This window comes from Hyperolius riggenbachi, chromosome 1 (assembly GCF_040937935.1).
Source record: "Hyperolius riggenbachi isolate aHypRig1 chromosome 1, aHypRig1.pri, whole genome shotgun sequence".
Taxonomy (NCBI): Eukaryota; Metazoa; Chordata; class Amphibia; order Anura; family Hyperoliidae; genus Hyperolius; species Hyperolius riggenbachi.
Window position 1 is genome coordinate 629,241,153 of NC_090646.1, and position 288,358 is coordinate 629,529,510.

The following is a 288,358-nucleotide window of genomic DNA, read 5'->3' on the forward strand; positions in this document are numbered from 1 at the left end:
GTGTAGGAGCCAAATAGGGAGACGTTAGAGGATAAAAGCCTCAGTGGGAGTAGAACAGTGAACGATAAGTAGTGAGCTGATGAATGAGTGACGCTGATGCAGCACTGAAAGGTGAGACTATTTTGGGAGACAACTGCAGCTTAATCAGGCACATGCTGCATAATCGTGTTATTTGGTGGACATATAGCATAATTGTGTTAGGGAATATATACTGCATATTTGTTATTGGGGGACATGCTGCTTAATTATGCAAGTGGCTGCTAAAGACAATAGCATATATTGTATTACAATATCTCACAAGAGCACAACTCATTTTTGTAAATATTTTATATCTTTTTACTGGGAAACCATTGACAATTTTACACTTTGATACAAAGTAATGTAGTCATTGTACAACTTATATAACAGTATAAACGTTGCTGCCCCATCAAAATAACACACAGTCATTAAAGTACGCCTGAAGTTAGAGGGATATGATGGCTGCCATATTTATTTTCTTTTAATACGAGTTGCCTGGCAGTTCTGCTGATCTCCTTGGCTGCAGTAGGTAGCTTTGCTTCAAGACATCCTCGGGCCTCATCATCATTTAGCTGACGTGGAGCTGCTGTCCCTCCCTCCCGGAGGTTGAGGTGGTGCATTCTGCACCAGACATACCACAACAGACTAAAGTGGCCTGGATTTAGCAGGAAGAGGTGGAGCTTCATTTCATCTGGAAGCTGGCACATTAATGAAATGTCCAACACTAATTTTATGAAGAGTCCAGCAGCCAGGGGTTTCCACAGGTAAGGATTCCATAAAAATAAATCCTGTAACTTGGCATTACCATTAACTATGGATGGCGGCAGAGTCAGGGTTAGTGAAAGTGGGATGGTAGAAAGCTCACAACTTCCTTCCAGGACCGCACAGGCTGAGGAACATATCCAACAGCCTCCACCTGCATCTTGTGGTCGACGCCTGTGTCTTCTGCTAGCGAACTATTGTGAAATAGTTTGAGAAGAGCTCTTCGCCACACACGATGTCTCTGAGAGCAACAAGAACAACACAGCGTAATGGTCTAAAATTAATAAAAAGAAAAAATGGAGTAAACCATGAGAGTCAATACAGGTCACCAGACTACCAGATGTACTTCTACAATAAAGCAGTTTTTGACAGCCTCACATAGGTGAAATTAGACCAAGTCGTATTTTCCTTGTGTGCTCAGTTGTCCACCCAAACCCCACCAACTTCTTTAGCTTCCTACACACGCTAGATGAAACATGGCCAAGGCGGCCCATAACCACCACCTCTTCCAAGAATCTAGTGTGTTCGGCCACCCACTGATGCCTAGGCAAACAATAAACCTTGCCGATGGCTTTGGCCAAGAGCATTGTTCTCACTTAGTCTGCTAGTCGCGTGACATCACTCCTGCACTGCTCGGTTGGCCCTCCATATAGATCAGTTCTCGATCCCTGCCGGATGACATGCCTCATACCTGTGTACTAGGCTTTACAGATTGAGGAGGTCCAGCAGTGCGATCTCCCATTGTTGTTCCAGTTCTGTTCTTCTCATTGCTGCATGTCTACAATAGCTTCTGCTGCTTTCTCCATAATAAAAGATTAATGAAACCTCAAACAGAGAAAGAAGCCCCTCTCATACATGAGAGCAAAACTTTAACGCTGCAGAATCTAGCAAAACTTAACGCTCAACTACAAATGAATGATGCAAATTCTAATCGCACTCAGGTGAATAAATGAATACAAACAGTGTGGTGAGCAGAACACCTACTTCATGGGATAAATGAGTGCCACCACGCTGCAGCTTGATTTTTCACCATTCCTACACTACAGTGAAAAGCATGTGTCTTCATGGAGAGGTGGGACTCTAGTCCACGGGAAGTTAGTGGTGAGCAACTGTCAAAAACTCATCTGTGCTAGTTTTCTACAAGAGGTAGATTCCTAAAACTGGTGTAGATATCTGCATAGCTTAGAATATGAACTTGAAAAAATGTTATCAGCATGAGTGCTTTCAGAATTTGCCTTGTTAAGTTTTGAGTTAAGTTGGGATTTAAACATTTAAAATTGACCCTAGGGATCCTTAAGTCACCTGAAAAAGGGTTTCAATTACCTGAGGCTTCTACCAGCCCCTTCCAGCCATCCTGTGCCCACCTAGCCACTTACCACTGCTCCAGTCCCCTGGCGGGGGTTAGTTCCATTTTTGCCGGCTAGGAGGCACGCATTCCCGTCTGCAATAGCGTCCTGCGCAGGTGCAGGACACTGATGCGGATGAAAACATGTGCAAAGATACGTGTGGCCTGGGCTGCGCAATCGTTGTGGCCCTCCGAGTCGGCAAAAAACAAACTAACCCCCGGCAGGGGAATGGAGCATCGGTGAGTGGCTACGCGGGCACAGAACACTGCAGGGGGCCTGGTAGAAGCCCCAGGTAAGGGAAACTTTTTTTTTTTAAGGTGACTTAAGGATCCCTTTAAAAGGAAGCCTGAAGGGAAAAAAGTGATTAGAGAGGGAAGCTTCTGAATCCTCCAGAGTCTTCCCCCATCGCCCTCCTTGCCATTCCAGTGCCGAGACCCCCACAAGCCTTCGGCCGCACTGCACAGGTACAGATGGCTCATGCCAGTGCATAAACACAGAGCCTGAACGGGCTCAGCTTTTTCTGTGGAGCCCAAATGGGTTTGGCTTTTTCCACACAGGCGTGAGCCATCCTGAGCCTGCGCAGTGCGGCCACTCTGGTCTTCAAAAAGCAGCACGGCCACTAATTTAGGGGGTCCCATGTTAAATCGGCCGGGGGAAGCCTTGGGAGGATCTCCCGAGTTAAGTATTTACATTATTGACTTAAAGAGAACCAGAGACGAAGCACCCTCATGTATTTTACCATATAGATCAGTGGCAACATGACAGTAAACACCTACTCTGCTCTGTTTCATTTTTCACTGGTTAGTCTGCCTGTTAACAGCTCTGATAAGAATCCCTCACTGAGGATTCAGTCGAGCTTTGCCACGAATGATTATAGCTGAGTCTGTCTTCTCTGGTGTCTTTTCAAGCCCAAGTCTGCCCCCTCCTGGCTCTGCCTTCTGATAACAGGCAGAATGAGCAGAGAAGAATGAAACAAAGAGCAGAGGAGGTGTTTACTGTTATGTTTCCCATTGATATATATGGTGAAATACATGAGGGTGTTTCCTCTGGTTCTCTTTAACTATCCCCACATGTTTACTTTAAAGGAGAACTGTGGACAACCCTTTACACTACTCCCACCCCACATACCCAACTCATGTAATGCTTAAAAAAAAAAAAGCTACTGGAAAACCACTGTCATTCTCAGCTCGGGATCAGAAGAGATTGTACTGGGAGGGGAGGGTTTGCAAAAACATGCAAAAGAAAAAAAAAGTGAGGGAGAGAAGGAATAAAGAGAAGTATAATTACAGAAAAGGGCGGGAAAGAAAACAAGTGATAAAAAAAAGACATTACAAAAAAAAAACCCCGTGAAGAATCGTGAATAAAAGGGGCAGAGCAAGAGGTTGAACAAAAAAATACAGAATAATAAAAAAAAAAAGGGATGAAAAAAACACATAAGGCAAAAAGGAGCCAGAGAGCAGAAAGATGGAGAGGCTTCATACTGCACATAGTAAAATCTGTATACAGACCCGTCGCTCTCGCGGGAATAGTGAATATTCGGGATGTATTGCCTCAGCTCGACTGGGAAAGAATCCGGTACATCGAATTCCTGGTAGCACACATTGGCTGCTTTCTCTAGGAGAGGAATGACAGATGATAGGAGACGGTGATTAGAGTGTAAGATTCCAAGGACAGTTAGTGACATAAGGAAGTGCTACAGAGGCGCTCTAGCAAAGTCTTAGACCTTCAACTGAGTTCTCCTTGTTCAATTGGCTGATGAAGCGGGATGTTTGGCCCGTGAAACACGTTGCATCATATTTGGAGAATTGTTTTAAATAAATATTCTAGTTATATTTATAAACTGCTTACATTGCCTGGTCATTTATGTACTTGGGGGAGGTGAATCCACCCATTTCCTTGCTTTTAAATGTTTTTTAACACATTTTATTCTTTATTGGCGCCTCTGTTATCCCTGTGTTATCATTGATCTTGTCCACCCTTGGTGGAGGGGTGTATCCCCGTTTTTCCTATCTACAGAGAGCGACTTTTTAAACCTAAGTGGGGTGAGGTAATAATTCTCCCCACCTGCCTTTCCAGTGGTCGCCTGTGAGGTGACCCACACTTGTGAGTATAATCTCATTTACGTAAAACACACTCAGACCCACTGAATATACTACACGAGATTGGGCTCTCAGTTTCTTGTTTTGTCTTCCAAGACATAAGGAAGTGATTCGAGTTCAGAATAGTTTTTACTTGGGGTGTGGCCTGTGGTTAGGGGCGGAGTTTGGGACACCAGGACGCCTGTGCCTATCGGCCTCTGACTTGTATATCTGGCCCTGGTGAAATGAAAATAATTCAGAAAATGGAAAATGATGTACATTCTGTATTTACATTCATGCAGTTGAAAGCAGATCAATCTAATCGGTCCATTTTCAAGCTGAATACATTTGCATACAAAATTTGCATAATGCTGCATCAACTCTGAATTACTTACATGTCATTTACAATCCCTATTAGGAACTAGTAAGCATTAGAGGATGCTGGGGCGTACACCTAGCTAAATTTGGTTATGGATAAAACCAATATAAAGATCAACACACAAATCACTAACAAAGCAAGAGTTAAACTGGTTAGGTTGAAAGGAGGCAGCTGTATGTTATTTAGAATGCTGGTAACTGGTTGTAGGTTCCATTGCTTTATCTAGACCCGAAATGTAAGTTTTAATATTTTTCAATGTGTGCTTAGTAAAACCTTTTATTTTATAGAATATAAGGCTTATACTTACAAATGCATATTTTGATATGAGGACTGCTAAGTGGTAACAATAATAATATTATTTTTATAGCGCTTTTCTCCCTGGGGACTCGCTCGCATTATGCAGTCTCAAAGGCTCGGGAAAAGAGGTGAGTTTTTAGCCTTTTTTTAAAGCTGTCCAGAGAAGGAGCCTCTCGTACTGATTGTGGAAGTGAGTTCCATAAAGTAGGGGCTGCGTAGGAAAAGGCCCGGGCACCAAATGTTAAGTGTATCCTGGGAATAACCAGCTTCATCTTGTTGGCAGAGCGGAGGGTGCGTGGAGGGGCATAAAGTGCCAATAGATCTGTTATGTATTTGGGTCCCATGTGGTTTAGGGCCTTGAATGTCAGCAGGCAGATCTTAAAAATTGATTCTCCATTTTACTGGCAACCAGTGAAGAGTTTGCAGTACTGGGGTGATGTGTGAGCTGCGGGGGGCATTGGCTAGGAGTCTGGCTGCAGCATTCTGTACTAGCTGTAAGGGGCGCAGAACCTTATCTCTAGATCAGATGAACAGGGCAGGTAGGTCTTCAGCTGGGATAAGGTGTTTGATTTTCGCTATATTTCTTAGATGGAAGAAGGAAGACTTAACAACAGCTGATACCTGCTGTCTGAGTTTTAGATTTCCATCCAGGATCACCCAAAGGAGTCTTTATACTGTACGGTATCTCCCCCAATTGCTAGTTTGAGGTGGTGAGTGTTTTGAACTTTATCCATCATGTGTGGACCACCTACCACCAACACCTCTGTTTTGTCAGAGTTCAGCCTCAACCAGCTGGTGTTCATCCAATTTTGTAAACCCACTAGACATACATTTATGGATGCTGATGGGTCTTGGGTGCCAGGCTTGAAGGACAGATACAGTTGATTGTCATCTGCATAACAATGGTATCCTAGGCCATAGTTCTGGATTATTTTGCCCAGTGGGAGCATGTAGACTGCAAAGAGTAATGGTGATAGTACAGAACCCTGTGGAACTCCATAGGGAAGTGGCACTGGATTAGAGTAGTGTGTGCCCAGACATACTTGCTGTGTCCTGCCAGATAAGAAGGTCTGAAACCAGCTAAGAACAGTACCCCTTAGGCCACAGTAATTCTTCAGTCGCTGGATTATTATTTCATGATCCACAGTATAAAATGCTGCAGACAAGTCGAGAAGAATCAGAACTGAGCAATCACCCTTGTCCCTTGCAGTAAGTAGATCCTTCATTACTCGGACTAATGCCGTTTCAGTGCTGTGCCTTTTCCTGAATCCTGCCTGAAAAGTGTCAAAGATGTTATCTGTAAGCCTGGCTTCTTGCTGGTTGGCGACAGCTTTCTCGATAACTTTTGATAGGAATGGTAAGTTTGCAACAGGTCTGTAGTTGGTCACAGAATCAGGATCTAGTGATGGTTTCTTCAAGAAGGGTTTTATGATTGCTTTCTTTAGTTCTTCTGGGAAAAGTCCACTTTGCAAGGAGCACTGAGTTATTTTGTGAAGTGCTGGCCTGATCAGCTCTGGGCACTGCATTAACCCTCCTGGCGGTTAATTTTTTTTGCCACTTAGGCAAAAATCCTTTTTTTTTTAAATTTTTTTTTTTTGTTTCATGTAAAGCTACCAGAGTGGTAGCTACATGAAACACCACTAGAGGGCGCATGTGTCCCTCTAGTGCGATCGTCGCCGGCATCAAAAGCAAACAGGGGAACGCGTATATAACGCGCTCCCCTGTTTGGCTTCTCCTGTCGCCATGGCGACGATCGGAATGACTTCATGGACGTCAGCCGACGTCCTGACGTCAGACGTCTCCGATCCAGCCCATAGCGCTGCCCGGAACTCATTGGTCCGGGCAGCGCAGGGCTCTGGTGGGGGGGGGGGCCCTCTTGTGCCGCTGCGTGCGGGCGATCGCCGCAGAGCGGCGGCGATCGAGCTGTACGCGCGGCTAGCAAAGTGCTAGCTGCGCGTACAGCAGTTTAAAGTGTGCAAATCGCCCCACCAGGGGCTGAGATATCTTCCTGCGCGGCATAGCCCGAGCTCAGCTCGGGCTTACCGCCAGGAAGGTTAAGGATCTAGTTGGGCCAGGATCCAGGTCACAGGTAGTGGGGCGGAGACTTTGAATGAGAATTCCTTCTTCACTCAGAGTGTCAAAGACTTGCCATGGTGGTACAGTAGTAGGCATATGCAAAGTCCAGCGGTCAATTGAGGTTGTTGGTGTAATGCTGGCACAGATGGTAGACACCTTGTTTGTGAAGAAGGCAGAGAATTCTTCACACCTTTCCCTGGAGAATGTGGTTGGGGCTTTTAGGCAGTAAGGATTGCAGAGTGATTCCACTGTGTGGAAGAGTTGAGCAGCTCTGTTGTTGGCTGTAGATATTTTGTGCGAGATAAAGTCTGATTTTTTCTTGGTTATTGCTTGTTGGTATTGTCTGAGGTGTTGAACTAGGCTAGATTTGTGCTCACAAACACTGGTCAGCACGACAGCCGGGGGCCCCAGGTCTCTCTCAATAGCTGGGGCCCCCAAACCACCATGCGATAGCTAGAGGGAAGTGTGGGCAAGCCCTGGACCTCTCACCTCCAGGAAACTCACCCCCACCACCTCTAAACTAAATGCTAACTGCAACAAACACAATTGCTAACTCCCAGCTAGCTGGGAGTTAGCAATTGTGTTTGTTGTAGATTTGTGCTCCTCAGACCCTAATTTACGCCACTGTTTCTAGTCTGCGCCCTTTCTTTTTTAGATCCATGATGGTTTTGTCAAACTAATTAGCTTTCTGCTTTTTGGTTGCTGATTTGGTGCGCCATGGGGCAATACTGTCAAGTGTTTCATATATCATGTTGTTGTACTGGGTTACTAGAGTGTTTGGGTCCATTTGACTATGGATCAGATTTGTAAAATCCAGGTTGGCAGTTATCCTCTCCGGTGTTAATTTATTCAGGGGACGTATTTTGATTGTTTCCTTAGGGTGCTGCTTGATAGGATGATGTTCAATAGAAAACTGTATTATGTGATGGTCTGACCACACCAGTGGGGTTACTGTTATGTTACTAATGTCCATTCCTAGGTGGAACAGTAACTCTAGAGAATGCCCTCCTCTGTGGGTAGCAGATTTTACAACTTGTGTGAAGCCTAGTCCACCCATGAGATTTATTAGTTCATTTGCATCTTGAGATTGAGTGTCATCAGCCCAGACGAAGTCACCAAGGATGATCCATCTCAGATAAGACAGTGGTGTAGGAGCAACTGAACAGTTGGAGCAACAAGTGCTCTTTAAGACCTTATGATCTACGTCTCTTCATTGCAGGTAAGCGCAGATTTGGAAAAGGTGGTGGGCAGGGATATAATAGGACAATTGGGTATGTTACTAACATCACAATGCAGGGATTTGCACTGAAAGTATTATTTAAATTTGCCTCCTTTACTGAGGAAAAACTCCACTTCATTTACTCAGACACACAACATACATGCCAACCACAAGCACGAAAAAATGAGTGCAGGAGCCACCTTGGAAAAAGAGAGTTGCCATGGGGCCCATTATAAAAGCTGTGATTTGTGGCAATGAAGAGTAATTTGGGTTCAATTTGCATAGCAGGAAGCCTTGGCGCCTGTGATTTTATCACGTGCCCTCGCGCGACCAAATTTCCCTTCATTGCCAATCGTGGCCTTGTGGCTGGGTGGGTTAGGTGACACCTTGGCATCGGTAGAGGGAGGGTTCTGTGTGAGAGTAGGGTTAGGTAAGTTGCCGTAAAATAATGATTAATAATATTTTACTAACAGAATTAAGTAGTAAAATCTCAGTAATTTTACCGTTATTCTACCAGCGGCTATCCCCCTGCGACCTTTTTTTCCAGTCCAAATAACCAGAACACAACTACAATCATCCAAAAGCCACAAATTAGATTCTCCCGTAAACTGAGAATGGAACATCCACTGCAAATTCCCTACCAAATTTTACAGCATAGGGACATTTGCTTTAACAAATGAATGGCAGATGAAACAAAAGGCTGGTGACAGGATGAGCAGACTTACCATTAGAGCAGTTATTGACATACTGCCCCACAGCCAGTGGATTATAGGGGTGGCTGGTCAGCCAAGTCACGTCACACATCTGCAGAGGTCCCAGCCGATCTCTTCCACTGCAAGATCTGAAGATACAAAGCACAGGCCAATCAGTATACTCCAAGATCACAGTGAGAGCCCGCCTAATTCGCTACAGTGGAAAAGCTTGAAAATAAACATTATTTTGTATCACAAACTGTTTTCCCTGGAATCTATTCACATATATTTATAATGTAAACCTATATGGCTTCCCGGTGGTCTCCCTGTGGATCAGAGATTCTTCTACTGTACAGTACAGGCTGCCTGCTATCCAAATGAGTTGGGACCACAAAAGAAAAATGCCAGAATTTACCCAACCACAGAGAGCCTCATACCCTGAGGTTGTGACTGCAGGGAGCCCATCTCTAACCCCACAATAACACACAAATATATAGCGTACACCCATATTAAAGACGAACTGGAGTGAAAATAACAGAATTATTAAAATAGCTTATTGTTTACAATATTCATTTACAGATTATTTAGTCAGTGTTCGCCCATTGTAAAATCTTTCCCCTCCCTGATTAACATTCTGAAATGTATGGTGGTGACATATTAAGTTCTGTCAGCTGATCTGTACTGAATGTCCATTTACTGAGAGTTCTATGCACAAAGGGAGATACTGCTTGCTTGGCACTTGGAAAAAGCCATTATTTCCCATAATGCAACGAGGTTCACAGACAGCAAACTGTCAGGGCCATGGTCATGACATCACACTTTGGGAGGGGTTTCACCACAATATCAGCCACACAGGACCCCCCCCCCCCCCCCCCGATCTATTCAAGAAAAGGTGTAAAGGTTCCTCATGGGAAAGGGGGTGTTGGCTACTGATTGGGTTAAAGTTCCTCTTTAAAGGATACCCAAAGTGACATGTGACATAGCACACAAATAACTATGCTGTTTTTTTCATTCTATGTCTGAAGAGTTAAATATCAGGTATGTAAGTGACTGACTCAGTCCTGACTCAGACAGGAAGTGACTACAGTGTGACCCTCACTGATTAGAAATTACAACTATAAAAAACACTTTCCTAGCAGAAAATGGCTTTTGAGAGCAAGAGAGAGAAAAGGGGGAATTTCTTATCAGTGAGGGTCACACTGTAGTCACTTCCTGTCTGAGTCAGGACTGAGTCAGCCACTTACATACCTCATATTTAACTCTTTCAGACAGAGAAAGAAAAAAGGGAACACAGCATGGTTATTTGTGTGCTTGGCACTGTACAGGTCTATCACATGTCACGTCACTTCAGGTATCCTTTAAGTGGGCTGTGCCATCCTTTCAGTGTATGCTTTACTTCAACTTTGTTGTTGTTGTTTTTGATAATCCCCTTATATACAGCCCAACCATTCTCCCTGCAGCGTTCCTTTGGCTAAATTAGCCTATAGGGAGTCCTGGCGAGTCAGGTGCCAAGTGGCTGAGGATATTCGGGCACCACTATAGGTTGTAATGTGAATTACAGCTATAGCAGCACTGTGAGTAATCTGGGCAGCGGCATAAGATGGAGGCTAAATTACGATAAAAATAGGGCAATTCGGACACCAGCAATAGCTGGACGCCAAATTGCATCTTACCCCCACAGTACTGCTCCTTGGAGGGGCAACAGAAAGTAACACTGCCAGGCGGAAGGATAGAAAGATAAAGAGATTTGGGGGTGCTGGGACTGCATTATAATACAGTGGCACCGGCGAGCTGGGACACACTTTAGGGAGCGCTAGAGAATTGTAGCAAAGAATGAGGCGCAAAATAAAGATTTTATAGAGCGCTTGTTGTACCACCCACTAGCCACACCTACTTTTTAACCTCCCAGCTAAGGATTAAAGAGAACCTGTACTGAGTAAAATATTTAAAATAAACACGAGGTAACTTCAAATGAACATTACATAGTTACCTTGCCATCAGTTCCTCTCAGAAGCTCACCATTTTCTTCTGACAATTATCCCTTCCAGTTCTGACAATATTTTGTCAGATCTGAAATATATCTGTTGCTGTCAGTAAAATATCAGTTGCTGTCAGTTATAGCTGAGAGGAAAACTGATGTACCAGGTAATGTCCATGTTTCCCTATGGCTCAAGTGGGCGATGTTACAGTTTAACTGTGTGCTGACCAGAAAGCTGTTATGGGTAATGGCCATTTTCAAAATGGAGGACGGAAAATTCCCTTGATCACAGTGAACAAACAGGACGCGGGAGAGGAGAAAGACACTGAGGAGTAGACTACATGGAAGGGAAGTATGACTTGTGTATGCTTATTTTGACTTTTAATTTTCAGTTCAGGTTTTCTTTAAGTAAAAAAAAAAATGAGTTTTACTCACCTGGGGCTTCCCTCAGCCCCCTGCAGCTGTATGGTGCCCTCGCAGCCTCGCTCCGATCCTCCTGTCCCCGCCGGCTGCTACTTTCGATTTCGGCGACAGGCGCCAACAGGCTGGGAACGCGAGTGATTCTTCGCATTCCCGGCCACAATAGCACCCTCTATACTGCTATTGTGGCAAGACTTAAGGTTCACTTTAAGCCAGATGAAATAAACCTCTGATCAAAACGCGGATTAACCACTTCGCCGACCGGGTACAGTATATCTACGCTCCTTTTAACTTCATTTCCCCACCTGGAGCGCATACGCACCCCCGCCACTACCCGCGCTCCCGCTCGCACATCGGCTCCCGCTCGCACATCGCCGCCCGCTCGCCAGGAGATCAATGAACGGGAACACAGTTCCCGTTCTTGATCTAAGTCCCCACAGCAATGATCTGGCTGCTTCCAGGAGAAGCTGTGCGTTCATTGTGTAGTAAAAAAAAAAAAAGTTTCCCATCCACACTACACTTCCTGTAAGCGTACTTACTACGCTTACAGGACCATTCACAAAAAATTACTGTGGCTATCTTGTGGCCAAATAGTAAAACTACAGTCAAAAACATTTTTTATATACAAATACATATATTTTTACATATTCCAAATTACACAGACTGGGGATCCCGAGAGAAAAGTTCATCATACCATTAATAAGTCTGATAAAGAATCTAAACCTACAACATGTCTTAAGTATGCACCATGCCAACAAATATACATGTAAAAATAATAAAGGATGAGGATTGGCTCTTGGGTGCATACAAAAAACTTCTATTTATTTATCAAAAACACACAACATATACACAAATGTCTTAGAAAAACATTAAATAGAGCTCACAACAAACTAATAAAATTATATTCATTTAGCACAATTAATGACCTAACGGAGGCTGCAGTCCTCCAAAAAACCGCAAAGTTACTGGGGTGTGGATTAAATGGTCAAGCAGTAAGCAGCAAAACAGCAGCCAAAAAGCAGCAAAAAAGCAGCAAAAGGACAGCAAAAAATAGTGATGGTTGTAGATGAATTGCACAATCCCACAAGCTGAGTATATGTTAAATGGCAGCAAAGCAAGATACGGAGATCCGCATATGTTAGCAGCAGCTAGCGTGTTTGGCATGGGTCAAAATTTGGATGGTGTCGCCCAGCATGATGTCCCGGATCAAAAGACCAACTCTCAATTTTCCAACTATTTCAAAGAGACAGTGTAGTTATCCAGTCAAACTATCTCTATAATCCTCCATACGTTCCACAATCTCACTCGCAGATTGGAAGAGGAAAGCAAATCGTTCATATCACCCAGTTCATCAGAACTCTTGCAAGGGGATTGAATCAAAGTGGAGCAATGCTTTGCCATAACATCTTTGCTGTACAAATCGTACATGCTCTGCATAAGTTCATAACGCTTGGAGTAATTGTGGTAGGCAAACAATCCATCATAGTTACCAGTCCTTTGCGGTATAGGTCATAAAAGTGATGGATGAATAAACGCCAGAGGTCACGACATGTTTCGCTGACTACATTGTCAGCCTCCTCAGGTGATGGCGCAGAAATGAGTTTTCTCTATATGCCGAGTCACATCCATCTTATGCCGCCAAGGCGACCCGCCTCCCTGTCTCCCCCATGCATGCGGCCAATCAGTGAGCCCGGCGGTGGTGCGCGACGTCATATCCGGGTCTCCTCTGCACCGATCAGGGGAGCGGATAGAAGACGTCACGACATCCGGGCAGTGTCCATACAGGTTCGCCTCCCCGGCAGCCACTGCTGGCGGCCCACAGACCCGTGAATCTCGGAAACCGCCCTGGGGCGGAACTCCGAAACCATCAAGTCAAATGCTCGGCAATCGCAAGACAAATGCCGCTGTCGGCGCGATTGACGCCTACAGAGGGGAGAGAACCAGAGGGGAGGAAAAGGGGAAGGCCCCAGCGACCAAGAGGGGAGACCAAACTAGAGAAAATATACACTTGCCAAAATAATACAAAAGAAAAATAATACAAAAAAACTGTGCAAAACATAAACAAACAAAATATATATTAGTCATTAATATGGACCCCCCATGCCCAAATGAATAAGCGCAACACCACGGACGCAAAAATGCATCAGTGATCAGCGCGCACAGTAGGGCATCAAGGAGGGAGTCTCAGTCCAAAACACCGTCAACTACAATAGTGCAACATAAAGCCGCACACAGGCACACGCACACACACATGTATATATGTGCATGCGCAAAAGCGGCACAAAAAAATCCAATACTCACAAAAGGGGTGAGAACAGATGCATCCTGAAACCTGTACAATATTACATTAAAAAAAGTACTTATGGTCGCGAATATAGTGGTGTGTGAATGCAACGCCACTCATGACATGCTCAATTAGATAAAAGGGAGGACATCATATCATATCATATATTTTTACATTTGAAATTAACTCATTACTCCCCAATTGTTACCAATTTTTTTTTTGTAAAAAAATAAATTAAACATTTAAATTTAAAAAAAAAAAAAAAAAAACATAAATAGTTACCTTAGGGACTGAACTCTTTAAATATTTATGTCATGAGGGTATAACACTGTTATTTTATAAATTATGGGCCTGTAATTAGGGATGGATACAAAAGTGAAAAAAAATGCAACTTTATTTACGAATAAAATATTGGCGCCAAACATCGTGATAGGGGCATAATTTAAATGGTGTAATAACCAGGACAAATGGGCAAATAAATTACATGGATTTTAATTATGGTAGCATGCATTTTTTAACAACTATAATGGCCGAAAACTGTAAAATATCGATTTTGTTCCTCAAATTTTGTCCTATTTTCCCATTAAAACACATTTAAAATAAAATAATTTTTGGCATAATGTCCCACCTAAAGAAAGCCTAATTGGTGGCGGAAAAAGACCACTTTACTTACGGTAAAGTCTTTTCCAGTAGTCATGAGGACAGCACCCCTGGATGAGACTTGTCTCCTTCCCCACTGTGGACAGGAAACTGTTAAAAGAAGAATTTGCATAAGCAATAGGCAGCCACATATAAGATACTACACCTGCCACAGTACCTCAGTTAATAAAAAGATAACACGGACATTTAATGATGCTTACACAAACTTATTTCTCTTTCCTACCCAAATAAGGGCGGGTTGCAGGGGTGCTGTCCTCATGACTACTGGAAAAGACTTTACCGTAAGTAAAGTGGTCTTTCCCAGAACGTCATTTCGGACAGCACCCCTGGATAACACGATATACAAGAGTTAAAACCTTAGGGTGGGACCACAGCTTGCAAAACTTTCCTTCTGAAGGATAAACCTGCAGAGGCAGATACATTAAGGCGATAGTGCTTTACAAACGTATTGTGACTTGACCAGGTCGCAGCTCTGCAAATCTGATCTATAGAGGCCCCTGCCCTCTCTGCCCAGGAAGTCGAAATTCCTCTTGTGGAATGAGCCATGATAGAATTTAATTGCTTCCCCTATGTCTGATATGCTAATGAAATAGCCCAAACAAATGTATAATCTGTGCAGGATTTAATTAAGGAAGATTTCTCCCAATTAATGATCCAACCTAGATCTTGTAGTAAGACTATTGTCGTAACAATCTGATCTCTTACCGAATTGGGAGATGTCCACCAAAACAGAAAATCAAGGTAACCCAAAATGTTAACTTTTCTCTGTCTGAGTGTAGCCAGAACCCCAGACATTACCTTCATAATCAACTCTGGAGCTGAGGATAATCCGAAGGGCAAAGCATTAAACTGATACATTCTTACCTCTTCCTCCATCTGGATGGCAAACCTTAAGTATTATTGAGAAGACAGATGTATCAGTAATTGAAGATACGCATCTTTTCAGTCTAGAAAGGCTAGGAAATCGTCCTTCTGTAAGAGATGAATAATAGATCAAATCCATCCTGAATTTTCTGTATTTTACCTTCTGGTTTAGACTCTTTAAATTTAGTATGAACTGATAATTTCCCTGTAGCTCCTTTACTAGAAAAAACACAGGGCAATAGAATCCCTGTCCTCTGACATTTCGGTACTTCTCGAATTACCCTTTTTTTCCTAAACAGGGAAAGGACTTCCGATTGTAGGGCTGAAAAACTTTATTTGGTCCTGCAAACGGGGAGTAATGCAAAAGCTCTTAAAAGGAGGCTGGCTGAACTCTATTCTGTATCCCTCCAAAAAAAAACACCTTAAAGGCTCTTTCCCACTAAGACGCTGCGTTAGATGCGACGCTAAGGTCACATAACGTGCCCCCAACGCAACGCATGTGAGCTTTGAAGTTAGATGCTATTTAGAGCCACGTTATGCGTCTCTTGATGCGTCTGTGATGCGTACTTTTTGACGCATACTATCGGACGAAAACGGCGCATGCGGCAAAAGACTGGAGAGCACGTGATCTGAAAACTCCGCATCACGTGGTCCTGCCAGCCAATAAGCGGCCGCTCCAGGAAGTTAACACTGCAGTGCATATTAGTCATGTGGCTGGCCACAATAGTGGACTCTCCCCTCCTCTCCTGCAAGAAAAAACAAAAACACACATTATTGAGCATATGCAAACAGTCTAATGCAGCTAAAACCGTGTATAACGCACAGCATGACATCAATCAGTGTAAAGCAAGCACCCAAGGAGGGGAGAAAAGGATAGATGTGCTATGGCTTGTAGCGTCTCTGCACTCCAGACGTTCCAATGCTTCCTCCACAGTCAAGCCAGCACCATCCGTAGTATTTAAAGCTCTTTATTTCTCTTTAAAAAGCATGACAAGCTTATCACAGCGACAGCAGCGCTGTTTCGATCACCAGATCTTTCTCAAGCTGTACAAAGTTATGTCACACCATATCAGCAACTACATGCCCTTAAATAACCCCCTCAATATCCCTTCACCAATCAGAGTCAAGTACCTGTAGCCTATCGGATCACTCAGGCAGCAGTGTGGACCAGAAGGAAGACTACAACTTCTAATATTCAAATCCGGACATCCCATAATGATGTCCACAACGTAACCTAAACCCACCCCCCTTGAACGGACTCAGAGGGAAACCGCTCATATCCTATGCAAATCTTATGCGCATCTGCGCATTCACATATTCAGCTTTTTTGATGTTTATACGTGACGCTGGCTTGGTTGCCAATGTCGCGTTTATGTTGCTTTATGTGTGCGTTATGCACGCCCCTTTGTTATTATATTGTGGCCATGCGCATCTGAGTAATGGGGTGAGCGACTTTTACGCTCCCTGTGATGCGCATGACCATGTTGTGTGGCGACGGCGTCTATCTGGGAAACAGTTGTTGCTATATAACCATGGCCACGCTATGTAGGTTGCTAAGAGGAGAGCGTTGTATACGCCCTCCTGACGGGAGGAACATGTGATTGCGCGTCATAGTGACGCAAGATCTTCGGGAGGTGGCCTCGGCTGGGCTCACACGCTGCCATACGCTGTGGGGTAAGCTGAATATGTAAATGCGCAGATGCGCATAAGATTTGCATAGGATATGAGCGGTTTCCCTCTGAGTCCGTTCAAGGGGGGTGGGTTTAGGTTACGTTGTGGACATCATTATGGGATGTCCGGATTTGAATATTAGAAGTTGTAGTCTTCCTTCTGGTCCACACTGCTGCCTGAGCGATCCGATAGGCTACAGCAGTGGTGCTCAACCTTTTTTGGCCCGAGGGCCGAACTTCAAATCAAGAAAAATCTCGAGGGCCGGAACACATGCATACAAAATTTCGATTTTAAACTTTTAACGTTTTTCTAGTAACAGTTAACATGGTGTTGGAAATGGAAAGAAAACGACAATATAAGAATTGTTGTACTCACCATTTGATGCACATTTTCTTAATTAGAAGTTTGCGGCTGTTTTTCAGAAACCAATTTCTGGATATTTGGCTCCAAATTGTGGGGCTGAGGGGGCTGCCGGCTCTGTGTGGGGCTGAGGGGGCTGCCGGCTCTGTGTGGGGCTGAGGGGGCTGCTGGCTCTGTGTGGGGCTGAGGAGGCTGCCTGCGGTGTCCTGCGGAGGAGGAGAGGATAGGGTGGTATTGCGCAGCACTAACTTATCGGCTGAGGCTGCCCGCTGTGTCCTGCGGAGGAGAGGATTGGGTGGTATTGTTGTGTCGCACTCGGCAGGTATTGCGTAGTCCCGCGCATACACCAGCGTGAGCTCCGTATTCAGCCCCGGGTAGCGCTGGGATAGTTAGAAAGCCTCGCTCATTGGTTACTGCAGGAACCTTCCTCCAATAGGAATTAGGCTGATTCCTATTGGAGGAAGGTTCCTGCAGTAACCAATGAGCGAGGCTTTCTAACTATCCCAGCGCTACCCGGGGCTGAATACGGAGCTCACGCTGGTGTATGCGCGGGACTACTTACCTGCCGAGTGCTGATACTTATAACTGTAACAATACCACCCGATCCTCTCCCTCCGCAGGACACGGCCGAGTGGGCCAGAGAAACTGGCCTCGCGGGCCACAAATGGCCCGCGGGCCGTAGGTTGGGCACAGCTGGGCTACAGGTACTTGACTGATTGGTGAAGGGATATTGAGGGGGTTATTTAAGGGCATGTAGTTGCTGATATGGTGTGACATAACTTTGTACAGCTTGAGAAAGATCTGGTGATCGAAACAGCGCTGCTGTCGCTGTGATAAGCTTGTCATGCTTTTTAAAGAGAAATAAAGAGCTTTAAATACTACGGATGGTGCTGGCTTGACTGTGGAGTAACGCACAGCATGATGCACTTTCTTTAAACGTCCAGCGTTACAGTGTAACACAACGTGGGCACTGTAAACAGCCCATTGATTTTTCATTACTGTGAGCTGGGCTGCGTTACAAGCTGCTCTAACCTGCGCCTGTAACGTCCCACTGTGAAAGAAGCCTAAATAACCAATATTTTGTGCACTGTAGTTGCCATGTTTTGAAATTTGCAATTCTCCATCTCACTGGAATACTAGCGTCATTGCTTATCTGACTTCTTGGTAAAAGTGAAGTTGGACTTAGGGCCGGTTCACATTACAAACGCGGACGGCCACGCATGCGGAGCGCAACGCGTACGAACGCACGCCATCCGCGCTTGTATACGTTGCGTGGCTGATCCCATCACTGAAAAGTGAATGGGACAGCCGCGCGTTTTTGCTAAATCTGCGTGCAGCATGCGTTTCCGGACCGCACAGGTCCGGAACGCATGCAGTGTGAACATCAGACAGTGCACTCTATGCACTGTCTGATGTCGTGCGTGTTGGCCTTCTACACGCGTTTCCAAACGCAGCTGGAAACGTGTGCAGTCTGAACGGGCCCTTAGGCTTCTGTGACTTGTAGAGAACCCATCTCCTGCCCTTAGAGGACTAGGGATCTGACTTATTCTTAGAAGGAGGGACGAAAGGACCGTTTACTTTGAAAAGGTCCTTTCTTAAAGGAATACTATCGATACCCAAGTGTTCTAAAATGACAATGTACAAATAATGTCTAAGTTGCTGTGTAAACATTTTCCTACCTTTCATGTTAAATATCAGAGGCAAAAGCTGTAATTTACTGAGGGTAGGATTAGCTATATTGGGACAAATCAATTGCAGAAAGGGTGTCTACTTCAATGCACAGCCAGAGTTGCATATCGGACTACAGAAAGCAAATATCAAACAAACTCTGAAAGCAAAAAACAGTATGAAAAGCTGTAACAATTAGTAACATTTTCTCTGCTCTCTACAGACACTTCGACCGAAACAGACCGAAACAGGACACAGAAGCTGCAGCTGTTCTCTCTGTCACACACAGTTACACAGAGTTAACTGATCAAGTGTGAGGGGAATTTCCCCTCTCCTCATGGCTCAGAGTCAGTTTTGTCAGTAAAGTTTGAAAGCATTTTGATAACAGTAAACAAAGAGGTTGCTACTAAAATGTATACACCAGTACTTAGCAACACTTCCCAAACAATTCCTGTGTCAATTAAAAATATGTGAATCAATAGAATTCCTTTAACCTGCTGAGCGGTCTGGACGTGCTCAGCTCGTCCAACACCGCCAGAGGCTGCCGCTCAGGCCCTGCTGGGCCGATTTCCACCAAATAAAAAGCAGCACACGCAGCCGGCACTTTGCCAGCCGCGTGTGCTGCCTGATCGCCGCTGCAGCGTGGCGATCCGCCGCGTGCAGCGGCGAAAGAGGGTCCCCCCAGCCGCCCGAGCCCAGCGTAGCCGGAACAAACAGTTCCGGCCAGCGCTAAGGGCTGGATCGGAGGCGGCTGACGTCAGGACGTCGGCTGACGTCCATGACGTCACTCCGCTCGTCGCCATGGCGACGAGGGAAGCGAAACACGGAGGGCCGCTCATTGCGGCCTTCCGTGTTATTTCTTGCCGCCGGAGGCGATCGGAAGATCGCCTCCGGAGCGCCCTCTAGTGGGCTTTCATGCAGCCAACTTTCAGTTGGCTGCATGAAATAGTTTTTTTTTTATTTAAAAAAAACCCTCCCGCAGCCACCCTGGCGATTTAATCAGAACGCCAGGGTGGTTAACAGGAATACTTTTTTTTTTTTATATATATATGTGTGTGTCTGCCGTTCTGTCTAGAGGGTTGTCTAACTGACTCAAACAGCAGACCCCCTTCACAAGGTACACCACAACTTGATTTTGAAGAATTGACATCATTCCAAGTTTTTACCCATACACCTCTTCTGGCTGAATTAACTAATGCCGTAGTTCTGGCCATAAATTTAACCGTATCATCTGAAGCGTCCACTAGATAATTGAAAGCATTCCAAACTTTAGGGAAATCATTCAAAATTTCCCAGAAATCCTCAAAAAAGTAGGTCAGTTTTGTTTGATACCCTTGAAAAATATGGATCTAATTTAGGCGGGGTTCCCCAAAACCCTGATCTTCAGAAGAAAAACATTTAGATAATGATCTGGGCCAAAAAAAACCTTTTCCTAGATTATCCCACTCCTTAATCCTAATCTTAAGAGTAGCATGGACTGGAATAAGCAGAGAATGAGGATCTGCCAAACTCTCATACATTTGATCCAAAGGTGTCAAAGATTTCTGCTCAGACTTAATACCTATTAGTAAGTCTTTCATTAATTCAGGAAAAAACATTGCGGTTAGGGCTCTTTTCCACTATGAAATGCGATCGCAACCGCATTTGCGATCCCAATCGCACTTCAATTTCCACTATGCGATTGCGCTACTATATGGAACCAGGAGGCATAGTTGGAGGTGCAGACAACATAGGAGATGATGGATTAGCTATAACAGGTAGATAAGACATAGCAGTACTAGTCCCAGGCCCATCTGAAGCGGCTGAGGCGGTAGAAGCAATAGCAGAATCTTTAATTTCCTATTGCTGTGGACCTTCTCTGTACAATACTGGCACAATTTCCATTCAGAGTTGCCAATCCATGCTGACTGGACTGAGTAGAACATTTTTCAGACTTTTCAACCTTCTCAGTCTTATGTCTTTTGGGTATAAAACATAATAAACGATAGCCAGCCATTAGACAAATCCCTCTATACATAACATACATCCAGCCAAGCAGAAGAAACATAACCACATCTACTTGCCAGAGAGGGATCCTGGGCAGATTCAGCAGATTGTGCAGGAGCTGACCCAGAGGCGTCCTCCATCATCCCAGCCACAAACCAGAGTGCATCATGGACTCTACAAACTTATACCTGTGCTGCTGATTTGATGCAGCTGATCCAATTATGTATGCGGCCCCTGCCGGCTAAGCATATGCTTAATCAGCTTCTTACCTTAAGGAATCAGCTGTATGCCAATTCCTAATCACCGCCGCGGCCCCTGCCGCCCGGCTCAGACTTCAGATCACGCGGGACGCCAGCGCGTGACTACCTCCGGTTCAACCGGAAGTGAACTCTCTCCAATGCACGCACATGCGCGCATAAAGTTGCTGCCTCCGATGGAGAAGCCTCCTCCACGCTGCAGGGCTCCGACTGTTCACTGAACAGTGCTGCTTGGAGCCCTGGAAAACGCTGCCCCTGCCGCCTGACATGGATGGCACTCCTGGAGACCTCTCCCATGCATCCCGTCCGGGACAGGAAACTAAACTGAGGTACTGTGGCAGGTGTAGTATCTTATATGTGGCTGCCTATTGCTTATGCAAATTCTTCTTTTAACAGTTTCCTGTCCACAGTGGGGAGGGAGACAAGTCTCATCCAGGGGTGCTGTCCGAAATGACGTTCTGGGAAAACAAGATATAGTTCATTTCAATGTGATAAGTAATGATAAAGTTATAGGCGAATGAATGTAAGGAGAGCTGAAAGGTGAAAATTGCTCGGATGCTGAAGGGGTAAAACCCCTCAGTGGTGAAACCTGTTTTCAAAATAGAATCACTCACCTGTAAACAGATTTGGAGATTCCCTTGTCATTCCCATCAACGAGGATACCATCAAGACAGCGGAAAATGAATGGGTTTCCAAGTGACTGGAAAAAGATGGGCTCATACTGCTGGTAAATGGCACCTAGCAATAAGAAGGCGAAAAAAATTGTATGGCATAATCAAACAAGATCTCCGACTAGGGGGAGTTTAGGAGGTGGGAGGAGCCCAAGGATAGTAGGAGCGTATGTATAAGGGGAAGAATATACGGTAAGAAAACCTTACCTTGAGGAAGTCGGTTTCATAGAAGTGATATTTTTCAAAAACCAAAACAACGCGTTTAACCCTCCTGGCGGTTTGCAAAAAAAAAAAAAAAAAAAAAAAAAAAAAAAAAATCGCCAGGGGGCAGCAAATTTTTTTTTTTTTTAATGTAGCGAGACAAAGTCTCGCTACATGATAGCCGCTACTCAGCGGCATCCCCCCAGCCCCTCCGATCGCCTCCGGCGATCGACGTTCAGGAGATCCCGTTCAAAGAACGGGATCTCCTGGAGGGCTTCCCCCGTCGCCATGGCGACGGGGCGGGATGACGTCGTGACGTCAAAGGGGATTCCTATCCACCCCATAGAGCTGCCTGGCACTGATTGGCCAGGCAGCGCACGGGGTCTGGGGGGGGGCGGCGCGACGGATCGGCGGGTAGCGGCGGCGATCGGGCACTGCACGCAGCTAGCAAAGTGCTAGCTGCGTGCAGCAAAAAAAAAAAAAAAATTATGCAAATCGGCCCAGCGGGGCCTGAGCGGTGCCTTCCGGCGGCATAGCCCGAGCTCAGCTCGGGCTTACCGCCAGGAAGGTTAATGGCAACAGCCGCTTCATCGGGTCAAGTAAAAGTGCCTTAAAAGAACAACAACAAAGCTCTAGACCAATCATAAAAAAAGATCATATAAAATTTATACATTTAAAAGTACACTAAAAAATACTAATATCTGTGATAGATGAGAATAATAAATAAAAGCCTAGTGACAGCAAATCATATATTACAATGTGGTACACATAATATCATGCTTTTATTTATTATTCTCATCTATCACAGATATTAGTATATACTAGTGTAGTTTTAAATATATCCATTTTATATGATCTGTTTTATGATTGGTCCTGAGCTTTGCTTAATTCTTTTAAGGCACTTTTACTTGACCTGTTGAAGCGGCTGTTGCTGTCAAACGCGTTGTTTTGGATTTTGAAAAATATCGCTTCTACGAAATTGACTTTCTCAAGGTAAGGCTTACCATACAGTCTACCCCAGGCATGGGCAAACTTGGCCCTCCAGCTGTTAAGGAACTACAAGTCCCACAATACATTGCAGGAGTCTGACAGCCACAGTCATTACTCATAAAGTCAAATGCATTGTGGGACTTGTAGTTCCATAACAGCTGGAGGGCCGGGTTTGCCCATGCCTGGTCTACCCCCTTATACATATGCTCCTACTATCCTCGGGCACCTCCCACCTCCTAAACTCCCCCCAGTGCTTACCAATGACCCTCTGCTGAGGAACTTACTAATTGGTCTCACTTAGTGAGATTTGGCTTTTTTCGTTTAGGAGCAGCAGCCACCACATCTCATTGACAGGGCCGAGTGGGGACGGTTCTTCCCCACATGCCTGTGTGAGTAGTTGCATCATCTGCAACCCACCGTTGTGCGTAAAAACTATTAGGGCCTGAGCCCACTAATGCAGTTGTATCCACTACTGTCCGCTTTTTACCATCTCTAACATTGATGTGTAACTGAAAAGCGGATACAACTGCGTCAGTGGGCTCCGGCCCTTACTGTGTATCTATACCATCTTTCCCTACAATTTTCTTCTCTCCTCTACAAGTCTTCAAGAACTCCGACTAGTTATTACAGGCAATTTTTGGCGATTATTTCAGATGACTACTCCGTTGCAATGCTTCCTGCCCTGTGCAGCTACTCATGCAGAATATAAGAATTACTGGGCTGGGTGGGTGTACTTTACAGGCGGCACCAAAGGTAGCAATTTTATAGTTAGGGGAAAATGCTGTCTGAGCTTACAGGCATTCATAGCTGCCACCAAAACTGACATGGAAAGACTTTTTAACCACTCCATGTGTGTCTGCAAAAACCTTTTGCTTGTCTTTAGCCACCCCGGGCTTCCTCCAGCCTTCCCGAGTATCGTGCCTGTATACCATCTCCTTAAACTTTATGCTTGTCTCCCACTTGTCCCAAGCTTCAGCTAGCCTTCCACCAAGCCATGCCTGTCTGCCACCTGACCCTGGCTTCCTCTAGCCTTCCACTATACCAGGGGTCTCAAACTTAATTTACCTGGGGGCCGCAGGAGGCAAAGTCAGGATGAGACTGGGCCGCATAAGGGATTTCACAAAAAAAGTCAATCAGCAGCTATCCCCCCCCTCCCCCCCGCATTGATTTTTATTTCAAAATCAAATTCACACTGAAGCGAACTATGTTGCATATTTTACCTTATAGTTTGCTTCAGTGCTCCCATTACAAGTAACCCGCCGTGTCCCCACCGCAAAACAAGGGCTGCAGAGCCCCCAAATCGCCCGGGGGGAAATCTGGCCGGCATTTCCTGGAAGGGGCAGAGCTTTCAGCTTCAGCTCTGCCCCTCCTGACGTCAATCGCGGTGCATCACCGCCTCTCCCGACCCCACTCTGTGAAGGAAGAGTGAGAGGGGCGGGCAGAGGCGGCGATGCGCCGCGATTGATGTCAGGAGGGGCAGAGCTGAAAGCTCTGCCCCTTCCAGGAAATGCCGGCGGATTGCCCCCCCGGGTGATTTGGGGGCTCTGCAGCCCTCGTTTAGCGGCAGGGATGCAGCGGATTACTTGGGAGCACTGAAGCAAACTATAAGGAAGCTTTTGCCGGTGCGGACCACAAAATATTGTATCGAGGGCCGCAAATGGCCCGCGGGCCGCGAGTTTGAGATCCCTGCACTATACCATGCCTGCCACAGGCTCCCTCTAGCCTTTCACCATACCATGTCTGCTGTCTGCATCAGACTTCTTCTAGCCTTCCACTATAACATGCCTGCCTGCCACAGGCTCCCTTCTAGCCTTTCACCATACCGTATCTGCTGTCTGCATCAGACTTCCTCTAGCATTCCACCATACCATGCCTGCCACAGGCTTCCTCTAGCCATTCACCATACCATGCCTACCTGTGCCGGGCTTCCACTAGCCTTCCGCCATGCCTTTCTGCTGCCTGCACCGGGCTTCCTCTAGCCGTCCACTAAATCATGCCTGTCTTCACTAGGCTTCCTCTAGCCTTCCACCATACCATGCCTGTCTGCAGCCTGCACTGGACTTCTTCTAGTCTACCACCATACCATACCTGTCTGCACGGGCTTTCTCTAGCCTTCCACCATACCATACCTGTTTTCTGCCTGCACTGGGCTTCCTCTAGCCCTCTATCATACCATAGTAGTAGTAGAAGACAAAAAACACAGGGGTCCGGGAGCCCAATCTGGTGTAGCACGTTAATATATACGAAATAAGTTTCGCAAAAGTAGTAGGTATTATACTCACAAGAGTGGGTTGCTGAAAGAGGCAACCACTCGTTTTCACTGGTGGGGAAATACCGTGCCCACTCGGCCTTTGATCCCCTCTTGGTCACTCTCCAAAAAGGCAGATCCGTCAGAGATTCTCCGACGATGATCTTCCCCTAAGATTTAAGGGGTACTAAACGTTTTGAGGTACTGTAGGAGGCGCCCGGTAGGAAAAATGGAATTTATGTGGTTCTAAATGGTAGGTACAGCATTATAAAGACAAAATGGTGTGATCCTACCTTCTAGATCGCCATCGGCGCCCGGACTCCAGACTACTTTGGAATATAGACACTTCAATTGACCTGAGGAAGCGGTTTTGACCATGAAACGCGTTGTCTGTGCCCCAAATAAAATTTGATTATACAAGTATACGTCTTGATCTATATATTTCCCGCAGGGGACATCTAGAAGGTAGGATCACACCATTTTGTCTTTATAATGCTGTACCTACCATTTAGAACCACATAAATTCCATTTTTCCTACCGGGCGCCTCCTACAGTACCTCAAAAAATCTATCATACCATGCCTGTCAGCTGCCTGCACCGGGCTTCCTCTAGCCTTCCACCATACCAGGCCTGTCTGCTCCGGGCTTTCTATAGCTTTCCATCATACCATGCCTGTCTGCCACCTGACCCGGGCTTCCTTTAGCCTTCCATCATGCCTGCCTGCACCGGGCTTCCTCTAGCTTTCCATCATACCATGCCTGTCTGCCACCTGTACCAACCTTCTGCTTGATGTCCACATGCCCAGAGCTTCAGCTAGCCTTTCACCACACAATGCCTGTCTCTTACCTGCCCTAACCTTCTATTTGTCGTCAACCTGCCCCATGCTTCAGCTAGCCTTATACTTTCCACACCGTGTCTGTCTGCCACCTGCCCTGAGCTTCAGTTAGCCTAACACACAATGTCTGTCTGCCATCTGCCACCCCTTTCTGCTGGTCTTCCATGCTTTGGATGCTACCTACTCCAACCACCTTCTGATCTTCTATCATGCTTGCTTATCACCTGCCCTGACCTTCTGCTTGCTTTCTACCATGCTTTGCCTTTTACCAGCCCCAACCTTCTGTATTCAGCCAAATGCTTCAGAACTCATTGGACGGCCCTTCACAGTGCTGATGGACAATTACCCAAAGCATACTGCAAAAGCAACCAAAGAGTTTTTGAAGGAAGAGAAGTGGAATGTTATGCAATGGCCAAGTCAATCACATGGCCTGAATCCGATTGTGCATGCATTTCACTTGCTGAAGACAAAACTGAAGGGAAAGTGCCCTTCACAAGCAGGAACTGAAGACAGTTGCAGTAAAGGCCTGGCAGAGCATCACCAGGGATGAAACCCAGCATCTGGTGATGTCTATGCATTCCAGACATCAGACTATAATTGACTGCAAAATATTTCCAACAAAGTATTAAAAAGTGAAAGTTTTATTTATGATTATTATTCTGTCCCATTACTTTTGGTCCCTTAACAAGTGGGAGGCACATATGCAAACTGTTATAATTCCTACACCGTTCACCTGATTTGGATGCAAATACCCTCGAATTAAAGCTGACAGTCTGCAGTTAAGGCACATCGTGTTTGTTTCATTTCAAATCCATTGTTGGTCAAAATGTTAGAATTTTGTCAATGTCTCAATATTTATGGACCTGACTATATATATTAAAATCTATCTAGTGATCACTTCTCAGCTCTTTTTGCTTCACAGTTCAGCTCAGTTTGCTAATGTTTACTAAATGTATGTGAATGTAAAAAAAAGATAATGTTATCACCTCTTCGGATGCGGCCAGAAGCAGCCCACTGAAGCAAGGAGATTTTCACTGAAGAACATAGTGCTGTGTTTAACTGTTTGAAAGCTGTTCTGCTACAATTTGGTTTTGTGGTATTAGATTTTATGCTGTAAATAATCTTTTAGAGCAAAGAGGATATGCTGCGTTTCGTATCACTTTAAAGTAAAATTAAAGTGTACAAACAAAACTAAGGTGACCACAGGGATAAATGTATACAATGAAAAGCATATTATAGACTGTACCAGGGTACATGGATACCAGCGCTCCTTTGGGCACATTTCCTCTGGATACAAATACACCGATCCCAGCTGAGTCCAGAGAACTTTGACGTCTTTCTATGGAAAAACCGAGGCACTTGTGCAATATTTCATTGGCTTGCAGAGCAAAGTCCTGCTCAGTGGGGCACTTCACTGTATGCCCAGTGTCTGCACCCCGATACATGGACTTGGTGGAGTCAGGAAGCATACGGAGCAGATCCGTCTGACTGGATAAATCAGCCCTGAATAAACCTCGGAAGAGGCGGACGAGTGTGGCGCACACATCGGCATCGGGAATCACTTTGTCTTGGCAGGTGTCTGACACGTAGCGCAGAGTTCTGTGCGATGAAAACACATAGAATAAAGTGAATCATCCAGGAGCAACACAGTCTACATGTAAAAAGAGACGCCGCGGTAATTTGGGAGCCAGAGATAGCCGGTAGTCGTAACATTACTGATATTCTACTATTCGGCAGTGGTAATTCTGGTAGTAAAACAGTGGTAAATTTTACTATCGCTTAACCTAACCCTATTCTCACACAGAGCCACCCTCTACCAATATCTAACCCTAGGAGAACCGGTATCGCAACATGGCCACCCAATCGATTTTCGACCAAAACAATGTGTAACGAAAAAAAAAACCTGAGGTACTTGTCAAGAGCAGGGAAAGCCTCTGGATCCTAATGAGGATTCCCCCATCCTCTTCACCCTCCAGGATCCCACACTGGCAGCCCCCAAACAGTGTTGATGTAAATATTTACCTTCCCTGCTCCAGCGCAGTAGCGGCATTCCAGTGGGCTCCAGCAGAATCCGATCGGGTCCACTCTACCATGCAGGTGACTCGCGCCTGTACAGTAGAGCGCACCCAATTGAGATTGGCCATTTCTGCTGCAGCCCACCTGAGAGTCGCCACTGCGCTGGAAGGTAAATATTGCAGGCGCTACAGTGCCTGTAACACAGCTGACAGGCTTGTTGGCTGTATATACTGGGGCTGCCAGCGCTGGATCGTGGAGGATGAAACCTCATTAGGATCCAGAGGCTTCCGGCTCCTGAGGTAAGTACACCCAAGGGGTGTTTTTTCATTACAGGTTCTCATTAAAGGAAACATCAGAGAAATGTAAATGAAAAAAAAAAAATCAGATCTGTTTACCTGGGGCGTCTACTAGCTCTTGGAGGCCTATGCGTCCCTCACTGCTCCGTGACAATCCCCTTTTTGTAGGAGCCGCACAGTGGCCGCCGCGCCGCTCACGGTCCCGAAGCTTGGAGCGTTCTGTGCAGTGGCCCCGACCTGGCTGTTGCTACTTAGGGGACCCCGGGAGACTGCTTGAGAGCGAAACTGCGGTGAGGGACGCATCGGCTTCCAGAGGCTGGAGAAAGCCACAGGTAAGTAGATCTGATTATTTCAAATTTCCCTGATGTTTCTCCTTGGTGATATTAGCAATAAAATGTCTTGTAAGCCACAAGCAAGCAAGAAGAAAGAAAATAATTTTGGCAGTATTTTTCCCTTATTTTTCCAGTTGCAGAGGGCTGAAAAGTTATTTTAAACAGAAGTTAAATATCTCCCAGGAGGAGAAAATTCGGTGAAATGCATAAAGACCAGTGATACACGCTGCTAGACCTCTGCTCAGCGCCATGCCCTCTATCAGGGATCTTTCATTTTGGTCAGCTGTTTATAAGTCTGGTGATCTGAGAAATAAAGACATTTTGCAGTGTGGCTTGTTTCACAGCTTCCAGCGCTGACACCGGACACCACGTGACACATATAGTGAGGGGGAGGCGCCTGGGTGCAGCACACGTGACACACCTGCGGTTCCGGGCCACGTTCAGAGCCACCCAGGGGACGAAGCGGTACTTGTACGACCTCCAGCGGGACCGCAACGCCCGCAGCACCCAGCCCGGGGAGCGCATCATCACAAGTCCGAGGAGGAGCCTGGAACCTGTTTCTCGTGACGTCACCAACCCCAGCATATTATGTAGCTTTTCGCTCAGCTGGGCGTTCTAGAACGTCTCTACCACGCCTACTATTTCCTTAACATGTGCCAAGGGCGCCCTCTGGTGTGCAGTATAAGTAATAGCATGCTCTGTGCTTGCTGCTGACATTATCCCAGCTACCCGGTTCTATTAGTAGCACCCAAACCAAACGTCATGTAATCCTAACATGCACTGACTGAGGCTGCAGCACTGCTTCTTCCGTGTGTAATGTCAGCATAGGTCTCTCGAGTCTCAGGGCAGCTTTCCCTGCACCCAGATCCTCAGGAGCAAGTGTTTGTTTTTTGGGGATTTTTTTTCATGAACGGCTCCATACACTTATGCTAGGTACACGTGATGCAATTTTCTGACAGATTTACTGTCAGATCGATTATTTCCAACATGTCTGATCTGATTTACAATTGATCTTTTTTTAATGATTTTTCCTAGACGTGAACAGTCATTTAAAAAAAAAAAATCAATTGCAGATCAGATGTTTGAAATAATCAATCTGTCAGAAAATTGCATCGAGGAGAATCAATGCTTGTCTCTGATTACTGAAAAATCATCACATCTGTGATACTAAAGGCACCCTTGATGGTCTCCTGCTGCTAAAGCCCATCCTTTGCAAAGTCTGTCTTGTTGTGCGTTGGGATATACTTTGTGATGCACCTGCATTGAATTCAGCTGTAATTTGTCGTGTTGTTGCCAGTGCCGTAGCTAAGGAGCTGTGGGCCCCGATGCAGGTTTACATTGGGGGCCCCTCAAGCACTCTATACATAACATTTGATACAGCACACCAGCACAGGACCAATAGGAAGCTAATACTGTAATTGAGAGAGGGCCCTTCGGGGCCCCTCTGGCCCAAGGGCCCCAATGCAGTTGCAACCTCTGCAACCCCTATTGCTACGCCCCTGGTTGTTGCCCTTCTGTTGCTGTGGACTATGCATGCTACTCGCCTTTCACCTCTCTTGTTCGCCATCCTTTTTTCGACCAGGATAGTTCTTTTCACTTGATTTTTTTTTCCTCAACTGCCAGTGGCGTAGCTAGAAATTATTGAGCCCCATAGCCAAGCTTTCATGGGGCCCTCATATGCAGGAATACTTAAAGGGACTCAGAGCTGGATTACATTAAACCTTTTATACATACCTGGGGCTTCCTCCAGCCCCATACACTCCAATCGCTCCCACACTGCCGTCCTCAGTCTTCCCACAGCTCCAGTACCGGGTCCCCGCACTTCCATCAGTCGCAGTCAGTCTACGCATGAAAAGTGCGCTCCTTGCGTATCTCTCCAGCAGCTGCTAGGGAAATACATAGAGGGCACACTTCTCTTACTCCAGACTGGCCCTGCCTGACAGAAGTGACGGGACCCGGTAGTGGCGCTGGGGGAAGGCTGAAACCGGCGGTGTGGGAGCAATCCGTGCGCATGGGGTTGGAGGAAGCCCCAGGTATGTATAAACCGTTTAATGTAATCCAGCTCTGGTACACCTTCAGCAATGCCACCTGCACCTACCCTATGGATATGAGTTAATTGGGCAATTTATATTCTCATGCAATCAATACCAGGGCTGTGGAGTCAGAGTTTGAGTCGACGAGTCGGGGCAATTTTGGAAACCCGGAGTCGTTGATTTCATAAACTGAGGAGTCTGAGTCGGGAGTCGGATGATTTTTGTACAAGATCCACAGCCCAGTTAAGTATTAGACTAAGGAGTCAGAGTGGAGGAGTCTGAGTCAGAGCCATTTTGGGTACCCGGAGTCAGAGTTGGAAGATTTTCATAAACTGAGGAGTCTGAGTCAGAAGATTTTTGTACAGACTCCACAGCCCTGATCAATACTGAACGTAGTTCATGGGCGCTGAGACAAAGTCAGAAGGTGGAGAAACAATGGTGAATTAATTACCACTGGGCCCCCTGCTCTAGGGCCCCATAGCAGCTGCTATGGCTATTGCTACGCCCCTTTACAAATAGTATAGATACAGAACCCTCAAAGGAATGATTCTGATAATAAACAGATTCAGGATATATGCATAAATGTATTCAGCTTTTATTAAACAACAAAACATTTAAAAACCATAAAAAAACCCACGTACCTAACAATATGTAGATCACCTGGTATCCTAACAATATTTGATAAATGCTAGTCAATATAAAGAGTAAACACACTTACAAGCATTACACAATAATGTGCGAAAAAAAGTGCGAAAAATGCAAAAATATGTGCCATTGCAGCTCTCACCTGCAAAAGAGGAAAAAGTGCCAGTGCTGTATAATCATTTGCAAAAATTGCAAAATGTTTGCACATTTTGCATATGATTATACATATGCATATGATTTGTTATCAGAATCATTCCTTTGAGGGTTCTGTATCTATACTTTTTGTAAATGCTCTCTCTAGCCCTGCAGTAGTGATACTTCATTAATTGTATTGCTCGCATGTGTATGAGGTATTGCTACGCCCTTGTCAACTGCCACTCTCTAAACACCAGAGATACTGTTGGGCGAGAAAATCCTCAGTCATTGTTTCGGAAATGCTAGCGCCAGCTCCTCTTCCACCGATGATCATCCCTCTTTCAAAGTCACACAAATCTTTCGTCTTACCAATTTTGATATGGACTTCCGTCGTAACTAAGTCATCTGAAACGGAACATTCCTTATATAAGCAACTCTGCCTTTTTACGACACCGTTGGACTGGTTTACTTTCAAATAAGGGATGTTTCTAATGTTTATTCCACAGTGTACAGTTGTGTTCAAAATCATTCAATCCCCACTGAAATTGAGTGTTTTGGCCAGTTTGACATTGATTTTGACCATTTCAGTCATCTTGTTTACAATTAAATCAAAGAGGTACTTGTAAGTCAGAGACTTGTTCTTCCTCCTCCAAACATAGGGCTGGTGCACACCGAGCGGCTTTTTGGGCGTTTTCAGATCCGCTTGCGGCTGCGGATCTGCTTGGTCAATGTATCTCAATGGGGTGGTGCACACCAGAGCGGCAGGCGTTTTGCAGAAACGAAAAATGCCTGGGTGAGGCATTTTTTGGATTGCGGATGCGTTTCTGCCTCAATGTTAAGTATAGGAAAAACGCAAACCGCTCTGAAAAACGGCACTTCAGAGCGGTTTTGCAGGCGTTTTTGTTACAGAAGCTGTTCAGTAACAGCTTTACTGTAACAATACATGAAATCTACTACACCAAAACCTCTGCACAAAACCGCAAAACACTAGCTGAAACGCTGCAGAAAAAGAAGAAAAAGCGTTTCAAAATCTGCTAGCATTTTGCAGATCTGCTAGCGGGTTTTGGTGTGCACCAGGCCTTAGTGTTGATCCATGGGCCCAAACAGTTCTAATTTTGTTTCATCAGTCCACAGAACACTATCCCAAAACTTTTGTGGTAGTGTTCTGTGGACTGATGAAACAAAATTAGAACTGTTTGGGCCCATAGATCAACGCTATGTTTGGATGAGGAAGAACAAGGCCTATGAAGAAAAGAACACTTTGCCTACTATGAAGCATGGCGGGGGTCAATTATGCTTCGGGGCTGTTTTGCTTCTGCAGGTACAGGGAAGCTTCAGCGTGTGCAAGGTACCATGAATTCTCTTCAGTACCAGGAGATATTGGAAGAAAATGTGATGCAGTCTGTCACAAACCTGAGGCTTGGGAGACGTTGGAGGTATGTTTACGATCATTGTCCTGTTGAAAAGGTCCAAGTCCACCAGAGCATGGTTGCAGATTAAAGGCTGGAACATTTTGGAGTGGCCATCACAGTCACCAGACTTAAATCCAATTGAGAACCTCTGGTGGGATTTAAAGAAAGCAGTTGCAGCACGCAAGCCTAAAGGCTCATACACACATCAGACTATAGTCTTTGGAAAATGAAAGATCACAGACCAATCTTACCACCCTTCATGTAGTATGAGAGCCATACTCTACACAGTCTTTTCTATGGAGCTGAACTCCACATCATAAAAAAATCTTTGCAAGATGCTGCACACACAGATGCTGTACAGACACAAAAGATCAGTATCTGCAAAAGATCTGTTCCTGCCAAAACCCATTCCTGCAAATTGCAATGATAGTCTATGAGATCTGCAGATCATCATACACACATGATTTAACTGACATTCATCTGCAGATCAAGCAATCATCTGCAGATCTGAAAATCCATCCTGGTGGATCTGATCTGCAGATGAATGTCAGTTAAATCATGTGTGTATGATGATTTGCAGATCTCATAGACTATCATTGCAATTTGCAGGAATGGATTTTTGGCAGGAACAGATCTTTTGCAGATACTGATCTTTTGTGTCTGTACAGCATCTGTGTGTGCAGCATCTTGCAAAGATTTTTTTCTGATGTGGAGTTCAGCTCCATAGAAAAGACTGTGTAGAGTATGGCTCTCATACTACATGAAGGGTGGTAAGATTGGTCTGTGATCTTTCATTTTCCAAAGACTATAGTCTGATGTGTGTATGAGGCTTTAGAATGTGACTGAACTGGAGGCTTTTGCCCATGAAGAATGGGCTAAGATACCCATAGATAGCTGCAAGACACTTGTGTCAAGCTGTTTCACATTTAAAAGCGGTTATACCTGGAAAAGGATGTTGTACTAAGAATGAATGGCACTTGGGGGTTGAATAAAACTGATAATGATGTGAGCACAGAAAAGACATTTGTGGTTATTTCATTATAAATGTTATATTTGTCTGACTTACAAGTGCCTCTTTGATTTCATTGTAAACAAGATGGCTAAAATGATCAAACTCAATGTCAAACTGGCCAAAATTCTAAATTTCAGTAATAATAATTTTGAACACAACTGTCTATCTGCATTTAAAAGAGGTTTGGGTGCTTTCCTTGCATTGAAGGTCATCCGTAGCTACACTTACTGATTATTCTTAGCCACGTTGGTCCAGGAATTTTATCTGACTGCCACCTGGATTGGGAAGGAATTTTTTCCCATTAACGTGTACCCGAGATGGCCTTACTAAAATTTGATACTCACCCGGGGCTTCCTCCAGCTCCATGAGCACTGATGCGTCCCTCGCCATCCTCCCGAGTGCCTGTTTTCCTGGTATCGGTCTTGGTGACTGGCTCAGCCGTGCCAGTCGGGCTCTTCCGCGTATGTGCAGACTGGCGCGACTGAACTAGATTACCGGGGCCGATACCAGGAGAACTGAGGAACTCAGGACGGCGAGGGATGCATGGGTGCTCATGGGGCTGGAGCAAACCCCGGGTGAGTATCAAATCTTTTAGTAAGCCCATCTCAGGTACACTTTAAGGGCTAGTTTACACTACAAGAGCTTTTCTAAGAGATTTGTGAATTTAAAAGCTCCTGCTAATGTTATCCTATGTGCGTTTTCACACTGGAACAATGCAATTTTGTAAAAATCCCCCATTGAATTAGCAAAAGCCTTTCAAAATAACAAGCACTTAAATAGCTCTTGTAGTGTTAATCATCCCTAAGGGCTTGTTCACATCTGACGCCAGCGGTTTGCGATTTTGTGCAGAATTATCTTTAGCGCCTCCTGGCGATTACCTGCGTGTTGTGATTTTTTGTAAAGCACTTTTCTAACCATATTTGCAGAGCGATTTGTTTTTTCACTTCCTGACGCAAGTCAGGAAGTAAACTCTTTGACCCGCTAAATAATACAATGTATTTATTCTTAAAAGCTCTGGGTAAATCGCTATGTAAAGCATTTTTTCAAGAAGCGTTTTGCGATTTCCCTATACCTTCCATTGAGGAAAATCGCCCCAAAACTGGTACAGGCAGCACTTTGGTGAACGGATCGGAATTGAACCGCTGATGTGAACAAGCTCATAGGAAATCATTGCACAAGCGCTTTTTTTTTTTTTTTAAACATTTTATTTGGTTTTTCAGAAATTTCCATGACAAACAAATAGCAGGCATTTACATGTTCCCTGCATCAGAAAAACTGAGACACCGGGTTAAACTCAGCATGAATTAAATAACATGTGAAATATCGAAAAAGGTGCCTGGTATTTATCCATATAACACATAAAGCTGCCCCTATAAAGAAACAAAAGAACAAAACTCCCCCCTCCCTAACCCACCCCTTTTGGTCAATCCTTTCTTAATAAAGTTTGTCGTTCGGATACATTTTAGCTGAAATCTCATATTTTGCAGTATTCCTAGCATAGAACATAGTAAATGTTTTTTAATTTGTAATTTCCAGTCTACCCAGAGTGCCTTGTAGTTGAGCAGTACAATACCAGCCAGTATACTTGAAGTGTTCCATGAGTTTATTTTTTTTCGGCTGCTGTAAAGGTAGCCAGAATGAAAGGCTTCCAGGTTTTAAAGAGATGCTTAGTCCGCTTTTCCTTGTAGGCTAGAGCGTCTAGTCTATCTAGATTAAACAAGTGTGTTCATTCTTCCTTAACATCCCAAATGGAGGGATGTGCTGCATGGATCCATTTGTTGAAGATCACTTTTCTGGATGCGATGATGACAATATGTGAAAATGGGCCAACGCCCTTGACTGTGTTTTCCTCCCCGTCTCGTGCCTCAGGGGCTTCATGAAAATTAAATAGTAGTAGAGCTGGGTCTAGTTTCAATTTTTGCTTGCACAATTTATATATGTAATCTAGAACCTTTAGCCAAAATAATCTAATGTGCGGGCATGTCCATACACAATGTAATATGTCCGCATTTGGAAGTTGGCATTTGGGGAATTTTGGGGTATAGTATGGAGGGGGTCTAGTATATTTGATGTTGGCACAAGCGCTTTTAGGGCGATTTTTAAAATCACCGGCGCTTAAAGAAAGCCTGGGGCCACTTCCAGCCCCGAGCAGCAGTTTCATTCCCTTGCCACAGCTCAGGTCCTCCTCGGTGTCCAGCTGGCCGCCCGTAATGATCGACAACCCGCCGACAGGTCGGCAGTTCTGCGCCTGCGTGGGTACTTATATCCACATCATTTGGCGTGTACTGCACCTGCGCAGTAGTTTGGCACAGGCGCAGTAAGTGCCAGATGACGTGGACGAGCAGGTCGCAATCATTATAGGCGGCCAGTGGGCCACCGGGGAGGACTGGGGCTGCGGCGAGGGACTGAAATGGCTGCTAGGGGCTGGAAGAAGTCCCAGGTGAGTAAAAATAGACTAATCCTTGCCTCGGAAATCCTTCAAGCTAATTTATTAGAACATCATAGTCAAATTGTGCAATAGCATTGTACTGGGCACATAAGTGGGTAACGTTTTGAGTGGTAACCCTCTCTTTCTAATCCTACATAGGATCTAATGAATTTAATACACATGAAACTATAGTCTGGTTTACATCTTGAAATGCTGCACATTTATGTGGTAGCCTCTTGCTAGATTACACTAATATTGCAAATTGAACTAGGTTATCTAATAAAAGAGCCTAAATATAACATTACAGCATGATTGGATAATCAAGTTTTTTTCATGGCCATTCCAAAATTCATTTTTTGTTGTTTTTTTTGCAGCCATCCCTGGGTGGGTTTTTAGGATCGTTTTCATGTTGCTTGGTCTTTTGGTAATGCTTGATGATTATTTCAGGTCATTCTCAAGCTCAATTTAGCTTATATGTATGCCATAAGGGTATATTCTTTTTATTTTCCAAATTAGGGATTGCAATTACTAATTGAGTACAATGAGTAAACCAAAAACATAATACACCTTTATTTCCAGCTAAAATATTGTCTACATTGTACTAGGGACAATTTAAAAATTGTTATAACTGGGACAGATGGGCAAATAAAATGTGTGGGTTTTATCAACAGTAACACATTTTATTTAAAAACTATCATGTCCGATAACTGAGAACTAATGATTTTTTTTTTCAATTTTGTCCTATTATTCCTGTTAAAATGCATGTAAAAAATAATTCTAAGAAAAGTAACACCAAAAGAAAGCCTAATTGGTGTTGAAATAAACAAGATATAGATCATTTACTCTAGGTGTGATAAGAAATGATTAAGTTATTGGTGAATGAATGGGCAGAGCTCTGAAATGTGAAAATTACTTTGGTCCATAAGGGGGAAAAAACCTTTAGTGGTGAAGTGGTTAAAGACTTCTGGTACGATTTAAAGAGACACCAAAGCAACAAAAAAAAAATGATATAATGATTTGTATGTGTAGTACAGCTAAGAAATAAAACATTAGGAGCAGACACACAAGTCTAATATGGTTTCCAGTACAGGAAGAGTTAAATTCCAGTTATCTATGAAAAAGAGCCATTGTGCTCCACCACTTTAAAGTCGCAGAGAGCTCTGTCTTCTGAAGCTTGTTCTCTCAACTGTCAGTCACTGTATTTTTTTTTTCTCTGCAAAGGACAGGTCAATAGTTCACTGGCCTGCTCTGTAAAATAATTTAGAATGCCAAGTAGTATGTAAACTGCAAATATTAGAAAATGATGCAATGTTATCAAAAACATTATATAACTGAAAGGCCGAGCTACTTACTGGTAGTAGTGTTTCGGCGAATCCTCCAGGACAGCTCACCTGAGATTATCATTGATCCCCTCCCCTATGGAAACACATGCAAATGTCAATTAATTAAACAAATTAGCTCCCACTACATAGCCAGTTACCTCCTGTGCTTCCCCAGTTCTAAAAAGAGTACTTAGCTCATCCCTTATTCTCATAGCATGTTATTATATTCATTTAAAACATATACAACTCTTAAGTGGAAATAGGGCTGGGAACTAAGGCAGCTGTCCTGGAGGATTCGCCGAAACACTACTACCAGTAAGCTCGGCCTTTCTCTCCTCATCCTCCAGGACAGCTCACCTGAGACCAGCGAGAAACCGTAACCTTAGGGTGGGATAACTTCCTGGAGCACTTTGTGACCAAATGCCTGATCCTGGCTGGAGAGTAATTCGACTCAGTAATGCTTCACAAATGTTGAGTGTCCTGACCATGTTGCCGCTTTACATATCTGGTCTAGTGAAGCTCCCGATCTCTCTGCCCAAGAGGTTGCCAAGGATCTAGTCGAGTGTGCTCTAATATCTGAGGGTGTATTACTGCCTACTGAGTTCTTTTAACGTAATCACCTCCCTAATCCATCTAGCTATTAAGTTCTTGGAAGCATGTAGGCCCTTCCAACTACCTGCAAAATAGCTGAAAAAGATGGCTTGACCTTCTCCAGTGTCGAGTGCTCTCTAGATGTGTGATAACTGCTTGTCTTACATCTAGTCTGGCCAATCTTTTCTCTCCCTCGTTCTTAGGGTTAGTGGAAAAGAATGGTAGAATGATTTCCTGAGACCTATGGAAAGCTGTATCTACCTTGGGTAATATGTGGGATCAGGTTTGAAGACTATTCAATCTGGATGGATGATCATATAGGGGTGCTCCATGGACAGTGCCTGTATATCCCCCACCCTTCTAGCCGTTGTAATGGCTATCAGGAAAGCTACCTTTAAGGTCAAAAATCTTAATCAGCATTTCCTCTGCTGGTTCAAAAAAAATAAATTAAAATTAAATAAAAAAAATGTGACATCAGAACATCTAGGACTAGTGACAAATCCCACGGTGGAGCAACCCTGCTGGAAACCGGCTGGGATCTGGCCATAGAATTTCAATTTTTTTTTTTTTTTTTTTTACCCATGCAGTTCAGTAGATAATTGTCTATTCAAAAAACTGATGATGCTGAACCCTGCATGCGCAGGGTGCGGACTGCTAAACCTAGAACTACGCCATCCTACAAAAAAAAAAAAATAATTCCAAAATAAATTGAATATCATTTGAAACAATATTCTCCCTTTCTTTCCATAAGCAAAAAGTTTTCCCGACCTGGTTATAAATCTTTCTAGTATTCTCCCTTCTACATTTCAGCAAAGTAGCTATGGCTGTCTGAAAATCCTATATTACTTAAGGGTTGCCCCTCAGGATCTAGGCTGTAAGATTGAGAAAGCCTGGGTCTGGATGGACCAGGTCGCCCTGCGTTAGTAGGTTGGCTTCCCATATTTGCATGAGCAATGCCTCGTGATCAGCCAATTAGGTCAAACCCGCAAAGCAAGCCCTGACAGGTTTAACTTGGTGTTTGATGCACACACTGTAGAAAATACTCTGTATATTGCCCAAGCTACAGTTGGGAGACAGGATGAACATCTTCCCAGGAGCCACATATCTTGTCTTACCGTGACAGATTTTACTCCCAGCAGTGTATGTGTACCTTCGATTTGAGAATCCATATTTTTTAATCGGCAACAAGAGATCTGTCGAGTCACAACTAGTGACCTACCCAGAAAACTATTTCAGATATCTGCAGATTCAGAATCTTCCTTAAAGTGCTTCAGCGTTGTAAGACAAACTCAATATGGTCTTAGGAGCTTCCTTCCTTTTTGCTGCTTATCAAAAGATTGTCTAGAAAATAGCTAGAAAAATACAAAAAACAAAAATCTTCGGGAATTGATAGAAAAGGCTGCTATTGTTATCATGATCTTTCATACAGATCATGGGAACACTAGGTAACCCATAAGGGCTCCTTCACAGTGCGACGCTAAGGTTGCACGTTATAAAAAGTAATAACGCAGACTAAGGCCCATTCACACTGCCCACATTTCCAGCTGCGTTTTGGAAACGCATGCAGGAGGCAGACACGCACGACAGACAGTGCATAGAGTGCACTGTCTGATGTTCACACTGCATGCGTTCCGGACCTGTGCGGTCTGGGAACGCATGCTGCACGCGGTCTTGGCAAAAAATGCGCGGCTGTCCCATTCACCTTTCAGTGCTGGGATCAGCCATGCAACGCATACAAACGAAGATGGCGTGCGTTCGCATGTGCTGCGTTCCGTATGCGTGGTCATCCGCGTTTGTAATGTGAACGGCCCCAACGTATGTGTGACATTCACAGTGCTCATGTTGCGTTGTTTGTAACGTGCAGCAACATTTAGAAAGTGCTACATGCTGTGCGTTCTTTTGGTTACTAGCTCCACTGGACTATTTGCACATGCTCAGTAATGTTTCTTAAATTTTTTTTTTTCCTTTCTATTTATATAAATGTGATGCATGCGCCATTTTCGTTCTACCAGTATGCAACGAAAACGGCGCACCGCAAGACAACGCAGTGCAATATAACGCATCAAACGCAAAGTCCTCGTGTGGAAGAGCCCTAAAGGAAATGCTTTAGACTGCAGCTAAAGCTGCTTAAACTCTTTTAATGCGCTTTTGTCCAGCCAGATTCAAGGCATCCAAGCTGCAACCATTAGGGCATGCTCATTAGGCAGTAGCAACCTTAGGGAGTCTTGCCCTAAGAACTACTTATACAATAGGTGCAGGCTCTCTGAACAGGAAGAGCTGAGGTGTAAACCATAGTTACCAACGTCAGAGGCAAAGCCTTTATCACCATACTAGCTACAGCCCCTTTTCCGGAAAAGCAAACTTGCTATTTGAAATGCCTATGCATAAGCTTTGCATATAAGTATCTGAAAAAGCAGTATTGCAATCAATGTGCATAATCACTGCACCTAATCTTATCTGAGATGCACTCGTGTCAGAAAATCTATGCATACAATCATTGCATACGATTAGCATTGCAAACAGATTAATTATGTGTATAAAACTGAAAAGCAAACTAGCTGACAGACCTGCCATCCACAGGAATACAGGATTAATAAATCCCTGTACTGTGACCAGTACTTCAGTAGGAAACTCTGTAGTCAAAGTTGAAATACATTGAGTAATAATTTCCATTGAGGAACCACTTACCTGCTATAAAGGTTCCTGTATCCTGCAAGGGATACCTCATTTTAGAAAAGATTTAAAGACATTATCTTGTAAAGTACTTTATACTCATTTCCAATGAAGTTAATCATGTATTTATGGTCCATGCAACCCAATAAATCGAATCAAACTGCAGCGCACCAAAAAAAAAAACCTGTGCAGCGCAGATGGGGCCCAAACCAGCAATCTCAAAATTGACTGTTCCAAATGCATTACATGCAATCCTTTAGCAAAGCTATAGGGAGTGCCCATCCCCCAGCCTCTGTTTCCCCTCAAGGAGGAATCTGAAACCATTGGATGATGAAACACCTGAGGTCTCTCAGCCCGATTAGACTGGATTACTTCTAATGGAAGCTCTTTAACAAATTAAATACTTCCCAGAAAGTGGTCATTGAAATTTGGACAAACATTGAACTGGTTATCACTTTCATGCTTTACCCCTGACAAGTATAAGCATTACATCAAGGTTTCAGATAGGGTACTGCAAAGCAAATCCCACCAGCCTAGACTCAGATCTATCAGGATAGAAGGCCTGTAGCTCTGGCTTGTACGGCTGGGCTCACACCCTGAGGGGAGGAAAGCTCCATGATGGCAGAGGGAGCAGCAGCTCCTGGAGCAGTGTCAGCCTGGGGCTGCTAGTAGCTGCTGCTGCCTCTCGGTATGTCTATTGGAATAGACGCCGCACAGCCAGCGGAAGTAACAGAGTAGCGACTTCCACCGGGAGCTCCCATGGAACGCACGCCCCCATGAGTTTGCATCAGTGCAACCATTTCAAGGCGGATGAACTTCCGCAACCACCGCGGTGGAGTGGAGCTCTGCCAGGAGACCTGCTGCCTGACAGCTGAGACGGTCGCCTGGGATCCCCTCTGAGAGGGATGCTCCTGATCTTACTGTTTAAAAGGGAACCTCCTTTTAAACGCTACGCTGCATAACACATAGTGCAGCTTAGAAATCCTGTTCATCACAACCATAATACACATCTGAGTGAGAGACAGGAGATAAAGAGGTACCTGTAGCTGAGTGCTTGCTTACTCAGGGTCTGCAGCCTGTACCTCATCACTGTCCACAGTAGAGGAATCAGACTGCTTCATCTCCATCTGCTTCTGACAGCCTCTGGTGCCCCACATGTGCTCAACGGCTTAAAATGCCGTCCTCGTGTGCTCAGCGCCGCCCCTACGGTCAAAGGAACCCTTCCTGCTGGCACCACCAATAGACGCCCTGGACTGGCGGAGCTTCCGTCTGCCGACCCTAGGCAGCCATGCGGAGGAGCTGTCATGTGTTCAGAGGACACCATATCAGGGGCAGCCATGAGGGAGGATAGAACACACTCACTCCAGAGCATGTTAGATCGACCGGGAGTGAATGAAAAACACCTGTCATATCACACTCTCTGTCCGCTCCGCATACCAAGCAGGAACTGCCCCCACATGAGGAAAATATATCCTATCTTTCCACTATAGGTGCAAACAAGCTCCCCTATAGTCAAAACAACAAACAAACTGCAGTGAGCCATGGGTGAGCTGGAAACAATGAAGAACTGGGGAAGCACAGGAGGTAACTGGCTATGTAGTGGGAGCTAATTTGTTTAATTAATTGACATTTGCATGCGTTTCCATAGGGGAGGGGATCAATGATAATCTCAGGTGAGCTGTCCTGGAGGATGAGGAGAGAAAATAAAAATATGAGAATATTTTCTTTGCTACTAATGTTCTAGTAAATATCCATACTACACAACCAATTCATTCTATAATTTTTTTCCGCTTCAGTGTCCCTTTAAAGCATTTCTGTTCCAAACAAAAGAAAATACATTCCTTACAACTATTAAGGCAAAAAAAAAAAACAAAAAAAAAACTCACAAAGATTTGTTCAAAAGGTTTTATTTACTATAAAGACAAAAAAACACCAAAAATAGGTACAAATTATACTATAAAATCGGATCATGGGTTAAAAACCTTTAATAATTAAAATATCTTGATATATTTAAAATAACAAAGGATACATTTAAGCCAAAATTTTTTTCTTAACCCAGAGACACAATTGCTTGCACAGTTAAGGTGCTAAAGAGAGATTTAGCCCTTGAGCCCTGGAAGTCTTAGGAATCAGTCTTACAGCAAGTATAGTCTCATTGTGAAAGTCAACTTTGGTAGAAGGAAAAAATAAAACAAAAAAAACACTATAGGACACCTGAGGTAGTAGAGACTGAAATAAAACAAGCAGTAGGCGTTATGTACAACTGAACAAGTACCAAATAACATTAAGAATGTCACAAAAATAATTATACAATACAATTTTCAGTCCAGCTTTGATCCAAGGAAAAACAAAAATAAGATTATATCACAATCTGCATAAAAATAGGACACCACAATTGCCAGCGAGCTGAAGGAAGACAAACTCATGAGCTAAAACGTGGGAGAATCAAAATAATCTCTAGGGTAATACTGATTAAATGAGGTTCATTTCTGAGCAAGACAAAGCGTCTAGACAGCCGACAATCTTCCAGTATATAAAAATCAGAGAGCGAGGAAACGCATCAGTAGCAAGCGAAACATGGCAGCAATTAAAAATGTAAGACTTTAAGGAAAAAAATAAAAATAACGATGCCATAGCATAGGAGTCAAGTAAAATACAGTTAGCTACTTAATTTCACATTACGGAATACAGTTTTGTTTAACTCTTTGGAATATGCTTGTCTGTCGCACACAAAAAAAATTAAAGGAATGTCCAAATTAATTCAATTCACATTTCATACACTTCAGCATGTATTTTTCTGTACTGTCGGAAACGAATCACCCAGATCCACACCTGGTACATTTGTGGAAATGTACAACAAATAGCTTATTTAGTTGATCCTGAGATTCAGAGTACTTAAAAAAAAATAAAAAAAAAATTTCACTGTGCAACGACCTCGACCAGTTTCCAAGGAGTTAAAAACAGTTTAATAAAAAAAAAAAAATTGATTGAAATTTTAACCATTAAAAAAAAAAACAAAGCAGGGATACCGTCCTCCTTCCACCGTCCATGCATAAATTGATGGAAACGTTAAAGGAGACCACATCAGAGTCCATGTGTAATTTTTTTTAAGGATGTGCTGGCTTCTGTCTGAAGGAAGATCAGTTTGTGAACTAGTCAGTGGGCTTGTAAGACCACCCCCTTCAACAAGGCAACATCCAGATGGGGCAATGAGATGCTTCACATTCAAACTAATAAGTAGCTGCAATTATAGAGAATACCAAGAAGGACTTCTATGTTATACTGAAGGCAGTGTAACAAAAAAAAAAAAAAGTTACATACTCACCTATGGAGAGGGAAGTTTCCAGATCTCATAGAACCTTCCCTGTCCTCTCTTGGTGTCCTCGTTCAAGCACAGTCAACCCCCTTGCAGTTATTTGACCAACTGGAATAAGCCTTCGGGGATATTTGAAAGACTTTGGAAACACTAGTGTCCAAGTTCTTTCTGAAGACAGGCAGCTCCGTACTGCACAGACACGAGCCTGCACTCATGCATGCACAGTACAGAGCAGCCAGTCTTTGGAAACACTCAGGGACACAAGTGCTTCTGAAGCCTTCCAAAGACCTCCCGGAGGTGGCAAATTTAAATGCGGGATGGGGGAACGAGAACACCGATAGAGGACCTAAGAGGCTCTATGAGAGCCAAAAACCCTCTCCATAGATCAAGGTTTGACTTTTTTTGTCTAGCTGGCTTCAGACTTGCTTTCAAATAGAGCTCTGATCAATAATCCTGACATAGACCTTGATACTGTCATACCAATTTGGCAGCGGCCTAATTGTACTGTGACAAGTTAGCTGCAGGCCACTCCAAATCCTGCTGCCGTCCTAATATGGTGCTATAGCACTTTGTGCCCCCAGAGAGATAAGTGCTATAAAAACACTATTATATGTGCCGCCATATCATCTGCTTGCCTAATGTGTACTATTGTGTCCACCTGTATTTCCCATTACATTCCCCATGTAAACCGTACCACAAAACAAAACTTCAAATAAACTCCTATCGCCCTGCTTGCTACAAGCTGTTCACAACTAAAACTGCTGGCTGAGATCATGAACAGTACATTTCCAGCATCACTGTCAGTGGGAGTGATAACAGCAGTTCCATCAGGACCAGAAGCATTGAGAGAGGGCAAAACATCACTTTTTTTTTTAAGTCTAAGTTACCATCTTGGTAGTGATAGCACTAGGCACAGAAAATGGATAATTCACAGCATTTGTAGCCTGCTGTGCAGACATTAGCCTGTTGGCAAAAACAGTTGTTTCTGATACAAGGGAGGCTCAAATCCATCCTAATCCATATTATGTAAACAGGAAGTGGACAAACCCTAATTAGATCTCAATTTGCATATAGAATCTGGAATATTGTAAATCTGGACTTCTGTGTTCAGTTGGCTGCCTTATTTGTAAACTTTCTAGTAAGACGTATTTTAAGGACTTCAGAACACAGGGAAGCAGGGCTGTATATATAATATCAGGACAGTAGACACAGGAGACATTGAACATTTTGTATAGAGCTTTTCTCCTGGCGGACTCAAAGCACCAGAGCTGCAGCCACTAGGGCGCACTCTATAGGTACTAGCAGTGTTAGGGAATCTTGCCCAAGGTCTCTTCACTGAATAGGTGCTGGCTTACTGAATAAGAAGAGCTGAGATTCAAACACAGGTCTCCTGTGTCAGAGGCAGGTCAGTTAACCAGTACACTATCCAGCCACTGCTGATAGGTCAGCATACAACCTTTACTGTACACAAAACGCTCCCGCCATCTCAATATCAGCGCTATTGATCAGGGCCCAATTTATATTAATAAAAATAAGTGCAGCTATGCTTTAAATTGAAGCCTTGTATACGTATGAGGCATGACGCCCAGCAGGGTTTTGGACTTGATCTCTCAGGTGACCGTGCAGGGCTGAGGCAGTTATCAAGAGGCTAGGGACATGTTCTCTTGCTATGCTGGGTGGAGGAGGTGGAGCAACAGAAGAGGAACGTCAGAGATGGGCGGGGTTCGCAGCTAGAACAACGCCCTAGGCAAGCACTCGTCAAAGCTGATTGCTTGACATCTACACATGCTAGATTCTCAGCTGAGGCAGTCTGACTGGCCAAGTTTAACCTAGTGTGTACCTAGCTCTAGCTTCTCAATACTGATACACAGGGCTCAATTCACCAAGCATTACTGCATTAAGTAATGCAGAAAAAAGCTGATCTTACCAAACAATTTGTTAAAGTGGATCAGAGATAAACTATTACACATTTCATAATTGTGCCCCTTACATATATGTTATAGGGCATTCCTCAAGCCAAATTTTTGTTTGTTTTAATGCCCTAATTCCATATAAACTAAACAAGCCATGTGCACAACTCCTACAGCACCTAAGAATTCTGAGTCCCATGTAGCAAGTGCTCATGGGAGCTCAGTCTGGGGAGGAGGCGGCTTCTTGAAGGAGAAGGCGTTTACAGCTGGGAGCTGCTGAGATTTCAGAGGCAAGGGGGCGGAGAGAGGGGAGTGGAGTTTTCACAGGGTGAGGGGCTGGAGATACAGAGCAGCTTGGCTGTGTAATGATGACAAGCAGAATATGGCTGCTCTCATTTGAGCACAGGAAGAAATAATCATACACCGCTGAAGCGGTTTGCAGCTAGATTTACTGTGTAAACAATCTAAAATTTAGAGAAGATATATAGAGAAGTTAATTGCTATAGTTAGTTTTTCATCTCGAATCCGCTTTAAATGTCAATTCACTAAGGCCGTTAACACATGGCAAAATAACATTTCCGACTAGTGCGGTAAATGCCTCAATAAATGTCAATTCACAAAGATTAGAGCATTCGGTTGTGAGATATTCGATATTTTACCTCCAGCCGGTAGCTGTAAATAACCATTAGCCATATGGTAAAAGCAAAGTAGACGGCTAAAAGTAGGAGTCACCCCTCCTACTCCATTAAAGCCGATTTACTACCGGGCGGGACACCAGAAAGTATACAAAACAGGAGATGCAGAAGCATGGTGCATTATCAGATTTCCTCTGTATTCCTTTAGATGTGCACATCTATAGACTGATACAGAGACTACTAGCGTGATGCATGCAGACAGGAAAGTGTCAGGAAACAGAAGGATGAAAACCTGAAATTTTTAGGCACAGGGATCACCCATCACCCATGATCTATCCAACCACATAAGCCAGCACACTGGAGGCAGTTAGAGCTGCAGTACCGCGCACTGGAGGCAGTGAGCGCTGCAGTACCGCACACTGGAGGCAGTGAGCGCTGCAGTACCGCCTACTCGTCAAATCAGGAGCAGCACATTTTCAAGTAACGTTTTGTGCTTGTGCTACGCTAACACTGTATAAGAGCCAGTCCTAATTCATGGTGTACGGTGGATGGAGGGCGGCAGGCAGCAGACAGGAGAGACTGTGAAAGTGGTCAAGTTACAGACGCATTGATTTGGTTTGTAATAAGCTATTCTTCAAAATACTTTTAGTAGAAAAATATTAACCTGAATATTGCAGGGAAAAAAAAAAAAAAAGAGAAGAAAAGTTGTAGTCAGACAGGAAGATAACAGGTTGAGCAATTAATGCACAATACCCTATCCAATTATACTCAAACCGTATGCGGTCAGGTACAAGGCTGCCCTCACACTTATCTCCGCGGGTTTTTTCGTATTTACGATTTTTCTGTTCTGATTCTGCTTTTGATTACGTTTTTATGAGATTTATGCATATCAATGAAGTTAATTTACACAACATCGTATCAAACTTAAAAATTAGATTCACGTAAGAAATGCGATTTTTACTTAAATGTAATTTTTCTGTGTTTCCAACGACTTACATTATATGCCAATAGCATGTCCATTTAGGGAAAAAAATACATGTAGGCCAATTTTTTTCTGTAGAAAAAAAAAACCCAAAAAAAACAATAAAAAAACCTCAACAACTTAAATTGACTCGCGTTAAAAACTGAAATCGCACACAAATATTGCTATGAGTGAACGGCTCCCAATGCTTCAGTGATCTGGAACTGAAATGGGTAAAAAAACAGTTTCAGTATTTATTTGCACAGCAGTAAAATCTGGATTTAAAACCCAAGTACAACCAGGATAACCCCACCCTGGGTAGTTCCTATCAAGTTGTATTACATCTTGCCTATCTTTGTCAGAATTTCTGGCTCTGCCATTACCAGGCAAATGTCCCTCCTCTATCAAGATCAAGTCTTTCTAAAACCAAACCTTCAGGAATGGCTGTGTGATGGACCTTCATCAGGTCACCTTTGACTGTGTGGCTGTTTATGCCACGTTCTCAAATTAAAAAAAAGACAACAGCACCATTAAAAAGTGTATCCGAGGGGGCAAGAAGAAAAAAAAAAAATAAAAATAAAAAGATACTGAAGAAGAAGGATGCCTCTGGATCCTGCAGAGGTTTCCCATATCCTTTTGGCCCCACCATTACCACTTGCAGACCCTCTGAGCATATCTGACAAGAGCTTGTTGGACAAGTGTGCGTGGCCTGCGCGAGTAAGTCCGTGTTTGCGCATAAAGCCAAGCTACTCATGTATGCATACAAGTGGCTTCGGCTTGGTAAACAGGCACGACCATAGTCCCGCAGGAGCAGTACGGCCAGGCATGCGCATGGAAAGCACAGGTGCAACTTTCAAGAGGGTGCCGGGCAGCAGCAGTGGTCTGGAGGAGGACATGGAGGATCCAGAGGCTTGCCTCTTAGGTATATTTTTATTGTCACCTTGGGTTCGCTTTAAAGTAAATTGGATTTATCCACTGACCACCAGACATGCATCCAAACTGAAGAAGCAAGGACTTCCGATACGGACTGATCCTGGAATCCCAGCTTGAAAACATCAGCAGACGGCCCACTGTGCAAGATCAGTAGACCCAGGTGGATATATGCATGGAGCACATGCACACACAGTATAGTGGCCGTAGGTGCAGCAGAGCGCCCTTTGATGTTTACATACTGACCAAACAAGCCAGGGAGCCCAAGACCACAGTCACTGATGTAAGTTATTGCCACTCACCAGATATTTAATGGCATTTATAATTCCGATGCGCATCTAAGGGACAATGGAGAGCCCACCTATATGTTCTCAAGGAGTGAATCAGAAGGCTACCAGTGTGCCCAAGCCCTTATTTAACCCTTTAGAAGCCTAATTATTTAGAGGTTTGCAAGTGCTCCAGGCTAATTTATTTTAGCACTTTTTATTTCTTATTTGTTACATTTCCGTGCTAATAATTAGCACTGCTGTAATGTGTATTTATGGCCACTAGGGGGCAGTGCGAGACAATAACAGGATTTCTACTTTCGGTTTCTATATTTTCTGCTAGCAGAGAGGCATCAAAGCATTCCAAAAATTTACAGCACAAGTTCTGTCGACTGAGGTCAAAAGCAGTGCATTTATCTCAAATTATATAAATTCCTTTTGATTATGGGTTAAAATTACTAATTTTAAAGAGACTCTGAAGTCTCAGAAAACTCTTTTTATTGTAAAAACCTGTTCAACATTATTGCCCTAACTAAAACAAACTCCCCTCGCAAAATCCAAGACTTTCTTGGTCGTGGATTTTGCTGCCCCGGGAGGCAGAGCTTTCAGCTGCAGCTCTGCCTCCATGTGCGTCAATCCGCGCATATCTCCGCCTTTCCCCCGCCCCTCTCAGTGAAGAAAGACAGAGGGGCGGGGGAGAGGCGGAGATACGCGCTGATAGACGTGTGTAGAGGCAGAGCTGCAGCTGAAAGCTCTGCCTCTCATGGAAGCGCTCCCCGCAGTGTGCCCCGGGGAGTTTGGGGGAATTTAGTTAGATTTCAGCTGCAGGTATGCGGCGTTTTAGTTAGGGCACTAATGTTGAACAGGTTTTTACAATAAAAAGCTGAATTTTCAGAGACTTCAGAGTCTCTTTAAATGCAACGCTCATCAAGAGCTACACTGATCAGTTTTCATTCCCATCCGTTCCAGATCACTTATGTTACGAAGAGAGGAGTTTGGCTTTGAGTAATCCTGACCTTTACCTTCACCCTTTCATCATTAAAAATATAAAGAATCATTTACACTTGACAATGGTACGCTAATGTGATGAGGAGATCCAACAGAAACCGCTCTGAGATGCTCGGGGTTCCTGCGAAGTACAACTGTGGTAAAAAAAAAATACAGTGTAGACAATATTTACACATTGCAATCATCTCTATGGCCATGTATACTGAGATTTCAGACAGATGATTCATAGACTCCGCCCACGTCCTGTCATGACTCTCAGTCAAGCTTCAGAAAGCTGGAGATGGGTTTATTCCTGGTGCCAGAAGAACGCCCGGAACGTCAGCGCAAATCTTGCCAGAATTGCCGGGCACATACCAAGATGTGCTTTTTATATATATTTATATAATATTTATAATAAATACAAAAAATAAAAATAAAAGGGATTCGATTAAAAATTCAAAAACAGGGCAGGATTCTTTCTGGTTTGGATTTTTTGGAAAGGAATCTCTCCCCACAAGGCACACTCCTCTCTCTACACTCCTGTGTGTTCTGAAGCTTTCCCGGGTATGAAGCGGTCATGCGCAGGGCAGGAGGGCAGGCGTCACACGCAGGTACAGTATTGGCAGAGACAGGCATGCAGCTGCAGAGGAACAGGGATCCCCGTCTCCAGTTCAGTAGCAATCTGAAAGAAAAATTACAGTCTTTTTCTGAGAAGGGCTTCTACCACTTTGTTCTAAAGACAGGATGCTTTAGTAGCTCTCTCGACGGAGGTCGGTCTTGGGGCTGGAGCTCCAGACACCGAAGGGTGACGTCCCGCAAGCCCGGTGACAGATGAGGCGGGATGGATGGGGCGGTGGTCGCACTTGCAATCTAAATAGGAGAAGAAATACTTTATGAATGGTGGATTGATTTAAAGTGGTATGAAACTTAGCGCTTCTGCTTTGCTCTATATAAAAAAATAAAAAAAATAAAAAGGGACTACCAGAAAAAACACTGGCGGCAGAACAGCATTCAAACAGTTAAACACAGCACTTTCTTCTTCAGTGGGATGCTTAGTGCCATTGCTAAACTTGAGGAAGTGATTACAATAGCAGTTGATAAGAAAACAAGCTAATCTAAAAACCACTAGCAGTGTCTCAGCTGAATACAAGTCATAAGTGTACACAGAAGAAGACACATTCTCCCTGGATACACTGCAATATATAAATAAAGCAGCTATGCAATAAATTATATTGGCAGCTTTCAGTGCAGATAAACTGTACTTTGAGAATTTGGAATTTGTAAACAGAAAATACTAGGGCACAAACGCAAATATGATAGCTGTATCCTACTAATATTATAAATGGGAAAGTTTGGATGTTTGCAAGATTAGAGGTTTGTTAATCACAAAAATAGCTGAACGGATTTGAATGAAATTTGGCACACACATAGTACATTACCTGGAACAACATATAGGATACTTTTTATCCCCATAACCAAAAAGTAGGCAGATACAAATTTCACTGGGAAAATGTAAACTGCAGCCATTCTTACACTGTTAGTGGCAGGGTTCTCAAACTGCACAGTTGGTCACTGGGTGACTGGGATTAATATTCAGAAAAGTGGGTGGAGCCTACAAAAGCCAATCAAAATTCACCTATTGCTTTTCAAGAACAATATTTCATTTCTGCCATTCTTGCACTGTTAATGGCACAAGCCTCAAACTGGTACAGTTGGTCACTGGGTGACTGGGGTTCAAATTCAAAAAAAGGGGGTGGGGCCACAGTCAAGCAACTATTTCAATGCAAATGATTGATGCCAAAGACCACAAAGCTCATAAACTAGGTCATAAAGTAATTTTGTGTTAGGGTTATGAAAAGTGGGCAGTGCCAACAGCAGCCAAATACATACCCGGGCAACACCGGGTCATCAGCATGGGTAATAAAAAGTAGGAAAACAAGTTTTTACTGAATGTTAGGTCAGCGTTTAATCTCACTTAAATTAAGCAACAGAACAAGGTTACTCCGCTCATGCGATCTCTGTGGAATGTTCATTTACTGAGCGTTCTATGCACAGAGGGAATCTTATTTCTCCAAATACAATGAGGTTCACAAACATGAAACTCTGAGGACCATGGTCATGACATCACACTGTGGGAGGGGTTTCACCACAATATCAGCCATACAGACCCTCTGATCTATTTTAGAAAGGGTAAAGCCTTCTCGTTGGAAAGGGGATATCAGCTACTGATTGGGAGGAAATTCAATCAAGGGTTAAAGTTCCTCTAACATGTTTTCAATGGTCCAATGGACTGGTGGCTACACAGATGATAGGTGAAGAGAACCCAGAAATGTCTGGAGAGACTTTATGGGAGAGAGAGAGAGGACACTGACTGTTCTTTTAAGATGTGTTCTGTGAGACAGAGAAGACCGGAATACCTTGAAGATGAGTGCGAGGTGATTGGAGTGTTTCTCGGCGTTCCACGGCGGTTTGGCACAAGCCATCTCAATAATGCTGCAGCCAACGCTCCACACATCGCAGCTCCGCCCATACTGCTGCCCCCGCAGCACCTGAAGTGATGAACCGGAAACAGAGCAAATTAAATTCACTGTAACAAGTGGTACCACACTAAGTTTTCATGGCTTGGAAAGACTGCAAAAACGACATGGCAGCGCATGAAAAACACTGGCCCGGCTGCCTGCCACGAGTTTACCGGCCAGTCCCTGTGCGCCGCCTTAGTCTATTCCTTGCTGCGTATTTCCTTCCTGGCTTTATTAAAGCCTGTGTCTACTGCATTTGCTGCTGTAGGATAGCATTATCCATACGTCTGTCTGTATGCTCACGCTCATGGCAGGCAGCCAGGCCGGTCTTTCATGCACCACCCTGTAGCGACACGCTAACTTCAAATTTCAAACATTTTAAGCAGAAAGAATATAAGCATACCTCTGGTGCCATAAAAGCAATTGTTCCCAGCAGCTGCCCCTGAAATTCGCCAGCACCGGTGCCCTTTGATGCCAGTCTAGCTGCCGCTCCAAAGTCAGCAATTCGTAGTCGCTGTCCAGTGCTATCAATCAGTAGATTAGCTCCTGAAAGAGATGACAAGTAATTGTTAATAGAAACCTTAATACCGCTGATCGCATGAAGATGATTAAGGCCTCAATTCACGGAGCATTATCAAACGTTTATCAAACACTTTATCAAACGTTTGATAAATTTACCTCATGGGTAAAATCTCACTAAGGTGTTATATATTTGTTGAACGTTTTATCGGTAAAACATTCGATAAATATATAACACCTTAGTGAATTTAAAATCAGATTTTACCCATGAGGTAAATTATCAAACGTTTGATAAAGTGTTTGATAAACGTTTGATAATGCTCCGTGAATTGAGGCCTAAGTTGACTTTATATCTACTGCAGGGGTGCCCACACTTTTTCAGCTTGTGAGCTACTTTAAAAAAAAATGAGCAAGTCAAAATGATCTACCTATGTACAATTTTAGGAGCACACTTGTATATACGGAATGGAAAATGTACTGGGGTTGGGATCTATCACAAAGTCCTTCACGATCTACCTAATGGGCACCCTTTGCAGCCTGACTGACGATCCAGTCTGATAATTTTGGCAAAATGGATGAATTTTGGTGTTGCAACAAGCATGCCTGGATCAATTATTTTATCGATTTCGTGCTAAAATTGGTTAAATATATCGATTGAGCATGCTAAAAACCCCCGCCCCCAAAAACTGTGTTCAATATCGCAATGACCAACGAATGCGATGGACCACCGGCCCCGACCAATCCCGACCCCCCCACCGCCCGTGTGCAGTGTCAATTCTCACCTGTCCCACTGCCGTGACTCCCAGCCTCCTCCGCCATCAACCCTGTGCGGCACCGAGAGCGTGTGATGCACATGGTGGTGCTCCCAGTAATGGCGTCATGCTGAAATCTATTGGGAATCTATCTGCAGTGTATGGGCAGGCAACAGATCTCCCTGTGTCATAGAGGCACTCCCTGCTAGCAAAACGCTAGTATTGAGACACTATTGTTATTTGATCTGAGGAAGTGGACTGCTATCCGCGAAACGGGTTATTCAAGTGTCTGGTTTCTATTAAACATTTTATTAATTTGGGCTAACCCCTTCTTTTAGAGGTAAGCCTATTTATTTATGTTTCATCCAGCTGAGATTATCCTTTCCACACATCACATCTTGGGGTGCCTCTTCCCTCCCAGTAATATCCCACACCAACCCCCTCACCTCGGGGTGTAGGCTGTGTATGTTAGTTCCTTGGAACCTTTACACCCCTTTTTCTTTTCCTGGAGAGCGACCTTACATTGACGAAGACTAAAGAACCCGAGTGAGGACGGGCTTTCCTCACCAGCCATTACACTGGGGTTGCCGGCCTTACAACCTATTCTTGTGAGTATTCTGCAATCTGCACACTGTTGTTGAGTGTCCCATACCCTCGATGTGCTACACTATCAGGGGCTCCTGGTGTGTCTCTCTCGTTTTTTGTCTCCATTGGAAGGTCCACGGACTCCATTGGTACCACACCCTCTAGATCTCTCTCTGATCACTTTCGATCAGAGAGATCTGGCTCATGGTCCATCTGCCCATACATCTCTAGGGTACCCTTTGGTGCCATTCATACTATTGTATGCAGGATGTACCACAATAAACTGTCGCTTGCTATAAACCTCCCAAACAGAAACTGAATTGGACAAGCTGTGTGACATTGCATCACACTGCAACGCATTGAACCAATGAGAAGGCAGACGTGACCTCTATGCAAATTCTGATGTCCTGTCCTATTGCACACAAGATATAATCCACACAGCCTGCTCCGAACCATTGCCAGTAAGCAATCCTAAGAAGAATAGAGGTTTATTTCAAAGGATTCTAAATTCCAACTTTTGAGGGACTTTATCAAGTGCACAATAATACAAGACGTACTATCCACCCCGCTATGTGCTCCATCTGCAGAGCTGCAGCTTCTTGCCTGGGCTCACGCTCAATGAACTATTGTGTGACAACAGTGATGAAATATGCTGGGAATACACAGTAAGATTTTTCAGCAGATTTACTGTTCGTTCAATTTTCGAATTGTTTTTCTGATCAATTTCCATTAACGTCTATGAAAAAAAAAAAAAATCAGAAAATCAGATCGGACCTGTTGGAAATTTTTTAGCGAACCATCTATCTGTCACAAAAAAAATCTCATGGAGTATTGCCAGCATTAGTGTAACCAACCCCAACTCTACACAATGACACAGAGGGATATGCAAGGGCTGACATGAACTCAACAGCTCCCAAACCAGGTTTGCTGCAGACTGACTGAAAAGTCAGAAAAGTGAATCAAAGAGAATCTGTAACGAAAAGATCCCCGGGAGTGTACTTACCATGGGAGGAGGAAGCCTCTGGATCCTAAAGAGGCTTTACCCCTTCCTTCTCAGAAGAGGAGATCCAGCACAGGGATCCCCAGTTGATTACTTGTCGACGTGCACACGGTAGCGGCTCTCCACTTTGGCTCTAGCGGAGATAGCTGCCCTCGATCTGATCTGCTATATGCACAGGCGCGAGCCATATGCACCGGCGCAGTGGAGTGGATACCATCGGGCCTGCTATTCCGCTGGAGGTAAATGCTCCCTCCCGAAGTACCCCTCCCCGGGGGAATTTTTTTTTTTTATTTCAGATTCCCTTGGTAAATATGTATGGAAAATATGAAGAACAATTAATCTTCCCAATAACAGGGCTAGAGATAGCCACATATACAGTACAATACTAGCAGGTGGCACCGTACATCTGCAGCAGTATTCGGCCCACGCAGAAGGCATGATTAGGTAGGACAGGTTTTTTAGTCAGTGGGTGGAACCAATGTAAAGAGGTTGCCTCACCTTTCACATCTCTGTGAATGATCTGGTTCTCGTGCAGGTAGGAGAGACCCCGCAGTAGCTGCTCTGTATAGTTGATGATGACCGATTCCTTGAAGGCTCCGTATTTGCTGAGTAGATGAGCCACAGATCCTCCTGTGAGGACACAACTTGTGTTAGAGGAGAAGGAGGCACACTGTGCAGACAATCAATGCAAAGGCTCTTCTCTTACCTGCCATCCATTCCACAAACAGGTTGTAATTGTTCTTCTCACAAGTGGCCCCCAGCATCCTTATAATATTGGGGTGACAGAGGTGGTTCATCATCCTGATCTCCTCCCGCAGAGCCTCCACCACTTCTCCCTGCTCGCTGGATGTGTTCCTCACATAGGTCACCTGGAACAGAGCAGACAGCAATTACTGCACAATACACGGCTGCATACTTACATCCGAACACTAGAGGGAGGTCACAGAACATGGGATGTTGCTGCCTTAACCAGTTCACCCCCAAGGGTTTTTACCCTAACGGACCAGAGTAATTTTCGCCCGTCAGTACTCCTCCATTTTACTCCCTAATAACTTTATTACTACTTATCACAAGAAAAATTAACTATACCTCGTTTTTTCCGCCACCAATTAGGCTTTCTGTGGGTAGTACATTTTGCTAAGAATTATTTTATTCTAAAATGTGTTTTAAGGGAAAAATAAGAAAATAATGGAAAAAAAATCATTTCTCAGTTTTCGGCCTCTATAGTTTTAAAATTAAACGTTCTACTGTGGATAAAACAGACACATTTTATTTGCCCAGTTGTCACGATTATTAAACAGTTTAAATTATGTCCCTATCACAATGTATGGCGACAATATATTATTTTGAAATATAGGTGTTATTTTTCTGTTTTGTTTGTCTTTTGTCTGTCTTTTGTCTGGTCCACAATTACAAGCCCCTATATAAAGTAAAAGTAATTTCCCATCATAAAATATAGATTAAAAAGCTGAGCCCCTAAGGCAGCTATTTATTTTTGAGGGGTTTGTATGGGCTTTGGTAATGAGTTATTTATTTTATTAGTGTTGGTTAAGTATATATGTGCCTGTAGGTGTAAATTTACTTTTTCGCCACAAGTTGGCACTGGTGAGCATTTTCCCGATATAGGAAATGTTCGCTTTTTTTTTTGTACACTTAAATACTTTGTGACGGCTTCCTGTTTTATGAATGGATGCAGCCACTGTTCGCGGTCACGTCCATTCACTCCAGGCATTGCGACTGGGTAGAGGACCGTTTCGGTCCACTTCCCCAATCGCTCAACGCGGAAACCCGGCGAAAACGGCGGCGGTTGCGGCGCGCACACGTGCGGAGCAGCACCGGGACCGCGCGACGTATTAAAACGTCATGTTGCCATTAACAGGGTAATGCATGACGTTTTAATACGTTACAACGCCATTAAATGGTTAAAGGATACGTCCAGGCACAAAAAAATAAAAAAAAATTAAATCCACACACCTGGTGCTTCCTCCAGCCCCAGGCAGCCGACCTGTGCCCTCGCCGCAGCTCCGGAGGCTCTCGTTCTTCTCTGCTGCAGAAGTCGCCAGGTTGGCTTCCGGGTCAGCTTCTTGTGCGCTCCACTGCATGGGTCACGTGGTCTGGCCGATGTCACCAGGACGGAACTGCGCAGGCGCAGAATTACTGCGCCTGTGCAGTACCGTCCTGATGACGTCGACCAGACCACGTGACCAGTGCGGTGGAGCGCACAAGAAGCCAACCTTGCCAGGTCGGCTTCTGCAGCGGAGTAGACCAGGAGCCACCGGAGCTGTGGCGAGGGCACAGGACGGCTTCCAGGGGCCGGAGGAAGCCCCAGGTGAGTTGATTTTAATTTTTTTTGTGTGTGCCTGGGCGTATCCTTTAAAGGGGAACTGAAGAGAGAGGTATATGGAGGCTGTCATGTTTATTTCCTTTTAGACAATACCAGTTGCCTGGCAGCCCTGCTGATCCTCTGCCTCTAATACTATTAGCCATAGCCCCTGAACAAGCATGCAGCAGATCAGGTGTTTCAGTGGTTCAGACTTATAAGTCTGATCTGACAAGACTAGCTGCATGCTTGTTTCTGGTTTTAATCAGATACTACTGCAGAGAAATAGACCAGCAGGGCTGCCAGGCAACTGGTATTGATTAAAAGGAAATAAGCATGACAGCCTCCATATACCTCTCTCTTCAGTTCCCCTTTAAGGTGTCCATACATCTGACAAAGAAGCAGACTGACCATGAGACAGATGAATCAGATCAGAGAGGGATCTGTTGCTGAGCTCATACAGAAAATTAAGGCACCAATTTTAATCCGGTTCAAAAAACTGTATAGAATCGGATGGTCACTCGGGCCACAAAATCGGTAGCTGTATGGCCACTTTTAGGGTATCCTGGTGAAGATATCAACTACATTTTCTATAGTATGGAAAGGACTGATATGACTAAAGTCACAAATAGCCCCCTTTTGCCCCATTTTTCTTTGATTAATGTGCAGCCAAGCATTTTAATAACTGGATGCGGAATACCAACCATGGTGTGACAAAGGAACCAAAATACCTAGATTCTGCTCTGTTGCAGTCACATAACAGTTAAAGGGACTCCGAGCTTAAAATAAAAACGAAATCTGTACTCACCTGGGGCTTTCGGCAGCCCACCGTAGGTCGGGAGGTCCCACGCCATCCATCTGGCTCTTCTCCCTGGGCCTGGCCAGAAATGGCTCCCCGGCGGCTCACGGCAACACTGGGCCAGAGTGTCGGGCTCCTTCTTCCTGAAACGTCAGTCATCACCACGACTGCCGCCTCGCGTCATCATGGCGGCCGGCGTGACAGTACGGCGCATGCACGATTTCTGGCCAGGCCCTGAGAGAAGGTGCCAGATGGACGCCGTGGGACCTCCCGACCTATACTGGGCTGCAGACAGCCCCAGGTGAGTACAAATTTTGTTTTTATTTTGAGCTCGGAGTCCCTTTAAGGGTGGGGACAGAAGGTTTCATAGTAGGAACACCCATAAAGGAGGTACTCGTTTTTGCCATACATTTAAACATACTGGAAACGTGCTACAAAAGCAAAAAATCGTGAAAAATTGATCTGTTTTCTGCAAGTGTGAACCAACCCCAATTGTGTAACAGCTGGACTATTGCAATGCCCTCTATGCAGGTCTTCCAAGTAAAGACCTGCACCACCTGCAACTAGTAAAGAATGCTGCCGCAAGACTGTTAACAAGCCAACCCCACCATTGCCACATAACACCAATCCTTTGCTCATTACACTGGCTACCCATAAAATGGAGAATCCTTTTCAAAACTGTCATGCTAACATTCAAATCCCTACACAACCCAGGCCTCGGATACCTGAAGGATTTGTTGCAACTGCGTCACACCTCCCACAACCTCAGATAAAAAGGATCCAATAACTTGACCACGCCCGGAGTTCAACTAAAAACCTTTGGAACCAGAGCTATCGGTCATGCTGCCCCTACCCTGTGGAATGCCTTGCCATACGTAATCAAGACAGCTCCAACTCTGGACATGTTTAAAGCAAAACTGAAAAGCCACCTGATTAGTCTGGCATTTATGATCACATGACTTTTCCCCTGTACACATCACTATTTACTGATCTGAGACCTGCTTATGCGCTTTGGGTCCTTCGAGAGAAAAGTGCTTTACAAAGGTTTCATCATTTTTTAAATGCAGATTCTCTCACCTGTTTGACTGCCATTAATGTGCCGGTTCCAACATCCTGAGCTTGATAGCAAGAAGAGAAGGCTCCCAAACCAATCTGCTGGCCTTTCAGCCATTCGGCTTCTTCCCGATAGTGATTTTTTGCTTTGGTATGTCCAGGCAGAGTCTCTGGAGTCTGATGAGAGATGGCAGCAGGTTAACCATACGGTCTACAGCAGAGAACATCTTCTGTGATCGTTACTGGACCACATGCCTATTAGATTAACACTAAGAGAGTTCAGCACTCCCAATGATGGTGGGGACTGGAAAGACACTGCTCTCACTGCAGCTGCCTGGGGGAGGTCTGTCTCCATTAGCTTGCCTGTTATCGCTGGCTTATCTCCTTTTCTAAACAGCCGGTATTCTCCGTTCCCATTCCGCCTGCTTCAATCTGTATGAATTGACATGTAGTGACGTGTTGTGATAATCACCACATAAGGTGGTAATTTATCGCTCTGCTTGGGAATGTCAGCTTTTCATGTGGTAACAGCTTTTAGGAATGGACATTTTGCTAAGTGGTCGGTAAAGTCAGCTGTTTTGAGCATTAAAGCATGCGGGAATGCTTTATGAATAGAGGCCAATGATCTAGGATTATATTATTGCTTAAAGGGATACTGTAGGGGGGTTGGGGGAAAATGGGTTGAACTTACCCGGGGCTTCTAATGGTCCCCCCGCAGACATCCTGTGCCCGCGCAGCCATTCACCGATGCTCCGGCCCCGCCTCCGGTTCACTTCTGGAATTTCAGACTGTAAAGTCTGAAAACCACTGTGCCTGCGCTGCCGTGTCCTCGATTCCGTTGAGGTCACCAGGAGCGTACTGCACAGGCCCAGTATGGTCTGCGACTGCACAGTACACTCCTGGTGACATCAGCGGGATCGAGGACACGGCAGCGCAGGCGCAGTGGTTTTCAGACTTTAAAGTCTGAAATTCTAGAAGTGAACCGGAGGCGGGGACGGAGCATCGGTGAGTGGCTGCGCCAACACAGGATGTCTGCGGGGGACCATTAGAAGCCCCGGGTAAGTTCAGCTCATTTTCCCCCCGACCCCCCCTACAGTATCCCTTTAAGGTTTTTGATTGCAAAATTTCACTTTCAAAACGAGACTGACTGGCTCTGTATTTCAGTCGGGTCATTTTTTATTAACAGCTTGCAAGCCACTCATATGGCACCTACAACAACTCGTCATCCTACAGATCTTCAATGAATTGCACATTTTTCCGAGCGGATGCAAATTTGGTTGCACACTGTGGGCAGATAGCCCACCTGATTTTGGCTGGTACAATTTCAAACTAGCCTGTTGCATTATAACTGCTGTGGGCAGTTTGATCCTTCAGGGCCGTTCTGTTTCAAAATAAAACCCATTTTAATCTAATATTGGAAGAAAAAAAAGAAAAAACACACACACACACACACACACACACACACACACTGCTGCCAAATTCAGTATTGCTTTGCATTATTCACCCACCCCACTGCCATTTTAAATAGGTAATTGGGAGTACGGCCTACTCTCCTGACCGGCAGCCCATCAAAACCTTTCAAACAGGACTACCTGGCAATCAGGCCTAGTTCTGGCAGTCCTAGCTTCCACAGAGTTCAACTAGGTGCTGTGTGTACCAATGAGGACTTACAGAATTAGGCAATAGCAATGCGGTCCCAGCCCAAAGCATTGATTGTCTTTGAATTAAAGGGCACCTGACCTGAGTGGGATATCGAGTCTGCCATATTTGTTTCCTTTTAAACAATACCAGTTGCCTGGCTATCCAGCTGATATTTGTGACATCGGTGGTGTCTGACTCATGCACTTGAAATAAAGCATGCAGAAAATCCAGTCAGACTTCAGTCAAACATCTGATCTGCATGCTTGTTCAGGGTCTATGGCTAAACGTATTTAGAGGCAGAGGATCAGCAGGACTGCCAGGCAATTTGCATGGTTTAAAAGGAAATGAATATGGCAGCCTCCATATCCCTCTCACGTCAGGTGTTCTTTAAAAGGGAACTAAACACCCTTTCTTTCACTGGAATTTCTCCTGGCTTTTAACAGCTGTAGGAGCTGCCATGTTCCCCCTCCCCTTCCTTATTTACAGAAGTCACAGATGCCATCAGCAAGCCATCTTCACATTTTCCCTCTATTTAAGCTATAGAAGAAATTGTCCTAATTAACCACTCCCTCCGTTGATGAATGGTATGGTTTATTTCTTGCTAATGAGTACAATAAAACAATTAGCTGCATGAAATCTCTGTGGACGGGGTCAGGCGGGCAGGCCTGCTGAAGTAGGCTAATAAAACTTTAGTGCTAAACTTTGAATGTAATATAAAAAGGTAAAATTGAAGTTTATTTTAATAATGAGACCTATTGTTGGCATGCATTTTTCATGTGCTATTGAGATGCCCTGGGTACCAAAAATAGTGTTTGGTTCACTTTAAGCTTGCATTAGCTTTTACGTTTTTACTTATACTTGTGAACACAGCTACTTGTAGCCCGGTAGTCTCCGCCCCTCCACAGTTGCAATCAAATGTGATGCCATTTCCTGGCTACTAAAAGGTAAACCAGAAGGCAAAGCTTTACTGTAGCAGAAGTTTACTATATCAGGATCAGTCACATTGTATATTTATATAGGCGCATGGTCGGGACCTGGAGTTTACTATAACCAGAGGTTTACTATATCAGAGTTTACTAAGACTCTACTGCACATGCATAAACTCACAGTAAACATGCAGATTGCTTGACTTACATCCTGCTGGATGATAATGATGTCCTCTCCATTCTCCACCTGCAGCTGGGGTATGACAGGCAGAGCATCCTGAGAGGCGGACATGGCGAGAACGACAGCCAGCGCTTCCTCCTCCTCAGCCTCCATCTTCTCCTTGCACTTCTGATTGTGGCTGACATCCTCTTTGTAGGTGTTGTCCACCTCTGCCCGCTCAGGAGACAGCACAGCTACCTCGGACTTGAAGGTCACCGTGCTTTCACAAACTGGTATGGAGGCCTCCAAGAGGTCCTCCATGCTAGAATTGAGCTCTGTGTTGGCATCCAGCCGACCCTTCTCTTCCACAGGAGTAAACACAGTGTCATCACTGGGTATGACGGCATTAGTACCACTGCCACCATTTTCACTGTGGGAAACATTAAGTTCAAGAGTCATATTACCTTTTGGGGAGTCCCCTGGTTTCCCCAGGTCACTCACTATAGGCCGAGACGGCTTTGGCCTGTGTATCTGATGAGATGGCAATGGCCTAGCTTGAGTGAAAACAGGAGACAGTTTTTCAGGCTCTTTACTTCCTGAACAGTGCTTCTGGATCTGCAGGGAGAACTTCCTCTGAGTCTGAGGGGAAGCGGATGACAATTTGCAGGGAGTAAACCCCTGAGGATTGGGTTTGGCGACATCTGCGACAGGGCCAGCTGGCACAGACGGGGCGGAGGAAGGGGAAGGCAACGTCTGGAAAAAGGAATGAGGTTGAGAAGATGAGGGAGAGTTCAAGCATTGGCTTAGTGGTCTGCGTTTAGTCTGGATGGCAGGCTTTGGTTGTTCTGTGGTTACAGTGGATAGTGGGAGTCCTAAGGAGATCGCCTCCAGTGCCTTATTCAAGTCCTCGGGGCTGGAAGCAGGTTTCGAGACACAAGGGTCAATCCCCACTTTCCCTGATAGCTGCATAGTGTGATCTGGGGAATTACTCTGTGAAGTCACGGGAGAATTGGCTGGTGCTGAGGGCTGTACAAACGCTTCCCTGCGGTGTTCAAAGGCGTGACTGTCCTCAAGGCCTTGCTGAATCACCTCCATGATGTCCATTTCCTCAGCGATGGCCATCAGACGTCTTCTCATGCGGCTGTAATGTGTCGAGCTGGTAGCGCTCAACATGTCCAACAGCTTGACGTACACATGAGGGACTCGGGCTACCATCCTGGCCGCGCTTAGGAACACTCTGCGGGATAGTTTGCCCACCATCGAATGGGAGTTGTCAATGGATTGCAAAGCGAAGTTCAGCAAGGAGAGCAAATTCCTATACCTGAGGGAGAGAGGAACAGAGTCACGTTTACAGGGCACTCGAGATGGGAGCAAATAAACTAGACATCAAAAACGTACAGACATCTGACAGTAAAGTCAATCGTTTTGGGGCCAATCCCATCCCCTTTGTCAAGGCTAGGGCAGACAGAAATTTGTGGTTTTGTAAGTTTGTCTGCCCTAGCCTTGACAAAGGGCACTGGATTGGTCCTGACACGAGTCGGGGGACAGTCAGATGTCTATACATGTGCGATGGTACAATAAATTGGCACTGTTCCTGACGAACGTCTGTGTGCAGACCCCTCCTTTTGATAATTAAAAGGTATATGCCTGCCAATAACCGCACCCAAATGACCTGATCCACACGGTATAGCGCCACCGCCGAGAGATGCCAATTGTGAGAATATCGGTAACCTGTTCTTATTGATATTTTCCTATCGACTTACCCGGCACCCATTCTCACACTAACTCTCCCTCCTTATGCCCAACACTAGCACACCCCTCCTAGAATTCAACACTGATCATATTCACTTGAGTGTTTCATGGAAGTACACAGTAGCTCCTCAATACCTTTCTACTGCTGCATCCGCCTGTAAGACCTCTCCACTGATGATGTGAGGATAAAACTCAGCAGGAAACTCCAACAAGAGCCGGTCAATGAGACACAAGCGGCCCAGCAGCGCTTGCCAGTTGTTGGCCTCTGTCTGGTTGGCCAAGATACAGTTCAAGACATATTCAACCCCACCAATGCCGATGGATCCTGAATGAGAGCAGACAGGCACAGGTTAGAATAACGGGAGCTGCAAAGACTATTCATAAATCACAAAGCATTAAAAACACCAACCTAAAAAAAAAAAAAAAAAAAAAAAAACAGCAAGGCCTGCAAGGAGCTTCAAAATCCTACAGATGTTGCCGATCGTGTGGAGAAGATGGCGAATCCCGTACAGGTCAAAGGCCAGAGGAACTAAGTAGTGATGCTCCCCCACACTTATGAGGAGATTCAGTGATCAGGTCACTTTAAAACTAAAGTTGTGCCACCGATATGGGTGGCATCCCAGACAGCAATGTTGCCTGCCAGCACTGAAGTTCCAGGCTAAAAACAGAGCCAGAACACTACCAGCACAGAGTCTGTATGTTCTCATGTATTTGCAGGGGTGACTCAGTTGCTCCCTTTCCATAAAACAGAAATCTAATAAATTGCCTTAAACGGTACCTTAGATGAGGGGGGGGGGGGGGGGGGGGAAGGGGAATATACATACCTGGGGCTTCCTCCAGCCCCCTCCAGGCCAATCGCTCTCTTGCCATCCTTCTGCGCGGTCTGCATAGTCTGCAATTGGCACCGTAAAATCCCCCAGTCGGGGCAAGAAGGTGCAGAACGCTCTGGGCCGCGCACGCCCAGACAAGTAGCGGTCTAACCCCACAGTGCGGAAGGCCAGGGAGGGAGGGAGCTGGAGGTAGCCCCTGGTAAGTATGCCCCCCCCCCCCCCTGGAGTCTCAGGTTTACTTTAAAATACGTGGGGACATTAGAGTGTTACTGAGAGGTAGGATTAGATTGTAAGCTCCTCTGGAGTCAGCATGACATCTACCTCTGTGGTGCCGTCAGGCCTATCACAATATGACACATGCATTAGTCCGAGCACAACAGCCGACCTGATCACTGACAGAATAACTTCTCAATGAGAACTAAGAATAACCACTTTGATCTACAATATATCATATTTACGGAAACCTCCCCTAGTGGAAGGTTAATTTGGTTTATTATTCAAATACAGTGCTCAGGTCTACTAACCAGATTTGAAGATCTCTCTGCCCACAGCTAATTCTCCTGTTTGCCCTTTGCATAGTTCCAGCAATGTGGACACGGAAAGCTGGCTTGTCCGACTGCAGGAGACAAACAAAGGTTAATAACAGGCATGGTTTCCATTAACAACACAATTGACAACTCTCCTATAGGGTTACCTGTTGGCATCGGCACATTTAACCAAGATGGTCTCCACAACTGGGTTCAGAAGTGTTTGCAGCTTCTTCCGTTCAGCTGTCGTATGGCATGGAGTGTAGACCAGCATGGCTCGTAAGGTTTTCTGAGAACATAAAAAAAAAAAAAAAACACCTCTTTTAATTCAATTCACCATATAGCCAAGGGAAAAACAGAGAATTAACTGGATGCAATGTGTTCTAAAACAGGTGTTTATCTGAATTACATCATGTACCCCTTTATGAAAGAGGATGTTTGCTTGCGTTTTTATTTCCAGTTGTGAATAACCCTACCTCAAGGCATACCTATAATTAAGCCACCGGGAAATTTGGGAGCAGGGTAAAGCTGATAAAGTCCTGTCGGCATCAATTATTATGTCCCTCCTAGTTGCTATGGTTAGTGAGGGAAATATGCAATCTGGCTGGCAGCTGTTCCCGAAATATGCTGTTTTCACAGTCATTTGCACTCAGTCTTGACCGTGTCCAAATTACTGTCCGAGCATCACATAAGCCATAATTCTCATTCAGTCTGGCTTTGCTATAATGACTCAGCTATGATTCCTGAGCAGAGCCAGCAGGGGGCAGGCTTGGACTGGAAAAGACACGAGAGAACACAGACAGCTATAAATATTTCTTAGCAAAGCCAGACTGATCCCGGGATTTTATCAGGGCTGATTAGAAGCAAGCTGTGCAGAATGAAACAGAGAGCAAGGTAGGCGTTTTCTCTAATGTTCCCACTGATATATATGGTAAAATACATGAGGGTGCTTCGTCTCTGGTTCACTTTAAAGGGCAACTGAAGTGAAATGTATATGGAGGCTGCCATATTTATTTCCTTTTAAACAATACCAGTTGCCTGGCTATCCTGCTGATCCTCTAATCCGTTTAGCCATAGACCCTGAACAAGCATATGCAGATCAGGAGTTTCTGACATTGTCAGATCTGACAGATTACCTGCATGCTTGTTTCTGGCATTATTCAAACACTACTGCAGCCAAATAGATCAGCAGGGCTGACAGGCAACTGGTATTATTTAAAAGGAAATTAATATGGCAGCCTCCATATACCTCTTACTTCAGTTGTCCTTTAACCATTTCAGCCCGCGGGGATTTTTCACCTTCTGCATCAGAGCAATTTTCACCTCCCATTCATTCGCTAATAACTTTATCACTACTTATTACAATTGATCTATATCTTGTTTTTTCCGCCACTAATTAGGCTTTCTTTGGGTGGTACATTTTGCTAAGAATTATTTATTTATAAATGCATTTTAACAGGATTAATAAGGAAAAAAATTCGTCATTTCTGTTTTCAGCCATTATAGCTTTAAAATAATCCAAGCTGCCATAATTAAAACCTATGAATTTTATTTGCCCGTATGTCTCGGTTATTATACCATTTAAATTTTGTCCCTATCACAATGTATGGCGCCAATATTTTATTTAGAAATAAAGGTGCATTGTTTCCTTGTTGCGTCCATCACTATTTACAAGCTTCAAATGCATATTTAAAAAGTTCAGACCCTTAGTTAACTATTTATGTTCTTTTTTTAAATTATATTTTTTTCTTTTTTTTTCATAAAAAAATGTATTTGGGTAATATTTTGGTGTGGGACATAAACAGGGCATTTTTAATATTGTAAAATGTGTGTAGTCTAATGTAAAAATGTGTAGATGTAGTTTTATTATTTGGCCACAAGATGGCCACCTTCGTTTTCCCTCCTTGTACTTCTTGATAAGCGGAAGTACAAGGGGGATGCGGAAATTGTTCCGGGCAGAAGAAGTGAAGCCTCACGGGTGAGCACTTCGTTTTTTCTGCGGGGGACAGGGATCGGTGATCGGGAACCATGTTCCCTTTCACTGATCCCAGGGCTAGTGGCGGACACCACGGGGGCGCACCCGCAGGAGCGCGCCGAACAGCGGGAGCGCAGCACAGCAGCCGCCCGGACGTGAGCTTCACGTCTGGGCGGCTGAAATGGTTAAAGGAAACCTGAAGTATTGTGAAATTTTAGAATTAAAATCATGGTAGGCCAGGGAATGTACTTCAGAAAGTTTTCCAGCTGCTCTGCTCATTGTCTTTAGGATCCCTCCAATCAACCCCCCCCCCCACCCACTTTTTTCATAGCATTAAGGAATAACCAGTCTATGAACAAGTCCATTTGAACTGGTCATGCCTAAACTTCAGTTCCAAACTTTGCATGCCCAGTGAAAGAAGTTGCTTCCTTTTACTGGGCATGGGTGATTCAGAACAGAACTCACATATGCCAAGTTCCCAGATAAAAACCCGGGAAACTATTCTTCAGGGCTGTGCTCCTGTTAATCTATGAGCCGCGATTGTACAAGGATGGGAGCATGGTCACGAGAACATATTTGACAAAGGAATATAATCAGAGGGTCGCAGTGTTGGAATGATGGGGTTGAGGAGGATTGGGGGAGCCTTTGGAGTTATCCAGAAGCTCTCCCTCCAGAATGGTCTTCCGAGTAGTGATGTACTCGAATTCGGAATTCTAATGAAGATGAATTACTACACCTGTGACCGTGGGATGGAAGGGGTTAACTTACCCAGGAGTCCGTGGATCCTGTGTGTGTCATTGTGGTCATACTATGGATGCGTTCCTCCACTCACTACGGCACGTCCTCCTTCCGGCAGAAGTGTGACGTGCGGTAATGAGTGGTGTAACGCGTCCCATAGGCGACGTATGACACGCAATGACACGCATAGGATCCACGGACTTCTGGGTAAGATAACACCACCCACATCCCGCGGTCACAGGTGGAGTAATCTTCATCTGAATTTGAGAAGATCACTACTCGGAAGCCCATCCCTGCTCTCCTCTACTGTAGTATCTACCTTTATGTTTTTGCTCACAGGTACTCATTAAACTAGCAGACTTACTAAAGCAGCGACGTAGACTTTGTAGACCGGGTCGGCACACACCATAGAGAGCACGCTACAGCAGGCCTCCACAACAACGTCCCCTGAGATATTGGACTGAGATGAGCCACTGGCAGAATGAGGGGTGGAGGCGTTGGGGGTACCGCCAGTGCCAGAGATTCCAGTGCTTTCACCATTCGCCAACAGCAGGGCCCCGCTGACATCATGTGACAGACGTCTGAGAGCCATTTCTCTGATATTCCAGTTCCGAGAGAATAAGCAGCCTACCAGCTCCATTCCAAACACCTGAAATGAGGGGAAAAAGAGAGAGGCTGTGAGAATTCACACTACTTGCTCCTGGACTGGAATCTCAGGTCTGATTCAAGGCCATATAATAAAGCAGCTGAGCAAGTTTCAGGATAGCCTTCCACACAAAGCAACCGTGAAATCTTTCTCAGATTGGCCCTGAACGATGACCTGTCTGTTCTGTATACCTGCACGCTACATTTCTAAAGGCTTGTACACAGATTTGACTAAAGTTGGCTGAGGAGGCCAGTAACAACAACCTCAGCCAATAATCAAGCGTGTGACAGTGGCTCACGACCCCCAAAACCCAATTGGATCTGCCCGATGGACTCTCCCCCTGCGACGGCAGATCTCATCGTCTACGCCGCCCCCTGCTTGACATCATGCTTGCGCTCACTCTGTTGTCCCTCCACCTCCCTGCATAGCAACACCGCGTGTCACAGCTGACTCGCGTCTGTGCAGCCTGGCCCAGTGTTGTCGCCCAAGGAGAACGGGCAATTCCCCATTGGGAACTGTCGCCCAATTCCCGACGGGCAAAATCCATCAAAGGTGTGTAGGCACCTTAAAGAGAGACTGTACGGGAAAAAAAAATGCCCCTGGGGATACTCACCTATGTACGGGGGGGGGAGCCTCAGGATCCTATCGAGGCTTCCCCCGTCGTCCTCCATCCCACGACGGTCTCGCAGGGCCCCTCTGAATGCACAGCCGACAATTTGTCAGGCTGTGCAATATTTACCTTTCTCAGCGGACGCGCGGTTGCGGCTCTCCGCTCAAGTAGGCGGAAATAGCCGATCTCAGTCAGGTCCACTCTACTGCGCAGGCAACCTCCAGGGGCATTTTTGTTCTTTACAGATCCTCTAAGAATGCATGTCTATGAGTGCTACAAGGATAAAACACTAATTCCCAGTGTTGTATGTGTGCTACAAGCAACCCTGACAACTCAACTCTAGGTATACAATGGTGTAGCTTACCAATGGCATCACTGGGACTGAAATCTCCCCCTCTTCTGGTGCATCCAAACCTCATACCTGGTAACTGTTTTTACATTCTTTAATAAAACAATTTTATGGTTGTCCCATTAATGAGCCTGAGCCATACTTCTGGTTCTCTGTGATCCTGCCATGTGGACAGGAATAAACTGAAATCTATTCCCAAATAGAATCTGAAAGCTATTAAAATTCAGAGGTTCCACTTTGTGTGGAGTTCTACTTTAAGTTACCATCACAAGGCTGCCAGAGGTGGACTCACTGGCCTCTGTCTCTCCCAGTCTTCACTTATGGATCACAATGGACAACCCCCTCCTGGCTCTGAAGGAGCAAATGACAGGCTACATCACAAGCCGGCAACACAGCTCCCTATAGAACTTCCTTTGTTTGTGAGGAAGGATCCTCGGCAAATAATAAAAGCAAAACATAGGTCACCCTCATCTTCCGCGTGGCGCAAACCACTAGTTACAAAACATAATATTGAAGTATGTTTTTCTTTCAGACTTGCTCACTAACAAGGATGAGCTTTCGGCATGCAAAACGTTACACAGAGTTCTTCCACCGAGAACGGAAACAGATGTGGCCGGCGGCAGAGAGGATTAACTCACCTCCGACTGCTGAATTCCACTCCATCAGTCCGATACTTCCATATTCAGGCAGAAACGAACAAGGAAGTATCAAAGTGATGGAATGCAGCAGCTAGGGCAAGCTAAACCCCCTTTCCTGCAGACTGCATCTGTGTTTCAGAATAGAGTTTTACATGCCAAAATCTTCTCCCTACTCACTCATGTGTGACTCAAGAGTCTAGATGGTCTTACCTGAATCCATGGCTCAGCCATGCTTTTGTAAGCAGCAGGGATCTGCTGAACCCCATAATTGGTAAGGTTCAAATTGGAATCCTGTGAGCGTCTTTGGGCGGCAGTAGTAGGCGATTGCGGCTGCAGAGACTGTGGTTGGGCGGCACGAAGAACCGGAGGAGAATCCACAGGAGTTGGAATATCTTGGCTGCGCAAAGGCAAAAATTGTGCTTAGTATATATCGGTACATCAGCTACAGTCAAGATATTAACATTTTGCAGAGCACATTACAATTTACAGCAATGTACAGAAGAAAAATAGCACCGCACTATAAACTACACCCTGAAAGGCTTTTAAAGCAGGATTGTCAGCCACAAAATCAAATTCTATTTACCTACTGCTCTCTTTGTTATGCAGCCTGCAGCCTTACCCTGCATTGCAAGTACTCTACTACAAAATGTTTCTGCTGTAATAAATCTCATCTGTCAGCCAGGCTCTATTCAGTACATTGCCAAAGAGAAGGAAGCTTATCACCCCTCCCACATTCCAGCTCCTCACTGATTGGCTGAGGGCAGTTCAGTGTGACTGGAGGCTGAAATCTGATCTTGCTGTGGTCACATGTTTACAAAAGCAAGCCAGCTAGGATTCTAGGAGGAAATTACACAAGTTAGATAAGTATTGGCTTCAGTCAGAGGGAACCAAAATGGCAAATGCCAGGAACATACTTCTCTTTATTTACTTACATAAAATTCACTGAATGCAAAACGGGGGCAGTTCAATACATCTGTTATGTAAGTAAAACAAGTTATCTGCTTAAAATTACTTGAAATGAGTTTTCTGCACTAGTAAAAAGGTCAGAGAAAAAAAAAAATCACTGCTACTAAACGCTTAGTCACAACAATTTTCTGCTATAAATACTTTTTATAGGAAGAGCCAGCCACCAGGTGATTCAGCTTGAAACTGCAATTAAAGTGAACCTCCGGACTAAAAATCGACTCAGCAGCACTGAAAAGGCTTTGTGTTTCTTTAACAGTTTCACAGCATCAGAACTTTGCTTCTCTTATACAAGCTTCATTTTTAGCTGCACAGAAAGCATGATGGGATTTCTGATGATGTTCTCGTTCTGCTGTTTTGGTGGAAATTTTTTTTTTTTACATTTTGAATTTGACATTTGAAGCCTAGCGTGTGCAGCTGGGAGGGGTGATCAGGACACAGGATAGTTGGAACTGTGTCTCCTGCTCCCTGTCACCTCCTTCCAACCAAAAAGATGGCTGCCCCCATGACAAAGATGGCAGCCTCCATGAATCACAAAAATTTGCCTGTTCTTTTAAAACAGGGTGGGTAAGAGATTCTATTACCTATCTATTCTAATTAACATAACTAATGTAACAGGATGACAGTATGTTTGTTTAGGCTGAAGTTCCCCTTTAAGTTAGATTTATAGCTGGCTGTTTCTCCACATACACAGCAGTTGCAGCAGAAAACGCCTAGAAATAAGCGATTTTTCTCAGGCGTGCTGTGACTCGTGTGGCAGGGGCCTACAGTACAAAGTGTTAAAAGGACCACAAGAGTGAAAAACTGAAAACATTTAAAATGAGTTATGGCGCTGTCAGTTACGGTACATAGTGAAAATCCAACAGAACCGTCACGTTTTGAACTAGTCCATCTCCGGAGTTATTTATTTACAAAAGCAGTTACTGAACGGCAAATGCTCAGTCCAAATGCCAAAATAGTGTGCAAGTGAGTAGGGAAGGTGGCCGGCATCTGTATAGATAATTTGCAATGAATAAAGGCATTTGCTCAGAATCTACCATGAGGAGATGGACTAATCCAAAAATGTTCAGATCTATCTGCCTTTTACTTCTTACTGTAAGAGACAGCAACATGGGAAAATATAATTTACAGTGTAATGGGATAAATGTAATTTATCTTTAGATTGTAAGGTCGCAAGGGCAGGGCTCTCTCTCCCTTTTGTGTCTTAGAATGTTATTCATTTAATAACTTGCACTATGTTATACATTTACACACATTAGTCATGTTATATTCGCTATTATAATCACCAGTTCTGTATTTTGTACCAGTGTCCATATTTGATGTATATCGTTGTCTGTGGCTAAGTTCACAGTGGGACGTTAAAGTTGCGCGTTAAAACAGCATTTAACGCAGAATAACTCACTGCAATGAAAAATCAATGCCCTGTTCACAGTGCACACGTTGCGTTGGTGTCCAACGCTGCACATTAAGTAAAAGTACTGCATGCAGTGCGTTATACACGTTATTAGCTGCGTTGGACTGTTTGCACATGCTCAGTAATGACTTGGAAGCATACTTTTCATTGCCTGTATTTTTCACTGTATCTGCTGTATGCGACGGTAACGCTACGTTGCCACTTTTTGGGGGCGTTGCGTTGTAAGCTTGCGGTGCGACTTTAACGTGGCATCAAAACGCAACGTCCCACTGTGAATCTAGCCTGTATCATTATGTATCCCTTGTTTGTTTTCTTACATTGTACAGCGCCATGGAATATGTAGGCGCTTTATAAATAAATAATAATCAGGGCTGTGGAGTTGTAGTCTGAGTCGCGGAGTCGGGGCAATTTTGGGCACCCGGAGCCTGAGTTGGAGTCGTGGTTTCAGAAACTGAGGAGTCTGAGTCAGAGTTGGAGTCGGAAGATTTTTGTACCGACTCCACAGCCCTGATAATAATGCATTTTACTGTGCGAGAAATGTACTTGTATGAATTTTACAATTTTCCCCAACAGCGGTCCTTCAGTCAGTAAATCTACATTTACAATATACAAATGCATCTATAGCCCAGAGACTGTACAGCACGGTGGCGTAGTGGTTAGCTCTCTCGCCTTGCAGCGCTGGGTCCCTGGTTCGAATCCCCGCCGGGGCACTATCTGCAAAGAGTTTGTATGTTCTCTCCGTGTCTGCGTGGGTTTCCTCCGGGCACTCCGGTTTCCTCCCACATTCCAAAAACATACGGATAGGTTGATTGGCTCCCCCTAAAATTGGCCCTAGACTACTACAGTACTTACACTACATAATATAGACATATGGTAATGGTAGGGATTAGATTGTGAGCTCCTTGAGGGACAGTTAGTGACAAGATAGATAGATATATATATATATATATATATATATATATATATATATATATATATATATATATATATATATATATATATATATATATATATATATATATACACACACTGTACAGCGCTGCGTAATATGTCGGCGCTATATAAATACTAAATAATAATAATAATACACCTACCTGTACAAGTCCTGCGATCTCCACTTGGAGCGGCAGAGAGGACAGATAAGAGGCTCTCGGTTCCTCCGACACTCCTCAGCCCCTGAAATAAAGGAAAAACGACAGAAAATGTGACTTTTATGGAAAATATGTTATAGCTGCCCCAAATAGCAAGCTACGAGATTTCATTTACAAAAAGCTACCAATTAGGGCTGGAACCGCTAAAATGTCTGCAACCACCAGATGGCAGTGTTGCCTCAATAACGCATCGGCTTTCTCAAAACAAGCAGCAGCAAAAGCTAGAGTGCAAGCCATGTGTATTCTTCCCAATCACTAAACTGTCATTTATTTTCAAATGAGTAATAACAATAATTGAAGCCTTGTATACACTTGATATTTGTGTCACTCAATGTGATACATTTTCTGTGGTAGGGAAAAAAAGGGAAGAAAAGCAATGCAAACTATATAAGGTGTTGAAACTTTTAAAGCCCAAATTCAGGGGAAAAATAGAAACCAACTTGAATTTTTTTTTTTAATTTAAGCCCTGTGTCCTAAGCCTGGGAGAATTTCAAAGCTTCCTGTGCAGGCAGGAAGTGGGGAAATCTCTCCAAGAGTAGCAGATATGGCAGCAATGAGTGTATGGCCCACCTTAACACCATTAAAAGACCAATCGCATCAGACATATTCACTGCAGGAATCAAAGTTACAGCATGTATGTAAGCATACAGCAGCATTGATGACCTCTAATGCTGCCTCCTGGCACTAGAGGTCGCCATTGGATCACGACATGTAGATGAATGCTGCTGTGACAAGCCTCTAACATTTAGCTATTAACCAGTAGAAAAAGCTGAGCTCGATCGGGTATGCTCTACTGCACAGGTGTGAGCTGCCTGCATAGTAGAGCAGAGCCGATCGGGCTCGGCTATTTCCACTGGAGCCCAGGCGGAAAGCTGCGCCTACGCGCACCGGCGACTAGTATTGATGTTGTTTTGGAACATGAACTGCCAGCGCTGGATCGGCTTAATGTAATAGGATGGGGAAGCCTCATTAGGATCCAGAGGAAAAGTATTTGATTTTTCTCTTCTGCAAAATTACAGGTTAGCTTTAAAGTGAACCTGAGAGGCAAGCCATCGCAGGTTCTAAACTTACCTTGGGCTTCCTTAACCTCCCTGGCGTTATGAATCGCGCGGGAGGGTTTTTTTTTCCTTACTTTAGCATGTAGCTAGCCTAGCGCTAGCTACATGCTTCCCCCCTCCCCGCGGCGTCCGCCTGTCCCCTCAGATCGCCGCCGGCGCCGCTTGCCCATAAGGAAATCCCGTTCTGAACGGGATTTCCTTGAGGGCTTCCCCGTCGCCATGGCGACGAACGGAGTGATGTCATCGACGTCACAGGGAATCCCGATCCACCCCATAGCGCAGCCTGGCGCCGATTGGCCAGGCTGCGCAAGGGGTATGCAGGGGGGGGGCCATGTATTGCGGCGGGTAGCGGCGCATCGGCGGCGGCGATCGCAACAAACACGCAGCTAGCAAAGTGCTAGCTGCGTGTTTGGAAAAAAAAAAAAAAGATGCAAATCGGCCCAGCAGGGCCTGAGCGGCACCCTCCGGCGGCTTACCCAGTGTCCAGCACAGGGTTACCGCTAAGGAGGTTAAGCCCCATTCAGGCTGCTTAGTCCCTCTGTGTCTCCCCACAGTACGGCCTGGGAGCCTGGCCACGTTGCACTTTGCCGCGCATGCGTGGCCCAGCACACGTTTGTCCCTGGGAGTGTTCTGCACCTGCACAGTAGTACAGCGGAAGCGCAGAACGCTTCTAGCCACAGGAGCATGATGGATGAGCGCGCCTGATCGAGCGGTGAAGCGTAACTCTGCCAGGCTTTCAGGTCGTATTGCAGGTGACAGGAGCCACCCGAGGAGACAGCGAGGGGCCTCAAGTGGATCCGAGATAAACTGTTACTCATTGCATAATTGTGTTCCTTTCATATAGTTTATAGGGCATTCCTCAAGCCAAATACTTTGTTTTAACACTGTAATTCCCTATAAAGCCTCGCCCACAGCTTTTCAGAGAGCCTTGGCACTCAGTCCCAGGTAGCAGGGGCTTATGGGAGCTCAGTCTAGGCAGGAAGAGGAGGAGGTTACTAGCCATTGCTGTCAGAGGCAGAGGGGAGGAGTGGGGACTGAATTTACACACAGGCAAGCTGATAGCATCTCCAGCCCTCAGCCTGTGACAATGTGACAAACAGAACATGGCTGCCCTTCATTGTATCACAGCAATAAATAATCAGACTTTTAAAGCTAGATTTGCTGTGTAAACTATCTAAACTTTAGATTAGATATATAGACAAGTTAATTGTAATAGTTACTTTTTCATCTCGGATCCACTTTAAGAAAGCTCCAGGTAAGTATGGCACCTGAGCTGTCTTTCACCTCAGATGAGCACTTGAAATTCTGATGCTCTATTTTGATGCCTATAATGGTGTACTTGACTGCTACTTTAAGGCATGACTATATGACTTATCAGGTGATGTAGGCAGTGGCTGCCGCATGAATACAGAACCATGCAGTGGTGGAGTTGTGCGGAAGGAAAGGTGACGTACAGATTGACATGCAGTGGTGGTGTAACTTGTTTCTGCAGCCTTCTTCACATACAGTCAGGCTCTCCTCGTCCAGCATGCCCAGCAAGCAGATGGGACACATCTGCTCATCTTCATCTTTCAAGCTGAAGCATTAAAAACAGAGAAATATTTCAGCAAGTTGGAAGATATTCGCTGCAAGGCTCATCAATATATTAAGAAATCAAAGCGATTCGGTTATTTCTCATTTTTCACATCTATAGAACTAGGATCATTCGGTGCTAAGGAATCTGTTTTGGCCAATCCTACTGTCCTGTACTTTTGATAGAATGGAAGGCGGACAAAAACAGATGGAGTGCAGCTTGCAATGGTTGTCTGTGAGCCAGTTCACACCAATTCGTTTTTGATAGGTTCACTTTGCCCGTTGTGTTTCTGCAATACAACTGGTGTCATTTGTTGGGGGACAGCAGACTACAAGAGACCACAGCACATCCTTAGGATACATCATTGTTCCCGGCAGGTCCATTGTATTGTGAATGGAGCAAACTGTACACACAGACCTGCAAAAATATCGGTTCAAAAGCTTAGAGGACAACTGAAGTGAGAGGAATATGGAGGTTGCCATATATATTTTCTTTTAAACAATGCCAGTTGCCTGTCAGCCCTGGTGATCTATTTGTGTGCAGTATTGTCTGAATCACAGCAGAAACAAGCGTGCAGCTAATCTTGTCAGATTTGGCAATAATGTCAGAAACATCTGATCTGCTGCATGCTTGTTCAGGGTCTATGGCTAAAAATATTAGAGGGAGAGGATCAGCAGAACAGCCAGGAAACTGGTATTGCTAAAAAGAAAATATGGCAGCTTCCATATCCCTCTCGCTGAAGTGAGGGGGGTATGGAGGCTGCCATATTTATGTCCTGCTGATCCTCTGCCTCTATAAAGCAAGGAGTGGCCAGGGATCGAATAACGCATAGCTCTGCGCTGTACAATTCTAGATCGATGACTGACAGGTTTCTGCTAAACCTGAGATACAGTGCCGAAGGAATCGATTTTAAAGGTACCCATACACAGATTTCCACTTTTGATTCAACCAGATGGGAATGAATTCCTTTAAATGTTTGATCGATACTTTGATTTGTCAAAATTGATCAGACAGTATAGAAAATCTAGGTTGATTGGGTGTGGGGCAGGAGCAAAGGATAAATGATGGGCCATAGCGTTGCATTTCATGGTACACTACTGTTCAATTGATTCCTTGCTGAAATATAAAAAAAAAAAAAAAAGTGTGTGATGTGTGTGGTAGGAATCAATTTTTTTAAGTGTATGGTCAGCTTTAGACTGGGGAGAAATAAGACCGGCTAACCAAAATCAGGCAATTATCACCCCGTGTATGCTGAGCTCATCCCCAGTTTTGCATTGCTTCCCCTAACAGAGGGATGATTGGGTTCTAGCAGCTGTGACAGTGAGTGAGCCTGGAGAAGAGATCTAGGGCCATATGCAATTCACTTTTTCACCTAACTTTACTCCTAGGTGATATTTTTAAACTGGTCAATAAAATGCATTTTAAGCCCCCAGATGGCAAGAATATGCTCAAAATAATTTTAATAGTACCTTTTCACCAACTTTTTGGTACTTTTTTAGTTGAAAAAGTACTGGAAAGTTATTTAAAAATCAAAGATGAAAAATTATCTCCTGGGAAAAAACTCAGGTGAAAAAGAGAATTGCACATGGCCCCAGGTGAGGAAATCCACATTCAGCTGTATGCAAGTGGGAGATGATAATGACCATATGTACAAACCTGGTATCTGAGCTAGATGTGGAGGTGGTGGATGAAGACAATGTATGAGAATTGGACATGCGTGACACAAACTTCTGGATGGTGTTACGAGATGGAGCTTTGATCCTTGAGCTACGTCTACTGTGATATTTCTGGAACAAACTTTCAACCTAACAGAAAAAAAAACAACAACAACAAAAAGAGTGAAGCCTTGGAGGGTCCAACAATGGCATCTATACAGAGGCAAGAGATACGAGGCATGGTACTAAAGTACTGACATGGAGAGCACATGATGGAACACACCAAATGCCAGCTACAGATCTCACTGCTCAAAGCAAAGCATGTGTTAGTAAACTACCCGTATACAAATTGCAGCTAGTGGAAGCATAGAACTTTTGGGGTGGGAGGTTTTAGCACAGTGAAACTTCTTCCAACTTTTTTTGATGCTGAAAACTTATTTGAAATGATTGCTGCTAAAAGTTCTACCTACCCAGTGTTTTTCTTGCCAACTTGTCAGTAGGGTTGGTCAGTAAGCTGTAAATTTATGCAGCCTGTAAAGGACCAATCAAATCCCGCCAAGGTGCCATTCCACTGGTCCATTTTCAAACTGCATAATTTGCCTATTCCTCTCATTGACCATCCCGCCTCGTCAGTAATAAGATTACCTAAATACTAAAACTTAATTTGTGGAGGTACGCCTAGCTCAGATCCACCTCCGTTGAGGATTCTGCATCTTCAACTATGATTTTATTTAATTAATTAAAAAAAAAACACACAGAGCACTTCCTGCAGAACTACAGTAATGCATTTTTGATGCGGTCTCCCAGAAGAAACTTCTGCTGTGTCACCCTTACTGTAAAACTGGCGTCTATCTGCAGGCGTACATCTAACAAAAAGGCATGAGGATTTGGGCGTAAACGATTGTGGAGAACTGGCAAGAGTTTGGTTCGCTCCCAAATCCAGTTCAGAGTTTGAGTAAAGTCGTGAATTAAATTACAGTAACAAAACCAACAAAAAAGTGCTTACTGTATGCAACTTTCAGGCAGTGTGGGAAATGAGTGGATAGCACTGTTGCCTTGTTGCGATGGAGCAACAGGTTTAACCCCCCAGCGGTATGATTATTTCCAGATTTTAGGGTCCTTTTAAAATGTTTCAGATCCTAAAAGCAGCAGCCCCTGCTCTCAGTCACCTCCCTGGGCTCCAGCTCTGCAATTTTACCTCGGTCCTCCAGGTGGCGCTGTAACTCTGTAGGGAGATTGATGACGGCGATCTCACCAGAGTGATTCAGAGCCTCGGAGGACAGGAAGGAGAACGGCTACAGACGTCTGGATCCCCCGGGAGATGAGTAAAGGCTCACGCTGCGTGCTAAACTCTGCATAGAGCTCCCATCGGCTAGCCCAAGTGTATTACTCGGGATTACCGCCAGGGAGGTTGAGTCCCGGAGAGCATGCAATTTTCATGGATTTTATATATTCCCCCACCGATCGTGGGGGGGTTTCTCTAGGAACACCTCACAAATCCCAACATACATACCGGCAGGTAAACTTACTTCCCAAAGAACTGGCCCTATACTGTAGTAGAAGTTTAGACTATGACTACGAAAAAAAAAAAGCCTTAAAGGAAACCTGAAGTGAGAAGGATAAGGAGGCTGCTATATTTATTACCTTTTAAAGAACCACTATGGTGAAAAAAGTAAGCATTTAAAATCTGACAGAACCGACAGGTTTTGGACAAGTCCATCTCCTCATGGGGGATTCTCTTTGTTTTTAAAAGCATTTCCTGAACAGCAGTTGCTAAGTCTAACTGAAAACAGTGTGCAAGTGAGTAGGGAAGCTGGCTGGCATCTTACTATTTTGGCAGTTAAACTACCATTCAGGAAATGCTTTAAAAAAAGAAAACCCTGAGAATACCCCATAAGGAGATGGACTAGTCCAAAACCTGTCTGTTCTGTCAGATTTTAACAACTTACTTTTTTTGGCTGGAGTGGTCCTTTATACAATGCAAATTGCCCGTCTGTCCTGCTGATCCTCTGCCTCTAATCCTTTTATTCATAGACCTTGTAAAAGCATGCAGATCAGATGTTTCTGACTGAAGTCTGACTAGATCAGCCACATGCTTGTTTCAGGTGTGTGATTCAGTAACTACAGCAGCCAAATAGATCAGCAGGACTGCCAGGCAACTGGTATTGTTTAAAAGGAAATAAATATGGCAGCCTCCGCATACCTCTTGCTTTATGTTCCCTTTCAATAAACCATTCTGAATGTATGAGATGCAATTCCAGAATTAACCTGATGATGGCAGGAGAGCTATATATGAGAGAGTCATCAAACTCAGAAGTAAAAAAAATAAAACCATGGAGAACCCTCTTTAAAAAAAATGGAGGCATTTGCATTATACATCTGTATTCCAGACAATTCTATGAGCCCTTTGTTTATATTTCTCCTCATAAACCCCCATATAGTATTCTAGCCCAACAAAAAGGCTCATTTTTCAGCCTCTCTGGTCTGCAAGCAATCAGAGGCTGCTGTGCACACTTGCAGACCACTTTCCTGTTGGGCTGTGAGGGGGGAGGCGCTGGAATGGGAGCACTGCAAATTGCTGCTACAATACAATCATTTTCTTTCAGACAATGTGCGCAGAATTAGCATACTTCAAAATTCTTCAAGGTCTTCCTCCACAGCATTGTGTCTGACGGCTCCAGCTGAAAAACCCGTAGCATGACGAAGAGGAGATGGATGCAGAACGCCCCCCTGCCGCAGCTGCAGGTCTGCAAGAGAGAGTGAGGCAACAATTATACGCTATCAGAGACACGCAGGACAAGATAATACCATGCTAGCGCTGAACTGAACGTGGCAAGCCCTTAGCAGCTTCACTTGCTGGTCTTTAGGCTGTATAGAGTTCTTCTGTGCTAAATGTGGGCAGGGGGAGGATGACAGCAACTTACAAAGCTGAAGATAGAAGTCTTGGCTTCCTCAGCGAACTCCTCTCTGAACACCAACACTCACTAAAGGGGAACTCCAGCCCAACACAGCTGCAGATAATATATAGAATCTGATTCATAAGCAAAATTGTAGTTTACAAAACTAAACATTGCAACTGTCACCCCACTAAACATTGTCTTAAAAGACAACTAAAGTGAGAGGGATAGAAAGGTTGCCATATTTATTTTATTTTATTTTAAAGCAATACAAGTTGACTTGCTGTCCAGGTGATCCTCTGCCTCTAATGCTTTTAGTCATAGACCCCGAACAAGCATGTGCAGATCAAGTGCTTATGATATTGTCAGATCTGCCAAAATTAGCTGCACTCTTCTTTCTGGTGTTATTGAGACACTACTGCAGCCAAATACTTCAACAGAGCTGGTATTGCTTAAAAGTAAATATATATGGCAGCCTCGATATCCCTCTCACTTCAGTTGTCCTTTAAGATGCTTATATTTCTTATAAATGGACCAGGAACATGTATGAGGATGCACAGAACTGACCTGCAAATAAGCCAACCCAGCAATTTTTGACCATTTATTTTGCAGGTACAAAAACCGGCTCAAGTACAGCCCACGTCGTCTGCACAGTAAGGGCTGGTGCACACCAAGAGCGCTTCTAAACGCTTTTAAAAGCCCTAGTGCTTCGAAAAGCTGTTGGCTAATGTATGTGAATGGGATGGATCACAACAGAGCGATGTGATTTTCTCCCAAACGTAAAGCAGCATTTCTGCTGATTTCTGAGGTGATTCAGCCTCAATAAGTATAGGAAAGTGGAAAAATCGCTCTGAAAAGCACTAGAACAGGGCGATTTTCCAAGCGTTTTTGTTACAGAAGCTGTTCAGTTACAGCTCTACTGTAACAAGAAATAAACACTACGCCAAAACACTCCAAAAATCACTAGGCACGATTGGAAAACCGCTGGACACATGCCTAGAATCGCTAAGGAAAATCACTTCAAACAGCGCTGAGCGTTTGTGATTATGCTAGCGCTATTTGGTGTGCACTGGCCCTAACAGAGTCGCTTATGCATGGAGGAAAAAGCCATGCGCGAGCAGCTCAGAGCTACCGCACAGGCCGTACTTGCCCAATGCGCAGTGCAGCCACGCTTGTACATGGACTACTCAACAAGCTATTTTGAATGTGTTCCCACACTGGATCTCTGCGGTTGAGGAGGGCTCTGTATAATCCAGAGGCCATCCTCTACTGAGGTCAATATCTGTGATTTTCAATTTTTTCCTCGCAAATACACTTTAAGAACACATATCAAAACGTATTTTGTGCAGATCAATTTCCTTCTTATTAAGCACCCAACTATCTTTTGCTTGAGAGACCATTTAACCCATTAGCGGCATCAAAGAATTATCTCATTTGACATAAGGGCACCACTTTTGACCTCCGTTGGCAGATCTCATTGTGCTGTAAATACTTGGAATGCATTGATGTCTCTTTGCTAGCAGAAAATACAAAAACTGAAAGCAAAAGTACTCTGTTACTGTCTCCCACTGCCCTCTCGTGACAAAAGGCCATAAATACACAGATTACAGCAATACATATTACAGCAGTACTAATTATTAGCAAGGAAATGTAACAAATAAGAAATACAAAATGTGCTAAAATAAATTGGCCTGGAGCACTTGCAAGCCACTAAATAAATTGGCTGTTAAAGGGTTAAGACATCAAGCAAGGCATGTCTAATATTTCTTGTAAAAAAAATGACTTTATTGTAATAGTGAGTTAGAACCGGTTTCATGTTTATACTGCTGCAACACTTCACTCACTTTATGTGGCATCACCAGTAAAAAGCACTGAAGGGAATTTCTTCTGGCCGGAGATCCACATTACCCAACTGCCCTCTAGCAGTACTGCCGTTGTGAAATAATACATAGAGCTGCAACTAATTATTCTGAGTCACAGTCTGTATAAAGATGCCCACAACATCCAGGAGTCCCATGAGAAAACGTAGCTGGAAAACAGCCCTAGCATATACCGGGACATCACTGGCTGAGAAGTTTTTGGCGGCATAAATAGTTGGACTTTGTATCAGGTGAGTGAAGTCTAGTAACACAAGCGCCAGTGAGGTGGGCACAGCGGCCTGCAGGTCAGTGAACTGATGTTTGTGCAGCACTATTTTTGTGGTTTTCCCAAGAGATCATCCAAGTACTTAGCGGTCATAATATTATAGTGCATGAAAGAGGGAGAGTTCTAGGAGGCGAAGCTTGTAAAAAGGGCTGCGGGGGCTCACCGGCAAAAACAGCATGCCATAGGCAGCAAAGTTAATAGCCACTCAGCAAAGCGGGAGCGAAAGACACCCGATCAAATAGTGGGCACCGGGCCCACCCACCATGCTATTGCTACTACATATTTGGGGAGGGGGGTCTATAGGGTTAGGAAATAGGGACGGGGGGGGGCGAGATGATCATAAGCGTTAGGTGTGTGTAAGGGTTAGGCAGTGCCAGTGAAAGATCGATAAGTGTTAGGCATTAACCAATCTGTGACAGTCTAATGCCGATGGGTGACGACAGAGTGGCTCTCCTGGGACCACCTAATGGTGATTGGCGTCAAGAGTGGTGGGCGAGAATTAGCAGGAAGGAGCGTTCTCTCGCACGCCCGTTCCCTGCAAATACACAGAGCGGGGATCCATTCGCAGCCTGTCAGCCATGATCGGAGCTGGCAGACAGCAATGTAAAAGAAAAACAAAGACAGACACTTGTAAAGCGCTGCGATCTAGCGCACCGCTGTACAGGGGACAGCCCTGTCACTTAGCTGTTCCTCTGATTGGCTCACAATCTAATCCCTCTATTAGGCTGATAATAATGCAATAGAGCAAATTGCAGCAATCAATAAGAGACCACCCAAAAATTCCTCCATTAATGGCAAGAAAAGGAGGTAAAATTCATTTTGGTGGCAAGTTGTATAACCGAGCAAAAAATAGTTAAAGCTGTGCAGTGCTGAACTGAAAAAAAAAAAATGGCCTGGTCACTAGGCGGGTATAAACCTGTGGCTTGCCATGCAATCTGATGCTACAGAGGGGAAGGACAACAGAGTGACGCACATACCAGACTGCCAGTCGGATTTATCACCATTGCATCAGGATACTCATGCTAGATTCTCAGCAGTGGCAGTACTGACTGGCCACCCAGCCATGCGGCAATTAAAAAGGAACAACATAAACCCTTCCAAGACTTGGGAGATTTTTATTACACGCCCACTTGATGTTGATTGGTGACAAAAACATTTGATCTAGGTTGACATTCCCCAGCCTTACCTGAGGTCCAATGAAAACTCTGTATTTATTATCTGGGCTGTCTCCACCAATCAGAAATGAATTGGGTCCTATTTGCTGCAGCAGATACAGTCTTGCTCGCATGACTTTGTTGACCCGGCGACTGGTCTCCTCAGGGCTATAGGGAGAGAAGCCATCTGGAGAGGGAGCTCTTCTTGGTGGAGTTGTACGGCCGCTCTGAAACTGCACAATAAAAAAATAAAGAAAAGAAGAAAAAAAAATGGACTATAGGAGAACTATATAGTGCAGAAATTATGCATATAGAGCAAATAAAACCATTTCGCATCTGGCTCTCTCAGAGGGAGCAACACACACACACACACACACACACACACACACACACACACACACACACACACACACACACACACACACACACACACACACGTTTTTGCGGATCCACCTAGATACCAAAATGTACTGACCAGTTATCAAATTCTGGGGGATGTGGCCACTATTTCAGCAACTATTACGCCAACAGTCCAAGATAAACTGTGCGCTGCAAATAATTAGGGCCTCCAGGGCTGTAATCATGCCGGTGACTCATTGAATGGGGCTTATGTGAGTATGCAAAAATAAGGGCACAAATCCATGAGCTTGAAGTAAAATCTCATAACCTACCATGCTGTAGATTGCTGAAAGTATACATGTCTGTAGCTCTGTGAGATGGTTCATGATTTCGTTTAGGGGTGTACATGGCTTACCAGGTACAGGTGACCGTTCCATGTAGGAATGTACAGAATCTACAAGGACCGGTGACACGGTCCTGTGTAGGGGTGTACAGGATCTTAATGGACAGGAGACAGTTCCATGTAGGAGTGTACAAGACCTACAGGTACAGGTGACACTGTTCTTTGTAGGGGTGTACAGGACTTAAAGGGATAGGGGACACAGTTCTGTGCAGGAGTGTACAGGACCTACAGGGACAGGTGTCAGTTCCATGTATGAGTGTACAGTACAGATGACAGTGCTGTGTAGAGGTGTACACGACTTACAGGGACAGGTGACAGTCCTCTCCTCCTCATGCTTGGAGATTCCGGCTTGGATTTGGAAGAGCTGGATGAGCTGCTGGGGGAGGGGCTCCTTCTCCCCTTCACAATAGGAGCTGATCCGTTCACGGAGCCATCCGTGGAGGAGTCTGACTTAGGAGTCTCTGTCCCTTCAGCTTTCACTGGAATTGGCTTTACCACCTGTACAGCAAAATCAGAAATACACAAATGTGAATACTCTGCAGGCCTGTCTTCACTTGTCAGTTTTTCTGGGCATCTGCACAGGAAAACTGCAACCAATGTTAATCAATGGGCTACTTCACACTTCAATGCATTTTTCACTTGCAGAAAAACAATGGACAGCAATGCAGCACTGTCAGACAACTCATTCAAAAAACCGGCCGAGTGGAGACAGGCTTTTTTGCATACTGGAGCACATTAAACACACAAAAAAAGGAGGGGGGGGGGACTAAAAATGAAAACAGTGGAAATCATATCCTTTCACTAGCAATGAATGAATCATTGCCTCGCAGTAGTGTGTGACAAGGCAGTCACATGATCAAAGTACCTGCCTGAGTTCTGTCAGGTTGTACCCAGTAGCTCCTTATTGTCAGTAGGGTGGGAGGTCCTAATCCAGCACAAAGCAGGTCAACTAGCCCAACCCATCTCCTCCCACTGCCATTGTGGTCAGTACTGGAGCTGCATTAAAGCCATGTGTATGTATTACCACCCTGCCCTGCATTGCTATTTATAACTTTTGTCTAACTTGTTTTGTAAACAAAATAATAACTAAAAACAATCAAAACTGTCAGGAAGTGCATTTGATTGACTCAATTTCAAGCTGCAAGTGATTTGTAAGCTAGAATCAGAAGCTTGGCGATCATGTCCACAGAGATGCAGTGTTCTACTTTATGGGAAAGGAGGTGGGGGGGGGAAAGATATCCACTGCAGATAATACAAAGTCAACAGTGGGATACCTATACTGATGCTAGATTCTCACCTCATTCTCATCACTTCAAGAAAGGAAAACCTATCTTGGGCATGTAGCCCATCAAGAGCTGTACAGCTGATCATACAAGTTTATATGCGTAAAAAAAAAGAGAAAACAGCGCAAATAGCGACACTGGTGCTCCAGACTGCAGCTAATTAAGGGGAAAGAACATCTGCCGAGATGCTCCCATTGAAAGTGGCTTGCCTGCATTGCCTACGCTACGGGATCCGACAGACACTAACATCTCTCTAGACTGGAAAACCCCATACACATGCTAGATGAAACTCAACAGAGGCAGCCTCAGCCTCTGCCGAGAATCCAGCATGCATACCGCAGCCCTCCTAATGCCAGCGATCCAGTCAAAAACTGGCCAAGTGCATGGTTTCTCTTGCTCACCCCGCCAGCTATGTGACGTCAGTATGGTGCCGCTCCTTCGGCTCATTTACCACACTCCCGCATAGCAACAGAACATGTCACTAGGCTAGAGGCTAGCAGCCAGGCACGGCCCAGGGCAGAGGAGGCATCAGCCTCTGGGCCCATAGCCCTGAGGGAACGTCACCCATGGTGGTTCATCTGGCTATCAAAACTGGGGAGGGCATCTGAATGATGTGTCCCTTTAAGTTGCTATGACTCAGAGGGGGAATAGTATTTAACGCCGCCAAGAATTTCAGCGGCAGTAAGACGAGCAGTCCATTCAGCTCACTCTCTGGCCAGCTGACTGGGTGGCGTAATACTACACCATCTAGCAACCTATACTGGGGGAATGGGGGACATGCCCAATGGGTCCATATCTGCTCTCTATACTTGGGCAGGCACAACTCTGGAGTGGGGAGAGTCACACTTTTGTATCTCTGGCAGTAGTGCTGAAAGACCTTGTTCCAGCCCTGCTAGTGATGCATCTATTGTTCCTGCCAAGCACTGTCACCCAAGAGATCGAGTAACAATCCCTCGCTGGTGACATTCCTCATACAGGCGTACGAGGCTTAAGTTTGCAAGAGGAAAAGTTCCTCCCCGTAGTGTGGCTTGTACTTATTTCAACAGTAGCGCTATTGATAACATCTCAAAACCACACATCCACTATGTATTTGTACATTTATAGCTGAACTCCCCAATTATACAGTGTTCAGCTACTTCTGTATCTATGCTCCCCAATATCCTCCGTTTTATACTCTGTACAGGGCTGCAGAAGGTGGTGTTCTCAATTTAATACAAAAATAATCCCAAAAAATGAAGGCGACCGCCAAGACACATCTGTGGGTCGGTTTGTGGAAAAGCATTTTACTGCAAGAAGGCACGTTGCAGCTTTAAAGGGCAACTGAAGTGAGAAGAATATGGAGGCTGCCATATTTATTTCTTTTTACACAATATACTAGTTGCCTGGCAGTCCTGCTGGTCTATCTGGCTGCAGAAGTGTCCGAATAAAACCAGAAACAAGCATGCAGCTAATCTTGTCAAACACCTGATTTGCCGCATGCTTGTTCAGGGTCTATGGCTAAAAGTATTAGGGCCTATTCACACTTAAAGCGCAAAACCATAGCGCTTAGCATGGGTGAGTTTACCGCGATTAGCGGTGTAAAAAAAAAAATAAATCACTGTATACTCTCGCGATCAGCACTTTTATAAGTACTGTATCGCGATCACTCCTCAATTGCTACAAAATGCTACAGGGAACACATTGTGCAGTTGCCGCTAATCGCGAAAAACCAGCGATTGGCGGGAATCGTATTAATACTGAGCTAGGGCTTTTAAGAGCGCTATTGCTTTGGCGATTACCAAGAATAACTCGCAAATTGCCAAAGTGAGCATGGGCCCTCTAAGTCGAGGAGTCAGAGCAAATTTAAAGGTACCTGGAGTAAGAGTCAGAGTCATTGCTTGAGGAGTCGGAGTTGGATGATTTTTGTACAGACTCCAAAGTCCTTCAGGCAACTGGTATTGCTTAAAGAGAATCTGTATTGTTAAAATCGCTCAAAAGTAAACATACCAGTGCGTTAGGGGACATCTCCTATTACCCTCTGTCACAATTTCGCCGCTCCTCGCCGCATTAAAAGTGGTTAAAAACAGTTTTAAAAAGTTTGTTTGTAAACAAACAAAATGGCCACCAAAACAGGAAGTAGGTTGATGTACAGTATGTCTACACATAGAAAATACATCCATACATAAGCAGGCTGTATACAGCATTCCTTTTGAATCTCAAGAGATCATTTGTGTGTTTCTTTCCCCCATGCACTGAAGTTTCAGGCTGCTCTTTTCTTCTTGCAAACAGCTTTGCCCTTGTTTGTAATTCCTCAGTATGTGAAAGCCCAGCCAGCTCAGAGGACGATTTATCCAGCTGATTAGAGCAGCTTCTCTCTTCTCTCTTATCTAAATAACACACAGGCAGTGTGCATAGAGGGGCCAGAAAGGGTGAGTTCATAGCAGAACCACAACACTGAAGAACTTGGCAGCCTTCCAGACACAGGCCGACAAGTCTGACAGGGGAAAGATACATTGATTTATTACAGAGACTGTCATAGTAGAAAGTGCTGCAGTTAGCCAGAACACATTAGAATAGCTTTTGGAACATGTAGGATGATAAAAAACAGGATGCAATTTTTGTTACGGAGTCTCTTTAAAGGGGCTCTATGGCGAAAAATTGTAAAATGTAAAATATGTGCAAACATATACATACAAAAAAGAAGTATGTTTTTTCCAGAGTAAAATGACCTATAAATTACTTTTCTCCCATGTTGCTGTCACAGTAGGTACTAGAAGTCTGACAGAAGTTACAAGTTTTGGCCTAGTCTATCTCTTCATGGGGATTGTCAGGGATTTATTTTCAAAAGCACTTAGTGAATGGCAGTTGCTCTGTTCAACTAAAAAACTGTGTAGCGAGCAGGGAAGCTGGCCAGCATCATTGTTTAAATCCTTTTTAGGGAATATCTTTATAAAGAATAAAAGCCTTGCTGAGAATCCCCTATGAAGAGATGGACTAGTCCAAAACCTGTCACTTCTGTCAGATTTCTACTACCTAGTGTAAGTGACAGCAACATAAGAGAAATGTAATTTAGGTCTCATTTTACTCTGGGAAAAAAATGTACTTCTGTTTGCACATATTGCACATTTTACAATCTTTCTTCATGGTGCCCCTTTAAAAGAAAATAAATATGTCAGCCTCCATATCCCTCTCACTTCAGTTGTCCTTTAAAATCATATGGAAACCCTTCCCACATAGAACATAAGGGCATGCAGCAGTTCCCCTCACAGCTGCCTGTCCAGAGGCTGCATGTGCTCTATTCACCGCTGACCTGAGAGGCCAGTGTGTTTAGCTTACCAGAGGGCCTCGCCTGCTCCTCCTCTCCAGCCATTCGTGCTTCCAGGCTGGCATGCAGGTCGCCTTCAGCTTCTCCCTGATCATACGCTCCTCTGGGCGGTCGTCCATTTTCTGCAGCCCCCTGAGGGTTTCTTTATTTTCCATGTCACGGCTGCAGGAAGACAAAGGGGAAAAATATCAGAGTTGAGAAAGCGCGGCCATCCAGGATATGCCATGGCACACAAACCGCAGCCCATCCGCATCGCTTCCCCGCTCTCCTATTACAATTACTGAGAGATTAATTCCAACTGGCTGGAGGGCGGCACGTATGCAGCACTCGGGGAAATATTTGCTCGTTTGCTTTTTAGAGCAGAAGTGCTGAGGGCCGTTGTAGACGCAGGGAAAGCAGAGGACAGGGAGGCTTCAGCACAATCAATAACCTTTCACAGAAAGAGAAATAAATGGACAGGATGGCTGAGGCGGCTGGTTCTGTAAGGAAGGACAAGGCTGGATAAGGTTGCCAGAGAACCTTTTACTGGGCCCAGCAGCATAGAGTCCAAATCAGCCCAGTGCAACCTTCAAGAGGAACTGTCGCGAAAAATCTTAAAAAAATTCAACACAAAAATAAGTAGTACATTTCCTCCAGAGTAAAATGAGCCATAAATGGCTTTTCCTAGGTTGCCGTCACTTACAGTAGGCAGTAGAAATCTGACATTACCGACAGGTTTTGGGTTAGTTCAGATCTCCATGGAGGGGGGGGGGGGGGGGGGGGGGGTTCTCAGCATGGCCTATATTCTTTATAAAGACATTCCTTGGAAAAAATGTATACAATGATGCTGGCCAGCCTCCCTGCTCATTGTACACTTTTTGGCAGTTGGACGGAGCAACTGCCATTCACCAAGTGCTTTCAAACAAAGAAAACCCTCAGAACCCCCTATGAGAAGATGGGCTAGTCCAAAATCTGTCGGTAATGTCAGATTTCTACTACTTACTGTAAGTAACAGCAACATAGGAGTAAAGTAATTTATGGCTCATTTAACTCCGGAAGAAAACAAACATACTTCTTTGTATATGTTAACATGTATTTTAAATTGTATTTTTCGCTTTTCGCAACAGAGGTCCTCTCATCAACCATACAAGCTATGCAGCAGTGCTCATGAGGAAATCACAGTAACCCCTGGCAACAAGTCTTCCCACCACACCAGCCAGAGCTCTGCCTTATCAATTCTAATCAGAAAGAGATCTGTTGGCTACTCATACACCTCAGGCCGATTCCCGATCGTTTTCAGCATGAAAATGATCGTGAATTGGCCTTGTGACACCACTGATTCCTCCCACCTGCCCCCCCCCCCCCCCCCAATGTTAAAGAGGAACTCCAGTGAAAGTAATGAAAGTGCATCATTTTTACAATATTTATAAATTAGTCAGTGTTCGTCCATTGTAAAATCTTTCATCTCCCTGATTCACAGTCTGACATTAAATCGCATGGCGACATCTTTACTGCTGGCAGGTGATGTCAGTGGAAAGAGATGATGCAATTTTGTCAGTTGGAAACAACTGTTATTTCCCACAATGCAACAATGCTTCCTAGTGTGATGTCAGTATCTAGGTGCTGACATCACACTGTGGCAGGGATTTCACCACAATATCAGCCATAGAGAGCCCCGTGATGATCCATATGAGGAAAGGAATCGATTTCTCATGGTAAAGGGGTATCAGCTACTGATTGGGACGAAGTTCAATTCTTGGTTATGGTTTCTCTTTCAGTGCGTGTTCCTCACACCCCTCCCCCACTCCAGTGGCCGTGCATTGTAAACTCATCTGTCCAGACTCCTCCTCCTGTCTCCCCCAAGCACCATCGCATGTATGGCACCGCACACTCAGTGTTCGGATGAAGCCGTGGAGGAGACCAGAAATAGCCGCAGCTAGACAGATTTACATTTGGGAATACCGGCCGGTAGTCCGTGGCGATATGGAGACTGACGCTTCTCTCCTTTTAAACAATATAAATTGCCTGGCTGTCCTGCTGTGCCTCTGCCTCCAATGCCTGGTACACATGATGCAATTGTGCATCAACTCGATGGGTCGAATCAATAACCGGTATGTTGGTTCTGCTCCTAATCAAGAATGGGATTGATTTTCAGATCAGTACTGCACAAAATCGGTCCCGTTCTTGATCGGAAGCAGACTTGACATGCCAGAAATGATCGATTAGACCCGTTGATCTGATTGGAAACTATATAGTGTGTAACAGCCTTAATATGCTTAGCCATAGACCCTGAACAAGCATGGAGATCAAATGTTGGAAGTTTGAATGGATTTCCCACATGCTTGTTTCAGCTGGGTGATTCAGACACCACTGAAGCCAGGAAGATCAGCAGGACAGCCAGGCAACTGGTGTTAAAGAGGAACTGTAGTGAAAATAATAGAATTCATAAAAATGCTCATCGTTTACAAAAATCATTTATAGATTTAGTCAGTGAATCTTTCTCCTCCCCGATTTACATTCTGAAATGTATCACTGGTGGTGACATCTTTAGTTCTGCCAGGTGATCTGTACAGAATGTTAGTTACTGAGATTACTTCCCACTTCAGGTTCCCGATAACAGGAACCAATCTTCCCTTATGGCAAATTGCTAGTCAGAATTTACATTGGGCTTAAAATTCCAGATTTTAGACAAACCCAACCTATCCACAGGCCTTCTGCAACACACACACTGTACATAGATTGTCCATTCTAGATACACTACTCTATGCAAGTTATACACGGACTAGTCTGATTTTCTTAACTGGCCTAGCTGAATCCATATGAACGTAATGTGCAGACTGAGCGCCTGTGCAGAATGCAACCTTGTCCATGGGGAGGCCGGTCCATTGTGATGAGGAAAGACCTGATAATGTCCAGCATATGGCAAGCAGCCCCAACACTATCCTTCCTGTAGAGAGAGGAACCCCTTGGAGAAAATCCTTTTCAGTGAACTAGGACGGGAAACTGGATAAGAGCAAAGCTTAGCAGAAGAGCTCAGTGCTTGATCTCTGCTGAGGAACTGGAGACACTGGTCTGCTCACAGTGGGGGGTGTTAGGGGATACGCCAGCGGAACACACTTCAACAGGAAAGCATACTTGACAAGGATAAACACAGACTCTTAAATGTATATTACAGTAAACCAATAATTGACCAGAACACACACAAGCAACAAACGCATACTCCAAGGGTGCCCATACATTACTCAGTTTTCGGAGTCAATATATTGCCTATTTGACCAGAATGATCAAATCTGACAGAAACTGATGCCCCAACAGGGCCACACGATTGATCATTTCGATAGATTTCCCGTCAAATCGAGTAAAAAAAGATCAATCTGGCATGCTGGAAAAATGCAGGTCAAAAGGGCTCGATAGGGTTTGCTGTTGCAATTGCGTTCCGATTTCCTGACAACTAGGGCCCCGTTCACACTGCACGAGTTTCCAGCCGCGTTTTGAAAACACGTGCAGGTGGCCAACACGCACGACATCAGACAGTGCATAGAGTGCACTGTCTGATGTTCACACTGCATGCGTTCCGGACCTGTGCGGTCCGTGAACGCATGCTGCACGCATTTTTTGTAAAAACGCGCGGCTGTCCCATTCACTTTTCAGTGATGGGATCAGCCACGCAACGCACACAAACGCGGATGGCATGCGTTGCGTTCCGCATGCGTGGCCATCCGCGTTTGTGATGTGAACGGGGCCTAACAAAGTCAGCTTCCCCCACAAGAATATTGCATGCATCTCCCCCCAGCCCCATGGTGAGTGTGTTACTCCTCACCTCCTTCAGGGTCCTATTGAATTGCCACCACAAGCTCCTGTACCCCATGCCACCGCCGGATGTACTGACATCACTACATGAGCTGGTGTAACGCAGTACAGGCACTCGTGGTGGAGGAGACGTCCCAGCATGACAGGTCAGCATGCAACGCTCACTACTGCAGGCTAGGCTGAAATCTATTGGAAATCTGTGCGCAGTGTGTGATCAGATTTAGAGAAGGATCTATCTGATGGTCGATCTGGCAGCAGACTATCATGTAGGAACTCCTTAATATGAATGGCAGAATGGCTATAAATATATAGGTACATTATAATTACCGCACCCTTGCCTGACTGTATTTTAAGTACAGTAACTGGCAAATGGCCTAGATATTCTAAAATGTGAAGGACGTTATATCTGTTAGTATCCATTCTGTATGTATTCATATTTCTACACTTTACCACTAAGTAAACATCTCCAATAAATCCCGCTTTGAATATGGATATCACAATAACGTACAAGAAATCTGAGGCACATTTTGAAACAATCCTCAAATCGATAAAAAAAAAAAAAAAAAAACCCCATCAGGCCTGCTTAGGAACGCCTTTGTTTTGCCACTAGCTGGATAGAGCATTTTTTAGTGCGGAGGTCTGAGGCTATGGTCAGCAATCCTAATGAGAACAGACAGATGTCAGATCTATCTCCCCATCTGATAAAGGATGCTTTAGTCCGGAAGAGGACATGGCTTAAATCAGATCCTGGACTGACACAGGAGATTCCAGCTAGACACTAAATGACAGAAATATCCCAGGAGGAACACTGGGGCCATACAGGACGTGTGGCGCAAGGGGTTAACGGCACAAAAAGTGAAATAGATGCTGTGTGCCGCTTCCTTTTTCTTTTTTAAGGCGACTTTGTTGTCTTTCTTCTTCAGACTTCCTGACCCGAGAAAACACACGCAGCAACAACAGCTGCGCAGTTCCTGTCAGAGGAACACAACAGAAGGAAGCGATCCAAGCTGCACACTACAGCAGGGAAACAGCACAAGACAGGCCTTCTACTGCTGCTGAACCACAGAGGGGGTCACTAGATATAGAAACGGTGCTTAGGCCTCAATTCACGGAGCATTATCAAACGTTTATCAAACACTATCAAACGTTTGATAATTTACCTCATGGGTAAAATCTCATTTTGAAATCACCAAGGTGTTATACATTTATTGAATGTTTTATCGATAAAACGTTCAATGAATGTATAACACCTTAGTGAATTTAAAATGAGATTTTACCCATGAGGTAAATTATCAAACGTTTGATAAAGTGTTTGATAAACGTTTGATAATGCTCCGTGAATTGAGGCCACAGACTTCAGAGGGTGAAACGCCAGCTTTACCAGGATAAACTAGAATCCAAAAATGTTTAAGCGGTTTCATCAACCAAAATAATTTATGAATGTTTTGGGTGACAGTCACATGCAGGGCTTCCCATCCACAACTACCACCATCAGCGCATGATTTGTGGAAATCCACACAGATAGCTTAAGCAATACTGACATGAGCTTAAAAAAAAATAAAAAAAAAAAAATGAGTGAAGTACTCAACTATGGAACCAATCAGCAGGGAGGAAAGGGACGCAGGCGGGGAGCGGCGCTATGGAGGAGGCGGGGGAGCGGCGAGACTGACACTGGTAAAGGTTTAACAGCCAGCTGCGACACGCTGTGTGTTAATAGCACAGCGTTTTATTTATGGGGGCACAGCAGAGCGTGTGGGGGAGAACAGCAGTAAAGAAACAGGGGCTGGGCATTATATGCAGACCCAGCCTCTGTGTGCTGATAGCATTCTTAGAACCCACCTCGGGTTCTCTTTAAAGAGACTGAAGTCTCGCTAAAATCCCATTTTTTCTTAACTAACTTCATTAGCCCTAATGCCCTACCTAAAACGCAGCATCCTCGTGGCTGAAATTGAACTTTCTTGGTCGTGGATTTTACGGCTGGGGGAGGCAGAGCTTTGGGTTGTAGCTCTGCCTCCATTCTCGTCAATCAGCACTAATCGCCGCCTCTCCCCCGCCCCTCTCAGCGCCGATTGATGGGAGTAGAGGCAGAGCTACTGCTCAAAGCTCTGCCTCTACAGGAAGCGCTGCCCAAATATCCCCCCAGGGATTTCGAGGGGTTTTATAGCGATTTCAGCCGCGGGGATGCAGTGTTTTAGGTAGGGTATTAGGGCTAATTAAGTTAAGTAAAAATGGGATTTTAGCGAGACTTCAGAGTCTCTAAGTGGAAATGGTAGGGTGGCCAAATTGGTTACTACTCTCTCCCTGCAGCACTAAAAACTCCAGTTCAATTCCCGTCCAGGACCATTCCGGCACAGAGTTCACAATGACTCCCAATGATTGTGCAGGATTTCTCTGAGCTCTAGAACTAGGTTCCTCCAAACTAGGGCTGTAGAGTCAGAGTAATTGTGGGTACCTGGAGTCAGAAGTTTAGTCAACTGAGGAGTCGGATGATTTTTGTACAGACTCCACAGCTCTGCTCCAAACTGGCCTTATGCTGGGAATACACTGTTTTTTCGGTCGATTTACCGTTTGATAAATTTTCAATTTGTTTTTCCGATCGATTCTTTTATCTTTTATCAATTTCCATTTACTTCTTTGGAAAATCATTTGGTAAAGCGATCGATAGCATGATCGGACATGTCAGAATTTATCTATTGAACCATCTATCTGCTGAAAAAAATGCATGGTGTATTCCCAGCATTAAGGCCCATACACACGTCTGATTTCCGTGGACGGGTCGTTTGAACGTCCCGCCGTTCAGTCGTTCGCCCGCTAAATCGGGCGTGTGTATAGACTGTCGTTCGCTTGATAAGAGTGAGTTTGCTCACTCTTATCAAGCGAACGACACTCTGTACACACGCCCGATTTAGCGGGCGAACGGCGGGACGTTCAAACGACCCGTCGTTCATGGAAATCCGACGTGTGTATGGGCCTTTAGACTATAGTAGGGATAATAGACCAACTATGGAAGGGAAAGAGTGTAAGCTCCTTGAAAGAGACTCGAAGTCTCGTTATTTACCTGCTTTTCTCATATAATGCTCTTCAGCATGTAAGCCCCACTTAAATCGTCGCATCCCCGCGGCAGATGGGCGATTTACTACAGTGTAATAGCCTTGCAAAGCTCCCGGACTTGCAGGGCTTTACTTCCTAGAAGAGGCAGAGCTTTAGGCTGTAGCTCTCCTCCTCCGCTTTCAATCTCTGCTGATCACCGCCTCTCCCCATCCCTCTCACTCTTCTTTCACTGAGAGGGGCGGGGAGGAGGCGGAGATCGATTGCGGAGAGGCAGAGCTACAGCCTAAAGCTCTGCCTCTCCATGGCAGCATAATCTGCGACCTGCAAAGTCGTAGAACTTTGCAGGTCGTTTTCTCACTAATAAATCACCCATCTGCCGCAGGGATGCGATTCAAGTGGGGCATTCATGCTGAAGAGGATTATATGATAAAATCAGTTAAAAAACGAGACTTCAGAGTCTCTTTAAGCCACTTAGCGACAAGGTGGAAAATGACTGAACTATATAAAATAGTGAATACTATTACTGCTAGCAACCCCTCAACTTTCCTGTTGCTTCAACATTCTAGAAACCATGCAACAGCAACAAAACAAAGGCCTAATAGACTATTATAATAAAGGACACGTAAATCTTTACCCTTCTGGCGCTAGGAAAAACAAGTCCTGTATCCCGATTTAAAATATTTCATATGACCTCTGTGTCCACTGACTCGACACTGGCTCGTTGCAGCCACACTCAGGGCTGTGGAGTCGGTCCAAAAATCCACCGACTCCGACTCCTCAGTTTAGGATTCCACCGACTCCGACTCCTCGACTCCGACTCCTCTAATTTGCATATTACAATTTTTTTGATTAAAAGTATGTAACATGAAATTCGTCTCTTAACTGCCAAAGCTTAGGAATTTTACAAGACAACTGAAGTGAGAAGGATATGTAAACTACTATATTTATTCCCTTTAGACTAAAACTAGTCCTTGGTAAGAGTACTTGTAAAAGGTACAAACCAGAACAAAGAACATCTATCAGGACCTAGGCAATGTAAGTGTGGGTACATGTAAGAATGATGTGCAGGTACTCTGCAGGGGAATGAGGAGATTGTAAACAGACAACACCTCTGTGTTCAATGTGTACAGCATTCTCAGTGGATTCCCTGCAGCTCTGTGGGGAGTGCATATGTAGAGTATAGTACTACTGTGTAACAAAGTAAACCTGAGACAGATGAAATTAAAGTTTTATACATACCTGGGGCTTCCTCCAGCCGCCTTCAGGATAATCAGTCCCTCGCTGTCCTCCTCCACCACCTGGATCTTCTGCTATGAGTCCAGGTACTTGAGCCAGTCGGGCGTAGTGCGCATGCACACACTCCGCCGCCAGGAGCATACTACACCTGTGCAGCACTATTGCGCAGGTGCAGAATGTTCCTGGCTGTGGGAGCGGCATGCGGCCGGACAGCGCTGACTGGCTGAATTACCAGGACTCATAGCAGAAGATCCGGGTGGTGGACGACAGCGAGGGACTGATTAGCCTGAAGGGGGCTGGAGGAAGCCCCAGGTATGTATAAAACTTTACTTTTCATCCGTCTCAGGTACCCTTTAATTTGTAGTCACCAAACCAAATTTTAACAACATATCAAATGATTTGATTTCATCAGCAAAGGGAGTGCATACATTTGCATAAACCAGCATCAATGCAGAATTATTTCCATCTCATTGACCATCTCTATTAGGGACACAGCTACACATCAGGCTTTATTCTTACAGCATAGATGTTATTTAGTATATATAAGAGATTCCTGTGTACACATCATATATACTGTCACAATTAGATATGTACCTTAAAAATACGGTGACTGCTTTATTGAAGCAGCACAAGTAACTAATTTTGATTGGTTTATTTCATTTTTGTGGACTAAGCACAGCTATTACTGTATATATACATTATTTTTAATGACTATTATCTGAGAAATAGAACATTTTATCATATTTTCTATTTTAATTACAGTTACAAATTCATTAGGAGTCGGAGTCGGTGCATTTTTTCCCGACTCCAGGCACCCAAAATTGCCCGACTCCACGACTCCGACTCCACAGCCCTGGCCACACTTCCTCCTGAAATCCCATAAATGGCCAATAACTTAGCTAGTCTGTGACACGCCCCCTTCCCCAGAGCTTCCTCTTCAGATGTGAGGCTTGTTGCAACATCGCCCCCTAGCTGATCAGCATTCAGGAGAAAGTCACACTCTACTGCGGAAACCTGCTATTTCAGGTTCAGCAACGACCCATTCAGATTATTTCTTGGTTAACGTTGCCAACACATCCCAGAACATGAAAATGATAAAAATCTGAGTGCTAGTGGAGACTGGCTTTACACCAAGAAACATAACTCAAGTAGCAGCTGCCAAGCAACCAGGGTGGTCACTGACAGAGGTTCAGGAGCCAGTGAGTAAAGCAGCAGTGCAGACAAGGAGAGGTATACATGGAGGGGAAATGCAGGCGCTTTATACATCCTGAGAACATAAAATCCACTATGAGAAAAGCTCAACAATTCACATTTGTTCAGCACAAAAGAAATAAAGCAAGAACTATCTTCCTCTCTCATGTGACAGCGAGCCCAATTTACTTTTACTCAGCACAAAGGCCTTTTGTTCGCCTAATGCAGGTGGGAACGGTGCAGGCTTTTCAGTAATCTCGGAAAATGAACTGGCTTTCGTGAAAGGCAGGTTGTGTCCCCAGAGGGGGGCCGCATGGATAGAGGGCAGGGTGTATCACAACCCACCGAGAACAGATCTATACCCGGGATCCGAAACACTGAACCACACAGTGCACAGCCAAGGCAGACACACATTCTGGGCCAGGGATGCAACAGTATAACCAGCGGGTAGCTAGTATCTGGGTTTTTTTTTTTTGGTTTTTTTAACAGATGTCAGAGGAACTAAATCTTAAAAAAAAAAAAAAAAAGTTTTACATATTGCACTTACATAATTATAAATCGAAAATAAAACAATACTATTTAGCCAAACAAACCCCACAGTTAATTTTTTTTGATAAGTGGGTTGCTGTATCAAAGTAAAGGCCTGTATGCACTCTTGATGTCGCCCAATGGTTGGTGACATCTCTGGGCCGAGGCTGTAGAGAGGTGGAGTCTACTGTACAGCTGACTATGTGTTCTGTTGCTATGCGGGGACTGGAGGGCTGATGGAACGGTGCCAATATGACGTTACGCTGTGAACGGCGATGACTTGTCGAGTGGTGGTCGAGGGCCACTATATACACGCCGGAGTGTTGCATTCATGTAATTAAGGTGCTGGGAAATTTGGGCCCAGGGTGAAGCTGAAAATGGCTCACCCTGCTCGTGCAAAAGTCCAGGCGGCGGTAAATGCCATTTCCCCTCCAGGCCACCATGGACAGTGGGGAAATATAATTCGGCTTCCAGCTATTGCTGGCAGCTGAATTACGCTATTATAGTAATTTGGGCTCCGTATTTTGATGGAACCCAAATTACTGTCAGACCAGTGCTATAACTGTAATCCACATTACCGCCTATGGCAGCACAAGGTGTAGCCAAACTTCTAGAGCCCTTTTTGCTTTTTTCGCAGATTATCTAGCAGGTGTACAAATAGAAAGGCTACCAACATCTTGAAAAATGCAAACTGCATGCCATCTTTCTGTGATTATGGGAAATTGTGTAATAGTTGTCCCAGCATGCAAAACTCTTTAGAGCAGAGAGGAAGTTCTGGGGTTCAGGTCCACTTTAACTTGAATCCACTTCCCAAATACTGCTATCAACAACCCAGCGACGAAATGATTGAGCGGGAAAATCAGACATGTTGGTAATTATCAAGCCATCTAAATGGCTCAAAACCGAGCCGTGTATGCCCAGCATAATACATAGAAAAACTACTCAAACTACTCTCCAGGGACCTCCTGACTTATCATAAAATCAAACATGCTAAAGAATGCCCCATTGTACCACGATTCCTAATTGACCTGTCAATGCAGGGAAGACAGATCACGCAAGCACTAAGCGCAGAGGTTAAAGCAGGATCATTTAAAAAAATTGTTTGAAGTTGCCTCAAATCTTAACAAAGGAATTCTAATTGCAGGTGGTCAGGCCTTTCATGTTGGATCCTTTCTTGTGGTTCTTAACTCATGCTCTGCTTCTTTAATCAGCCAGATCCTTCAAGACTTGCATCCAGGACTCCCTCTCCTTTTCCCACCCCTGACCTGCCTTTCCTCTTTCAAGTTTAAAACACACTACTAATCTCCAGTTTCCTCTTATGCCTGGGCCCTTTCAGAGAATTTCATTTGTGACCTTTGCTGCAGGAGAGTTACAAAAGGGCTTCCCTTGTGTACCCGGCACACAAAAAAAACCCCATTCTTACAAATAATAAAAACAAATTAAACACGGGGCTGGGAAGAAAATACAGATCTTCCACTTTCGAGCACACTCAGCCTTGCTGTACCCCCAGGTGAAGAGAGAGACTGGGAGGGAAACAAAAACGAGTTCATGGAAGGGGCACACTAATAAACTAGGATAGGAAGAGGAGAAAAGGGAAGAGAGCCAATGCCTCACAAAATAGATTATTGTTCTTTTTAGTGGATCCTATGAAAACTATTTTTTATTTATTTATTTTTAAATGACAAATGGCACAGACTGGAGATATTACGGAGAATACAAACACAAGTCAATCCGTGTGGAATGTGAAAACACACACTATACACTCGTGTCTTGCAAAGCAGGACAACAGAACCCACAAGTGCAGAAACTGACTGACTATGCACAATAAAGCATATTTATCAGAACTTGTGCAAGGAGGAAGCAGATGCCCAGATCAAGCATTCTGATTGGTTGCTCCAATTTTTCTTACACTGGTTTTGAAATATCTGCCCAAGTGTATGAAAAAAAAAAAACTATTTTTGTGACACTTTAGTGTCTGAGAAAAAGTTTTTTTTGTTTTTTTTATTGTACATAACAGAACTTGCACAGTCACACCATTTTGAAGGTTTCAAATATTTTGTCCCACTTAGGCTGCTCTTTTAATGTCTACACATCCTGATGATTCTAATACTGAGCACGGTTCTCCAAGACCTTGACAAATACAGTACTAAAGGCCTGGTACACACCATTCAATTTTCACTTCAGATTAGGGATGATCAATGAGATGCAGGATTAAAAATGGGACCAATCAAGTCCCACTAAGGTTTAAATTGATTGGTCCATTTTCAAGCTACATAAATCTTCATGAACTCATTGATCAACCCTACTCCTGTTTGTAAGTAGGGGCCGCCTGTACAGCCCGATGGCCAGCGACTGATCCCAAGCTCAAAATCAATTTCTTTCTTGATCGGAAGATCGGATTGGAAGACCTGGAAAATGTTGATCGAAACACTGGCCCTATGTATGTCCTTTCTATTAAGTTCCTATCCATATCCAATCGGAAAAATGATTGGAATTCTGATCGGAATTCAATTAAACACATTTTCTAGCTTCCCTCTATACATCCATCAATGGCCGATCTGAATATTGATCTTAGCACTTGCTCAAATAAAGGCAATATGGGGCTTACCCGGCCGACATGAACAGGCCCGGAGGGTTGTGTGAGCTGTGACACGCCGAGCAGTAACTGGCTCTTTGTGCATGACCGCCTGTCTTTATAAGAGAGGTAACTACAGGCTGCATTTACACCGACACATTAAGCAGAAATAGGCTACAAGCAATCGTTTCAAGGGATTTCTTAAAGTTAACCGAAAGTGAGAAGGTTAAGGAAGCGGCCATTTGAATTTTCCTTTATAAAATTACAAGGCTAATTGCAGGACTGGGAAAATTAACTAGGACATTCAATAGAGAATGTGTCCAATATAGGAGCCAGCAAGGGCATTTTTAGGAGTCAGCCACATTGACAATTTGAGAAGTGCTCGGAACGTTAGGCAACAGCCTTGGTACTTGGTTCCAAGGATTTGTCCAGGCTACTTGCCTGATCATTGTGCCGATCCCCTGGTTCTATATGGTGTGCTACAAGGTTTCCATATACAGTGGCTTGCAAAAGTATTCAGCCCCCTTGAAGTTTTCCACATTTTGTCACATTACTGCCACAAACATGAATCAATTTTATTGGAATTCCACGTGAAAGACCAATACAAAGTGGTGTACACGTGAGAAGTGGAAGGAAAATCATACATGAAGCCAAACATTTTTTACAAATAAATAACTGCAAAGTGGGGTGTGCATAATTATTCGGCCCCCTGAGTCAATACTTTGTAGAACCACTTTTTGTTGCAATTACAGCTGCCAGTCTTTGAGGGTATGTCTCTACCAGCTTTGCACATCTAGAGACTGAAATCCTTGCCCATTCTTCTTTGCAAAACAGCTCCAGCTCAGTCAGTCAGATTAGATGGACAGCGTTCGTGAACAGCAGTTTTCAGATCTTGCCACAGATTCTCGATTGGATTTAGATCTGGACTTTGACTGGGCTATTCTAACACATGGATATGTTTTGTTGTAAACCATTCCATTGTTGCCCTGGCTTTATGTTTAGGATCATTGTCCTGCTGGAAGGTGAACCTCTGCCCCAGTCTCAAGTCTTTTGCAGACTCCAAGAGGTTTTCTTCCAAGATTGCTTTGTATTTGGCTCCACCCATCTTCCCATCAACTCTGAACAGCTTCCTTGTCCCTGCTGAAGAGAAGCACCCCCAGAGCATGATGCTGCCACCACCATATTTGACAGTGGGGATGGTGTGTTCAGAGTGATGTGCAGTGTTCGTTTTCCACCACACATAGCGTTTTGCAGTTTGGCCAAAAAGTTCCATTTTGGTCTCATCTGACCAGAGCACCTTCTTCCACATGTTTACTGTGTCCCCCACATGGCTTGTGGCAAACTGCAAAAAGGGACTTCTTATGAGTTTCTGTTCACAATGGCTTTCTTCTTGCCACTCTTCTATAAAGGCCAACTTTGTGCAGTGCACAACTAATAGTTGTCCTATGGACAGCATCCCCCACCTGAGCTGTAGATCTCTGCAGCTCATCCAGAATCACCATGGGCCTCTTGACTGCATTTCTGATCAGCACTCTCGTTCGGTCTGTGAGCTTAGGTGGACGGCCTTGTCTTGGTAGGTTTACAGTTGTGCCATACTCCTTCCATTTCTGAATGATCAATTGAACAGTGCTCTGTGGCATGTTCAAGGCTTTGGAAATCTTTTTGTAGCCTAAGCTTGCTTTAAATTTCTCAATAACTTTATCCCTGACCTGTCTGGTGTGTTCTTTGGACTTCATGGAGTTGTTGCTCCCAATATTCTCTTTGACAACCTCTGAGGCCGTCACAAAGCAGCCGTATTTGTACTGACATTAGATTACACACAGGTGAACTCTATTTAGTCATTAGCACTCATCAGGCAATGTCTATGGGCAACTGACTGCACTCAGACCAAAGGGGGCTGAATAATTACGCACACCCCACTTTGCAGTTATTTATATGTTAAAAAATGTTTGGACTCATGTAGGATTTTCATTCCACTTCTCACGTGTACACCAATTTGTACTGGTCTTTCATGTGGAATTCCAATAAAATTGATTCAGGTTTGTGGCAGTAATATGACAAAATGTGGAAAACTTCAAGGGGGCCAAATACTTTTGTAAGCCACTGTAGCAGCCAATTGTTGGATTACTGTTTAGGGAGTGGTGATTGAATCAGACAACTCTTCTGATCTTGGCCGGATTTCAGCCCAAACTGTACTACAAACACTGCTAGTTCTGTACCACTAAACACAAACCGAAAAGCACGCACCTGCAAATCATCACATAATTACCATCAATCACATCACCACTCACAAACTGATCAAAGTTGGCAGTTGGAAAAAGCCGTTATTTTCCAAAATGCAATTAGGTTCACAGCAAACTGTCAGGACCATGGTCATGACATCACATAGTGGGAGGGATTTCACAATATCAGCCATACAGACCCCCCAATGATCTATTGGAGGAAAGGTAAAGATTTCTCCTGGGAAAGGGGGTATCAGCTGCTGCTTGGGATAAAGTTCAATCCTTGGTTAAAGATCCTCAGTTTTGTACACCAAAATATTTACTATTTTGCACAGTAAAAACAAAAATATATTTTAAGTAGGTCACAAACCCTACCGGAATTAGTCTGAACTTTAATGAAGGCGTTTCTCCTTGAGTTTAGGGTCATAAGACCTTCGTTGCGACATTCTCTCTGTTGCTATCCAGAACTGGGTTAGTGCTATTTTGAGGAAACCTAGCCCTGGGAATGCGAAAGGGCGATTTCCAGCGAGCTTCTTCTATGTCAGTGAGCACATTCTCTCTCTGCTCTTAAAGATTTCAAGTGGCATATTGGGGAGGGCTAGAAGAACAAGTCAGTGTTTGAGAACGGTGAAGCGCAGGGAAATGAACAGCGTACTGTACGAGCGGCCGCTGGATTTGATAAGCAGTACAATAGGAGCAGTGTATATCTCCGGAATAGTAAAGAAACGTTTAAGGACATTAGCCCTTTGAGCAGAGTGCGATAGTGGCCTGTGCTGGCTCCAGAATGGCTGCGTTTCACTTGGGTCACTCTCAAGCTTTTCATCTCCCGACCAAATATCTCAGAAATCAGAATAGATGAATGACGGCATTATTAGGCGGCAGGACGATTATTCACGGCTGTCCAGCAACTGCCCCTGGGCAGGTTACAGCCCCAGGACCGGCAAATTAATGGCAAGAAAACATACTCCTACAATCCAAGGCAAGAATTTGAGTTAACAGAACAGTTCAAGAAGGTCAATGTCTAATTCAAAATGTTTCAAAGAGGTGGATGGCTTCAAGGCACATACAGATATAAAATGATCACAACATGACCCAACATGGTTTGCAAATCAGAAAACTCCTCTAATTAACTAATGAAAAAAAAAAAATTCAGAAGTGGAATTAGCCCTTCCTCAGACCACTTTGTGGTGCCACACCAAAAAATCATATTCAGAAAGTCAACACCAAGTTAAGTCTACATCCTTGCAATGGCTTCTTGAATATCATGAATTGTTTTAAAGGGACTCCGAGCACATCTCATGGGCATGCCTTTAAGACTCTGAACAGTACTGCAAAGTACTTAAAGATGCATACCTTTCTGTAGCTTTCTGCTCTTTCATTTGATGACTGAATCGTTCTACACCAAATAGTTTTCGTTCTATTTCAATTTAAAGATTGCAGCTGTCATCTTAACTATGTTATAACTTCCGGGTCACCCGTCTTCTCTATTAGAGAAGTGCATCACTGAATGAAGCAGGAAGAGGAAGTGACACGCATGGCCATTGCAAGAGGCTCCTCCAGAGGGGTCACAGCAAGACTTTGTTGGAAGTCGTCTGTCTTAAAGGCATGCCCATGAGAGGTGCTCGGAGGCCCTTTAAGGGAAATAAATATGGCAGCCTCCATATCACACTCTCATTGGCTTCCCTTTGAAGTGAACCAGAGATGGCATAAAAGCATTGATACTTACCTGGGGCTTCCTCCAGCCCCATAACCTCTGATGCTTCCCTTCTTGTCCTCCCTGGTGGCCTGGCACACTCGGACAGGCCTGGTTTGCGCAGAGCTGCCCCGACTGAAGCTCAATTACCAATCAGGATTACAGAGCAATGGAGTCGGCGGGGAGGACGGCGAGGGAGACAGAGGTCATAGGGCTGGAGGAAGTCCTGGGTAAGTATCAATTCTTTTATTTATGCCGTCTCAGGTACACTTTAAAATGTTTAGACCGCTCTAAGGCTGATAGACTTCAGCCCATTATGTGGTATCGAAGTTAAAAAAACATGTGATGCAAAAGTTAAAGTGGATATTTTGCAACTGGGGTCCACAACAGAGTAAACGGATACACTATTCCTGTGTAGATGAAGACTTCAATGGCTAAAGAACCAAAAGCCACTATGGTGTATCTTAGGACTGAATCCATTATGTATTTACCATGTGATGGTCATGTCTTTCTTGCTACAGAACAAGCTGCTACGGTGCATCTGGTGTCCAAGGTGACATGACCACATGCCCGTCATGTGGATACTATGCCAAGAACAGACATGTCTGCAATGCAAGTGCAACTGTGAAACTGGTGGGTTGAACTAATGTACTTATTATCCTAAATTTAATATGTACTGTCTGCCGGAAATAAAAAAAAAATGTGGGAGTTTTCAAGCCATGCTTGTGTCTGTTATATGTAGTTGCAATTTAGCGTCCGCTATTCCCCCCACAGTTGGAAGGAAGGAGGAGGAGGATTAAGGTAAGGTTATGGGACCAAGCAAGGGAATGGTTAAGGTTAGGTATCAGTAGAGGGCAAGTTCAGTGGGCATAGGGTTAGGTTTAGCTGTAGTAAAACATCGGTATCATAATTTAACTGCTAAAAGGACTAGAATAAATCGGTAAATTTTCCAATATTCGACTACCAACTATTTCTGGGGGCCCAAATTTTCAAGCGGCCTTTTTTCTTTGAAAGTCTCAATGGCATAAAATGTTGTCAAAGCGGAACTGTAAACTGCTTAAAAAATAAGTTTCACTTACCTGGGGCTTCCGCCAGCCCCCTGCAACTGATCTGATCCCACGCAGCCATTCACCAATGCTCTGGTCCCATATCGCGGCTCACTCACTTTGCAGTTCCCTGGCCGCGCACCTCCACGTTCACGTTCCCAGATGCTTACTGCACAGGCGCAGTAGAGATTGTATCGTGCTGCGCCTGCGCAAAGCGCTCCTGGCTACAGGGACGCGTAATAGGATATGCGTGGCCAGAATGCAATGGAGGTCGACTTAGCAGTCTACCTCCATTACAGAAAAAAAAAGTGAGCTACAGCGGGGGAACGGAGGATCGGTCCAGGACTGCGAGGGCACAGATCGGCTGCAGTGGGGCAGGCAGAAGCCCCAGGTAAGTGAAACTCTTATTTTATAAGCAATTTACAGTTCCGCTTTAAAATGAAAAAAACAGAATTCCAGCTCTAGCATCATTGTAGCTTTGGCCACTGTAAGGAATGGCGTCACTGTTGTGACACAAGGAGGTACATCTCCACAAAGCCAAGAAGGTGGGATGGCTTCTCCCTAAATAAAACTTCGACCCTAGTAATAATACATATCACAACCTTTGTCCATTTCCTGCAACAACCACCTTTCTCCAGTTCTGAGCAAAGCCATAAACGAGAGAGAGGCAACCCTCATTCAACCTGCATCCAAAGTAGGATTATTCTCATACAACGCCTTCCACCAAATTATTCTGCATTTATATGACAAACATAGCCCAAGTTAAATATAGCGTTACATTAAATGAGCAGTCGCTGTAATTGTGGTGTTTAGCAAGATGTGCTACTCGTAGTTGCACTTCCCAGGCCCTGCTGTATTCTTCACATCTCTCTAGGAGTCCTAGACATTTCTGTAGCACTTGCGATATGTAGCATGCTTCCACTACTCCCTCGGGCCTACGCTTTCCACCAGAGAAACAGCTTACAGGCCATGGTGAAATTCCACAAGGTTTATCATCAAAATATTTCCTCACGAGGTGCTACCCTCAGGATTCTCTGAACCATTTCTCCTCTAGGAGCCGGGCAGCACAAAGTGAAAACAACTGGCCTGTGATTAGCTGCGGCGGAGTTGCGGCAGCAACTGTCGCCAGGCGATTGACCGTGCCAATCGCCCGGCGACAGCAGCGACGAGCGACGGTTCGGGGTGCGCGCCCGTGCAACGGCCCATACTCGCGGGCGACCTGTCAACGCAACACGCACGCGCCGCGTGTTGCGGCGACAATTGTAGCCCGTGAGTATTACTGGCTGGGGCTGGAGACTAATGGCCCATACTCACGGGCTACAATTGTTGCCCGTGAGTGAGTATGAGGCGTTGCTCGGGCGCACGCCCCGAACCGTCGCTGCTGTCGCCAGGCGATTGGCGCGGTCAATCGCCTGGCGACAGTTGCCGCCGCAACTGTCGCTAGTCCGTGTGAGTATGCGGACTAGCGACAGCAACCTCTATAAAGAATATGGAACTTCCGGCGGGGGGGGGGGGGGGGGGGGGAGGAGGAACGTCGGCGACAGCTTTCGCCGCACCGCTGGTCCCTCTTCCGCGTGTGTACGCGGAGGGACGTGGCGACCAGCTGTCGCCGAACTTTCGCGCACACGCTCCCGTGTGCTAGCAACACCCCCAAAAAGTTGCCCATGAGTATGGGTCATTAAGAGAAGGAGCAGCCCAGCTATACACCCTTTTAACCTCTCAAGATGCAGGGGACACCCCTCCTTCAAAACCCTTTAACTTGGCAACAGAGCATTATACTGACACAGGACTTTCAGCTTTTCAAAAAGGGTTAAATCTTGGTAGTGGAGCAAACAGAACGTAAACAAGGAACTGCCAAACTCTTCAGATGGTATAAGAAGTCAGGCAGTGTCCCAGAAATTGTTTCCAGCCGGGTGGCATGAAAAAAGTAGCTGGGTGGGGCGAGATGAGAATGCAGGGCCAGTGCTTCTGTGAGCAACTCTGCTTACACCATAGGAGGAGGTGAGCCGATGACAGCCGGGTGGTCACCAAAACTAGATGGGTGGAGCACCCGGTTAATAGATCCTGGGGAGAACACCAAGTACCATATGACCAATGTACCGCACACCTATGTTCATTTTCTTCACAAATCATGAATAAGATCGTTGAAAGCCCAGAAAAAAAAAAAATTGGATTGGAACTGTACATCAAGTAATTGACAATCCAACACACACACGTTTGAGATTTCCAACATGTTCAATCTCCCCCGCCCCCAAAAAAACAGGAAATTCGATCGATTTAATCAATCAAAAACATGGAAAAGCTCTCGATTTTTTTGGGACATCCAATCAAAATTATCGAATTAGTGAAAATTTGGATATCTTAATTTTATGGTGTGTGGCCACCTTTTGTCTATTATGTAACTTCTAAACTCGCAATGTCTTATTCCCTCTCCCCACCCCTCCATCTACTACTAGCTTTCGGCACAGTTCCTCTTTAGAGCGACGAGAGTGAACAAGCAGCCAGATGTTTGTGAAAAGCTCAAACTCCTGCAGCCCTTCTCTGTTTTATACTTAGCAAAAATTACTAGATCTTTTACAAAGTACTATCATTTATCAATTTTATTTCCCCAACACTGGGCCAATGGTAATCAAAATGTTGACCGATCACCAATAATTCACACACTTTAGGAAGTCCCTGAGTGTTTATTGTATTAGGAATTGCAGAGAACAACAAGGTCATTGTAAACAGTAGAAAGGATTTTTCTATCTTGTTGACTGTGAAGGGTTGTCATAGAGATAGCAAGGACATGCTTTTTAACATGTGGACACACAGTTTGAATTTTACTATATTATTATTAGACTGTTTCATCTCAACCACTTTTCAACTCTCCCCCCGAAGCCACGCAAGTCACACAGCCGTTCCCAGTATAAGAATCCCCCCTGTGTTTGTTGACAGGATGAAGAGCTGAAGGAGGCTCAGGAAGTCACATGTTCAGTAAATGATGATTTTCAACTGTGTACAAAATCACATGCTTCTCTGGCACACAAGCCAACCTCAACATAACCAACAAACTCTAATCTTTAACAGTTTCTAAGCAGATCTAGAGAAAACCCTCTTCCAGGAAACCGTTTCCGTCCACACACCAGTCAAGTCACTGTTGTCATTGAATAATACAAGCAGTCCCCAGTGAATGAACGAGATAGGGACTGTAGGTTCGTTCTTAACCTGAATCTGTTCACAAGTCAGAACATTGTGCCATTTCTGTCCCCTGTATCTCCTCTACGACCCCCTGTGTCACCTCTGCACCTGCCAATATAAGTTTAAAGCGGGATAGGCACCATAAAAATAAAATTTCAACACCAACTGGTCTGAATGTATTAAGTGAAAAAGATGCTAATCCTGCAATTAAAAAAAAAAAAAAAAAACACGACAACAACATTTCCAAACTTTTTCTGCTGTGATGGTGGTTTGGAGTCATCACATACCTTAGGAGCACTGGCTTTTTAATAGCCATTGCCATTCAGTTGCATGCTGGGGGTTTGTTTTGTCTATAATAAATTCCTCCTCTCCCATGCATTTCCCTGCCTAGCTGAAACATGATCCCCTGCTCACTTGTGTTTACAAGCAAGGCTGAGATGACTCAGCGATTGGAGGAGAAAAAAAAAGTTAAGGGAAGAAATGATATCAGTATTTAGTCTCAAACTGTGGGCAAAAGACATGGTTCCCACCAGGAACAGAATTCTCTTAATTTACTATTTAAAATTCACTGAAATCAAAACGTGGACAGTACAATACATGTGTTAAGTAGATCAAGTATTTACCTATCTATGTGGGATTTTTTCCCTGGCATAGTATATCTAATCCTCCTGCTTTAAAAGCCATTTTTTTCTTTTAATTTTTTAAAATCTATTTTCTCTAAAACTATAAGTATAATTTTAAACGAAAATTTGTTCCCATGGAAATCAAAGCGGCAATTATCGTGATCACGTCATTTTCACATGGGGAAGTTCGAAGTGGCTTCAAACTTCCCGAAAGTCCCGGCGTGTGGGGCCCGCAGCGTTGGACATACCTTCCGCACCAGTCCAACGCTGTCCATCCTCTTTCACCGCCTGCCGGCTATTGTGCTTGGCAAAACTTCGGGTTCCTGTATATCACATGACATACAGGAAGTATTCAGTGCATTAGAGCCTGCAGGAGGCAAAGTGGATAGACGGGCATCACTGGACTCGTGCTTGAAGCTATGTCCAGAACTGATGCAGCTTGGGGGACAGAGGAGGCACAGAGAGACACAGGGTCACACAGAGAGACACAGAAAGACACAGAGAGAAACAGAGCAAGGCACAGAGACACAAAGGGGACGAGAGAGACCCAGAGGAGGCATAAAGAGGCAAAGGGGCACAAAGAGACGGGGGACAGAGGGGGAACAAACAGGCACTGAGGGGGGAACAAAGCTTGATTTGAAGGAAATCATGAATTTAATTGAAATCGCAATATCAGACAAAAATCACTGAATTCAATTTTTTCCTAAAATCGTTCAGGCCTATCAGGGACTACCTATATACATAAATGGTTATAATATACAATAGTAATTATGAGCGTTCCGTTATCTGGCGCTAAGCGGCCTCCAGCCCTCCACATGTGCACTACAACACACGTGCAGACACCTGCATCTTATCGTATAGATTTTTTGCCAGCCCCTCCCCCATTTTCTCATGTTTTATGGTTACTACAGTAGCAACAGGCCTATTAACATGTGTACACAGCTTATGGCAGACAGAATGGACCATCAACCTGGCAAAGACCACAAGCTTTCAAGTGGAACTGTAGTGAAAAAAACAAACCATGAATTATTTTTTTCTTTACAATACAGCCAAGTCCCCGGTTAACAAACGAGATAGGGACTGTAGGTTCGTTCATTACCTGAATCTGTTAAGTTGGAACATTGTGCCATCTCTGTCCCCTGTACCTCCTCTGTGCCTCCAGTGTCCCCCTCTGTACCTGCTTTTACAAGTTTTAAAAGCCATTTTTTTCTTGCAGTTTTTGAGAAAATTGATTTAAAAAAAAGAATCAAAGTCCAATTTAAAAACATTTTTTGACCTGTTCCTATGGAAACAGAGAATCCATGCCGTTCGTATTGGTGGGTCGTTCGTAAGTTGGGGACTACCTGTAGAGATTTAGTTAAGAGTTTTCTCATTGTAAAATCTTTCCTCTCCCCGATTTACATTCTGAAATGTATTGCTCAGGGCTGTGGAGTCTGTACAAAAATCATCCGACTTGGACTCAGTTTATGAAACCACTGACTCCAGGTTCCCAAAATTGCTCAGACTACTCGACTTGGACTCCCCAACCCTGGTATCGCTGCTGGTGACGTCTTTAGATCTTCCAGGTGATCTGTACGAAATATTCGTTACTGCGAGTTCTAAGCACAGAGGGAGATACTACTTGCATAGCAGTTGGAAAAAGCAATTATTTCCCGCAATGCAACGAGGTTCACAGACAGCAAACAGTCAGGACCATGGTCATGACATCACACTGTGGGAGGGGTTTCCCCAGAATATCAGCCATACAGAGGCCCCTGATGATCCATTTGAGAAAAGCTAAAGCTTTCTCATGGGAAAGAAGGTATAAGCTACTGATTAGGATGAAGTTTAGTCCTTGGTTATAGTTCATCTTTAAGCATGAAGAGCTACAAGCCTACAGATAATCCAGGATACGGGCCCACCAATTATGGTATGCAATCCCAATACGTAACATCAATAAGTGAAGCTCCGCTCCACTCTAGTGGATCCCTACTATCCACTTGACTACCTGCACAACAGCCATGTTCCTTACACAGGAAGGAAACTATGCGGAAGCAAAGTAAATGGGGCTTATCCCTATTAATGGATGTCGTCTCCTGAACATAATCCTGCCATTAAGAATAGAAGCGAGGCACACATTTTGGGCTGCATAGACTGCTACATCCAGCTATCAAGCTTACTGCATTGATATTTATATTTACTGAAGCAGCGTGACTGATGCCATATAAGGCAGTGCTTTAGCACACTGGTGTGTAGAGAATACATTAACAGCACTGGTGTAAATCCTTCCTGATCAGCAGCCCACTGAAAACACACGGTCTTAATTGTTCACCTCCTAATCACCTACCTATGAAAGCTCCAGAACTTAAACTATCTTTCTGTGATCAAGTGATGGAGGAGGCAGTAAAGCCTTGCTATAGAGCAGGGGTGTCAAACTCAATCACATAATGGACCAAATTGTTAAAGATTTAATAATCTCAAACAAAGTGGCATAACTAGAATAAACTGCAGAACAGTTAATATTTACCTGCACCAGTTCTCATCTTCCTGATATACACATGCTCTATGCTGCTCCTGCATACCTTTGGGTCTGACCGCATGCCACGCGATATGGCACTAAAGGCAAGGAAGTATGGAGCGTGCAGCTGCCAGGAAGAACAGAAGAGACACGATGCATCGCCGGAGCAGGAAATCATTACACTCAGGGCCTGAGCCAACCGGCGCAGTTGTGTCCGCTTTTCAGTTACACATCAATGTTAGGGATGCAGAAAAGCGGAGAGAAGCAGATACAACTGAGTCAGTGGGCTCAGGCCCAGGGCTGTGGAGTCGGTCCAAAAATCCACCGACTCCGACTCCTCGACTCCGACTTCTCTAATTTGCATATTACAATTTTGTTGATTAAAAGTATGTAACATGAAATGTGTGTCTTAACTGCCAACGCTTAGGAATTTTACAAGACAACTGAAGTGAGAAGGATATGTAGACTACTATATTTATTCCCTTTAGACTAAAACTAGTCCTTGGTAAGAGTACTTGTAAAAGGTACAAACCGGAACAAAGAACATCTATCAGGCCCTAGGCAATGTAAGTGTGGGTACATGTAAGAATGATGTGCAGGTACTCTGCAGGGGAATGAGGAGATTGTAAACAGACAACATCTCTCTGTTCAATGTGCACAGCATTCTCAGTGGATTCCCTGCAGCTCTGTGGGGAGTGCATATGTAGAGTATAGTACTACTGTGTAACAAAGTAAACCTGAGACAGATGAAATTAAAGTTTTATACATACCTGGGGCTTCCTCCAGCCGCCTTCAGGATAATCAGTCCCTCGTTGTCCTCCTCCACCACCTGGATCTTCTGCTATGAGTCCAGGTACTTGAGCCAGTTGGGCGTGGTGCACATGCACACACCCCGCCGCCAGGAGCATACTACACCTGTGCAGCACTATTGCGCAGGTGCAGAATGTTCCTGGCTGTGGGAGCGGCATGCGGCCGGACTGCGCTGACTGGCTGAAGTACCAGGACTCATAGCAGAAGATCCGGGTGGTGGAGGACAGCGAGGGACTGATTAGCCTGAAGGGGGCTGGAGGAAGCCCCAGGTATGTATAAAACTTTACTTTTCATCCGTCTCAGTTACCCTTTAATTTGTAGTCACCAAACCAAATTTTAACAACATATCAAATTATTTGATTTCATCAGCAAAGGGAGTGCATACATTTGCATAAATCAGCATCAATGCAGAATTATTTCCATCTCGTTGACCATCTCTATTAGTGACACAGCTACACATCAGGCTTTATTCTTACAGCATAGATGTTATTTAGTATATATAAGAGATTCCTGTGTACACATATATACAGTCACAATCAGATATGTATATCTGACCTTAAAAATACGGGGACTGCTTTATTGAAGCAGCACAAGTAACTAATTTTGATTGGTTTATTTCTTTTTTGTGGACTAAGCACAGTTATTACTGTATATATAGTGTATATATACACATTATTTTTAATGACTATTATCTGAGAAATAGAACATTTTATCATATTTTCTATTTTAATTACAGTTACAAATTCATTATGAGTCGGAGCCGGTGCATTTTTTTCCCCGACTCCAGGCACCCAAAATTGCCCGACTCCGACTCCACAGCCCTGCTCAGGCCCTCAATGTCGTGAAAGGTAAGCAGGTGTGGGTTTCATTAGCCACACCGGGGATCCTGTGGATTGTTGCTGCATTCAGGCTCAAACTGACAATGTTTCAACCAGAAACTCTGTCATCCTCTAGATAGGAATGCAGTGTACTGTTCTTTTACTGCCTACAATGGTGGACATTTGAAGCTCAGGAGCCACATAAAATGGCAGGGAGGGCAACATTAGGTCCGCAGACCTTGAGTTTGACACCTGTGTTATAGAGGAACTCTATATCCAAAATGAACGGCAGGCCCCTGAAAGAATACAAAACAAGCAGTCATTGTTACATTGTTAGCTGATAAGGATCAGGAAGGGTCAATGAGATGGAAATAATTCCAGGGTGATTCAGTATTATGAAAATCTATGCAGATTCAAAATAAATCCTGCCAAGGTGGAATCCGATTAGAATTCGATTGGACACAGCAGTGACAAGTGAAAGGGCAATTAACCACTATAAAGAATATTCAGCTATACTGGTACCTCGAAAGATTTTCATTAAGTAGGGGGTGAAACTGCATGAAAGGAGGCCAACAACTCCAGACAAGACACAGAACATTTATATTGCGCTTTTCTCCTGGCGGACTCAAAGCACCAGAGCTGCAGCCACTACGTGGCTCTCTGAATAGGCAGGGCTGTGGAGTGTGTCGAGGAGTCGGACCAATTCTGGGTACCTGAAGTCTGAGGTTTCATAAACTGAGGAGCCAGGAGTCGGATGAATTTTGTACCAAATCCACAGCCCTGGTAAGTATTAGACTAAGGAGTTGAAGTCAAAGCAATTTTGGATACCTGGAGTCAGAGTCGGTGGTTTCATAAACTGAGGAGTCGGAGGATTTTTGTACCAACTCCACAGCTCTGAATAGGTGCTGTCTTAATTCGAAACCCTGGTCTCCTATGTCAGAGACAGAGCCCTTAACCAGTACACTATCCAACCACTCCAATTGGGATTGTGGATAAAGAATGCAGTAGTATAATGATTTTTACCTCATGTTCCACTGAGAATTATACAAGTTGGCAATGGCATCTCACGTACTTCTGACAGATTCAGTTTCAAAGAAAAACAATGGTTGCTGCTTAGTTCCTGTGGAAAGCTTATAAAATGTTGAATATCACTCTGCGATTGAAGGGTGTAGCATCGATAACTGGGATTTTTATAATGCCCAGAACTGTCTGTATCCCTCTGAGGGTGGCGGAGGTGAATGGGGGGGGGGGGGGGGGGGGAGAGAAGCTTAATAAAAAATCTTCCCTATGTGAGTCACACTGGAGTGGGAATGGTCTTGTTCTCACACCAGTAAACTGACCTTGAGGATTTCTGGAGAGTTACAATGAAACAGACAAGTTTAAAGAGGAATTGTAACCAAATAGGAATTATTAAAAATTGTTTACTTTTTTCCCCTACAATATTCCTTTATAAATTTAGTCAGTAGTTGCCCATTGTGAAATCTTTACTCAGATTTACTTTCTGAAATATTTAACAGGCAGCAACTTTCTGAAACGTATAACAGGCGGCAACATCGCTAGTACTGGCAAGTGATCTCTGCGGAATGTTCGTTACAGGGAGTTCTAAAGCCAGTACAATAACATAGCTGGCCTCCCAGAATGCTCTGGGGAGGGGGATTCTACATAATAAATAGCTTAGGTTCAGTGAGAAGGTGAGGCTACTTGCCAATATACAGCAATATATAGTTATAGGAAGTGTTTCTGATGCTGAAACCAGGTTATGCAAGGTAAAGTAATTAATTTACTGCATTTCACCACCATATATGTCCTTACAGTTCCGTGTACCAGAGATGAAGCACCCTCATGTATTTTACTATTACTATATATATCTATATATCAGTGGGAGCAGAGAAAACACCTACCCTGCTCTCTGTTCCATCATCCTTCACTGCTCAGTCTGCTTGTTGTTATCAGCCCTGATAAAATTCCCGACTGAGCATTCAGTCTGGCTTTGCTCAGGAATCATAGCAGAGTGTCTTCTCTGATGTCTTTTCAAGCCCAAGCCTGCATCCTTCTGGCTCTGCTTTCCTGTTCTGTATACTGCAGCATCACAGAGCTGTGATGAGATGGGAGGAGCTGCCGCCGGTACTGAGGAAGGGGCTATGTCTGTGTCTGCTAATGTAGGGAATATTGAAATTGAATATTGAAATTTTTTTATCCATATGTTAGCCATAGGACATTTTTAGAAATGGCGATTTCATTTTGCACACAGCCCAAAAAAAAAAAAAAAAAAAAGCCACACCAGAGGCGAAAATACCAGGAAGAACATTTATCTTGTCAGGGCAATTCGCATGGGATGACCATGTACGCAAATTTAACCATGGCAGTGCCTGTGTACTTTTCCATTGATTCCATGCGAATTCGCATGAAACTGCGCATAAAACCACACTCAAATTCCCTTTTAAATACATATTGTATGTGAATCGCATAGCGGTATGCGAATTCTGATGGCTCTGCCATGCGGATTTTTCACGCGGACGAAAACGCTCAGAAATCCTGACAAGTGGAAACAGCCCCATCCACTTGTATTGGCTATGCGAATTTGCATGCGGCAAACGCATGTGAATTCGCGATAGTGGAAACGGGCCCTAAAATCTATCAGGGGATATGTTTATTTTGTGCCAAAGCGTTCATCTCTGGTTTCCTTTAAGCTGCAGATTAATATTTCATACACATTCATATCACATTTATAAGCAAAACATGTGAAAGCAAAACATGTGAAAGCAAAACATGTGAAAGCAAAACATGTGAAAGCAAAACATGTGAAAGCAAAACATGTGAAAGCAAAACATGTGAAAGCAAAACATGTGAAAGCAAAACATGTGAAAGCAAAACATGTGAAAGCAAAACAAAACAGCACAGGACCACGGCTTCTGGAAGTAACATGGCAACTGGGCAGTGGCAACTAAATGCAAGTGGCCACAGGATCTTTATTGGTCCTAATAAATACAGGGTGAGGTGTGCTGGACCTCACGCCATAGATGTGGCCGATTACAGGGCAGCAAATCACTGCTAGTGGATATAGAATTTTTAAAGAGACTCTGTAACAACAAAAACCTCCCCTGGGGGGTACTCACCTCGGGTGGGGGAAGCCTCCGGATCCTAATGAGGCTTCCCACGCCGTCCTCTGTCCCACGGGGGTCTCGCCGCAGCCCTCCGAACAGCCGGCGACTGTGCCGACTGTCAGTTCAATATTTACCTTTGCTGGCTCCAGCGGGGGCGCTGTGGCGACTTTCGGCACGGAAATAGACGGAAATACCCGATCTCCGTCGGGTCCGCTCTACTGCGCAGGCGCCGGAAACTTGCGCCTGCGCAGTAGAGCAGACCCGACGGCGATCGGGTATTTCCGCCTACTTCGGCGCCGAGAGGCATCAGAGCGCCTGCGCAGGAGCCAGGAAGGTAAATATTGCGTCACCGCTGTACGGAGGGCTACAGTGAGACCCCCGAGGGACGCAGGACGGCGTGGGAAGCCTCATTAGGATCCTGAGGCTTCCCCCACCCGAGGTGAGTACCCCCCAGGGGCCGTTTTGTCGTTACAGTTCCTCTTTAATTCATTTAGTACTACTTTGTTGGATTACTTATGCCATTTTTGTTTGAGACCCATAGTGACAATGTCCATTCACCTGAATGGAAAAGTGGAAAGGGGTGTGTCCAGGACCTGCGCAGTGCATGGAGTACTATGCAAGTCAGAGAGTTGGAAGGTACAGAACTAAGAAGTCACACAACTGCCAGCTTTACAGTAAAAATGCATTTCATGTAATAAAATTATACATTAACAAAAAGGGGATGGGGATTAACCTTACAGTTCCACTTTAAAGAGGTCCTGCAGTGACATAGTAGACTGCAGTAAATTAAGGTTACCCACGTTGAGTAATTTTCCTAACTGTATCATCAGAACACTTCCTATATCTATATACTACTGTATATTGAATGTAGCCCCGCCCTTCCAGTGATGTCACAGACCAGGCTGATAAGCTATGCGAAATTCTCCCAGAGCATTCTGGGACACCAGGTATATTTTGTACTGGCTTTCAGAACGCTCAATTTTATTAATTGCATTATTTTCACTCCAGTTACTCTTTAAAACTGGAGACAGAACAAAAAAAAAAAAAAAAAAAAAAAAAAAAAAGTATTCACAACATTCAGGCCCTGTTCACACTTGAGCGGGAATCGTGCGATGCCCGCTCACCGCAAAATGCTAGTGGTTTTTAAAAAACGCTAGCCCATGTTAGCCTATGGCAGTGTTCTCATTGCCGCGATTGCAGCATTTTGCGGTTAGAGATAACTGCAAATGCGTTACATGCGGCGTTTTGCCAGTGCTTCCTGAGCGATCGCGATTCGCATGTATAGAACTGCTAATCGCGATCGCTCCGAAAACGCTACTTCGTCCAGTGATTTTTTCCGTTTAACGCGGAAAAATCACTTCCGCAAAATGGTTCTAGGTGTGAACGGGGCCCAAGAGTTATTCCATAATTCCCCAGCTATTTCCTAGTATTACTGAAGTAACAGGGATATGGAGGTTGCCATATTTATTTCCTTTTAAACAATAACAGTTGCCTGGCTATCCTGCTGATATTTCACGCAATCGCAGTGACTGAATCACACACCAGAAACAAGTATACTGCCGATCTCGTCAGAAACATCCGATTTGCATGCTTGTTCAGGGTCTATGGCTAAAAATATTAGCGGCAGAGGATCTTCAAGCCAGGCAACTGGTATTGCTTGAAAGGAAATATGGCAGCCTCCATATGTCTCTCACTTCAGGTTCACTTTACCAGGCTGCCATTGGGCTGCCTGCTTCCAGATGGAGTCTACGGCAGAGGGATGATGAATTTTGGGTGTAATCAGCATAGTGGTGAGCTTCCCTCAGCGATTTATTTTAGAGAAGTTACAAATGAAACATTTCATCCAGCGCCACCTCCGCTGCATCGTTCTCATGCATTATGGCAGAGTCCATGTAACAGGACCCCGGAGTGCAGAGTCAGGCCTGACAGGCCACTCTCCTCAAGATGAATGAGGTGCTCAGAAGACAGAACACAGACACTTCTGCCCAAGATAAATACATGAGGAAACCACCCTTCCAGCTTACAGTGTAAAGAGGAATACACATTAATCACTGCAAGCATGTGCATGAGTGACCATCGCTGGGGTCCGATTCTGGTGAAAGATTTTTTTAGTTTTGCCAAGTATGGTAGAGGTTAGAGAGACTCCTGGAATTGCATTATTGACCTGTGTGCCTCCATCTGTGATAACTACTATCACTTCCTGTCAGAGCAGGAAATGGAATTCTCTTCAGCAATAACAAACCAATAAAAACATATCTTGTACAGTGGTAGTCTAAAACTGTTCTAACCAGCAGAGGAACTATTCTGCCCGATAGTATGAAACTTCTCAAATCCTACGAAATAGTAGCAGTTTAGCATGGATTTCTAGAGCTGCACTACAATTAAGTGCAGATCCATCCCTAAACTGCTGCAGATTAAAGTGAACCTCCAGACTAAAAATCTACTCAGCAGAACTGAAAAGGCTGAAGTTCCTCTAAGTAGTGATTCGTAGCAGTTCTACAGAGTGTGCAGCAGTGCAGGCTAGGCATGATTTGTAATGTGCTCCTCCCCCTCACTTAGAGCCTGCTGACAGCAGATGTGTTGTTACCTCAGCAACAGTAATTTCCCTCACACACTGCACTGCCTGGGAGTTTAAGAAGGAATCTCCACTATTTAGTGACTTCTTAGGATGTCTGAGATCGTTCTGCACAGATTTCTAAAAACCTACTAATATTTTGTCTCAGACACTCTTGATAAATGTCCCCCACTCTCTGGCTCCCGAGTAGCATTCAGCTCTATAGTGACAGGATGGGATGGATGCGTGGGCCTGACCCTTCCGCAACACATAACAATAGTGATATGGCAATCTTCTAGCTAGACTATTTACCCTCAAAGTTAATTGACATCAGGCAACATAGGTACCAAGAATGATCTGAAACAATTATTTCAGGGAACCCAAGCTGGCAAGTGTATGGGGCTTTTATTGCTAGCAATACATTAAAATGTGCCGACAGCTCTGCCACTAAAAACAAACAGGGATGGTCTGCCGGAAAGGATTAGGTTCTTTGATTACTGCACTGACAGTGAGTGTATGATTGTGGTAAGCAGACACTCCCACTTACCTACAGTAGTTGTAGCAAAGCTTTGAATTGACCTTTCTTAAAAATTCCAGGTAACCGTTCCCTATGAGGTTTCCTGCTGGGTCCCCTAATCTGGACTAATAAAGCTGGAATTTTGAGGAGAAAAAAGGCTAACCTTTCTACAGCAGAGGCTCAGAAATAAGGAAGAGGAGTTTGACCATTTCCTGCTCATTCCTGCACACATGAAAGAGGCAGCTCTGTTAGGACAAGCCCTTCAGAACTCATCTTCCACCAAGAAAGCAGTTAAACGGAATGCCCGTTCACAAACTAATCTTGCTTAGAGCATCTCCCAGGACTTGTAATAGATACTGCTTTTGCATCCAACCATCTCCAAGAACTGGAGTGAAAGAGAAGAGTCAGTATAAACATGTGAATGCAGTAAAGCAACCTGCGGTGCCCGCTGAGGCCTCAGGAGCAGAATATAGCCCAGGTGATTGACACATGGAAGAGATTCCCAGCATAGGAAAGGAGTATTAATACACCAAAAATGCCTCGGACAAATATACAGAGCAGGAGAGGCTTAATAGAAACAGATGGGGGAAGTCGATGATGAAGACTAGTCATGGCCACTGTCGGCTTCTGATGAATTACAGGTCAGTGGGGGAATGAGAAGCAGACAGCTGGTAGGTAACCTGCCTATGAGGACACATCCCAGGACGATCCAGAGATACTGAGGGGAGGAATAATGAAGATGGTGATGCTGGGAGGTGAAAGCTGATAAACATTACACAACAGCACTCGTAATAGGAAGTGCCTAATACAAACTACTCAGGAACTATTCACACTTATGTTGTAAACAGGTTTACAAAATACAGTTTACAGTATGTGCATAGATGATAGTCTATACCAGTGATGGCTAACCTTGGCACTCCAGTCCCATGAGGCATTGCAATACTCTGACAGCTCTAAGCATAACTCGGGGAGGCAGGATAGGATTTGTAGTTTTGGCACAGCTGGAGTGCCAAGGTTTGCCATCACTGGTCTATACCAGGGGTCGGCAACCCGCGGCTCCAGAGCCGCATGCGGCTTTTTCACCTTGGCCGCGGCTCAGGTAGTGTGTGTCAGTGGCTGCGGCGCGCGTGTGACGTGTGCTGCCGCTGGCCGGCAGCCTATCAGAGAGGCCGCCAGACCGATGCAGTGCAGGGCTTCGGGCGGCCATTTTCCCGTAGCCCTGCAGTGTAATGCAGGCAGGACGTGACGTCGGGAAGGAAGAGGGTCGTGGGAGTTGCGCGCCACAAGGAGGTCGGGACAGGAGGAGATCGTGACAGGAGGTCTTCTGACTAGGTGAGTAAATGTGTTTTTCTTTTCATATCTGCTGAAGGATTGTGCATATTGGTCATATCTGCTGAAGGATTGTGCATATTGGGGTCAGATCTGCTAACAATTTGTGCATATTGGGGTCAGATCAGCTGAAGGATTGTGCATATTGGGGTCATATCTGCTAACAATTTGAGCATATCGGGGTCATATCTGCTAACAATTTGTGCATATTGGGGTCATATCTGCTAACGATTTGTGCATATCGGGGTCATATCTGCTAACGATTTGTGCATATCGGGGTCATATCTGCTAACGATTTGTGCATATTGGGGTCATATCTGCTAACGATTTGTGCATATTGGAGTCATATCTGATCCTGTATATAGCATTAAGGTAAGAAACAATATATGCAGTGTTACTTGTTTTATAATGGTTTTGCGGCTCCCAGTTTTTTTCTCTTTTCGGAAACGGGTCCAAGTGGCTCTTTATGTCTTAAAGGTTGCAGACCCCTGGTCTATACAAACCACAAGCAAACAGCTGCGTGCAACAGTGTAGCACGCAGCAGTGATCACACCCCAGCAATAAGAAGGAGTGAACTGTGGCTTAGATAGATACTTTCCTAAAAGCGGGATTGTCAGCCACAAAATCAAATTCAATTTACCCAAAGCGGGATTGTCAGCCACAAAATCAAATTCAATTTACCCACTGCTCTGGGTTTATTATGTAGTTTACAACCTGACCCTGCATTGCAAGCATTCCAATATAATCATACATGTTTCTGCTATAATAAATCTTATCTCAGCCAGCCTGGCTCTATTTGGTACATTGCTGAGGAGAAGGAATCTTGTTATCTCCCCTCCCACATTTCTGATCCTCACTGATTGGCTGAGGGCAGTTCAGTGTGTCAGGCTGAGGCTGCTGAAATATGATCTAGGCTGTGCTCACATGTGTTTACAAAGTAAGCTAGATACGACAGTGCAGTTTCTAGGAGAGAAGGGGAAAAAAAGTAAGGGAGAAAATTACATCAGGATTGGCTTCAGAGGCAGTAAAGATGGAAAATGCCTGAAACTGTTTTTCTCTTCATTCACTAAATCAAATTCAAAATGTTATGTAAGCAGAACAAGTATTTAAATATACAAGTGTTTTTCCTGGGATAGTATGGCTGTCCCTGCTGCTTAAGGACCACAATGCGTTTATTGCAATTCTTTTTTTCACAGCAAACAATAGTTTTCATGATATCGCGTAATATTTAATGAAAATATGTTAAGCTATGATCAAAGACATGCAACCATATTGAACGAACGCCATGTTAGATCACTGAATGAGCGATCAGATCTCCATAGACACCCTTGGTAGTTTCTACTTCCCATTTAGGCAAGTTCAGTTAGGTCAATAAATATTTGGACAGAGACCACCTTTTCTGATTTTGGTTCTGCACATTATCACAATGAATTGTAAATGAAACAACTCACATGCAGTGGAAGTGCAGACTTTCAGCTTTAACTCAGCAGGGAGAAGTAAATTACTGCATAAAAATGTGAGGCAACTGCAGCATTTTAGTAACAATCTCTTCATTTCAGGGGCTCAAAAGTAATTGGACAGATTAAATAACTGAAAATAAAATGTTCATTTCTAATACTTGGTTGTAAACCCTTTGCTGGCAATGACAGCCACAAGTCTTGAACTCCTGGACATCATCAGGTGCTGGTTTTTCTCATTTTTAATGCTCTGTCAGGCCTTGCAGTAGCTTTCAGTTGCTGTTTGTTTGTGGGCCTTTCTGTCCGAAGTTTAGTCTTCAACATCAGAGGGAGTCAAAAGCAGGTAGGAGAACCATTATCAGTTGTGAAACAGGTTTATAATTGATGTTATGCTGGACTATAATTCCAATTTAATTGAGCCAAATACAAGTCAAAAAGCACACCAATGTGCACCAACAGGGACTCCGTGTCACATTGGGCTGCCTTCCTCATTGGATTCTAGCACTGCTTTATCTTGAAAATGAGCTGTCAGCAATAAACACCACAAAAGGACCTCAGACTTCTCCCCCCTCGGTTACTACTACAGAACCAGCAGTCCCAGTCTCTCTGGGAAGTGGAAATGTCATTAAAATTCAGCTCACTGCTGAAAAAGCTTAGATAGATGTTGTAGCATTAAAAATACAAACAACATCATGCCAATCCCAAATAGGCAAAGTCATCCAAGAAAACCATTAACATCTTGCTAGATCTCTGAACATAAAAGTTTAATTGACAGATGCAAACAAGATAAAACTTCCAAACCACATCAAAAAGTTCTGTCCCACTTTTATGGAGTATCAAAACCAGCAAAAATAAAGACTAATTTCCAGGGCTGTGGAGTCGGTCCAAAAATCCACCGACTCCGACTCCTCTAATTTGCATATTACAATTTTGTTGATTAAAAGTATGTAACATGAAATTCGTCTCTTAACTGCCAACGCTTAGGAATTTTACAAGACAACTGAAGTCAGAAGGATATGTAGACTACTATATTTATTCCGTTTAGACTAAAACTAGTCCTTGGTAAGAGTACTTGTAAAAGGTACAAACCGGAACAAAGAACATCTATCAGGCCCTAGGCAATGTAAGTGTGGGTACATCTAAGAATGATGTGCAGGTACTCTGCAGGGGAATAAGGAGATTCTTTCTCTATTACACATTCTTCATGCACAATCTGAACTAGGTTTATGGGCGATAGACAACACCTCTGTGTTCAATGTGCACAACATTCTCAGTGGATTCCCTGCAACTCTGTGGGGAGTGCATATGTAGAGTATAGTACTACTGTGTAACAAAGTAAACCTGAGACAGATGAAATTAAAGTTTTATACATACCTGGGGCTTCCTCCAGCCACCTTCAGGATAATCAGTCCCTCGTTGTACTCCTCCACCACCTGGATCTTCTGCTATGAGTCCAGGTACTTGAGCCAGTCGGGCGTAGTGCGCATGCACACACTCCGCCGCCAGGAGCATACTACACCTGTGCAGCACTATTGCGCAGGTGCAGAATGTTCCTGGCTGTAGGAGCGGCATGCGGCCGGACTGCGCTGACTGGCTGAATTACCTGGACTCATAGCAGAAGATCCGGGTGGTGGAGGACAGCGAGGGACTGATTAGCCTGAAGGGGGCTGGAGGAAGCCCCAGGTATGTATAAAACTTTACTTTTCATCCGTCTCAGTTACCCTTTAATTTGTAGTCACCAAACCAAATTTTAATAACATCAAATTATTTGATTTCATCAGCAAAGGGAGTGCGTACATTTGCATAAATCAGCATCAATGCAGAATAATTTCCATCTCGTTGACCATCTCTATTAGTGACACGGCTACACATCAAGCTTTATTCTTACAGCATAGATGTTATTTAGTATATATAAGAGATTCCTGTGTACACATCATATATACAGTCACAATCAGATATGTATATCTGACCTTAAAAATACGGGGACTGCTTTATTGAAGCAGCACAAGTAACTAATTTTGATTGGTTTATTTCATTTTTGTGGACAAAGCACAGCTATTACTGTATATATACATTATTTTTAATGACTATTATCTGAGAAATAGAACATTTTATCATATTTTCTATTTTAATTACAGTTACAAATTCATTAGGAGTCGGAGTCGGTGCATTTTTTTCCCGACTCCAGGCACCCAAAATTGCCCGACTCCACGACTCCGACTCCACAGCCCTGCTAATTTCACAATATGTGAAACTAACGCAAAAAAAAAAAAAAACACAAAACAAAAAAAAAAAAAAAAAAAAACACAAAAAAAAAACTAAAGCTTAGGGCTTGTTTACAAGGGCTCTTGTGGGCGTCGCGTTTAGCCGATGCTATACACTTGTGTAACTGAGAAGAGAAGCTTTTGATGTCAATTGTACTGTCGCGTCTTGAGCCCTATAGGAGACACGAGACCGCCAAATACAGCAGCTAGATGGTGCTTGCAGCATCTCAGGAATTTCTCGAGGTTCATGAAATCGCAGGTAAACGCATTGAGATGAACACTCCATTCATCTTAATGTGGGGCGCGTTTCGATTCCAGTGTTTAACGATGAAGATGGACAGGTGTTGCCTGACTCAATCATTCCTGATGTTGACAGTTTACAGAACGTACTCAGACATGAATATTCCCAAATACAGGACAACATTCTTTCTGAAAGGGCCTGTACACACTGCTGCGCTAAGACCGGTACACACTGCTGCGCCAAGACCGGTACACACTGCTGCGCCAAGACCGGTACACACTGCTGCGCCAAGACCGGTACACACTGCTGCGCCAAGACCGGTACACACTGCTGCGCCAAGACCGGTACACACTGCTGCGCCAAGACCGGTACACACTGCTGCGCCAAGACCGGTACACACTGCTGCGCCAAGACCGGTACACACTGCTGCGCCAAGACCGGTACACACTGCTGCGCCAAGACCGGTACACACTGCTGCGCCAAGACCGGTACACACTGCTGCGCCAAGACCGGTACACACTGCTGCGCCAAGACCGGTACACACTGTTGTGATGCAATTTTTTCTATTCTATTTTTATGAAGGCTTTGCAATTTAAAAATGGCATGCGATTTTAAAAACCGCCGCCCAAGCGCAGCAGTGTGTACAGGCCTTTAGCCGAGTCTTTAATATGATATATCCCTCGACTGAAGCCCCCTCTTAGGCTGTACAAACGTCTACAACACCCAAGATCCTACTGGTATGTCTGTATCCCTCTGCATCGCAAGTTTCACACGGATTTCTCCCTACACTCTACCACTACGTAGCACGGTGTGCACAGCCACATAACCTCGGATGAATATAAAATACTCCATAGTGTAAAACCATTTTAAGAAAAAGTTTAATAGAAAGGTAAAAAAAAAAAAAAAAAAAAATACAAAGGTGGTAGTCAAGAGTACAAGCATAGAGTTTTGTACAGGCGCTATTCCGAATTAGCGTTCAGGTGGATACCCGATCTCCGCTCTGTTCACTCGGACGTCCGTAGCTGTGCCTCATGCGTCAGCACTCATCAGGGGCACCACAGAGACACACGGATATTGACCAGTGTTGCAATTGCCAGTACAGGAGGCTTCCTGCTCATCAGGTTAATGACAAACCCTACTCAAATAACTTAAAATTTACTTAACTTATAACTTAAAAACCCTACACTGGGCTAGAGAGCAAACGCTGTAGGTGCCATGTATACACACTCAAAATGAGTGTTGGGGACAGCAAGCCTCATGGTCTGGAGATGAACAAGTCAGCACTAGCCCAGTGTAAAGGGAACTAAGCAAGGTTTTCATAAAATATATAAAGCCTCCCCTGATGTGTTGTGGGAGAGTGAGTGGTATGAGCTGTTGTGGGAGTGGCAAACATTACTACCTCCTTTGGGGGAGGGGCACATGCATTGCAGCAGTCAGGGACAGGAGCTTCCACTGCGGCCCAATCCATTTACAAACCTCCCTTAGAAGGTGGTTAACTTTATATATTTTTATGAAAACTGTGCACAGGTCCCTTTAATATAAAGTTTAGTAGGACTTCATAGTGTGTTCTACAATTCGCACTAATCTTGAAAGACAGTGGCCAATTCACTATCCCACTTCTACAGAGATGTCATCACCAAGTACATGTAGAGAAAACAAAAACTGCTTTCAGGAAAGGCTATTTTTGAACTACAGTGGAAGAACGTTATACTGCTAGAAAAAACACAAGCCACTCTCAACCATCTATGGAAAGCCCAGAGCACCTGATTAGGTGCACAACCTCCACAGACTAATCAACTTTACATAACCTTGAGGTCAGTTTCGGGTCCCAACGCTGAAACTGGGACACAGACCAAATATTCCAAGCATGCATCCACTACTCCGCGCTACACACAGGCTGATCCATTAACTATTCCACAGGGCAACTGCTTCATATTCACAGCTGATCACGCTTCGGCACAGGGGGAAGATTTATCCGACATTATAAAATGCCAATTATTTAAATGCTTCTAAATAACAGCTATAGACTATTTATTCAATAGATGAAGAGTGTAAGGTGGAATGCAAGACAAAGAAAACTCTGTAGTCTTATTGTAGCGATATGGAGGCTGACATGTTTATTTCCTTTTACACGATGCACATTGCCTGGCTGATGCTCTGTCTCTAATTATTTAAGCCGTAGACCCTGAAAAAAAGCATGCAGATCAGATGTCTATGACTAACCTGACAAGATTAGCTGCATGCTTGTTTCAGGTGTGAGATTTTAGACCCTACTGACCAGAAAGATCAGCAGGACTGCCAGGCAACTGGTATTGTTTAAAAGGAAGTATAACAGCTTCTACAGGTCTCACAGCTAAAGTGTACGTGAACCCAATTTGGTGCACACTTTATCAATCGCGGTGTGATGCCAGGAAGTTGTGGTTCGATACTGATCAGCGGCGCTAGTATTAATTCACCTGACGGGAAAACGTAACATAATGTGAAGGGTAACATGAAAGTCTACTGACCCTTACCGCAAAACGGACGGATCAGCTCTGTGTGCAAGAGCCCTTAGCTCACAAGGGCAGTGATCTCTCCTGTGCGGTTTGTGAGACAGTCTATTAATGTCGCACTTAGGATGGACAGCACCCGTATATTTATTAGGAACCCTACATTTTGTTCTCATTTGTATACGGTTCAAAATTGGGTCTGTCCAATAGAGCAGCAAATGCATTTCGCTGGCCTAATTCTAGGTTGCACAATAACTAACAAAATTTAGATTAACTTGGAAAATCAGGATCTCGTTTAAGTGGGATTATACTGTACTCTCAAAACAAACTTCTTAGGCACATAAATGAACATTTAAAAGCATACCCTGTGTGTAAAAATGTTTACTTTTCCTGCAGTGAGCACTGTACAGGCTTGCTCGTCTCTAGCTAATTGGCAAATGTAATATTGGCTGGCCTGGATAGACTCCCTGCCTGTGTCTTGATCCTGCTCCCTCCTCCCTCTGCTTAATAGAAACATGACCCTGGCAACAGTCACTTCAGCAGAAAAGGAGGGGGCAGTTTAACGACAGGCAGAGAGCGTCTCCTGGTCGGCAATGATTACATTGCCGATTACCCAAAGATAAGCAAGCCTGTACTGCACTCTGCAGTGAAAAACATTTTTACACACAGGGAATTCTTTCAAATGTTTTTTTATGTACCTAGGGTAGATACTGAAAACTTAGTTTTCAGAATATAATTCCACTTCAATGCTCTCTGTACAGCACAACTGTAATAATAAATAGCATTTCTTAGGCAGAAGAATTGCGGATGAAGTGAGCAAGGGCTGGAACCTCTGACAAGGTTTTATAGTGGAGATTCTTTCCCAGAGAGCGGACTTCTAGCCACAGGAGTGGGAAATACAACCTCTGAAAGCTGTCATTACAACACATCCTCTGGAACAGCGATGTGCTCTGCTTAGAGCATTATTTACTGTTTATACTCCACTATAAAGTAAAAACTTTTTATTATAGAAAGCACAAAGGACAGCTGAACCATGCACCTGAACCGCCCAGCTACTGTCTAGCCACTGACGTGGTATAGTCCACAAAGGGGGTTGGGATTCGGCTTTGGCGTCCAGCAGCTGTTACTATTCTGCACACAGCTGCTGACCTGTCACTTCAGAAGCAAAATGAACAACAGGTGAAAGACCACCTTAGGAGGGGATTCTCTGCCATTAGACTAGCTGATTGATGGGGGGGCTGTTAGGTGTTACAACAAGGCACTCATGAAAAAAATTTTCAACACCATGTATTAGGCTAGGTTCCCAGTGGGTGTTGCGTTCCCTGTAACAGCATCAATGCAACAAGAAAGTCGCGCCGTACGCCATCAGCCCCCAAATTGACCTTAAAACTACGACAGGTACGTTGGACCGCAGTAAGGATTAGGAGAAGTTGTCCTCTAAAGGATGGTTCGTGACAGGCCCATATACTCTAAAGTGCTGCTGAAGTTGGCATTATCGATAATCAATGAGATGTATACAATTTGCGTGCAAGACAAAATTATTTGCAACGTGGCATTCAGCCAATCAAAAATAAAAGTTTATCTGACTGACGCAACTCCAAGCTGCCTAAAATCTGCAAGTAGGCCAACATTTGCTTATTACTGAACATTACTAGTGAGAACTCCCCATCAGTCACAGCATTTCTGGCACTTAGAAATGTATTGTGTCCATTGTCCAATGCCCACAACACAAAGCTGCAGAGTGCCTTCTGGGAAGGAGGCGTGTCCTCGGCATTCCTGACCTTATGTAGCAACTGAGGTACATCAGAAGTGTGGTCACATGACCATTTCAAGCCAATATACCAAACAATACTGTAAATACTAGATCTTTTATAGTTCTATAGTAAAACTACATAACTTGTACTTCCTAGTTTGCAAGGAAACCCCTTAATAAAGCAATTCCACATCCCAGTCCCATACAGAGGCCAGGTAAGCTCTTCTGACGCAGGCCGCATGCAGCCAGAGTACAGGAAGTGTGAGAGGGGACAATAGTTGTCAGCGTCTCGTACAGCTGCGTTTATTGTTAGTAGGGCCAGGCTTCACAAGATCTGTTACAAGCATCCTATTTGCATTTCCTTTGTCTTTCAATAAGACGTAGGAAAAAAAGAAAACAGAAGCGAAAAAGCTCAAGCGGAAAGATAATTTAAGAAGCAAACAGGACAGGAAGAGCCAAAAAGATTTCATTGTTAAGTGATGCCCTTACAGCCATGAAGCACACGCTGGACAGTTTTGGCCTCAAGTCACTAAGCTTAACTCCTGTCTTTAATAACTCTTCTGAGCTGTTTTACAGTTATCACCTTGGTAATATAATTGTGATAACTGTAAACAGCTCAGAAGAGTTAGACAGGAGTTAATCTTAGTGAATTGAGGTCAAGAATATTAAGTACATTGCTACTAAACCGGAATATTTCTCATCTAACTGCACTGCTTCCGAACAGCTACTGTAACTGGTGTCTGAGGCCCTGAAAAGGTACCTGCTGATATATCTATAGGTATGGGGAATTCGGGAAGTCATTGGACGGTTCAGTGGCTTCCCTGACCTTTCCATGCCCTTCCTGCGCAGTGCTGGGACCCTCTGAACAATCTTAGACATTAAAGGGGTTCTCTGGGGGGGGGGGGGGAGCTTCTACCGGCCCCCTGAAGCTGTAATGTCCCACGCCGTCCTCCAACGATCAGCCGTTCCCCTGCTGCCGATTCTGGGCTGATATTCGTCTAACAAGGCGAATAGTGCTCGCTCCCGCGTGCATCCTCGGGAGCTTACTGCGCAGGCGTAGTATGAAGTTCTCTTGTACTTCGCCCGAGCAGTAAGCTCCTAATGACGCGCGTGGGAGCGCAGCCGCAGTTGGATGAGATGCTGCGTTAGACTGGGACTGGAGGAGGGGAATGGTGGATCATTGGAGGACGGCGTGGGACATTACAGCTGCAGGGAACCCCCCCCCCCAGAGAACCCCTTTAAATGCACAAAAAGTATGGCCTAAGCAGTAGCACAGAGCCGTTGTACATGGCTTTCTCCATGCACTAGCAGCTCTGAGCTACTGCACAGGCACAAACCTCCCGGCACCTGAGCAGTGCGGCCATGTTCGTACACTGAGGGGATCGTGGCTGTGAAGATGTAGAGGGTCCTAGCCGGTAGTGGTGGCATTGTAGAGGATCGGTAAAGCCTCTGGAGTATCCCGATTCTTCACCCTACTGATGTAAGTATGTACTTTTTTGGTTTTCTTTTACATTGTGTGCTGCACTGTTGTCCTACCCCATTGCAACAGAACGTGTCACAAGACTGTACAGCACTCTGCTCCCAAACTATAGAATAAGGGATCAAGTTCTGAGGGTAACACGGTGTGAGGGGAGGGGGGGGGTCACACACACACACACACACACACACACACACACACACACACCTGGTGACCTCTTTCAGAATCCCCTGTGGCCGCCTTCAAGCACAGGCGTCACGCAGTCATCATGTGACAAGAGGCTAAAACTTCATGAAACAAAAACCATCAAGAGCTGTAGAAATACACCACATTTCACAACTGCCATTCTAACCCAGCTAAACCGTGACTCTGGGGTGGGGGGCCTTGGGGGAGGGGGGGGGGGGGAAACGCCTGAGCACTTAGGCTTGGTCCACACATAAGATGTCCAGTCCTGTCAGTATTTGACAGATGCCATTCGTTTTGTATGCGTTCCTATGGCTGTGTTCACACGTAAAAGGTGTACATTTCCTGTCAGGTCAGAGGAGGCCTGGTTCACACTGGACCAGAAATGTACACCTTTTATATGTGAACACTCCCAGAAAAAAAAAAAACACATACAAAATCGATGCCAACTCAAAAACTGACAGGACATCTTTTTATGCGTGAACCAAGCCTTAAACAGATCGAAAACTGATGCTAAACTGCCAGGCCCAGAAATTTACAAATTTGTGTGAACCTAGCTTCGGGGGGGGGGCCATTCACACAAGCCATGTAAGTCACTTGCTGTGCATTCCCCAACTACTACTCAGTGACAGATATTCAATTGCACCAGGCTGGCTGTATTCTTACAGCAGTCAGATGCACATCCTCATACAAGTGACTGGGGGTCAGCTAGAAAAGGCCCTCTCTCTCTCTCCAATGTATTCCCTGAGAGCTTCTTCAGCTAGCTGCTCTGCATTATGATGCTTTATAAAAGTACAAAGTGATAATTTAGCAGGTAAAGCCTGGGGAGGGAACCCTGGCAGCTATTTCCCTGCCAGAGCTAAGCTGGGCTCTACCCAGCTGTCAGTCTGCAGCCATAGCCAGCAACAAAGCCTAATCTTCAATTATCCTTATGTGCTGGCAGCTGCACTCAGGACAATGGTAATTACCAGTCCCTGGCATCTCCCAACAGCAGCACTGCAATGAGATTTTTTGCGAGGAGCACCTAATTTCTCAATGAAAACACAGAAGTTTGCCTTCTTAAAGCAGCAGGGACAGCCATACCATGCAATAGATACCTACTTGCTCTACTTAACAGATGTATTGTACTGTCCACTGTTTGATTTCACTAAATTTCATATAGAGAATTCTGTTTCAAGCATTTGCCATGTTGGATTTCCTCTGACTGACACCAATCCTGATATAAATTTCCTCCCTACTTTTTTCTCCTAGAATCTGCACTGTCATAGCTAGCTTGCTTTGTAACCATGTGAGCACAGCATAGATCCTATTTCAGCTTCACACTGAACTGACCTCAGCTAATCATGGAGGAGCAGGAATGTGGGAGGGGAGATTACAAACTTCCTTTTCGTCGTCCATGTACCAAATAAAGCCAGGCTGTCAGATGAGCTTTATTACAGCAGGAAGTTTTCTGATTAGATTGGGATGCTTGCAATGCAGGGTGAGGTTCCAGGCTGCATAATAACCACAAAATCAAATTCTATTTTCCCACTGCTCTGTGTGACAATCCCTGTTTAAAACAGAAGGCATTGGCAATTATTCAGGATGCAGCGAGCTCTGAAAAGCCCAACAGGGCATCACTTCTGAATATGCACATCATCTGTCGTTTTTCATAACATTTTAGTAAGGAGGCTTTTTGGTCTCTTTCAGCCCCTTACACACTCCTGGGAGTCCTGGTTCAGCATGAGCTTGCTGTGCAATCTAACTCTTATTTCACAATGAGCAAGTCATTTTCATTTCCTTAAAGAAACCCTGAACTGAAAATTAAAAGTCAAAATAAACATACACAAGTCATACTTCGAGCATGTAGTTAATCTTGTCATATCCGACAATGTCAAACGCCTGATCTCCTGCATATTTGTTCAGGGTCTATAGCTTAAAGTATTAGAGGCAGAGGATAAGCAGGATAGCCAGGCAACTGGTATTGCTTAAAAGGAAATCAATATGGCAGCCTCCAATATCCCGCTCAGTTTTCCTTTATCCTCCTTAGCGGTAATCCAGAGTCAGGCTTGGGACGGAAATCCGCAGCTCAGAGCGGTAATCCCGTGCCGGAGTGAGTTACATGCAGGAGCTGCTACAGATCTCTGTGGTATGTTTTTATTTTTTGTTTTTAGGGTCTAAAAGCTTGTGAAAAAACATTTCACGGCTTTTAGACTCTTAATCTTGAAAATGTACAGATTTTTATTTTTTTATTTTTAATCCATACTAAAGAAGCAGCAAAACTACCTATGTGCACTCAGCGTGAGAACACTGCAGCTTCTGCAGAAACCACACAGCCTAACACTAGAAAGTCACATGGGCTCGGCTGAACGGCATTGTGTGATATGAAGGCAATTAGCGAGGTTTCGCTTGAGTTCCTCATCGCTTTGCTGTGAGGCTCTGTATATGAATTCTGACATTGCCTGTAAAATGGTTCTGCTGCCCTGGCTCCTGACAATGAGAAACGTTATTTATATTGTGGTGGGAGTGGCACATCAGCCCATGCTCCAAAAACCTCAAACTCTTTCACTGCTGAGCGACATGCAGCTCCTACTGCAGCTGCTGCAAATCCAATCCAACAGGGGGACAGGCCATAACTGCCTGGCCAAGCACTTTACTGATATGTAAAAAGGTGAATTGCACTTACAGGGCCAGTTCGCAGTGGTCAGTTGTGTTGCAGCACAATTCTACATGTCAACTCACTGCACAGTAAGGGCTTGTTCACACTACAAGAGCTTTTCAAATTACTAGCGTTTAAAAAGCTCTTGTAGTCAGAATAACGTGATCAGTTAGAGAATGTTCAAACTTGCTGCATGCAGGGCAGTTTCTAGGCTAAATTGCACCCCCCCCCCCCCCCCGTGGAGCCAGACGTTTAGGTGCCTCTAGTATAGGTTAGCCAGGTACAGTTGCACCCAATATAGGTAGCCAGCTATTGGTCCCTCCAGTATAGGTAGCCAGTATACTTGCTCCCAGTATAGGTTATCCAGGTAGGTGTCTCCAGTACAGGTAGCCAGTATAATTGCTCCCCGTATAGGTTAGCTAGGTAGGTGCCTCCAGTATAGGTAGCCAGGCACAGGTGCCCCAGTATAGGTAGCCAGGCATAGGTGCCCCAGTATAGGTAGCCAGTATACTTGCTCCCAGTATAGGTTATCCAGGTAGGTGCCTCCAGTACAGGTAGCCAGTATAATTGCTCCCAGTATAGGTTAGCTAGGTAGGTGCCTCCAGTATAGGTAGCCAGTCATAGGTGCCTCAGTATAGGTAGCCAGTACCAGTATAATTGCTCCCAGTATAGGTTAGATAGGTGGGTGCCTCCAATATAGGTAGCACGGCGTGCGCACACACACACACACACACACACACACACACACACACACTGCCTCTGACCACTGGGAACGAGTATTAAAGGACAACTGAAATGAGATGGATATGGAGGCTACAAGTTTATTTTTTTTTTTTTTGCCTGGCTGTCCTGCTGATCCTTTGCCTCTGATACTTTTAGCCATAGCCCCTAAACAAGCATGCAGCAGATCAAGCGTTTCCGACATTGTCAGATCTGACTACATTAGCTGCATGCTTGTTTCAGGTGTTATTCAGACACTACTGCAGCCAAATAGATAAGCAGGGCTGCCAGGCAACTGGTATTGTTTAAAAAGGAAATATGGAAGCCTGCATATTCTTCTCACTCCAGTTGTCCTTTCAAGTTTTCGTAACATATCAGAAGATGCAGCAATGATGACCTATTGCATCACTGATTTTTCTCCTATTTGAAGATATGACAAGGCAACAGCTGCTCCTTGTTTACATGTAGTGGCTGAAAAACCTCTGCATAGCAGGGACTGCTGCATAACTCACAATGCTAAGGCAGGAAACACCCGTCCCTGCGAATCGCAAGTGTAACGTTGCGAACATACCAAACAAGCGTGTTCTCTGCCTGAAGCCAGGGACACATGCAAGATGGAACTTGGCCAAAGCAGCTGTTTGAAGCAGTCTTGGCCAAGAGTCTAGTGTGTGTACAGATCTCCCAAAAGGTCCAGTAAGCCAGATTTTTAAATGACGAGGGAGCACATTTTTCTCGCACTAACCGAGTCCACAGAAGCCCCTTCTCCTTGTGCAGCCTCACTGTCTCTCCTCCCATTAACAAAGATATCGTTCATGCTGTTCAGCTATTCACAAGTTACGTGACCATATGGTGTTGCCCAAAGGATCCAGCTTGACACTAAGGGCTTGTTTCCACTGTTGCGACGCGATTTCGGCCGCATTCCGACGCTTGTAAAAACGCATGCGGATGCGTTTCCACATGCGTTTTTACCCGCGATTTCGCATGCGATTTCGCATGGCAGGGTGCCATGCGAAATTAACCATGACACTGCCAGGGCTAAATAAAATTGAAAAAGGTGCGAAATCGCACGCGAAATCGCGGGTAAAAACGCATGTAACAAACGCATGCGTTTTTACTATTAAATACATTAGCGGCGATTCGCACGGATTCCCGACGCAGGCAAAATCGTTGGCTCTTTTGTGCGTTTTTTTCACGCTGAAAAAAACGCACCTCAACAACGCTACAGTGGAAACAGGCCCATCCACTTGTATTACATGTGCGGATCTGCATGCGTTGGACGCATGCAGATTCGCGATAGTGGAAACGAGCCCTTACTGAGGAAGGCTTTTGTAAAGGATGAAATAATGAGAATCATCCATGAAGAAATGGACTAGTCGAAAAACCTGTCAATTCCATCAGATTTCTACTAACTACTTTTCTCCTAAGTTGCTGTCATAGTAATGTATAGCTCATGCACCTACCAGCAGTAAGGGCTAGTTCACTCTCGGCACTTGGAGCATCATTTGCCCGCATTCGGCCATGCATTTTGTGGGCAAAATCTTGCAATTCAGCGCAATTCGCGCTTGCGGTTCCCGTTCAATAGAACGAGAATCACAGCGCATTCGCCCCTGAAATGCTGCATGCAGCACGTTTGCGATTGATCGAGTGCAGCGTGAATGTATCGATAGGGACACATTAGTAGCAGCACTTTGCTGATTGCCCGCGAAAAATCGCCAAGTGTGAACTACTCCTTAAGATTTTGCCACCTGTAAATTGGGGGTGAGGAAAGATTTTACAATGGGCAAACATTGACTAAATCATGTATAAATATAAAAAATAAATAAAAAAAAATTACGGTACATTCTTCAGTAAAGTTCCTCTTTAAATGTACTCTCTGCTGCAGAAAGTCAGCAAAAAAAAAAAAAATTCAGGTGTGGATGAGAGCAGCACGAGGCCTGGAACCCACAAGCAGTACATTTCTAAGCCATTTCTGAGCACCTGTGATTTGAAAAGCTCTTGCTAATTTAATGCTTTGGGTGCGATACAACTAGAGAGATATGATTTTATAATAATCACCCATAGCGTTGCATTAGCAAAAGCGTCTCCAATCACTAGCGCTTACAAAAGTTTGACAGGTGACTGTCAGGGCTCAAACCCACCAGCAGTTTCACAGGAGACCTAAGAATGTGTGAGCGGGATCTTTTAAGCCCTGGCCAGGAGGGGCTACCTGCAGCACTTCTTGCTAAATTCAGCTTAACAGGCCAGTAAAAGGTTACAGCCTGTCACTTGAGTTCTTGTTTAGAAAAGAAGAAATCCAGGCGCAATGAAATCTGGTTATTCAGGTTTCTGTTTGCTACAGAGTTTTGGCATTTTACGAGAGCGGGAAACAGTCATTTCAATTCCAACTTAAAGTGAACCTCCAGACTAAAAATCTACTCAGCAGAACTGAAAAGGCTTGGTGTTTCTTTAACAGTTTCACAGCATCAGAACTTTGTTTTTCTTACCTAAGCCTCATTTTTAGCTGCACAAAAGAAAACTGACCGGGCATTTTTCCTCTGATGCTGTGCAAAGCATGATGGTGTGTCTGATGTTGTTCTCGTTCTGCTGTTTTGGTGTACATTTTTTTTATAAAAATTTTGAATTTGAGATTTGAAGTCTAGTGCGAAAGCTGGGAGGGGTGATCAGGACACAGGACAGTTTAATTAACATAACTAATATAGCTTAATGACAGTATGTTTGTTTAGGCTGAAGTTCCCCTTTAAAGCAGAGCTACAACTCAAATATAGGATGCCAGGGCAGTAACTATTACTGGCTGGTTTCCAGGCGCACAATTCCTTCATTGTGCACCAGTGGCTAGGAGCATCCTGCGCAAGTGCAGTCACAAGTCTTATGGCCCATACTCATGGGCTACAATTGTCGCTGCAACACGCGGCGCCCGTGAGTATGGGTCGTCGCACGGGGCACACTCCGAACTGTCGCCCGTCGATGTTGCCAGGCGATTGAAAGTTTCAATCGCCTGGCGACAGTCGCCGCCGCACCTCTGCCGCAACTGTCGCTAGCCCGCGTGAGTACGCGGACTAGCGACAGCAACCTCCATTGAGAATGCGGAGCTTCCGGCGGGGGGGGGGGGGGGGGGGGGGGGAGGAGGAACGTCGGCGACAGCTTCCGTCGCGCCGCTGGTCCCTCTTCCGCGTGTGTACGCGGAGGGACCTGGCGAGGAGCTGTCGCCGGCCTGTCGCCCACGTGTGCTGGCGACAGGCAACTTTTGCTGCCCGTGAGTATGGGCCATTACGAATGTTGTATTTCGACGAACATTCCCAGCCACTAAAGCATGATCGAGGAAAAGAGTGAGCAGGACTGTGCAGTGCCTGAAATTCCTCTTCAATCAAAAAACATAATACAACTTGATTTTTTGTCAAGTTTTAACAGCCTGTGTCATTGCAGTATTGATTTCCATGTACCTCCCCGTACCCTGTGACACCCAGGCCTCTGCCATGACTTCCTGTTCCACTCGGTGCGGTGTGCTCGCTGGCACTGCACTATTCCTCTATGCACACAATCCCACAAACTGTGTATTGCAAGGGAGATGGCAAACGGCCTAAGAGGGGGCAGGGATCCTGAGCACTTTCACAAGACAGCTTGCACAGCCAGACAAATCTGTAGAGTAAAGGGATTTCCAAATGGCAAAACAATCTGAATAAGCAAATTAGAACTATTCTCATGGAAGCTTATCGGAAACCATATTTACACAACTCTGTGCAGCAAACTAAATCACACAGGCCAACAAGCATTACAGCGAGCTGACAACCTCAGACCCTCTGCTGACTCACACCCGAATGCAGCTGCAGACAGGGAGGCAGCTATAGGGTGCTGTGCAGGAAATGAGAAGATGTGACAGTCTGGAGCGGGTATCTTCCCATATTTTGCAACATGTATAATTCATAAGTGCATATGAAATCTCGGCATTCACGGCTCTCTTGCAGGCGCAGTAAATGCCGACCTAACGAGGAGGGGGACTGAGCACCAACGGAGCTGCGGAAAGGGCACAGGACAAATGCAGGGGGCTGGAGGAAGCCCCACACAAGTTGATTTTTTTTTCTCATTTCCTCGGACATTCCCTTTAAAAAAAAAAAGGTAAAACTACAGGAAAATAGTGAAATAGAAAAGGCATGTACTCCCGGAGTAAATGTGCAATTAATTTTCTCCTACATGCCTGTCACTTATAGTAGGCAATAAAAATCTGACAGGTTTGGGGCTAGTCTATATCCTTATTGGGGATTAGAAGGATTTCCTTTATTTTCAAAAGCAATTACTGAGTGACAGTTGCTCAGTCCTACAGCCAAAACCATGTGCCAATGAGCAGGCAGGCTGACCGACATCTGTGTATATAGATCCTTTCCAGGGGTTGCTTCTGTTAAGAGGCTGGGATCCACTATGAGCATGTTTACAGTGCTTGCCGATCACTGGCGATTGGCAAAGTGCTGCAACATTGCAACACTATGATGGTGGTTCACTAAAATCACAATCTAATTAAGGGCTGGTTCACACGGGCGTCTGCTGAGCTTTTGCTTGGCATTGCGTTCAAACGCCAGCGTTTAAAAGCTAGCTTTTGAAAAGCGTTAAAGGCTAGCAGTTCTGGTCTCTGCTATTGTTTCCTCGCGTTTACTGCCTCTGAAAGCAGCATGTTGCTTTTGAGACTAGACGCAACGCTGGGATCTACTGCCAGGCTTTCATGAAAGCCTGCAAAAGCCAGCTCTAAACGCTCCCATTCACTTGCATGGGATGGCAGTAGATCCCAAAAAACGCTGCGTCTGAAACGCTGCGTTAAACGACACAAAAACGCCCGTCTGAACCAGCCCTTAAATCACATTCCTATAAAAGTGCTGCGGAAATTGCTCCAAAATTAGGGCTGGTTCAGACGGGCGTTTTTGTGGCGTTTAACGCAGCGTTTTTTGGGATCTACTGCCATCCCATGCAAGTGAATGGGAGCGTTTAGAGCTGGCTTTTGCAGGCTTTCATGAAAGCCTGGCAGTAGATCCCAGCGTTGCGTCTAGTCTCAAAAGCAACATGCTGCTTTCAGAGGCAGTAAACGCCAGGAAACAATAGCAGAGACCAGAACTGCTAGCCTTGAACGCTTTTCAAAAGCCTTCAAAAGCTAGCTTTTAAACGCTGGAGTTTGAACGCAATGCCAAGCAAAAGCTCAGCAGACGCCCGTGTGAACCAGCCCTTACATTGCAATCACAAACCCATGGCATTATCGATTCCAAGTGGGTCCCTGACCTAAAAGAAATACTGAGATACCAGCAGTTTTTTACTCTTACTGTAAAGTGCTGAACACAGGAGAAAAGTAATTTACACTGCATTTTAATTTGGGAGAAATGTAGTTGTGTGTATAAATACACATGCATTTTAAAATTTTACAATCTTTGGGGATAGTGGTCCTTTAAAGCGGACCTGAACTCAGAAATTTCTCCACGCTCTAAAATAAGCAACAGCATAAGAACCAATAATGGAAAACGTGTTACAGCTGATACAAATCCTGCAGTGTCTACTTCCTGGAGGCAGACATAGGGTTAACATCCTGTGTTTACATATTAGTTGCTCTGCCAAGGCAGCCAGCTGCCACAGCTTAGAGATTAAATTACACTTAATACTTACAGATGAGGAATTAAACATGCTCTTCTATCTAAAAACACACAGGGTACATTTTTCTCTGTTTTCCTTGTGTCCTGTGCAAGAGTTCCACTGTAAGGTAGGCTCCTCATTTCTGATTTACCCGGTTTGTAATATGGGAGCAATGCATATAAAGTTTTGCCAATTCATTTTTTTTAATAGTTCTCGTGTTTTGGAAACAGTTGAAGACGAGTGGAATAGACGCAGTGAAAGTCAAGTACAGACAGGTTACCGTTCTGAACAGAGTTCCTTCACTAATAAATACACACAATTATGAGAAAACAGTACTTAAAGTGAACCTCCAGACTAAAAATCGACTCAGCAGCACTGAAAAGGCCTGGTGTTTCTTAAACAGTTTCACAGCATCAGAACTTTGTTTCTCTTATACAAGCCTCATTTTTAGCTGCACAGAAGAAAACTGCCCGGGCACTTTTTTTTTTTTTACACATTTTGAATTTGACATTTGAAGCCTAGCGCATGCAGCTGGGAGGGGTTATCAGGACAAAGGACAGTTGGAACTGTGTCTTATGCTCCTTTTCACCTCCTTTCAACCAAAAAGATGGCAGCCCCCATGAATCACAAACATTTGCCTGTTCTTTTAAAACCGTGTGGGTAAAAAAATTATATTACCTATCTATTGTAATTAACAAAACTAATGTAACTTAATGACAGTATGTTTGTTTAGGCTGAATTTCCCCTTTAATGCAACTCATCAGCAAAGCCTCTGCAAACAGCCATCCTGGAACAGCCTCCTTCATGCACCATTAATAGCCATAAATGAAGTTTCTGCAAACCTGAATAAAAAGCTAGCATAACATATCTAAAGAAGAAAATGAATTTCAAACAAACAATCAGGATGAGCCCTGCCTTCTTTGTCAGGCTTGTATTACTGTCTGGCTGGGTTCACATATGACAAAGCGTAGAGTGACTACATTTTTGTGGGGTCAACCTGGGTGGGGGGGGGGGTTGGAAAGAGGGGGGCTGCGGCGTGCTGCCGAAAAACGGGGGCTGCGGCGTGCGTAGTGCCAGAAAAATGGGCGGGGCCATGACATTGTATGGGCGGAGCTAACGTAATGATGTAACAGAGGTATAAGAAAGCAGTGTTTACGCTAGCGTTCTGCTATGTGTGCACCCAGCCTCTGTCTTCCTGTTGGGGGAGGGGCCTTCCTAACATCCAGGGCTTTGGAGTTTGGGTCCAGGAGTCGGAAAGAGCAATTTGGGGTGCCTGGAGTTAGAGGTTTCAATAAACTGAAGAGTCAGATTTTAGTACATATTCCAGGAGGGGGTGATAGTATGCAGAAGCAGCCTCTGTGTCCTAATAGCATTCCTTAAACCCACCTCTGGTTCTATTTAAAGGACACCTGAGGCAAAAAATAAACTGATAAGTTAAGCAATTGTATCGATCCTCAAGGCAAGGTTCCCAGTTGTTGCAAAAGCATGCCCATCAGGTTTTTGCAAGCTCTACTCAGGAAGTGGACCCCAATTTGTTTTTGTTTTGTTTGTTTTTTAACTGCAAATCTTGAGTCAGGACAGGTGGCTAGAAAGGAAGGGAGTTTGAGGGATGCTAAAAACTTTAGATTAAAAAAAAAAACTAAAATTTACAAACTGTCCCTGGAGTGGTCACAGAATACATTTTCTAATGCTCTCCTAAAATGTGGCCATCTTTTTCTATCCATATGGCTGACTATACATTGCCAGAGCTTGTGGCAGATGTAAGCAAAGCCTTAACACATGCTACAGCTGGTGACAATGCCAGAGCCACATGCCCAGTCTGTCCCCATCCTAAGCTCTGCCAGGTTAAAGATTAAAAAAAAAAAAAAGTGTCAACAAAATCCCAACTGATGCTTTAATTCTTTTAGTCAGACAAATAGACTTGTGTTTTTCCTACAATTAAATTAGGATTGTGGCAGACTTGTGGTAACCAAGAAAACATGAGGAGATCACAAAGTGTGGGTTGCCCACAAAGCCAACAGAAGGCTAATGCTGAAACTGCAATGCCCATTACACATATACACTGTCCTAATAAAGTCCACATTTACAAGTAAGGATTGTCATTAAGGTGCAAATACTGTACATGAGAGGATTGAGAATTATGCAAATCTAAAATGTAAATTTATCAACACTTGCAATGGAAGCATTTGATTGGTCCATTTGCAAGCTGCATAGATTTGTAGTAACATTTACGTGGCAGCACGGTAGCATAGTGGTTAGCACTCTCGCCTTGCAGCGCTAGGTCCCCCGTTCTAATCCCAGCCAGGGCACTATCTGCACAGAGTTTGTATGTTCTCTCTGTGTGGGTGTCCTCCTGGTACCATGGTTTCCTCCCGCATCCCAAAAACCATGCAGATAAGTTAACCACCCTGGCGTTCTGATTAAATCGCCAGGGTGGCTGCGGGAGGGTTTTTTTTAAATAAAAAAAAAAACTATTTCATGCAGCCAACTGAAAGTTGGCTGCATGAAAGCCCACGAGAGGGCGCTCCGGAGGCGTTCTTCCTATCGCCTCCGGCACCCAGAATAAACAAGGCCGCAATGAGCGGCCTTCCTTGTTTTGCTTATATCGTCGCCATAGCGACGAGCGGAGTGACGTCATCGACGTCAGCCGACGTCCTGACGTCAGCCGCCTCCGATCCAGCCCTTAGCGCTGGCCGGAACTTTTTGTTCCGGCTACGCTGGGCTCAGGCGGCTGGGGGGGACCCTCTTTCGCCGCTGCTCGCGGCGGATCGCCGCAGAGCGGCGGCGATCAGGCAGCACACGCGGCTGGCAAAGTGCCGGCTGCGTGTGCTGCTTTTTATTTGATGAAAATCGGCCCAGCAGGGCCTGAGCGGCAGCCTCCGGCGGTGTTGGACGAGCTGAGCTCGTCCAGACCGCTCAGGTGGTTAATTGGCTTACCCCTAAATTGTCCCTAGACTAGGATACATGCACTACAGGATACATACATAGACATATGACTATGGTAGGGATTACACGGAGTCTGAGGGACAGTTTAAGTGTACTTGAAATGAAAGACATCTCAGGTGCCATACTTGTACCTAGGGCTTAAGCCACCATGAGGCCGATCAGTCCTCGCCGTCTCCCAGGGTGGCTCCCCTGCCAGACCCGAAAGCCTTGCAGAGTTGCACATGCATGGCCTGGCCACATGCGCTCCTGGCAGCTGGGAGCGTTCTACGCTTCCGCAGAATGCACAGGCGGGACATAACGGCCTCAGGGGGGGTTAAGGAAGCCCCAGGCAAGTATAGAACCTGACAGATCTTTCAAGTGACAAGACAATATACTGTGTATAGCGCTGTGTCAGCTCTCTATAAATACTAACGTAATTCTGCATCAGCTTGAAATTTGCATATCTGAAATCAAGAGGAAATTAGTCAATGCTCCAAAACTGTATAAAAACGAGATGTCCATAGCACAGGAATATTTGGAAGGGGGGGGGGGGGGGGGGGGGGGGGAACGACAACTCATTTAGGCGTCCATGGCGTATGGATGCGAAAACATAGAAACACCTATAGACATCCGCGACAGCAGCCACCTAATGACGCAACACATTTATTGCTAATTCCCTGTCCAATGACACTTTGCAGGACTCTCCTTTAAAAACCAGAGTGACCCGCGCTATTTGCAGTTCACTCTCCGGATCAGCCACTCATCCTATTATTGGCTCTAATGTTATTTCTGCCTGGGTTTTTTTCAGGGGATTAGGAGGAGCTCCGACACTCAAGTTTCCTTGACTACCTAAGAAGCGAGGAAAAAGCTAAAAAATAAAAATGCACAAAGGTCGCGCTTGGCTTTGATTTCCTGTGTTTGTATCAGTTTCAGGCTCCTTGTCAGGGACATGTGTTTAAAGACTCACACAGCCCCCCTCTCCCTACAACCCCCCCCCCCCCCCATGTGAGTATGTGAGTGCAGTGATACCAGGACAGCCAGGAGGCACAGTCAGCATGGAGCAGCTATGTGGGAACACTGCAGGCACGTAAAACTGTCAGCAGCTACAAACACTGTATCCGTTTCAACAGATGGCGCTTTATTGGAACGTACAAAAATAAGACCACCACAAAACCGGAGGGTTTTTTTCTTTTACTTTGGAGAGGCTCCATGAAGAATGTGAACCCCGCGTACACCGGAACTGCTGGACCACAGCTTGCAGCTTTACTGCAAATGCTGACTACACCTATTTCTGAGAGAATAATTAGCCTGGAACAGTGAATGTTGCGTGGAATCCAAGAGGTGCATGCAATGCCAGTGCCTTCAATCCGAAGCTACACACACTGAGTTTAAAGAGAAAACCGGTGACCAAGGATTGAACTTCATCCAAATCAGTAGCGAATACCCACTTTCCCATGAGAAATCTTTACCTTTTCTTGAACAGATGACCAGGGGGGGTATGGCTGATATTGTGGCGAAACCCCTCCCACAGTGTGATGTCAGGACCATGGTGCTGACATCACACTGTGGGAGCCTTATTGCATTGTGGGGAATAAAAGCAGTTTCCAACTGCCAAAAAGACAACTTTACTTACGGTAACGTCTTTTCCGGTAGTCAGGAGGACAGCACCCCTGGATGAGACTTGTCTCCCTCCCCACCGTGGACAGGAACTGCAAAAGAACAAATTTGCATAAGCAACAGGCAGCCTGCTATATAAGCTACTTACTTTGCTGCTATACCTCAGTTAATATAAAAGATAATACGGACACTAAATGCTTATACAAACCTCTGATGCTCCACCCAAAAAGGGCGGGTTGTAGGGGTGCTGTCCTCCTGACTACCGGAAAAGACGTTACCGTAAGTAAAGTTGTCTTTCCCGGATCGTCACTCGGACAGCACCCCTGGATGAGACGATATACTAGAGATCAGGTTTAGGGCGGGACCACTGCTTGCAGAACCTTCCTTCCAAAGGATAAATCTGTGCTTGCAGATACATTGAGTCGATAATGTTTTACAAAGGTGTTATGACTCGACCATGTTGCAGCTCTGCATATCTGCTCAATGGAGGCCCCTGCCCTCTCTGCCCATGAAGTAGAAATGCCTCTCGTAGAATGAGCTCTGACCGAGGATGTTAATGTCTTCCCCTGCACCTGGTATGCTGCTACAATTGCCTGTTTGATCCAGCGCGCTAAGGTTGTCTTGGAAGCTCTATTTCCTTTTGTCTTCCCAGCAAATAGGACAAACATTGCGTCTGACTTTCTCCAAGAATTAGACCTTTCCAAATACTGTAATAGACTCCTTCTTACATCCAGTAGATGTAGTCTCTTCTCTTTATCATTTGTTGGATTTTCACAAAATGATGGAATATATATTTCTTGGTTCCTGTGGAAAGAAGAAACAACTTTCGGTAGAAATGCTGCGTCCGGACGTAATGTTACTCTATCCTCTGAAATAACACAGTACGGCTCTTTTATGGATAGCGCTTGTAACTCTCCTATCCTTCTTGCTGTAGTAATAGCTATAAGAAATATGGTCTTTAATGTCAGGAATTTGTCCGATACCTGAGATAAAGGTTCAAATGGAGACTCACATAATCCCTGTAATACCACATTAAGATCCCAAGCAGGTATTCTTGATCTTACAGATGGCTTTAGTCTCTTTAACGCCTGAAAAAAACGGATAATATAGTCTTCCTGTGCTAATTTTCTTTCCAGAAACACACTTAATGCTGAAACCTGAACCTTCAGAGTACTAATACTGAGGCCCTTCTTATAGCCACACTGTAAGAATTCCAAAACTGATCTAAGTGATCTATTGTTGAAAGATCTGTTAGTGCACCAGTCATTAAAGACTCTCCATGCCTTCTGGTAAATTACTCTAGTTACCTTCTTTCTACTATTGAGCAATGTCTCTGCAAGACCATCTGAGAACCCCTTGGATTTCAGTATTACCCACTCAGGTTCCAGGCTGATAGGTGAAGTAGACTCAGATCTGGATGCAACACTGGGCCCTGCGATAACAAGTCCTGCATCAGCGGTAGGACTATTGGCTCTGATATCGATAGAGACTGAAGTACTGTGAACCAAGGACGTTTGGGCCACAATGGGGCAATCAATATGACCCTTGCTTTGTCCTGAATGATCTTCTTCAATACTCTTGAAAGTAATGGAATTGGCGGAAAGGCATACATCATCATGTTGCCCCAACTTATCGAGAACGCATCCACTGCCCAAGGAGAATCCTCCTGATACAGGGCACAAAATTTTTGACATTTTGAGTTCTTTTCCCTGGCGAATAGATCCAGTTCTGGACATCCCCATTGAGAACTTATCATCTGAAAAGCCCTTGGGTTGAGTGACCATTCGTTCTGGTCTAATTTCTCCCTGCTTAGATAATCCGCCACCTGGTTTGATGTCCCCTTTAGATGACGTGCCTGTAACGATCTGACATTGTTCTCTGACCAAAACATAATTTTTGATGTTTGCTTCCATAACATCTGACTCTTCGTGCCTCCCTGTCTGTTTAAAAAGGCTACTACCGCTCTGTTGTCGGATTTTATCATCACATGCGTTCCTTTGATCTGATCCCTGAAGTGTAACAGTGCCCTCCATACTGCTTCTAGCTCTCTGCTGTTCGATGACCTTGAGCTCATCTGTACAGACCATTGTCCCTGAGCCGGAAGAGCATCCAAATGTGCTCCCCAACCCCATAAACTGGCATCTGTTGTGATTATGCTTTGATCTGGGTACTTCCATAACCGGCCTGTCGAAAGATGAACTCGATGCTGCCACCAAAGCAGGGATACTTTTATGTTGTGAGGGATAGGGATCCTCTTGTCCAATACCGTAAGGCTCCTGTTCCATGATCTGAGTATCCATAACTGCAGAACCCTTGCGTGGAATTGTCCCCACTGTACTGCGGGAAATGAGGCTGTTAGAAGCCCGAGTATTGCCATTGCTCTTCTCAGTGATATTGTCTTTGCATTCTGAAAGGAAAAAATAGCGTTTAGAATTGCAGTAATTTTTCTATCAGGCATGAAGATCTTCTCTTTCCTAGTATCAATGTTAAAACCTAGAAATTCTATGACCTGGGATGGAACTAAGGAAGACTTCTCCCAATTAATGAGCCAACCCAACTGCTGAAGATAATCTAACGTAGATTCTGTCTGCAATCTTACCCCTTCTGCTGAAGGTCCCCAAATCAGAAAATCATCTAAATATCCGAGGATATTGACTCCCTTTAATCTAAGGTCAGCTAAAACTTCAGACATGACCTTGGTAAACAGCCAAGGGGCAGATGAGAGTCCAAAAGGAAGAGCAATAAACTGAAAATGTCTTACCTCTTCCTCCATGTGGACTGCAAATCTTAGATACTGTTGAGATGACGGATGGATGGGTAGGTGAAGGTATGCATCCTTGAGATCTAGGGAGGCAAGAAAATCGTTTTTCTGCAAGAGATGAATCACAGATTTTATATTGTCCATCCTGAACTTTCTGTATTTTACATCCAGATTTAAGCTCTTCAGGTTCAGAATGAACCGGTAAGATCCCTGCGGCTTTTTTACCAGAAACACTGTAGAATAGAACCCTTTTTCTCTCTGACAACTTGGGACATATCTTATTACCCCCTTGTCTAGTAGGGATAGGACCTCGTTCTGTAATGCCTGACACCCTGTCTGGTCTTGTGGTTGGGGAGTAATGCAAAACCTCAGAGGGGGATGCTGATTGAATTCGATCCGGTATCCCTCTGATACAATCTTTAGCAGCCACTGACTTGTAAACCGAGGCTGCCATTCCTCTAAAAAATTTGCAACCCTCCCCCCCACTGGGATTCTGGCGTCATTGCTTATCCTGCCTTTTGGCCGGATTAAAGTTGGGTTTTGATTTCTGTGGTCTGTATGGAGCCCAACGCTTACCCTTGGAGGACTTGGAGTCCTGCTCTGACCTGTTAGGGGGACGAAATGGCCGTTTATACTGGAATGGTCTTTTCTTCTCTGGAAAATTTTTCTTTCTATCTGAAGTTCTATCTAGTGTATCATCCAACTTGGATCCAAACAGAAGCCCACCTTCACATGGTATTCCGCACAATTTCGATTTTGAGGCATTATCACCACTCCAAGTTTTAACCCATATGCCTCTTCTAGCTGAGTTAACCAAGGCAGTTGTTCTGGCCGTAAGCTTAACAGTGTCATCCGATGCATCCACCATATAATTGGAGGCATTTAGAACCTTAGGAAAGTCATTAAGAATTTCGTCTCGAGGAACTCCAGAAGCAATTTTATCTTGCATTTCTATTAGCCATGATCTTAATGATCTGCTCACTGCAGTGGAGGCTACTGCGGGTTTAAAAGTCAAGGAAGAGGATTCCCATGCTCTACGCAGAAGGTTGTCCATCTTTTTGTCAATTGGGTCTTTCAGACTACCAAAGTCTTCAAATAATAAATCCGTTTTCTTTGACACCCTTGAAAAAGATGGGTCCAACCTAGGCGGAGGGCCCCAAAAACCCTGGTCCTCCGGAGAGAAAGGATAACGATTGGATAAGGATCTAGGCCAAAAGGCTCGCTTCTCAGGGTTATCCCATTCCTTCTTAATCATACCCTTTAGGGTGGAATGAACTGGGATAAACTGAGGCTGGGGATCCGCCAAAGTTTTGTACATCTCATCCAAAGGTGTCAAAGACCTTTTCTCTGTCTTGATACCCATTGTATCATACATAGCCCCCAATAAATCTTTCATTAAATCAGTTGAGAAAGCAAATTTTGATTTGTCAACATTAGAGACCTCCTCTTCCATATCTGATGGCTGATCTAACTCAGAAATCTCTCCCTCAGATAATTCAGAACCTTCTATTTCACTCTCTCTTCTACGCTTAGATCCGGAGGGACCCGGCTGAGGCAAACTCAGAACAGGGGATGCCGGAACAACAACTGTAGGCACTGAATCCATATTTCCACTAGTTCCTGGAACATCAGAAGGAACTATAGACTGTGAAGCAATGGCAGAGTCTTTAATCTCTTTAATTGCTGAAGACATCTCAGATCTCATCCAGCCCATTAAATCTTTAAATATGACAGGGGATTCATCCTTAACAACCTTCTCTGTACAATTCTGACATAACTTCTTAGAGGATGATGAAGAAAAACGATTGTTACAAATTGCACACTTCTTCTCAGACCTGCTTGACCCATGCTGACCGGATTGAGCAGCAGATTTGTCAGTTTTATCACTTTTATCAGATTTGTCCGACTTGTCATGTTTTTTAGGCTACAAAAAAACACAAATCAAGGAACAAATATTACTAGAGGTTCCATAGTAAATAATAACAACAAGCAGGAGTATTACAGATACCACATCTACTTGCCAGAGAGGGGTCTTGTCCAGACCTAGCAGACTGCAAAGGAGCTGAACCTGAAGCGTCCTCCATGACTTCCAGTAACATCTGAGTCATGGACTCACCTCCAAATAAATACCTCTAACAGACCCAGCTGATAACACTTAATGCTGCCCCTGCCGCATAAATTATGCAAATCAGCTCACATACCTTAAATAATCAGCCTAGGCTGATTCTCTCTCACCGCCGCGGCCCTGCCGCCTGATTGGCCCGGCGTCTTGATGTAATTATAATCAGCTGTTCCGCTGATTCATCTTTCTCCGCCGCGGCCCCTGCCGCTCTGCAGACCTCAGATCACGCGGGACGCCAGCGCGTGACTACTTCCGGGTAAAGCGGAAGTGACCTCTTCATGCGCGCGCCTGCGTGCATAACACCGCTGCCTTCCTTGGAGAAGCCTCCCATTCGCTGCAGGACTCCCCACTGATCACTGCTCAGCTCTAATGGGAGTCCTGCTACACGCTGCCCCTGCCGACTGACATGGATGGCACCCTGGAGACCTCTCCCTCCGTTCCGTCCGGGACAGGAAACTATACTGGAGGTATAGCAGCAAAGTAAGTAGCTTATATAGCAGGCTGCCTGTTGCTTATGCAAATTTGTTCTTTTGCAGTTCCTGTCCACGGTGGGGAGGGAGACAAGTCTCATCCAGGGGTGCTGTCCGAGTGACGATCCGGGAAAAAGCAAGCAATATCTCCTTCCACTGACATCACCTGCCAGCAGTAAAAATGTCACCATATGATAATTGACAATGTAAATCAGGGAGAGGAAAGATTTTACAATGAGCAAACACTGACTAAATCATTTATACATAATTATTGTAAAAATTAAGCAGTTTTGTTCATTACGTTATTTTCACTGGAGTTCCTCTTTAATAATTCTCAAACGAAAGGATCATTCACATAAAGGCCCCCCTGAAACACCTCTATCCATTGCTTTACATGATCATTTAAAGGGTGCATGTAAGTTACCAATATTTTACTTCCAACGCACACTTTTGCATCACTGTGCTAAACAATTAAGCCAAACAGAAAAAAATACTCTCTCCTAAAGTGCTGCGCTGTAAGGAAAGGGATATGGAGGGTACCGTTTTAAACAATACCAACTGCATGGTAGCCATGCCGATTCTCTGCCTGAAATACTGATAGGGCTTTTGCCTACTATGCAAAGCACCTGGCCACAGAAACACACAGCAGGAAACCAGTAGTCAGCTGACTAGGATCTGACCCTGCACATCACTGAAGAGGAACATCAGCAGACTTTCACAAAATCATTTTCTCAGAAACAAACATCTGGCTAGTGTATGTAGATTTGCATACAGTATGCAAGAGCCAACAAGCTGGGAATTTTTAGAAACAGTACATTGCAAATCGCAGAGAGCTGCAATTAACAATGCAGCTCATAGACTTTCATTAAAGGGAACCAAACACCACTAGAGATGTAGGAGTTTCCATGGTCCCCCCTCCTCTTCTAGCTGCCCATTATTTAACCAGAGGAAGGCTCCCTGCACACGATTCCGATTTTTAATCGGTTTTACATCCAATTCCGATTTTTTATCGTTACTGCATGGTGCACTTTTTTTCCTCCGTTTTGCATTCAGGGAAAATCGGAAATAGCAAATCGGAAACTGATGAAAGCATTTGTCTATTCTCTGCTAATGTGTGCAATACAATAATTACATAAGTCTAGATCTGCCTGAAAGTTCTGCTATAGGGCAGGCCTCATTATTAGGCTAATAAAACCCTTTGCTAAACTTTTACATGCAATAAGCCACACATTGTTGGAATGCATATTAAATGTGCCATTGAGATGCCCTGGGTGCTAAAAATGGTGCTTGCAAATGTATGGGATTCAAACAAGAGTGCTCCCAGCCCTAGAGTAAGGATAACAATTTGACTAACTCAACTTATAAGATAATTTATTGTCATACTAATGGTAAATAGAATTCTGCTAAAGACTCCATTGTATTTCCAGTTCAAGAGCTAAATTTCTAAGACTGAATTCTAAACAGCAGTCGTCATGTCAGTGTGATGGAAAACCTGCTTCATTCAGCTGCAAAACAAAATCTGTTTTAACTTTTCAAGCCACATCTAGTTATCAGCAAAGTTTCCTCCACCAAATAGAAGTGTTTTGTCTTCTGTTTACTTTTCAGGAGTCGAAGCTCATTTGAATAGATAAAATCACTAGTTTTCAGTAGGACTAATACACTATGCACACTTGTCACAAGTCTGTTCAGGTACGCTTTAAAGCTTCCAAAAATAGGTTAATTTCGTTGGACAATAAAAAAAACACATTTAATACAAAGGACTTGGAAGCACAAGTAAAATCTTAGCTTCCTTTTACATAAAGGTGTAAGGAGACCGAAACTGCAAGCTTACTTTTTTTCTATCTTACTTTGCTAGCCAATAAAATGGCATGTCCTGGGAGTTCAAGCGCTGGATCGGTAAAGGCAAAGGGGGGCAAGGATGTTACTCCAATCTGAAAGCTAATATAGCCCAATACTGCACTCATGAATATTTGAGACTCAAATAGCAGTTACTAATGGCAAGTATTGGCACACAAACTGACGGAATCTCCCCAACAGGAAAAGTGACATAAACATGACAAGTTTCAACACCAAGTCACTAAACTATGTGCTTTTCTTGCGGTTTCTGCACCCAATGGACAAAGCACATGGTCACTCTCAAGCCTGATGATATTTGTTACTTGCCCATGAAATTAATGGAAATTCTTATTCAGGCATAGACCAGCAGTAAAAACCTGAATGGGGCTCTAATTTGTTCCTACGGATCTTTTTGTTTTTGTCAGATAAGAGGTAAAGTAGAAATCAGGCATAACTCCTTAAGCGCTGTCTCTTATTTGGGTATCACCTGGGGTTTGTTCTTCGCGTTCTGTTACTTACTGTCCAGACAGGAGATTGTTAAATCTCATGATCAGACAGTTTGGAAGATAACATCTTTGGAAGAGAGGGTAAAGAGGCAAAACCTCTGCGAGTCCCTTCCTTCCCTTGAGAAACTCTGCACTCAGATTTAAGCCCTAGTCACAAGAACAGTAGCAGGGTTCAGAAAACTGGCAGAGGGTCTAAAACCTTATACTACCAAACGGCAAGCTACAAGGATGAACTAACACATAGTTTTCACTGATTTCACTTTTAGCGCTAACCTATCGTCCCTCCTCCCCACTACCATTGAACAATGCAGGCTGTAAGACTATAGAAAAAAAGTGTTTGTACAGTGCTCATGCACCGCAGTGTCACCCAAAACGATTAAGCAGCGATCATACAGGATAACACTGATCTTGCCTAAAGTCTTCCACAGCATTAAAGGGAAGGTTCAAGCAAAATAAAAAAATTGAGTTTCACTTACCTGGGGATTCTCCCAGCCCCATACAGCCATCCTGTGCCCTCGTAGTCACTCACTGCTGCTCCAGTCCCCCGCTGGCAGCTTGGCGACCTCGGAGGTCGGCGGGACGCATTGCGTACATTTTTACGCATTCCCGCTAGTGCAGGAACATTAACACATACATTTTTACGCGTTACTGGTTCAGGGTCGGCAAGCTGCCAGCGGGGGACTGGAGCAGCAGTGAGTGACTACGAGGGCACAGGATGGCTGCATGGGGCTGGGAGAAGCCCCAGGTAAGTGAAACTCATTTTTTTATTTTGCTTGGACATTCCCTTTAAAGTGAACCCAAGGCGAGAGCGACTTGGAGGCTGCCATATTTATTACCTTTTAAGCAATACCCGTTGCCTGGTTGTCCTGTTAATCCTCCGCTTCTAATACTTTCCGTCACAGACCCTGAACAAGCATACAGCAGATCAGGTACTTGACATTGTCAGAACTGACAAGATTGGCTGCATGCTTGTGTCGGGTGTAATTCAGCCATCACTGAAGCCAAATAGATCAACAGGGCTGCCAGGCAACTGGTATTGTTTGAAAGGAAATAAATATGGCAGCCCTGCCCCCTCCCCCCATATCCCTCTCACCTCGAGTCCACTTAAACTGTCTTCTAGCTTGTTTTTTTATGGGGGGGGGGGGGGGGGGAGAGAGAGAGAGAGACGGTCTCTCACATCCTGTTTCTCATACCTTTGAGAGCTTTGTGGCATTAATATAAAGGTAGGTAGTCATGGGGACAAGAAACGAGGGGCAGCAACAAATACTAGCTAGGATCTCTAACTCTCCCCCTCTCTACAGGGAAACGTTTTATTTGTTGCTCACTCTGCCACTGTGAGGGGTTTCCCCTAATTCTGGGCAGGATGTGATAGACATTCCCACAGAGGAGACCTCAGAAAAGCTATAAAAACCACAAAACAGAATCTAACCCCTTGCCACGCTTTCCAAAACTAACATTTTCCTGGATTTGTTTGGCCATTATGGTTTTTTAATATTCTCATAAAAAAGAAAAAAAAAAAGTTACCGTATATCACAACAGTGGGAGATGTAGACATGCTTTAGCCGTGATTTGGTTAACCCTTGCAGAAGTGAGGATGAAGTAAGAGTACCACCACCTGAGTAAATCACATGCCAGCGTTCTGTGTGGTGTCACAAGGATATTAAGTGCCCCCAGGGTTGTGTGTAGAGGACACCTTGCCACTGGTTACAAGTAAGGTACAGACTAACCAGCAAGCTCATGGTGAACCAGAGCTCATTGGAGTGTGTGAGGGGCTACAATTGTCCTAAAAGCCCCCTTACTAAAATACTAAGGAAAACAAAAGTTTGCTTTCTTAAAACAGAAAGAAGTTGCGATAATTCAGGTTGGAGTGAGCTCCGAGTTGTCTCCCACAATGCATCACTGCTGAATATACAAATTAACCATTGTTGCCCTTACAAGCTAAACACACCTCCAGAACCACTGGAATGCAATGTGTCAGCTTGTTAATTTGTACAGAGCCATAATAATTACAAGTAATTTAGAGAAAGGAGAGTGGAAGGTGACACAAGAGAACAATGGTGCCAGCATCTGGCTGCCTGGCTTACCAGCATGGAGTATCACATGCACGCTGAAACACAATACTTAAAGGCGACATTAAGTGAGGGATACGGAGGCTGCCATATTTGTTTCTGTTTAATCAATACAAGTTGCCTGGCAGCCCTGCTGATCTATTTGGCTACAGTAATGTCTGAAGTACACCACAAACAAGCATGCAGCTAATCTTGTCGGATCTGACAATGTAAGAAACACCTGATCTGCTGCATGCTTGTTCAGGGTCCATGGCTGAAATTATTAGAGGCAGAGAATCACCAGGACAGCCAGGCAACTAGAACTGCTTTAAAGAGAACCCGAGGTGGGTTTGAAGAATACTATCTGCATACAGAGGCTGGATCTGCCTATACAGCCCAGCCTCTGTTGCTATCCCAAACCCCCCTAAGGTCCTCCTGCACTCTGCAATCCCTCATAAATCACAGCCAAGCTGCTGACAAACAGCTTGTCAGAGCTGGCTGTGTTTATCTCTATAGTGTCAGTCTGCTGCTCTCCCCGCCTCCTGCAGAACTCCAGTCCCCGCCTGCATCCCTTCCCTCCCTGCTGATTGGAGGGAAGGGACGGGGGCAGGGACCAGAGCTATGCAGGAGGTGGGGGAGCAGCTGAGACTGACACTACAGATGTAAACACAGCCTCACAGTATGGCTGTGATTTATGAGGGATTGCAGAGTGCAGGGGGACCTTAGGGGGGTTTGGGATAGCAACAGAGGCTGGGCTGTATAGGCAGATCCAGCCTCTGTATGCAGATAACATTCTTTAAACGCACCTCGGGTTCTCTTTAAAGGGGAACTGAAGAGAGAGCTATATGGAGGCTGTCATGTTTATTTACTTTTAATCAATACCAGTTGCCTGGCAGCCCTGCTGGTCTATTTCTCTGCAGCAGTATCTGAATAAAACCAGAAACAAGCATGCAGCTAGTCTTGTCAGATCTGACTTATAAGTCTGAACCACTGAAACACCTGATCTGCTGCATGCTTGTTCAGGGACTATGGCTAATAGTATTAGAGGCAGAGGATCAGCAGAGCTGCCAGGCAACTGGTATTGCTTAAAAGGAAATAAACATGACAGCCTCCATATACCTCTCTCTTCAGTTCCCCTTTAAAGACAAATATGTCAGCTTCTATATCCCTCTTACTTCAGGTTCACTTTAAAGGTTACCTGAACTGAGGGATAAGAAGGCTGCCATATTTACTTACTTTTAAAGGATACCAGTTGCCTGGCTGTCCTGGTGAGCCTCTCCCCTTATACGTGTAGCCATAGACCCCGAACAAACATGCAAATCAGAGGTTTCTGACTGAAGTTTAATAAATATTTTTAAAGGCCCAGCAGAGCACCTCTTTGTATGTACTTTGTTCAGCCAATTCCTGGCATTTTTCGGGACCCTGAACCTGTTTTGACTCATTGAATAAGCAGTGAAAGGAGCAAAGTGCAGGAGACCAGAGTGAGCAAACAGAATTCCCTTTACTGAGGTCTGACCCGTAAAGCTACATTCTGGCCCGCTGCCCAACATACTGGATGCTGCACTTTGGATAGGAGCTGCTTGTGGAGATAATCTGACCTGTACAACTAAACTTTGCAGAAAACTAACCTCTGCTCTTATGTCGGGTTTGTGGTGGATGGCTACAGGCAGATCGATCACTGCAGTGCCTTGTAGGAGCAGTGGCTGAATAGTGTACTGGTTATGGGCACTGCCTTTGACATGGGAGACCAGAGTTCGAATCCTGGCTAGGGTCAGTATGGAGTTCAAGGCAAGACTCCCTAACACTGCAGGGTGGCCTCTTGAGCACGTCCCAGTGGCTGCAGCTCGAGCGCTTTGAGTCCAACAGGAGAAAAGCGCTATATAAATGTTCGGATTATTATTATAGGATTCCAATGTGCTCTTGCAGATAGTGGAAAGGGGTTTTCTTTTCACAGCCTGCAGCCCAGGTTTCTTCTACAGGATGTGTGCTGAAACAATCCTGGCTGACTACTTAAAAAAAAATAAAAAATAAAAATAGTTATTTGACCAAAGCTAAAGGTTTGCACAGGACACATCTGCGCCTGGAGTTGGACTCTGAATTTCAACTGGAAAGTGGACCTGAACTCTTGCAAAGGACAGAAGGAAAACATAGAAATTCACCCTGAACGTTTTTAGAGAGTTTAGCTTGTCTAATTCCCCCTTATCTGTGTCTAATCACAAGTTTTAAATTTGATCTCTCCCCGTGTCACATGACTGCCACTGCAGAGAAGCTCATTTGAAAGCACAGGATGTTAAAAATATATCTCCTTCAATGAAAGCAGGAAGTAGAAACGGCGTAGATTTATTGTAGGATTTGTTTCAGCTGCAACAAAGAAATATTTTTTTCTTTAAAGGTTATTATGCTGTGCTGTGTCTTTTAGAGCAGAGAGGGACAGTTCAGAGGAGAGTTTAGGTCCACTTTAACCATAAGTTTTTTTTTGCTTCAGATAGAATTAGAAGGGTTAGAACTGTTTTCAGCCTTTTTCTGCCTGCTCTGGAGAACTCAGACTGGAAGCTCTTTTGGGCGGGTGCTCTTCTCTCCTCTTGTGTCATATTTGAGACTGTCTCAAGTTTGCCATCTACACCCACTTGTTATTTAAAGCGATATTCCACTTTTAGTGGAAATGTTACTTATGAAAGTGTCCCACTTGAAGGCTCCACGCAGCAGGGCAGGACATCTCTCAGCTACGCTTGACGGCTAACAAGGGAGTTGGCGCCTCAACATGTTCCACTGGCTCCAGGATTGGGTGGACTGACTCCTGAATTCCACATGGATTTCTCCACCCCTGATGAACATTGGATAAAAACAAATAAAAAAAATAACACAAACACAAGACACCTTTCTTGCCACTCTCAAAGCTGAACAATTCTTTGTCAGCGGAAGAGTAAAGCGGACCATACTGTAAAATGTGCGTCTTTGCTTAAAAAAGTTCAACGGGACTCACAATATAAAACTCTTCAACACATTACCAGGTACGAAAGTATTTACCACACAGATCCTCGACTTTTTTTCCCCCCTGCTTTTGGTTTTTAAATTTATAATATTCATATTAAATTACCTGGTTGATCCATGAGTGCCTTGCAAGCAGGAGGGGACATGCAGAAGGAAGCTATGCACGACACACACACTCCTTCCTTGGAGATATGCATTGCCGTGGCAACGGCTGTGCCAGGCGTGTGGTCACTCGTAAGTGGTCACAAACTGCATGATGCTTTCCCCTGGCCTGAACCGGCTGACGTCAGTGTCCGACCGCGTCATTTACTAGTGACGCATCAGCCATTACAAAAGGTAAGTAGACGGGGAGGAGTTGGAGCAAGCCGTGCAGAGCGCTTCCTCCTACATGGCACTTTATATTAGCATGGCACTGGAGGATCAACCAGGTAATCATGTGAAGGGAAAAAAAAAAAAAAAAAAAAAAAATCAGTAGGCCAATCAAAATGGGTGGTGAGCACACACCCTTATAATGGGCATCCTCCTGCGGCATAGTGGATAGCCTGGCAGCCCTGAAGTTCTAGGTATAAACACATATATACATTTGAGTGTGCAGCAGAATAGCAGAAGCACTAGGACAAATTTCTGTAAGATTTCATGATGAAATCTATTGGAAATCGGTGTGCAGTACATGGGCATGTGATCAGATTCGATCAGAGAGGGGTTCAGTAAAGTATGGCCCCCTCAAAAAGGTGCAACAAAAAAAATAAAAAACGGTGCTGCCAAGTGCATGCCCGATCGAGGATGCGACCAATTTTGGGCCGAGCAGGTCTATCTGGCATGCAAGATGTTAGGCCATCGTGGTCATTCGGAGGCACAGCGTTATGGCCCATACTCACGAGGGACTTTTGTCGCCTCAACACGCGGCGCGCGCGTTGCGGCGACAGGTCGCCCGTGAGTATGGGCCGTTGCACGCGCGCGCACCCCGAACTGTCGCCCGTCGCTCTTGTCGCCATGCGATTGAAAGTTTCAATCGCATGGCAACAGTCGCCGCCGCACCTCCGCCGCAACTGACGCTAGTCCGCGGACTAGCGACAGCAACCTCCATAGAGGTAAATGGAGCTTCCGGCGGGGGGAGGAGGAACGTCGGCGACAGCTTCCGTCTCGCCGCTGGTCTCTCTTCCGCGTGTGTACGCGGAGGGACCTGGAGAGAAGCTGTCGCCGGCCTGTCGCTAGCACGCTCACGTGTGCTGGCGACAGGCCACTTCTGCAGCCCGTGAGTACGGGCCATTAAAGAAAGCAATATGGGGGACGAGCGATCAACCACCGGCGATGTGCCCCCTGCTTCCGCCGCAATCTGCATACATGCGCCCAACGTGGTTGCCGGGGTAACGTGGGCATGTGTGTAGCTTCACACGTGCCCATGTATGCGCCAGCAACCACGTAGGGCACGTGTATGCACATTGCGACAGAGCCAGCGGCGGAAGTATAACAATATTTTTATAGCACTTGAGTCCCTGGGGACTCAAAGCGCTTTGACCCTGCATTATGCAGTCTCAAAGGCTAGGGGAAAAAAAGAGGTGAGTTTTTAGCCTTTTTTTTAAAGCTGTCCAGAGAAGGAGCCTCTCGTACTGATTGTGGAAGTGAGTTCCATAGAGTAGGGGCTGCGTAGGAAAAAGGCCCGAGCACCAAATGTTAAGTGTATCCTGGGAATATCCAGTAAGTATGCAAGTATAGAGTACGGGGCGGCACAGCGTCCGGCCAGCACATGCGGCGTCACAAGGACGATACCTGATCGATTTCAGCATGAAATTGGTCAGGAATCAGCCTGTGCTGTATGGGCAAGCTAACCGAACAAGAGAGGCGCCTTGGTCGATCTGCCCAAACATCATCTGATGTACAAGTACCTTAAGACTACGATAAGGACAGAGTGTGCCCATAGCAAGTATAAGCTTATATGTTCCTTTGTGAGACAGCTAGAGATGGATCAATAGATAGACTTTACAATATTTTCAGTGCATCTGTGTAGCACAAGCCTGCCTGTAAGCCTCACGGAGTACGACAGCACCGCATAACCCAATAATAGGCTCATCTACAAAAAGGCAGGAAGCTCGACAATCCCTGTCACTTTTAAATCACAACATGTCAAAACTTCTAATAACGATCCTGGAAGCCAGTCCCAACCTGCACGCTGCACCACTTCATTAAATTCTACAGGAATAAAAACCCAAGCTATAATTAAGAGTTATTTTCAAACACGCAACAAAAGAGAGTCTGTTATTTGCCGATAAAGTAAAAATCGCCCAGGATAATAAAAGCTAAAAAAGCAGGAAACCCGATAGGCAGCATTTCTGTTAAACCCCCCTCCCAGGCACACTACAGACCCCCAAGAATGTAACCAATCCAACAGAAGAGAGCTTATGTCCTGTCAGAGTGTGAGAAAGCTTTGGAGGGGGTTATCAGAGTCAGCAGGAATGCAGTAAACCAAACAAGTGTTGCAAGAGGGCAGTTTTTACAGCGCACAAACCTCCAACGCTGATCAAAACAAGATACGCTACATGAAACAGGCACGCTTGTAAAATGGCACCAGTGTGTACCCACGCAGAGCAAGCTGACTAATGCTCTAGGCTGGCCCTACATCATGGAATACTCATCTGAAGCAATATTTTAGGTTAGGCATTGACAGGTGAAGCCCTGGTTGCACCACATGTATTCATGACCCACATTTGTGAACAAAATCCACCAGGGCCCAAATTCAATTCACGTTTTCTCACACGAGAGGTTTTCACACGTTAGCAACAAAATACCTATTTAGCCACCAGCAAGACTAAAACAAAAAGTTTTAAAAAATAACACACTCAGGATAAAGGTGTCTACATTTGCACAATGGTTGTCGACCGACTTGATCCCTCAGACGAGGGAGTTTGGGGGCCGCGCATTGCACGGCTATAGTAGAGCAACACGTCTGACTATAGACAGTGGGGGAGGAATGACGGCATGGCGCACAGTGTAGTGGCTTCTGGCTGGAGGGGTAAGAAGAGAAACAATGCGCTTGGGGGTCACTCTAGCATTTCAGAATACTTTTTAGCCTAATAACGTTACAGACTTATGTCAGAGGCTACTCCAATGTCCACAACCCCTCCACTGCTGGCCGGGAACCTCTTGATTACTGCACTCCCCTCAGAGTATGAGCGCAACCGCACTGCGCTGCCCGGCCTGCGCAGTAACACAGAGCCACTCGGGCACAGAGTAAAATCTTCCATGTACGAGTGCGGACTCAATTTTCAACCTGAATGTTGAACATTGTTTAGAGGGTCCCAGCGCAGAAGAGAGGCATAGAAAGATTGGAGAAAGCCGATACTCGCCTATGGAGAGGGAAGGCTCAATCCCATAGAGCCTTACTGGTCATTCCGCCTTCCTCTTGTTCCACCACTGTCTCTCAGTGAATTATAGAGATAGGGACCCGATACTCTGATCAGTATTGCTGGGCCGGCCAGTACACATGCCGAATCAGCTGTGCAGCTGGCAACGCATTCTGTTGCTATGCGGGGGGGGGGGGGGGGGGAGGAGGAACGACAGAGCGGTGCATACGTAACGTCATGCTGTGGGTAGGGGGAGTGCCGTGCACCAAGAGTGGTCATTGCTCTGCCACGTTGGCGCTACTGTACACACACACCTATCAGTTGAGGAGGTCATTAGCAGACTATAGTCAAGCACACGTATGGAGCCTTAGATATCAATAAAGTCACAACAGTCAGGGCAGAAATGGGCAAAAAACATATGCTGGCCAGGTACAGCAATCTATGCTTTCATCCACTTCTACATCAAAAAATTATATATTTATATATATTCAAAAACTGCCCACACACCTAGATATATTTTATACATGAACATTAGCATACATCAGCATCCCTGCACGTGTAGTGCTGCTCGCCACATACATAATCATCTGAGCAACCTCTGCGTACACCCAGCAGCGTCCCAGTGTGAGGGCAGACATGATTAATGGAGAATTGAAGAGCCAGCCTAAGCAAACAACGAGCCAACAGGAACTTTTTATCATCCAGTTCCATTGTCAACAAATACAGAAAATCTTAAAACTAAACTTGGCCATACACCATTTCATTCAGGGCTGTGGAGTCAGAGCAATTTTGGGCACCCGGAGTCGGAGATTTCATAAACTGAGGAGTCAGAGTCAGGAGTCGGAAGATTTTTGTACCGACTCCGCAGCCCTGATTTAATTACCACTTTATTTAGATTCAATCAAAACCCCAACAGATCGTATGATCAATTATTTATCAAAAGACTAAAATCCAACATTACGGATCTATCTTTGATCGATTCCAGATTGATCCTTAGAGAACCATTATCTTAAAAAAAAAAAAAGAAGTGTAGAATTTAGAATACATGTACACCTACAGATAAGAAATATGTTTCTTCCAGAGTCGAACATGCTATAAATTAAATTAGTTTTCTCCTAAGTTGCTGTCACTTACAGTAGGTAGTAGAAATCTGACAGAAGTGGACAGGTTTTGTACTACTCCATTTACTCATAGGGGATTAACAATAGTGTCTTTATTTTCAAAAGCGCTTAGTGAACGGCAGTTGCCAGAATAGTGCGCAAACCACAGGGGGGAGGGGGGGGGGGGGTTAGGTGGCCTGCATATTTATATACATCCCTTCCAGAGTGTGCTTTTATAAAGAATAAATGAAATACTGAGAATCCCCACGAAGAGATGGACAAGTCAAAAACCTGTCAGCGCTATTAGATTTGTGTTGCCTACTGTAATTGTCAGGAACTTAGGAGAAAAGTATATGTATAGCTCATTTTACTCTGGAAGAAATGTACTTATTTGAATGTATTTACATGCATTTTAAAAATATAAATGGTCCAAGCACAAGGAGTCTTGGCTACCCGATTTGTTATTCATTCAACCTGATTGTAACTCATAGTTGTCGGTAAAACTGGGGGGGGGGGGGGGGGGAGAGAGAGAGAGAGAGAGAGAGAGAGAGAGAGAGAGAGAGAGAGAGAGAGAGAGAGAGAGAGAGAGAGAGAGAGAGAGAGAGAGAGAGAGAGAGAGAGAGAGAGAGAGAGAGAGAGAGAGAGAGAGAGAGAGAGAGAGAGAGAGAGAGAGAGAGAGAGAGAGAGAGATATGAGTGAGTGTTAGAAAGTCTGCGTCTATAGAAAAAGTAGTACAAAAAACACTGACCCTCGCTACAATCTCTACAAAGCTTCGTATTTTGCAGACACTTTCTACCATAGGATGAGATAGTTTCCTGCAGCAAAACTAACTACTGCATCTCTCCTTTCCATAGAGAAATATCACAGACGATTATAAACTCTGAGCAGGGTTGTCCATGTCTGGGCAGTACATATGGGCCTCATGCTTTGAATGCCAGACCAGGGAAGTCGTTTGAAAGTGAGGTTTTACTTTCAGAATATACAGCAATCCTTTAATTCGCAAACCCTCGCTGCAGACTTTAGAGGTTGCACAAATGACCCCCACCTTCCTAACATCCCCGAACTCAAGCCCCATCTACACGATATGATTCGATTACGATTCTGTTTACGATTCGATTAAATCCGACATGTCCAATCAGGATTCAGTTCGATTCGCAATTGCAAAACAATGACAAATCGAATTACATCGAATCAAATATCGATCAGACATGTCGGATTTAATTGAATCGTAAATAGAATCGTAATCGAATCGTACAAAGAATCGTATCGTGTAGATTGGGCTTAACAGACACCTGCTTATTTCATGTACATCCCCGTACAAAAGCACCAGTCACATAAACCACACAAAAAGCATAACAACCTAACAAGGCATGGAAATATTGATGATAACACAATAAGACATTTAGGAAAGGTTCAACACTGCTATGCAAAGCACAATACTCCGGGTGCTGCAAAGCTACAGCACAAAACTGCATTCAAAAGCAGGATAAACAGCAAAAACAGCACAAAAAAAAAGAACAAAACAAAAAAAAAGGGACTTCAAAATCACAATCTTTCTATAAATCCAACTACAAAAACTACAATATCTGTCAAAAACTACAAAAAATGATCTCGGGGACTTATAAAAGCAACCGAATAAGTCAAAATCCCATCAAAATCCCACACACAACTGAAGAGGTGTTCTCTTTATATCCATTCTAACAATTGAAAGTGGCTCATAAATGGATTAATCTGTCAGGCAAACAAGTACTGTCCCCTTCGCACTCATTCACCAAACACATGCAATCAAAAGAATCTAAATTGCTGGCCAAAATAACTCCAAACTACTGAACAATCGGCGCTCGTTTACCAGCAGTTACCACGCTGTAGCCCCCATGACCCGTGTGCTAAAGAGGCAATTAAACGCTACACACCCATATGGCCTCCAGACTGGAGAGCTAATCTGGGCGAGGAGGAGATTATGGGGATAAGCGACTTACCTGTACGCGTGCAATCCCACTGTCAGAGGCAGCTCCGCAAAGCAGCGCAGGTCCCATCAAATCTGCTCCGCCAGGCGACACCCCTCCCAGAGCAAGCCACAGGTAAATTTGTTGGGAGAGAGTTCAACAGACAGAACGAGCATTGTGTCCTGCGAATGAAGAGGCGAAGAGGCAAGGCAGGCAGCTGACAGGAAGAGAGCTTCTATGACCCCAATGTTTGCACAGTACAGTTGCATATAAGCCGAAACCAGAGAAGAAAAAAAAAAAAAAAAGTCTTATCTAGATTAACTCCTTCTGTACCAGTTGGCTGCAGTCACAAACTGAGGCTTGTACGGCCTCTGCCCCCAGAGCTGGAGAAAGAATGAAAATAAACTCAGACAAAAGGAGGTCCCACGGGCTTTGAAACTAAATACTCCATAAAGATGGGAGTTTCCTCGCTCTACATTACAGCAGCAGTTATTACCATAGTCAGATGCCTGCAGTACATCTGTGCCCAGTCTCTCCCTGCAGCATCTGTCGTCTATCCACAGGACCAACTAGCATTTGCATAATTAATGAATGCACAATATATCTTGGGCACGGCCTGCAGCGCTGACAACGTCAGGAGAGGAGATCACACTGCGCTGAGACAGCCAAGCAAAGAACTGCAAGCAGTCCGGTTCTGCCATGCTAAAAAAGGCAGATATAAAAACCACCCAGCAATGAAGAAAAAAAAAATGCCAAACCTCTCAAAGCTATAATTCCAATATGCCAGTCTATTGTGGCTGGATAGTATACTTGTTCAGGTGGACCTGAATGCTTGCACAGGACAGAAGGAAAACAGAAATGCACCCTGTATGTATTCAAAGACTTTAGCCCGTCTAATTCCACTTATCTGTGACTAATCACAAGTTGTAATTTGATCTCTTCCCTGTGTCACATGACTGCCACGGCAGAGATTTCATTTGTAAACACAGGATGTTACAATGTTTGCTTCCATGAAAGCAAGAAGTACACAAACTGCAGATTTATAGCAGGATTTGTATCAGCTGAACAAATAGATTTTTATGCTGTTGCTTATGTTTTAGAGCAAAGAGGAAGTTCTGAGTTCAGGTCCGCATTAAAAAAGAGGTTCTCTTGCAGGTTTAAAAAAAAAAAGGCCTGACACCTGGGGCTTCTATTGGCCACCTGCAGCTGTCATCTCCCGCGCCGTCCTACGATCTTCCGTTCCCGCTGCCGGCAACGGTCTAATTATTTGTCTAACTAGACAAATAGAACTGCGGCTGCACTGCACAGCCACGCACATGATCGCTCCAACACGTGTCATCGCGAGCTTACTGCGCAGTATGAAGTTGAAGATCATAGGAGGACGGCGCGGGACAGGACAGCTGCAGGGGGCCAATAGAGGCCCCAGGTAAGTGTCAGGTTTTTTTGGGGGGGGGGGTTTAAACATGCAAGAGAACCCCTTTAAGGGCTCTGCTTCTTTCACAGGAAACCTGGGTTTGAATCTCTGCTCTCCCTGTTCAGTAAGTTAGCACCTATGGTATTCAGTAAGGAGTCTTGGGCTAGACTCCGTAAGGCCTGGAAGCCACTAGAAAGTGCAAACGATATTGCAATCGCTATCGATTTGTGATAGAGTTTTGTAAGTGATTTTCGGAGCGATTTCTCTGCTCCGTTACTATTCATTAGAGTGGAAACGCTCCCAAAATGCTGCAGGTCCTGCGATTGCTTAATCGCAATGGCTGTAGGGAAATCTGTCCCATCGACTTACATTGGCAGAACATTTAAAGCGCTCCCTAAGCCTGCTTTCAAATTAAGACGTTACAGGCGCACGTTAGTGCAGCCTGTAACGCAGCCCACCGCACAGTAATGAAGATTCAATGGGCTGTTCGGAGTGCCCACGTTGCGTTACATTGTAACGCAGCACGTCCGTTGAGTGCTGCATGCTGTGCGTTATGACTGTGCGAACATGCTCAGTAGTGTTGGAGGAGGAGGTCTTCGCTCCTCCTCCTCGGCCAGGCACATGGATAATTAATATTCACTGCACGGTGTGACGTGCAGTGTTTACTTCCTGGAGCGCCGCTGTGTGCGGTGATTGGCCGGCTGGACCACATGATGCCGCATGCGTCCAAGAGTACGCATCACGGACGCCAGAGTGAGCTGCACAATGCGGCTCACTCTGACGTCCACATCCAAAAGCACCAGGCGTTGCGTTAGGGGCACGTTATGCGACCATAACGTCCCCTAAAACGCAACGTCTTAGTGTGTAAGTAGCCTAAACACTCAGAAAAAAACAAAACGCTCTAGTGGGTTCTAGGCATAACACTGCTACTGCCTATAGTGGGTGCTGCTCAAGCCCTTTGAGTCCCCTAGGAGAAAAAGCACAACATACCGTAAATGTTATTTGTCTTGCCTATAAAAACCCACTGACGTTTCAATAGACCTGTAACAGCTGTGGGTAATAATCAAAAGCGTGAATCAAATTTCCTGACCGCTACAAAGGTCCATTTAACCAGCCGGACTCCAGGTGTGGCTATTGCAGCGCGTCGCGTCTTGGCAAAGCGAGATGTCATCTGCTAATGGATTCAGCGCAGAGATGAACAGCTCTTTAACGTGGATAAGCGGAGATCAAACCCAGATGCTGTCTGGCCATAGAGCAAATGACACGCCACCAAAAGACTCTCAGGAGACTACTGTAGGCTGCATTCACACACATGGGCCTCCATAAAGAGAAGGAAACCCTAACAGCAATCAAGATAGTCGTAACAGCTGCCAGCGATCTAACATCATTTGCAGGGACACTTTGCCGCCGAGATAATGCGTGTTAACTGATCTGCAATATTGAGTTCTGTATGAGAACCGCCAATCCAACCATGACGGTCTGCAAAGATTCAGACACGCTCGTACACTTGTGCAGCTCCCTGCATTTGCCGGTCTGCTATACTTAAATTCCTAGCAATATTCCTAGCATTTAAGAATGGCATACTACAGTAATAGAAAGATTAAGACATGCCATGAAAAAAATGCATTAGAATACCGTTGGTAGCTAAACTGAGAGCGCTGTGGATGTTTCCTTTTAAACAACAGTTGCCTGGCAGTCCTGCTGATCTCTTTGGTTGCAGTAGTGGCTGAATCACACACCTGAAACAAGCATGCAGCTAATCCACTCTGGACTTCAGTCAAAGCACCTGATCTGCATGCTTGTTCAGGGGCAGTGATTAATAGTATAACAGGATCAGCAGGAGAGTCAGGCAACTGGTATTATTTTAAAGGCAAAAATCCATATCCTTAGTTTAGGTTCACTTTAAAACAGTCATGTGAAAAAGCTCCTGAGCATGCAAATTTCTACTCAACGGGAAAAGGTGTGACGGTCAAGTCCTCATGATCTGCCCATTTAAAAAAAAAAAACCTAAACTCTTGTACGGGACAGAAGGAAAACAGAGAAATGCACCCTGTATGTATTTAGAGCATTTAGCATGTGACTAATTTCTGCTTTCATGAAAGCAGGAAGTAGACACTGCAGATGTACTGAAGGATTTGTATAAACTAACAAAGAAATGTTCTTTAAAGGTTAATATGCTGTTGCTTATCTTTTAGAGAAGAGAGAAAGTTCTGAGTTCAGGTCCGCATTAAGGTGCCCATACACCAATTTTACCGGTAGATTACATCATTGTGATTGAATCTGCTGGGAAACTATTCCCTCAAAATGTCTAATCAATATTGGATCAACTTCTACAAGAAATCTATTGAAAGTATCGACCGGACAGGATGGAAAATATAGGCTAACCGGTGGGCGGACCAGGAGCGGCGGTAGATCGATGTGATGACCCATAGTGTTGCATTGCATTGCATTAAGGAGGAACTCCAGTGAAAATAACGTAATAAAAAAGTGCTTCATTTTTACAATAATTATGTATAAATGATTTAGTCAGTGTTTGCCCATTGTAAAAGCTTTTAAATCCCTGATTTACATTCTGACATTTTTACTGTTGGCAGGTGATGTAGCTGCTGCATACTTTTTTGGAAGTTGGAAACAGCTGTAAACAGCTATTTCCCATAATGCAACAAGGTTCACAGACAGGAAACTGCCAGGAGTACCACAGTCCTCAGAGTTTCACTGCAATTTCAGTCATACAGCGCCCCCTGATGGTCTGTTTGTGAAAAGGAATATATTTCTCATGTAAAAGGGGGTATCAGCTACTGATTGGGATAAAGTTCAATTATTGGTCGGAGTTTCTCTTTAAACAGTGCAATATTGAGGTTGGATTCTGATTAACAGGAAAGCAAACATCACTACCGCCGCACACCCAACCAGGCCCATTTGAGCAAGATTTTTACAGCATGACAGTTTTGAACAAATTTGGCCAGAAATCAACCGAAATTACGACTGGGCGGCAACATCATGGCATCGATTATTATGTGAGTGAATCTGCTGGATATCACTGCCGCAAACTGAGTAATGTAAGGGCACTGTAGAGATGGTCAATGATATCAATGGTAGGTCTCCAGTTCACACGAAAATATGCTAATTGCAAGCTAGGGGAGTTGGGTCTATCAAATGCAGTTGCAGCCGATTGGCTCAATTCTAAGCGATCTGCATTTTGCATTGCATTCAAGTCTGTAAAAATTTGCATCTCATTATCCAGCTTTACTGCCAGTCGATTTTCTGGTAGCTAAAAAAATGCTCCTCACAATTCCTGTCTCAGCTGAGCAGATATTTGCACCTTCAGCAACTTTTCTGCCCCACTCTACTGGTGAGAGAGAGTGGTCACATGACTCCCAGACTCCCCTCCCACCACAGTGCTGAGGAAGCCATGTCACAAGGCTCACAATACTCTGCTAGCAGCCTTGTGGGAGGGGGCGTATCTTGGACTGCCGTGGTGCTGTCCCTAAATACCCTGGCAGTCTACAACTGACAAGAGCCTGGTGTGACCACTCATTCTATACAAAGATAATTAAACACATTTTTTTCCTACTGCACTAGTAATTATTTCTACCACAGGGGGTGAGAATGGCATTTATGGAATTTCACTAATACCAAACGGGAGATTCTGTACTGTTATTGTCAACTGTTCTGGATCCTGCAGGTTATACCATAAAAACTTGTGCCATGGGGACGTGTGGCATGCACCATATACTGGCCCAGCCCATTTAAACATATGTGCAAAGCATATATAAAAAAAAAGTAGTTTAAAGTAACAACTCTAAAAGGGATACTGAACTTAGAAACATTTAAAGCGGCCTTGAACTCAGAATTTCCTCTCTGCTCTAAAAATATTCGCAACAGCATAATAATTTTTTAAGAAACATTTCTTTGTTACAGCTTCCAAAACTCTTGCGATACATCTGCAGTGTGTCTACTTCCTGCTTTCATGAAGCAGAGAAAGAGTTAACATCCTGTTTTTACATATTGGTTGGGTCTGCTGAATTTCTGTGCTGACAAAGCTGAGAGATCATATCACACTTGTGATTACTTACAGATGAGGGAGAATTAGACAGCTCGTCTCTCTAAAAGCACACAGGGTGGGTTTCTCACTGTACTTGTGTTCTCTACAAATGTTCAGATACACTTTAAGCTACATTCACAGTGGTGCAGCATTATGGCTACTATGTAATGGTGCTTGCCGCTTGGCAATGCACCACCTATGCAACGTTTACAGTGTTGTGGGAGCTTTATGGTGTAATGGCGTGCGGTATTGTAGCACACTGTATGCAGTGTGTCACAACAAAACGTGCGTTAAGGTGCAGTGAAGCATACTTTTTATTGAATTTATGCTTCACCTTATGTGAAGCAATGTGGCAGTAACGTGTAGTACGACTTGTTAGCCTTCGCTCCTGTTATACAGAGAACACAACGTTCCACTAGGAATGTGGTCTTAGAACTTCTACAATACAAGACCTTTAGAGCTCAGACACACTATAAGCACTTTTCTGAGTGCTTTTTGGCCTCCAGAGCTTTTTAAAACATGTTCCCACTGACTTACATTACAATCGTGGTAAAAAATGTGCTATTTTTCCGCAATTTCAAATGTAAGTCAATGGGAGCGTTTTTTTAAAAAGCTTGAGGCCAAAAACTGCTCAGAAAAGCGCTTATAGTGTGTCTGAGCCATTATTCTGATCTGACATTCAAAATCATAACAGAGTTATTTCACAAAAATGTATATGAACCTTCAGCATCTTTGTGACAAAGACCAATTCACCAACGTTTACATGGCCAAAACACCACAGGCCCAAATACAGAACATATAAAAAACAAAAACTCATCTCACTATATACAGTACTATTTCACTACTTAGGCCAAATTGGAATTTTGGCCTCTGGCATTCAGATGTTAGAAAACATGGACATCCCCTCACCCCACCTTCTTTATCCTCAGCTGTCAGGAACTAATAAAAGGAAGGGAGGAGTTATGCCACAGTCTACTGACCCTAATAACCTTTGCGAGGCCAGAAGGGGCATGTACCAAGACTTGCACATCGCCTGCCCCTCACATGCAGGTCCTGGAGCAGACATGGTCAATGAGAAGCCAATGTTTCCAACTTGAATGCAAATAGCATGCGGCCTGGGATTGGCACAATCAAATGCAGTTGCAGACCAATCCTGATTGGTCTCGTTGCAAGCTGTATGCAAGTCAGAAAAAAATACCATCTCATCACTTCATTATACTGATTCATTGCCAAGCTACATACATCTGCATAACATTTCTATCATTAACTATTAACATCTCATCAGTCCATCCCTAGCAGTCACATTTGTTACATTTTCAAACAAGAATTTTGCATACTTTTTGCATTGCACTGAATTGGCATTTGAAGAAGCAACACTGAAGTGACCGCCAAGGTCTTCCTGAAAACTCTTGTCAGGTACTGGGCAGTTGGGGCAGTTGCACTACTGGGTACCTGCTCAGTGGGAATGAGACCATGTACAGAAATTAATGCTGCATATCATAAAGCGAGGAAAAGTTTAAGTTGGGCTCTCTGAGAGCCTGAGCCCACTAATGCAGTTTTGTCCGCTTTTCAGCAACACATCAATATTACAGATGCTGAAAAGCGGACACAACTGCGTTAGTGGGCTCAGGCCCTAACAGCACAGTGCCAGGATAGTGACATCATTGTTTTGATACTGAAGAGCAGATTGTTTCCACGATCAAGAAATCCAAAGACAAAAACTTTAGTAAGAACATTCACTTTAATTTTGGAGAGTGTGGAAAGGGGTCGCAATGTACCAATCAGGAGGATACCTCCTCACTTCATGTCCCAACAATGAGTGAGAAAATCTCTCAAGAATAATAATAATAATAGGTTGGTTCACACACTGGATTTTCTGACAGTCAAACATGGCCATCCAATTAGAATTGACCGATTTCTGGATGAAATCAAATGACACCATCAATCACACAGGCTGGAAAGATCTCGCTTGAAAGGGGATGGTTGGGCAGTAGACTTTGTGACAACCGCCAGACCCCCCCCCCCCCCCCCCAACTTATGTGAAATGTGCTCCCCCAGACCCATGGATAGTGTTGCAAGGGAGCTTCCCCCTGTCCCTGGTGTGCCTGTGGTCACAGGTGGTTGCAGCTTTACAGATTTTCAATACATTTCACGCTGAAATCTATTGACAGTCTGTGTACATCATGTGGTAGTAACAGATCCCTCTCTGATCAGATTCCTATCACAGGGGGATCTATCGGATAGTCAAATACAGTGGCCATCTAGACATGTGTCCATATACCACTCGATTATTTGGGCCGATTGACCTTTTGATCAGATAATTTAATCAGGTCAGGTCTAGTTTAGGGGACTCAGCAGGAAACCTCATAAGGCATAGTCCTCCAATCACAGTCCTTTCTACAGCATAAAGCATTGTGATTGGCCAAATTAGTGCGAGTTTAGCTTACTACAACCTATTGGAAACCTAGCAGGCCAAAAGGGTGCTGTGCACCCAACCACGTTAGCAGAATTTCTTAAGGATGTCTCCTGCTGGTTCCCTAAACTAGACTAGCGCCTCTTTTCCTCTTCCAGAGTCACTGCAGGCGCCTGCAGCAATGTCATATGTGCCAGTGTCACATGGTGCAGGCTCACATAGTGCATCAAATACCAGTGGACAGGATCTGCAACAGCATATGACAGGTAATCAGTCAACACTGCCCACAGGTGGGGGACACATATACACTTGGAAACTGGTACGCAGTGTATGGACAGGCAATAGATCCCAGATTAAATCAGAGAGTGGTCTACCAGTGCTGTCCAACTGGCGGCCCGCGGGCCGCATCCGGCCCGCCAGGCCACCTGCTGCGGCCCGCTCGTCTCCCTGGGATGCAGGCATGGCTTGCGCTATGGGCGCCATGCCTGCTCCCTCTTATTGTGTCCCCGCTGGCCTCTCCGGTGTCCCCGCTGGCCTCTCCTATGTCCCCCTGCTGCCGCTGCCTCTCCTATGTCCCCCCGCTGCCGCTGCCTCACAGATCAGACCTCACAGATCGCGGCGACTGATGTAAACAGAGGGCGCATGGTACCCGCACGGAGTACGTCACATGCGGAAGTGAATCATTAGTCACTTCCGCATGTGACGTTCTGCCGCGCGGGTGTCATGCGCGCGCTCTGCTTGCTTCAGTCGCCGCGATCTGTGAGGTCTGATCTGTGAGGCAGCAGCGGCATCGTCAGCGGGGACACCGGAGAGGCCAGCGGGGACACCGGAGAGGCCAGCGGGGACACCGGAGAGGCCAGCGGGGACACCGGAGAGGCCAGCCCCAGAGGTAACGGGCTCGCTACTGGTGGGGGCACCTGTCACTAGCTGGGGGGGCTCCTGTCACTATCTAACTGGGGGGGCTCCTGTCACTATCTAACTGGGGGGGCTCCTGTCACTATCTAACTGGGGGGGCTCCTGTCACTATCTAACTGGGGGGGCACCTGTCACTATCTAACTGGGGGGGCTCCTGTCACTATCTAACTGGGGGGGGCACCTGTCACTATCTAACTGGGGGGGCTCCTGTCACTATCTAACTGGGGGGGCTCCTGTCACTATCTAACTGGGGGGGCTCCTGTCACTATCTAACTGCGGGGGCTCCTGTCACTATCTAACTGGGGGGGCACCTGTCACTATCTAACTGGGGGGGCACCTGTCACTATCTAACTGGGGGGGGGGGGACACCTGTCACTATCTAGCTGGGGGGGGACACCTGTCACTATCTAGCTGGGGGGCACCTGTCACTATCTAAGTGGGGGGCACCTGTCACTATCTAAGTGGGGGGCACCTGTCACTATCTAAGTGGGGGGCACCTGTCACTATCTAAGTGGGGGGCACCTGTCACTAAAGGGGCATTCTGCTTATTTATGTGAAATGCTGTCTATTTATGTGCCTCATGACTGCTGAATTTGTCTTGTTGGGGGCCTCATGATTTGTTGGGGGCATCACGATTGCTAAATTTGTCTTGTTGGGGGCCTCAAGATTGCTGAATGTGTCTTGTTGGGGGCCTCATGATTTTTTGGGGGCCTCATGATTGCTAAATTTGTCTTGTTGGGGGCATCATGATTGCTGAATTTGTCTTGTTGGGGGCCTCATGATTTGTTGGGGGCCTCATGATTGCTGAATTTGTCTTGTTGGGGGTCACATGATTGCGAACTGTGAGACTATGGAAAAGCTGAATCGTCATCATGAGACAATAGCATTAAACCTACTTTTTTAGCTTTTTAAAACGGAAAATAAAACTGGGAGGTTCTAAAAAAAAACCCACATTTTTCAGGAGTAGGATGGATGAAATTGTTTATCTTCACAGTTTATTTTCAACTTGGATTTTCCATAATGTTCATGTATGAGTTAAAACGTTTGTATGTAGTTTAAATTGCTGTTGCCACTTTGCGATAAGTGACTTTTGGGTTGCAGTTTGGACACTCGGCCTCCAAAAGGTTCACCACCACTATCCTAATCTAATGTCCCACATTGCTAAGTTCATGTAAATTTGTCTCCACCCGTGGTCACACCCGCATTCTGGTCCATGGCCACACCCATTTTTCGGCACGCCGCTCAATGGTACCCTCGTGTTTTCTGGCGCGCGTAGCGCGCCACACAACTTCACTATTATTTTAAATTGCATTTTGTGCAAAGTGCTGCCAATCTAATTATCCTTTAATTGCATTTTTTCCGGGGGGGGGGGGGCCTGCGGCTCTAGCAAGAACCTTCGGCCCTCCACCATGGGGTCTGAAAAAAAAATGGCCCTCCATGCCCATGAAGTTGGACAGCACTGTGGTAGATCAAACAATTTATGTACACCTTTAGTGTATGGCCACATTATGCCTGGTACACACCATGCAATTTCCCATCAGACGAGCCAATCCGATTGTTTGACACTGCAGGTCTGTTCTGGTTTCCGTTCGTTATTCCGATTGATTTTGCATAGAAGTGATCAGAAAAACAATCAGAAATCAAACCTGAGCTGTTGGAAATAATCGATTCTACCCGTCTGACATGAAATTACTTGGTGTGCACCAGGCATTATGCCTGATACTCACCATGCAATTGCCCGTCAGACATGTCAAATTTAATCATATCATAAATACAATCGCAATCGAATCGCACAAAGAATGGTATCGTGTAGATTGGGCTTAATGGTCCAATAATGCATTTAGATTGATATGAAATCTATTGAAAATATGTTCCTAGTTTGTAGCACACATCAGATAGATTCCTGTCAGATTTGACTTGACAGGCATCTGCCAGAAATCTATCTGATGGTCAAATCTAAAACAAATCTCTCAGAGTATGGCCACCTTTTGACAGATAAAGTTACTCTAATCCCAGTGTGTGAGGCAGCCCTCACTGACACGCAGCCTGTATAGATCAGATTCTGCTGGGACAGGAAGTGAGAAGAGCGACAACAGTAACAATCTACCGCTGGAGCTGAACTCTCCCCACACTCTCCAGAAAGGCAGAGCCCTGCCGGCCTCCGTAGTCCCGTACCCGGTGCTGAGGCTCCCCGGCGGCTCCTCGGCGCTGCGGGCTGCAGGCAGGAATGTATCCGGCTCCAGCAGCACAAGGTCCCCGCTGCCTCCCGCTGTGTGCAGAAGCTGCTGCTCGGGCTCGCCTCGCCCGGCTTCCACGCTCCGCACTTTCCGCAGCTGCTTCCTCCTCCAGTCCGCCCGAGGCTCCCCTCCTCCGGCCGCTTCCCCAGTCTCCGGGCTGGACGAGCCCCGACTCCCCGCCGCAGCCGCCATCTTCCTGGGGCCAGGTTTACATTCACCACGGAGGGGCGGGGCAAGGGGCGGGACGGCAAAGCTTCAAAAATTTCACGTAACCTGGGAACAGCTTGTCGGCCAGGTACGCAAATGGCGTAAGCGGAGGCTTCGCTGGCGTACCGTAGTTTGCGCGGGCCGTTGTTATACTGCAGTACCTGCGCCAGCCTACCGCTTGGAAGGAAGCGCTACACTACGCTTCTAGCGTACAGGCTGCATGGGGGGGCGGAGAAGGGGATACGCATGTACGGCTGCGCAGGCCAGGTACAGAGCACGGTCTGGTAGTTACGCAAAGTGCGTGAGGGGAGAGTGGGCGTGCGCTGTGCGGTTACGCTGCCGCCCACATGAGGCGGATGTGAGGGCCGGGCACGTATTTTAAACTGTCTACCTGATAACTGAAGTGATTGAGCAGGAGTGTGATTCACCCACACCGGGCTAAGGTCTGCCAGCCTGGCAATGTCAGCTATTGCGTAACAGCTGCGGAGAACAGCGTACAGGAAACTGCTCTTCCATCCCAAATACGGGTGTTACCTGCATAGCTCCCAACTGTCCCTCTTTGGGAGCCCTGTCCCTCTTTCCTCCTCATTTGTCCCTCTTTTCTTTCTATGTAAATATATATATATTTCTCTACTAAAAATGTTTTTAATTGAGTCTAAACTTTATTTTCATCCTTTAAATTGATATATTGCTAATTTTAAAATGTTAATATGAAGGCAAATGAACCAGGATAGAAAGGACCAGTGTGGTTTGAATTATAAAACAACATATTTTTCTTATGAAATCTTTATGGTATGCATGACTAGGGGGCGTGATGAGGGTGTGATCAGGGCGTGGCTTAAGTGTCCCTCTTTCTCATCTCAAAAAGTTGGGAGGTATGGCTTTGGGCCCTGATGCAAGTTCTACAATGGGGCCCCCAAACACTATATACATAACAATTGATATGGCATACCAAACCTCAGGGCCGGATTTGTACTTTTTACCGCCGAAGGCCACTGTTACCAGCCGCCTCCCTCCAGTATAGGTAGCCAGATGACTCCCTTAATCCCTCCTTTTTCCACCCCCTTCAGTATAGGTAGCCAGCTCGCCTTCACACCGCAGCAGCCATCAGTCACACTAATTTCAGCACTCGTCTCCAGTGCAGAAGCTTCCTCTTCCTTTCCGTCTCCAGTGCAAAAGCTTCCTCTTCCTTTCCGTCTCCAGTGCTGCCCAAGTCCATAGCTGCCAGCCACAATGCAAACGTGCACAGAGAGCAAGGTGGCTGCTGGCAGCAGAGTACCATGGTCAGACACTTGCCTGATCTCCCTGCATTGCAGCATTTGCAAGCTTGCACTAGTTTAGCCTGCTGCTTTGGTGCCCTAGGCCATGGCCTAGGCGGCCTTGCCCTAAATCCTGCCCTGCCAAACCTGCCAATGGCAACTACAGTGTCAGAGGTAAAAGAAGGGAATGGGGGACAATTTGTTAATGATTACCACTACTCAAAGTATCTATAGAAGTGATTATTATGAGCACAGGACCAATAGAATGCTAATACTGCAGCTGAGGGAGGGCCCATCTAGCCCAAGGGCCCCAATGCGGTTGCAACCTCCGCATCCCCTGTTGCTACGCCCGTGGCTAAAGGTGGCCATTTATTCACGTCAATATGTATATGTACAGATGGGTCGTCACCACCGTAGATGAATTAAAGCTCTTTTATTAATATGGCAGCAATTACAGACTGCTGTTTCGGGCAATCATGCCCTTTTTCAAATTGCAAGTAAAGCCGTGACAAATAAAATGCATACAGTGAATCTTTAAATAGTCAAACCCCACGTGCACCACCAATCAGTGCTTCTGTGGGCGGGGTTATAGTGCCTGATGGGGAACCTCATCCATGAAAAAGGGCACGATTGCCCTAAACAGCAGTCTGTAATTGCTGCCATATTAATAAAGGAGCTTTAATTCATCTACGGTGGTGCCGCCCCATCTGTACATATTCCTGGGTGTGTCCTGAGAGGTGCTGAGGCAGGGGTCGAGCACGCCACCTTGTCCATTGGGTGCTCCTAGCTTCTTTGGTTGGTTCATGTCAATATGTGGCAGCAGATTTGATCACTCTGAACGGATCTGCTAGAAATTGATGCTGCAATCAATGCCCTATCGAATTTCAGCTTAAATCGGTCCTTTGCACCGCATGGAAGATATCACATGGTTGGTGGTTAGACAATAGCGTGTCGGTAACAGCATTTGATTTCAGGACGACTGGCGTGCAAAGTGTTGGCAGCAGAGCTTACACTCACCTGTCCGCCAACACATGTCTTCTCTCCATCACTGTCTGGACTGCTCCTCTCTGTCTCTTCCCTCCTTTGCCTGTGACACTAGTGTCTAATGTGTTATGCAATTGTCATGGGCGATGGAGAGACCAGGCAGGGAGGAGAGATGGAGAGAATACTTGAGAGTGGACAGTTTAGTGTAAGCTCCGCTGCCAACGCTCTGCTTGGGGTGGGTGGGGGGGTGGGGGCTGAAATCTATGTAAAATCTGATTACAGTGTCTAAATAATACAATAGAATCCCATACGTCCCAACTTTTTGAGATGAGAAAGAGGGACACTTAAGCCACGCCCCCTGTCACACTCCTAAATACGCCCCCAGCAAACCCCTAGTTGCGCATACCATAAAGATTTTGTAAGAAAAATATGTTGTTTTATAATTCGAACCCTACTGGTCCTTTATAACATCCTGGTTCATTTTCCTTCATATTAACATTTTAAAATTAGTAATATATCAATTTAAAGGATGGGAATAAAGTTTAGAGTCAATCAAACACATTTTTAGTAGATAAATATATATATATATTTACATAGAAAGAGGGACAAAGTCTATAAAGAGGGACAGGGCTCCCAAAGAGGGACTATCCCTCCGAAAGAGGGACAGTTGGGAGCAGTGTAATCCTACCTAATAAAACCCCACTGTCCCTGCGTTCCCTGTCCCTGTGTCCGTGCTTTTGCCAGCGCGGCACATGGACGTTGCAAAAAGGAGGGCAGGGGGTGCTGTCGGTGCACACGGCATGGAGCGTGGCCATGTGCACACATGGCGGGGAGCGCGGTACATTAACGGACAGGCTAATTAACTAGTAATAAGATAATTTTTTCAAATTGCTGCCGCAACAAGCATGCCCAATTGATGATTTCAGCCGAAATCGGTCGAATGTATCGATCATGCATGCTGGAAAATCTCGGTCTGACATAGTCAATTGCGTGTGTGGCGGTAACGGCGTGCAATATTGCAAGGACCAATGAACGCTATCCCCCTCCCCAGGTGTTAAAGTTCCCCCTCTGGTGCCAGTGCATTGTAAATCTCACCTGCTCCTGCTGCGATGACTCCCGGTCCCGTCCGCTGCTTCTCCTGAACGCTGCTAGGCATGTGTGTGACGTCAGGAGTACTACCTGGATTGCGGCTTAACTTCCGATTGGAGGAAGCTGGCAGCGGCCGGGGGAGCCACGCTATGGAGGAGTAGCTGATTGACAAGCTCAGGTAAACAGCAGATTGTCGCTAGCCTGGCGCTATTTTTAAGGGGGGGGGACAGCAAAGCCTGGGAAGGGGGGAGGGGGTACTAGGGCCAGTGCAGAAAGACACAGAGGCATGTCACTGTGCACAGGACATGCCTCTGTGTCCTATTAAGGTTTCATAAATCCGCCTCAGGTTCTCTTTAGAGATTTCGTTAAAAAAAAATATGTTTTATAATTAAAACCACACTGGTCCTTTCCATCCTGGTTCATTTTCGTCAATATAAGCATTTGAAAAGAAGAAATAGATCAATTTAAAGGATGGGAATAAAGTTTAGAGTCAATTAAACATTTTTCAGTAGAAATATACATATATTGACATAGATCTGCACATCAGCCCTGAAAAAGGGACAGTTGGGAGCTATGTCATTAGAATCCAGAGGCTTCCCCCTCCCAAGGTAAGTACCCCCAGGGGCATGGGCATAGCAATCACCCCTGCGACCCCTGCCATCGCAGGGGGACCAGAGGCTTTGCGGGCCCCTCCACCTCCCTCTCTTCAACCGCAAGTGCAGCCAATTAGCGAAGAATTCTCCCCATTCACTCATGCAAACCATGTGCAGGAGCGTATGCAACTTTTTCTTGCATCCAGACGCTGTTTCACAGCAGAACACTCTCTGCTGCTATTCGCCAACTCCCAATCCCGTGGGGTTTAGGGTCAAATCGGGTCCCATGCTATCATTTTTGCAGGGGGGCCCTATTAAGTCTAGTTACACTATTGCCCCTGGGGCTCTTTTGTTTCTCAGTGTCTCAAATTCCACAATATTTTACTTTTCTAATTAGTTGTGTGAATACTTCATCCTACTACTAATTCTGAGAGAGCCTAAGCTCTTTGAGTCCTATGGGAGAAAAGCGCTATAGAAATGTTATTGTTGTTATTGTTAATGACGGACTGACAAAAGTCCAAGGGGAGATGGCCAGAACATATTGAATAGAAGGTCAGATTCAATCGAAGCTAGCATAAAATACAGCACATGCTGTAGTAGATTCAGATGCTGAGCTTTCACCGGTATCACAACCTCTGCGATAAGTAAAGCCAGGCCCTTTGTTTCTTGTCAGTGCAGTTATACCTGGCCAAGCTTGTGTGATAGGATCAGTCAGCTAGTGCCAGCCAGGAAGGGAAAATAATGTGTCACATCACGTGACTTGTAAGCTTGTTTGTAATGTGGAGTTGAAAAGCAACTGTTACGCAGAGTTTAAGGTGATGTTCATGCTTATGAGATAAGTTCAAATCTGGACATCACACTGCTATGCCTGAGCTAATACGACTGATTCATTTTGTCAGCTTACAGAAGCAGTATTTGCTTCTTCATGGAGGGTGAAAGTGACTTTATAAGTTAACTTTTGAAGGGTACTAGAAAGATGTGTCTGTGTACTTAAAGGAGTTCTGTGGAGTTTTAAAAAAAAAAAAAACAGACACTTACCTGGATCTTCTACCGGCCCCTTGCAGCTGTAATGTCCCACGCCTTCTTCCAATGATCTGCCGTTCCCTGCTGCCGCTCCCGATCTAATGCGGCATCTCATCCAACTGCGACCGTGGCCGTGCGGGTGCTCGCTTCTGCGCGCGTCGGTAAAACATGTACAAGAAAACTTCGCACTACCCCTGCGCAGTAAGTCCCCGTGGATGCGTGCGGGAGCAAGCACTATTCGTCTTGTTAGACAAATACCAAACCGGGACCGGCGGCGCGGAACCGAGGATCGTAGGAGGACGGTGTGGGACATTACAGCTGCAGGGGGCCGGTAGAAGCCGGTAAGTGTCTATTTTTATTATCAACTCCCCCCCCCCCCCCCCCCCACCAGAAACTCTTTAACCTCCTGGACTATAATCCCGAGCTCAGCTCGGGCTATACCGCCGGGGAGGATTTCTCAGGCCCTGCTGCTGCATTTTTTTTTGTTACACGCAGCTAGCACTTTGCTAGCTGCATGTAACATCCCATCGCTGCCGATCCACCTACCCGCCACGTTATAGGCCCCCCCCCTCCCCGCCGAGACCCCGTGCGCAGCCTGGCCAATCAGTGGCAGGCAGCGCTGAGGGGTGGATTGGGACTCCCTTTGACGTGACGGGGGAAGCCAAACAGGAAATCCCGTTCTGAGCGGGATTTCCTGTTTGCTCTGATCGCCTGAGGCGATCGGAAGGGGTGGGGGGATGCCGCTGCACATCAGCTATCATGTAGCTAGTGCTAGGCTAGCTACATGATTACATTAAAAAAAAAAACATTAAAAAAAGTGCTGCCCCGCCCCCCTGGCGATGTTATTGTATTGCCCATGAGGTTAAAGAGGACTTGAACTTCACCACAATCAGTAGCCAATACCCCCTTTCCTATGAGCAATCTTTACCTTTTCTCAAATAGATCATCAGGGAGGGTCTGTATGGCTGATATTGTGATGAAACCCCTCCCACAGTGTGATATCATGGTCATGGAGCTGACAGTTTGCTGTCTGTGAACCTAGTTGCATTGTCGGAAATAACGGCTGTTTCCAACTGCCAAGCAAGCAGCATCTCCCTCTGTGCATAGAACTCTTAGTAACAAACATTCCACAGAGATCAACCAACATAGGATGTTGCCACCAGCGATACGTGTTAGAATGTAAATCAAGGAGAGGAAAGATTTTACAGTGGACAAAAACTAAGTAAATAATATATAAGTGCATATTGTGAAATACAGTATAATCTATTTTATTTATTATGTTATTTTCACTACAGTTAGTCTTAAAATGCTATTAAAACAGGGACCAGTGCTTGCAGCATTTGTAAACTAAAAACACACTTAAAGGGACACTGTAGGGGGGTCAGGGGAAAATGAGTTGAAGTTACCCGGGACTTCTAACGGTCCCCCACAGACATCCTGTGCCCGCGCAGCCACTCCCCAATGCTCCGGCCCCGCCTGTGGTTCACTTTTGTAATTTCAGACTTTAAAGTCTGAAAACCACTGCGCCTGCGTTGCCGTGTCCTCGCTTCCCCTGATGTCACCAGGAGAGCACGGTGCAGGCACAGACCATACTGGGCCTGCGCAGTATGCTCCTGGTGCCATCAGTGGGAGTGAGGACACGGCAACGCAGGCGCAGTGTTTTTCAGACTTTAAAGTCTGAAATTCCAAAAGTGAACCACAGGCGGGGCCGGAGCATTGGGGAGTGGCTGCGCGGGCACAGGATGTCTGTGGGGGACCATTAGAAGCCCCGGGTAAGTTCAACTCATTTTCCCCCGACCCCCATACAGTGTCCCTTTAATGGGGTTCTGTGGTGGGTGAGAAAAAAACAAAAATGACACTTACCTAGGGCTTCTATCGCCCCCCTGTAGCTGCCATGTCCCGCGCCATCCTCCTACGATCATCCATTCACTTTCGCCTATCGCCTCTCCTTGGGTAAGTATCTATATCTAAGTTTTTTTTGTTTGTTTTTTTTAATTGCTTTAGACTTTCTTTAACTACCTCCGGACCGCCACAGTATAAATCTACGGCGGGCAGGGGGCGCTGCGGTTCTGACCTGACGTAAACTCTACGTCTCATTCCCCGCGCACCCCCGCCCGTCCCCGCCGCTGTCGCCGCCCGATCTCCGCCGCAATGTGCTGCCCTGCCGCCTCTGACGGCAGAGCACTGTGAGCCGGGCAGGAGCCGTTTTTATTGGCTCCTGGCCCTGCCATTCATTTAAAGAAAACCTGAATTGAAAATTAAAAGTCAAAATAAGCATACACAACTCATACTTACCTTCCATGTAGTCTACTCCTCAGTGTCTTTCTCCTGTCCCGCGTCCTGTTTGTTCACTGTGATCAAGGGAATTTTCCGTCCTCCATTTTGAAAATGCCCATTACCCATAACCGCTTTCTGGTCAGCACACAAGTAAACTGTAACATTGCCCACCTGAGCCATAGGGGAAAATGGACATTACCTGGTACATCAGTTTTCCTCTCAGCTATAACTGACAGCAACTGATATATTTCACATCTGACAAAATGTTGTCAGAACTGGAAGGGATCATTGTCAGAAGAAAATGGTGAGCTTCTGAGAGGAACTGATGGCAAGGTAACTATGCAGTGTTCATTTAAAGTTACCTCATGTGTTTATTTTAAACATTTTTACTCAGTACAGGTTCTCTTTAAGCCGTTCCCATTGGCTTACATGGAGTGATAGGGTCAGGAGCCAATGAAAGCGGCTCCTGACCGGCGCACAGCGCTCTGCCATCATAGCGACGTCAGAGCAGCCTGCGGCGGGGACAGAGCGACGAGACTGGCGGGAGCGGCAGATTTTAGCGGCGATTAGTCGGGAAGCGGCGGTTTACAGGACCAGCACCCTCTGGTCCTTAAGGGGGCAGAGGGTGCTGGTCCCGATGTGGTTAAAGAGTAGGAGACTTTGACATAAACCTCCTCTCTTGGGGCAAGACAGTGTTTCTTCTCAGAAGGGCACAAAATGAGGGTAGGGTCACACTTGCATCCACAGAACCCACATCCAAATTTAAGGGCCAGTGCACACCAAAAACCTCTAGCAGATCTGCTAACACTAGAGGATTTTCAGAGCGTTTTTTGGAGCGTTTTTGTGTAGCAGATGTCATATATTGTTATAGTAATGCTGTTACTGAACATCTTCTGTAACAAAAACGCCTGAAAAAACGCTCTGATCTTTTCCACTTTCCTATACTTTAACATTGAGGCAGAAACGCTTCAGAAATCTAAAAAATGCTGCAAGACAGGAGTTTGCGTTTGGAGGAAAAACGAACCGCTGTGGTGTGCACCAGCCCATTCACTTTCATTAGCCAAGCGGTTTTCCCCCTGCAAGCGTTTTAAAAAACGCTTCAGAACCGCTCTGGTGTGCACCAGCTCTTATTCTTGGCCAACAGCTGAGAACAGCTGACTGGCGGCAATAGGGAATCACAGACGTTGTGCCATAAAAAGCAGCAGTATTGGGGCTTTTAACCCCTTTGCAGAAAACCGTACAATGCTCACAGGGCCAGATTTATCAAAGCATTACCAACAGTTTTTTCTTCTAAAACTGTTCTAACCAGCAGAAGAACAGTTCTGCATGATAGTAAGAAACTTCCCAAAGCCTAGGTAATAGTGGCAGTTTAGTATGGATTTCTAGAGCTACACTACAGTTAAGAAAAGTGCAAATCCATTCCTTAACTGCTGCAGATTAAAGAGAAACTCCAACCTAGAATTGAACTTTATCCCAATCAGTAGCTGATACCCCCTTTTACATGAGAAATATAATGCTTTTCACAAACAGACCATCAGGGGGCGCTGTATGACTGATTTTGTGCTGAAACCCCTCCCACAAGAAGCTCTGAGTACCGCGGTACTTTTGGCAGTTTGTTACAATGTAACAAGTTTCACAGACAGAAATTAGCTGTTTACAGCTGTCTCTAACAGCCAAAACAGCTAGGAGCAGCTACATAACCTGCCCACAGTAAAAATGTCACCATGCAATAAATGTCAGAATGTAAATCGGGGAGAGGAAAGATTTTACAATGAGCAAACACTGACTAAATCATTTATACATAATTATGGTAAAAAATGAAGCACTTTTTTTACTACATTATTTTCACTGGAGTTCCTCTTTAAGAAGTGCTCATTAGCAGTTCTACAGTGTAGGCTAGATGTGATTTGTGAAGGGCTCCTCCCCCTCACTCAGAACCTGCAGGTGTGTTGGTTACCTCAGCAACAGCAATTCCCCTCCCACACTACACTGCCTGAGAGTCCTTCCTAGCCGGAGCAGTGCTTTTCAGCGCTGCTAGATTTGGGCGCAGTCAGCGCCGCCATAGACTTTAATGGCAATGAGTCTATAGCGGCGCTCAGTGAGTAACGCCGGCGCCATCAGAAGACGGAGCCGAAGTTGCTTAAAAAACACAATAATTCGGCTTCCAGCAATCGCTGGAAGCCGAATTATTTCATTCCCCCACTATGCATGGCGGCCTGGAGCAGGAATAGTAATTAAAACGGCCTGGACTTGTGCAGAAGCAGGATTAGCCATATACCGCTGTATCCTGCGCCTGAGTCTACCGGCGCTGATTTCAAATGTACTCCTTCCTAGCTCCTTCTATTCCTTACAGTTTAAGAAGGAATTTGCACTATCTAGTGATTTCTTAGGATGTCTGAGACAGTTCTGCATGGATTTCTAAAAACCTACTAATATTTTGTCTCAGACACTCTTGATAAATCTGGCCCACAGTGCATTACGAATGTGCATTGGGGAGCATTTTAATGGGAGTTTTAGCATTGCGGAAAATGTCCAGGATTTTTGCCAAGTGTGACCCGAGCCTGACTCTCTATTCACATCATACAAACCCCTGGGATGGTATGGCTGCCTTTACTGCAAACAGATTGTGAATCGATTTCAGCATGAAATCAATTCACCATCTGTGCAGATGTCGCTGCCATCCCCCCCCTAACCCCCCTGCATACATTACCTGATTCGGCCGGCGCTCGGCACCAGGGCTCCAGCTTCACTTCACTTCCTGTTTGGGGAGGTTTAAACAGTAGAGGGCGCTCTACTGTTTAAACTTCCTGTCGGGACAGGAAGAAGTGAAGCCTGCTGGAACCCAGCGGAAAAAGGAACAGTGGGGACACGCGCCGCCGGATCAGGTAATGTATTGTCGCTAGCGTCGATCGTCGGACAATCGAACGCCGCTATCGACGCACTCCTGACCCACCGGCAATCAAGCTAAATCTTCCGCGTGGACAGATCGACGAGAACGATCGATTTCGAACAGAAATCGTTCGCTCGGCGTTTGCGCAACTATTTCACAGCAGATTCAATCACATTGATCGAATCTGCTGTATATCGGCGGGAAATAATATAAGTGTATGGGCCCCTTAAGAGAGCACTGCACTGTTCAGTAAGCCTGCACCTATTTCAGTAAGGAGTTTCTTGGGCAAGTCTCCTTAACACTGCTACTGCCTACTGAGTGCGCTCTAGTGGCTGCCTCGCAATCGCTTTGAGTCCGACAGGAGAAAGGCGCTATACAAATACTGCTATTATTATTATTTACCCATTGTCACCAGGTTTAATGGACATAGCAAAATCCAGGCTCATCTCCCAGATTAAGGCACTTAACCACTTGCCGACCGCCCCCAGCCGATGGGCGGCGGCAAAGACTGGGCCCAAACGACCGCAATACGCCCATCGGCGGGGGCGGCTGCGGGAGTGGCTATGCGGCGATCGCGTCATTCGTGACGCGATCAGCCGCCGGGGACTCGCTCCGCCCACCGCTCGTAGTAACCCGCCGGCCGTTCGGAAGCTCCGGCGGGTTACTAGCACCCGGATCGCCGCTGAACATATGTATAATAGGCTTTGTAATGTATACAAAGCCTATTATACTGGCTGCCTCCTGCCCTGGTGGTCCCAGTGTCCGAGGGACCACCAGGGCAGGCTGCAGCCACCCTAGTCTGCACCCAAGCACACTGATTTCCCCCCCCCCCTGCCCCCTGATCGCCCACAGCACCCCTCAGACCCCCCCCTGCCCACCCCCCAGACCACTGTTTGCACCCAGTCACCCCCCTAATCACCCATCAATCACTCCCTGTCACTATCTGTCAACGCTATTTTTTTTTATCCCCCCCCTGCCCACTGCCCCCTCCTGATCACCCCCCCCCCACCCCTCAGATTCTCCCCAGACCCCCCCCCCCCCCCGTGTACTGTATGCATCTATCCCCCCTGATCACCTGTCAATCAACTGTCAATCACCCGTCAATCACCCCCTGTCACTGCTACCCATCAATCAGCCTCTAACCTGCCCCTTGCGGGCAATCTGATCACCCACCCACACCAATAGATCGCCCGCAGATCCGACATCAGATCACCTCCCAAGTGCAGTGTTTACATCTCTTCTCTCCTCTAAACGCCCACTAATTACCCATCAATCACCCCCTATCACCACCTGTCACTGTTACCCATCAGATTAGACCCTAATCTACCCCTTGCGGGCACCCAATCACCCGCCCACACGCTCAGATTGCCCTCAGACCCCCCCTTATCAATTCGCCAGTGCAATATTTACATCTGTTATTCCCTGTAATAACCCACTGATCACCTGTCAATCACCTATCAATCACCCCCTGTCACTGCCACCCATCAATCACCCCCTGTCACTGCCACCCATCAATCAGCCCCTAACCTGCCCCTTGCGGGCAATCTGATCACCCACCCACACCAATAGATCGCCCGCAGATCCGACATCAGATCACCTCCCAAGTGCAGTGTTTACATCTCTTCTCTCCTCTAAACACCCACTAATTACCCATCAATCACCCCCTATCACCACCTGTCACTGTTACCCATCAGATTAGACCCTAATCTGCCCCTTGCCGGCACCCAATCACCCGCCCACACACTCAGATTGCCCTCAGACCCCCCCCTTATCAATTCGCCAGTGCAATATTTACATCTGTTATTCCCTGTAATAACCCACTGATCACCTGTCAATCACCTATCAATCACCCCCTGTCACTGCCACCCATCAATCACCCCCTGTCACTGCCACCCATCAATCAGCCCCTAACCTGCCCCTTGCGGGCAATCTGATCACCCACCCACACCAATAGATCGCCCGCAGATTCGACATCAGATCACCTCCCAAGTGCAGTGTTTACATCTCTTCTCTCCTCTAAACACCCACTAATTACCCATCAATCACCCTCTATCACCACCTGTCACTGTTACCCATCAGATTAGACCCTAATCTGCCCCTTGCGGGCACCCAATCACCTGCCCACACCTCAGAACGTCCTCAGACCCCAGCCCTGATCACCTCGCTAGTGCATTGCTTGCATCTATTTCCCTCCTCTAATCACACCTTGAGACACCCATCAATCACCTCCTGTCACCCCCTAGCACACCTACCCATCAGATCAGGCCCTAATTTGCCCCGTGTGGGCTCCTGATCACTTGGCCAAACCCTCAGATCCCCCTCAGACCCCCTTCCGATCACCTCCCCAGTGCATTGATTGCATCTATTTTCCCCTCTAACCGCCCCCTGAGACACCCATCAATCACCTCCTGTCACCCCTCCTAGCACTCCTATCCATCAGATCAGGCCCAAAACATCCTGTCATCTAAGAGGCCACCCTGCTTATGACCGGTTCCACAAAATTTGCCCCCTCATAGACCACCTGTCATCAAAATTTGCAGATGCTTATACCCCTGAACAGTCATTTTGAGAAATTTGTTTTCTAGACTACTCACAGTTTTGGGCCCGTAAAATGCCAGGGCAGTATAGGAACCCCACAAGTGACCCTATTTTAGAAAGAAGACACCCCAAGGTATTCTGTTAGGTGTATGATGAGTTCATAGAAGATTTTATTTTTTGTCAAAAGTTAGCGTAAATTGGATTTTTATTGTTTTTTTCACAAAGTGTCATTTTTCACTAACTTGTGACAAAAAATAAAATCTTCTATGAACTCACCATACCCCTAACGGAATACCTTGGGGTGTCTTCTTTCTAAAATGGGGTCACTTGTGGGGTTCCTATACTGCCCTGGCATTTTAGGGGCCCTAAACCGTGAGGAGTAGTCTAGAAAACAAATGCCTCAAAATGACCTGTGAATAGGACGTTGGGCCCCTTAGCGCACCTAGGCTGCAAAAAAGTGTCACACATGTGGTATCGCCATACTCAGGAGAAGTAGTATAATGTGTTTTGTGGTGTATTTTTACACATACCCATGCTGGGTGGGAGAAATCTCTCTGTAAATGGACAATTGTGTGTAAAAAAAATCAAAAATGTGTCATTTACAGAGATATTTCTCACACCCAGCATGGTTATATGTAAAAATACACCACAAAACACATTATACTACTTCTTCTGAGTACGGCGATACCACATGTGTGACACTTTTTTGTAGCCTAACTGTGCTAAGGGGCCCAAAGTCCAATGAGTACCTTTAGGATTTCACAGGTCATTTTGAGACATTTGGGTTCAAGACTACTCCTCACGGTTTAGGGCCCCTAAAATGCCAGGGCAGTATAGGAACCCCACAAGTGACCCCATTTTAGAAAGAAGACACCCCAAGGTATTCTGTTAGGTGTATGATGAGTTCATAGAAGATTTTATTTTTTGTCACAAGTTAGCGGAAATTGATATGTATTGTTTTTTTTTCACAAAGTGTCATTTTCCGCTAACTTGTGACAAAAAAAAAATCTTCTATGAACTCACCATACTCCTAACAGAATACCTTGGGGTGTCTTCTTTCTAAAATGGGGTCACTTGTGGGGTTCCTATACTGCCCTGGCATTTTAGGGGCCCTAAACCGTGAGCAGTAGTCTAGAATCCAAATGCCTCAAAATGACCTGTGAATAGAACGTTAGGCCCCTTAGCGCACCTAGGTTGCAAAAAAGTGTCACACATGTGGTATCGCCGTACTCAGAAGAAGTAGTATATTGTGTTTTGGGGTGTATTTTTACACATACCCATGCTGGGTGGGAGAAATCTCTCTGTAAATGGACAATTGTGTGTAAAAAAATCAAACAATTGTCATTTACAGAGATATTTCTCCCACCCAGCATGGGTATGTGTAAAAATACACCCCAAAACACATTATACTACTTCTACTGAGTACGGCGGTACCACATGTGTGGCACTTTTTTGCACCCTATGTGCGCTAAGAGGCCCAAAGTCCAATGAGTACCTTTAGGATTTCACAGGTCATTTTGCGACATTTGGTTTCAAGACTACTCCTCACGGTTTAGGGCCCCTAAAATGCCAGGGCAGTATAGGAACCCCACAAATGACCCCATTTTAGAAAGAAGACACCCCAAGGTATTCCGTTAGGAGTATGGTGAGTTCATAGAAGATTTTATTTTTTGTGACAAGTTAGCGGAAAATGACACTTTGTGAAAAAAAACAATTAAAATCAATTTCCGCTAACTTGTGACAAAAAAAAAAAAATCTTCTATGAACACACCATGGTCCTAACGGAATACCTTGGGGTGTCTTCTTTCTAAAATGGGGTAATTTGTGGGGTTCCTATACTGTCCTGGCATTTTAGGGGCCCTAAACCGTGAGGAGTAGTCTTGAAACGAAATTTCTCAAAATGACCTGTGAAATCCTAAAGGTACTCATTGAACTTTGGGCCCCTTAGCGCAGTTAGGGTGCAAAAAAGTGCCACACATGTGGTATCGCCGTACTCAGGAGAAGTAGTATAATGTGTTTTGGGGTGTATTTTTCCACATACCCATGCTGAGTGGGAGAAATATCTCTATAAATAGACAATTGTGTGTAAAAAAAATAAAACAATTGTCATTTACGGAGATATTTCTCCCACCCAGCATGGGTATGTGTAAAAATACACCCCAAAACACATTATACTACTTCTCCTGAGTACGGCAATACCACATGTGTGGCACTTTTTTGCAGCCTAACTGCGCTAAGGGGCCAAAAGTCCAATGAGCATCTTTAGGCTTTACAGGGGTGCTTACAATTAGGCACCCCCAAAATGCCAGGACAGTGAACACACCCCACAAATGACCCCATTTTGGAAAGTAGACACTTCAAGGTATTCAGAGAGGAGCATAGTGAGTCCGTGGCAGATTTCATTTTTTTTGTCGCAAGTTAGAAGAAATGGAAACTTTTTTTTTTCTTTTTTTTTGTCAGAAAGTGTCATTTTCCGCTAACTTGTGACAAAAAATAAAATCTTCTATGAACTCACCATGCCTCTCACTGAATACTTTGGGATGTCTTCTTTCCAAAATGGGGTCATTTGGGGGGTATTTGTACTATCCTGGAATTTTAGCCCCTCATGAAACCTGACAGGTGCGCAGAAAAGTCAGAGATGCTTGAAAATGGGAAAATTCACTTTTGGCACCATAGTTTGTAAACGCTATAACTTTTACCCAATCCAATAAATATACACTGAATGTTTTTTTTTTTATCAAAGACATGTAGCAGAATAACCTTCGCGCTCAAATGTATAGGAAATTTTACTTTATTTGAAAAATGTCAGCACAGCAAGTTAAAAAAGTCATTTTTTTGCCAAAATTCATGTCTTTTTTGATGAATATAATAAAAACTAAAACTCGCAGCAGCAATCAAATAGCAGCAAAAGAAAGCTGTATTAGTGACAAGAAAAGGAGGTAAAATTCCTTTAGGTGGTAGGTTGTATGACCGAGCAATAAACCGTGAAAGCTGCAGTGGTCTGAATGGAGAAAAAGGCTCTGGTCCTTAAGGGGCGAAAAGACTGTGGTCCTCAAGTGGTTAAGGAAGATTAAGCAGATTTCAGGTGCTAAAGGGGGCGTGGACAAATTCCAAACAGCAAAATGAATTAACCCTTTGCACACTCACAGAGACTTTGGGCTTTGCCTATAGCAGGCATGGGCAAACTCGGCCCTCCAGCTGTTACGGAACTACAAGTCCCACAATGCATTTGCCTTTATGAGTCATGACTGTGGCTGTCAGACTCCTGCAATGCATTGTGGGACTTGTAGTTGCTTAACAGCTGGAGGGCCAAGTTTGCCCATGCCTGGCCTATAGTCTTAGTAAGCAGTCAATAGCGAGGCTATTTTATATGTCATAATTTCATAATATAAGATCCAGCATCTTAGGTTTGTTGCTATGAAACCATCGTTTGCTTTGCCTATTATGTAACCTGCTTAAGCGAGCATTTAAAGAATGAGGAGGCTTTACCACTTCCTCCGTTATTGACTGGCTACTCATGTAACGTGACTCAGAGCTCAAGCATGCTTACTTGTTTACCTTTACTTAAGCACCAGCATTATTATTCCTATTATTGTAATTATTATTTCTAGGCATCGTGACGTGTAAATAAAGTGTTTTGTCCAGGGTCAAAACAACACGATTCGACAAGTGATAGATCAAGGGCTCAGTTTATGAAACCTCCGACTCCAGGTACCCAAAATTGCTCCAACTCTGACTCCTTAGGCTTTTCGACAAGTGCTAGATCCAGGGCTGTGGAGTGGCTACAAAAATCATCCGCAGAGCCGGATTTAAGCCAAGGCCACATAGGCCATGGCCTAGGGTGCCATAGGATCAAGGACGGTGGGGTGCAGGCTATACCGGAGAGGGGGAGAGTCTCCTTGCTACCTATACTGGAGGGTGGGGGGTCATCAAGCTACCTATACAGAAGGGGGGAGGGTCACCTGGCTTTTTATATAGAGGGAAGGAGCGGTTATCAGACTATATAAACTGGAGGGGGGAAGGGTTATCTGGCTACCTATACTAGAGGGAAGGTTCAATGGGCTACCTATACTGGAGGGAAGGGGTTACCTATACTGAAGGGGGGCGGCTGCTGACATTGGCCTTGGGCAGTAAAGAGTACAAATCTGGCCCTGATCATCCGTCTCCTCAGTTTATGAAACCTCTGACTCCAGGTACCCAAAATTGCTCCAACTCTTTAACCCCACCTCCTTAGGCCCCTTTCACACTGGCACGTTGCGCTACCCTATTTTGCCGCAGGGTAACGCTACGCCAATGAAAATTTATGGGGCATTTCATACCTGGTGCCCGATTTAATGCAAAAGCAACAGTGCGTTGTCAGGCAACTTGAGCGGCAACCGGAAGTCTTGCCGCTCAAGTCTTGTAAGTCTTTGATGATGCAGGTTTTTTTAACATTTTCTGCGCTCGTGTTGTGGCGCGCATGTGCGGAAGCGTATTTTTTCAATACACTTCAGCAAATTTTGGCCACAGGAAGTGAGTGATAGACTCACTTCCTGCTTGGCCTGCAGTCAGAAGGGAAATTTCCCCGCCGTGGTAATCTCCGAAAGGCTATTTTTAGTGTTTCAGTGCGATGTGCTCATAGCAACCACAACGCTCCCATAACACCGGCTTCCAGTGTGAAACCGGTCTCAGTATAATACTTAACAGGGCTGTGGAGTTGGTACAAAAATCAACCGACTCAGACTCCTCAGTTTATGAAACCACTGACTCCAGGTACCCAAAATGGCTCAGACTCCACAGCCCTGAACAGCTCACTCTCCGATCACACAGTAAATCGGGTAGCACTCAAGATCATGTTACCAACTTGTACCAGTCAATCTCAATCAGGTTCTATCAAAAATATGATTGATCAGGCTACTTTTACACTGCAAATCGCAATGCGATTCCGATTTGAGTTTTTCACTGGATTCTAACAACACAAGAATAAAAACGTCGAAAAAACTGCAGGATGCAGGGCTTTTTAAAATCACATAAAAATCAGAATGGCATGTAATGTAAAAGAGCCCTTAATATTGATAGAGGTGGGACGGCTGAGTTGGAAAATGCTCGAATCTCTGGAATGGAAGATTCAAAACCTACCCTCCAGTTCTGCAATTTGGATCAGGCGCCGCCAGAAGTGTTGACCCATGACATGTGACCGCCGCCTGACAAGCCAGAGAGAGACCTGACAAGTGAAGAGTGCGATGACCTTCCACCAGAGCAAAGATGATCTGCCGCCTATTTCCAAATTTCAGAAAAGGAAAATTATGCAATTGTAATTTGTGCCCTGCAATGCTATCCATAGGGAGGCCTTGTTCACATTATATCCGTTTTTGTAAAATTTTCAGCGCCGGTGATTTTCAAAATCGCCCTGAAAGCGCTTGTGCAAGGATTCTCTATGAGAGAGTTCATATCAGAGCGGTCCGTTTGTGATCCGCTTTGCAAAGCGGTGCTTGGGCCATTTTTGAGGCGGTTTGGCGTACATCAAAAAAGGGCGTCGGGAAAAAAGGGCGCGTGGTGTAAACGATAAACAGTATTATCGTTTATAGAAATATTGTGTAGAATTTCGTTTACAAATAGTGTTTTAAGAATTTATAAATCACTAAATAATGTGTATGAGATCAGCAATTCTTAAAACGTTAATCTTCCCTGTTTGTAAACTGAAACTTATATTTACGTTTGTTAAAAACCCTCCCTGTACCTATCCCTAACCCCTAGACCCCCTGTTGGTGCCTAAACCTAAGACCCCCCAGTTGGTGCCTAAACCTAAGACCCCCCTATTGGTGCCTAAACCTAAGACCCCCCTGTTGGTGCCTAAACCTAAGACCCCCCTGTTGGTGCCTAAACCTAAGACCCCCCTGTTGGTGCCTAAACCTAAGACCCCCCAGTTGGTGCCTAAACCTAAGACCCCCCAGTTGGTGCCTAAACCTAAGACCCCCCTATTGGTGCCTAAACCTAAGACCCCCCTGTTGGTGCCTAAACCTAAGACCCCCCTATTGGTACCTAAACCTAAGACCCCCCTGTTGGTGCCTAAACCTAAGACCCCCCAGTTGGTGCCTAAACCTAAGACCCCCCTGTTGGTGCCTAAACCTAAGACCCCCCCAGTTGGTGCCTAAACCTAAGACCCCCCTGGTGGTGCCTAAACCTAAGACCCCCTATGGATAATAATGTTTTACAGACATTAATAAATAAAAAATGTAAATAAAAAAATGTAAATAATTTTTTTGGGTGGATAATAATGTTTTAGAAATAGTGATTTAGTATCTTTATAAACGTTATTCGTCACGGGCTCATTTTGTAAAGTTAAATCATCACAAACATAGTTATAAATCCTTAAAAATCTCCGGGCGCCGTTTGTTAAAACGTTAATAATCTCCAGCGCCTTTTTTTCCCTGTTCGGCGCCCATTAAACGATATTTATAATGGGAGTGAATGGGGCGCCCTTTTTGTCCACTTGTCTCATGCGCCCAAATCTCCTCCTTCCGATTTGCCTCAATGGAAGGTATAGGAAAAACGCTCACAAAATTGCTTTGGCAATCGATTGCGTGAGCGTTTTTTAAAAAAAATGATATTGTATTTATTTTGGATTTTTTTTCCGGATCAAAAGACGGAAGCGCTCTGCAAAAGCGCTTACAAAAACGGCTACAAAAAACGAGCGAATGTGCAGAAAATCGGCGGAGAAAACGCTTAAAAAACGCGGAAGAAAAAGCCTACCGCGTACGGACAGGCGAGCCGAACGCTATGTGAACGAGGCCGAAGAGAGTCACATACTATTTTATCAATGTGTCTCTCCCCATAAGAGGTGTGGCCACAACAATGTCTGCTCATCATGTCCCCCATGTAACAAGAGCAGCCATAATAGCCCCACATAAGTGCAACCACCTTGCCACCACACACACTCCCCACAAGAGGTGTGGCTCCAACAACATACACTCTAGAGGGGTGGCCCTTGAAATTGGATGAGGGGAGGTTAGAAAGTTGGGACCCCACAAATCTCCAGACCCCCCTGCAGCTGCAAGGCCTGCTCCGCCCATGTTTACGCCTCTGGTTCATGTTATTATAGAAGCACAGTGATGTAGCAATATTGGGGATGCAGATAGGGGCCCTTCCTCAAGTCCGTTTTACTGTAGCTCTTTATCGGTCCTGTGCTGGTGATCAGGGGCGTAAATAGAGGGGAGCAGCTCCTGCGGCCGCAGGGTGGGCCAGAGTTGTAAGGGGACCCCAACTAATACTTCACTCCCTCCAATATAGAGGTCCATCCTTCAGATCAGGTGTTTTGTGGCCACACTGGTTATGGGTGTGCAGATTACGATGGCCACACTTGTTTTATGAGCCTTGCGAGACGGGCCCCCAGGCTGTGAGGGTCACCAGGGGTAGACAAGGGAAACAGTGTGAACATAGGGGGGCATCATAGTTTTGCTGGGGGCCCCATAATTTGTAGTTCAGCCACTGCTGGTGATGATGACTTCTATAGATGTTTTGGATAGAGGTAGCCATTAACAATTTCCCCCTCCTCTGCTTGCCCTTCAATTAGGCTCCCTGCACACTGCAAATCCGATTTTCCCTGGATGGCTATCAAAAGAAAAACGCAGCATGCAGTACCGATTAAAAATTGGAATCGCATGTGAAAATCGATTAAAAATCGGAATCACATGTAGTGTGCAGGGAGCCTCACTGTGGTGGTCTTTGGCAGGTTTTGCCAAACCAATGTTATGTATAGAATGCTTGGGGGGGTCCCCAATGTTTTGGGGGGGGTCCCCAATGTAAAACTTGCACTGGGACCCACAGCTCCTTAGCTATGCCTTTGTAAACGCACTTACCCCTTAGCTTTGTTCAGGAGCATAAGAACAAAATCACTATGGGGTTGATACATTAAGCTGTGCTGCTAAAGCAATACAGCTTAATGAGAGGAGCCACGAGTTATGCGCATGGTAGCGCAGCTGCAGTGTAGCATGCGCTGCTAACTTACTTGCGCTCATTCTGAGTAACAGACGCTCTACTGAACCCGCCTTGAGCCCCAGTTTGGTCCAGTGGCTTTAATGGACACGATCCCCGCACTTTGATTGGCCCAGTGGGCTGCCTGCCACCCACACTTTGATTGGCCCAATGGGCTGCTTGTCACTTGACAGGCAGCCTATTGGGCTAATCAAAGTGCGGGGATCACGTCCATTACAGCCACTGGGCAAGCCGGGGCTGAGGATGGGTTCAGTGGAGAGGCCGTTACTTAGAAGGAGCACGAGTAAGCTAGTAGCACACTACTGCTCGTAGCGTGCACATAACTCGCGCTCCTCTCATGAAGCTGCGCTGCTATAGCAGCAGAGTTTAACAAATCAACCCCTATATCTGTAGAAATCTAGCAACCAAAAAAAAGCATTGGTAAAGATGTGTAAATCCAGAGGTGCTGGTACCAAATGACAAAAAAACAAAAAAGAATTGTACAAACCGTTAAAGAGGAACTCCAGGAACAAACATACTGTCATTAAGTTACATTAGTTATGTTAATTAAAATAGATAGGTAACATAATCTCTTACCCACACTGTTTTAAAAGAACAGGCAAATGTTTGATTTCATGATGGCAGCCATCTTTTTGGTTGAAAGGAGGTGACAGAGCATGAGACACAGTTCCAAGTGTCCTGAGCACCTCTCCCAGTTGCTAGGCAACGTGAATAACAACATAGGAAATCCCATCATGCTCTGCACAGCATCAGCATCATTCTTTGATGGGTGGAGCTTAGCTAAAATGCAGCTAAAAATGATGCTTTGGTAAGAAAAACAAAGTTCTGATGCTGTGAAACTGTTAAAGAAACACCAAGCCTTTTCAGTTCTGCTGAGTAGATTTTTAGTCCGGAGGTTCACTTTTAAGTAAAACAGGCTGTTCTTATGCCAGTTTGTTGCTCATTGGTAAATTAGAGCCATTTATAGCACGTTTCCCCATTGCAGTGAGTGTCAGCATAAAGCACGCTTCCAAGCAGCATTAATCTGCAGTGACTACCTGCGTTAGAAACTTGCCCATGTCATGAACAGACTAGAAATTATGTGTTATGCATTGTGGCATGCCGGAGTACGGGCTCAGCAGGAAATAGAGACACAGGAAAGTAGGCCACATGTCTCAAGGGCAGCGAATCTTCAAGAGCACGGAAATGAGATCCTATAACTGGCTTTTATTTCTGCCAATATTCCTTAGGTTTCATCGATGGCCTGTTTAAGATGGAGGAATCTCTGTAGTCTGTGCACACTGCTGGCCTATGGCAGGGGCCGGACTGTACGGCTGCATTTCTGCATTTTTAATGTCTGAATGCAAATTCGGGGAAAGAATGAGAGACGCAGTTCTGCTTTGTGGAAAAACTCACATCCACATTTGTGCCCAAGTCAAGTTTGTTCTTAAAGGGACCCTGAGCAGTGCGAAAAAAAAAAGGAAATCTGGACTAACATGCTCAGCTTTTATGAGGTAGTGAATGCTAATATGGATATTGGGAATGCTGTAGATGTGATATACTTGGACTTTGCAAAGGCCTTCGACACTGTTCCCCACAAAAGTCTGGTGCAAAAGTTGAGGATGCAAGGACTGGGGAAGAGTCTGTGTTCATGGATAGGGAACTGGCTAATGGACAGAAAACAAAGAGTTGTGGTCAATGGATCATACTCAAAATGGGAGACTGTTAGCAGTGGGGTCCCACAGCGGTCTGTTCTGGGTCCAGTGCTCTTCAATTTATTTATTAATGACCTAGTAGATGCAGTAGTGAGCAATGTTGCTATTTTTGCAGATGATACAAAATTGTGCAGAATCATTAACTCTCAGGAAGATAGTGTCATATTGCAACAGGATCTGGATAGGATGGCTATATGGGCACATACATGGCAGATGAAATTCAATGTTGACAAATGTAAGGTCATGCATTTTGGACGTACTAATGGTCTAGCACCATACAAAATAAATGGGATACAGTTGGGGACATCAAACTTGGAGAAGGACTTAGGAGTACTCATTGACAACAAGTTAAATAATCGTATTCAATGCCAAGCAGCTGCAGCTAAAGCTAACAAAATTTTGGGATGCATTAAAAGGGAAATAAAAACTCGAGATGCTAGCATAATATTGCCCCTGTTTAACTCTCTAGTAAGGCCACATCTGAAATATGGAATTCAGTTCTGGGCACCACATTACAAAAAAGATATTGCAGTTTTAGAGCAGGTGCAGAGACGAGCAACAAAATTGATGCGTGGGATGGAAGGTCTCACTTATCGAGAAAGGTTAGATAAACTGGGTTTATTTAGTCTAGAGAAAAGACGCCTTAGAGGGGATCTAATTAACATGTATAAATACATCAGAGGGCAATATAATACCTTGGCGGATGAGCTTTTTGTCCCTAGGCCTTCTCAAAGGACTAGAGGACATGATCTGCGCATGGAGGAAAAATGTTTTAGCCATTTATTTAGGAAAGGGTTCTTTACAGTAAGAGTGATTAAGATGTGGAATGCATTGCCACAGGAAGTCGTTATGGCAAACTCTATACCTGCATTTAAAGGGGGCTTAGATGCTTTCCTTGCGTTGAAAGACATCCATGGCTACAATTACTAGGTAATGCCTAATGATGTTGATCCAGGGATTTTATCTGATTGCCATCTGGAGTCGGGAAGGAATTTTTCCCTTTAGGGGCTAATTGGACCATGCCTTGTAAGGGTTTTTTCGCCTTCCTCTGGATCAACAGGGATATGTGAGGGAGCAGGCTGGTGTTGTACTTTATACTGGTTGAACTCGATGGACGTATGTCTTTGTTCAATCAAAATAACTATGTAACTATGTAACTTACTGTACCTGGGGCTTCCTCCAGCCCCCTGTAGCACGCAAGGTCCCCCGGCATCCTCTTGGTGCCTTCCGTAGTCCTGCTGACGGCTCCAGTAATCCGGCGATTTTGGTTGAAGTCGCCCGTGCATGCCCCCGGCGCACATCTGGCACGTCATCACGCTGGTCGGCGTAAGTGTCCTGTGCATGCGCGGTTCTCTAATGACTGAACAGCACATGGGCAGGACGCATACGGCGACCGGCGTGATGACAAGGTGTTTGCGCAACTTCATCTGGAGTCGCTGGATTACCGGAACCTCCAGCGGGACCAAGAGGATGCGGGGGGGGTGTTGGACCTCCCGGGCTACGGGGGGCTGGGGCAAGTAAGTTTTTTTCACATCTGGTCCTTTAAAGAGGCAACATAGTGACATAGTAAGATATAGTAAATTACTCAGGATACACACTTTTATGATAATCATTGTGGATTCAGCATCAGAAACACTTCCTATATCTATATATTGCTGTATATAGGTATTTAGCCCCGCGCACCCAAAGAAGTTTGACCTAGGCTGTTTGTTATGCAGAATTCTCTTACCACAGAATTCCAGGGCCCATATGCAATTAACTTTTTCCCCTGAGTTTTCTCCTAGGAGATAATTATACTTATCTTCGATTTAGTATAACTTTAAAGCACTTTGCAATGGAAAAAGTACCAAAAATTTGGTTATAAAGTACTATCAAAACTATTTTGAGTATTTTTGCTTGCTGTTGGTTTAAAACTGAGGAGAAAAAGTTAGGGCCCTGAGACACCAGAAATCGTTTTGCAGGTAATTATTTTAGTTGTTTTTTTTAAATGTTTCCATTGACTCGCATTGAAATCACGACAAAATAACAATATTTTTTTTAATTTACCGCGATTTTAATGCAAGTCAATGGTAGCGTTAAAAACGACCCACAAAATGCTCTCCAGTGTGCCAGGGCCCTTATTCAATTAACTTGTTCTCCAATGTTTTCTCCTAGGAGAACATTTTTTATCTCCTGTTTAAAACAACTTTTTCAGCACTCTGCAACTAAAAAAGTAGGTGCAAAAGTACTGTCAAAATTATTCAGAGTATTTTCTTGCTTGCTGGTGGCTTAAAAGGCATTTTATTGATTAGGTGTGGAAATATCACCTACGGGAAAACATAAGAGAAAAAGTGAATTGAATTGGGGCCCAGGTGTTATTTATGCTGGCTTCGGAACACACAGTAAGGGCTGGGGCACACGGAGCGGGTTTTCAGGCGTTTTTGCAGTCGCTTGCGGCTGTGGATACGCTTGGTTACTGTATCTCAATGGGGTGGGTCACACCAGAGCGGGAGGCGTTTTGCTGAAACACATACTCCTGGGGTGAGGCATTTTTTGGCGTTTCTGCCTCCAATGTAAAGTATAGGAAAAACGCAAACTTCTCTGAAAAACGCTACATCAGAGCTGTTTTCCAGGCGTTTTTGTTACAGAAGCTGTTCAGTAACAGCTTTACTGTAACAATATATGAAATCTACTATACCAAAAACGCTTCCCAAAACCGCAAAATGCTAGGTGAAACGCTACAGAAAAATAAGAAAAAGCGTTTCAAAATCTGCTAGCATTTTGCGGATCTGCTAGCGGGTTTTGGTGTGCACCGGGCCTAAAAGAACATTCCGCAGTGATGCACCTACCAGCAATAAATATTTTGCCACCTGCGATAAATTTTTAGTATGCCCCCACGCCAGTGCGTATGCACCTGCATAGTAGCATGGAGCCACTCCGGCTTACTGTGCAGATCATGTAACCAAACTCGTTTCAGAAGAGGAACGCTGCCTCGATGTTTATTTTGACCATCCCTTGTCAGAATGCATTGGGGGAGGGGGGGGGGGGGCACTCAGCAACTGGGCCCGGAAGACGGCGCGGGAAGCCACTATAGGATCCAGAAGCTTTACACTTTAACACGTGTGTTATATCACATTTTTACATTTCTATGACTGCGCTTCAGCTTATGATTCATTAAGCATACAATAAAAACCATTGCATTCATTTATATGCACAGATTAACACAACTGCATGTACTCTATCTCATTTGGTAATACTGAATGATTCATGAATTATTTTTTAAGCTGTTGGCTGAGTGTTTCTCTTGCGTAACTTAGGGACTAATTCAGGACCTGCAGTGAACCTGGTGCCAAGTGCCAACAGATAACACAGGCCAGTTGTTGAAAATACACATCATTCAGCTCGATGTAGCTTGTTTGTCTTGTGTGTAGTAAATACACGAGAAAACAAAAACACCAAGTAGCCCCCTTCCCATGCATTCCAGTCACAGAGGTTAGTAATGCGTATGCAGAGGTCTGGTGAGGGTGTGGGTCCCCCTCAATATTATTTACCAGCTATCCTATCAGTACTGAGGCGGTACCTTGCAAGGGGGTGGCAAATCTACCCTCAATAACAACAACAATAAAACATTTGTAAAGTGCCTTCTCTTGTATGACCCAAAGCGCATAGGCTTGTCTCAGATCAGTACATAGTGATGTGTACAGTGGGAAAATTTATGTAATTATACCTGTAAATGCCAGACTAAACTGGTGGCTTTTCAAATGCCTCCAGGGTTGGAGCTGTCTTGATTGGATGTGGCAATGTGTTCCAACGCTTAGAGGCAGCATGACAGAAGGCTCTGGCTCCAAAGGTTTTGAGTTGGACTCTGGGGGTGACCAAGTTATTGGATCCTTTTGATCTGAGTTTGTGGGAGGTTTAATGCAGTTGCAGCAAAGCTTTCAGTTATCTCAGGCCTAGGCCGTGTAGAGATTTGAAAGGTAGCATGACAATTTTGAAGAGCATTCTCCATTTTATGGGTAGCCAGTGTAGTGAGCAAAGAATTGATGTTATGCGGCAATGTCGGGGTTGGCTTGTTATCAACCTTGCGGCAGCATACTGTACCAGCTGCAAGCGATGTAGATTTCTATTTGGTAGGCATGAGAGCTGCTTTGACCCCCTTCCCCAGCCCAATAGGTTTTTTTAGTAAGGAAGGGCAAGAGTTTATGATGCTATTTGAGTATTTCAATAATACTCAATTAGACAACCATTCTTGCTTCAGCCAGTGGTATAGGAGATCTTCCACCAGACCCCTTAGCCATGAACCAATTATGTAAAAAGAAATAAAGCATTCGGACACACACACACACTGTAATGATCCGCTCAGCTGGATGCACTGCAGACAGCTGTTTGACCATTCCTCTAGTCTGTGGGCTGCAGGTCTCTGCAAGAGAGACCTGTCTTTCCATTACAAGTTTCTGGTCTGTTCTGCTGCTGAGGAATTTGCATACACTCGTTATGCAAATCCCCTACCTGCCTCCTTTGATGACTGGCAGTATAAAGAGCTATGTTTCCCAGAGTCCTTTGCTGGTCATAAGGGTTAGTCCTGTGGAACACTCTTGGAGTGTCAGCCTTGCTCTTTGTTTGAAGATTAGCCTAGAGTAATTCCTGGGACTGCACTAGGCAGGTTCCCTAGTGCAGTTAGGATTGCATATCTGTTTTGTTTGTCTGTTGCGATTGTCCTGTCCCAGCGGTGGGCGACAGGAGATCGTTCTGATCTTTGTTCTTGGAGTATAGCTGGAGCAGCGGTTGCTACCAGCTATCTGGATCGCACTCGCCTTGCGCTTGTGCTGTGGATCCGTCTCTCTCACTTATTCCTGTTTTCCTGTATCTGTCTTGTCTGCTACGAACGCTTGCTGGAGGCTCGGTGAGGTAACCGTTAAGCAAGCGCTCGCGTCCTCTGTTTCATGTTTGTCTGTCGGTGGTTAGTTAGGCATGCTTGTCTCTGTTGTGCTTATCACGCGGAGACCGCGCATAAACGCGTGCACTGTTGCGAATGAGTGCGGTGTTCGCGTTTAGCTAGCGTTTGTTATTTTCCTTATCTCTCATTGTATGATTTGCTGTGCCTTTGCTACTCTCGTGCTCTGCCTTGCTGTAGCCTTGTGTCACCTCTGGCAATCGCCTCTCTCGCGATTGTGTTCCTACTTCATATCTGCTGTTGTGTATGCACCGTCGCGGGTTGGCGACTAGTTTGGTGCACACACATACAATCTGTCCCTGTGCTCATTCTCTTTCGCAATCGCTTCTCTTGCGATTGCGTTCTCACTTGGTTTCCTTTGTTGTATGTCCGCCGTCGCAGGGTGGCGGCTAGATTGGTGGACATACATACATTCCTCATCTGTGCTTATTCAGTCTTGTGTCGCTGTTAGCAATCGCCATCTCTTGCGATTACCTTCTCTCCTGTTCTTCATGGTTGTGTATGCACTGTCGCGGGTTGGCGACTAGATTGGTGCACACACATACCCTCTGTCGCTTTGCTCTCTCTCCTTCAGGGCTATCTTGCCCTGCGTTTCTTCTCTTCGTGCAATTCCTGTCTTGCGTCTGTGGCAGGGCAGAGGAGCGGTTTCTCTGCACTCCACAGCTCCACCTGCCGACAGGAATTTCCCTCTACAGGTGCATTGCACCTTTTGCTGGGTTCCCTCAAATTACACGCTTGTGGAGGATTTCCGCAGTGTCAGCGCACGTCTTGTGCGCTGATCACGGAGAGAATTCCACAATCGTTACACACACACTCCAAATGTTATGGTATTTTATTACTTCTATATTTATTTCTTTATCGCTTCTTTCCATTTACCCCTCCTGAGCAACTAAGGGAATTAGCCGAACACCTCTGTGTATCTTTGTCAGTCACAGAAAGCTAAAGACAGAGGTATCTTCCGGCACTAATGTTTGGGAAACTTCTTGCAATGTTTTGTAAGCCTGGCTCATTGGCTAAAATAAGAGTTCTTACCTGAGATACTTCACGTGTTTCACAGCTCTCACGCTGGTGAGGGTTACATAGTTACATAGTTATTTTGGTTGAAAAAAGACATACGTCCACCGAGTTCAACCAGTATAATGTACAACACCAGCCTGCTCCCTCACATATCCCTGTTGATCCAGAGGAAGGCGAAAAAACCCTTACAAGGCATGGTCCAATTAGCCCCAAAAGAGAAAAATCCCTTCCCGACTCCAGATGGCAATCAAATAAAATCCCTGGATCAACATCATTAGGCATTACCTAGTAATTGTAGCCATGGATGTCTTTCAACGCAAGGAAAGCATCTAATCCTCCTTTAAATGCAGGTATAGAATTTGCCATAACGACTTCCTGTGGCAATGCATTCCACATCTTAATCACTCTTACTGTAAAGAACCCTTTCCTAAATAAATGGCTAAAACGTTTTTCCTCCATGCGCAGATCATGTCCTCTAGTCCTTTGAGAAGGCCTAGGGACAAAAAGCGCATCCGCCAAGCTATTATATTGCCCTCTGATGTATTTATACATGTTAATTAGATCCCCTCTAAGGCGTCTTTTCTCTAGACTAAATAAACCCAGTTTATCTAACCTTTCTTGGTAAGTGAGACCTTCCATCCCACGTATCAATTTTGTTGCTCGTCTCTGCACCTGCTCTAAAACTGCAATATCTTTTTTGTAATGTGGTGCCCAGAACTGAATTCCATATTCCAGATGTGGCCTTACTAGAGAGTTAAACAGGGGCAATATTATGCTAGCATCTCGAGTTTTCATTTCCCTTTTAATGCATCCCAAAATGTTGTTAGCTTTAGCTGCAGCGGCTTGGCATCGAGTACGATTATTTAACTTGTTGTCGATGAGCACTCCTAAGTCCTTCTCCAAGTTTCATGTCCCCAACTGTATGCCATTTAATTTGTATGGTGCTAGACCATTGGTACGACTAAAATGCATGATTTTACATTTTTCAACATTGAATTTCATCTGCCATGTATGTGCCCATTTAGCCATCCTATCCAGATCCTGTTGCAATATGACACTATCTTCCTGAGAGTTGATGATTCTGCACAATTTTGTATCATCTGCAAAAATAGCAACATTGCTCACTACTGCATCTACTAGGTCATTAATAAATAAATTGAAGAGCACTGGACCCAGTACAGACCCCTGTGGGACCCCACTGCTAACAGTCTCCCATTTTGAGTACGATCCATTGACCACAACTCTTTGTTTTCTGTCCATTAGCCAGTTCCCTATCCATGCACACAAACTCTTCCCCAGTCCTTGCATCCTCAACTTTTGCACCAGACTTTTGTGGGGAACAGTATCGAAGGCCTTTGCAAAGTCCAAGTATATCACATCTACAGTATTCCCAATATCCATATTAGCATTCACTGCCTCATAAAAGCTGAGCATGTTAGTCAAACAGGACCTGTCTTTAGTAAACCCATGTTGATGCTGAGAAATCAGATTATTTTCTACTATAAAGTCATGTATAGTATCTCTTAGTAACCCCTCAAATAGTTTGCATACAACTGATGTTAAGCTTACAGGTCTATAATTTCCTGGATCTGATTTTTTGCCCTTCCTAAATAATGGGAAAACGTGGGCTGTACGCCAATCCACTGGGACTCTGCCAGTTGAAAGAGAGTCACAAAAGATAAGATAAAGGGGCTTAGCTATAACTGAACTTAATTCTCTTAGGACCCGAGGATGTATGCCTTCCGGGCCAGGTGACTTGACTATTTTTAATTTATTTAGTCTTGCCTTCACTTCTTCCTGCGTTAAGTATTTAATATTACAGTTAGAAAATTGAGACTCTTCTGCCTCTGTAATTTGCAACAGTGCTGTTTCCTTTGTGAAGACAGAAGCAAAGAAAGCATTTAATAACTCTGCCTTACCTTGGTCATCTACCATTGAGTTCCCACCCTCATCCTTTAGGAGTCCTATACAGTCAACCTTTATTTTTTTAGAGTTGATGTACTTGTAAAACTTTTTTGGGTTCACTTTACTTTTTGCTCATGGTGATCCTCTGACATTTTAGGGGTGAAACATGTTAGGTTGATGGTGCTTTAAGTTTAGTTTGACCACTCACCTCACACTGTCCTATAGCCAGTGTGTTCACTAATAGCTCGCTATATTATGGTAGATGCCGGGGAGATCAGCCTCTGCTATGAGTGTCTTACAGAATTGCGGATCACACCCTGCGCTTTCCTAAATGGTTGTTGGCCCTGCGTTTGCTAACAGTAACCGCCCATATGATTTAGGCAGGCCATCCTTGTAGGTTTACTGATATATATGTGTGCTTACAGTTAGTTACTTGGCACTAGGAATACTGCGAACAAGGCTGATCCGTCATTGGATACATGGATCCTCACCTGTTCTTGCATTTAGTTACTGGTCAATTATTATTATTTTTAGTATTTATATGACATCCAACATCTTCTGCAGCGCAGTACAGAGTATATTGTCTTGTCACTTAACTGTCCCTCAGAGGGGCTCACAATCTAATCCCTACCATAGTCATATGTCTATGTATGTATCGTGTAGTGTGGGTATTGTAGTCTAGGGCCAATTTATGGGGGGAAGCCAATTAACTTATCTGTATGTTTTTGGAATGTGGGAGGCAACCAGAGTGCCTTGAGGAAACCCACACAGACATAGGGAGAGAATATAAAAACAATGCAATTGCAGTAGGAACAAATTGTGAATATAGAATGGGGACTGCCTAGGTCATAGGCATACTGATCAATGTAGACTGCTAGCATTCCAGGTACATACAACCCATGATTGCATTAGTCAGGTATTCTCCGCTAGAGTAGGATTATCAGCAAGGCAGCCTAGGCAGGTGCCTAGGGCCTAGTAGGTGTCAGGGGCCCAACTGCCACTTTCTCTGACCCCTCTCCCATCTCAAGTTATCAAAAGAATCATAAGGTGGAGCCAAAGCTACTACCTTGCCTAGGGCGCCATTTCATTACAGCCATCTCTGTTCCTCACACCGCTGACCTCAATTCATAAAAAGGTTTATGTTCTGTTTCAAATATATAAGCACCCAGCAGCATAAAGAAAAGATATGAAGCGTTTTTGTGTCTTTACAGCAAGGGGCACACAACACACCGTGCTTTTCAGCTCAGGAAACAGATGAAGGGAAGTAGTGAAAATTAATTCATTTGGGAAATTGATAAAGGATTTGGAACTTTATGAAAACAGAGGAAACACGATCCTCAGAACATTGTTCTGCATTTTGTGTAAGCAAGTAAAGAACCAGCACCTGTAAAGGAAAGTCTAGATATAAAAAGACAGATCTGTGACTGATTGATCTCAGGCAAGCCAGCAATAGAACAAGCTGTTTATAGAATGGTTTACATAGGGGAGGCAGATGTTTAGCAGAGTGCATTTGTACATAGGCCACCCTGCTCTAGCATGTTATGAGGATTTTTTTTTTTGGGGGGGGGGGGGGGGTGAAAATCCCCCATCCCCGGTGCCAATACAATCCATGTGTGTAAAGCCCCGTCCACATTGTCCGGCAAGTCCATCGACGTCCCCAAGCGGTGCTTCTTCCTGCCGGTGGGTATGCACGACGTTACGTGATGCTACACATTGGGAGCAAACGACACTTCAAGAGATCGTGGTACTTTGCGCAGGAATTGTTATGGATCCGATTCACTGCGGCGGTTGTTATTGTTGCGGTGAGACGCTAAATGGCGTTCACGTGGTCAGGTGACTGTACACACATGACTATATCACACAAACGACTGATCGTCACTCAAAAAATCATCGGGAAAATCGTGATGTGGGTACATAGCTTAACTACATTATTCAACTTAAAATTGTTTTTCTTGTGTGTATAAAATAAATTAGAAAACAAAACACCCCCAGTAAGTATTTCAATCACAGAGGCTAAGGAGTAAGTAAACAGAGACCTGGTAAGTATGTGGGTCCCCCTCAGCCTTATTTACCAACTATCTTGTCTGTACTGAGTGGGTTGCTGTAATGATCGGTGTAACAGAGAGGGTCTGATTACCGGTGAACTGCAGTATCACCGAGAATACAAAATATACCCGATTATTGGTGATCTGCAGTATCACCGATAATCAGATATATATTCTAACCTCTGGACACCTGAAGGATAAGAGTGTTTTGGTGTAACAGTAATACTTTGAGTATTGACCCTTAGGAGAAGGTACAGAAGCAGTAAGGAGTACTGCACAGAAGTAGGTTCCTTCCGTATGCCTAGACTCTCTCCGGGGGAGGAGCTAGGCTGAGGATAGGAAGGACAGAACGTGAGTGACACCAGAGAGAGGGTGTCACTAACAGGTCTGGGAACTGCCTCTAACAGTAATGCCAGTTCTCGAGGTCGGGCAATCCAGGTCGTTAACACACAGACAGATACGGTACAGATTCAGGAGACAGATACAGAATCCAATGAACAGACAGGGTTTGGCAACGGAGTATCAGAATAGCGGGGTACAGAATCGAGAGGCAAATACAGAGTCCAGGAACGAGCAAAGTTTGGCAACAGGATATCAGAGATAGCAAGGTACAGAATCAGAGTTCAGCAGGATAGTCAGGCAGGCAAAAGGTCATAACAAATAATACAGTTCAATTTCCTAACGCTAAGGTGTGAGGTCCGTGATCATCAACACCTTTGGAAACTATGCTAGAACACAGATACAGACAAGGCCTGAGTGCTACCACGTAGTGATCGCAACGACAGACAACCAGAGAATGACCAGCACCCAGTATATATACACCTGTGCTCTCCAGCACCTCCCTCAAGTGCAGGACCAATGAAAGTTGCTGTGATTGTCAGCTGACCGGCCTGGTCAGCTGACCTTTCTCTGACTGCCATAAAGGTTTTGCCTCTCCGCGCGCACACGCGTCATTCTGAACCTAGGTGGACTATCAGTCCCAGCCACACCAGTACTGCTTAGCAATGTCTCCGCTGACCCATGCGCGGGGTTGGTCGCACCACTATCTGCACCGGCGGCTGCCTCCCCGCGCTGGATCAAAGTGTCAGCAACAGAGCCATGCGTGCTAACCGCCGCGTCAGAAGCTGCGGTTTTTCCGCGTTCCGCCATGCTCTCCATGGAAGCAGCCGCCTAACGCTGAGTGGAGGCGGCTGATTTTCCGCGTTTCCTTACAGTTGCCTTGCAATGATGTGGCAAATCTCCCCCACACCACAGTGCGCTATGCCTTCTCTTGGTGTGCTGTATGATGAGATACACCATCCCAGGGCTGTAACTACAAGCAATGGAGCCTCCAGTGAAATGTAATGGGGATACTCTCCCAAAGCTCCATAAGTACCACCCTCAATCCCTCCTTGTAGTGGACACTGCAATCCCCCTCATTCACCCTCCAGTAAGTGCAGCCAACTCCCACGACAAGTGTGGCCATCATAACTCCCTCCTCCGCCATATGAGTGTTGTTGACCTTTATCTACGTCTTTGTTATCAATCAGGACACACGTCTCCAATATTTTCATCTTGTAGTTTCTACATAGGTAAGTATCTAACTTAAAGCGCGTTTCCTCCCTTCAGCCTTACTTTAATTGTACCTGAGATGAGAAGCGTCTCAAAGACCATACTTACCTGGGGCTTCCTTAGGCCTCTTTCACACCAAGACGTTGCGTTTTAGGGGACGTTAAGGTCGCATAACGTGCCCCTAACGCAACGCATGGTGGTGTTGAAGTTGGACGTCAGATTGAGCCGCATTATGAGGCTCTTGGTGCTATCCTGGAAAGTCCGGATCTTTTCAATGATTCGGATGATTTGAATCGGATCATTGAAAAGATCCGGATCTTTGAACTGAATCTTTGAATCATTTTAATAGGGAAGCAGGAAGCAGGGGTGCAGCAGAGTGAGAGGTGCAGGAGAATGAGGGCACATTGATGGTGCTAATGGGGAAGGGAGAGATGCAGCAGGAATATTGTGCTTGTGCACAGAAGCTGCAGTTCCTGTTTCTTCCAGACATCCACTGTGAACCGAATCCTTCATTGTGATGATCCGGATGATTTGACTCACAAAAAAGATCCACAAAGATCTGAATCGTTCATGATCTGGACAACACTACAGTGCAGTGAATATTAATTAGCCATGTGGCTAGGAACAATAGTGGACTCTCCCCTTACTGAGCATGTGCAAACAGTCTAACGCGGCTAAAACCAGTATAATGCACAGCATGCTGCACTTTCTTTGAACGTCCAGCATTAAACTGTAAGCAAACGTGGGCAATGTGAACAGCCCATTGATTTTTCATTACTGTGAGTTGGGCTGCGTTACAGGCTGCTCTAACGTGCGCCTGTAACGTTCCACTGTGAAAGCAGCCTAAAAGAACAAGCGACACCCATGCTAACCTAGAAATAAAAACACATATGTAAGTAGATAAATACTAGTTCTACTTACATAACAGATGTATTGCACTTTCCACGTTAAGATTCCTGTGAATTTTATAAAGGAAAAGCAGAGAATCTTATGCTAGGCAGTTTCCATCTTGGTTACCTTTGAATGAAGCTAATCCTGACATCATTTCCTCTCTCACTCTTTTTCTCCTTTTGCTAATTGTGTATTTGTTACCCGCCCTCCTCCCAGAGTCTTCAGACACTCCCACTGAGGTCTATACTAGGAAGTGCACTGTCTTATGTCATTAGAAGGAGGGGGAAATAAAGGGAAGAGGAGAAATATATTATGGATAAAAAGACCCCGAACATGCAACTGTTTTGCCAGCCAATGGCAATGTCAATTAAAGGGCCAGTGCTCCTAAGGTATGTGATAACTCCAAACCATAACAGCAAAAAAAGTTTTGAATGCAGGATTAGCATCTATATCACTTAATACACCCAGACCAGATGCTGTCGAAATTTAATTTGTATGGTGACAATCCCGCTTTAAGCCCCCCTGAGGCTGCTCATCCCTCACCGTCTCCCCGGATAGCTCCTGTGACCCCCAATACTACCCAAAAGTCTGTCCGAGACACACTTCACCGTGCTTGCACAGCCTGACCCGCTCCTTCATCGCGTTCCTGTGACTGGAAGTGTTCTGCGCTTGTGCAGTACTGCTCCCAAGGATGGGAGTGGGACCGGGGAGTGAAATGGTTTACATTGAGAACATTCCCATGGGATGGGAGCACGACAGAGGACAGGGCATGACTCGGCCAGGCTTTCGGGCAGTATTGCCCGTAACAGGAGCCACCCAGGGAGACAGCATGGGCCTCAAGGGGGCTTAAGGAAGCCCCAGTTATGTATGGAACTGGAGACGCTTCTTGACTCAGGTTGTCTTTAAAGTTTAAAAAACCCTGGCGCAGTATCGTGTTTGAATTCACCGTGTAAGTATTTTGGAAAACTTTCTATTTCTTCTGAAACAGATGTAACATTCAACTTCTAGTTCCATATCATCACAGTGCTAAAATAAGCAGCGCGCTGTATCCACAATCAATACTATCTACACAAAACTCTCAGCTAGAGCTAGCCATAGCCCTGGTATATCTGTGCAGCAGGAACACATACAGAACGCACTCCTGTCCGTTACTGTAATGGCCTACTTATTTTCTAATCATGGCTGCCCTTACTCTACCCCGATACCAACAATATCTGGAGCCTGAGGGCGCAGACTGGCCGGATCCAGTTGCCACGTTTAATGAAAATCACTGCAGAGAGACCTTGGAAAGCAGTGTAACACTCTATGCCTCACACGACCCTGACTTTTTCTTTTTTTTAGCTCTGAGGCTGTTCCCGAGATAAAAATATAAAAAGGGTGTAGCATGTTCTGGCTAATCTGATATATACTGTAAAGCAAAGGTTCCTATTTATTGCGTGAGCTTAAAATGAATGCAAATATTCTTCTGCAGCGCAGAGCTTCATCCGCGCTCTTAGCCACGCCATTTTCTATTGGACTGAATTATGGTAGAATTATGTTTTTACCATTGAATTTGGGATCGTTTGACCACATGATCATATCCTGTGACTAAATAAAAACCACAGTTTCCTTGTTCAGATTAAGGAATGTAAACACTTTATATTTTTTGTTCAGTGAAACATATCTCCGGTCACTGAAATGCTGGCTGACATTCAACAGCCTGTTATGATTAAAAACTGTTTTCAATGTATTGGGACATTTTGATGTACATATGGCAGGATGAGGGCCCTCTCTCCTCCTGGCTGATGCTGATATTTGTTAACACAGGCCTCTGTGTGCAGCAGACTATACAGACGACGTTAAGAGAACCTGAAGGGAGAGGCATATGGTTGCCATATTTATTTGTTATCAGTTGCCTGGCAGTCCTGTTGATCTTTGGTTGCAATAGTGTCTGAATCACACACCTGAATTAAGCATGCAGACCCCTAGACGTTTTGTGAGGTGGGGGGTGGGCTAGAGCTGTAGTTACGCCCCCACTGCAGTATCATATTTTTACTTTAATGGTTCAGTTGTAACTTTGAAGTATGCTTGGAAGCCATTTTAGTGTAACGTACAATCTGCTTCATTCAGCTGCCAGCAAAAAGAAATAAGGATTAGTCAACTTCTCAGCTCTCTTTTTTTATCAGCAGTGTTTGCTCAGCCAGACAAAACTATTTATTTTCTGTTTACTTTTCAGGAGAGCCCCATTTGACTTGATGTCCTACTGCTTTATTTGCATGTAGATAACGCTACAATGTTAAAACTTGTAATGCAAAAACAAAAAGTGGACACAGGCAGGTGTACTATATGCAACCATGATTATCTCATCATGTCATCCTGTGTGGTAATATTCTGCATGGAGAACAGTGGCGGTAGTGGCAGTTTTATCGATTTTTAATAATTTCACGCTGAAATCTGTCGCTCAGAGAGGATCTATCTTTTGGGCACATCAGGAAAGTCTGCCAGTATATGGCAAGCTTTACGATGACTTTAAAGAGGGACTGTAGTGAAAATAACATTATGAATAAAATTGCTTATTTTTTACAATATTCATTTTTAGATTATTTCGTCAGTGTTTGCCCATTGTAAAATCTTTCCTCTCCCTGATTTACATTCTGAAATGTATCACTGGTGGTGACATCTTTAGTTCTGCCAGGTGATCTGCATGGAATGTTCGTTACTGAGAGTTCTGTGCACAGAGGGAGGTATTGCTTGTTTGGCAGCTGGAAACAGATGTCATTTCCCACAATCCAACGAGGTTCACAGACAGCAAACTGTCAGGACCATGGTCATGACATCACACTGCGGGAGGAGTTTCACCACAATATCAGGCATACAGACCCTCCTGATGATCTGTTTGAGGAAAGGTAAAATATTTCTCCTGGGAAAGGGGGTATACCAGCTACTAACTGGAATGAAGTCCACTCCTTGGTTAAAGTTCCTCTTTGAGTTCTGCTTTTTTCTTTCTCAGAAGCTGTGTGCGAGAGCAGACTTGGCATGCTCAGTTCCTGTACTCAGCAGATCAGGTTCGGTGCCTTGGTGCAGGGTGCTCTCAATCCTCGCTGCACAGTATAGGTGAAAGGGTCACATTCCTGCGGCTTCAGATATTCTGGGAGTAATGTATGGCACAAAGGTGCTCTGTGGGAAATTCTAAGAGAGGCATGACTCCCGAATTCAAGCCTAGTTCTAGTTCTTTACTGTTAGATAGGCAGGCTAAAAAATCAGCTCAAGGAGAGTCTGCACAAACATTTTTTTTTTACTTCTGGGAAGTGCAAGCAGGGGTCATAACTTTGGTCAGGATTTTTAATTTTACAGTGAGAGGATTATGGAAGCTGCCATATTATTTCCTTTCAAACAACGCCATGTGTCGGACTGTCCTGCTATCCTCCAATACCTTAAAGAGAACCTGAACTGAAAATAAAAAGTCAAAATAAGTATACACAGGTCATACTTCTCTCCCATGTAGTCTACTGCTCAATCTCTCCTTCCTCTCCAGCGTCCCGTTTGTCCATTGTGGTCAATGGATTTCTCCATTCTCCATTTTAAAAATAAATGGCCATTACCCCATAACAGTTTTCTGGTCAGCACACTGTTAAACTGTAACATCACCCACTTGAGCCATAAGGAAACATGGACATTACCTTGCACATTCAGTTGTAACTGACAGCAGCTGATATATAACTGACAGCAAGTGGTATATTTAACTTCTGACAAAATCTTGTCAGAACTGGAAGGGATCACTGTAAAGGTGGCCACACACCATACAATTTTTTAAATATCTGTTCAATTTTAAGAATTGCAATCAATTTTTCTAACTGATTGTAACATTTCAAAAATATGACCAATGTACCACACACGTATGTTCAATTTTTTCTCCAATTATGATAAAAATGATTGGAAACTCTGAGAAAATTGTTAGGGTGTGTATATTAATAAATTGGCAATCTAACACACACCATACAATCTTTAGGAAGATTGAAGAAAAATATCTGGCATTCCGGATCGATGAAAATCGAAGAAAATGGGAAATGCGATCGGATTTTTCAGTCGAATGAAAAAAAGCTTTCGATTTTTTCAGGAGATCCGATCGTTTTTATCGAATTACCGTAAAATCGGATCATTTTATTGTATAGTGTGTGGCCACCTTTAGAAGAAAATGGTGAGCCTCTGAGAGGAACTGATGGTGAGGCAGCAACGTCATGTGTTTATTTTAAATAATTTTACTCAGTTCAGGTTCCTTTTAAGGCGCGTACACGCCATACTTTTTCAAACAATGGGTAAGTCCTAGCCTACCGCGGGCGGTCGTTCTGCCGACAGTTGCATGTGAGTACAAGCTGTTGGCAGACTGATAAGAGCGGATCAGTCAAAAACAGTCTTATCAGTCTGCCGACAGCTTGTACTCGCGTGCAACTGTCGGCAGAACGACCGCCTCGCGGGAGGGTCTGAAAAAGTATGGCGTGTGTATGCGCCTTTAGATTGAGTTTGCAGATCAGGTGCTTTGACCAAAGTCTGACCACACTGGCCCCATGTGTGGTTCAGGTGTGTAATTCAGACACTTCTGATGGCAGAAAGATTAGCAGGACAAGCCAGGCCGAGGCCGGCCTTTGCCCCAAGCGCCCTGAGCGATCACTCGGGATGCCGCAATATTCTTATGCCAATTGCCTATCGGGGCAGCCTACGTTACCTAAGTAATGTGCATGTTGCTAGTGTAACACACGCTATGTAGCTTTTGGGTTGGCTTTGTTATGAACAGGCTATGGAAGCTACCATGTTTATTTCCTTTTAAAGGACAACCGAGGTGACATGTGACAAAATGAAATAGACATCTGTGTGTACAGTGCCAGGCACATAAATTACTATGCTGTGTTCTTTTTTTTTTTTTTCCTCTGCCTGAAAGAGTTAAACATTAGGTATGAAAGTGACAGTTTCTGTCCGGGTCATGATTAGGTCAGACTATAGCATAACCCTCACTGATAAGTAATTACAGCCATAAAACACTTTCCTGTCACTAAATGGCTTCTGAGAGCAGGAAAGACATAAAAAGGGTCAATAATTTATAGGTTTGAGCTCTAGCATACTTCAATGCATGTTGCATTGAGCAGAGACAATGCAACAGAAAAACTTAAAAACTAGATTTTAAATATAAAATAAAACTGGGGTAAATCTAAAAAAGTCATTTTAGGAGAAGGAGGATAGATACAATTGTTTATTTTATCAGTTCATTTTCACCTCAGATGTCCTTTGGTATTCCAATTGCCTGTCATGTGGTTGGCTCGGCTGAATAGATCTGCCAGGCTGATCGCTGACTGGGGTGTTGGGGGGTGCAGGGGGCTGCTGTACATACACTAGATTCTCAGCAGAGGAGATCATTATCGACCTCTTCCTTGGAATTTCATCTAACGTGTATACGAGGCTTCAGTGGAAATCCCTGCCTTTTGGATTTCAGGGCCTACAACTCCTTCAGTCAGTAGCCTGGCTATGAAGGGGAGGAGCCATTAAGACCCGCACTGTCCAGCACAATGCCATAAGGGTCAGTTCACACTGAGACTGCTGCCTGTAACACTGCACATGCAACTCTTGGACCCAGAGCAGGATCACCCAACAGGCAAACCTGGGCAGGTGCCTGGGGCCTAGTGGGTGGCAAAGGGCCAGCCTGCCACCTTCTCTGACCCATCTCCACTTCAGCTTACCAAAAGGACCACAAGGGTTGCAAAATCTACTGGTTTCCCAAGGGCCCACCACATCTTAAGCCTGGTACACACCATGCAATTTCCTGTCAGATAGATGGGTCAAATAGATCATTTCCGACAGGTCCGAACTTTTTTCTGATCAATTTGCATAGAAGTGATCAGAAAATCGATCAGAAAAAAGATCCGAAATCCGATCGGATCTGTCGGAAATTATCTATCGACCCATTTATCTGATGGGAAATTGCATGGTGTGTACCAGGCATTGATCCATCTCTGCTCGGACCCTTTCACACTTACCCGTTGCATATTTGTGAACTTCAGTACACCAGTACACCAAAACCTGTGCATTCTTCCACACAATGGATGCACAGCGAGCACAATACAAATCTCTACTAGCGAGTAAGATACTCATCGCCTGTATGGTTTAATGTATGCATTACTGGCAGAAGTCATGTTTTCCACTGTACAGGATATGGACATATCCTGTGAAACTGACAGGTACAAAAACACACAGCAGTGAACTGGACAATGCATCTGCTAGAGCTGACACAATGCAGCAGCAAAGATAGGTGAATCTTGGTGGCACACAGTGAATAAAGTCAAAAGCCGTATTTTATGGGTGTCACCAGGAGCAAGACTTCATTGATGTAATAGATCAGGGGTAGGGAACCTATGGCTTGGGAGCCAGATGTGGCTCTTTTAATGGCTACATCTGGCTCACAGACAGAGGCAGAGCAGCTTAGTGTGGCAGCGCAAGTAAAAATTTGCTGAAACCCAAGAGAAGCTGAAGACGTGTCTGACACTTCCGCTGCCCGGCTGATCAACTGTATACACATCACCATGGCAACAGGGACACGAGCCCTACTGTCCCAGTTTGAAACATATTGTATGGCTTTCACGGAATTACATTTTAAAATATGTGGCGTTTATGACTCTCTCAGACATAAACGGCACATATTTTAAAATGTAATTCCATGAAAGCCATACAAGTCAAAAACATGATAGAGATAAAGGAACAGAAATAAATGTAACTTTCGAAAGTGCACTTTGATGCAAACATACGAATGTGGCGCATGCACGAGCGATGAACTTCGCATATGTGTGCAAAAAGCACTATGCTGCACCGTACAAGCGTGCGCACGTCCCCACTCGCGTACAGAACCGAGAGGATGCCAGTGTCGGAACAAGGAAAGGAACCAGGACGTGTGAGTATGACAGCCAGTGTTTAGGGTAGACTGAGACATGGTGACATGCAGGCCCGGATTTATATCACAGGAGCCTATAGGCACAGATGTCCTGGCACCCCAGACTTTACCCTCCATGAACCTACAAACTCCAGGTGAACTGCCCACAAGTGTGCTGGCTGACCCAGCTGTCACTTCTCCCTTACTTCCCTTGCCTGTCATAGGTAGCTACAAGTGCCCCTTAGCATTAGGTAGCCAGAGGTACCCGACTGAAGGGAGATCTTGTCAGTGTAATGCCAAGAGTTGAGTGAGTAACCTCTCATTCATGCTCCGCTCAGGACTCATGCATATGGAACGAGGCAGGGAGGCGCACAGGGAGGGTAGTGAGCCGCCTTTCCCTCATCAGGCGCCTGTAGGCACATGCCTACAGTGCCTTATGGTAAATCCGGCCCTGCTGACGCGCTTTACTTGATGAACTACATGCACTTTTTTCTGATCTAGTCCCATCAATTAATTTGAGCTGTGCCAAAAATGTGTGAGGACCTCAGCCCTTGAGAACTGGAGTGTGGCATCCCTGTCAGAACATGGAGGTAAGTATTTTCAGTAGGGTCTCGGTTATCCGGCACAGGAGGAGATTGCCTAATATGCATGTGAAACTGGTCCTCTTCACTTATACAGCTGGTAGCTGCTTTGTTGCATCCGCTCTGTACGTCTCCCGATGCGTACATGTTACCCGATGCAAGTCAGGTGACACATCGGGAGCCCTACGAGGATGCAGCAGGCAGCTGTAGAAGTGAAGAGGACTGGCGCCTGCAGCTTTTGTAAGTGGTTTCTGCTTTGCGCTGCTCTGCAAATTGAAAAATGGGAGAGAGGCAAGTCCCCATGGCTCCCCCCATTTACTGCCAGTTAGTTTAGACCAGGCCCGGTTCTTGACATTTTACTGCTTGAGGCAAACTTGTGATGATGCGCCCCCATCCTCCCCCCGAATTGGAATGCTCACACAGCACCCGAGATGTTGTGTTGTTCCGCACATTATAGCTGCAGTGAACCCCCTAAAAACACCCTCAGTATAGGTAGGTAGCCAGCTATAGGTGCCCGCAGTATAGTTTAGCTAGGTACAGTTGCCCCCTGTATAGGTTAGCCAGGCACTCTCTTCACTTCCTGTTTCTGTCTGGTGCAGCCCCCAGGCTTCTGCCGCACTGAGGATCATGGGCGGAGTGGGCCTGGTTGAGACTGCCGGTTGGTAGAGTGTCGAGTAACTGGGACTTTACTGTATTAAACACATTTTATTCACCTCACTGAGGTGAAAGAAACATTTGTGAAATATCAACCAGCTGCTGTAGTTTAATTAATTCATTAACTTTATTCTCCCCTGTGGGGTAATGGTGTGTACTGTTGGCAGGTTTAATGCATGGATAATCACTGAAAACAATCCTATGTTGTAAAAGGTACTTGACTTCCAGGAAAGCAACATTAACAAATGAGATATGTAAGAAATGCAATATCCTGTCCTGGTACAGGAACATTAATCTTATATCATTTCTGCTTCAAGATATCTTTCTGTTTCTTTAATCTTATATAATTTCCGCTCCTCAAAAAGATGTTCAGCGATCCTTAGTTGGGGGCCACTGCGTATGCGCAGCCCTGTCTGTGTGCCTCCTCCATCGAGCTCCTGTCGACTTTCGCGCATTCTGTGCAGGATTGGTGCAATATTTTGTGAACCACGCATGCCCAGACTGCTCCAGGAAAAGGGATCGTGATCGATAAGATGCATGGATGGGACCAGGGGTGTGACAACAGCCGTGAGTCCCCCTGCAAAATTGTCATGAAGCCCCATGGAATCCAAACGTCTCTCCGCTGTACCCCATCTCCTCCCTCACCCACGCACACAGCTTGCCCCAACACGCATGCAGAATAGCGCAGGGACCAGAGTAATACTTACCTGCTCCAGTGCCGCTGGTCTCCTCTATGCACCACAGCTGCACACTCTTGGCTGCCATTCGCTGGCTCCTGATCACGTGACTTACGTTGGCGGCAGTGTGTGGCTGTGATGCAAAGAGGAGACCCACAGTGCTGTAAGCAGGTTAACATTTCTCCACTACATGTGCTACTTTGCATGTGGGCAAGAAGAGAGAGGAGGAGTGGCCCCCATAGCCCCCAGGCCCTCCAGCAGTTGCACGAGTCGAACGAAGGGGCTATTCTTATGCCCCTGGATGGGACCACGCATGCGCAGTAGCCCACGACTATAGTTAAGTATACACATGTGAGAGCTGTCGAGAAACGATCCCTCGAGTGACAATTTGCAGAATGCATGTTATACAGACACATCTTTAGCCTTGAGGGATGTGTCTGTAGCTATGAGATTATTCGCGCTCTAGCGCTTGAAATTTGTGCTGCATGCAGCATTCTCATTTCTCGATGCGATTATTTATTTTATCCTAATGAGAATCTCAAATCACAATCGCTGTACAATCGCCACAAAATTACAATGCAAAATCACAATCGTGTTTTGCCATCAAAAGTGTGAATGTGCCGAACTCTTTCAACCATTTTCAGAGGGACAGGTCCTCTTTGGAAACCAAATTCCTCTTTCCCTCTTTCTTCCTCATGTGTCCCTCTTTCAGGAGTGATGTACAGATTCATGTAAATATATGTGTTTTTCTACTGAAGATGTGTTTTATCAGTTCCAAACTTTATTTCCATCCTCTAACCACTTTACCCCCGCGCGTACGTATTTCTCCGCCCCTTTTTCCATCCTTTAAAAACCAGGGACGGAGAAACACGTACTTTCCACGTTCCCGACGCTGCCCGCGCTCCCGCTCGTAAACACGCCGCCCGCCGCTAGTAAAACCGCCGCCGCCCGCTCGCCCAGAGATCAACGAACGGGAAAATCCATTCCCGTTCGTTGATCTAAGCCCCGCAATGATCAGCTGCTCTCCTATGGGCAGCGCGATCATTGTGAGAAAAAACTCACGTGTCCAGCCTCCTTATTCTTCCGGAAGCTTGGAGGTCGCATTAAAACAAAAAGTTACTGTGGCCATCTTGTGGCCAAATAGTAAACTACACCCTACACATTTTTCACATACAAATAAATGACTTTTACACATAAAATTAACTCATTACCTCCCACACTCCCCATTTTTTTTTTTTTTTGTAATTAAAAAAAAATTAAAACATTTACAATTAAAAAAAATACATAAATAGTTACCTTAGGGACTGAACTTTTTAAATATTTATGTCAAGAGGGTATAACACTGTTACTTTATAAACTATGGGCTTGTAATTAGGGATGGACGCAAAACTGAAAAAAATGCACCTTTATTTCCAAATAAAATATTGGCGCCAAACATTGTGATAGGGACATAATTTAAATGGTTTTATAACCGGGACAAAAGGGCAAATACGTTTCATGGGTTTTAATTACAGTAGCATGCATTATTTAAAAACTATAATGGCCGAAAACTGAAAAATAATTATTTTTTTCCCCACATTTTTCCTATTTTCCCATTAAAACACATTTAGAAAAAAATAATTCTTGGCATAATGTCCCACCTAAAGAAAGCCTAATTGGTGGCGAAAAAAACAAGATATAGTTCATTTCATTGCGATAAGTAATAATAAAGTTATAGACGAATGAATGGAAGGAGCGCTGAAAGGTGAAAATTGCTCTGGTGCTCAGGGGGTAAAACCCCTCAGTGGTGAAGTGGTTAAATTGATATATTTCAAATGTTAATATGAAGAACAAGCGATGTTAGAAAGGACCAGTGTGGGTCTAATTCTAAAATCACATCTTTTGCCTATAGATTCTTAGTGGTATGCATGGCTAGGGGTGTGGCAGGGGTGTGTCTTAAACCATCCCTCTTTCTCATCTCAAAACGTTGGGAGTGCGACGTGTAGAAAATGCATTAATATAATGCGGTCTGTTACAAAGCAGAGATGTGAACATAGTCATCTACAGCTGAGTCCCCAGTTTCCGGCACCAGAGGGTATTGCCTGATGCATGTGATACATGTGGTTGTGCAACCGGTCTAAAAAGCTCAAACCTCCCAACCAAAATACTCATTGAGCCTCCAGCTATGTCTGGCAGCCTTCCTCTTGCTCCTAGCAGCTTTCCGGTTTCTTGTGCACGGGAGCCGGTATATCACCTGACCCACATCGTGTCACCTGACAGGCCGGACCCAGAGGAATGCTGCTAGATGTAGCTGGAGACTTGGTAAGTATTCAAAAAGGCTGAAAACACCCCATAAAAAAGCCCCAAATAAAGTCCCTGTTATCCCTCAGGCATGCCGGTTAGTTAAGACCGGTTGCCAGAGTTCCAGATAATGGGGACTTCGCTGTTATTGCATACCTCCCAACTTTTTAAGATCAGAAAGAGGGACACTTAAGCCACACCCATGCCACGCCTCTAACCATACCCCGGACACACCCCTAGTCACGCATAATATGAAGATTTCATAAGAAAAACATTTTATTTTATGATTCAAAACACACTGTTCCTTTCTATCCTGGTTCATTTTCCTTCATATTAACAATAGTAAATAAGAAATATAACAATTTAAAGGATGGGAATAAAGCTTAGAGTCAATTAAACACATTTTCCAGTAGAAAAATACATATATTTACAGTGATCTGTGCATCAGTCCTGAAAGAGGGACAGATGAGGAAGAAAGAGGGACAGGGCTCCAAAAGAGGGACAGTTGGGAGCTATGAATTGTATGGTCAGTAGGTTCACATGCAACGGCTTATTGGGAATGCACTTTCTTTCTTTCTTTTTTTTTGTATTGCTGTGTAAATGAGAGATCAGCTGAAAGCTCATCTCTCAAGCCTGTTCCAAGATTAAGTCACATCTCTCCCAGCTTCCTGATCGTCAGAAGCTCCCCTATCATTGTTAAAGGACCACCAAGTCGGAAGCCTGTAAAGATAATTTAAAAAGCTTATGGAACATCAAAATATCAGTCCCTGGAGATGAACGTTCTCTGAAAACATCGCCTCCTACTTGTCTGCAAGTCCTCCTTTACAGGCCGAGGTACACTGATAAAATCACAGGACTGTGACTGTATTTGAAGAAGAAAGTAGGTCTTTAAAATAAAAAATTATTAAACCAGAGTCACTGGTCTTTTCAAACTCAAGTCCAGGAATAATACAATTACATAAAAGAATCTCTTTTTACCTTCTGCCTCCAGGTATGTGTAATATAGAAATCAGACACACTAAGATTAGGATATTTTTTTCGTTGTTAGGAAGAAGACCTTTTTTACCCAGTTGCTGAAAACCAACGCTTCTGCACACTGCCAAATTGCACACTGGGCTGTGGAATCGGAATCGAGAAGTTGGAGGAGTTTTGGGTACCTGGAGTCAGTGGTTTCATAAACCGAAGAGTTGGAGTAGGTTGATTTTTGTACTAACTCCACAGCCCTGGTAATTATTAGCCTAAGGAGTCCAAGAGTCAAGCAATTTTGGGTACCTGGAGTCGATGGTTTCATAAACTTAGGAGTCAGAGTCTCAATCCAAAAGTAAAATCACTATTTTCTTGTTGATAAATGATCATTCCCCAGTTTACCTGACTCTTATTTGGTACACACAAAATTTGGTACACACAAAGGAAGTTGCAGGGCATGCTGGGTTGTCCAATTTTGCTTCTCTGCTTTCCCCTCAGACTTACCTAATGCAGCCCGATTGGCTGAAGCCTCTTTCCCTCCTGTTTTCCCCTCCAACAACTCTGTTCCTCTCTGATTGGCCAATATTTATCATGCTGAGACAATGCCCATTCTATAGAGAAGGGCGGGCAATGCATACACAATCAGGCAGAGGAGAGTAAGGGAGGAAATGACATCGGGATTGGCTTAAAAATAGGCACAGTTAAAATGGGAAATGCTAAGAAGGATTGTCTCTGTTTTTACTGTGAGAAATCACTAAAATCAAAACGTGGACAGTGCAATACATATGTTATGTAAGTAGAGTAAGTATTTATTTACCTATATACTGTATGTGTCTATTTTTCTTAGATATTATGGCTGACAGCTCCTCTTCAATGTACCGTGCAAATATATTTACATTTTAATTTTTATCAATTTCAAAATAGTGCCCTCGTAATAGCTTATTGTTGCAGCTCGCCTCTGTCTCTGGAAGCACAGCTGCCATACACTGTGTTATACTCCGCCTAATTTCACCAGCAAGCCAATATTTTTATCTTTACTGACTTCCTGTGATAGATTTCTCTCCTACGTTTGCATCAACTCTCTTCACAGCATGCTAAGTGTCCTGCTTATGATATGTAGGCATTGTGTGTTTTTATGTAAACATGCTAGGCTTTTACATACACATACATTAAATAAGTGAAAAAAGGGTGCGTGATGAAGCCAAAATTGTAAAATATCGTCAATAACGATGATATTGTTTATCCATCTTTATCTGAGTTACAATAATAACAATGTTAAATTAAGGGTATTAAAAAGGGCATGGGGTGAAGCTGAAATTGCTAAATATCATACATGCACGGACCCTGGGTGGTGGTTTAGTGCAGCAGTGCTTTTTGAGATGAGAAAGAGGGACACTTAAGCCATGCCCCTGCCACACCCCTGATCACGCCCCCGCCACACCCCCTAGTCACCCATACCATAAAGATTTCTTATGAAAAATATGTTGTTTTATAATTCAAACCACACTGGTCCTTTCTATCCTGGTTCATGGTCCTTTATATTAACATTTTAAAATTAGTAGTATAGCAATTTAAACAATGGGAATAAACTTTAGAGTCAATCAAACACATTTTTTAGTAGAGAAATATATATATATAGGATCTTCTCAAAAAATTAGCATATTGTGATAAAGTTCATTATTTTCTGTAATGTACTGATAAGCATTAGACTTTCATATATTTTAGATTCAAATACACACAACTGAAGTAGTTCAAGCCTTTTATTGTTTTATTATTGATGATTTTGGCATACAGCTCATAAAAACCCAAATTTCCTATCTCAAAAAATTAGCATATTTCATCCGACCAATAATAGAAAAGTTTTTTTAAAACAAAAAAAGTCAACCTTCAAATAATTATGTTCAGTTATGCACTTAATACTTGGTCGGGAATCCTTTTGCAGAAATGACTGCTTCAATGCGGAGTGGCATGGAGGCAATCAGCCTGTGGCACTGCTCAGGTGCTATGGAGGCCCAGGATGCTTCGATAGCGGCCTTAAGCTCATCCAGAGTGTTGGGTCTTGCGTCTCTCAACTCTCTCTTCACAATATCCCACAGATTCTCTATGGGGTTCAGGTCAGGAGAGTTGGGAGGCCAATTGAGCACAGTAATACCGTGGTCAGTAAACCATTTACCAGTGGTTTTGGCACTGTGAGCAGGTGCCAGGTCGTGCTGAAAAATGAAATCTTCGTCTCCATAAAGCTTTTCAGCAGATGGAAACATGAACCCACTTTTGAACCAGAAACAGCGGCAGAAGCGCCTGACCTGGGCTACAGAGAAGCAGAACTGGACTGTTGCTCAGTGGTCCAAAGTACTTTTTTCGGATGAAAGCAACTTTTACATGTCATTCGGAAATCAAGGTGCCAGAGTCTGGAGGAAGACTGGAGAGAGGGAAATGCCAAAATGCCTGAAGTCCAGAGTTAAGTGCTCACAGTCAGTGATGGTCTGGGGTGCCATGTCAGCAGCTGGTGTTGGTCCAGTGTGTTTTATCAAGGGCAGGGTCAATGCAGCTAGCTCTCAGGAGATTTTGGAGCACTTCATGCTTCCATCTGCTGAAAAGCTTTATGGAGACGAAGATTTCATTTTCAGCACAACCTGGCACCTGCTCACAGTGCCAAAACCACTGGTAAATGGTTTACTGACCATGGTATTACTGTGCTCAATTGGCCTGCCAACTCTCCTGACCTGAACCCTATAGTGAATCTGTGGGATATTGTGAAGAGAAAGTTGAGAGACGCAAGACCCAACACTCTGGATGAGCTTAAGGCCGCTATCGAAGCATCCTGGGCCTCCATAACACCTGAGCAGTGCCACAGGCTGATTGCCTCCATGCCACGCCGCATTGAAGCAGTCATTTCTGTAAAAGGATTCCCGACCAAGTATTGAGTGCATAACTGAACATAATTATTTGAAGGTTGAATTTTTTTGTTTTAAAAACACTTTTCTTTTATTGGTCGGGCAAAATATGCTAATTTTTTGAGATAGGAAATTTGGTTTTTTTTTATAAGCTGTATGCCAAAATCATCAATATTAAAGCAATAAAAGGCTTGAACTACTTCAGTTGTGTGTATTTGAATCTAAAATATATGAAAGTCTGTTTATCAGTACATTACAGAAAATAATCAACTTTATCACAATATGCTAATTTTTTGAGAGGATCCTGTATATATATATATATTTACATAGAAAGAGGGACAAAGTCCTGAAATGGGACAAATGAGGAGGAAAGAGGGACAGGGCTCCCAAAGAGGGACTGTCCCTCCAAAAGAATGACAGATGGGAGCTATGCAGTTGTGATTTGTGCACACTCAGGGATTGGGCAATGGGGGCTCTATGGCGGTTATGATGTTGGGCAAAATCAGAATCAGGGGTTCACCGCGGCTGAACGGGGAGACTGCAGGAGGACGGCGAGGGACGCATCTGTGCTTATGGGGCTGGAGGAAGCCCAGAGTAAGTAAAAAAAAACTGCCTTATGACTCATCTCTGAGTCTCTTTAACATAGGATGATTTGCATATTCAGCAGTGAGGCATCGTGGGAGACATCATATGCTCACTTCATCCTGAATTATCGCAAATACCTTGTGCTTTAAGAAGGCAAACTTTTGTTTTGCATAACATTTTAGTAAGGGGGCTTTTTGGTCCTTTGTAGTCTAGGAGTTCTGGTTCACCATGAGTTTGCTGGGTTATCTGTAACTCTGGGTGTTTCAAGTCCTACCCCATACAGCCACATTAATCCATGTCAAGCACTGATGAGGACCAACCAGTCCGAAACAGTCTGTATGCATGTTGGATTATTGTGGCTCTGTACAACTAACAAGTTGACACTAGAGTTGGGCCGAACCTCCGATTTTAGGTTCGCGAACCGGGTTCGCGAACTTCCACGGAAGGTTTGGTTCGCGTTAAAGTTCGCGAACCGCAATAGACTTCAATGGGGATGCGAACTTTGAAAAAAAAAAAAAATTATGCTGGCCACAAAAGTGATGGAAAAGATGTTTCAAGGGGTCTAACACCTGGAGGGGGGCATGGCGGAGTGGGATACACGCCAAAAGTCCCCAGGAAAAATCTGGATTTGACGCAAAGCAGCGTTTTAAGGGCATAAATCATATTGAATGCTAAATGACAGGCCTAAAGTGCTTTAAAACATCTTGCATGTGTATACATCAAACAGGGAGTGTAATTATGGTACTGCTTCACACTGACACACCAAACTGTTCACTGAACAGAACAGGTATGCAGTGGCGGGTTCACTGAACAGAACAGGTATACAGTGGCGGGTTCACTGAACAGAACAGGTATGCAGTGGCGGGTTCACAGAACAGGTATGCAGTGGTGGGTTCACAGAACAGGTATGCAGTGGCAGGATCACTGAACAGGTATGCAGTGGTGGGTGGGTTGACAGAACAGGTATGCAGTGGCAGGATCACTGAACAGGTATGCAGTGGTGGGTGGGTTCACAGAACAGGTATGCAGTGGCAGGATCACTGAACAGGTATGCAGTGGTGGGTGGGTTCACAGAACAGGTATGCAGTGGCAGGATCACTGAACAGGTATGCAGTGGTGGGTGGGTTCACAGAACAGGTATGCAGTGGCAGGATCACTAAACAGGTATGCAGCCAGGAAAAGCTAAGCTTAACTAATCTTTCCCTATGAGAGACAGACAGGCTGTCTGTCAGCAGCTCGCCCTACTCTCTCTAATGCAGGCACACGAGTGGCCGTAATGGCCGCCGCTGCCTGCCTTATATAAGGGGGGTGGGGCTCCAGGGGCTAGTGTAGCCTAATTGGCTACACTGGGCCTGCTGACTGTGATGTAGAGGGTCAAAGTTGACCCTCATAGTGCATTGTGGGGCGAACCGAACTTCCGGAAACGTTCGCCTGCGGGAGGCGAACGCGAACCACTAAAGTTCGCCGGGAACCGTTCGACGGCGAACCGTTCGGCCCATCTCTAGTTGACACACCATTGCATTCTAGCAGTTCTGGAGGTCTGTTTGGCTATCAGGGACAACAAAGGACGATTTGCATATTCAGCAGTGATGCATCATGGGAGATATCATATGCTCACTCCAATCTGAATACTCGCAAATACCTTCTGTTTTAAGAAGGCAAACTTTTGTTTTGATTGGACCAGCAAATAGATTCTTAGCTGAAATGAGTTTGTGTGCTTGCCTCGCATCCATGACAAGTTACAGTGCTAAGCAGATTTTTTTCCTTCATACAAGAATATAGAAGTGAACTTGGGTGAGGTCCTCGATGCAGCAATACTCTCCTCTTCCTTATATGGACATCGCTTGAACTAGTTTCCTGACACAGGAAGTGTCAGACTACATGGGCTGAGCTCCCAGCAGCTTATCAGTGCTGCTCTATACAGTGGCTCTTGATAACACAGTAGACCTCACAAAGATTTACTGCACTCTGCAGTTACAGTATCTCCTGATTCCAATTTAATTCAGATTCTAATTTCTAATTCTAATGACTCATTGTTCACTGCCTTTTTCTAAAACGCTGTACAGGCTTCTGCCTGGAGAATACAATTGGCTTAATATAAATGATGTCACAACCTTCTACTCTATAATTTTACACATTCTCGTATGATGTCATTTGCTTTCAGAGTTAGCTCCCGCTCAAACTCGGGAACCGCAAAAAACGCGATTGCAATCGCCTAATGATTGTGATGTAGCATTTCTATTTTTCGTGATTTTGCCGCAATTGCGAATCTGATTCCAGTGATAAACTAGAAAATGCTGCATGCAGCGCGATTTCGACCGGCGAAAATCCCACCGCAATCGGCACAGTGTGAATAATACTATAGGAGTACTTGTGCTGGTGATCAGCAAAGCACAAAACGTTGGCTGAAAGCGCCCAGGTGAAAACGGGGCAGAATATTTGCTACTAGTATTTTTCGATGATGAAGACATATTATTAATTTGTTTGTTTATATTAAGAAACACTAGGGGCTTGATTCTCAAAAGAGTGCTAACTGTTAGCACGGCTGTTTTCGCGCGAATTTTCGCATTGCGCGCGATTGTGAATTTTCACGATAAACGATAACGTTTTCACACGCAAACGCGAATTTTCACATGAAAACAATATTGATTTCGTTGCGCGCAAAAACGTTATCATTTCACGCGAAAACAGCCGTGCTAACAGTTAGCACTCTTTTGTGAATCAAGCCCATGGTGGCAGTTTCTGCCCATGAGAGCTTACAATCTTCTAGATCAGGCTTTCTCAACCAGGGTTCCTTGAGTGCTTTGCAGGGGTTCCTTGGAATTTTCCCCCATTGCGGGGAAAATGTAATAGAGCATACAATAATGTATGCTGGTACTGTAACAAAAAGCACAAAATTGGGGGCTCAGGAGACAGTATTATGAGTGACAGTGTAATTTGGGGTAGCAACCACACTACTTTTAAAGACTATGCCTCCTGCAAAATAAATGCAGGGGTTCCCCGAGATCAAAAAATTGTTTGCAGGGGTTCCTTGAGATCCAAAAGTTTTTTGCAGGGTTCCTCCAGGGTAAAAAGGTTGAGAAAGGCTGTTCTAGAGGGTAGAGGGAAAGAATTACAGGGGTTAGTAGATGAGGTAGTGAACTTCCAATGCTACCTATAGCAAATGATAGGCTTGTCTGAACAGGTATGTTTTGAGAGCAGGGCCGGATTCACCATAAGGCACAGTAGGCTCGTGCCTACAGGCGCCTAATGATGGAAAGTCGTCTTCCTTCTCTCCCCAAGTGCCTCCCTCTTGCTTACCTATGCAGAGTCCCGAGTGGAGTGTAAGTAGGGGGCATCTCTAGATAATTAATTCTGAGGGTACCTCTGGCTACCTAATACAAAGGGGAACCTGTAGCTACCTATGACGGTGGAAGGGGAAGTAAGGGAGAATTGACAGCTGGGCCAGCCAGCACACATGGAGGGTGAAGTCTAGGGTGCCAGGACATCTGTGCCTATAGGCTCCTGTGATGTAAATCCGGGGCCTGTTTGAGAGTACGTTTGAAGGTTTTTCAGGCTTGGAGCATAATGGACAGACTGGGGGAGAGCATTCCAAAGGAGAGGTGATGCTAATGAGAAGTCCTGGATATGGGAGTGAGAAGAGGTGACCAAGCTACAGGACAAGAGGGCCACATGGGACTGAAGATTCCAGGTGGGATGGTATCTTGAGATTAGTGAGGACATAATCTTATTAGGCATCTCAAAGTGGCTGGAATACAGAAGATGCCAATACTAACTTCTTGGTAATCATTTAGTTTGCCTTTGAATTCTATTTTGCATATACAGTCATGTTAAAAAAAAATTAGGACACTCTATTAAATATTCAGTTCTTTATTAAGAAATGTTCTCATATCGTTATCTAATCTTGTTTTTATTTATCTCTGGAAAAGCAAGCAAATTAATTTCAGGTAAACAACAATACAATGAACCCTGATTTACAAAGATATAAACAAAAATGTGTAAAATGTTAATCCTAACTGAAGAAAAAACTAGGACACCCTACCCCCAATAGCGTGTCGCCCACTTTGGCTAAAATAACGGCAGTGAGATGCTTCTTGTAGCTATTTGCCCCACTCCTCAAGTTGCCCCACTCCTCAAGTCAGATTTCTGTCAGCTGTGAGATGCTTGAAGGGTTTCTTGTAAGTGCACCCTGTCACCCCACAGCATCTCAATGGGATCAAGATCTGGGCTTTGACATGACCTCTCCAGGACTCTCCATTTCTTAGTTTTCATTCAGTGGTTGATTTACTGGTATGTTTAGTTTCATTCTCATGTTGCAGGATCCATTTCAACCTCGGCTTTAATTTTCTTACAGATGGTCTCATATGCTCCTTGAGCGTCTTCTGAAACACAGTATAATTCATGGTGAATTCTATGATGGTGAGCTGGCCTGGTCCTGTTACAGTAAAGCATCCCTGTACTATGACTCCCTCGCCGTCCTCTCCAGCCACTCAGTTGATCTTGTAATTCCTAACCTGCCCCCCCCCCCCCCCCCCCGTGCACCCCCTGTTGTGCTCACGTCCCATATCCCATACTTTGAAGATGCTGAAGGGAGCCCACACACCTCATGGGACTGTAGGAAGCCCCAGGTAAGTATAAATAACCTCATTATAGGTACACTTTAAACGCCATACAATTCAAGTCCAAATCAGTTTGTGGGCAGGTTGTACGAGGTTAAGGGTGCATGATCAAGGAGGACACACTGGGGGGAGGACACACTGGGGGGAGGACCCTGCCAGTGGCTTTAAATCAAAAGGAAGGGACACACTAGGTCGGCGGGCTGCAGGATAGGTGCACCGAAGAGAGAGTTAGGGCATAGGATTGGGGAGGGGAGGCCATCTTGAAGAGGTGTGTTTTGAGGACTTCTTTGAAGGCATTGAAGGGGGGGGGGACGATCCTGATAGTGACTAAACTGTTTGCCAGTTTGTGTATCCTGCGGCTACCTTGATGTGCGGAGAGCTGTTGGATAAAAACAGGGAACACCAAGAGCCCCAATAGTGTAATTCGTACTGGACAAGGTGGCAATAAGTTTGTATTGCTAAATACTCACAAGTCAGGGTCACCAGCAGGCAACCACTGTAAAGGCAGGTGGGGAGATTGTCCTGACCCCACTCAGGATTAAGAGGTCGCTCTCTGTAGACAGGAAGAAAGGGTAGCAACCCTCCACCAAGGGTGGACTCAAAATTGTATACAATGAACAGAGGCGCCAAAAGTATAAGATTAGATTAAATGAGCTTAAAAACCAACTTAAATGGCAAAATTGAAGGAGGAAGTGGTGGTCTTACCTCCCTCAAGCAGACACGACAACGACTGCGATTCAGACAGTCAAACACATTTATTAGGAACTCCAAAAATAGGATTGGGGAGGGGAGGCCATCTTGAAGAGGTGTGTTTTGAGGACTTCTTTGAAGGCATTGAAGGGGGGGGGGACGATCCTGATAGTGACTAAACTGTTTGCCAGTTTGTGTATCCTGCGGCTGCCTTGATGTGTGGAGAGCTGTTGGAGTTTGCATCTTCCACACATCCCCGTTGCAATGGTTTCTCATTCCTGCCATTTGAAGTTTGTCAACTTAGTAAATCAAGCTGTATGTGTGCACCTTGTGTACCTCCGGTAAAGAGGCCTTCTTCTTCCCATTGTGGACGCAGGCCTGATTTAATGTCGCCTTTTCTTCCCAGGAAGAGAATGGGGCACAGTGTGGGAATTTTTACTATCATGTCACACTGACAGGTGACGTTTATTGAACATACCAACCGGGCTAATAGGGGCAGATGGCTCCACCATCGTTAAACAAGTGCCCCGTGACAAACAGCTCTAGACCTATATATGTCAAACCAAAACCGGATCTCTAAAAAAGATTTCAACTTTGTAACTAGGCCTTTTTTGTGTTATATTCCTTCTACATCCTTAATAGACAATCGCTTGTTTGCTTACATTAGGCAGAAGTGGCCACATAACTGCAAGAAAACTATTTAAAACTACAGCTTTCTTTCTAGGCTGGAAGTTACCTGGCAACTAAACCCCAAGACAAAGGAATGTGAAGGAAGCAGGATTCCTGTGTGTCAATGGCAAACATAAGCAAGACAATAATATGTGGAGGGCTATCTACCTAGAGTCCTGAGCGGAGAATAGCAGCCCTGGGAACAAGTTCTCAATGAAAGGAGCTGTGGAAATTGTAGATTTGTGTTTTCATTAGTATGACCATGGAGCTGTTTCTGAAACATGAAATGCCAGTGATGATGAGGCCTGGCCTGCTCTGTGCACGTCTGAGCTTATCTGAGCGTGCTCAAAGTCATTCAAGGTTACTGGTGAGCGTTTCATTTGATTCGTTAGGAAAGTTAGGTGTGTGTGAGGAATATTAACAACTAGTGATGTTTGCAAACAGCTCGCCTGCATAGGTGAGCTGTTCGCAGTGAACAGCTATGGGCAGCCTGCCCCTGTACTACTTCCGGGGCGCAATGTTTCACAATAGTACGCATGCCCTTGCCTGCACGCGTCCATTACTACGCATGCCCTGGCCTGGTGGTGGTCCTTGATTGCGCCTGTGGCCAGGCATACTTTGCGCATGTGCGTGACATCACGAAGCGTGCCCGGCCACAGACGCGCAATCGAGGACGTGCACCGCTGGGCCAACGCATGCGGAGTCAGGGACGTGTGCAGACAAGTGCATGCGTACTACTGTGGGACATTGTGACCCGGAAGTAGTACAGGGGCAGGCTGCCCATAGCTGTTCGCCAGCATCACTATTAACAACACTGTTTTAGCAACAAAAAATGTTGTTTAAAGTGGACCTGAACTCTTGCACAGGACAGAAGGAAAACATAGAGAAATGAACCACAAAAGAATTTAGAGAGTTTAGCTTGTCTAATTCCCCCTCATCTGTCAGTGATCACAACTGTAACTTGATCTCTCAGCTGTGTCAGCTGGCTGCCTCAACAGAACTAATTTGTAAACACAGGATGTTAACCCTATGCCTGCTTTTATGAAAGCAGAAAGTAGACACACTGCAGATTTATTACAGAATTTGTATCAGCTGTAACAAAGACATGTTTTTCTTTAAAGGTTATTATGCTGTTGCATATCTTTTAGAGCAGAGAGGAAGTTCTAAGTTCAGGTCCGCTTTAACGCAAACCTGTGTGAAATTTAGGAGAAAAATACAGATACTTACCTCAGTAGGTCCTCCAGAGTCTTCCCTGCACCCCTCCTCCTCACCGTTCCAGCGCTGGGACCCTGTGAAGATCACTGGTATGCTCCCGCATGATAATGAATACGGCACGCAGGCATAGTATGGCTCGTGCCTGAGCAATAGCATGGAGACGCCACTCTTGCTCGCCGGAAAAAGCTGTGCTTGTTCAGCTCTGTGTTAGTGCGCAAGCAAAAGCTGTCTGTGCCAAGGGGCGGATTTCTGGAAAGGCCACCAAGGCCCATTGCTTGGGCAGCAGCTAGCTAAGGGAGGGCTGGACATGGATTGCTGCATATGGAAGAAAAGGCTGAAAATGGAAGAAAAGGCTGCAAATGAAATACAAAGTTTGCAAATAAGGAGCAACATAGGGAGCTCTGCCCAAGGGATCTGTATAGAACTGAAGGAAGCTGCTGACCATGAATGTTAGACATGGAAGTGGGGGCTGCACAATGAATAGGAGGATGTGACCATACTATCATCTCAAAGGCTTAGTGGGGGCAATACTTCTGTACAAGTGATTATACCGGTTGCATGTATACATAACATAATGATTACAGAACATAACTTAGCCTCTTCCATGTTTCACAGTAGGTATGGTGTTCTTTTCTTTGAAAGCTTCATTTTCTTTTCATCTGTAGACATAGAGCAGATGTGACTTACCAAAATAGCTGCAGTCTTCTCTTATCTTTCTGAAGGATGCTGACAGCCAACCTCTGTAGTGAGCAGAGGAGCAAGCTACAGGCAATTTAGATTGATTGCAGGTAATCCTATCTCTTTACCCAGCTCCCCCTCCCACCCTGTTGTCCTCCCCCATGACCCTCTCCTGTTTTCAGATTTCAGTGGTTTCATTTAACAGCATGTCCCTGCCAAACAGCACTGGTGATGTCTGCAGTCCTGATGAGAGTCCTTCCTGCCATTTCTCCTTTCCCACCAGGCTCTTTATCCCCCCTCCTCCTATGCATCCCCATCTTTCATATGTCCCCCTTTTCTGAGCTCACAATCTAATCGTACCATAGTCATAGTCTAATGACCTACCATATTATTATTGTGTGTTTATATAGCAGTAGCACTGACATCTTCTGCAGCACTGTATAGAGTACAGGGTTCCATAATGGTTAGCACCGTCCACATCCTAAAGACTACTTTTCCCCCAAAATTTGCAGCAACACGCTTGGCGTCACAACCCGTCAAATCTAATTTTAAAAAATGTATTGTTTGGGGGGAGGGGGTGTTTGTCTGTAAACAATTAGCACCAGGTGTCAAAGTCCCTATGTACGCCACTGGTCACCACTGCATCCTGGGCTCTGTATCACTGGCATTGAGGGTGTGAGTGGTTTTCCTCTTTTCTAACTTTTCTTTGAACAGTGGATTCCTTATGGGTCTTCTTTCACTGACCCCGCTGTCACTCAAAACGCAACAGATGGTGCAATCAGACACTGATGGGCCTTGACCTTGCAGTTCAGCTTGTATCTGTTTGGAAGTTGTCTTTGGCCTTTTGTCTACTATTCTCACTAACCTTCCACCCTACAATGGTTTACTACAGTCCAGTGGACCTCAAATTCCCAATCATACAAACAACTGTTTTGACATGAACATCGCAGTGGCATAGCTAAGGAGCTGTGGGCCCCGGTGCAAGTTTTACATGGGGCCCCCAAAGCACTCTATACATAACAATTGATATGGTGCTCCAAAACCTGATGGGACAACAACAGTGTCAAAGGTACAAGAAGGGGATGGGGAGCAGTTTGTTAATGATTACTACTATATAAAGCATCTATAGAAGTGATTATTACCAGCACAGGACCAACAGAGAGCTAAAACTGTGTTTGAGGGAGGGCCACTTGGGGCCCCCTCTGACCCAAGGGCCCCGGTGTGGTTGCAACCTCTGCAACCCCTATTGCTACGCCACTGGAACATCGTATATTTCAGACTGAAGTATACCTGTGACCCAATCCTTCTAGTAGTGTTTTAATGGTAGGATTACCAACAAAATGCCAGCACCTGAAAGTGCATCACTATACTAGATTTCAAAATACCAACTTCTCTACAGCATCCAGTAGCAAATCATTTGAAATGTCATTATGTTGGCTGACATTGTCATTATAATTTGGAACTTCTGCCTCATCATCATGAAACTGATGAATCCTTATCAGTGTTTATCATTACACTGTCAAGGTGGTTATACACTGCCAGATGGCTACCAGATTCCACCAAAATCTGATAAGAAGGGGCTCTATTACTGCCACCCACTGCAAATAGATTTTTTATAGATTTCACCTTGGGAAATCTATGGAACTGCCACCACTGGCCCTCTTGCAGGCTGACAGGCAAGTCCCGCAGGTCTCCCCCCCATCTAGTACTGCAGAGGGGTGGCAGCAGAGCGAACTTCAACTTACCTGTCCACCAGTGCGCTCCCTCCAGTGCATTGAAGATCAAAGGAAGGGTCCACATACAGGCTTATTCCAGGAACAGTGCCAATGCATTGTCCCATCACACACTAAAGACATCTGACTGTTACAACTGACGATCGTTTCAGGGCCAATCAGGTCCCCTTTGTCAAGGCAAGGGCAGACAAAACCTAAAAAACCTACAAGTGCAAAAGACCTCAATAAAAAACCTCAGTTGAGCCAGCACACCTTCAATTTGCCATAGACTCTACTCATACCGGGTGAGAGGGTTGGGCCGAGGCAGCGGCGAGAGAGGCTCCAGCCTCAGGGCACAGTGTAGGAGGGGGAGGACAACTCACTCAGCTATCATTCCTCTATTGTGTTTTAAGCAGAGAGAAAATTGAAAAGGGGATACATGGCAGTGACTGCAAGCCAGATAACTAGAGATTAAGGGGCTGGGGGGGGGGGGGGGGGGGCGGACTGGGGTGCCTCTTAGTCTAAAAGCAATCAGTATGTGACATCTGGAGTGAGAGGGATGGGGGCGCACACTCTGGAGTCTCAGCCTTGGGTGCTGGAGGAGCTTGTCCCGGGTCTGCCAGCTGATACCATCATTTATAATCAAAAAAAGTTACATGTTGCATTTGAAACATATTGGTTCAAAGACCAGTCAATCAGTAAACCATACATGTGATGAGACCAGGATCCATAGCTGGCCTTTGACCTGTGCGACCAGACCGATCGCTCAGGGCGCCGGCTTCCAAGGGGGCGCCTAATAGCTGGTTACCTATACTGAGGGCACCTACACCTGATTTCCTATTCTGGGAGCACCTATAGCTGGCTACCTTTACTGAGGGCACAAACACCTGGCTACCTATACTGGAGGCACCTATGCCTGGCTACCTATGGGGGAGATGAAGACCTTCAACTGACTTCCTATACTGGGGGCACCTATGCTTGGCAACCTATATTGAGGGCACCTACACGTGAGATCGGGGGGCATTTTTTTTGGGGGGCGCACTGCGGCTATAACGTGGTGCAAATTGTCGGTGCTGTGCTATCATTCTAAAAGGGGGGGGGGGGGCACTAACTGTCCAACTGATTGTTTTTATTAATATTCCTGAAAGGTTCTAGCCTTCATTTTTAAGTATATTTAGGATAATGTGCTCTTTCCATCCATTCATGGTTATTAATAGTATTTTTCCTATTATACATATGTGACGTGTCACAGAGATCTGAGCATTTGGCGTGATGTGTCACGACGTCAAAAAGGTTGCTAACCACTGTCCTAGGAGATATCTCAGGAGAAAAGGTGAATTACATATAGGCCTGTGTGTGTGCACGCATGCGTGAAGAGGATGAGGGCACAAAAATCAGGTTTCGCACCGGGCGCTGTGCAACCTAAGGCCGGCCCTGCCAGGATCTGTGCCACCCAATGTGCAGTTCAGTCGCTCCTGTGTGCTGTCTTCATCCTCGCTGGCCTCCTGTTCCTGTGTGACGCCCATGGCCTGTGTGTTGTCACATAATGTACATAACGCTGGGTCACAGGGAACAGGGGCACTGGCAGGGATGGAGACAGGACACAGGAGGGAGTGCAGCGGCAGAGAGGTGAGTGCTCTCCACTGCGACCCTCTGCGGGGGCTTGGGGGAGTACTATTTTACATAGGTGGAGACCTGCGAGGGGGTCAATGGATCGGCTGTCAATCGACCACCATGCACCCGACCCGCAAGATCTTTCCATCTGGAGCAATTTAAATTCTGATCAGGCGACCATGTTGGGGCATCGGTCTCCAGCAGACTTGATCACCAAGGAAAATCGATAGGTGAATGTGCACCTTAAGGGCCCTTTCACACCGGCTGCGTTCCATTTTGTTTTTTTAAATGGCTTGCGATTTTCCAAATGCAAGTATAGTAAAGTTACTATTGGAATCCTAGGAATGCATTCATACTGAATGCGTTTCCGATTTTCTAAAAAGGCTATTGTAGTTCTGATGCATTTTTCCTGCATTTTGATTGAGGTCAACGTAGTGAAAATTGCAAAAATAGTTTGCATTTCCGTTTTGCGATTTTTGGTGTGAAAAAGCTGTAACAAGGACACATCTCAGAAAGTGGAAGTTCATATGAAGCGTATCAAGCTGTGTTATAAAACTGTACACAAAAGCATCAGTCTTGTGCAACTGTCATATATATATAGTAAAGTAGCTAAACAAACATTATGCACCAAAAGTCTACATATACTGTATTTTTTGGACTATAAGACTCACTTTTTCTTCCCCAAAAGAAAAAAGTCACTGCGTCTTCTAATCCAAATGCAGGGAGTTCCTGACTTGTGAACGCCTGTCAATACAAACCTCCAACCCACAGCAATGTCAGGGACTCCCTGTACTGTGCCCAGAGGAGGACACAAGGGGGACACAAAGGGGCATAGAGGAGGACACAAGGGGGACACAAAGGGGCATAGTGTAGGACACAAGGGGGTCACAAAGGGGCATAGTGTAGGACACAAGGGGGACACAAAGGGGCATAGTGTAGGACACAAGGAGGATGGAGGCAGACACATGGGGACACAGGAGGACCCAAGGGGGGCAGAGGAGGACACAGGGAGACACAAGAGGTACAAGAGGCATGAGGTACAAAGGGGGCATAATCCACAAGATCCCCCTTCACCATGGATGCACCTGGTTTAGTATACTGTATATCTTTTTTTCCCCTGGTTTTGTCCTCTAAACCTAGGAGCATCTTATGGCCAGGAGCGTCTTATAGTCTGAAAAATACGGTACTCCATAAATAAAACCAAGTAAAGCTGTTAGCTAAAAGTCAAGAATCAAATTCTACCAGCGCTCCTCTTTCCAGTGAATAAACCCATTTATTCTCCCATAAGAATAAACACTATTGTTCTGCCTAAACAATGGTTATTACACTTAATAAACTGCATTATTCACTGAAGAGAGGACAGCTGGAAACATTTGATTTTAGATTCTACTGTTTGCTTTTAGCCTTTGCTTGGTACACTACTAGTCATGTTGTGCGGCTATTATTACCAACAATGCCAATATTCTTTTCACAATCATTTTCGTAAAAATAATGTTGAATTAGATTTTTGATCAAAAATTCCAGCAAAAATTTATTTTGACATTTTTCACAGTTTTGACTAATTTTCGCGGTGAAAATATTGAATTTTCGCATCTTCACTGGAAAAATGGTTGCAGTAAAAATATTGTTTTTCTGCTTTATCACGCTTTTCACGATTTTTCACATAAAATATTGATTTTTTTAGGTAAACATTTTGATAAATTTTTGATGCAAAAATGACTGTGGCAAAAATTTGTAAGCAACACTGTTGCTATTCATTCTGCTAATTCCTTTGGACAGTGCATACATACTGTAGAACTCTTTCCATGCACCCCTTCCATTAAAGTGTACCCGAGGCGAACCTCAGGTTAAAAAAGACATACTAACCTAAAAAGAGGGAAGCCTCTGGCCTCTGGATCCTATAGTCTTCCAGCACCGCGTTGCTCAGCGCAGACACCCCGAAGAAATCTGACCAGGGATTATCTGTAAGAAGATCAGGGCCACACTCCTCTTCAGGCACGAGCACAGCCGTACTGTGCCTTGTCAAGTATGGCTGCGTCTGTGCAAGTATGGCTGCGCCTGTGCCAGTATGGCTGCGCCTGTGCCAGTAGGGCTGCGCCTGTGCAAGTATGGCTGCGCCTGTGCCAGTATGGCTGCGCCTGTGCAAGTAGGGCTGCGCCTGTGCAAGTGGGGCTGCGCCTGTGCAAGTAGGGCTGCGCCTGTGCCAGTAGGGCTGCGCCCGTGCAAGTAGGGCTGCGCTTGTGCAAGTATGGCTGCGCCTGTGCAAGTAGGGCTGTGCCTGTGCAAGTAGGGCTGCGCCTGTATAAGTATGGCTGCGCCTGTGCAAGTATGGCTGCGCCTGTGCCAGTAGGGCTGCGCCTGTGCAAGTAGGGTTGCGCTTGTGCAAGTATGGCTGCGCCTGAGCAAGTAGGGCTGCGCCTGTGCAAGTAGGGCTGCGCCTGTGCAAGTATGGCTGTGCCTGTGCAAGTAGGGCTTCGCCTGTGCAAGTAGGGCTGCGCCTGTGCAAGTAGGGCTGCGCCTGTGCCAGTAGGGCTGCGCCTGTGCAAGTAGAGCTGCGCCTGTGCAAGTATGGCTGCGCCTGTGCAAGTATGGCTGCGCCTGTGCAAGTAGAGCTGCGCCTGTGCCAGTAGGGCTGCGCCTGTGCAAGTAGAGCTGCGCCTGTGCAAGTATGGCTGCGCCTGTGCAAGTATGGCTGCGCCTGTGCAAGTATGGCTGTGCCTGTGCAAGTAGGGCTGCGCCTGTGCAAGTAGGGCAGCGCCTGTGCAAGTATGGCTGTGCCTGTGAATGTGCAAGTAGGGCTGCGCCTGTGCAAGTAGGGCTGCGCCTGTGTAAGTATGGCTGTGCCTGTGAATGTGCAAGTATGGCTGCGCCTGTGCAAGTAGGGCTGTGCCTGTGCCAGCATTGCTGTGCCTGTGCAAGTAGGGCTGTGCCTGTGCAAGTAGGGTTGCGCCTGTGCAAGTAGGGCTGCGCCTGTGCCAGTATGGCTGCGCCTGTGCAAGTATGGCTGCGCCTGTGCAAGTATGGCTGCGCCTGTGCAAGTATGGCTGCGCCTGTGCAAGTAGGGTTGCGCCTGTGCAAGTAGGGCTACGCCTGTGCAAGTATGCAAGTAGGGCTGCGCCTGTGCAAGTAGGGCTGCGCCTGTGTAAGTATGGCTGTGCCTGCGCCTGTGCAAGTAGGGTTGCGCCTGTGCAAGTAGGGCTACGCCTGTGCACGTATGCAAGTAGGGCTGCGCCTGTGCAAGTAGGGCTGCGCCTGTGTAAGTATGGCTGTGCCTGTGAATGTGCAAGTATGGTTGCGCCTGTGCAAGTAGGGCTGTGCCTGTGCCAGCATTGCTGTGCCTGTGCAAGTAGGGCTGCGCCTGTGCAAGTAGGGCTGCGCCTGTGCCAGTATGGCTGCGCCTGTGCAAGTATGGCTGCGCCTGTGCAAGTATGGCTGTGCCTGTGCAAGTATGGCTGCGCCTGTGCAAGTAGGGTTGCGCCTGTGCAAGTAGGGCTACGCCTGTGCAAGTATGGCTGTGCCTGTGCAAGTATGGCTGTGCCTGTGCAAGTAGGGCTCTGCCTGTGCAGTAAGCCGTTTGCGCATGAGCGGCTCTGTGCTACTGTGCAGGCGTGGCTGTACTTGTGCAGGCACGGCACATCCAGGCTTGTGCCAGAAGAAGAGCAAGACACTGATGATGTTCCGGAGGGTCCTGGTGAGCAGGAACAGCGGTGAGAAGGACACGGAATGACTCTACAGGATCCAGAGGCTTCCCTCTTCTTAGGTAAGTATGTATTTTTTTACTCGAGGTTCGCCACAGGTCCCCTTTAAAGCTGTCTATACACAAACATGATATATTTCAACACAATGTTCCAAAACAATCAATTCCTCTCTGATTGGAATTGATTCAGCTACCACACGAAGCAAACTGTCAGATCGCTTTTTTTTTTATATATATAACAATGGATGAGAGTTTGTACAGAGCTTAATTGCCAGCAAATTAGTAAACTGCTAAAAGCCTCATACACATGAGATGAAACTCGGCAGAGGCGGATGATAATGACCGCCTTTGTTGAGAATCTGTACATTGGCCCCCAATGCACCCCCTTAATACCTCAGCCAGTGATCACCCTGTTAGGCCTTACATTTTACTTTTTTTGGTTGTCCAGTAATTCACCCTGAATACATGGCAAGACATATTGGTTCACCTGAATAGATGGCAAAAAAGTCTTGTTTCACCCTGAATATATGGAAAAATAGCTTGGTCCACCCTGTCTGACGAGACATCTTATTTCACTATGGGTGTCCGCACATAGGGGCAAAATGGGGCAGATACCCCCCCCCCCCCCGGCCATCCCCACTGCCTATCAAGTAATAGGCAGTGTGCCAGCAGCCAGCATCAGACCTCTGATCAGCCGGCGACCAGTGAGTACAGGTGCGTGGACACCGCACTGATATGTGGAAGTGACGTCACTTCCACATATGCAGCACGGTGTCCACGGGGGTACCGTGTGCCCGCTTCACACTGGTCACCGGCTGATCAGAGGTCTGACGCTGGTTGCTGGCACGCTGCCTATTACATGATAGGCAGTGGGGACGGCCGGGGGGCGACTAACGGTGAGTGGTGTCCCTGTCACTACCTAAAACTGTGGGACACCTGTCACTGGGGCATCAGGGGTCCCTGTCACTGCCTAAAACTGGGGGGCATTTGTCATTGGAGGGTGAGAGGGCTCCCTGTCACTACCTAAAACTGGGGGGGGGGCACCTGTCACCACACCTAAATTAGGGGGGTTCCTGTTACTACCTAAACTGGGGGGCACGTGTGTCAGAGGCACTCACAATCTAATCCCTATATATAAGACATCGTGATTCACACTGATGTATGGCAAAACAATATTTGGCAATACATCTTTGTTCACAGTGGCGGAGCTAAGGAGCTGTGAGGCCCGATGCAAGTTTTACATTGCCCCCCCCCCCCCCCCCCCCAAGCACTCTATACATAAAAATTGATACGGCGCACCAAAACCTGCCAATGGCAACTACCATGTCAGAGGTGCAAGAAGGGGATGGGGAACTGTTTGTTAATGATTACCACTGTTCAAAGTATCTATAGAAGTGATAAATATGATCACAGGACTAATAGAGAGGTAATACTGTAGTTGAGGGAGGGCCCTTTGGGGCCCCTCTGGCCCAAGGGCCCCGATGTGGTCGCTACCGCTGCACCCCCTATTTTTACGCCCCTGGCTTTTCACCCGGAATAGAGGACAAGACATCTCCAAAATAATGGCCCCATACAACCAGTGCTGGAAGAGCTGCAAACACATTAAAATGTGCATATAAATATTAGATAACAAATGACACAGTGTTTGCTGCAGATGAATACAAGTAGTAGAAGTTTGTTTTTAAAGAATAGAGCGTAGAAAATGTGTCTTAGACAAGTGGTGGCCCTGAGATTTGCCCAGGCTGCAAAAATGTTTTCAGTCACCCTGTTTATAGGTGTATTTATTAACCTGCTGCTCTTAACTTTGATGGGAAATTTTGTTCATATCACCAAGAGGATCATACATAAAACGTCTCTGGTGGAAATTGCAGTTTGTTTTCTCTCACATTAACAAACCTTCTCTCTGGCAGGAATAATTAACCATTTTCATGGCTTCTTCCATGTGGATTAAAGGAAACCTGAAGTGTGAAGGATATAGTGACTGACATATGTATTTCATACTAAACAAATGCAGATTTCCTGATAGGCATGCTGATCCTCAGCCATAGACCTTGGACAAGCATGCAGATCAGGTGCTCTGACTAAAGTCTGACTTGATTTGCCACTTGCTTGTTTCAGGTGTTTGATTCAGACACTACTGCAGTCAAAGCGTGTGTGTGTGTGTGTGTGTGTGTGTGTGTGTGTGTGTGTGTGTGTGTGTGTGTGTGTGTGTGTGTGTGTGCATGTGTGTGTGTGGGGGGGGAGGGGGGGTTGAGGACTAGAGTTGAGGACTAGAGTTCAACATCCCTGCTCTAGTGTAAACAAGTTACTGCTAGAGGAGCACAGAGATCAGAAATAGAGATGGCCCACATGGGCGTCTGCAAAAAATTTTCCGGGGGGGGGGGGGGGCAAAAAGGGGGGAGCGCGGTGAACATTTGGGGCGGCGTGGTGTACGCCATGCGGCGCGCATAAAAATGGGTGTGGTCATGAACCAGAATGAGGGTGTGGTCGTAGGTGGAGACAAGTTTACATGAACTTAGCAATGGTGGGACATTAGATTAGGACAGTGGTGGCGAACCTTTTGGAGGTCGAGTGCCCAAACTGCAAAGTCACTTTACTATCACAAAGTGCCAACAGCAATTTAAACTAAATACAAACGTTTTAACTCATACATGAACATTATGGAAAATTCAAGTTGAGTCAGGGGTAAATGTAGTCAGGGGTATATGTCCCCAGTATATGTAGCCAGGGGGTATATGTCCCCAGTATATGTAGCCAGGGGGTATAGGCCCCTAGTATATGTAGCCAGGGGGTATATGTCCCCAGTATATGTAGCCAGGGGGTATATGTCCAAAGTATATGTAGCCAGGGGTATATGTCCCAGTATATGTAGGCAGGGGTATATGTCCCAGTATATGTAGGCAGGGGTATATGTCCCAGTATATGTAGGCAGGTGTATATGTCCCCAGTATATGTAGGCAGGTGTATATGTCCCCAGTATATGTAGCCAGGGGTATATGTCCCCAGTATATGTAGCCAGAGGTATATGTCCCCAGTATATGTAGCCAGGGGTATATGTCCCAGTATATGTAGGCAGGGGTATATGTCCCAGTATACATAGGCAGGGGTATATGTCCCCAGTATATGTAGGCAGGTGTATATGTCCCCAGTATATGTAGGCAGGTGTATATGTCCCCAGTATATGTAGGCAGGTGTATATGTCCCAGTATATGTAGGCAGGTGTATATGTGCCCAGTATATGTAGGCAGGTGTATATGTGCCCAGTATATGTAGGCAGGTGTATATGTCCCAGTATATGTAGGCAGGTGTATATGTGCCCAGTATATGTAGGCAGGTGTATATGTGCCCAGTATATGTAGGCAGGTGTATATGTCCCCAGAATAGGTAGCCAGGTGTACCCCAGCAGGAGGGGAGCAGCGCAAAGAAGAGGGAGAGCTATGGGCATAGTGGGGAAGGGCGGACGTCCCCCCCCTCCTTCCTTCACCTTAGGGGGCTCTACCTCCCTCGCTCGCTCTCCCCTCCGGAGTCCGGAATGAAATGTGCAGCGGCTGGCAGTATATGTAGCCAGGGGGTATATGTCCCCAGTATATGTAGCCAGGGGGTATATGTCCCCAGTATATGTAGCCAGGGGGTATAGGCCCCTAGTATATGTAGCCAGGGGGTATATGTCCCCAGTATATGTAGCCAGGGGGTATATGTCCAAAGTATATGTAGCCAGGGGTATATGTCCCAGTATATGTAGGCAGGGGTATATGTCCCAGTATATGTAGGCAGGGGTATATGTCCCAGTATATGTAGGCAGGGGTATATGTCCCAGTATATGTAGGCAGGTGTATATGTCCCCAGTATATGTAGGCAGGTGTATATGTCCCCAGTATATGTAGCCAGGGGTATATGTCCCCAGTATATGTAGCCAGAGGTATATGTCCCCAGTATATGTAGCCAGGGGTATATGTCCCAGTATATGTAGGCAGGGGTATATGTCCCAGTATACATAGGCAGGGGTATATGTCCCCAGTATATGTAGGCAGGTGTATATGTCCCCAGTATATGTAGGCAGGTGTATATGTCCCCAGTATATGTAGGCAGGTGTATATGTCCCAGTATATGTAGGCAGGTGTATATGTGCCCAGTATATGTAGGCAGGTGTATATGTGCCCAGTATATGTAGGCAGGTGTATATGTCCCAGTATATGTAGGCAGGTGTATATGTGCCCAGTATATGTAGGCAGGTGTATATGTGCCCAGTATATGTAGGCAGGTGTATATGTCCCCAGAATAGGTAGCCAGGTGTACCCCAGCAGGAGGGGAGCAGCGCAAAGAAGAGGGAGAGCTATGGGCATAGTGGGGAAGGGCGGACGTCCCCCCCCTCCTTCCTTCACCTTAGGGGGCTCTACCTCCCTCGCTCGCTCTCCCCTCCGGAGTCCGGAATGAAATGTGCAGCGGCTGGGCAGCGGGCGGTACTTACCTCGTCTCGCCGCAGGCGCCGGATGGATTAGCCGCTACTCTGGTCTGGTCCAGACCAGAGTGCGACACCAGAACTTCCGGCGCAGGAGCGAGACTCGGTAAGTTCCACCCGCTGCCCAGCCGCTGCACACTTCGTTCCGCACTCCGGAGGGGAGAGCGAGCGAGGGAGGTAGAGCCCCCTAAGGTGAGGGAAGGGGGGGAGACGTCCGCCCTTCCCCACTATGCCCATAGCTCTCCCTCTTCTCTGCGCTGCTCCCCTCCTGCTGGCCGCTTTGGCATGCGGCCAGGGGGGGGGGGGGGCAGCGGGCGGCCAGGGTCGGGCAGTTGCCCCAATTTGCCATACGTGCGGACGCCCATGATGGCCCAGCCTTGGAGAACTCATGTAGAAGCACATGATCAGTTTGATCAGCTGATAGATTTGTAAGGCTCTGATTTGCTGGTCATGATCATGTGTTAAGCCAGGAAGTCATCACAGCAAATCAGAGGCTTACAAATCTGTCAGCTGATCAAATTGATCATGTGCTTCTCCATGAGTTCTCCAAGGCTGGGCCATCTCTAATCAGAAATGACCCTTTAGTGTCTGCAACAGCTGCCAGATATCACATTTGCTCAGTTTACATGCGATGCTGACAGTGATGGATTCACAGCCATTTACCAAGTCATTTACCTGCCAAATATGACAGGTTCTCCACCCTCCCCAAGGATGGTGGTCAGTGGCGGCTCCAGGAATTTTTTTTAGGGGGTGCTATGCAGGTGCTGGACCAATTTCCCGGGGGAGCTGACGACGGCAAAAAATGGGTGTGGCCATGACCGGATGAGGGCGGGGCTAACTGTAATTTAAAGTGAACCCAGGGTGAGAGTGATATGGTGGCTGCCATATTTATTACCTTTTAAACAATTTTAGTTGCCTGGCAGCCCTGCTGATCTATTTGGCTGTAGTAGTGAACTGAATTACACCAGAAACAAGCATGCAGCTAATCTTGTCAGTTCTGACAATATTGTCAGAAACCCCTGACCTGCTGCATGCTTGTTCAGGGTCTATGGTTGAAAGAATTAGAGGCAGAGGACCAACACGGCAGCCAGGCAGCTGGTATTACTTAAAAGGAGATAAATATGGCAGCCTCAATATTATTCTCACCTCGGGTTCCCTTTAAAAGTGCAACGCAAAGACAGAGGGCCCAAGTTTTGGTGACCCTTTTCCCAGAAAATTCACATAATTGTGCAGGTGTTCTCAAGAAAATACACGTAATGTGAGCAGATTTTAACAAAAAACACGTCCAATGACCCCAATATGCACAATTGTTATCAGATATGGCTCCAATATGCACAATCGGTAGCAGATATGACCCCAATATGCACAATCGTTATCAGATATGGCCCCAATATGCACAATCGTTATCAGATATGGCCCCAATATGCACAATCAGTAGCAGATATGACCCCAATATGCACAATCGGTAGCAGATATGGCCCCAATATGCACAATCGTTATCAGATATGGCCCCAATATGCACAATCGTTATCAGATATGGCCCCAATATGCACAATCGTTATCAGATATGGCCCCAATATGCACAATAGTTATCAGATATGGCCCCAATATGCACAATCGGTAGCAGATATGACCCCAATATGCACAATCGTTATCAGATATGGCCCCAATATGCACAATCGTTATCAGATATGGCCCCAATATGCACAATCGGTAGCAGATATGGTCCCAATATGCACAATCGGTAGCAGATATGGCCCCAATATGCACAATCGGTAGCAGATATGGCCCCAATATGCACAATCGGTAGCAGATATGACCCCAATATGCACAATCGGTAGCAGATATGACCCCAATATGCACAATCGGTAGCAGATATGACCCCAATATGCACAATCGGTAGCAGATATGACCCCAATATGCACAATCGGTAGCAGATATGACCCCAATATGCACAATCGGTAGCAGATATGACCCCAATATGCACAATCGGTAGCAGATATGACCCCAATATGCACAATCGGTAGCAGATATGACCCCAATATGCACAATCGGTAGCAGATATGACTCCAATATGCACAATCGGTAGCAGATATGACTCCAATATGCACAATCGGTAGCAGATATGACTCCAATATGCACAATCGGTAGCAGATATGACTCCAATATGCACAATCGGTAGCAGATATGACTCCAATATGCACAATCGGTAGCAGATATGACCCCAATATGCACAATCGGTAGCAGAAATGACCCCAATATGCACAATCGGTAGCAGAAATGACCCCAATATGCACAATCGGTAGCAGAAATGACCCCAATATGCACAATCGGTAGCAGAAATGACCCCAATATGCACAATCGGTAGCAGAAATGACCCCAATTTGCACAATCGGTAGCAGAAATGACCCCAATATGCACAATCCGTAGCAGATATGACCCCAATATGCACAATCCGTAGCAGATATGACCCCAATATGCACAATCCGTAGCAGATATGACCCCAATATGCACAATCCGTAGCAGATATGGCCCCAATATGCACAATCTGCATCACCTGAAAAAGAAAAGAAAAACCCATTTACTCACCTACAGCCAGAAGACCTTCTTTCCCGACCTCCTGTCCCGACCTCATTGTGGCGCGCAGCGCCCGCGCGCCCACGATCCTCTTCCTTCCCGACGTCACGACGAGACTTCCTGCCTGCATACTGAGAGCAGGGCTACGGGAAAATGGCCGCCCGAAGCCATGCACTGCAGACTCGAAGTCTGCAGAACAGGGCTCCGGGCGGCCATCTTACCGTAGCCCTGCCTGCTGCTCCGTGCTGCCGCTGTGTGAACTGACTTGGCGTCTTTTAGACGCCTGAAGTCAGTTCACTCCAGGGGGTGCTTTGGGGGTGCTTGGACAATTCTAGGGGGTGCTCGAGCACCCCCAAGCACCCCCCTGGCGCCGCCCCTGATGGTGGTCAATTCTTGGCTACTGACTGGCTGAAGAACCTCAAGCTCAGGGGGCATAGCAATAGCCATAGCAGCCATAGCAACATCCATGGGGCCCTGGAGCATAGGAGGCCCAAGTGGTAATTGATGTCTTAAGTTAACTATTAATTTTCCTGTATTCTCCACCATCTGACTTTATCTCCGTGCCCATAGGCTGTTTGCAGTCTACATTGCATAGGAATGTCCATTGCCTAGTCAACTCATTATCCATCAGCAAGGGGCAGGTGGCATTGCTCAAGATTGCCGACATCTGATGGCCCCATCAAAATTCTGCTATGAGGCCTCGTAATCTCTAGCTACACCTCTGCTCAAGCTCCACCCGCAGGCATCCTATCCCAGCTCTCAACTACTCACACCTACACTTTGAAGCGTATAGAGGTCTCTTTTCTCGAGAAAAGATGGTTCCTTCCATTAACCACAAATGGCTGGAGTTGGCTAACATCAGCAATCCAAACAGTTCTGTAAATTAAGCTTTTCTCATTCATAAAGGGTAATCATGCCAGGTACAGTTCCTGTAGGTGCCTCTCATTCTTTCTATCAGTCAGTGTCATCCGCCAGTTGAAGGTATTCAGCAGCAGCCAGTTACAGCAAGGTTATTGCCTGTCAGAGATGGCAAGCCTCCTTGATAACCTTCTAAGCAGAATATGCTGCTGTATAATGGACTGTTACAGAAAAATTGCATTTTACAACTGATAACAGACATTTATTAATCCAGAATGTAGAAGATGCTTCCTTGTCCTGTATTAACCCTTTTTATCTGTTTCAAGAAAAACATTCCCTTGAGTTAGCAATAAGGCATAGCTTCCAACAGTCACTATTTCGGAGGGACAGTCCCTTTTTGGGAGCCTTGTCCCTCTTTCCTACTCATGTGTCCCTCTTTCAGGACTTTGTCCCCCTTTCTATGTAAATATATCTATTTCTCTACTAAAAATGTGTTTGATTGACTCTAAACTTTATTCCCATCCTATCAATTGATATATTACTAATAGAGATGTGGCGAACGGTTCCCGAACCGTTCGCCGGCGAACATCTCTGTCTCTCTGTGCTATGTACTACTTCCAGGTCGCTATGACCCGGAGTAGTACGCCTGCGCTGGCCCGGCGGTGCACGTCTTTGATCGCGCTCCTGTTGCCGGGCACTTTCTGCGCATGTGTGTGACGTCATGAGTGATGTCACGCTCATGCGCAGAGAGTGCCCGGCAACAGGCGCACGATCAAAGACGTGCACCGCCGGGCCAGCGCAGGCGTACTACTACTCCGGGTCATAGCGACCTGGAAGTAGTACATAGCACAGAGAGATTCGCCCGGCGAACGGTTCGGGCCATCTCTGATTACTAATTTTAAAATGTTAATATAAAGGAAAATGAACCAGGATAGAAAGAACCAGTGGACCAGTGTGGTTTGAAATATAAAAAAAACATATTTTTCTTATGAAATCTTTATGGTATGCATTACTAAGGATGTGATGGGAGCGTGATGAGGGGTGTGGCAGGGGCGTGGCTTAAGTATCCCTTTTTCTCATCTCAAAAAGTTGGGAGGTATGAATAAGGCTTCATATATCTCATTTAAATCTGTCTCAGATGTTCTCTTTTCTGTAGATTATATGAAAAAGTTTTCTCAAAAGGCAAAAACAAACATTGGAAATGTGGTTGTTTAATCGTTTAAATGTGTGGAAATACAGGTCTTGCAGTTAGTAGTCAGGTCATGCGATTGGTCAGGTCATGCTTTTGGTTGTGCGTTTGTTGGACGTGTGTACGTGCCTTAAAGAGACACTGAAGCAAGACTAAATCTCGCTTCAGCTCTCATATATAGCAGGGGCATGTGTGCCCCTGCTAAAACGCCGCTATCCCACGGCTGAACGAGGGTCCCTGACCCCCCAACCCACCCCCCGCAAACCTTGGTCGCAGACTTGGTCGCTGATTTTGCTTCCTGGAGGCAAGGGCTAACGGCTGCAGCCCTGCCTCCCAGCGCGTCCATCAGACGCGCATCGCCGCCTCTCCCCCGCCCCTCTCAGTGAAGGAAGACTGAGAGGGGCGGGGGAGAGGCGGAGATACGCGCTGACAGACGTGCGTGGGGCAGGGCTTCGGCGGTTAGCCCTGCCTCAATGCGGAAGCGCTCCCCCGCATTACGGAGGGGATTTGGGGGGACAGGGACCCCCGTTAAGCCGCGGGATAGCGGCGTTTTAGCAGGGGCACACGTGCCCCTGCTATATATGAGGTCTGAAGCGAGATCTATTCTCGCTTCAGACTCTCTTTAAGGGGCTTCTATGTGTTTTTTATGCTTTTTTTCTTCTGTAAGGTCCTTGAAACAACACCAGACGTCTCCTTCTGCATGAGATCGTCACTGCAGCCTCACTGACAGCTAAGCTTTCTTGGTTAGGAGGAGAGGATTTTTGTATTGGGTCTGGAAACCATGAGGTAAGATAAAAACTAAAGTTTAGCTATAACAAAGCACCTCTCATGCAGTAAGTAAAGATGGCTGCCCGAGTTTGGGTAAATATGCACTTGAATTCAACTAAAACTCTTAAAGTGTAACTGTCGGGCATAAAATCAAAAATCAATTCCTTATTTTTATCTGGTAAACAAGTAATAAGGACGCTAATCAGGCAATCCAAAAGTTAAAATCTCTATTACTTTTCTTGTTTAAAAATCATCATTCCTTAGTTTCCCTGGTGCCTCCATGTCGGCATACTGATGGGTTAGCTCCGCCCCTCTAACCCCTATAGGACCAATTAAAATTCTATATATATATGGTCCCTACCCCTTCCACCGCATTCTTTCGCTTGTCCTCAGACACTATAGGACCATTTTGCTATTTTCTGGCTTTCTGTCAGTCTATTATTTTTCTTAATCTTTCTTTCTTTTTGCTTTATACAGGGCAGTTCAGGTTTAAGCTTTCCTGTACTGCGGGGCAGCTAAATGCGCCCCTATATATTACCCTGGTTACCTGCATGATAGTAGGAGAGGGAGCCAGCGCGTGGCAGCTAAATGCTGGGAGAGTCGTCCATTGCATCTCCTGTACTTTCCGTGGTGCAGCTCGGCGGGCTCAGAGAGGTAAGCGCGGATGCTGTCGGAGCGTGGTTGCGCGGATTCGCCGGCGGGCGGAAGTGGCAGATGCGCATGCGCGGCCTCCCGGAAGTAGTCATTCGGGAGGTCGGAAGGCAGGCGGCCATCTTGGTTAAGGGAAGAATCCCTTATTGACGCCAGCACGCAGTAGGACGGCGGAGGGGCGGCCTATTTAAACAGGGCTGAGATGTTCAGTCCAAGGCTGCTCTTCGTAAGCTGTGGTGCTGCTGCTGCTGTATTGTGAGGCTGTGAAAGCTGCCATGGATGATATTGAGGAAGGAGAAGCTTCTGGATTCTCAGGATGTGAGTAAGACCTCTGGAGCTGACTGCCTGGAGCTCTGATTGCTTTTCCTCTATATGACTATAATTAATTCTGTGTCTTGCAGTGGACGGCTCTGCTGAGGCTGGCGGACAGGATAGTCCCTCTGGGTAAGAAGTTTATTTAAAAAAAAAAAAAAAAAAAAGCTTTCTGGGGCATTGAGCTGATACATATATAAATTATATCTTACAGCTCTTATGCGATCCTACCTGGTCAAAGAGGTGCTAATAGCCCTCGAACACCATCTGTGCACAGAAGCGGAAGATCATCTCAGAATCGTCAATCAAGACCATATCAAAGATCTTCATCATACAATAAACAGTATTATGGATCATCAAGACGTTCCAGGTCTAGATCCAGATCAAGATCACCAAGGAAACGTTCAATGCCGGACAAGGGGCAATGCTGGGCATGCCCGAATAGGGTTATGCGAGGAAAAACATTATGCTCTTCATGTCTAGGACATCTAGCAAAAGAGAATGAGACAAAAACCGAAGATCTGATAGAAGTAATCAGGAGAGTGGTGAGAGAGGAGGTATCTACCCTCTCGAATGTGCCAAGTACGTCACAAGCTGACATGCCAGGGCCAGATAAGCAGGTAGAGCCAGAAGCGTCAGATGAGGAACTTTCTTCAGGACTCTTCAATTTTGCTCTTACAACGCCCTTTGTGGCAGCCGTTAAGGAGGCTCTAGACTGGAAGGATCCACCAGAGGAACAAGCTCACAATAAAGAGTATTATTCACACTTATCAAAAAAGCAGTGCTCTTTTCCCTTAATGAAGGAAATAAAGAACATAGTATTGGAAGAATGGGAGAAGGTAGAAAACAAGACATCTCTACACAATAAGTTTACAAAGATGTATCCAGTGAAAACAGAGGAAGCCCCTTTTCTATCATCCCCGCCGACGGTAGATGCATCCCTGTCTAGGCTGATGAAACACGTTACGCTGCCGATGGAGAATACGGTAACGTTTCAAGACGTATTAGATAGAAGAATAGATAATGACTTAAAGAAGATATATCTAACAACAGGACAGATCTGCAAGCCTGCCATCGCCTTGACTTCAGTGGGAAGAGCATTGGCCGTATGGATAGCTAATATAGAAGAAGCTATATCAAAAGGCGTGGATAGGACAGAGATAATATCAGCCTTGGACGATATAAAGTTGACAGCAGATTTCGTCAGTGAAGCGGCAATGGATACGCTCAGAGCGGCCTCTAGAGTAATGCTAAGCTCAGTGACAGCTAAAAGGGCCTTATGGCTGAAGCACTGGAACGCAGACATAAGTTCGAAACAAAGCTGGGTCAAGATACCGTTTGACGGGTCGTCATTGTTTGGGAAAGAAATGGACAAGGCCATCACTAGAGTGACCGGAGGAAAATCTGGCCTGCTACCGCAAGACAGGCCTACCAGAAAGAATTATACTAATCCAAAGAGGCAGACGGCAAATACATTTTCTGAAGCAAGGAGCTACAAACCAGGAAGATCTTTTAGAAAAAATTGGAGAAGTACACAGGCAAATCTGGCAAGGTCTCTGAAGACATCAACAAAACCTGGGGGACAACAAAAGCAGCCTTTTTGAAGGTGCGCCCACCCAGATATTGAAAATTGGATCAAGATTAAGAGCTTTCAGCAGTGTCTGGGTGAAGGAGATTCAAGATCCATGGGTCATCTCGGTTATCAACAAGGGGCACAAATGGACCTTTCGACAGATTCCGAAAGACAGATGGATACCTACAAGAATTCCAGCAATTACAATGAAAAGACAGATCCTACAACAGTATGTTCAATCATTGATAACTCAAGGAGTGGTAGAAACAGTACCGACTTCGGAAAGATTCAAAGGAGTGTTCTCGCCTCTTTTTCTGGTCATGAAAAAATCAGGAGGCTACAGACCGGTGATAGACCTAAAATATCTGAACCGTTCAATAATTGTACCCAGATTCAAGATGGAGTCTTTACAGTCCATAATACTGGCAGTATCTCCAGGCGATTGGTTAATGTCTATAGATTTCCAAGACGCCTACTTCCACATACCCATTTACCAACAATTCCAGAAGTTCCTGAGGTTCTCCATAAAGGACACGCATCTACAATTCTCTTCTCTGCCATTCGGACTTTCCACCTCACCACGAACCTTTACAAAGGTCCTAATTTCTGCAGTAGCAGAGTTAAGGACACAGGGGGTGAGGGTCCATCACTACCTGGACGACATACTGGTTATGGCAAAGTCCAGAGAAGAATTATTGACAGACTCAGAGAAGGTGATAAAATTCCTTTCCAGTCTGGGGTGGGTCATCAATCACAAAAAAAGTCAGTTCGAGCCGACCCGAGTCATAACGTATCTAGGAGCAGTGTTCAACACAGAGCAAGATACTGTGTCCCTGCCGGAAGAAAAAGTGCGGGACATAATCCGAAAGACAAGCTGGATGTCCCAGCAAAGACTGATATCAGCAAGAATGTGTCTACATGTACTGGGGATGATGTCGTCAGCCATAGCAATGGTAAAATGGAGCAGATGACACATGAGGCCTCTCCAGAGTGTACTGTTGGAACAATGGAATCATCTGTCATTGACACAAATCATCAAAGTACCAGTACAAGTCAGAAGGTCACTACTATGGTGGACGGAGCAACACAATCTGAGTACTGCCAATTAATTGTCCCCATACTGCTGGATCACAGTTACTTCAGATGCCAGCAGGATGGGCTGGGGAGCACATTGCGAGGAGAAATGGGCTCAGGGCCTGTGGAATTGCCCTCAGAAGAATGTGGTGTCCAACATTCTGGAGTTGAGGGCAGCGTTTATGGCAACACAAGCCTTTGCCAACCAGCTGAAGGGGAAAGCTGTATGCTTGCAGATGGACAACAAGGCTGCAGTGGCCTATGTGCAGAAGCAAGGAGGAACAAGGAGCAAGTCCCTGATGAGAGAAGTATATCCATTGATGTGTTGGGCAGAGAAAAATCTGATAGCATTGAAGGCAATATACATACCAGGGACCCAGAATTCAAGGGCAGATTTCCTGTCCAGGAATCTTATAAAGAACAACGAGTGGATGTTGAAGAAGGAGATCTTCGAGAAGCTAGTCCAGAGATGGGGACTCCCACAGATGGATTTGTTCGCCTCAGAGCGGAACTGCCAGTTACCGAGATTCTTCTCCAGGTTCCCATCCAGGAAGACAGAAGGAGTAGATGCCTTAACACAATCATGGAATGTGAGAATGATTTATGCTTTTCCTCCAACTCCACTTATATTGAGGTTCTTGAACAGACTGCAACAAGAGGAGATAGAGGCAATAGTGATTACACCATACTGGCCGAAGAGGCCATAGTTTCCCTCTACTTCTCAGAATGTCAGTAGAGCCACATTGGAAGCTGCCTCTGATACCAGATCTACTGTCCCAGGGGGAGTTGAGGCATCAACATCTACAAAGAATGGCATTGACTGCCTGGAGATTGAAAGGGAAAACTTGAGGAAAGCAGGCTTCTCAGATGCAGTCACGAAGACCTTATTGAAAGCAAGAAAATCTTCCACAAATGCCACATATTACAGAGTATGGAAAAAGTTCATAGACTTTTCATTACAGAAAAAGGTGGAGTACTTGATACCATCAGTACCACATGTCTTGGAGTTCCTACAAACTGGATTCGATATTGGTCTGACAGTAAGAACACTTAGAGTTCAAGTATCGGCCATTTCGGCACTGGTCGGTTCACAGTTGGCAAATCAGAGATCGGTACCACAGTACTTTCAAGCCATAATGAAAATGAGACCACCATTACAGAAGATCTGCCCAAGTTGGGATCTGCCTTTAGTGCTCGAATACCTGTCATCAGAGGTATTTGAACCTCCGGAGAATTGTGCAATCTGGAATATGACGTTGAAAATGGTGTTTCTGATTGCAATATCATCAGGGAGAAGAGTATCAGAGATTAGAGCGCTAGGTTGCAAAGATCTTTTCTTAACCTTCTTCCAGGACAGAGTGGTATTGAGGCCAATGACTTACTTTTTGCCGAAAGTGGTGTCAGTGAAGCATCTAAACCAAGAATGGACACTGCCAACCTTTCCGGTGGACGAGAATTATCCGCAAGGTCATCCTCTAGATATCGCTAGATGTCTGAGACAATATCTGCACGTGACAAGTACATTCAGGAACTCGGAACACTTATTTATTAATCCAGCGGGACCCAGGAAAGGTAAAGAAGTGACGACGAGAACAATAGCGGCTTGGATAGTCCGTCTCATCAAGGAAGCATATAGAGCCAGAGGGTCAGAAGCACCTTCATATACCTCAGCTCATTCGACAAGGAGCATATCTTCTTCTTGGGCGGCATCGGCGGGAGTTTCCTTGATGAATATATGCAAAGCAGCGAATTGGGCATCGCCCAATACCTTTATAAATCATTATAGAGTGAACCCCGCATTGCTGACATCTGTCGGTTTCGGAAAGAGCGTATTATCTGCGTCTCATAAATAAATTGTTAAGCAGTACCCACCCGATTGGTCTCTCATTGCTATACATATCCCATCAGTATGCTGACATGGAGGCACCAGGGAAACAGGAAAATTGATACTCACCTTGTAATTTTCCTTTCCTGGTGCATCTCCATGTCGGCATACGTCCCACCCTTGTCCATCGTGTCTGAGTGCTATTTACAAGAATGCGGTGGAAGGGGTAGGGACCATATATATATAGAATTTTAATTGGTCCTATAGGGGTTAGAGGGGCGGAGCTAACCCATCAGTATGCCGACATGGAGATGCACCAGGAAAGGAAAATTACAAGGTGAGTATCAATTTTCCTGTTTACTTGACTCTTATTTGGTACGTTGCCGCACAAAGGAAGTTGCAGGGCATGCTGGGTTGTCTTTTTTTGCTTCTTTATTTGCCCTCGGACTTAACTAATGTACAGAAGCAAAAAAGGAAAACCCAGCATGCCCTGCAACTTCCTTTTTGTGTACCAAATTTTGTTATTATTACTTGTTTACCAGATAAAAATAAAGATAAAAATAAAGAATTGATTTTTGATTTTATGCCCGACAGTTACACTTTAATATATGTAGCCTGCTGTTGCTGTTGGCTATGGCCACATTTTGTTTACTTTTTTATTTTCCTTGATATATTTTCCTCAACACATTTTACAGTACAAAGATCCACTCGCATCTTCCTTGTCCCGGCAAAAACCTGCACATTGCTATCGCATTCTTTGCTTCATTTTGGTGAGATGTTAATAAAGAAGTACAAACAAACGCCACAATAGAATTTCAGCCTCCAGTGACCGCTAAGCGTTTACCGACCGTGATATTTATATTTCTGGTTCTCATGCAGTGACCTTTCATAATGATAACACAAGGAGGGATGCCTATTAATTTTCCCAATGTCTTCTTTCATGTAAACACTGTAGTATTTCCAGCATGGGAATGTTCTCCTGAGTCAGCTGTTCTCTGTGCGTTTCCCGAGAGCTTCTTGTGCTGAAATTAGTCTTTAGGTGCTTAGCCAGCATTTTACGGTGAAATAAATTTTAACATGAACTTTGCTTTTCATCCTTGCAAAAATATCCACTAGATCAAGTTATTGGGAGTTCAGTACTATAAAAGAGAAAAGGCCCCTTGTAGTGGCAAAAAGTGTAAATACAGGTAGTCCTCGACTTACGAACGCCCGACTTACCAATGACCCACCGATATGAACAGCATGGATTCTTCGTTTCCATGGTAGCAAGTCCATTTTTATTTTTTTTTCAAATTGGACTTTTGAGAAAATAGATTTTAAAAAATTACAAGAAAAAATGTCTTTTAAACTTGTATAAGCAGGTACAGGGGGCAGAGGTGACACAGAGGGGGACACTGGAGCCACAGGGGGACAGAAAGGACAGAAAGGTACAGGGGACAGAAATGGCACATGGTTCCAACTTAAAGGGAAGGTTCAGGCAGCGCTTAAAAAAAAATATCCAAATCCACTTACCTGGGGCTTCCTCCAGCCCGTGGCAGCCAGGCTGTGCCCTCGGCGCCGCTCCGCAGGCTCCCGGTGGTCTCCGGTAGTGAGCCCGACCTGGCCAGGCCGGCTGCCAGGTCGGGCTTCTTCTGCGCTCCACAATTCGTGTCATTGGTGCGCGTTGATGTCTTCCGACGTCCTCCGGGCTGTACTGTGCAGGCGCAGAACTACTGCGCCTGCGCAGTACAGCCCGCTGGACGTCGGATGACGTCAGCGCGCACCAATGACACGCATTGTGGAGCGCAGAAGAAGCCCGACCTGGCAGCCGGCCTGGCCAGGTCGGGCTCACCACCGGAGACCACCGGGAGCCTGCGGAGCGGCGCCGAGGGCACAGCCTGGCTGCCACGGGCTGGAGGTAGCCCCAGGTAAGTGGATTTGGATTTTTTTTTTTTAAGCGCTGCCTGAACCTTCCCTTTAAGAACAGATTCAGGTTAACAACAAACCTACAGTCCCTATCTCGTTTGTTAACCGGGGACTACCTGTATATCTTTTTGAGGGCCTGTTTACATCGTAGGATGGCCCTAAATAATATTTTTTTCCTTTATGCATATTTTACTTCATTTCAAACTTAACTTAAATCTTAAAACAACTATTGCAAAAAAATTCAAAAATTTCAAATACACATAAAACTTAGATTTCTCCCAGAGTAAAATGTACTATATAATACTTTTTTCTATTTTGCTGTCTCTTACAGTAAGGAGTGAAAATCTGACAGATCTGACAAGTTTTGGGCTAGTCCATCTCCTCATGGGGGATTCTCAGGCATTTATTTACAAAGGCACTTACTGAACTGTAGTTCCTCAGTCCATTTGCCAAAATGGTGTGCAAATGAGCAGGGAAGCTGGCCAACATTTTTATATAGATCCTTTCCAGGGATTGCCGGAATCTCCTATGAGGAGATGGACTATTCCAAAATCTGCTAAATCTGTCAGTCGATCTCACCTGAGGGATCGAGAACCTGCGAGGACTGAGAGAAGATGAGCAGCAAAGATCCAGATCCCAAGGAGGTGCGTTACAAATGTACGCTGCACTGCAGGCTTTGCATACACCTCTCGGCTGTCCCCCTGAGCCAGGCTCGCATGTTGTTTTCACCCCAAGCCTGGCTCGGAATTACCTCCAAGGAAGTTAAAATGAATTACAGAAAGTGAGGAAAATAGGCTATGCCTATTTTCCCTTTCAGGAGGTAAATTAGATCTGGGATGATTGCACAGCAGCCATGTCATGGTGATGTAAGATCTGGTTCAGTCTGCTCCCAACAGAAATAAAAAAATCAGTTTTGAGGTTTTCAGCACACTGGTGTTTTGAGGGATCGAGTGCTCAGCCAGATTAAAGTATTTTGTTTCTATTTACTTTTCAGGACAGCAGTTGCTGCATTTGACTGCCTTATTTGCACACATAAGACACTGGTTTATTAACTCTTGCAAACAACCCCCCCCCCCTAAAAAAAATGTGAATATAGGCAAGTTCTAAGTGGGCTTATTTCTATATATACCCAGTTGTTTCTGCTGTTTCTTTTCTTTACTTTCCAGGTCTCCTCTCATCTGATGCAGTTGCGACAGCTGTGAAGATCCTCAAAGGCATCTCTGTGAAGATGGCCGCCAAGTGCTGGCCTTCTAGTACAACATAGTACAGCAGGTACTCTTGGCAAGTAAGCGGTGAAGCTTTGATTGATAAGGTTGCTACCCTCTTACCTTTCGGGGGGAATGAGTTTGGAGGATGGGAACTTTCAAACTTTCATCAAACACATTGCCAAGGAAGATGGGACAATAAAACCGCAGACTAGAGTAGAATATCTGTTTTCTCCCAATAGCTGATTTTTAGTGAGATGTCCCAATTCCAAGTAATGTAATATAGAATTTTCTACAAATGTATTTACATTAGTAAATGGATGTCAGAACACAACAGCCGAGCATGATGTAGGTGATGAATTATTAATGCAGACTAGACAGAAATGTGGTGTCCTGTAACAGAACAGAGGAGATGCAATCATAAATCATATCACGCAAGCTGTGTTTAGCTAGAGGCTACTGAGGGAGCAGGAGCCGGAAAACGTTCATTTGGCTTACAGCGCAATCGTTAAATTAGGCACCACCATAGACTTATCAGGCATCGCTGTACGGTGCTTGTACACCGAAGAGGAGTGATGAGGATTTGTCTCACTCAAGGCCGGATTTCTGAAAAGGCCACAAAGGCCCAGGCCTTGGGCGGCTGCAGCCCAAGGGGACACCCGGGGGCACCTGGACATGAAGTGTGGTTTCTACATATGAAAGGGAAGGCTGCAAATGGGGAGCAACACATGAAATGCCCAAGGGAGCTGTACATGAAAGAGAGGGGCTGCAGTACATGGATGTTACACATGGAAGAGGGGGCTGCACATGGAATGGGAGGAGGAGCATTGCTGTACATGGAAGGGGAGCCACAACATACTTGGCCTTCAGGTGGAAAAAGTATAAATCCAGCCTTGGTCTCGCTGCCAGAAGCAGGTAATGTATGGCGCTCCGCTGCTGCCCTGCATCTTAAGTACAGGAGTGAGCCCCGTTAGCCCCTCCCCCGATGGATGGTAGATAAATACTGTGACTTGAGTGGAGTGGGGCCTGGTCCACAGTCCATCTGCTCCCTTGATTTGTCCCTGGTCCCCTCTGTTGTTCTGCTGTCCGTCCCATAAAGTCCATGACTTGGCTCAGTCGTGGACTACTGCGCATGCATGGTCCTGTATCTATGAGCATTCTGCACATGTGAATTTCGTTACAACTTTAACTCTGCTTGAGCAAAGCGTGAGTGCAATGGAGGAGCTGCTCGGCCTGGAACAGCGTATGTGCAGTGACCGGCAACCCAGCTGGATCCCAGACTTCACATGCACAAAGCGGATCTAAACAGTAGAATTTTGAGGGAGCTGATGGACTACAGGGGGGTAGGAGGAAGTCCCGGGGTGAGTTAAAATCATTTTCTCCTCATGTTTACTTTAAAGACTACCTCCAGCTAAAAAAGTTTGAATGGTAATACAGATCTATGTCTATGCACTGAAAAGGCTTGGTGTTTCTTTAACAGTTGCATAAGAACTTTGTTTTTCTTATCCAAAACTCATTTTTAGCTGCACAGAAGAAAACTGCCCGGGCATTTTTCCCCTGATGCTGTGCAAAGCATGATGGGATTTCTAATTATGTTGTTCTCGTTCTGCTGTTTTGGTGCAATTTTTTTTTTTTTTTTTTTTTTTTAATTTGAGATTTGAAGCTTAGAGTGTGCAGCTGGGAGGGGTAATCAGGACACAGGACAGTTGGAACTGTGTCTCGTGCTCCCTGTCACCTCCTTTCAACCAAAAAGATGGCTGCCCCCATGAACAAGATGGCTGCCCCCATAAATATCACAAACATTATCCTGTTCTTTTAAAACAGGGTGGGTAAGAGATTATATTACCTATCTATTTTAATTAATATGGCTAATGTAACTTAATGACAGTATGTTTGTTTAGGCTGAAGTTCCCCTTTAAAGAGACCCTGAAGCGAGTCTAAATTCACTTTTTTAACTTGTAGCCAGAAGCAGAACTATAAGCCCCGCTAAACCGCCGCTATCCTGCGTCAAAACGAGGGGTTTATACCCCCCAAATCCCCCCCGCAAAATCCACAACTTTCTTGGTCGTGGATTTTTCTGCCCCGGGGGGGGCAGAGCTTTCAGCTGTAGCTCTGCCTCCATTTGCGTCAATCGCCGCACGGATCTCCCCCGCCCCTCTCTGTGAAGGAAAATTGAGAGGGACAGGGAGAGGCGGCGACCAGCGGGGATTGACGCGCTGAGAGGCAGAGCTACAGCCATAAGCTCTGCCTCATCAGGGAGCGCTCCCCGGAGTTAGGAGAGGGGATTTGGGGGGTACAAACCCATCGTTTTGCCGCGGGATAGCGGCAGTTTAGCAGGGCTTATAGATCTGCTTCTGGCTACAAGTTAAAAAAGTGAATTTAGACTCACTTCAAAGTCTCTTTAAGTTTACTCCTGGTATGTTGTAGTGGATAGAACAAATGCACAATTATATCTGTAGTAGCACCTCCATCTTTCTTCTCATCCTGATGCCTTGCAAGTACATCATCAGCATGGTGTCCTCCACTCCAGCTGGGTGCCCCCTCCCCTGCCCTCTGCCTGCTTGGATCAAATTACATCTCTTTTCACAGTGTGTAGTGTGTTGGCAACTTATTAGTCTTAAAGTGGACCTGAACTATTGCACAGGACAAAAGGAAAACATAGATAAATGCACCCTGTATGTATTTAAAGTGTTTAGTCTGTTTAATTCCCCCTCATTTGTGTCTAATCACAAGTTGTAATGTGATCTCCTTCCTGTGTCACATGACTGCCACAGCAGATAAGGCTGATAAGCTCATTTGAAAGCACAGGGGGTTAACAATATGTCCGATTCTATGAATCAGCAAGTAAAAACAGTGCAAATGTATTTTAGTTATCAGCTGTAACAAATAATTTTTTTCTGTTTAAAGGTTATTGTGCTGTTGCGTATCTTTTAGAGCAGAGAGGACGTTCTGAGTTCAGGTCTGCTTTAAAGCCAACAGTAATTTATAATTTAGGTGCTCTGTAAGTCCAAGTTGAAAAGCCACCTGTTTAGTTTGGCATTTATGAAGACTATTTGCACTGTAACACAATCCACCGTGCTACTATGTATTGAACGGAGACAGATCTATGCGCTTGGAGAGCGCTTTACAAATGTTATTGTATTATTATTGTATTGTATTGTCCTCATTGCTAGCGCTTACCCAGGCCATTTTCTAACCTTAGGTTATGCATGTTTATGATCATTTTGAAGTTCTTCTTCAAAGCCATGGTCATGAAATGAATCGGGACAGCTTTTCACCTCACTGGGCCTGGTCGCCATAGAGAGAGGCCTGCAGGTGCTGCACTCTGAGGAGAGATGAACCGCTGTGCAGCAGTAGAGCGGAATGGGACAAAGCTGCAGATTCTCACACATGTGCACAAGGCCCCCAGGCACAGGTTGTCAAGTCTAAAGACGTTTCTCAGGCTAAAAGAAAGGGAGGAGTGCAGTAAAGACTTTGTAGATAATAGCAGGAAATGTCAGCAATGGGATCTCAAAAAAAAGAAAAAAAGGGCGAAAGTAAGATGAATGGGAGGAACTTTTACCAGCAAGAGACGAGGCAGAGCATGGAAGAGAGATTTACACACTGATTACAGAGAGCTTTGCAGGAATAATCTTACCTTGTTGCCCTCAAAAAGCAAATCTGGTGTCTTAAGTTCTTTACTCTGTGTTTTTTCCTTATGTAATCTTGTGCACATATGGAATTCCCAAATTGCTAATGCTATATTTGTCTGCAAAAAAAAACAAAAAACGTGTGCACTACTCACAAAGACATGCATGGACAATACACATGGAGTGGCTTCACCTGCAAGATAGTTATTAACGGAGCATAAAATTTGGGTGCCTGCGGCTAATGGACAATTTGGGCACTCCATAGGCGCTAATGCAAATATTGGCTATACGGCGCCCCAGGCAGAAAATTGGGCGCGCAGTAACTATCATTTTAAAAAAATTAGAACTTTATAGTTTTTGACATTTTTATTTTGACATTTTTAATGTTATGTATTTAGAAATTATTTTACTTTTGAACGTTATCGTTTTGAAATATTATAAGGTTAAGAAGGAGGGTTTTAGGGTTAGGTGCCAGGAAGGGGGGGGGGTTTAGACTTAGGCATCAGGAAGAAGGGTTTTAGGGTTAGGTGTCAGAAAGGGGGGGTTTAGGGTTAGGCACCAGGAAGGGGGAGGGGATTTAGGGTTAGACATCCGGAAGGGGAGGGTTTTAAGGTTAGGTGTCAGGAAGGGGAGTTTTAGGGTCAGGCATCAGGAAGGAGGGCTTAAGGTTAGGTGTCAGGAAGGAAGGGAGGTTTTAGGGTTAGACATCCGGAAGGGTGGGTTTTAAGGTTAGGTGTCAGGAAGGGGGGTTTTAGGGTTAGGCATAAGGAAGGGAGTTTAAGGTTAGGTGTCAGGAAGGGGAGTTTTAGGGTTAGGCATAAGGAAGGGAGTTTAAGTTTAGGTGGCAGGAAGGGGAGTTTTAGGGTTAGACATCTGGAAGGGAGAGTTTTAAGGTTAGGCAACAGGAAGGGAAGGTTCTGTGTGAGAGTAGTGTTAGGTTAAGTTGTAGTAAAATATCATTAATATATACCGACATTTTATTACGATAATTTACACTTTTTACACTTTAAAAACAAAGAATATCGGTAGATATATTAACGATAATTTTATTAACGAAAACGGGCGCCCATTTTTCCTTGCACCCCTATTTCATGGGCACATGATTATATGCTGTATACACTCAATCCTACTGTATATAGTAGAAATAAAGTCACCTGGCTCGTTTATGAGACACCACTTAAAGTAAATTTGAAGTAAAGTCAGATATTTACCTATGGAGAGGGAAGACTCTGGATCCTATATTGATCGAAGCAGATGATTTTGGCGCCATAGCTCCTTAGTTGGGCGTCTCTATAGCAGCAATGCTGTAGTCTGCAGCCCTCACACAAGTATTTTCGGGGTTCCGGCGATCGCTCCCGAGAACGACGTGGGAGCGCGCGGCCGGTTAGTGCCTGCGCCGACTGGAGCCGACTGGCAAAGGATCCAGGCCGTGGAGGAGGACAGCGAGGGACCAGTCAGCTTGAAGGGGGCTGGGGGAAGCCCCAGGTATTATTTTTTTTCTTCATCTTAGGTACACTTTAACTAGTCACCCTATTTCATGGATTTTGCATGGCAGGTATTTAATCGATTGGCTTTCAGAAAATGGGAAGGGCTCTGGAGAGAGTCTGGAGTTGTCCCTCCTACTACTAAACCCAGCACATTTTCTGTAATCCGTGCACTTTGAAATAAACCACCTCACTACTCAGGGTTTGAAGTCTGCGGTATAATTTAAGATCGCTTTTCATACCAGGCACAGATCTAAATATACCACCTTACAGCGTAGTAATCAGAGAGCCCACATGTTACTTTTTTTGTGCAACTAAAAGCCCTTCTTTAAATACGTAACCACATTACCTGAAACAGCAGAACTGAGAGCTTTAATAACGGGGTTTGGGGGTTGCTGCTTGGTCTGTATGATCCTGCTATCCAGGTGGGCAGGTAAAGTCTGTGATAGGACAGCAGTCTGGAAGTCTATGATGCAGGATGTGGCTTTGAAGGGGATGCTAAGCAGATGTTGGCTCTTGACGGGTGACCAGTACAGGGCTCCTGATTATTGACCAGTACAGAGGATCCTGGCTAAGGGCTGGTTCACACTTGCTTAAAGGACACCCAAGGCGAAAATAAACTAATGAAATAAATGATTGTATCTATCTTCCTTCTCCTAAAAATGACTTTTTAAATATTCCACAGTTTTATTTTATGTTTAAATTTACTTTTTAAGTTTTAACTGTTATATTGTTTTTGCTCAATGACACATTCATTGAAGTATGCCAGAGCTAAAATTTATGAACTATTGATCTGCAGTACTTTATCTCTTTGTTGCTCTCAGAAGCCATGTTCTGCTAGGAAAGTGTTTTATAGTTGTAATTTCTTATCAGTGAGGGCCACACTGTAGTCACTTCCCGTCTGAGTCAGGACTGAGTCAGCCACTTACATACCTGATATTTAACTCTTTCAGGTAGAGAAAGAAAAAAAGGAACACAGCATCGTTATTTGTGTGCTAGGTACTGTATCAGTACAGGGGTTCTGAGCAGTTATCAGTAAAGTGGTTCTGAGCAGTTATCAATAAAGGGGTCCTAAACAATTATCAGTACGGGGGTCCTGAGGTCCTGAACAGTTATCAGTACAGGGTCCTGAACAGTGACCAAGACAAGGACTCCTGATTAGTAACTTTACTAACTTAAAGGGATACTGTAGGGGGGTCGGGGGAAAATGAGTTGAAGTTACCTGGGGCTTCTAACGTTCCCCCGCAGACATCCTGTGCCCATGCAGCCACTCACTGATGCTCCGGCCCCGCCTCCGGTTTACTTCTGGAATTTCAAAATTTAAAGTCAGAAAACCACTGCGCCTGCGTTGCCATGTCCTCAATCCCGCTGATGTCACCAGGAGCGTACTGCGCAGACACAGACCATACTGGGATTGTGCTATACATTCCTGGTGACATCAGTGGGATCAAGGACATGGCAACACATGCGCAGTGGTTTTCTGACTTTAAAGTCGGAAATTCCAGAAGTGAACCGGAGGTGGGGCCGGAGCATCGGTGAGTGGCTGCGTGGGCACAGGATGTCTGTGGGGGACCATTAGAAGCCCCGGGTAAGTTCAACCCATTTTCCCCCGACCCCCCTACAGTATCCCTTTAACTAGTACACAGGCTTGTGACTAGAGACTAGTACAGAGACTACTCATTAGTGAATGATACAGGGGCTCCTGACCAGTGATAAGTCTGGGGGCTCTTGACCAGTAATAAGTCCGGGGGCTCCTGACCAATGACAAAGACAGGGGCTCCGAGTCCTGACTAGTAGAGACGCTTCTGACTAGTGACTAGTACAGAGGATCCCAACTAGTGACCAATATAGGGGTTACTGACCAGCGACCACTACAAGACTCCTGACTAGCAACCAGTACAGGGCTCCTGACTAGTGACTAGTAGAGGGACTCCTAACTAATGAGCAATACAGACTATCCTGTCTAGTGAGCAATACAAATGTACCTGACTAGTGACCAGTCCTTTTCAGTTATAAAATAGAATATGGCAAGTAACGAGCTTGTAATAAGCACAGGAGCGATTTGTGAAAACAAGGACTGTGCGGTTATGTAAGAAGCAATTGGCACATTGCGGCTATCATAGCAGGTGCTACACACTCGCTATAAATGGACAATTTATAAGCAGAGCAGACAACTGGGGAAGCAGGACAGAGAGGGGATGCTGGCATGGCAGGCAGCCGAAGCTGATTTCCTATCAGATGTTGTACAACATGTGATTATTGATAGCTGCTCTTCTGAAAGGAGGCCAGTTGGCAGGCGAATTAAAGTCTCTCATTCACTGCAGAGTCTCTGCTACACAATCACTAACACACTCCTCATTTTTAATGAACCACTGAATGACTGCTTAAATCATGTAACTGACGACCCCTGGGGATGCTTTGGTGGGCCTAGAATTGCTCCTGTTATACTGACTAATGAAAGGCATTGCATGCCAAATTTTTCTTGCTTCCAGTACAGTCCAGCTCCAAGATTTTTTTTTTAAAAAGGATGTGTCAGCCATAATATCTCAGAAAAAAACCCCCACATATATAAGTAGATAAATACTTGCTCTACTTACATAACATATGTATTGTACTGTCCACGTCTTGATTGTAGTGATTTTTCTACAGTAAAAAAAGAGAAAATCCTTCTCAGCATTTACCATTTTAACTGTGGCTATTTTGAAGCCAATCCTGATGTCATTTTCTTCCTTACTCTCCTTTGCCTGATTTACCTGCCCTTCACTATAGAAAGTGCATTGTCCTAGCATGAGAAATATTGGCCAATCAGGGGGGGGGGGGGGGGGGGGTTGATTTTGGATTTACTTACCTGGGGGTTCTCCCAGCCCCCGGCTGTCTATCTGGTCCATCGCTGTAGTTCTGCTTGCTTTTTTAGCAGTTGGAAACAGCTATCCACCACTATTTCCCACAATGCAATGAGGTTCACAGCTGTGGTCTGGGATCTTTCAGACGGGACACTGGCACCCTGGAGGGAAGCTGAACTACATTGAGGGACCTTGGAGAAGGCCCAGGTAAGTAAATCTAATCTCCCCCCTCCAGCTTGGATAACATGAACTATGGAAATCCAAGGCAGGTAATGAGGCACAATAATAACAATAAAACTATGGACTCATTTTAAATTTCTTTACCCCCCAAAACGTATTGTTTCATTTTGTTCCTGTTTCTGGTTTCCGGTGACAGTTTAGGAATGGTAACTGTACAGACAGGATAATCAACTTCTATAGAGTGACCAGATTTTTCTGGGTTCAACCAGGGGGGGGGGGGGGGGAAGGAGGGGGGGCGGCCGTCAAAAAAAGGCTGGGGAGGGCGTTTTGCGTCGCGCTGAGTGCGCTGCGCCGAAAATGGGGGGGGGGTGTCGGGGGTCAAAAATGGGCGTGGTCATGATATTGTGTGGGCGGAGCTAATGTAATGATGTAACAGCGAAGCATAAGAAAGCAGTGTTTCCGCCATGATGTGGTGAAACGAGGATTCGCATCGTGGGTGTGCAGAAACTGTGTGATGCTATTTATTAGTATACCGTAACCCCAAAGCAGCAAATATAGCCAACTATGATCGTTAAATAATAAATGCAGCAACAGTTTCCCCAAACATCAGAAAATAAACGCAATGTGGGCAACATTTCAGCAGTAAATAAATGCAATGTGGGCAACATTTCACCAGAAAATAAATGCAATGTGGGCAACATTTCAGCAGGACATAAACGCAATGTGGGCAACATTTCAGCAGAAAATAAATGCAATGTGGGCAACATTTCACCAGAAAATAAAACGCAATGTGGGCAACATTTCACCAGAAAAGAAAACACAATGTGGGAAACATTTCTCCAGAAAATAAAACGCAATGTGGGCAACATTTCACCAGAAAAGAAAACGCAATGTGTGCAACATTTCAGCAGTAAATAAACGCAATGTGGGCAACATTTCAGCAGTAAATAAAAGCAATGTGGTCAACATTTTAGCAGTAAATAAACGCAATGTGTGCAACATTTCACCAGAAAATAAATGCAGTGGGCCACATTTCACCACAAAATAAACAAAATGTGGGCAACATTTTAGCAGTAAATAAACGTAATGTGGGCAAGATTTCACCAGAAAATAAACAAAATGTGGGCAACATTTCACCAGAAAATAAAACGCAATGTGTGCAACATTTCACCAGAAAATAAACACAGTGGTCCACATTTCACCAGAAAATAAATGCAGTGGGCAACATTTCACCAGAAAATAAACGCAATGAGGGCAACATTTCACCAGAAAATAAACGCAATGTGTGCAACATTTTAGCAGAAAATAAACACAATGTGGGCAACATTTTAACAGTACATAAACGCAATGTGTGCAACATTTCACCAGAAAATAAACGCAATGTGGGCAACATTTTAGCAGTAAATAAACGCAATGTGGGCAACATTTCACCAGAAAATAAACGCAGTGGGCAACATTTCACCAGAAAATAAACACAGTGGGCCACATTTCACCAGAAAATAAACGCAATATGGGCAACATTTCACCAGAAAATAAACGCAATGTGTGCAACATTTTAGCAGTAAATAAACACAATGTGTGCAACATTTCAACAGAAAATAAACACAATGTGGGCAATATTTTAGCAGTAAATAAACGCAATGTGGGCAACATTTCACCAGAAAATAAACGCAGTGGGCCTCATTTCACCAGAAAATAAATGCAAAGTGGGCAACATTTCACCAGAAAATAAACGCAATGTGGGCAACATTTTAGCAGTAAATAAACGCAATGTGGGCAGCATAACACCTGCAAAAAAAATAATTTTCTCACCTGACAGAAGTCTCCTCTCCTCTGGCGCACAGCTCCTCCGAGATCTTCCTCCTGCAGTCTCCCGCGCTGAGGGAATAGCAGGGCTACGGGAAGATGGCGCCCGAAGCCCTGTACTGGAGACACAAATAGTCTCCGGTACAGGGCTTCGTACGCCATCTTCTCGTAGCCCTGCTCGCCTGCCGAACACTTTGCAGGCTGGATCGGGGCTGCGGGCTGCAAACTGGCGCGGCGTCTAATAGACGCGCTGCCAGTTGCAATTACCATGGCCGAGACGTCCCGCTGCTTAAAGCGGGATGTTTCCCGGGACGCAAGGCACCCTGGGACAGCAGACCCCAAAGGCGTGTCCCGGGTAAAGCGGGATGTCTGGTCACCATAACTTCTAGCTGAGCAGGGAGCTCTGCTCTATAGACGGGGGAGAAAAAGCATTGTGAAAAACACCCCTCTAGCGGATCTGAGATGAAAAACTAAAGGCCCATACACACGGCGGATTTTTGCGAACGACGGGTCGTTTGAAATCGGGCGTCTGTACAGACTGTCGTTCGCAGGGACGGATCTGGGGGGGAGGGGGGGGGCAGACGCGTCTCTTGCCCCAGGCGCAATTTGTTGAATTCTTAAAAAGGCGGCAAAATTTGGATGGGGAATGGCAGTTTAGGCGCCAAAATCTGATCTTTAGGCACCAAAACCTGACCTTTAGGTGCCAAAACTGAATGGGGAATGGCGGTTTAGGTGCCAAAACCTGACCTTTAGGCGCAAAAACCTGACCTTGCCCAAGGCGCAACTTGGTCTAGATCCGTCCCTGGTCGTTCGGGTGATAAGACTGGTCTTGAGCGATCCGCCGGGCGACCCGTCGTTCGCAAAAATCTGCTGTGTGTATGGGCCTTAAGTATAACAAGTAACTTGTCTATACATCTTATCTAAAGTTTAGATAGTTTACACAGCAAATCTAGCTGCAAATAGCTTTAATAGAAAATGATTATTTCTTCCTGTGATACAATGACAGCAGCTATGTTGTTTGTAAACATTACACAGAGCCAGGCTTATCTGTATCTTGAGCAAAAAAACCCAATCCCCCTTCTCCTCTCTCCTCCCCTTTGCCTCTGAAATCTCTGGCTAGTAATACGTCCCCTCCTCCTGCCCAGACTGAGCTCCCATGAGCCCTTGCTACTGCCAGGGCTCTCTGAAAACCTGTGGGCGTGGCTTATTTCGTTTATAGGGAATTGGAGTATGAAAACAAAAACAGGAATGCCCTAGAAACAATAGGAAAGGAACACAATTATGCAATGAGTAAAAGTTCACCTCGGATCCACTGGTGCGTACACACTGAGCCCATTGTTTCTCTACTCAATCAGCCCACGCAAAGTTGCTCTTTCGAGCCATAGTCCCTCCTACTTCCTCCACAGCAACAGAACATGGCTGTGCAGCACTTGCTCCAAACGGTCGCCCGGGGAATCAAATGTGGCGACAGTACTTAAATGTGTGTGCGCACCCTAAAGGGATCAAAAATCGATACAAAAGATGTAATGAGGTGTAGTCTGTGAGCTGTAAATGAGATAGAACTGTATGATTCATGTACACCAAATGCCAGATCGTCCCTACTCGACACCAATGCCTACTAATTGGAACCGATTTAGAAAGACAGACAAAAGTTTATTACAGACAGCAAAAATGGAACAAATGTCCAAGCCAGCCAATCGGAATCCATGTTTCAGTTAACAGCTGAAACCTGATTAGTTGTTTCTGTGCCACTGTTCTCTGCAGCTGTCTTGGTGAATCAGCCCCAGGAGCAGTAAAACAGTGGCCATGTCTTTCCTAAACAGCTATGCGCCATGTAATACAAGACCTTAAAACAAGACATTTTATGCTGCCCCAAGCCAAGCCTGACTCTGTATTTGGACTTGTTCACTTTCATCTTGAACAGCTTGATAGATTAGGTGCTGGAGAGAAAGGTTCCTTTGTGAACAATAGAGCATCGCAGATCCTTGTACCAAGTTTCTTTTAAACTATGTGAAAACAGACAGCGAGAAAATGTTTGTTGTAATTACAATGTGAGGGTCAGGGGCAATGGGCGTAACTACAAATCATGGCCCCCCCCCCAGCAACACTTTGATGGGATCCCTTAATTTTCACAACCCTTCCTTGGCCTCTTCTTGGTGACCCTCATATCCCGGGGATCCATCTTGCAGGGGTCATAAGACAAGTGTGGCCATCAGGATCTTCACACCCATAACATGTAGCCACAAAAACACCTGAACTCGAGTATTAGAGAAGGGAAGGTTAGTAGTTTGCCTCCCCCTCATACAAACACACCTCAGAGTCCCCCTGCAGTTTCAGGGCTGCTCCCCCATAGTAGATAGTTGGGGCCCCCCAAAGCTCTGGGCCCCCCTGCAATCGCAGGGGCTGCTCCCCTCTAGTTACGCCCCTGCCGGCATGAGAAAGGCATCCTATGCAATCCCAAAACACTGGCTTTGGAAATGTACTTTAAATAAACACTTTAGTAAACCTGAGATGAATTTGAGAAAAGTATTTTTACTTACCCGGGGCTTGCTCCAGTGCCCTGTAGTCCATCAGCTCCCTCGCCATCCTCCTGTGCTCCTGTGAAGTCTATGAACCAACCAGGTTGCAGGCCCCTGTACATGCGCTGTTCTAAGCAGCATGCCTCCTACATCACACTCCCGTTACAGGAGGGTTCTGCGTAAGCACAGTTACTATCTTAAAGGAGTTCTTTGAAGGGGGGTTTAAAATAAAAACAAACACTTACCTGGGGCTTCTACAGGCCTCCTGAAGCTGTAATGTCCCGTGCCGTCCTCTAACGATCTGCCGTTCTCCGCCGCCGGTCCGGGTCTGATCATCATCTGAGACCCACTGAGGCTGCGGCCGTGCGGATCATCTGTAGCTTACTGTGCAGGCGCATTACAAGAAAACTTCATACTATGCCTGCGCAGTAAGCTCCCGATGACGCACGCAGGAGCGAGCATTATTCGTCTTGTTATACGAATATATTACCGGGATTGGCAGCGGGGAACCAAGGATCGTAGGAGGACAGCGTGGGACATTACAGCTTTGGGGGCTGATAAGTGTCCGTTTTTATTTTAAAAACCCCCAAGAGAACCCCTTTAATGAACTGCACACATGCAGAATGCGCCTGGCTACGGGGTTACAATCGGGGGGCTCGTCCGGGACCTTGCATGCACAGTAGTCCATGACTCATAGTCATAGATTTTTGTTTATTAAAGGACCTTGAGGAATGGCGAAGGAGCTGAAGTGCTACAGGGAGCCCCAGGTAAGTAAAAATCATTTTGCTTTTTCATCTCATGTACACTTTAATTACTAAACTTTCTGAGTGCTTTCTAGACTAGTTCTAATATATATCAAGAGAGCAAACTATGTGAGGTTTTCATGAGCAACATCAACATTTTTTTCCATCCTTTAGTATTGTTACAATTACTGAAGAATTACTTTTTATTTTCTGTTTTTCCCAGAACAGGAAAGATACAGTTAGCAAGTCAGAGGCAGGATAGATATCCCATTGTTTCTTCTGTTACAAACCAGTGATGTATAAGTTGAAACATCACAAACTTGTCTTACTTGTTTCTATTCAGAATGTTGTAATGCTATCTGATACGGAGATCCTTCTCCTATACGTTCTCATGGCTAGTTTCCAATTTAAAGTTTACTTTTTTTTTATTTTTCTAAATGTCATCCCAGACAGCTTGGCTACATGAAAATGAATGGATAAAAGGAAATATAAAGCGTGTCACTGACTCTTTCATGCGGCTCCAATTACATGAGATAAATACTGTGTGCATGGGTTAAATGATTCCTAGGTTGTATTCATCCTCAGGTGTCTTGATACTACAGTAACAGCATCTCCTGTCTGTTTTTTTTTAGCAAACCTGGAAAAAAACCTTATGAGACAATGAATTGTATATTTAGTATGGATATTAAATAGAACATTAGTGGCAATTTTTTTTATAACATTGCATCATTCTGTCATAGTTGCAGTTTACAAACCACACTCTGTATTTTAAACTATAAAACAGAGCAGAGCTAATGACCCTTAAAAATTTCTTGCAGTAAAACCTTGTCTCAAGCTGTCTCTCACCGTTTCTTGGTTAATTAAATGCTTCAGAAAACAGACCTGTATTAGACCTAAGTTGAGTCAAAGAGCTCAGAGAAGCTCTTTTGCATAGATAACAGCTGAAGTTTTTTAACCCTTCCTGTTCTGAAAAACAATGTGAGACTCTTTTCTTTGCTATGAATGTTGTAGTTCATTATCTCATACATTTATTTTCGCTTCAGGTTTGCTTCAGGTTTGCTTTAAAAGGAACCAGAGATGAAGCACCCTCATGTATTTTACCATATATATCAGTGGGAACATTAGAGAAAACACCTACCTTGCTTTCTGTTTCATTCTGCACTGCACAGCCTGCTTCTTATCAGACCTGATAAAATCCCTGACTGAGCATTCAGTCTGGCTTTGCTCAGGAATATTTATAGCTCAGTCTGTGTTCTCTCATGTCTTTTCAAGTCCAAGCCTGCCCCCTGCTGGCTCTGCTCAGGAATCATTATAGCTGAGTCATTATAGCAAAGCCAGACTGAATGCTCAGTCAGGGATTTTATCAGGTCTGATAAGAAACAAGCTGTGCAGTGCAGAATGTAACAGAGAGCAGGATAGGTGTTTTATCTAATGTTCCCACTGATCTATATGGTAAAATACATGAGGGTGCTTCATCTCTGGTACACTTTAAAGAAAACTCATAGTGGTCGTATGTTATGTAGTACAGTGTATGCAGTTATAAAACATTGTTTTTTAGGTTTTTGTTTTTTTTTGCTTCTTAAAGGACCACTGCTGCGAAATTTAAAATAGATTCTCCCAGAGTAAAGTGAGCTATAAATTATTGTTCTGCTATGTTGCTGTCACTTAGAGATAGAAGAAGTAGTTAGGTAGTAAAAGTGTGGTAGTACTGACAGGTTTTGGACAAGTCCATTTCCTCATGGGGAGTCTCAGTATTTCCTTCATTTTTTACAAAAGCACTCACTGGAAAGGATCTATACAAAGATGCCGGCCAGCTTCCCTACCCAGTCGCACACTATTTTAGCAGTTGGACAGAGCAACTGTCACTCAGTAAGTGCTTTTAAAAAGCACAGAACCCTGAGAATCCCCCATGAGCAGACGGACTGGTCCAAAACCTGTAAATTCTGTCAGAATTTTACTGTATCTACTGTAAGTGACAAAAACATAGGAGAAAAGTCATTTATAGCTCATTTTACTCTGGTGCAAATGTATGCATGTATTCATGAGTTACGCTATTAGCATGACGGTCCATGGTAATCGAGTAGTGAGAGCATTATTATGGTACCGGGCATTAATAACGCTGTTACCACACCATCGCTCGCGTTACTTAAAGAGGAACTCCAGTGAAAATAATTTAATTAAAAAAAGTGCTTCATTTTTACAATAATTATGTATAAATGATTTAGTCAGTGTTTGCTCATTGTAAAATCTTTCCTCTCCCAGATTCACATTCTGACATGTATTACATGGTGACATTGTTACTGTGGGCAAGTTATGTAGCGGTTTCTAGCTGCTCTGGCTGTTACAGACAGCTTTAAATAGCCATTTCCTGTCTGTGAACATTGTTACAAGTGGCAGTTTGCCCAGAGTACCGCGGTATTCAGAGCCTCTTGTGGGAGGGGTTTCAGCACAAAATTAGTCACACAGCGCCCCCTGATGGTCTGTTTGTGAAAATCATTCTATTTCTCATGTAAAAGGGGGTATCAGCTACTGATTGGGATAAAGTTCAATTCTTGGTTGGAGTTTCTCTTTAAGTATCGTGGGCTGCACTAATAGTGTAACTTACTGTACACTGCTGTCATTAGTAACGGTAATATTATAATGCGCCATCTGCACACAGCAATCACAGCTTCGTACATCAACCCCAATATGACTCAGTTTGTCATAAACATGGCTGGATTTGAGGCAAGGCCACAAAGGTGATGGCCTAGGGCACCAGGAAGCAAGGGGTGGGCAGCGGGCTGGCACACTAAAGCAGTTAAACATGTAAACCGCAGCAGTCTCAAACCCAGTCCGCGGCCGCCCTGTTTTCACAGGAATAAGCTTTGGAGCACCCAACATGCACAGCAAAGAATGTGGGAAGCACAGGACCAGGGAAACACACAGGATAGGGGAGCGAAAAATGAGAACGCAGGACCAGGAAAACAAATGGGATTGGGAGCGCACAGCAGGACGGGCTGGCTCCGGGGTAGGGGGGGGGGGGGGAGGGTGCTCAGGGTTGGTGACAGTGGGCCTCGGGTGGTAAAATGTCCTAATGCCATAGGTAAACGCATGGGGGGATTACAGCTGCCCAGAATCCCCCCTCAGACTAGAGTCGGTGCAGTGTCTGGGGGGACAGGTACAAGTTGAGACACCAGAATATCTGCAGGTATCTTGCAGCTCACAGCACTGCTCCCTTTCTTTCCCTGCTACAGTTGACTTTGGATGGAGCAGCAGTGTGTGTACAGAGTATGGAGCAGCAGCATGTGTACAGAGCATTGGGCAGCAGTGTGTGTACAAAGCATGGGGCAGCAGTGTGTGTACAAAGCATGGAGCAGCAGTGTGTGTACAGAGCATGGGGCAGCAGTGTGTGTACAAAGCATGGGGCAGCAGCGTGTGTACAGAGCATGGAGCAGCAGTATGTGTACAGAGCCAGGAGCAGCAGTGTGTGTACAGAGCCAGGAGCAGCAGTGTGTGTACAGAGCATGGAGCAGCAGTCTGTGTACAGAGCATGGAGCAGCAGTGTGTGTACAGAGCATGGGGCAGCAGTGTGTGGAGAGAGCATGGAGCAGCAGTGTGTGGAGAGAGCATGGAGCAGCAGTGTGTGTACAGAGCATGGAGCAGCAGTGTGTGTACAGAGTATGGAGCAGCAGAGTGTGTACAGAGCATGGAGCAGCAGTGTGTGTACAGAGCATGGAGCAGCAACACAGCATGGAGAAGCAGTGTGTGTACAGAGCCAGGAGCAGCAGTGTGTGTACAGAGCATGGAGAAGCAGTGTGTGTACAGAGCATCATTATTATCTGTATCCAAACTGCTCCTGATCGATCTCGTTGTCGATCGGCAGCAGATCAGACATTTAATAAATAATTGTCAGATCCTGTCAGTCGGACGGGAAATTGCATTATGTGTACGCAGCATGATGTCCTACCACATTATTATACTGTATTTTGCCTGGCTAAGGGGGACCTTTCAGGAATCCACCCCTTGAAAATCCTGGGGTTGCCCCTGCATCTGGCTCTGGTCATGAATCTATGTAACGAATCCCACAAAATAATTTTGCTCTATACATTTGGGAACAATAATCAGCTACATTTCTCCGTCTTGCTTTTAGCCGATTACCAGAAATGGAAAGGAGAAGCAGTACCCAGTTTGCACATAGTCTCTGATCCGATTCCAGATAAAAATGAAGCCTGGTGGGCTTTTTTTTCCTTTTTAACCTGAACTCGCGTCCATCTGCTACGAGAGCAGCTGTTTTTCTATAACTGTAACAGAAAGGTGTCCCTTCATTTAGATGACCTCTCGAAATTGAACTCACATTTACGAGGAATTGTCTTCTTAAAGAGGAGCAAACAGCTGGTTCGAGCTACAGTTGTCCTTTTGTTGTATAAAAATGCTCTGCGGAGTCAGTCTGGTGTTTGGGTCATTTAGGACTCAGAAGAGACAACAAATCCTGGATCTCTAAAAACAGATGGTTTCAATGTTCAATGCAAACAAAAGCACAAAAATACCATTTAAAAATGTGATTGCCTAAGCATTTACATGTAATGGCCACGGTATAAGCCCCATTGAAGCATGTTTCTTAAATTAATGTTTAACTGTTCTGCTAACGCATACATGTCAAACTCCGGCCCGCAGGCCAGATCTGACCCTGAGAGTCATTTAATTTGGCCCTCAAGTGGTTTCCCCATTTTGCATTATGTTTGGCCCACTCTAGACCACCAGGGACGCTATATTGGAGGTGAAGCCCTAGATCACCAGGGAAGCCATATGGGGGAGGGAGGAGGAAAGCACTAAACACCAGGGAACTGTATAGGGGAGATGGGGCATTAAACACCAGGGCACTGTATAGAGGAGGGTGGGGGCCTCTAGTCACCTGGGAACTGTATAGGGGAGGGAGGACTACTAGACACCAGGGAACTGTATAGGGGTTGAAAGGGGGGCCATTAGACACCTGGGAACTTTATAAGGGAGGAAGGTGGCCAGTAGACATTGAGGTTGGCCCGCGACTTGGTCCCAGTGTACAATTTTAGCCCACTTTGTGTTTAAGTTTTACTCCCCTGTGCTAACGGGACTTTTATTGCCAAATGCCAAGGAACCCACCACAATAGTTATATGCATGAAGTGTGCATCCTCTGACCTTCTACCTGAGTTTGAGGTTTTAATCATGCATGGTTGTTCCTGGACCATTGCTGAGAAAGGTCAACTGCTGAACTCCAGAAAAGAGGAACTTTGATGAGAACAACCTTGTCTATTTGATGAAGTCATCACCAGAGGTGATGAACAGCCCCATCCACTTCCCTCTGATACAAGGAAGGGGTCTATCATCTTCCAGAGCAGGTGTTGCTTTGGCAACACTTGTTATGGTTGGGGGGATCATGATGGCCACACTTGCTATATGACCACCTTCCAGGTGGGCTCCAGCCTGTGATGGCCACAGGTGTATGAATATTGGGGGATCCCATCAAAGTTTAGTTGGTTGTCTCCAATATTTTAGTATATTTTTTTTATGTCTGGTTAAACGGCTCATCATTTTTCTTTTTGAGGAATGTTCCATTAATGTGGAAGATTGGTAGTGAATAATTGTAATGGCACAGTGTTCTATGCCTAGCAATAATCCATCCTCTTCTGCGTCTAGCAATAACCCTCATCGTCTTCTGTGCCTAGCAATAACCCTCATCCTCTTCTGTGCCTAGCACTAACCCTCATCGTCTTCTGTACCTAGCAATAACCCTCATCCTCTTCTGTGCCTAACAATAACCTCATCCTCTTCTGTGCCTAGCAATAACCTCATCCTCTTCTGTGCCTAACAATAACCTCATCCTCTTCTGTACCTAGCAATAACCCTCATCCTCTTCTGTGCCTAGCAATAACCCTCATCCTCTTCTGTGCCTAGCAATAACTTCATCCTCTTCTGTGCCTAGCAATAACCTCATCCTCTTCTGTGCCTAACAATAACCTCATCCTCTTCTGTACCTAGCAATAACCCTCATCCTCTTCTGTGCCTAGCAATAACCCTCATCCTCTTCTGTGCCTAGCAATAACCTCACCCTCTTCTGTGTCTAGCAATAACCTCATCCTCTTCTGTGCCTAACAATAACCTCATCCTCTTCTGTGCCTAGCAATAACTTCATCCTCTTCTGTGCCTAGCAATAACCTCATCCTCTTCTGTGCCTAACAATAACCTCATCCTCTTCTGTGCCTAGCAATAACCCTCATCCTCTTCTGTGCCTAGCAATAACCCTCATCGTCTTCTGTACCTAGCAATAACCTCATCCTCTTCTGTGTCTAGCAATAACCTCACCCTCTTCTGTGTCTAGCAATAACCTCATCCTCTTCTGTGCCTAACAATAACCTCATCCTCTTCTGTGCCTAGCAATAACCTCATCCTCTTCTGTGCCTAACAATAACCTCATCCTCTTCTGTACCTAGCAATAACCCTCATCCTCTTCTGTGCCTAGCAATAACCCTCATCCTCTTCTGTGCCTAGCAATAACCTCACCCTCTTCTGTGTCTAGCAATAACCTCATCCTCTTCTGTGCCTAACAATAACCTCATCCTCTTCTGTGCCTAGCAATAACTTCATCCTCTTCTGTGCCTAGCAATAACCTCATCCTCTTCTGTGCCTAACAATAACCTCATCCTCTTCTGTGCCTAGCAATAACCCTCATCCTCTTCTGTGCCTAGCAATAACCCTCATCGTCTTCTGTACCTAGCAATAACCTCATCCTCTTCTGTGTCTAGCAATAACCTCATCCTCTTCTGTGCCTAACAATAACCTCATCCTCTTCTGTGCCTAGCAATAACTTCATCCTCTTCTGTGCCTAGCAATAACCTCATCCTCTTCTGTGCCTAACAATAACCTCATCCTCTTCTGTACCTAGCAATAACCCTCATCCTCTTCTGTGCCTAGCAATAACCCTCATCCTCTTCTGTGCCTAGCAATAACCTCACCCTCTTCTGTGTCTAGCAAAAACCTCATCCTCTTCTGTGCCTAACAATAACCTCATCCTCTTCTGTGCCTAGCAATAACTTCATCCTCTTCTGTGCCTAGCAATAACCTCATCCTCTTCTGTGCCTAACAATAACCTCATCCTCTTCTGTGTCTAGCAATAACCCTCATCCTCTTCTGTGCCTAGCAATAACCCTCATCGTCTTCTGTGCCTAGCAATAACCTCATCCTCTTCTGTGCCTAGCAATAACCTCATCCTCTTCTGTGCCTAGCAATAACCCTCATCCTCTTCTGTGCCTAGCAATAACCCTCATCGTCTTCTGTGCCTAGCAATAACCCTCATCCTCTTCTGTGCCTAGCAATAACCCTCATCCTCTTCTGTGCCTAGCAATAACCTCATCCTCTTCTGTGCCTAGCAATAACCATCATCCTCTTCTGTGCCTAGCAATAACCCTCATCCTCTTCTGTGCCTAGCAATAACCCTCATCGTCTTCTGTGCCTAGCAATAACCTCATCCTCTTCTGTGCCTAGCAATAACCCTCATCCTCTTCTGTGCCTAGCAATAACCCTCATCGTCTTCTGTGCCTAGCAATAACCTCATCCTCTTCTGTGCCTAGCAATAACCCTCATCCTCTTCTGTGCCTAGCAATAACCCTCACCCTCTTCTGTGCCTAGCAATAACCTCATCCTCTTCTGTGCCTAGCAATAACCTCACCCTCTTCTGTGCCTAGCAATAACCTCACCCTCTTCTGTGCCTAGCAATAACCCTCATCCTCTTCTGTGCCTAACAATAACCTCATCCTCTTCTGTGCCTAGCAATAACCTTATCCTCTTCTGTGCCTAACAATAACCTCATCCTCTTCTGTGCCTAGCAATAACCCTCATCCTCTTCTGTGCCTAGCAATAACCTCATCCTCTTCTGTGTCTAGCAATAACCCTCATCCTCTTCTGTGCCTAGCAATAACCCTCATCCTCTTCTGTGCCTAGCAATAACCCTCATCCTCTTCTGTGCCTAGCAATAACCCTCATCCTCTTCGGTGCCTACCAATAACCCTCATCCTCTTCTGTGGCTAGCAATAACCCTCATCCTCTTCTGTACCTAGCAATAACCCTCATTGTCTTCTCTGCCTAGCAATAACCCTTACTCTCTTCTGTGCCAATCAATAACCTCATCCTCTTCTGTGCCTAGCAATAACCCTCATCGTCTTCTGTGTCTAGCAATAACCTCATCCTCTTCGGTGCCTACCAATAATAACCCTCATCCTCTTCTGTGGCTAGCAATAACCCTCATCCTCTTCTGTACCTAGCAATAACCCTCATTGTCTTCTCTGCCTAGCAATAACCCTTACTCTCTTCTGTGCCAATCAATAACCTCATCCTCTTCTGTGCCTAGCAATAACCCTCATCCTCTTCTGTGCCTAGCAATAACCCTCATCCTCTTCTGTGCCTAGCAATAACCTCATCCTCTTCTGTGCCTAGCAATAACCTCATCCTCTTCTGTGTCAAGGAATAACCTCATCCTCTTCTGTGCCTAACAATCAGTGTTGCTCATCCAGATTCCGGATATCCGGGTAACCCAGATATCCGACCTTTTTTCAGCTATCCGATTCGGATTCAGATTCCGGCTTTAAAGATCCGGATAGCTATCTGCGGATAGTTGGCTGGCAATGCAGATATCCGCAGAAAGCCGACTATTGAGATACTGTAACTAAGTACATGACATTCAGGATGTCATTGAGCCAATCAGGGGGCTCCCAGCAGAAGCCCTAGCAACCAATCACAGAGGGGAACCCATGGACAGCCCCGCCTGACCTCATTGAGCCAATCAGAGGGTTCCCAACCTAAGCCCTAGCACCCAATCACAGAAGGGAACCCTGGCCAGCCCCACCTGACCTCATTGAGCCAACCAGAGGGCTTCCAGCCTAAGCCCTGGCACCCAATCACAGAAAAGAACCCTGGCCAGCCCCCCCCTGTATAATAAGGAGGGCTGCCATGATGAGAAATCTCGCCCTTGCTCAGTGGCGTAGCTACAAACCTCTGGGCCCCGATGCGGACTTTAGAACCGGGCCCCCCACCCCTAAACCCTGCCCCTTAGCATAGGCCACACCCCCAGGCCACCCCCTACCCCCATAAAGTGTACCTCTTATGGCCTACCCCCCTGCTCCCTAAGGGCGCTTCTTCCAAGGAGCCCCTGGGCTGGGCAATACCCTCTCCCCCAACAACATCCCCCCCTTCCCCAGAAAGCATGCCTTTAAAAAAACACACACACACACTGATGCACATACACACACACTCTGGCAGACAAATACACACACTATGGATACACACTCTGGCACACAGATTCACTCTGGCAAACATACACACAAACACACACACATTGTGGATACACACTCTGGCACACACACACACTCTGGCAAACATACACACACACTCGCACACACACTTTGGATACACACTCTTCCATGCAGATACACATACTGGCACACACACACACACACACACACACACACACACACTCTGATACATACATACTCACACTGTACACAGTTACACACACTCTGTCACCCACTTGCCTCCCCCCACCTCGAAGCAAAGAAGAAGCAAATATTTTTTTTACCCCATCAGCCAGCCTTTGAACTTTAAGGAATTGCAGACAACGTGGTGGACGTCTTCCATACACTTACTCTGGATGTTTCCTCAGCTCACTCGAGGAAGATGGGAGGAGAAAGGCCAGCCAGAGATCAGTGAAGGGCCAACTGGAGCCTAGAGGGGGGCGGTGCGGGAGGACAGGAGTGTGTGACATCATGATGAGACTCACTAAGGCAGCTGTGGAGGAGACCTGGAGAGGAGTGTGATTGTGACTGATAGTCACAATCACACTGAAACAGCTGCTGCCGTCTGCAAAAAGCAACAAAGGAGATTGGGGAGGAGGAGTCTGGAGACAGTGAGTGACATGACTGCCATGGGTGTCCGCAAACATTTTTCCGGGGGGGGGGGGGGGGGCAATAAAAGACAAGTGAAACTTGCGGCACATGAAAAGTGGGCGTGGCCATGGACCACAATGTGGGTGTGGGCATGGGTGGAGCCAAATTTACATGAACTTAGCAATGTTGGGACATTAGACTAGGGCTATGGTAAGAATTAGAATGTGAGCGTCAGTGACATGACTATGTACTCTGTAAAGTGCTGCAGAAGATGTCAGTGCTATATAAACACATAATAATAATATGGTTGGGCATTAGACAATAATTATGGTTGGATTAGATTGTGGGGACAGTCAGTGACATGACTATGTACTCTGTAAAGTGCTGCAGAAGATGTCAGTGCTATATAAATACATAATATGGTACGACATTAGACTATGATAAGATTAGATCCTGAGCCCCTCTGAGGACAGTCAATGACATGACTATGCTCTCTTTAACGAGCTGCAAAAGAGGTCAGAGCTATATAAATACATTATAACTCTAGCAGCCCAAGAAACCCAAAGTACAGGTCCAATGCACCTTTAAGGAAACCAGAGACAAGTAATTGGGCCTTCCCTGGGCCTTCCTGCAGCCCCATGGGCACGGATCGTTCCCACAACGCCATCCTCAGTCTTCTGTTCAGCTGATTCCTGCAGTGCTAAAGAGATGCATAAAGAGCGCACTTCCTATTGCGTAGACTGGCTGAACTAACAGGACCCCAAACCAGAGCTGAAGAAGACCGAGGGCGGTGGCGTGGGAGTGATCCGTGCCCATGGGGCTGGAGGAAGTCCCATGTATGTACAAATCTTTTTTAATTGCTTGTTTCTGGTACATTTTAAAGGAAACAGGTAATTGCGTTTCAATAAAAAAAAGAAAGAAAAGTTTCACTTCCATGGGGCTTCTTTCAGCCCCTGCAGACCTCCTGTGCCCACACCGTTACCATACGATCCTCCAGTTCCCCGCTGCTGCTCAGTTTCGACTGAGCCTGTCGCTAGCCACTGTGGGACCTTGGCCGTGCACGTCCTTGTTCACGCTCCTGTCACCGGGACTCGGGAACGTTCTGTGCAGCTGCAGTACAAGGTTTTCACAGGATGCTCCCGTGACAGGAGCGCAAACGAGAATGCACCTGGTCAGGGCTGTGCAGGTAATGTCGACTTGCAAGTTGGCAAAAGGTAAACTGTGGCGGGGGACTGCAGGATCGTTCCATGACAGCGCGGGCACAGGGAAGCTGCAGAGAGCTGACAGAAGCCCTAGGTTAGTGAAACTTTTTTTTTAAGTCATTACAGGTTTTCTTTAAGAGACAATATATGCTCAAAACTTTGAAAGTGCTCCCAAATTCACTGAAGAACAATAAATAAAACTCTCCATAGGTAATAAACTTCTTAAAAGATAAACTGCTGGGAGCTTGCCATGGAGGAGTAAAGACGCGACACGGGTGAGCTCCTCTGCCTGACCGACCTAAAGCTGCATAAATAGCCTATTTCATAGTTAGTCCCGGGGGCAAAAATATGTCCGGACGATCCAAGAAAGCAAAGGGAGCAGACACACCGCACAAGAACACCCAGCAGCAGGTGACTAAATACCTCAGGAAGAACGAGGCCACTAAAACTCCGAGCAAGATGGCGGAAGCCGCACACCCGAACGAGATGGCGCCATCCCCTGATGCGGAATCAGCCACAGCCCGCTCCCTAAGCGAAATCAGGGACTATTTACACAGCTTGCCCACGAAATCCGACCTGGCAGAGCTTGCGGAGCGCATCACAGCGGCCACCAGAGCGGACTTGCAGAGCATACAGTCGGAGGTCTCCGCGCAAGATGGCCGCCTCACAGTAGTGGAAGCTGATGCAGAGGAGATGAGAAGGGACATACAACTACTAAAGTCCCAACAAGCACACCTGACTAAGGTAAATACAGCGCTGCGCATGGGCTAGAAGACCAGCAGAACCGCAGCAGACGCTGCAACATACGCGTGAGGGGACTCCCAGAGGACATCTTAGCGGCACAACTAGGCCCAACTCTGCTGACTATTTTTAACAACATATTAAATCAGCCAGAAGACAAACCCCTAAAGTTTGATAGGGTACACAGAGCCCTGAGACCAAAGCCTGCGACAGGAGAGCCGCCGAGAGATGTGATCTGCAGGCTCCACTACTTCAGCACAAAAGATGCTATCATGCAAGCCGCAAGAAAAATTGAGGCGATTGAATACGAGGGGCATAGCTTGATGTTGTTCCAGGACCTAGCACCCAGCACTCTGGCCCAGAGGAGAGCCTTACAACCGCTATTAAAAATGCTTAAAGACAAAGGCGTGATGTATAAGTGGGGCTTCCCTTTCCAGCTGATCGTCATGAAAGAGGGTAAAACCTTTACCCTGAAGGATCCTGCTGACCTCCCCAACCTGTTCCGAGACCTCTCTCTGCCCTCCGTAGAAGTACCGGAATGGCAACCTGACAAACTATTTATCGCCACACCACAAAAGGATCGGAAGAAAAGATTGGCGGACAGCCCCCCACGAGAATAACTCCTGCCGGGATACCTACTGATGGAAGTCCGAGACCTGGGACTCAGTGAAAGCAGATAAGTACCACATGACAATGGGGCCTAGCTAAAAGGCGGGAAGCCACCATATTTGCACTGACATGGAGCCGGACAATAGGGTCTGTCAATCCGGGGGGGGGAGGGGACATTTGCTGGCACGAGCTGAATAAAAAGAACTCACCCCGGAGAACTTAACTTTGAATGCGGTGGTAGTATGCAAGCGGGAGCACTCAGGAGAGATGACAGTTAAATTCTTCATGAGCCGGGTTACCTTATCCGGATGGCACAAACTGATAAACGAATCATTAATGTATGTGATAACTTCCAATATGCAGTTTTTCTCTCTTGAGGGTAAATATGTACATATATTATAGGCCGGACAATCCATACCCCCCCATTGTTATATGCATGTCCCCCCACACCCGCATGGACTGAGATCTGCCGGATGGTCGGTACACAATATTCTAAGGCTTGTGGATAGCAAATGTATATTAATATAATGTTGACGGAGGCTTCTTTATCCCCCTGAGATTCTGTTTGGAGGCAACAGGTTGTGCCTCCCCCTGGGGCCCACAAAAGAGAGGGTACTTACTGAGTCCCATAAGGTTATAGAGGAGGTATATCCCATATAGGCTATAAACTGAAAAACGTTAGTTAATCTATCAAAGTCGGTTAGTAGTAGAGGAAAGCCATGCCCGAGAAACGAAAACTCGTTTCCGTGGTGGCCTTCTATCTCCCACATAGGATACACAGGCGAATCTGGAACCAATATTTGGTGCAGATTCTAACTTGTTATTTCTTCTTTGTGAAGAACCCGTTCTATTGGTTTGAAGTTATTGTTATTGTTTTTCTTGAGGTAGAGACCTCTAACGATGTGACGTGTCCCCACCCTGCCCAACATTACACAACACTATGGCTCTTACAAAAATAATATCCATCAACGCCAAGGGCCTGAATATCCCAGAGAAGAGAAGGACCCTTCTTAGACACATGAAAAAACAACGCGCCCAAATAGTCCTCATACAGGAGACACATTTTAAAAGCGACAGACCACCGAAATTGAGTAATAAAGATTTCCTATGTGTTTACACCAGCAACTCCCCAGATAGCAAAACAAAGGGGACCGCGATACTAATCAACAAAAATTTGGCCTTTAAGGAAACAGATGTTTCTCAAGATCCTAACGGTAGATATACACTGATTAAAGGTATGATCTTGGATCGCAAGTACACTATTGGATCTATCTACGTTCCTAATGTAGACCAAGACAAATTCATAATGGGGTTCCTGACAAAGCTAGATATGTTTGCAGAGGGCAGTGTCATCTTGGGTGGAGACCTTAATGTGACCCTAAATCCGTCCCTAGACTCATCTCAAAACAGATCTTCCCTGTCTTACGCCAAATTGAATAAAATCAAGAAGGCATTGCACGACAGGCAATTAGTGGACCCCTGGAGATTGGAACATCCCACGTCAAGGGACTACTCCTTTTACTCTTCGGTGCACAATATGTACTCGAGACTCGATTATATCCTGTTCTCGCATAATCTCCTATCGGAACTTGCGAATACAGACATTGGTAGTATCACTTACTCCGATCACGCTCCGGTGACATTAGCAATGATCTGTGCACCTAAGAGAGGTACTCCATTTACGTGGCGTATGAATGTGTCCTTGCTCCAGGATTCCTCCTGCTCAGAGAAAATAGAACAACAGATAAGAGATTATTTTAGGGAAAATGTTAAAGGGGAGGTCAAGCAATCAATTGTCTGGGAAACTCACAAATGTGTACTAAGGGGCTATCTCATCAAAATGGGGACTAAAATTAAAAGGGAGAGGGAGAAGGTTGTAAAGGGGCTTCTGGAAGAGATACAGCGGCTAGAATCAAGACATAAACAAACCCTAGCAGAGGATACTTTGACTCATTTGTTAGAGGCCAGAAAAAAGCTACAAGTAATGCTGCAAAATAGTGCCAAAATGGCGGCAAGTAGATGTCAAAGCACATTCTTTCTACATGGCAATAAGCCAGAGAGGCTGCTGGCAAGGGCGCTCAAACAACAGCAGCAGAGAACATATATATCCCAAATCGTAGATGCAAAGGGACAAAAACACATCAGAAATGAGTCTATCGCTAGAAGTTTTCAAGATTTCTATACTAAATTATATAACCTTACTAGTGAAGAGGGAGAAAATAGAAGGGAAGGAACTATCCCAGCTATTTCACAATATCTTAAAGAAGCCAACATGCCCAAACTAACTGAAGAGATGGTTAAAGAGATGGAAACCCCTTTTTCTGAGACAGAAATCATGCAAGTAATTTCGGGGATTAAATCAGGCAAAGCACCAGGCCCGGACGGGTTTCCCGTCGAATATTATAAAAAATATAAAGGACTGTTGGCATCACACTTGTGTAAACTCTTCAATGCTTTGGCAGACCCTGAAAAATTAGAGAGTTTACCGAAGCAGACATTGGAATCACATGTCACTGTCATTGCAAAACCTAATAAGGACCCGGCAGCTTGCGGGAGCTACCGTCCTATATCACTCCTGAATTTAGACCTAAACATTTTCGCAAAAACCATCGCAAATAGACTGGCTGGGAATATGGGGCATCTAATTCACTGGGACCAGGTGGGATTCATACCGAACAGAGAGGCACGGGATAACACCATAGTGCGCTGGATCTCCTGCAGCTCGCCCGGTCGAGGCATACACCTTGCATGTTGCTTTCTACAGATGCAGAAAAGGCCTTCGACCGGGTGAGCTGGAGATGGATCAGAGAAGTGCTCCAGAATATAAACCTGGGTTCAAAAATGATGAAATGTATAGATGCACTATACTCTCACCCAACGGCGAGAATAAAAATCAATGGATCCTTGTCTGAACAGGTCAAAATAGACAATGGTACACGCCAGGGCTGTCCTTTGTCTCCACTAGTGTTCGCGCTAGCGCTGGAACCATTTTTATGTCAGATACGCCAAAACGCGAATATTGGGTGATTACAAATTGGTCAGACCACGCATAAGGTGGCAGCCTACGCAGATGATCTGCTTTTTTTCCTGACATCCCCAGTGACCACCTTGCCTAATCTGATGTCTGCATTCGATAGATTCGGTGAACTGTCATTCTTTAAGATTAATTACGACAAGTGTGAGGCCTATAACTCAGGTTTGCAGGAGG

At 45.0% G+C, this 288,358-nt stretch overlaps 2 protein-coding genes across 4 annotated transcripts; both read right to left on the reverse strand.

Moving 5' to 3' along the window:
• Positions 1–309: 309 nt before the first annotated feature.
• SETD9 (SET domain containing 9) lies at positions 310–29,425 on the reverse strand. Of its 3 annotated transcripts, none has more exons than XM_068271831.1 (6): positions 29,026–29,418; positions 27,207–27,559; positions 21,630–21,753; positions 8,901–9,016; positions 3,635–3,740; positions 310–1,054 (listed from the first exon to the last, which is right to left on the reverse strand). In XM_068271831.1, the coding sequence occupies exons 1-6, from the start codon at positions 29,187–29,189 to the stop codon at positions 967–969; spliced, it is 951 nt and encodes a 316-aa protein (XP_068127932.1). In that variant the 5' UTR covers positions 29,190–29,418; the 3' UTR covers positions 310–966. The 3 variants fall into 3 exon arrangements, with proteins under 3 accessions (XP_068127932.1, XP_068127934.1, XP_068127933.1); XM_068271833.1 differs by lacking the exon at positions 29,026–29,418 and adding an exon at positions 28,840–28,985; XM_068271832.1 differs by lacking the exon at positions 3,635–3,740 and having other exon boundaries at positions 29,026–29,425.
• Positions 29,426–49,670: 20,245 nt separating this feature from the next.
• MAP3K1 (mitogen-activated protein kinase kinase kinase 1) lies at positions 49,671–176,006 on the reverse strand. The gene is made up of 20 exons (XM_068264882.1): positions 175,753–176,006; positions 89,550–89,700; positions 85,255–85,449; positions 84,242–84,442; positions 80,644–80,760; positions 78,015–78,163; positions 76,240–76,361; positions 73,671–73,752; positions 70,410–70,596; positions 68,321–68,605; positions 65,411–65,532; positions 65,241–65,332; positions 64,022–64,211; positions 62,183–63,455; positions 59,432–59,584; positions 55,942–56,104; positions 55,734–55,865; positions 52,783–52,925; positions 52,278–52,409; positions 49,671–50,730 (listed from the first exon to the last, which is right to left on the reverse strand). Exons 1-20 carry the CDS (start codon positions 176,004–176,006, stop codon positions 50,581–50,583), a joined length of 4,293 nt encoding a protein of 1,430 aa, XP_068120983.1. The 3' UTR covers positions 49,671–50,580.
• Positions 176,007–288,358: the final 112,352 nt, after the last annotated feature.

Coding starts and splice junctions, on each gene's coding strand:
- SETD9 (XM_068271831.1), bottom strand. CDS start 29,189: ATGCTGGGGTTGGTGACGTCACGAGAAACAGGTTCCAGGCTCCTCCTC. Junction 27,560..29,025: donor AACGTGGCCCGGAACCGCAG/GTGTGTCACGTG, acceptor TTCATCGCACAG/AACTCTGCGCTACGTGTCAG. Junction 3,741..8,900: donor TGTCAATAACTGCTCTAATG/GTAAGTCTGCTC, acceptor TTCCTCTCCTAG/AGAAAGCAGCCAATGTGTGC.
- MAP3K1 (XM_068264882.1), bottom strand. CDS start 176,006: ATGGCGGCTGCGGCGGGGAGTCGGGGCTCGTCCAGCCCGGAGACTGGG. Junction 84,443..85,254: donor GAGGACTGTCACCTGTCCCT/GTAAGTCGTGTA, acceptor TTTATTGTGCAG/TTTCAGAGCGGCCGTACAAC. Junction 52,926..55,733: donor CATTCACAGAGATGTGAAAG/GTGAGGCAACCT, acceptor CATCTCTTTCAG/GAGCTAATCTACTGATTGAT.